The following is a 288,358-nucleotide window of genomic DNA, read 5'->3' on the forward strand; positions in this document are numbered from 1 at the left end:
CAAATGACGTCCATGTGAAGAAGCCCTAAGTATTTCATTTTACCATCTTCTGTCTCTTGACTGGCAACAGCAGTCACAGATCATGTAGTAATCCTTCAGACCTACAAATTTGCAGCATAAGTATAGTTATTTACTCCAGAGGTCATATCTCACACAAATTTATATATTAGTTATTTGGGCCTTTTACTATCCGGCTGCAACAGTAAATGTAATTCTTAGCTCCCTTATAACTATGTGATTGGAAAAATCCCCTGAAGAACAGAAATGCAGTAGATTCCATATGATGAGCGGATATTGTTCCTTTAGGGAAAGTAAAATATTTGAAATACCTGAAGTGTTGTCGGTTATATCCACCACATTGCAGTTTAGTGGATAGTAGACCTAGTTTATGCTCACAGCTGGTGTTCACATGAGCACCATAAGCATCTCCAACATGCATGGTTATTGTAGCCATTGTATTCCTTAACACCTTAAGTAGTTGGTTAAACTACGGTACTTATCCATATGATGTTAAATAGTACACTTGTGTCACCGTCTGCCGTATTATCTTTTTTATGTATGCTTTATCTTCGTAGCTTTATTTGATCTCCTTTTTCTCATGACAAACTTGTTATTTTGTACATGCAGCATACTCATTACATTGACATTGCTATCACTACTAGACACCTAATGTGTAATACATAATATACATAAGACCAATTTCATTGAGGTGCTTCTTCATCTAATTTGTTACATTCAGCTAGTGCCGTAAGGGAATTTACAGAACAAGTATTGCCTATTTCACAACTTGAATTGTGTTTTTCTTTCCCATATTTGTGAAAAGAAACAGAAAGTGCGTATGATCAGCTGATCCGATTCGGCAGCCTGTCACATTCAGGGGGGACAATGTTGGCCACTCAACACTAATTATGAATTAAGCCCTTCGACCACTAGACATGCTGCCATTAAATCTTTCAGTACTCTAGACCACCAGGGTTATATCGTTAATTCCTATAGCTCTCATGATGACAAACTTCTATTACCACCTAAGTGTTATTAATTACCTATTAGGCACTCTAGGAATCTCAGACTATTCAGTCATAACCTTTAAGTCACTTGCAACTATCAAGAAATATAAAGTACTATTGTTTTAGAGAGAGTTTTTTTGGTCAAAGTACTAGGCTTATTTCACACGAGCGTTTTTACGTGGCTAATTTAGTTGTGATAAAAAATCGCAAGCATCAGAAGCAATGGATTCCAATACATTCATTCGGCTCCTCCCCTCACTCACCCCCCCCCCCCCACAATTGCTTGGACGAGTATGCAGATACTCGAGAAGAGCGATGCTCGCTCGAGTATCTGCTTTTACCGAGCGTGCTCGCTCATCTCTAATTAGTGGCGTAAAAAAGTCCAACTGGGGAAGATACCTTGAAATATTTGCATCTAGGCCCTTCTTGCTTGGCTGTAGTTCCTTAACAGGTTAAATTCCTAAGTGCACCACTGACTACAGAAGAACAGGGGAACTTATGCTTTATAGGCAGCCCTGTTACTGCTATTATCTGCAAATTGTCTACAAACATGTAGTGGATTAGTGCTTAAAGTCCCATTTAAACACTATGACAGTCATTCAAAGAACTGCAGGAGCACTGAGCTCACCGCTAAGGTGATCTTGTGCAGAACGCTGAGACAGACAGAGAACGCCGCTGGATCGCGGACTTCTTGCTCTTGCTTTATTGAGTGGGAAGCGTTTACACAAAGCAAGAAGCCCGCGATCTAGCAGTTTTTTATGCTGACTGAAGATTAGTGCTAATGAAAAGTGAACAAATCGTAAACAATTTTTTTGCATTTACGTGGGACAATTATCGCTCATTTTCATTTGTTTGAACGAATTTTGAGTGATTATCGTCCTGTGTAAATGGCCATTAAGGTCTCTTTTAACCCCTTCATGACGCGGCCCTTTTTTTCCCCCATTTTCATCCCCCCCCCCTTTAAATTATAACTCCTTTATTTCTCCATCGACGTCGCTGTTTAAGGTCTTGTGTTTTGCGGGACGAGTTGTATTTTTCACTGGTGCTATTTAAAGTACCATATAATGTACTGAAAAGCTTTACAAAATTCTAAGTGGAGTAAAATGAAAAAAAAATGACATTCCGCCATCTTTCAGAGCGTCTTGTTTCTACGGCGCACAAACTGCAACAAAAACGACATGATAACTTTATTCTATGGGTAAGTACGATTGCTATGATACCAAATGTGTATAGTTTCTTTTTACTATACTATTCTTTTTTTTTCAAAGACATTTAATTTTTTTCAATTATTTTCTGCGGTCATCTTGTGCGCGCAATAACTTTTTTTATTTTTCTGTCAACGTAGTTCAGCGAGAGCTCATTTTTTGTGGGATGTCCTGTAGTTTCCGTTTGTACTAATTCGGAATACGTACGACATTTTGATCGCTTTTTATTGTGTTTTTTCTGGGAGACAGGGTGACTAAAAAAATGCATTTCTGGCGTTCCTTAATTTTTTTTCGGACGACGTTCACCGTGCAGGGTAACTAATGTGCTACTTTGATAGATCGGACTTTTACGGATGCGGCAATACCAAATATGTATTTTTATTTTATTTACTTTTTATTTATAGACATGGCAAAAGGGGGGTGATTTAAAATGTTATTACTTTTTTTTTGTTTTACAATTAAAAAAACTTTATTAGTCTTTTTTTTACTTTACTTTTAAGTCCCCCTGGGGGACTACAATATGCAATACTTTGATCGCTCTACGTCATATAGCATTACGTCATACTGCATTCTGACAGGCAGCCTATCAAGCCACCCCACGGTGCTGGCTTGATAGGCAGTCTCTCAAGGCAGCCCTGGGGCCTTTCAGAAGGCCCCCGGCAGCCATGACACCTGCACGGCTCCCCCGATCTAACTGCGGGGGGGACGTACGTGACCCCCGAACAGCGTTCTGGGGCTTTAAATGCTGATGTCAGAATTGACAGCGGCATTTAAAGGGTTAATAGCCGCGATCGTCCGTTCGGCCGATCGCGGCTATTGCCCGCGGGTGTCAGCTGTAGTAAATAGCTGGCATCCGCGCTGTACGCAGAGAGGTCGCCCCGCGACCTCTCTGCATACATACCCCGACGCTCCAGGACGTAAATGTACGTTCTGGAGCCGGAAGGGGTTAAACTAGCTGATTTATTGTTTGAACGAGCAAATGACATCATCATTAGCTTGTAGAAACAGATACAGTGCCAGCAACACAATCCAGGGCACTTTAAAAGTGGGGCAACTGATACATAGTCAGCTGAAGCCAGAATCCATGGATTCGATCTATAGTAATAGAAGGAAGACATGACAGCATTCAAGGGACACAACACAATCTAATAGTCTTTTATGTTATGTCATTGGAGGAATAAAGACTTTTACATTTTGCACCTTGAATGCTGTCATGTCTTCCTTCTATCATCATTAGCTCATTTGCTCGTGTACTTCGATACCTCTAATGAAAATCAAACCATTGAAATCAATGGCTTCTTTTCGTTCCGTTATGCAGCCGTGATAACTAGAGATGAGCGAACGCGTTCGTCCGAGCTTGATATTCGTGCGAATATTAGGGTGTTCGGGATGTTCGTTATTCGTAACGAACACCATGCGGTGTTCTGGTTACTTTCACTTCCTTCCCTGAGACGTTAGCGCGCTTTTCTGGCCAATTGAAAGACAGGGAAGGCATTACAACTTCCCCCTGCAACGTTTAAGCCCTATACCACCCCCCTGCTGTGAGTGGCTGGGGAGATCAGGTGTCACCCGAACATAAAAGTCGGCCCCTCCCGCGGCTCGCCTCAGATGCGGTGTGAGTTAGATGAGGGACAGTGCTGTTTATACCGGAGCTGCTGTAGGGAAAGAATTGGTAGTTAGTGTAGGCTTCAAGACCCCCCAAAGGTCCTTATTAGGGCCACTGATAGCTGTGTGTTGGCTGCTGTTAGCAGTGGAATTTTTTTTTTCCTCAAAATCGGCTCTGCAGAGCGTTGCACCTGGCATTAGGGACAGAAGTGCTGCATAGGCAGGGAGAGTGTTAGGAGTGAGTGTAGCCTTCAAGAACCTCAACGGTCCTTTCTAGGGCCATATTTATCCGTGTGCAGTACTGTCCAGGCTGCTGTTAGCTGTGCTGCATTTTTTTTGGGCTTCTCAAAATCGCCTCTGCAGAGCATTCCACCCTCCATTGATACTGCAGGGAAAGAATTGTATAGGCAGGGCCACAACACAGTTATTATTCATAGAATATACGCAGTGCTGCCTTTTGGTGGAAAAACAAGTGAAAACAAATCTATTTGTCCAGCCTCTGTCCGTCCTTACGGGCGGTGGACACGTGTGAGCTGCGTGAAAAACATTGCTAAATCATACGCACCCAGCTACGCTTTACTGCTGGCTTCGCCATTTGCTTTCCTTAATTGGGAAAAAAAATACCTGCTCTGCCAGAGTTATAATAACTCTGCTACCCTCACGTTCTGTGACACATAAGCAGGGACACAGCACAGTTATTACACTTCTCATGTTCATTGAATATACGCAGTGCTGCCTTTTGGTGGGAAAAAACTGAAAACAAATCTATTTGTCCAGCCTCTGTCCGTCCTAACGCCTGTGGACACGTGTGAGCTGCGTGAAAAACATTGCTAAATCATACGCACCCAGCTACGCTTTACTGCTGGCTTCGCCATTTGCTTTCCTTAATTGGGAAAAAAAATACCTGCTCTGCCAGAGTTATAATAACTCTGCTACCCTCACGTTCTGTGACACATAAGCAGGGACACAGCACAGTTATTAAACTTAGATTATTCATTCACTAGAGGCAGTGGGGCCTTTCGTTTTCCCAAAAGGGCAAAAATTATATTTGGCCTGCAGTCTTGCGCCAATTTATTTCCTGCCTGTTAAATCAAATCACTGGTAATACAGCATGCTGAGGGGTAGGGGTAGGCCTAGAGGACGCGGCCGAGGACGCGGAGGGCCAAGTCAGGGTGTGGGCACAGCCCGAGCTCCTGATCCCGGTGTGTCGCAGCCGACTGCTGCGCGATTAGGAGAGAGGCACGTTTCTGGCGTCCCCACATTCATCGCCCAATTAATGGGTCCACGCGGGAGACGGTTATTAGAAAATGAGCAGTGTGAGCAGGTCCTGTCCTGGATGGCAGAAAGTGCTTCGAGCAACCTATCGTCAACACGCAGTTCTGCGCCGTCCACTGCTGCAAATCCGAATCCTCTGTCTGCTGCTCCTCCTTCCTCCCAGCCTCCTCACTCCACTACAATGACACCTGCTCAGGAGCGGGAACACTCCCAGGAACTGTTCTCGGGCCCCTGCTTAGATTGGGCAGCAGCGGTTCCTCTCCCACCAGAGGAGTTTATCGTCACTGATGCCCAACCATTCGAAAGTTCCCGGGGTCCGAGGGAAGAGGCTGGGGACTTCCGCCAACTGTCTCAACAACTTTCTGTGGGTGAGGAGGATGATGACGATCAGACACAGTTGTCTTGCAGTGAGGTAGTAGTAAGGGCAGTAAGTCCAAGGGAGCAGCGCACAGAGGATTCGGAGGAAGAGCAGCAGGACGATGAGGTGACTGACCCCACCTGGTGTGCAACGCTTACTCAGGAGGACAGGTCTTCAGAGGGGGAGTCAAGGGCATCAGCAGGGCAGGTTGCAAGAGGCAGTGCGGTGTCCAGGGGTAGAGGCAGGGCCAGACCGAATAATCCACCAAGTGTTTCCCAAAGCGCCCCCTCGCGCCATGCCACCCTGCAGAGGCCGAGGTGCTCTAAGGTCTGGCAGTTTTTCACAGAGACGCCTGACGACCGACGAACAGTGGTGTGCAACCTTTGTTGCGCAAAGCTCAGCCGGGGAGCCAACACCAACAGCCTCACCACCACCACCATGCGCAGACATATGATGGCCAAGCACCCCACAAGGTGGGACGAAGGCTGTTCAGCGCCTCCGGTTTGCACCCCTGCCTCTCCCCCTGTGCCCCAACCTGCCACTGAGATGCAACCCCCCTCTCAGGACACAGGCACTACCGCCTCATGGCCTGCACCCACACCCTCATCTCCGCTGTCCTCGGCCCCATCCAGCAGTGTAGTTCAGCGCACCGTTCAGCCGTCGCTTGCGCAAGTGTTCGAGCGCAAGCGCAAGTACGCCGCCACGCACCCGCACGCTCAAACGTTAACCGTCCGCATAGCAAAATTCATCAGCCTTGAGATGCTGCCGTATAGGGTTGTGGAAACTGAGTCCTTCAAAAGTATCATGGAGGCGGCGGCCCCGCGCTACTCAGTTCCCAGTCGCCACTACTTTTCCCGATGTGCCGTCCCAGCCCTGCACGACCACGTCTCCCGCAACATTGTGCGCGCCCTCACCAACGCGGTTACTGCCACGGTCCACTTAACTACGGACACGTGGACAAGCACAGGCGGGCAGGGCCACTACATCTCCCTGACGGCACATTGGGTGAATTTAGTGGAGGCTGGGACAGAGTCAGAGCCTGGGACCGCTCACGTCCTACCCACCCCCAGAATTGCGGGCCCCAGCTCGGTGGTGGTATCTGCGGAGGTGTATGCTTCCTCCACTAAAGCACCCTCCTCCTCCTCCTCCTCCTCCTCTGTCTCGCAATCAAGATGTGTTAGCAGCAGCATGTCGCCAGCAGTCGGTGTCGCGCGGTGTGGCAGCACAGCGGTGGGCAAGCGTCAGCAGGCCGTGCTGAAACTACTCAGCTTAGGCGATAAGAGGCACACGGCCCACGAACTGCTGCAGGGTCTGACACAGCAGACCGACCGCTGGCTTGCGCCGCTGAGCCTCCAACCGGGCATGGTCGTGTGTGACAACGGGCGTAACCTGGTGGCGGCTCTGCAGCTTGGCAGCCTCACGCACGTGCCATGCCTGGCCCACGTCTTTAATTTGGTGGTTCAGCGGTTTCTGAAAAGCTACCCACGCTTGTCAGACCTGCTCGTAAAGGCGCGCCGGCTCTGCGCACATTTCCGCAAGTCCCACACGGACGCTGCCACCCTGCGCACCCTGCAACATCACTTTAAGCTGCCAGTGCACCGACTGCTGTGCGACGTGCCCACACGGTGGAACTCTACGCTCCACATGTTGGCTAGGCTCTATGAGCAGCGTAGAGCAATAGTGGAATACCAACTCCAACATGGGCGGCGCAGTGGGAGTCAGCCTCCTCAATTCCTTTCAGAAGAGTGGGCCTGGTTGGCAGACATCTGCCATGTCCTTGGTAATTTTGAGGAGTCTATCCAGATGGTGAGCGGCGATGCTACAATCATTAGCGTCACCATTCCTCTGCTATGCATCTTGAGAAATTCCCTGCAAACCATAAAGGCAGCTGCTTTGCGCTCGGAAACGGGGGCGGGGGAAGACAGTATGCCGCTGGATAGTCAGGGCACCCTCATGTCTATTTCTCAGCGCGTACAGGAGGAGGAGGAGGAGCATGAGGAGGATGAGGAGGAGGGGGAAGAGACAGCTTGGGCCGCTGCTGACGGTACACCGGCTGATTGCCTGTCATCCTTTCAGCGTGTATGGCCTGAGGAGGAGGAGGAGGAGGAGGAGGATCCTGAAAGTGATCTTCCTAGTGAAGACAGCCATGTGTTGCGTACAGGTACCCTGGCACACATGGCTGACTTCATGTTAGGATGCCTTTCTCGTGACCCTCGCGTTGCACGCATTCTGGCCACTACGGATTACTGGGTGTACACACTGCTCGATCCACGGTATAAGGAGAACCTGCCCACTCTGATTCCCGAAGAGGAAAGGGGTTCGAGAGTGTTGCTATACCACAGGACCCTTGCGGACAAGCTGATGGTAAAATTCCCAGCCGACAGCGCTAGTGGCAGAAGGCGCAGTACCGAGGGCAAGGTAGCAGGGGATGTGCGTAGATCGAGCAGCATGTACATCCCAGGCAGTGCAACAGTCTTTAAGGGCCTGGCCAGCTTTATGGCTCCCCACCAAGACTGTGTCACCGCTCCCCAGTCACGGCTGAGTCGGCGGGAGCACTGTAAAAGGATGGTGAGGGAGTACGTAGCGGATCGCACGACCATCCTTGGTGATGCCTCTGCCCCCTACAACTACTGGGTGTCGAAGCTGGACATGTGGCCTGAACTAGCGCTGTATGCCCTGGAGGTGCTTGCTTGTCCTGCGGCTAGCGTCTTGTCGGAGAGGGTGTTTAGTGCGGCTGGGGGAATCATCACAGATAAGCGTAGCCGCTTGTCAACCGACAGTGCCGACAGGCTAACACTCATCAAGATGAACAAAGGCTGGATTTCCCCAGACTTCTGTTCTCCACCAGCGGACAGCAGCGATACGTAAGCAATACGTAGGCTGCACCCGCGGATGGAAGCTACGTTCTCTCTCACCATCCAAAACGGGGACATTTCTGCTTCATCAATCTGTGTCTAATATTCCTCCTCCTCCTCCTCCTCCTGCTCCTCCTCCTGAAACCTCACGTAATCACGCTGAATGGGCAATTTTTCTTAGGGCCACAAGGCTCACTCAAATAATTTTTCAGAACAATTTTTATAAGTTTCAATGCGCTTAAAAGCATTGGAACTTTAACTTGAACCAATTTTTCGTTACACTGGGCTGCCTCCAGGCCTAGTTACCACTTAAGCCACATTAACCAAAGCGATTAATGGGTTTCACCTGCCCTCTTGGCTGGCCATGGCCAATTTTTGGGATGTACATTAGTACTGTTGATACAGCAATTTTTGTGGGCCCTCGCCTACAGTGTAATCAAATTAATTTTTAGCCCACCTGCATTACAGCTGACGTTACCTCAGCTGTGTTGGGCAATGCAATGGGATATTTTTATGTACCGCCGGTGGGTTCCAGGGAGCCACCCATGCTGTAGGTGCACACTGAGTTTTTAATACATCTGTACACTTCTAAAGAACCCGTCTGACTGGGGCATGCAGTGTGGGCCGAAGCCCACCTGTATTACGCACGACATTACTACCTCAGCTGTGTTGGGCAATGCAATGGGATATTTCTATGTACCGCCGGTGGCTTCCTGGCACCCACCCAGGCAGTGGGTCCACAGGGAGTTTAACCTACATGTGTCCACGTGTAAAGAACCCCAGTCTGACTGGGGCATGCAGTGTGGGCCGAAACCCACCTGCATTAACCCTTTCCAGTCCACTGTGTGACCTGTGAAGACATTAGGGTTTAAGGCTGTACAGCTCCGTTGTTGGTAGACGTCCGTCGGGGTTCTCTTACTGTATATTGCCAGCCTCTCTGCTGTCGGAGCCTATCCTACGTGTCAGCTCATGCAGTACTGGCTTTAGCCAGCATATAGCGCCGTTGTATAACAGCAGAAAAAGAGTAAGCCCCCTAGGAAAACCATATACAAATTGGATTGGAAAGGGTTAAGCACAACATTACTACCTCAGCTGTGTTGGGCAATGCAATGGGATATTTCTATGTACCGCCGGTGGCTTCCTGGCACCCACCCATGCTGTAGGTGCACACGGAGTTTTTACTACATCTGTACACTTATAAAGAACCCCAGTCAGACTGGGGCATGCAGTGTGGGCCGAAGCCCACCTGCATTAAGCACGACATTACTACCTCAGCTGTGTTGGGCAATGCAATAGGATATTTCTGTGTACCGCCGGTGGGTTCCAGGGAGCCACCCATGCTGTGGGTCGACAGGGACTTCACAATAGGGAGTTGTACCTGCCTGTGTCTATGAATTAAAAAGCCCGGTCTGACTGGGGCATGCAGACACCTTGACAGAATGAATAGTGTGTGGCACATAGGTTCCCCATTGCTATGCCCACGTGTGCAGCTCCTGATGGCGGTGGCACAGGATTCTATTTCTCATTGCTTATGTACAGCATTGTGGGCTATCGCTCCGCCACTTTTAAAGAGGGTCGCTGCCTAGCCGTGCCAACCTCTGCAGTGTGTGCCTGCGGTCCCTCGTCATGGCAGACGCAATTCTAAATAGACATGAGCGTGGTGTGGCATGAGGGCAGCTGAAGGCTGCCCAGGGACACTTTGGTGTGCGCTGTGGGGGGGGAGGGGGGGCGGTTGGGCAGCATGTAACCCAGGAGAAGTGTCAGTGGAGTGTCATGCAGGCAGTGATTGTGCTTTGTTGGAGGTAGTGTGGTGCTTAGCAAAGGTATGCCATGCTAATGAGGGCTTTTCAGAAGTAAAAGTTGTTGGGAGGGGGGGGGCCCACTCTTGCCGGTATTGTGGCTTAATAGTGGGACCTGTGAACTTGAGATGCAGCCCAACACGTAGCCCCTCGCCTGCCCTATCCGTCACTGTGTCATTCCCATCACTTTCCTGAATTGCCCAGATTTTCACACATGAAAACCTTAGCGAGCATCGGCGAAATACAAAAATGTTCTGGTCGCCCATTGACTTCAATGGGGTTCGTTGTTCGAAACGAACCCTCGAGCATCACGGGAAGTTCGTTCCGAATAACGAACACCCGAACATTTTGGTGTTCGCTCATCTCTAGTGATAACCTATAAAGACGCTAAAACATGCCCATGTGAAGAAGCCCTAAGTAAATGAGCCTATGGGGATTGTTATGCCTGTATAATATTGAAAACGTTAAGAGGGTCTCAGCGGCACACCGAGCAGCTACAGCAGTAGGGGAGGAAAAAACAAGCTTTGAAGGTGCACGCTCACCGTGGGACCCGGACTTTCAGGGTCCTGTTAACCATTGGACAAATGAATAAATGTAAGCAGCACCGCATGGAAATCTTCAAAGGATCGTCAAATAGTCATCATACTTTATTAAGCATACATATACTGAGACACTGACATATATATATATATATATATATATATATATATATATATATATGAAGGCATACATAACACAACACCAATCACAGACTGTCCCGGTGACACACCCCAAGCTTACCCACATAGTATTGGTTCAAAGAAGGAGGCATCAGGTATAAGGCATTAAGTAAAGAAGTAGGCACGATGGTAGTACCGGAAGATGTCACACAATGCACCTGAACTGAAATCGGACAGCCGGATATGACATGTACCCAGACCAAGTGCGCATGCGTGTATAGTATACCACAGAAGCGCAAATGGCATTGGAATCTCGCCATCGTCAATTATCTCCAGCACCAAGTGCGCATGCGTGTATCTCGTCATTTCCGGCTATAGCCGGATGCAACGTGAACGAGGCCAATATAATATGAATGACAATGGAAAAGCAAATGATTATTGTTTGTCTTTCAGTCGTTGGCTCGCGTTTAGACTAAATGATTATCGTTTACTTTCTCTCGTTTGAATGATAATAATTCCATCTAATAGTACCCTAATAAAATAGTTATGGCTTAACCCTTGTGCTGGGTTGTAATCCAAACTTTGGAGTGGATTTACTGTGCATTGACCATATATTTATATGCTCCATGTGCACTATTTAAGGTGCATGTACACACACAGATAATTGCTCAAAATTCATCAGAAAATTACAGTTTTCAGTGATCATTTTGCATAGGTACTAATGGGCTAATCAGCGCTTTAGTACTTTATTTGCATGTATTTAGAGAACAGCGGGCGGTCTGTTCTCTAAATACATCACTATTGTTCTCCAGTGGGACAGCTGCTGTTAACAGCTGTTAAAGAATGTTATAAGCGCTGCCCGTGGAGAACTCAGCGTGCGGTCCTTCTTATCAGGGACACGGATTTCATGCTGACCTGAAGTCAGCGATGGACGAAAAGTGCACGGTAAGTCCATGATGGGCACACATTAACACACAATGATTGTCTCTCAAAAGATGAGCAAATTTTGAGCGATAATCATTGTGTGTAAAAGGGCCTCTAGAGTTCTAACAATTATAGTCAACAAGGGGTTTACTCCACAAGGAGTTTGCTACATGAATAGGTACTTACTAAAAACTACGCTAAACAAGAATAGCTATAATTAACAGAATTGTGCGTATTACCAGCAGGCTTAAGATAATTATGCAATTCCTTTCAAACTATCTGAGAATATCTGACATTCGATCACATGACCACGTGATTTGATACTTGACCACATCTGGTACATAATAGTTTATTAAATACTCCAGAAATACATAAGGAATGCACATGTATAGTTTTACAATTACTTGGCCACAGCATACACACATTTTGTCCAAGACTAAATATTTTACTCCAGCAGTGTCATAATTACATATGTGTCCAAAAATTCTCACCCCACCCTTAACATAGATGTAGCAACAGCATCATAAAATGAAACATGAAAAACCCGAAGGAGACATTAAAACCTAATGGATCTGAAAATTAATTTTAGTTTCATTAATTAAATGTAAGTATGTAGAAAATAACTTTTTATACATTTTACATTTTTACATTTTCAAAACTTCCCCAGAGGCGGCCATATTAGAAGCACACACATCCTTTTTTGTGTTCTCTGTATAAACAGTACAGCAATATGTGTGTGCTTTGTGGCATCTGCAATGAATGGGCACTGACCCCTCCTCCAGAGACGAGGGAGTAGCAGGGCAGATCCTTTTGTGTGCATAGAGTGGGATGGCACAATTAAGCGCCCAACAGTCTTGCCAACGTTTAGCGTGCCTGTGCTTTCATGTAGGAGCAATAATTGTTCAGTGAAAGGAGGTGGAGCCCAATAGACATATTTTCTGGCTGCCCGCATCCATTCACAGTAAACAAGCAGTAATTCATAGAGAGACAATTGCCTATTTACACAGATTGATCATCTTTTGATTTTTATGCCTTCCTAAACTGATCAATAAACAATAAGCAAATGAATAATGATTTGCCGTTAAGTTGCTGGCAAAGTTTGCATTTAACGATAATTATTCAGTTTTGCATGATCCAGAGGTAAACCAAATGATAATCATTCTGTGTAATAGGGCCCTTATTTAGGCCTCCAACAATTAATCTGGATGTCAAATGTCGTTAAATCCCTTGCCAACTAATAATAATGAAATGACACTGCTCACTCTGTCATAGTCTACACAGCAAAACTGTGCAGTGAACTGAACTGTAGAAAATCTGACATATCAGCACACTGTAGTATGTGGTCCCCAGTGGGAAGTGTAAAAGCTGAAATAAGTCAGGATTTTTAGATGGTTTGTCACCTAAAAAATAAAAATAAATACAGAAAACAAAACTACCACCAAAAATGTTTAAACATTTTTTAGTATAAAAACCTGTCAATTTGTGATGATGCATTACCTTAAAGGGGTTGTAAAATAATAGAAGAATTGTATGTCTGTTTGATTTATTCTAAACAAGACATTTTCTAATGTGAATGTATTATCTAAAATGATTTATTTAGAGTGGCTTCAGGCGAGCCTATGTGCAAATAAGCTCACCTCAGCACATTGTATTTGCACAGTGAACAAAGTGGATTTGCCCGCATATTGGTGAATTGTACTTTTCTTTTTTACCATGCAAGGTCTGTTCGTATGCATATGAGACACCTCCCCCACCCTCATTTAAAAGTCTATTTAGCCTAATGATGTCCATATGTGTTTTATTTTTCATGGAATTGCACAGCATATTGTGCATTTGATCGCACATTTATGCACCTTCTAAGAGTCTCCACATTAATGTGCAACTGGTAATAAGTAAAAGGGAGAGTTCATGTATCTATTGACAGTAGTGTATTAAATAATGTATTGTAAGAGGTACTGGTGTATCTTGTCGACACCAAAAGCTAGGGGCTGTCCGGCCTTTGTTGGAGTTTACGCCCACTGTCATGCCCCTAACTTCCGATTGGCTACTGCTTTGTCGGCTGTCCCATCCCCACAGCTCCAGACTCCATGGATTAGTGCTTCTGCAAGACACCGCTGGTGCCTGACAGCGGGCACACAGCAGCGGTGAGGGCAGCAGAAGACAGTGGGAGAGACTTGCCCCCACACCTGTTGGTCACAAGTGAGGGCAGAGAGCAGCCGCACTAGTCGGCCAGGATAGCACATGCCCCATCCATCAGGGGTGAGGGAAGAGAGCAACAGGAGAGACCGGGGCCCGCTGTGTGTCTGCCCTTGCATCATCACTGTCAGCCGCCATCAAGGTATCCAGCCCACTGTCTGTTCTCTGTTCAGCCATCCGCCGTCAAGGTATGCAGCCCTACTGTCTGTCCTGACTTCTGCCGGCTGGTGTCAAGGTATCCATCCTCGCCTTCTCTCTTGTCTTCTGCCGGCAGCGGAGGCACATGACAGCGCAGCATTAACTGTGAGAGTGGGGCTGCCAGCAGAGAAGGAAGCATGCCGAAGACTGTAAAATTGGGGCCAGGTTCTGAGATGGGAGGAGAAAGGACAGTAGTCACAGGTAAGCTGCGAGTGCAGCGATGGCGGACACAGTAGCAGCAGGGCTGGGAGCACAGCCGATTCTGAGGCCACAGCTAGCGGCCACACTGAGACCGGGGCCGGCAGCACAGATGGTACACTCCGAGGGAACCTGGGAGACGCAACACTACCAGCACTGGGGTCGTCAGGCCACACTGACAGCTATGGGGTCGGCATCGCAGCAGCGCAGCCAATCATAACCTGGGGGTGTCACCTGGCCGTCCCCTCTAGCTGACAGCGGCCAATCCATGTCTCCACCCCTAGTTCCAGTGGAGACAAGATACCCCAATACCTGTATAAGCACATGTAAATTACAATGCAGATGTACATATTTGCTATGGATATGCAGTTAATCTGGGAAGTGCCAATAAAATCTCCTTTATGGGATTATTAACTGCATATCTGCTAAGTGTATAAAACTCTCCCCCCTGTAAAATCATATGGGCTAGAGCTTGACAACAGCCAGACACCCTCAAATGAAATACCAAATTGTCTTTTTATAACAGAAGGTCTTTACATGTCATCACATCCATCACACGTCCCAAAATCAATATTGCTGGTTGTCTGGTTGCTATCCAAACTGTATTCCAGAGAGTCATCAGTGTTATATTTAATAGTGTTGAGAAGTAAGAAGCCTGAAGAATGTATATGTGTTATAACATTTGGCTCTATCATTTTATGCTGTATTTTTGCTGCATTTTATTGGTCTTAAATAAATAGTTAGCCACAAGAATGCTTTACAAACCTCCACACTCTATTCTAAAGTGGTGGGAAACAAAGAAAAAGCATGTTTTGGGGAGATGTGATGGAATTTATGATATACAGACACATTGGCAAGAATTTAACAATCATTCTGGTGTATAAAAGTTGCACATTTTGGCACATACGTCATATTTGGGCTAAAATTTGAGGCTTTTATATACCAGAATACTTTCTTAAATTTCCCTCTTTTGAAAATTGGTAAGACAAAGGTAGTGTGGACTATCAGAAGGGGACGTGGTCGCCGCCGCCCATCAGAGTTAAAAGAATTTACACCAGAATCTGGCATAAGTTAGAGCTGAAATCTGCACAAGCTCTTAGATGGTATAGAGTTCAGATGTTGGTGCACGGATGGCCTAACATGCTATCTTGACCTCTTAAGGTGGTTTCGGATGGCCATATGCGCAACCCTCACTTGCTGATACAGAGCATAGTTGCACATGAATGAGTTTGCAAGATTTTGAAAAAAATAGTGCAGGAGTTTGAAAAAAATAGCGGGAAGATAGGTCCTGCCCTCTCTTTCCTACACATAGTAAATACTGTCATATAGAGACTGTTAGGCTGTCCATCATTTTGTTCTGCGTATGAGGCCTTAAACCTATATTCAGCTTCAAATTTTTTTATCCTATGTGTAATCCCATACAGGCTTTGAAATGCAGTTCTAGAAGTTTCTCAGTTTCCCCCTGCCTGTTGATATTCACATTTAGAAAAGGCTATATTTATTTATTTGGGTAGTATGAGCATGAAGATATTGAGTTGTATGACCAGGCACTTGTTAATGAAGTCTAAGGAAAATGATTCCCCCAGGAGTTGGATTCTTGCAGATCTTGTGGAGCCAGAAAGCAAATTAGGGAAAAAATCTTTTAATAAAGATTAGTTGTGTGAGGGTCTCAGCCCAATCTGAAATATTTTTTCAGAATCGGATGGTTCAGCTGAATAAAACGCACCCACATACATTTCAGTACAGGCCACGAAACACCCTCAAACTGCGTATCCCCGTACCTGGTTTACGTGTAATGCTTAATATCATTGAACAGATAAAATCATGACCAGAAATATGGCAGACACAGCTTCTCGATCAAAGGATATTGTGCAGAGATATGACTGAAATGGGGAATTATAATTTTTCAGAGCTCGTACGAATCCAATCCTCCCTACTCTGTATGACCTCAGAGGGGGTGGGGAGAGGTGTGTTCTGGGGAAACTTTTAAAACTGGGGAGATACGCCAAGTGTAAGGACTTTCCCATTGTTTCCAGTAACTCCGCCAATCAGAACCTTGGGCTGAAAATCCCAAATCTTGTGTCTTTTATTTATTTTCTTCCTGTTTTATTTTAAAATACTGTCTTCTTGTGTAGACCTGAATACCCTTATACTCCTGTGTAACAACCTTTTTGTATATATATATATATATATATATATATATATATATGTGTATATATATATGTATATATATATATATATATATATATATGTATATATTTGCACTGCTAGTACTATTCTGGACTAAATCTGCAATTTATTAGTTAAGCCTTGTCCATTTTAAAATGAACCATAACTTCGAAGATTGTGTTCATAATTCATAGTCTGGGTCCCAGCTCACCTTGCAAGCTGGTGGTGGCAGCGTGTATGTGTGTGGCATTGTAGAGCACTGAAGTGCGTTAGACCGGATCAGGTGGTGATATGAGCTTTTGCTTCACATGCATGCAGAAGCCCAGAAAGCTGGGTACAAATCTGCTTGTATTCTAACGACTCCAAGCTTGGAATCCCACTAGAGTGATAGACCGAGGCTCGGCCATGACACGTGGTCATAGCAGCGAGGCGCTTAAAGTAGTCGATCTGTGACAAATCAGTGTTAGAGGCGGGATCTGTCGAGGTCCCCTCTCTCCCATCCGTGACAAATACTACATAGGGGAAAGATAAGGCAGGTTGATTGTACAGGCGAGAATCCCGATAGTGAAAACAAAACCATTGGAATCTATGGTTTCCTTTTGTCCCGTTAGGCGGACGTAATTATCATGGCGGGAGAAAAACACGTTCATGTGTTTAAGCCCTAAGACCGATGTATGAAACTGTGCTCTTGGATAAATGTGACCCATTCATATATGAATATTCAGATTACAGCCTGGAGATAGCAAGGAGCAAACTTATAGTCGCAGTATATAAAACATCTGAATAACGTAACTCTTCCTCAATAACCATTCGTTACATCAATGTTTCTGAAAATGAAAATCATTTTAAAGTCTTGGGAGGATTAAACAGAATACTGTATATTTTGTTGTCTTTTCTTTCATTTTAGGAAAAAGTCCAAGGAAATTCAGCTGGGAAGGATGTGCTCCAACATACGTGCATTGTACATTGTTATTAAGGAATGTTGCAATTTTCAGGAAATTTATAAATAGAGGGGGAGTATTTTTTTTTTTAACAACAACATTACATAGGCTAAAAATCAGTTTATACTTTGGCAAGGCGGTTTCTCCAATCTACTCCAATCGACTGAGCTATTCTATACTTCGATTATAACAAAAGTGAATGGAATCCTTTTCAAATTGACAGCAAAGTGATGTTTGTTTCATTAATGAGGGTGAATGGTTCCATCTGGTTCTGTTCGGGGGTTTCGTCATGTGTTTTCGGAACCTGTGACAGAACCCCCAGATGTAGTCCCACGGCATAGTATAAAATGCTGTGGGAATGAAGCCTTATGAAGAAAACTCTTCCCTCCATTTTCTTACAGAAATTCTCTAATACCCCAACTTAAAGGAGATGTCTCGAGGAAGCAGTGAATTTTTTTTTTTGCCCAGTCCCCCCCATTAAGTACACATTACTAAGCCCTCCTGTAAATGACATTTCTAGCTGGTTTGTACTTACCGTTCCAGCGTTTCAGCAACTTATAAAAGTTTCCCCAAGATGGCGGCCGGCTCTTTTCCCGTCGCTCGCTGCAGCCCGACGTGCGCGCTCCCGAGACGCTGCCAGCTGTGTCTCCATGACAACACGACGCCCCGCAGCCGCCGACCGGACCCCTGGAGTGAACACGGCCGACCAGTCACCCACCGCCAGGCAGAAGGTAACCGGCGCAGCGACAGCCCCCCCCCCGGCCCAGCGCTAGTTCCCCCGGCCCAGCGCTAGTTCCCCCGGCGCAGCGACAGCCCCCCCCGGCCCAGCGCTAGTTCCCCCGGCGCAGCGACAGTCCCCCCCCCCCGGCCCAGCGGTAGTTCCCCCGGCCAAGCGACAGCCCCCCCCGGCCCAGCGACAGCCCCCCCCCCGGCCCAGCGCTAGTTCCCCCGGCCTAGCGACAGCCCCCCCCCGGCCCAGCGACAGCCCCCCCCCGGCCCAGCACTAGTTCCCCCGGCGCAGCGACAGCCCCCCCCCGGCCCAGCGCTAGTTCCCCCGGCCTAGCGACAGCCCCCCCCCCGGCCCAGCGACAGCCCCCCCCGGCCCAGCGACAGCCCCCCCGGCGCAGCGACAGCCCCCCCCATCGCAGCGGCAGCCCCCCCCCCCCGGCGCAGCCCGGCGCAGCGGCAGCCCCCCCGGCCCATCACTTACCAGGACAGCTGGACGGCGGGACAGCTGGGCGGCTTCTCCGGACAGCTCGGCAGCTCTGCACCTTCCTCTAACAGAGGAAGGTACAGAATGGCCGCTCCAGTGCGCTCCCGAGCAGTGACAGCTCGTCTGCGCATGCGCAGAAGAGCTGTAGCGGGGAGCACACTGAAGCGGCTCGTGCTGAAAGGAGAAGACCGGACTGCGCAAGCGCGTCTAAAAAAGCAAGCTGCCAGCGAATTTAGACGGAACCATGGAGACGAGGACGCTAGCAACGGAGCAGGTAAGTGGAATAACTTCTGTATGGCTCATATTTAATGCACGATGTATATTACAAAGTGCATTAATATGGCCATACGGAAGTGTATAACCCCACTTGGTTTCGCGAGACCACCCCTTTAAATTCTCAAATACCCCAATTTACTAACATAGATCATTCTTAGATGTAAGTAATGATTTAAAGGGGTTTTCTGGGCAAATATTAAGAATGGGTTAATAGTTGATTGCTGTGGACCCACCGCTCGAGATCTCTGGTGATCGGCTAATCACCTGGCCCACGGAAGCATCATAGAGGACTTCACTTCCATTGAAATCAATGGAAGTCAAAGCTTTCTATTACACTGGGGGTCAGAGGCAGAAGTGTAATCGGTAGCTTCATTCCCATGGATTTCAATTGGTGTGAAGTCATCTGTCAGACTTCCTGCTTCGATCCCAATGATGACGTCTGACAGTGGGCTGGGTGATCAGCTGATCTCTGGGGATCTGGAGAATAAGTTGGCACTATACAAATAACAAGATTTATGTTATTTTATTCATCCTGAGCGGTGGGTCCACAGCAATCAACCAGTAATGACCTATCCTGAGGATTGGACATCAATCTTGAAAAACCCCTTTAATTCAAGATTGTACTATGGTTACATTGTTATTATATAATGAATGTCCCAGTTTACACTGATTAATTTATAACTACTGTAATAGAATTCTTGGCTCTGCATCTTCTATTCAAATCTTAGTATGTGCGAATATGTTAAATTAATACACTTCTGCAGGACAAGGGTGGCAGTAGGCAGAGAAAACTGAAAACTGAAGGCAGATTCACACATCAATGAGCCTGTGTAAACCCACCTCCAGTCATAAAAAGTAGACTGTGTATGAGCTTTGGAGTGGAGACCCTCCGTAACAATTGCAGTGATTGGTAAGGAATAGAGATGAGCGAGCACCCAAATGCTCGGGTCCGCATTATTCGAGTAGCTATAGCTATAATAGTAAGTCATCTAAGAAGTATATTATCAGTTATATACAAGTAATCCTGAAAAACTATAAATTCTAACACCAAAGTCTTCCATTATATGCAGTAGCATTAGACCTGAGTACATACTAAAAAGTGCAATTGCAGCATCTAGCATCTAGCACCCAAATGCTCAAGTCCGCGGTATTCGAGTCGAGCTTTTCGTAAAATTCGAGAGCTCTACTCAAGTAACGAACCCCATTGGCTACAATGGGAGACTTGAGCATTTTTGTATGTGGGACGCCGGGTCCCGAGCTTTCTTTTTCTTCTCTCTCTCTCTCTCTCTCTCTCTCGGCAGAGTACGTTCACTCAACTATAGTAAGGAAGGATGGGGGTACAAGAAGATGGGAGGAGAGGAAAAGATGGAAAGTGAGAAAAAATTAGGGGGTGGGCAAGAAGGAAGTAGTATGGTAAAGTTCTGAAGCCACCTACACCTCTGTCTACACTGACCCTCCTGGAAAGAAAACACAACAGTTGGTTTTTTGAATCCTCATCTTATAGAACAAAGTATTTGGTAGCAGATCTCAAAGTAAGTTTATATATAATGAAACAAAAAATTGACCTCAAATCATGCGTGTCACGTGTTTTGTTTCTAGCATGGAATATCTCTGAGCATATTTTAAATCATTAAAAATATTATTTTTTTTACATCAAATAATGAAAATATCCTGATAGCAAATAATAGAAATTTGTTAGGGAAATCTGTGGATTCGTCTCAATGTAAAATCATGAAATAAAGAAACGAAGGTCAGTGCAGCGCTCCTGTGGTCATATATGGTGAGGTTAGAATACTAATAGGGACTTACCCGGTACTAAGCAGGGTCCAGTCGTGGACAGGCCCTGCCAGCACCTCCTAGTCCAAGATCGCCTTAACAATTAAGATGAAAATCCTTCCTCCACATCCGGAAATTCGGAGAGCTGCAGGGTTCCTTGGGTACCCCAGAAAGGGGACCCAAAAAGAGGAAAAATTGAAAAGAGAAAAAAAAATGGCCCCAGCGCTGGAGAAGAATGTTCCAATAAAATATAAAAGTAACTGGTTTATTTGCAACGCGTTTCAGCCAAACATGGCCTTTTTCAAGCATGTAAAATCATGCATAGTTTGAGTGTTCTGTACTGTAAGTTTCTTACTAGAACATCTTTATCATGCAGATTGAAGAGCAGGGCGATGAATCACACGACTGGAATATAATTACAGACCTTATAATTACGTGTGTATCATAAGTACTTTCAATCTGGCCTTAATTTAGGAAACAAAGTATAACTGTGTTGAGGATTGGCATATTTAGTGGCTTACATTATATTTATAGACTATATAGGTGCATATACTAGTATACAATCAGCAATCACAGTTGGTCAGTATGACTGCTGCTGAACTCTAAATTTACACTTCAGTCTATTATTTACTATTGCTCTTTTATCTCCTGATAGACAAGCTGAAAAGGGCCAGATTTTTGCCCAATAATTAGACCAGGGTGCCTATGATTGTTGAATTGGGACAGAATTGGAATGCATATACTGTTGCTTACTAAGGGGAGTTAGCAAAGTTTATAGCAACTATGATCAGCCCAGTGGTTTGATATGTGACTTTCTTGGTTCGAATTAGTTACAAATGCCTCATAGGAAACTGTCCTATTACCAAATTGTCAGTAAATTGAATTATAGTAATACAGAAATAAGCATTATTTAAAGGGGTTGTCCAAGTTAAGGAAAACCTCTGTCAATGGGTACCCAAATCAGCAGTTACTCACCTCTCCCAGCACCCATACTCATCCTCCCCCTGTGACATCACTTTGCTGAGCCCGTCTTCAAACAAGCTACAGCAGCCAATGACTGTGCTCAGCAATCAAGCCATTGGCTGCTACAGCAGGTTTATGGAACATTATAGCTCCTGTAAACAGACAGCAGAGACTGGAGTCAGAGGATGAATGAGGAAGTGGATAGAGGTGAGTAACTGCTGATTTGTTATTTTAATTCATGGAGGATCCATTGACAGGGGCTCCCCTTAACTTGGACAACCCCTTTTAATTTTAGTAGCCACTAAGGCGACTACTGAATGGATAGTGCCATATAGCAAGTCTTAACAAAGGATAATGCACATAAAACTCTTTCTACTAGAGCATGGATATCATGGCAATTGCTTGGCCTCAGATGTGGTTGAAGCTAATGCCAAAATAGGAAATATTCAAATTCAATATCAAATTACTTGTCATTAGTAACTTAAATAGGAAGTTGGAACAGTGCCTCTACCTATAAGAAAGTAGCATTCCTGCAAGTCAGTGTACGACATTTTCACAAGCCTTGTAACAATGACTGGGATTATAAGCCAAAGTCTTCTCCAGAGAAAAAAGATATCCATATTATATATATATACTTTTTATATTCTCAGTCATTTAAATTCTGAAATTGACTTGCAGGAATGCTACCTTCTAATAGTTGGCTCTGTAGAGGTATTGTTCCATTTTCCCATTTTTATAAATTTCCCAGAGGAGCATGCATGGCCTTATAAGTCTCCTCACACCTTCTTGGTGCTCCCACTAAGGGCTCTTTCACATGAGTGCTGTTTAAGTGCAGTATGGCTGCGTGAAAAGATCACGGCTATACTGCTCTAAAGATTGTGTGAATGGGTTAATTTCAGCTACTTGAAATAGCCATTGGTTCTCATAGAAGCGCTTTCCTGTGTGGGCATCTAAAGCGCGCAGACAGCGCTCATGTGAAGAAGGCCTAAGGAGAAATGATACCCTATCTAAGCCAGAATAATGTAAGCATATGAGTCAGTTATGTTGATAAATCAGGAATTGCTTTAACCGGAGAGCGGCCTGCGCAGCAGGAGAGATAAACCTATCATAACTATCAATAGCTATAGTTGTAAGTCATCTAAGAAGTACATTATCAGTTATTATATACAAGTAATGCTGAAAAACTGTATATTCCAACATCAAAGTGTACCATTATACGCAGTAGCATTAGACCTGAGTACATACAAAAAAGTGCAGTTGTAGCATATAGCATAGGCAGCCATGGATTAATCAAACCCTTCCCCTTCATCTTGGTTTGGGTTGGACGGCTAGTTTACAGCCAAAACAAAGTTCCCGACTGTGGTTGGAAGTTGAATTGAATGATCTCCAGATACATAACGACTCTTAATAAGCAAGTCAAGTTTACAGAGAAAAATATTATGTTCTATATTTACAGAGATTCCGAAACTTTCTAATATGTATGCACCAGTTTGTAACACTTGCTACTAAGTATCCAGTCTAAAGTTAGTAAGAGATGGCAGCATTTCAGTACTGACTTGTTTATCTCCAAAAGCTCCCAGCTCGGCACCTTGCATTCAGGATAAAGTACAGTATTTGTGGGAACAGGTATTTTAAAGTAATAAAAGTAAAAATATTGCAGAATAAATGTTCTCTGTCAATTTATTTCTCTTGGCTTTAAACATAATGTTAAAAAATAGCTTGTCCTGGAAAATTGGCATCACCAGTCTCACGCTTGTGAGTCAACGCAAAGCCTGCTGAAAAGCTGTCCTGGACAAGTGTACAAATATGAACTCAACACGAAGAATCTGCATGTTTGTTACAGAGGTTATTCCATAAACACTGGACAATCAGGGCGGTTTCTAGGTTGCACCTTAAATAAGAATTTCGCTTTGCCAAGAAGTGATTAGAGAATGTCCTTAAGCTAGATTCTAGAAAGGAATCGGTCCCTCTCATCTGCTTAAGTGTGAAAGAGATGCAGTAGGTCTACATTTCACACCTAAGCCTAAAACGTAAGTGAGCTCATCACCCAGTTTTTGGCTTAGATGGTACATTATGATTAATAGAATTAAGCTTTCTGTGACTACGACTTTTGTACCTGGCAATGATACATAATGAGCTACTATAAACGTTTCCTGAGCTTTGATCAGTGTAGTTCTATCCATATAAATGGGGCAATACAAAAAAATTTAAAAATTAAAGAAATAAAGGCTATGAACACCTTTGCATTGATTTTTTTTTCATTGCTCATTTGCTTTCTCAATAGAATGTTACATTTTTAGCTAGGTTTAGAAATGTACATAATGCCTTCACCTATGCGGCTGTCCTGAATCTGATAGAAACTTGCAGCAAACTGTTGTGCTGACTCTTTTTGTTTTCCCACTCCCTCCTCTCAATGTTAGATATAACAGCAGGAAGGAGAGGAGGTTGTACACCACAGATAAGAGTATGAAAGTGGGGGTAGCATCCACGTTATCAGGTAGGGCAGATCACACAGGCTATAAATAGTGAGGAAAGCATGCACAAGGTGATATAAAGAGATAGGGGAGAAAAGTCTGAAACTGAAAGCAGATTGCAAATTGCATATCAATGGGGGTCTAAAAAATGAATGAAGAAATGAAGAATATTTTTACACTATTTGGAACAACAAAAACCTTTAAAACAATGAAAAGTATTCTTTACAAAAGAGGTCTCTAAACAGGTAAATCCAAATTGATGGCATCAATGCACGTCAGGCTAATGTACCTTGAGACAGTGAACCTTACACTGCTACCAGTAAGGCACTAACTAAAGTGAGGTAAGGCATCCTCCCATTCTTCACCATGGATCCCACAAGGGAGTATGAACTTAACTGGTCAGATGCTTAGGTTGCAGAGTAGTCACTGGCATCAGACAGACAACTCCATACATTGCACAGTGGCCCAAGTTGGTATTGCAGGCTGAATCCCATTCACTTTTAATGGTACTCAGCCTGCAGTACCAACATGAGCCACTGAGCAATGAACGAAGCTGTCTGCTTCCAGCAGCAAAGCAGTTTCATACATTACCTACCGAAGGTAACAGCTGATTACCATACTGTGGATAGGTCAAAAACTAAAAGTGGAACAATCCTTTTAAGGGTTGTTTTTTTGTGTTTGGATTACAATATGTAGGACGGTAGTGCAGCAATCATCATTTTGTTACAGTTCTGCTCCACTGTTTGAAATTTTAGGTATATAACATATAGCATGTAGTGAACATAGTGAGTAAATGACACACAGCGTTACTATGACAAATTAAATAGTTGTGTAATGAACTTTGGAAACACCAGAGTAATAAATCAGCTGCCAGAAAGTCTCGTATGTTTCTTTAATGTAATTCAAGAGCACATTCATTATGTGCAATTGACACAAATGTTGTTATTTTTGCACTTGAGCATACAACATGCACAAGGTAAATGACCCCACAAGTGCCATATGTCAATGCAGTTAGTGAGCATATGTTTACAGAAATCATTCACAAATCAAAACTCCAACTGCTCTAGTGCTGAGCAACTAATGGGACCCATCTCTGCAGAGAGGTTACGTGCATTCAGTGATGACTACAGGTGATTGATGGGGGTATGGAGAACTGAATGTTGCCCTATTCAATGTTTTAGGCAGGAATTACCCATGATGTGTGCTCTAGTCCTTTTTTTCAGCACTATTTGCATTATCCCTTTACTGTTTGACATTTGGTTTTCATTTTACCTGCATATGACATCATTATGTTTTTTAAGGCCTTCATTTTTCCTCCATGTGACATCATTACGTTTGGTTGTGATCTCATAGCGCAAATAGAAAGAAAGAACAATGCCTCTACAGCACCACCTATTGGAAGACAGCATTCCTGCAAGTCAATGTCAGACTTTTTAACAAGCTTTGTAACAATGTCTGGGAATATAAGCCAAAGCCTGAATCTTCTATAGAAGGAAAAGCTAATCATGTTCAGACAGACTGTTTGAGGGTGATTGCCACTCATCAGTGTGCATCGGGATTCTAGCTTGGCTAATGAGAGGCCTTTAGATGTGGGTCAGGAAGGATATCATTTTTCCTTACGGAGAGCACATAGAAGGTGACTTTAAATGCCATCCATGCTCCTCTGGGAAATATGCAAATAGGAAGATGGAACAATGCATCCTCAGCACCAGGGATTCCTGCAATTCAATGTCAGACCTATACATTGTTACACGGCTTGTTAAAAGGTCTGATATTGACTTGCAGGAATGCTGCATTCCAATAGGTGGAATAAGCATTGTTGCATCTTCCTATTTGCATTTTTCCCAGAGGAGCATGGATGGCCTTATAAGTCTCCTCACACCTTTTGGGTGCTCTCTTTAAGGATAAACGATACCCTTCCTGACCTGTGATATCATAGCATACAAGGTGACCTCTACTATATGTATAATTCCTGTGCTGTGATATCATGGTGTGCATTAACCCTCTTCTGTGATATCACCACGTTCACTGTTTCTGTCCTGTGAGATGAATATGTATATTAAAGCAGGCCACTTTAAGAAAGTTATCTTGGACTGCTAGCTTGGATTTTCTTTCTACATTCAATTGGTACTAATTTTCTGGAACACCTAGAGGTTTTTGTAATTCCATTTTTTTTAAAGCTTAAAAAAACCCCAAAACAACTGTAATGCCTGCTTGTGCTACAGGGACTATCATGTTACCATTTGTGGTTAAGCTCTTTAATCTAGTAAAGCTGGCCATGCACATGACATAGATATCATCACCAAAGGGGCTGATTTTGGCTATATGGGCCGACCATTGCTCGAAAAGTTTATGCAGTTGCTGATGGACATGTGACCTGGTAGGTTTAAAAAAAAGGTTGGCTGTAGTCTGGTGAAAATGCAAATGTATTGAATTCAGCTGACCATTGGCCTCTTTACGCAAGCCCATTTTGTGTTTTATGTCTTTTAAGGGATTGTGCACATGAATGATCCCACAGATGACTGATCAGCTGCATTCTGGCCAATCAAAACCTTATTTCTGTGACCAGCTTTAGAATGGACAGAGAAGGGACAATGATGAGAAAACATCTTGTCATCAATGCACTTTACCTTATCACTGCCAGGGATGTGGATGTTTTGATTTTCACCAATTTGCTATGCTACCTTAGGGTAGAAGCACATATGTGGGGGGACAGACCTTGCTTGCCTTATGACACCCAATTGCTGTATAGTTTTGCTGAATATTGGGGTTCTCTAATTTGGGCACATAGGCTGCGTTTCCTCATTGAGGTAACTGTATTTATTTTACTTATTTATATAGTGAGGGTGGGACACACATTACATATGAGAAAATACTTTCTGACAGTGTTGGTGATCCATAAGTGGAACAGGTTGCCATAGGAGGTGGTGAGTTTCTCCTTCAATGGAAGTATTCAAACAGAGGCTGGACAAACATCTGTCTGCGATGATTTAGTGAATCCTGCATTGAGCAGGGAGTTGGACCCGGTGACCCTGGAGGTCCCTTCCAACTCTATAATTCTGCAGTGCTGTAATAGGTTCTATCCTCAGGGGGTTCACCTATTAGAACTTTTTTAGAGTGTGGGAGACAGCCAGGGTACACTAAGAAAACATACGGAAACGTACAAAACTCCTTGCAGATGTGTTCCTTAGTCAGATTCGAACCAAGTACCCCAAGGCAATAGTGCTAACCACTGAGCCACCATGCTGCATGCACTAAAACTCTTAAGTCTTTATTTCCATGCAAATGCACTGATGTGATGAGCTGAGGTCTTCGGAGAGTCAGCCCACTCGGGGTAACAGAGAATGGCCCAAGCGGGTATTCAACCAATTTTATATTTATATAACCACAACTAAAATTCTCATCACATCATATTTTATGATGTAATGAATACAAAAATCAGATTAACAAGGCAAATCCCAATCATCATGGTGTGCTACTGGGTTTACTCTCTGCACAATTTCAGTCCAGTCTTGTTCTGAGCAGCTGAGTCACTTAAACCACCTATGGCTATTAACCTAACAACCGGTCTGTCTCAGCAGACACATAATTGGATCTGGTCAGTGATTGGCGTCTATGCCTTTCTAACATAAAGGATTGTATATTATTATTCTTAAGCTCTGATGATCTCTTGGTTTGTACGAACACATCAATACATCAGTCGATTTGGCAGTTTCAAAGATAGACCGGCACATTGACACAATCACCTATCCTTAATAAAAGTCTGATTGGTATACGTCTCACCGCTGAGACCCCCCCACTGATTCCGAGAACAGAGATCCGTTTTCCCTTTACTCCTAAATGCACAATTGCTGCACCCCCTGCAATGAGAAGCAGATTTAAAGGGGTATTCCAGAAACTGGCTAAAATTTTCAACATTTCCCTAACATTTCCACTTATTGCCATAATTCCAAACATCTATCTAAATCATCAAACTGAACTCCAGTACTGGTTTTTGCCAACCTTTACATCTGCAGCATCCCAGCCAGCTTGAAATTTCCATATTGTTATTTAAAATGACTGTCAGGAAGTGCAAAAACTACATCTCCCACAATGCCCCAGTGCCAGTTACTGATGAGTGCGCGTTCACAACTGTACAAACTGTGCTGTCATTTTAGATTTTGAAGGCAATGACTATGCCTGACCAGTAAACAGTGGAGCATACAGGACATAGCCATTGGATACCAATGGAGACCACAGGTAAAGCAATATCTCTGCAGCTCCATAAAATGAGTTATAACATAATTACATGTTATTGCATTAAGAAACATATAACTTTCACTTTGAATTGCTGGAATACCCCTTTAAATAGAGCTGTGGCCGCGCATGCTCTATTCATATCAATGGGGCTGGCGGAGATAGCCAAGTGCTTTATAGTCAGCTATTTCTGCCATCACTCCATTCAATCTGACATCATTAGAAGTGGAAGAAGTCTCTCCGCAGTGATGAGAAGAGGAGAACACGAGACCCCCATCCTCAAGATCATACTTTTATCGCCTATCCTATAAATAAGTGGTAAAAGTCTATGTTGGTACGACTCCTTTACGATCCATTTCACATGAGCATATATGCAAACACAAATCCAGAATGCAGCCATATTACAGATCACAGTGCATTAGTATGTCATCCTTACTAAATCTTAAAATAAATCTTGTTATTTGTATAGCGCCAACTTATTCCGCAATGCTTTCAGGTAATTTTTTTTTTATTTATTACCCCCCACCAAGCTGGGTATTCATTTTACCAACCTCAGAAGGATGAGTCGACCTTGAGCCGGTTACTACCTGAACCATGCAGGGATTGAACTTACAACCTTCAGGTCTTGAGCTGGAGCTTGCACTCTCTACCACACGAGGCTCTATCACTATGTAAGTATTGCATTTATATAATGAATCCTTAGGAAAAAATTGTCTCTTAAGATCTTAAACAGATGACTTTGTCCCATTATGTGGCCATGACAATCATATAATGGGACAAAATGAAACCATTGATTTCAATGGTTTCATTTTCATTAGCTGTACTTTCGCATATTAACCCTTTCCAATCCACTGTCTGACGTCTTCTTACATTCTGGTTGAAGCTTGTACAGCTCCAATTTCAGAAGACGTCTGACAGGGTATTCTTACCGTCTATTACCAGCCACTCTGCTGTTGGAGCCTCTCTGGCGCACGCACACTAGCTTTAGCCAGCAGATGGCACTATTGTATAACAGCAAAAAGTGAAAGCCTGAATCCAAAATTGGATTGGAAAGGGTTAATAGTACGAGCGAGAAAAAATAGAACTTGCCCTATCTCTCTTACGTGTAGCTAATACTATGTATGAGAAAGATAGAGAAGGACACATCTTCACGCTTTTTTCCCGAACTCGTGCGCATTAGCTCAGAGTTTGAATAGTCCGAGAAAAAAAACCCCTGTTAATACTCAATTACGCTCCATGGCGGTGAGCGCAGTTGGGCAGACGCCCATGTGAAGAAGCCCTAAGAAAAAAATTGAAATACATAACACAGCTCCTTTGCAAAACAAATAAACTACTAAGAACATACGGATGACATGTGGGTGCCTCTATATTTGGAAGACTGTCCACAGGCTTCAGTAGAAATTTTCATCTGCGAAACTTATGAAAATAGCACTATTAGCATTTGTCATGGGTGGTGGAATAGCAACAGAGGAGTCAGGATACCGTGCAGCAGATGGAGTAACCAAAATGGACAATATTACTTTGTGACCAAAACAATGGAACTGAACAATGGAATTATGATGATTAAGCAATTGAACGGTTGCTGTTAAATCCCCTGACACTAGCTACAGCTAACTAGAGCCTAAGATTTTAGCTGGTTCACAATATGGTGCACATTTTAGTGTATCTCTCAATCCATTGCCATGGCAACAGTTTAACCCTTTAGGGTAGTCCCTTACACATTTTTAGAATTAGTGCATATTTTATACATCCATAGCTCCAGAAATTACCTCTGGCTCTCAATTATGCCCCAGATGAAAAATATGCTAGTTTGAAAGTGGCCTTAGGAACCTTTCGCATGGGACAGAATTACGCCGCAGGATGCAACCGAATCCGAAGTTGCGGAATTCCACACCAAAATCCTTAGGTCTGAGGGCTCTTTCCCACGAGTGGATATACAGCGACAGCGTTTTTACATTTTCACGCCTGCTCTGAATAAGCGCCTGAATGGACATTTTTCCGCGAACACGGCCAGCATTTTATCATCCATTCACACGACCGCAAGCATCATTTTTAGCAAAAAAAATGCGCTGCACTCTAGAAAACAACCGCTCTGCCAAAACCCTCGCTCTGCTTTCCAGTGTCTATATAGAGGCACCTATAAGCTTTTTGCAGCATTGGAAACTGCAAAAATGTCTCCCCCTCCCTTCTCTTTTCCTGCTCCGATAAGAGTCTATGGGACCAGCCAGCATATATTGGCCAAAACATAGTTCCAGAACTATGTTTTGTCTGAGCGTATATGGGCCGGCCGCATATATGTACTTTTTTTCACGCCGCCGGCATATTTACGCACCGTATAATCGCCCATGTGAACGAATGCATTGCAAACAAATGCTTCACATTGGTAGCATATATACGCCCGGGGTGTGAGAACGCACCGTATATGCGCTCATGGGAATAAAGCCCTGTGGATGATGATGCTGAATTGCAAGCAGATTTAAAGCCATTTTCAATTCCGCATCAGAATAAACAGGCAGCCTGTGGATTGTGGTGTGGAATTTACCGCGGCTTGCAGTGTGGCATGTGGCCTATTCCATCCTGTGTGAAAGTGTAGTATTGTTTCAAAGTTAGATATGACACATCCTGGTATAATACAGCCAGGAGCCCATTCACAGCTCTGTTTCCAGGCAGACTCTGGCAGGCCTTCTGTGCCCTCTGGGTGTAGTACTTTGACTCTTACTTGGATTTGTTAAGTGTTGTGGCATCCTCATTTTCAGAATTCCTTTTAGCCCTACATTCCAGAACACTGAAATGTGTGTCCCAGTCCAGATGTTGTTTATGAGGCAATTACTTGGTCATGTATACAATTGTTATTAATGGTTACACCCAATAAGTTGGCTAGAAGGAGCAGAACACATTGTACACCTTATGTGCTTATCGCTGGTAAGAGCAGACTTTCCCTTTGGAAGATGTGATGATAAACATCGTTTCTATAGAATGCCATTGTAACAATTTCTGTTAAATACATCTTAATTCTTGTTACTTTTTTCACAAACATAACAATATATAACATAACATTGTAAAACAAGTCACTTTAGGGACTAGATGGCAGGAGGCAGAGCACATAACGATATTTTAGCCTCTCTCTTAAACTCTACAGACCTATTGACTATATGACCGTTTGAAATTTTTGCAATGTTCCTAGAAACTACTAAGTAACGCAGATATATAGTAATGGGCACCCAAAAGCTAGAATTGGCACTATTTTCAGATTAAATTAATAATACCCCGTTTCCCTGAAAATAAGACATACCCTGAAAATAAGACATAGCATGATTTTTCAGAATTTTTGAGGATGCAAAATGATTTTTCAAGCTTTTTGAGGGTGCTTGAAATGTAAGCCCTACTCCAAAATTAAGCCCTGCTAACAGTTAATTAAAAAAGTCAATTTAAATAGTGTCCAGGCAGCTATACATGTAAAAAGTTAGACCTTTTTGAACAAAAATTAATATAAGACACTGTCTTATTTTCTGGGAAACACGGTAATAATAATCTTTATTTGTATTGCGCCAACATATCTGCTTTACATTATGACAAATGACTTCATGATATGTTTGCCACCCGCTTTGTTGCAATCTACTTCGTGGATTTATAGTTCACACAAATGTCAATTATTACTTCTAGGTCTCATGCACACAACAGAAGTTCATGGTACCCTTGTGTGTATTCTTTGTTTTTCCTGTTAATGTTTGGCATGCTGCATTGGCTGCAATATTAGGAAGTAATTCTCCACTAGAATTACAATAATCTATACGAACTATGTAAGCGATAAAATACTTAACAAGAGCTTCGGCATGGGAATGGCAAGGGGAGTTCTACGTCTTGTTATTTTATAGCATTGTAAGCTGTTTATAAAAATAATGATGTGGCTTTAGGGCCTTTTCACAGGCCTGTATTTTAGGCCGTGTGCTGTCTATGTATGTTAGGGATCAAACACAGGACCTCCTGTACTCCAGTCAGCAGCTCTCCCTGTTGAGCTATCCAACCTTCTAAACAGCTCCCTTGCTGGACCTTAGCCTGGTTCCCATATCGCTGATCCAGTTTCCTGTCTTGGCTTCACCCTGCTCTAGATTAAGCAAACTCTAAAAGCCTGGCCCTGCCTCTGCTCCAGTGCGAGATTATTGTGCTCTGCCGGTAATCAAGTTCTTGTATATGCTCTTATGATTGCTGCTCCTGTTACCGCACTCTGGCTACCTCCTGACTACGTTACCTGCCTGCTCCTTTTGTACTGCAACTGAAATCCACCGTTATTGACCCCTGGCTTTGTTTGACCACCCGGGTTTCAAACTCGAGGCTCCAGGTCGTTACAGTGTATGAATAGACACACAGACTCATAATAGTCAATCAGGTTATTCACATGGCCATTTTCTCACACAGAATAGTGGACTCTTCCATGGAGTAGAGCAAGGCATGTAGTGTATAGGTTGCTGAGAGAATTGAACAGTGCATGGACGGCATCTGAATGCTGTCCGATTTTTTTTTTCTTTTGTATCCAAATTCTCAGTCCGAACATGGCAACGGCGTGTGAATAAGCCCTTAAAGGGGTTGTCCCGCGGCAGCAAGTGGGTCTATACACTTCTGTATGGCCATATTAATGCACTTTGTAATGTACATTGTGCATTAATTATGAGCCATACAGAAGTTATAAGAAGTTTTTCACTTACCTGCTCCGTTGCTAGCGTCCTCGTTTCCATGGAGCCGACTAATTTTCGCCGTCTAATGGCCAAATTAGCCGCGCTTGCGCAGTCCCGGTCTTCTTCTTTTTTCAATGGGGCTGCTCGTGCTGGATGCCGGCTCCGTGTAGCTCCGCCCCGTCACGTGCCGATTCCAGCCAATCAGGAGGCTGGAATCGGCAATGGACCGCACAGAAGCCCTGCGGTCCACCGAGTGAGAAGATCCCCGCGGCCATCTTCATCAGGTAAGTAAGAAGTCACCGGAGCGCGGGGATTCAGGTAAGCGCTCTCCGGTGTTCTTTTTTAACCCATGCATCGGGGTTGTCTCGCGGCGAACGGGGGGGGGGGGGGGGTTGAAAAAAAAACAAAAACCGTTTCGGCGCGGGACAACCCCTTTAAGGATATATGAGCCCTTTCATTAAGTTCAGAAAACCGTTTACTTTGTAATCAGAAACCAGATATAATTACAGCTCTAAGGGATGTTAGTAATTACGGAAGATGATTGTTTACTGTGCAAAAATGACATAACAAATCATTTTCTTCATGTATTTTCATTTTAGAACTTGTAGACATTTAATATTTGATCTTCATTTAAACAATATATAATGGTTAATTGAATAAAAAAAACTGTAACAAATTGACTTTTCAATAATTCAATATAAGAAGACATACATGTCCCATATCCTTTTGTGGAAAAAGGTATATACATTTATCATTATCTTAAAAAAGCTAAAATTAAAATTTGGTGCCCCAGATCAGGTGCAAGTTTATTGCAGCAATTTTCAGTAAAATATGCAATTTTCAGCTCATGTAAATACAGCCCAGCTGAGGATTTTAGGGGAAGCTGTCTAACCTCACGCCTTTATTTTGGTTCGCTCTTTGTTGTTGAAATGTGTGATGTCGTTGTGCTTAGATCCCAGGAACTCTCTAAGGCCTCATGTCCACTGGACAATTAAAATTACAAAATTCACGCGGGTGTCCCGCATGCGTTTTCCGCAGCCATAGGAATGCATTGGAGACCCGCAGGTAAGTAAATACCTGCGGATGTCCTTTTTCGCTGCCGCGCGGATCGCACATGTGGGAAATCACGTGCAGCATGCTCCATTTTCTGCGGGTGTCCCGCAGGCTTCCATAGAAGCCCATGGAAGCCCTGCACACCCGCAGCTGAATTTCTGCTCTCCGGCCAGGGAGCGGATAGCAGGAGTTTAAAAAAAAAGAGTGCACGGCGCATGTGTGTGGCACGTTTCCGGTGTGCCGAGCACATCCGCCGGGCCGAAGAAAGAAGATCCAGCAACAACGGAGGGAAGATCCACTTCGTCCGGACAGGTAAGAGAAATCAATTTTCAAGGCCTCATGTCCGCGGGAAAGGAGGGACCCGCTGCGGGATTCTGCATGGAGAATCCACGCGGCCCCAAATTTCCTGGTGGACATGAGGCCTAAAGCCATCAGAAGAAAATCTCTAGACATTCATGAGTCTGGAAAGATATATAAAAATATTGTCAAATAACTGGACAGCAATCCTTCCACTGTCCAGATGAACGTCAAGTGGGATGAGCAAGTGTGGATTTGCTCTATTTTCTGGTTTTAGTGATAATAAATCTATTTAAAAATTGGCACAAATTAATTGCTAAATTCGTCCAAAATGCTTTTGTGTGCATTTGAAAGAAGATCAAATTATTAATAAGTCCACATATCGCAAAAAATGTAAGAACTTTACATGGAGTATCCTTACTTTTTCACGTGATAAGACAAAGTGTAAAATTTCCTGCCCTTCTTGTAGTACGAGTTGGTAAAAGAAATGCTAGATTTTTACACCTGTACTTTGTCTTATCCTGTTTCCACGACCGTGGTACTCTGTGCCCTTCCAGTGATGCTCTTCGTGTATTCTTGGAGTAATACAGGGATTTGGTGCTTATAGCAGTATTTGATTGAAACCGCTTTCATACGAGCGTCAAATCGTGTGACTTTCTCGCGATGTAACAGCGTTACAAATCGCATGTATGTGAACCCTATGCTTTCCAATGGGTTCCTTCACATTATCGATGTTTTGTAGGCTGCTACATTGCAAGAAAAAAAAATCGCAGCATGCTCTATATAGCTGCGATTTGTGATGTTTTGTAGCCCATGTTTCCCTGCGTCCCTCCTTTGTGTTGCATCGCTTTGCACAAAATCGCAGTTTTTGTGCAGTGCGATGCAACTTTTACAGTAGGAAGTCCTACTGCTTGTCCCTAGAATACACCCTAGCTGCATAAAAAAACCCCAAAACAATACATTATCTAACAGGCGCTGTCAGGTCTGCCGCACTGCTTCCCCGGTTATTCCACGGTACTTGTTTGTAGTCTTCAGTCAGCGCTTCCTGGTCAGGGGTTTCAAAAATCCCGCCTCCAGGAAGTGCTGGCTATGATTGGTTCTTGAGTGCCACAGCTCAGCCATTCACTGCAGAGCTCGATGAGCCAATCACAGCCCTAGCATTGAATGGGTCATGGGAGATAAAGAAGGCATGCACTAGCGTTTTTGTTGACTGTTATTGAGGAAAGAGTGTATCAGAGAGATGGTTTTGAGTTAGATGAGGCAGGGAGAGGCAAAGTCTTGTATAACATGCAATTTTTCATTGACAGAATTAGTGTTTTAGAAGTAAACTGTGAGATTCATCTTATTACGACATTTTCAACAAATAACTAGAAATATGTTGAGTTTAAGAATGAAAAAAGCAAATATATAGCCCAATATATCTACAATCCATTCTTAATTCTGTAGTAGACAGTTGTATTCTATAACAATTGCCCCAAACTCCCAAGGTTTCCTGAGATATGAAATCGTCAGTAGTCACCAGGAAAAGGAAGCCTTTAAAGGATGCCAGCTTTGATAGTCTAATGTTTGTGTTCCAGAAAATTGCAGTGATGGTTAGCAGGGCTCTTCCTCTTTTTCCTTATCAATCAAACTTCCTGAACCACATAACTTTCTGCTTGTTTTGTTTAGAGTTCCCCCACAGGAAAGACGAGGGCACCAGAGAAGGGCCTCTCAAATACCTCACCAGCCAGAACATAGAGACATCTGGGCCTCAATAGTGATTGAATTAAAAATATTTCTTAAAGGGAACCTGTCACCTCCACACATCACTATAAACTAAGTTATGGTGCTATTAGGGAAGGTGATGGGGAGCTGGATGAAATAGTTTTTATACTCACCTGATAGATTGCCCAATCATGTGATACATAGTGCACAAATATAGTGCGAGCAAAGCCAACCAATCATGTCCACCATTACCCAGCCCACTGACTGGTCATATAAGCCGCAATGTCTGAATATAGTGGCAGCCACACTACACAATGTCTACTATAGTTCTCAAATATAGCATCAGCCACACTGCCCCATCATGTCACCCATAATGCCAAAAGGCCAGACATGCTGCACAATGTCATCCATTAATATAATTCCACTGCCAGATATTGTTTTTTTGGAATGAGTGAACTGAGGGCCAGACGAAATATCCAATCTTGCTGTTTCACGATGCTGGCATGTAAGTTCAACCTCTCCATCAGAGATCAGCATATGATAGCTATTGCCAAAATCTCCCCAGGTGCACCTCATCAATAACTGAGGCTTGACTTATTACTTGCAATTTTAGCAGACCAATGCATCAGCCTGCATAGTGAATAGCTCTTACCCTAGAAGAAATCCATCTTCTTACAACTGGGAATGTAACACAAGGCTGCACAAGAGTTGCAAATACAAATATTACATACCGGGGCTGCCCCAAAAATGTTACCACGGGGCACCCCTACCAAAAAGGGGGTGTGGTCAAGGGGCACGACTAGTGGCATGGCTTATCACTACATATGATTTTACCTCTGACATTCCGGGCATCCAGCTCCTCTAGTGAGCACACCACCACTGGCTACTTCTGCATCACTTGACCAGCGGCAATGCACTCACGAGAGGCTCCCAGGAGCCTGGTGAAGAAGGCGCCAAGAGCACAAATATTTCAGAGGTGAGAGGGAGCATGCTATCTTCTGAAATCAGCTGCAGAAGCAGAGCTGATTTTGAGTCAAAATCCACACCATTGTTGCATATTTTGACTCGGAAATACTGTGGGTTTTGCCATAGAATTTTCCGCGGCAGAAAATCTGCAGCATTTCCACCATTTGTACATATACCCTCAGGCTGGCTCCACACAGAGCTGATTTGCTGTGGAATATCTGCAGCGGACATTCTGCAGCAGATCAGCCCAATTATTATGCAGCGGAAACGGCAATAAAATTGACAGGCTGCGGAATTAAATTCCGCACCACATGTCATGTTCCGCACGGGTTTTGTGCAGATTTTTTTCAGCAGCTGGAGAGGAGATTTTCAAAATCTCATCCACTTTGCTGCTACTATAAATGCTTTAGAATTTCTGTGCAGAGGGTCTGCATGAAAATCCTGCAGCACATCCACCTGTGTGGACCCAGCCTAAAGGAGTTTCCCTGGCAGTGCCCGCCGGGATACAGCAGGGTTGGAGTATGAATGGGAGCTGTGCCTGTATTAGCCACCATTCGTATTTACAGGCACAATTTCCATTGATTTCAATGAGAGCTGTGCCTGCAGTGCCGACGACTACACAAGGGTCGGAGCAGAAGCAGCATCCCAGCAGGCACTGCCTGGAAAACCAATTTAATGTCGGCTGCGTGATTCCCAGCCTTGAAAAAACGTCACCCGTGGCGGATTCTCGCGGCTCATCAATATGCTGCGGCACCACAGTTGGGAATCACTGCTCCAGTGTAATACCTATAACTGCATTTTTAATTAGATTCAACTAAAGTTCTGCATGTTTTAAATCCCTGAAGAATTAACCCTCGAAGAAGAGACAATAAATAGAGCCATGGGAACTACTTAACTCGGCAAAGCATGAGCAGATCCATGTATAAGGAAAATCAATTGTTTGCATTAAGGAACTGGAGTGTATACAGAACATGTTTAGGTTTTATAGTATAAAAATGATATCTCATCCAAAAATGTATAAACTCCATACACTTTTTGTATTTAAGCTTGGCATTGCTCCATGGCAACCATATATTTGAGTTATTATTCTTAAAAATTCTTTTCACTCATTTATTAGCTCCATTCTCACCAAATAATAAAGCAGACATGTTTTTATATCCCCTTTTCCTTTTTCCAACAAATCCTATCAGCTTATAAAATGTTAACAAGGCAAGTCATCTGATTTTTCCCATAGAAATGCTTATTACGCACAAAAAGACATTCAGGCTAATTGACAGCAAACACGATAGAAATGCTATAAAATGTAATAACACAGGCTAATATTAGGGTGATTGACCATTTAAGACATTCTTCTTTTTTTTTGCTACAAAGACAAATGAAGTACTACAAGAAGTATTATGAGAAGGTCCATGAGTCCTTGCCATAAAGCATCATGTACACAAAGCAAATAAGTTCCACAACACCAGGGAAAGAATGACCAGGTCTGACTTGTGGATATACAACGGTTGCAACAGTAGATATGAATATAAATAAACATTGCTTTATTGTCTACAAAGAAAATTTGGGCTAGATGTACACTTCATCCCGAAGTCCAGCTACGATTTCTGGAACACTATAATATCCATGATCTTTAACCCTTTCCAATCCACTGTCTGATCTCTGAATACATTATGATTTAAGGCTGTACAGCTCCGATGTTGGAAGACGTCCGTCGGGGTTCTCTTACTGTATATTGCCAGCCTCTCTGCTGTCAGAGCTTATCCAATGTGTCACCTCATGCAGTACTGGCTTTAGCCAGCAGATAGTGCCGTTGTATAATGGCAGAAAAAGAGTAAGTCCCCTAGGAAAACCAGGATACAAATTGGATTAGAAAGGGTTAACGACAGTTAGAGACAATATTACTACTTTGATTGACATATATGATGCCCATATTTTGTCTACTTTTTGTGGCCATTTCCAGTGTTTCGGCTGCTCATACTCATTAGGCCGGTTTCACACAGGTGACAAAATCGTGTTATTTTCTCACAATGCGACAGCGCTGCAAATCGGATGTATGTGAAGCCCATGCTTTCCAATGGGTTCCGTCACACTAGCGATGTTTCGTAAGCTGCTATATTGCAAGAAAAAAAATCACGGGTTGCTAAATTTTGCCGCGATTTGCTATGTTTTGTAGCCTATGTTCTCCTGTAGAGACTTCCTTTATGTTGCATCGCATCGCATGAAAACGCAGTTTTCGTGCAGTGCATTGCAACTTTTACAGTAGGAAATCCTACTGTTAAGCCCTAAAATAAGACCTATCTGCATTAAAACAAAAAAAATAAATACATCATGTAGCAGGTGCTGTCAGGTACGCCACACGTCTTCTCCTGAAGCTCCGGCAGACTTGCTTGTAGTTTTCAGCAAGTGCTTCCTGGTTTGCAGGTTCAAAATCCCCGCCTCCAGAAAGCACTGGCTGTGATTGGTTCTCGAGCGCTGCGGCTCAGTCAATCAGAGTCAGTGCTGAATTTTGAAGCTCCAAGCCAAGAAGCGCTTGCTGAAAACTATAAGCATGTCTTCCGGAGCTGTGGAGGAGATGTGCGGTGGACCTGACAGCGGCTATTAGGTGATGTATTTCTTTTTTTTTATGCAAATAGGCCTTATTTTATGGGGTAGGGTTTATATTTCAAGCCTTCCCCCTGAAAATTCTGGCAAAAGACTGCTACAAAGTCGATTTTCTTGCGGCGATATTGCTGTCGCTGGTGTGAAAAAAGCCTTATGCTCACTTCATACTCTTCTTCCGATTTTGCTGTCACAATTCCTGGAAAGTACTCCCCTTCATATCGTGCAATTACAAACGACGTTACTGAAATGTCTACAGCATGGAAAGGTAAGGCCGTCTCCATGTTGCTTAGTTGATGGTCACTGTCAGGATCTAGGCTTAGGCTTGGAGTATCATGGGTTATTCTCTGGAGTTTCACTATAACCATGAACCAGTGTTTGAGCACCCCAAGAAAGGTTTCTAATAATGGCATTTGCCAATTTGTATGTTAGTCCGGGTTCTAACAGCCCCAGGGATGCAATGCTAATGGAGATTGATTAACATAATGGCTTCATGTATTACTTCTTGTGGCGTAAGTACAAACAATCACCTCTTTATTTTCCTCTGGAGATGAGCCTGTTGCAGTACTTAGTGTTGGGTGGGCCAGTCTTTCATTTGTTATCATGTGACAAAATCAATCGATCACTGGACTTCACACTCGGTGGATGCCCTGCATCCAATAGTCGTAGTATTTTAATTGGATTGCTCAAGAATGGCTAATTATTAGAAAGTAGAGCTCAAGTAACATTCCAATATTTTGATATTCCTAGATCACTTTCATCAAATCGCTCTAGTTATTAACGTTGATGTCTCACGAAGACAACCTTTATAGAATATAGTATTACATTTCAGCCATACAATGCAGGCCAGATCCATCAGCACTTTCTAGCTCAGAGGGGTTCCTGAGCAATCCTGGCAATCACATGTCCTGATAGGGCCAATGGATGGGGGTTGTCTTCATGAAATAACCCATTGGAGATGTTTTCAATTTCTTATCTTTTAGTCCTAGAAAGACTTTCTGATGGACCAACTTTGGAAATGTATATTGACAAGAAGAAGAGGATAGATATAAGTTCAGGATCAGACGTCACAAAGTTCACTTGTGGGCTATAACTATGGAGACACAGAGCTGCATATGAGCTGTATACACAAAACGGTAGAAGTTTAATCAAGGACGTTTGCAAAGTTGCTTCACTTTTTATTTAATATGCATTAGAACAGTTTCACATGAGAGTACTACGGCCACATTTCAGTGTCCGTAATACAGATGTGTGTCCCAGCAGGTTTATTGACCCAAAGTGTTGACATCATAGATTCCTTAGGTTGTATGGGCATTTGTAGAGAGGCGTAACTCCTGGTCCCCAATGCAACACCTGCAATAGGGCCAGCAATCTACCAAATTCCATTTACAACACTAGTGTCTCATGTGATAGAGGGATTTTTAGGCATCCTCAGGTAGCAGGGCCCAATTCAACTTCTACTTTGTATCCACTGTAGCTATACCCTGGACATGTCAATACTACATTCGAAAGAAGCAGTTTGTTGCACTGTAATGCTTCAGTAGTCTTGCGCTGCATTTAAAAGATTATTGCTAAGAAAATCGTTCAAATGAGCAAAACTGAACAATAGTCGCTCAGGTTAAACGCAGCCAGTGACTGAATGATGAATGAGAATCCCTTACTTTTCATTCGTCGCTCAGTTTCAGCCGGCATAAAAGCCAGCCCCGACTCATGCAGTTTAATCACTGTATCACTGTATCTCCAGTATTTCCCATAGAAATGTAAAACACTGAACGATTAGTGAACAAGAACTACACGAATCCCAACCCGCTTGCTCGGGCAAAGGAGAATCGATTGATTCCAATCCCATGTAATAGGAACATTACCTAGGTGGAAACTACGGGGCCGACCAAATCAACTTTTCACAGGACCAACTGTCAGAATAAAGCGCATTGACATGGCTTACCAGGTGGCATACAGCGGGTTGGCAGATACCCATAGACAGACCATATTGTTGCTTGGACAACTGCATTTCTTAAAGGGAAACTTCCGCACGAACACTGGTAACACTTTTCCCTCACTGTGATCACCCGGGGCTGAATTTCATAAGCAGATTGAGCGAGATTTCATCACAATATGAGCAGCTCCTTACTCTTGTCTTTCTCGTTCTTGGTTCACTAACTCCTGGTCGCTATAATTCTTCAATTCATGACAGCCCCCAGGATTCTCCCTTTCTACCTCCTACTACTGCACAGATTTCCATTTTCCCACTGAACTTTTCTTAGTTTTGGAAGCTGCTTATCTCAGTAATACCCCTTTCACAAACCTTGCGACACTTCACTCGGCAACCTGGAGGTACAAAGTTTAAAGGACCGGTTACATGCAAAACTTTTTTTTTTGTCAATCCTAAAGTCGATAATTAACTTAAATATGCCAATACTACAGTTTGCAGCAGAAGAACTATTAAAACTCCCCTTAGAACTCTTTCCTTGTATGTATTTTTAGCCCTCGTATACTACATCGCTGACTATGTATTCAGCACGAATCCAGTTAGACTACACCTATGTTTGCTTTGAGCAGTAATGTAGTCCAGACAACCATGTATCCTGGTCCTTCATCGCCCCCCTACTTCCTTAGATGAAGGAGACAAGGAGAGGTCTGGTATGTTACATGCTCCCTCCTCACATCACTGCAGGACACATCTCCTCGGTCTCCTCTTGTTGTGACACCCATAAACTCAAAGGGGAGGAGATGGGGAGTGGCAGAGCCCTGAAACTCATATGTACAAATGCACATGGTTGCAGAATAAGTTTGGGCTCGCAGGATTGCCCAGTGACTAACTTTTAGAGTGGGAGACTTTACATCTATAGGCGACAAAGCGCCTGTTTGAAGCAAAGTTGGGATTGAGTTTTCAGAGCTGTGTGATGACAGAGTAGGAGGAGGCGCAGCAACAAGTCCGGCCTGAGACTTTACAGCATCTTTCTGAGTTTGGAAGCTGAGGGCAGAGCCCCTCACTCGTCATCTGTAGCTGGCCCTGTGCAATATGGGCATATAACAACCAGGAGACCACCAAGCGTCAACTAACACCTCATTAACAACACCTCCGAATTTCCTGCGTTCCCCCCTTCTGTGCCAACATGAAAGGTAAGGACTGTTCAGCACCAGTCAGCTGGAGTAGGTGCACTGACACAACTGGAAGGTCTTTGGAGGTCCCTGACAATGTACAGAGGTAGCAGAGCTGAATGCGCCTTTAGTTATGCATGATGCAGAGCTGAGTTTGTCTTTGGTTTATAGTTGCACTTACGTGTTAGGGCTGAATTTGTCATGCAAAGAGTTGCGTTTCTGTATCGTATAGATGCATTAAGGATGCGTTTCTCATTTGGAACAACTTGTATGATGATATAGTTTTACATAGAACTGCAGGGTTCTAAGAGAAAGTTGCAATATTTGTATTTGACATATTTGTTACAATATCTGCCACCTATATGCTTCATGTCTGTCATCGACCTTCCTAAAAGCCTTGGCTAAAAGTCCTCTTAAAGGCATGATTCAAAATCTTCTTAAGAAGATAAAAAATGTTTCAGCTTGCTACATTTGTTTCCTTATTTATTTAGATAACCCCCTTTGATTTGCCCTTTAAGAACAGGATGAGTTTACAGCACCACGTCCCCTTCCAGTAACTAGACTGGGAGTTGCAGGACCGCTGGCAACTAGTAAAATCAATGACTATTTGATTACTTGATTTTAATGGGCAGCTTTTCATTCTCAGTAACGCTTGTATGGCAGCTACTTTGCAGAACTAGGACGCCTACTATCAGCTGAGCTCAGGGGGATCCGGAATCTGTAAAGGGGTTGTCCAAATTGCACACCCCCTTAAAGTTACGACACTGAGACAGATGTTAGTGGACAGATTTTCCTGTTTATTCACTTATTCCCCTATGTAAAGTTCAGTGTGAAGGGTCTAGAACGGACAGTCCTCTTTTCCATCGCCGTTCTCTACGCTTTCCTACTACAGCCCCGTACTGGCCTTTTTTCGTGATGTGCTGTTTTCCTCTGCACATCTGGAAATGGTTAGGTGCCAGTGGAGGCAGGACTGGCTTGTGAAATAAATTTGGCATCCATCTATCCAGGATCCACTGACTGGAAAATATTTGCTTTTTCTTTTACATATGAGAGATCTGAGAGTAAGCGGAGGATACACGTTAAAAACATGCTGGTCCAATTAGGTTAGTGAAGTACAGAGTATCTGGTCCAGACTAATGTAAATGGTGGTGACTTAGCAACATTACGAGGGATTGCGAGCATTAGAGATATCATTAAAAACAAACAATGTATTTATTAAAGCGGAATAATATTTTAATTATAACTTGTGGAATCCTGAGGACATCCAGCTGATTATATATCAGCCTTTCAGTCGCCGAGTTCTCAAAGTAATGTGATCCAGATTCTCCTTCTCTGGAGATCTAGAGAGGGCTAAACATTCTGCAGTGATATTATAGGGGTTTTCCATGGGAATACTACTGATGACCTTAGGATAGGTCATCAATAGTTGATCGTCCGGGGACCTGAGTGGTGGACTGCAGTCAATCAGCTGATTGGGCGCCTACTGTCAGTGCAGCACCATGTGTAGTGGTGCTGACAGTGGACGCCCAATCGGTTGATCGGTGGGGTCACAAGCAGTGGACCCAAGCCAATCAAGTATTGATGACCTATCCTGAGGTCATCAGCAGTATTTCCATGTAAAACCCCGTTAACAGTATTTTAGGGTTTTGTCACACATGCAGACTTTGTTAAAGTTTTTTGAAGGCAAAACCAGGAATGGATTTAAAAAAAGAGGAAAAGTTGTATCTGTCCTTTAGAGTGCGTTCCCACGTATCAAAAAACTCTTGTGGCTCAATGTCTGCCCAGCCAATAGTAGCACGATCTTGACAATAAGGTCATAAAGATTGTGCAGCTATTGGCAACTGTGGCTGGGCGGAGTCTCCGTAAGAAGTGTTTTTTGCTATGTGGGAATGTAGCCTCATACCTTTTCTCTTTTAATGATCATCGGATGATTTTGGCTTTAAGATTTGCATTAAATGGGTTTTCGTTTAACGCTTTTCAGGACTGATTACCTATCTTTTAGATAGATCAGCAGTAATTGATTGGCGGAGGTCCGCTACTTGGGACCCCCAATGAACACCTGATCTCAGCCCCTGCACTCACTGCAGCAGGCTGGATGTTGATGGTTCAGTTCACATTGGAGTCAGAGCTGAAAGTGCTATAGGAGGTATAGCCCCCATTGATTTTAATGCCACCTGCCAATCAACCCGGAGGATTTCAATGACCCCCACCAATCAACTACTGATGATCCATCCTGAGGATAAGTCCTCAGTACTAAAAACTTTAATGTCCGGAAAACCCCTTTAAGAAACCTGAGCAAAACCTGTGACCGCAATCTCACAGTGCAACCAGTTGGGAAGAGCAATGCTTTCAAAAGCATCCTAGCCCCTCTGATTGAGATTATGGGCCTCTACTACCGTAACACCATCCCTAGCATGTCTATATGACATATCACCAGTTATAATGTTTCTAATTGCATTTCCCTTTTAAGAGGAAGAAGCAGATTAATAGACTTTGTTAGCTTTTGCATATTTTGTGCATGATTATTTATTGTTACACTACTATAGTGTTACTATTAGAATATCTCCATTTAGTGTCAGTAGTGGACATATCTTATCTGCAACCAGTGTGTGCAATGAGGCACACTGCACCAAGGTTGTCCAAGGCTTTTACTATTGATGGCCTACCCTATGCCAAGTCATCAATAGTTGATTGGAGGAGGTCTGGTGTTCACGATCCTCACTAATCAGCTGCATGATAGGGGATAACTAGCTGATCGTGGGGGTCTAACTGTTGGGACCCTCACTGATCACCAGTGACCCCTGAGAGACCCGGCAAAATGAATGAAGCAGCAGTATGCATGCTTAGCCACCAAGCCATTCATTTAAGTGGCAGTGCAGAAAATAGCCAAGTTCAAGTGTTCTAAAATCTCTGGCACTCTCATTGAATTGAATGGAGTGGTGGCTGAGCATGCACACTGCTGCTCCATTCATTTTGCCAGTCTCTCAGGACACAGGAGTCTTGTTCTAGTGATCGTTGAGTCCCAATGGTTGGAACCCCACCAATCAGCTAGTTATCCCCTGTCCTGTGGATAGGAAATAACTTAAAGGGGTTTACCAGGATTACAAATTATTCCCTAAGCACAGTAGTGGTAACTTGCTGCTTGGTTTGAGCTTCACCACTGAGACCCCACCGATCCTGAGAACAGAGTTCCTGTGTCTCCCTTTCTCTTCACTGTGGGCTTACAGCACTCCCTGCAGTGAGGAAGAGATCGAATGGTCAGCGATAGTGCATGCACTCTGCCATTCTATTCATTTTCAATGGGACTGCTGGAGATATCCAAGGGGCAAGTGCTCGGGTATTTCTATCAGCCCCATTGAAATGAATGAAGCGCCAACCGCACATACTCAGCCAGCACTCTATTCAGTGTGACGTCACTGAGGGAGAGAGAACCATCCTTGCAATAATAAGAACAAGGGGACACAGGACCCCAATTCTCAGGATCAGTGGGGTCTCATTGGTGAGATTCCCACCGATAAGCAAGTTATCGCCTATCCTGTGGATTGGGGGAAACTTGCAATTATGGTGCAACCCCACTTAATGTCACTGGAATACCCCTTTAATGCTTTGTATGATCCCAATACCACTTTTGTGGAGCTTCCAGTTGAATCATTAGTGACATATCTATTTAGTCATGAGGTCCTCCATAGCGCATTAGCTATGGGCAATTGTGAGATGTGATAAATTCATGCAACATTAGTGGATAATATTGACTAGCAAAGGAATAAAGAAGCAGCACTCCAGTATTTTCAACAAGATATGCAAGGTTTATTCCTCCATGGTAAAACTCTGAGGGAATCCACCCTGCTTGTCTCATTGAAGATATTGGAGTGCTGCTTCTTTTTCCCTTTGTTGGTCCCTACTGTGGACTTGGAGTCTGGTCCTGCACCCACTGCTAAGAAACTCTGCTGCTTCATTCATTTGGATATACTAACATAGTAACATAGTATGTTAGGCTGAAAAAAGCCATATGTCCATCCAGCTCAGCCTATTACCCCCCAATGTTGATCCAGAGGAAGGCAAAACAAAAACAATGAGGTAGAAGCCAATTTTCCCCATTTAATATAATATTGTACAAAATGTCTCACAGAAAGGGAGAATTCACCGAAAATGTATCTTCTAAATTGGAAATTATGGGATTGCGTTCTCCAGTAAATATACTATTCTTATGCTATATTTAGTTTTATCTAAAAGCATCATAGTTTGTGATCACACACGTAAACTCCAAATGTAATTTTGTGATAGTGGTTGTGATTAGGAAAGATCAATCGACCTAATCCAGCAACCCATAGCAAAAAACGAATTTGCCTCTTGTTCTCAAATGGATTTTCTCAGTGTATAACAGATGAACTAGGAATACAAGGTTATTACAAATGATCTGAAACACTCATAAATCACATTTCATGACACTCAGATTAGGTTGATTGATCTTTTCTAATCTCAACCATTCAAAATTACACTTTGAATTTACGTGTGTGTATATTTGATATCAATGAAAACAGAAACTCAAGAAATTGGCTCCCAAGGTGTGTCTGTGCAGGTGGCCAGACATGTGCTTTATGTGCAGTCCTGCTCTGTGTGGGTTGTGTTACTCTATGTTGGTGTGAACAGCGACATGTGTTATGTCTGAGCAAGTGGCCAGATGTGCTTTATGTGCAGTCCTGTTCTGTGTTCAGTGTATGTGAACAGTGTCGTGCCCTACTTGTGTTTTGTGCACAAGATTCCTGATCAGGGATAGCCAGGTCCCAGATGAAGACAGTGGGGCCGACCTTATTGGGATGATTACCCTGCTTTTAGGCATGGGTTCACCACTTTGCCTGGTTAGTACCAGAACCTGGCTACCTGAACCCGCAACCTTTAGGTCGTGAGCGAGAGCATTTCTGCTGCCCTAACACTCTGTGCCACACGAGGCTCTTGAGCTCAATAGGCAACTACCAAACAGATGGATTGGCTGCGCAAGTCATGAGGATAGTGAACTTCTTCCTTGGCCGCCATGCTTGCCGGACCTTACACCTTGTGATTCTTTTTTTTTCTCTGGGGGAGTGTTAAAGATAGAATCTACATCCACCCTTACCACCCGTCATGTATGATCTGCAAGTACCTATCACAAAAGCCATTGCATCAGTCAATCATATTAAGCTATAACATGTCTGGCAGAAACTTGACTAGAACCTCGATGTGTGTCGAGTCACAAAGGGGGCTCATATTAAACACTTCTAATGTGGAAAACATTCTTGATGTTGTGCAACAAAACTTTTTGAGTTTCTGCTTCCATTGATATCACATTTATGTATCTGAGTGTCATTAAGCTTGAGTTATGAGTGTTTCAGATGGGGAAGATGATTTGTAATAACCCTGTAGATTTCGAGTTGATTCATCAAATCTATCAGCTATGAATCTGACACTTTGATTCAATGATCTCTAGATTGACAGTATCTTACTCCATAGAAACCTGACCTTATCTGGTAGCATTCTACAGTAATGACAACATATTAATATAACTATACTACAGATTTTTTTTCTCTCCAGTTCCCTGTACATTTTGATAAATGTCTTTTCATTTCCTCTGTCTAAGTGGAAGTTAAGAGTAGATTGGACTCTTGGCTATAGAGGTAGCACTGTCTGGCCAAAATTTCACATCAGCGTTGATCTAACCCAGCAAAAAATGCTGGAGTTGAAGCGAGTTTGGCAATGGTAAGACAGAGCCATTGTTTTCTAATCATGTGGTATTTGTATTTGGCAAATGTCTGTGATCCACTCCTCAACTACGTTATCAGTCTTAGTTCAATGGTTTGATGTGACCAACCTATTTTTCCTCCAGAGTTCAGAAATAATGGCTGAAGTTAGTTAAAGGGGTTGTCCCGCGCCGAAACGGTTTTTTTTTTTATTCAATAGGCCCCCGTTTGGCGCGAGACAAACCCAATGCATGTGTTAAAAAAAAAAGCCGTTTAGTACTTACCCGAATCCCCGCGCTGCGGCGACTTCTTCCTTACCTTACTAAGATGGCCGCCGGGATCTTCACCCACGATGCACCGCGGGTCTTCTCCCATGGCGCACCGTGGGCTCTGTGCGGTCCATTGCCGATTCCAGCCTCCTGATTGGCTGGAATCGGCACACGTGACGGGGCGGAGCTACGAGGGCCAGCTCTCCGGCACGAGCGGCCCCATTCACCAGGGAGAAGACCGGACTGCGCAAGCGCGTCTAATCGGGCGATTAGACGCTGAAATTAGACGGCACCATGGAGACGAGGACGCTAGCAACGAAACAGGTAAGTGAATAACTTCTGTATGGCTCATAATTAATGCACGATGTACATTACAAAGTGCATTAATATGGCCATACAGAAGTGTATAACCCCACTTGCTTTCGCGGGACAACCCCTTTAACATGGTTTTAGTAAACGAACCCCATTAAATATATTGTCATGAATCTTTGCATAGCTCTGGACCACTCTTTCTAATAACCAATTGGAAGGCTATTTGATGAGACCTAATTGTACCGGGTAGACTTAATATCCTGTTAATTTCCTTAACATTAACAGAATCTTCATTTTCTTAGAGACACTTCCCCTTTCGGATTTGGGGTTTCCCTATTTGAAAGTTAGACACAAGACCCTGGGTTGAAGTATAAAATCAAGTACATTTTCCATTTGTCAGTGTCAATGCGAATCCACATTAGAAAAGAAAAATCAAGCAATCTGAGTGGCTTCAAACTAGGCGTGGTCATCAGTGCTAGATCACTTGAGGTCAGTATTAGGACCGACCTTTCGGATTTTCTCGTGCAACATGTCCCAGAGGAGCTAGCATCGCCCTATAAGTCTCCTTACTCATCTTTTAGGTGTCCCCACACCCCTTCTGGGTGCTCTCCTTGGGGAGAGACTTTGCCATCTCCCAACCCACTCACCCACTACTTGTCTCCACACATTTTTTGGGTGCTCTCCTTAAGAAGACATGACACCACTTTTGACTGAGAATATACCGAGAATGGTGTAACTGAGGAAAAAGTTCCAACAAAAGGCAATCCTCTGGATGAAAACAACTTGTTGATAAAAAGGGTGAGGGGAGGATGTCAAGAATCATTCCAACAAATAGGTGGTGCACAATCAAGCAAATTGTAGCCAAATACAATAATGGTGATCCAGCTGATGTGTCAAAACGCACGACTTGTCATTTCTTAGAACAGATCATCTAAAACAGCAGACGATCAGTTTGAGTTCCACTGCTATTTAAGAGAAACAGAAAGGCAAGACTCCAGTGAGCAAAAAAGCACAAAAATTGGATCACCGAACAGTGGAAAAATGTCACCTGGTCAGATGAATCCAGATTTCTCTTGCATCAGGCTGATGGGAGGAGCAAAATTTGGTGCAAGCAGCATGAATTGATGAACCCTTCCTGTCAACTATTGAGAGTATATCAATACCTCCATCTAATTTGCAGTAACTGCAAAAAACTATTCTGTCCCCACGAGCCAATATTATTGCAGGTTGAATTCAACACCTAGTGGGATCTATGCCACAACAAATCGCTGCAGTTCTGCAGGCCAAAGGAGGTCCAACGCTTTGTTGGAGGGTTGTCTCTAACTAAGTAGCCATTCAGCGTACATGAGACGTTTGTGACTTACACAAGGATAAGAGCTATTTATGCCAACAGCATTGCAATCTCAGAAAAAGGACTAGCGTCTGTCTTCAATCAAGAGATTTTGGAAAAGGGGCACCTTGATTTTTTTCTACATCCAAGAAGCCAGTATGGACATAACCGCAAGATATGAAACCTGCCTTGACTAGGTCAGCTTTCTCCAGTGATGTGCTTCATACATGTGTCAGAGTGGAATGTGAGTACTCTCAGTAGAGCCCAGACTACAAGGTTCCCTCCCAGACCTCAACACTAGTGAAACCCAGGTGACTAAACAGATGTAGTATTTAGTTAACTTGCAAATCATAAGCTTGAGTCACTTTTGGCATGGATTGCATGTATAGCTGAACCATTTTTATAGGGGTACTGCTGAGGTGAAAAGTTGAGAGACATGTTGCTGCTTTCTTTAGTGATATAAGAAATCTCACTAAAGTATCAACTATGTAAGTGGTGGATGCCCAGCGGAGATCATTCTGTGGAACTGGGAATTTGTTTTTCTTTTTTGATTGAAATTCTGTGTTGAGCTTGTCATTCTGGTGGCATTACGCCTGGGACATTGCACAATTTCTGCTTGCATGTGAAACTTTCTGCCACAGATTTGCTCTACAAAATACTTGTAATTTCTATGGATAACTGGAATGAACTATAATGTGTTGTTTCTACTGTCTGGGGGTTTTGAATTAAGTTGGCAAAGATTTGTGACTTTCCCAACAACTTTTTTTTTGGCTAAGCCATGATAAGCAAAATTAAAGGTGTAAGGCCAGACACACACGACCGGGTCAGATTCCGCATGCAGGAGGCTGGAATCGGCAATGGAACGCACAGAGCCCACGGTGCACCATGGGAGAAGACCTGCGGTCCACCGTGGGTGAAGATCCCGGCGGCCATCTTCGCAAGGTAAGTAAGAAGTCACCGGAGCGCGGTGATTCGGGTAAGTACTATCCGTTTGTTTTTTTTAAACCCCTGCATCGGGTTTGTCTCGCGCCGAACGGGGGGGCTATTGAAAAAAAAAAAAAATGTTTCGGCGCGGGACAACCCCTTTAATTGTATTGCGTATGATCGCGTACGCACACAGGTGATCATGCGCAATACAGCTTGTTATTTTTTGTCTGCATTTCCCGTGCCGTCATTAGCGATGACACAGGTACCTGTGGCCCATACGCAATGTAATTTCGTATGGGCTGCCGGTATATCCATGACCATAGAGCACAATGGGCTCTATGGTCACGGATTCCACAGTAAAATAGAACATGTTGTGTTTTATTTTCCATGAGAGGATTACGCAATTCCGACACACTAATGTCAGCGGAATTGTGTAATCCCATGTATTTGATTGAGCTATGCATTACCGCGGGTCATACGATCGCTGAATCCGCAATTCAAATCTGGTCATGTGAGACCGGCCTTATAGTGGAATTGGATATGAACTGGACTGCTCTACCCTGATGAATTCCTTCACCCTATCTTACGCTATATCTTGTCTGTTATTACTGTATTGCATGGATAATCCCTCATAATAATGCATACATATACTACCCCAGTTCCAAAATAGTTGGGATGATGTGTAAAATGTACATAAATATAAAGAGGAAATGACTGTAGGGACTTTCATATAGCCATATTTTATTCACATTTAAACACAGAACACATCAGAAGCTGAAAGTGAAATGTTTTCATTTTATTTTTTAAAATAACTAATTTAGAAATTAATGGCAGCAATACATCTCAAAAACGTTGGGCCAGGGCCATATGTATCATTGTGTAGCATCCCCTTTTTTTTTTACAAGAGTCTGTAAATGTCTGGGAAGTGAGGAGACCAATTGCTGGAGTTTTTGGAGAGGAATGTTGTCCCATTCTTGTCTTATGTAGGATTCTAGCTGCTCAGCAGTCCTGTTTTTTTTTTTTTTTGCAAATAAGGAAGATGGAACAATACCACTAGCAGCGCCACCTATTGGATGGCAGCATTCCTTCAAATCAAAACTTGAGCCTTTATACAGGTCTGTAGAGCAATGATTGGGAATTGAAAACCAAACTAGAATCCATACACAGACAGCTGTTTCAAGGTTTTTGCCCCTCCTCAGTGTGCAGTAGGATCCTGGCTTGGCTAGTGAGAAGCCTGTGACGGTATTAGTGTATCTTTACGCCACTGGAAGTACTGGTAGAGCCAAGATACAGTGTGTTTGACAGGGGGTTGCCGCCCCCTGTTCCTGATTGGCTGTCCGGCTGTCTTCCCATCCTCCCTCTCACCGGTCCTGTAGGCCCCGGCAGCCAGCGTTCAGGAAGCTGACAGTGTGTGGTAAGGAGTTATGAGCGCTGCTGGGCACCGAGCGACGCCATGTAGGAAGGTGACAGCGGCTGTGGTGATTGTCACTTGACAGCGCTGCAGTGCCACAAATCGGTGAGCGCTGCAGAGGGGCTGGTGGGGACTTCTGAGTGCTGCTGGACGGATTGCTGAGCACTGCAGAGGGGGCGGTCGGGACTTTTGAGCAGTGCTGGTCAGTCGGCGACGCTGTGGAGGAAGGTGACAGCAGGCTGTGAGGATCGGGACGTAACAGCGCTGCAGTGGCACGGATCAGTGAGCGCTGCAGAGGGGCCGGTCGGCATTTTTTAGCGCTGTGGGGCACCGGCCGACGCCGTGTAGGAAGGTGACAGCAGCTGGTGGGGAGTTCCCTCCGCTGCTGTGCCGCGAAGCGGTGAGCGGCTGTGGTCCCGACTTTACACTGCTGCTGCTACATGGAACGGTGAGCGTAGCATAGCGACGGAGGGGCCCTGTTTCAGTAGCGGAATAGTTTGGCCTTAGCAAGCAGGGGCACGAGTGTATGTGCATGGACGGACAAGCTGCTTCATGATTTTTCTGACAGCTGCCCGGGATCTATGTTCGCTTAGGGTTAGGGGTGCTAGGACCTACATGAAAGTAGCCAATCGGGAGCTAGGGGTGTGACAGGGCCGTTCCTGCCTCCAAGCCCTGTCACACCTCTAGCTTCAGGTGGCGTCAAGATACACTAATACCGTCTGTGACGTGGGTTGGGAGTGGTATCATCTCTCCTTAGGTGCTCTCCCTAGCCTATCCAGGATCCTACTGCACACTGGTGAGGGGCAAAAACAACAAAACAGCCATCTGTGTATGAATTCTGGCTTGGTTTTCAATTCCCAATCATTGTTCTACAGACCTGTAGAAAGGATCTTTTTTTATAATGTGCCAAATGTTTTCTATTGGTGAAAGGTCTGGACTGCAGGCAGTCAGTTCAGCCCCCGGACTCTTCTTTTGTGAAGCCATGTTGTTATGATGAATGCATTGTCTTGTTGAAGCATGCAAGGCCTTCCCTAAAAAAGGCATTGTCTCAATGGGAGCATATGGAGTTCTAAAACCTCTATATACTGCTTAGCATTGATAGTGCCTTTCAAGATATATAAGCTGCCTATGCCATAGGCACTAATGCAACCCCATACCATCAGAGATGCAGTCTTTTGAACTGTGTGCTGATAAGATGGATGGTCCTTCTCCTCTTGTCTGCAGGACACGGCAATCATGGTTTCCAAAAAGAGTTTCCAATTTTGAGTCATATGACCACAGAACAGTTTTCTGTTTTGTCTCAGTCCATTTAAAATAAGCTTTGGCCCAGTGAAAATACCGGCATTTCTAGATTGTGTTGATATATGGCTTTTTCTTTGCATGATACAGCTTTAACTTGCCTTTGTGGATTGCACAGTGAACTGTGTTCACAGAAAATTATTTCTGGAAGCATTCCTGAGCCCATGTGGTGATTTTCATTACAGAATCATGCCTGTTTTTAATGCAGTGATGCCTGAGGGACAATAGATCTCGAGCATCCAATATTGACTGTCAACCTTGTTACTTGTGCACAGGAATTTCTGCAGATACTCTGAATCTTTTAATGATATTATGTACTGTCGATGATGGGATATTGAAAGTCTTCACGATTTTACATTGAGGAGCATTTTGCTGAAATTGTTCCAAAAGTTTTAGATGCAGTTTTTCACAGATTGGTGGACCTCATACCATATTTGCTTCTGAGAGACTCTGCCTCTCTAACATGCACTTTTTATATACAGTCATGTGACTTAGTAGAAAATGGACCCTCTAGTTCTCTTCTCATTAGTACCACTTGCTTTTCCAGCCTTCTGTTACTCCTGCCCCAAATTTTATGAGATGTGTTACTGCCATCAATTTCTAAATGAGTACATTTTTTTTACTATGAAATGGAAAAATGTCTCACATTCTACTTCTGATACGTGTTCTATGGTGAATAAAATATGGTTATATGAGGTTTTTTTTACATTTATTTACATTTTACACAGCATCCCAGCTTTTTTGCAATTGAGATTGCATCATTATTTTTCATTAAGAATCTTAAATTTGAAAATAAATGGTTTGGGTTTTCTTGCTAATTAAAAGCTTATTCGTTACTTATTGTGTAATATACAATGAGTCATGTGGCATTTATGCTGGAAAGTGTTTAATTAGTAGTTCTAAATTCATAACCATATTAATATGTTAAAATGTATTCATAGGCAATGCCGGCTATTATCATTTGTGAATGAACTTAATACCTCCCATAACAGTATTGTAACAATTTCCTGTATTACTTCCTGTTCTTTTGTCTCTGCTTTGCCAGGAAGACAGTAATGAATTTAGACTACTATAAGTATTACTGTAACAAGTAAGAAAGGAAAATCTTCGCGAGACAACTTAAGGTCATGCACAAACTCTCTATAGCGGCATATAGAATCCCTCCAGTTCCATATTGCAAACATGTAGGATGTCATATACTGCCCTTTAAAGCATTGAATTCTTCCCTGGAGCGTTTATTGTAGAGAAGAATACCTCTTTAAACCAGCATGTGTTGGAACATGCCATATGTTGGGTATGGACATAGAGGCACAATATGGACCTATAGAAGCTATAAACACCATATTAAAGGGATTGTCCAGTTATGAGTTATTGATAGCCTGGCCTGGTTTGGTATTACAGGCAAAGTTTTCATTCATTTCAATGGGAACTTTGTCTGTTATACAAAGTCTCAATACTGCAGTGGGAATAGAGTTGCCCATAAGTGCACCAGCTTGGTGAGCGTCTGATCAAGGATACTGGGCAACAGAATCCTTGCGATTATTGAAGGCCTATCGTAAAGATAATCCCTTTAAGGATATTTACAACAGAGATCTGTAATACAGCTGTGTGTATGAGTCCTTAGGAACAGTAATGAAGAAAAAATGGCAGAAATTACTGATTTTACGGGTTAGCCATGCTCATGTGTTTCAAGTGCAATGCTAAGAAATTAAAACTAAGAACGTTTAGATAAAGAACGTTTAGATAGGCATGGCCGTGGAGAAACACACTAGCACACAATTTGTTTTGAGACCAATTTAATATATGGTTTAATATTTGATCCCATTTTACAGCATTTCACCATTTTACATGCACATTAGAATATGGGAGGCACAAGGCTCCGCTAGATTCAATGGACTGCAGTGATTTATGATGAGGTCTATTGGGGTTCTTGAGTACAGAAATGTGAAAAAATCCTTAAGGCCGCCTGCAGACCGCCGGGTTGGATCCGGCTGCGAGAATTCTCGCAGCGGGACCCGACCCGAGCGCCTGCAGAGAACACCGTGGGCTCACCCGCTCCCACAGCTCCGGCTCTTTCATGTGCCGGTTCCTGGGCAGCCGGCGCATGCGCAGTGTGGAGCCGGCGGCCGGTGAGTGACGTTTCTGTGCGGGGCTCTGCGAGTCCCGCACAGAATTAGAGCATGCCGCAGTTTGTTTGCTGCGCGTGATTTCGCGCAGACAAACCGCGGACGTCTGCATAGGATTGCGTGCTGTTATGCAATCCTATGCAGGCGTGTACGGGTGGAAATTCTTCAGGGAATCCCGCCGCGGAATTTCCGCCCGTCTGCAGGCGGCCTTAGACTGTGTTTTTTGGGGGGGTTAATCATGAGTTACATAATTACAAATATAGCAAGTGTTAACTTGACATATAACATGTTTTGCTAACTCAACTACAATGTACTACAATGCTGTAAATCGAGTTATCACGAGGCACTAGTCATGTTAACTTGTATAGTCTACAGGTGAATTTAACATTCGGTAGACTTTAGAAGTAAAAGCTTTTGACATGCTGTACGCTGTCAGCTCAATGTCTGTATGAAGTTTGTTTAGTTCATTTATACTCTGAGAAGCTGTCATGGTGCACTTCTATCGCTGCTCATCTGCTGCTGCAGCAATGGGTGGTTGCCATTGTGTTTCAGCTCCTTTCTTCAACTCTGCTCGCTCCCTGACTTCTCCTATGGGGCTCGTGCATGCTCCCGCCAACCCTTTTAAAGGGCCAGTGTGTACTCTCATCACTCTTTCCCTTCCAATCCCATTCCTGCACTGCCTATATTAAGCAACAACACTCTTGGGTGGATGTCTAAGCAATTGGTCTCCTACTGCCATTTGTGGAAAAAGCCCCTGCTTGTGTTTGTTCTGGTTCTGACCCTTGCCTGACTTTGACTACTCTGGACTTCGTTATTGTATGCTGCCTGCTCTGACTTTCAGCTTGGACCTTGTTACTGCACCCGTACCACCAGCCCTGACTACAGCCCGCTTTTCCACTATGCTTCTGTTCAGACCTTCAGGTACCATGCCCAGCCCAGGGCAGCATCAGCCGCCACATTCCCGGGACTATCTGTGTGTGTAATGATTTGGGGACTCCACAGCCAAGACCGTATTCCACTTGGAAGCGCCCAGAGTGAAAACCAGGGTGCTGCCTCCACAAATATCCCACAGCAACTGGTGTGTGGCAAGGCGGATCCACATCCAACTGCCTGGCAGACATTGCATTTAAACAAGACACCAAGGAATAATTTGATATAGGAAAAAAAACTCTATTTCTACATCATGGAAGCTCCTCTGAGCTGGTAAAGATGTGTCTGTCTACAGGCTATTGCAGCCTATTGGCTGTTTCCAATAGCACCCAGTAGCAAAGGATTGAATGTGGGGATCAGCATGGGCTACAGAATGCAGTTTGCGCTATGCTGTCCTTCCTGCCTTAGCCAGAATCTGTAGAAAGAATATGCCAACAAAAACCTCAATGTCTTTGGCCAGCATTAGTTTGTTGTGCATCACATGCCAAACGCTGTACTTATTCATTGAAGCTTGTGACTATTATGTATTGTAATTAGCGCTTAGATTAAAATTCCACATTGTACTTTCACACACAGAAACCTACTGATGTCAAGTTTAACAACCAAAGCCTAACATATGACCACCTAATGCTAGAACACAGGCAGTACTCTTCTATTGTTATGCTGCATAATATCCAACTTGGAACCACCAGCAAAATATTTTCTTTTTCAGTCATCAGCTCCATGTGTTTTCTTCTCCTTCGAGCCCTCTCTGGATGAATAGAACAGAACAGTGACATCATCTGATTTTTTTTATATTAAATCATATTTTCAATTGGTGTATTTCTTAAGAGCCTTGGCTGAAAAAAATCTAAAATTGAACTCCATGACAAGAATACAATGGATTTCAATCAGGTGCATCATTCTACCACACTATATTCATTCAATTAACCATAGTTTCCTGTTTATGGTGAAAGAAGGTGATGCTGTGAGGGGGACTCTGCAGCCCTTGATGTCATGGCTCTTTCCCGCTCATTTTTAAGTCATTGGTCACATTGTTCACTTGTCTCACTCGTTCGTAGTCATTTTGCTTTCAGTTGGACTTGTCCGACGGCTTCCCACTTTCTTGAAGGTATACATATATATAAAAGTGAAAATTAGATTTTTTTGTTCTTCATAACCTCATACTTGCCTTGATGGATTTCAACTAAATTTACGGTTTGTTGCTCATAGCTACCAGTCATAGTACAGCTTTCATTTTACTAGAGCAGCCTAAGGAATGATGATGGGTTGCCATGTGCAGCAAACAATATTTAAAACACAGTTTCAATAAATGAGGCCTAGTGTATAATCTATGGTAGAATAAGACACTCTGTGATGTGTCGAGAATGAATTAACCAAATATGTGGCTACTGCCATGCCAATATACACTTAATGGGGCACTGCTAGGGAAAAGTGATATGGAAAAAGACCTGGGGGTACTAGTGGATTGTAGACTAAACTGGAGTAACCAATGCCAATCAGCTGCTGCAAAGGCAAATAAAGTTTTGGGATGCATTAAAAGAGGTATAGGGGCCAAGCACGAGGACATTATCCTTCCATTATATAAGGCACTTGTCAGGCCCCACATGGAATACTGCGTACAGTTCTGGTCACCGGTGCTCAGGAAAGATGTTACGATATTGGAGGGGGCTCAAAGAAGAGCGACTAAGCTAGTACATGGAATGACGGGACTAGAATACCCAGAGAGGCTATCAAAATTGGGACTATTTACTCTAGAAAAAAGAAGGTTAAGGGGCGACCAAATAACCATGTATAAGTACATGAGGGGACAATACAAGGATCTCTCCCAGGATCTGTTTATACCCAGGACTACGACGGTAACAAGAGGGCATCCACTACGCTTAGAAGAATGCAGGTTTCATCACCAACATAGAAAAGGGTTATTTATAGAGATGAGCGAGCACCAAAATGCTTGGGTGCTCGCTACTCGGGACGAAATTATCGCGATGCTCGAGGGTTCGTTTTGAGTAATGAACCCCATTGAAGTCAATGGGCGACCCGAGCATTTTTGTATATCGCCGATGCTCGCTAAGGTTTTCATTTGTGAAAATCAGGGCAATTCAAGAAAGTGATGGGAATGACACAGCAACGGATAGGGCAGGCGAGGGGCTACATGTTGGGCTGCATCTGAAGTTCCCAGGTCCCACTATTAAGCCACAATAGCGGCAAGAGTGCCCCCGCACTGTCAGCATAAAGATGGTTCTCCTCTGCCATAGCTGTAACAGCTGTGGCAGAGAAGAACGATGTTTGCCCATTGAATTCAATGGAGCCGGCAATACAGCAGGTTCCACTGAAAGCAATGGGCTGCCGGCGATCGCGGGATGAATTGTCGGGAAGGGCTTAAATATAGAAGCCCTTCCCTGCAATTCATCCAGAAATGTGTAAAAATAAAAAAAATATATCGTATATACCGGCGTATAAGGCGACGGGGCGTATAAGACGACCCCCCAACTGTCACCTTATACGCCGGGAATACAGCGGAGCAAAAAATAAAAATCATTACTCACTTCCCCCGGCGTTCTGCGGCGCTGCTGCAGGATGTCGCTCCCTCCTGGTCCCCGGCAGAGCATTGCTTTCTGGACGCAGGGCTTGAAATCCCCGCCTCCAGAAAACACACGTGCCTTCAGCCAATCACAGCCAATGACAATGATGTCATTGAATGGCTGTGATTGGCTGACGGCGTGTGTTAGCTAATCACAGTAGCTTTCTGGAGGCGGGGATTTCAAGCCCTGCATCCAGAAAGCAATGCTCTGCCAGGGACCAGGAGGGAGCGACAGCCTGCAGCAGCGCCGCAGAACGCCGGGGGAGGTGAGTAATGATTTTTTTTTTTACACTTTCTTTTTTTTTGTATTACCGTCGTATAAGACGACCCCCGACTTCAGAGCAGATTTTTCGGGGTTCAAAAGTCATCTTATACGCCAGTATATACGGTATATACTTACCTTGTCCCGGCAGACGGAGTTCAGCGCGGCCGGCCTACAGTGGGTGTGAAGGGGGTGTGAGTCAGCTGTTACAGCTGTGGCAGAGAAGAATGATTTGTCTTCTATATGTTCTCAATGGGGTCGGCGCTGCTGCCGCCGGCCCCATTAAGCGCATATAGAGAAGAGAACAGGAATCGCAGATCGCAGATAGGTGCGATCTGCGATTTATATGGCCTAAGAAGGACCGTTGGGGTTCTTGAAGCCTAAAATCACTCCTAACGCTCTCCCTATAGCAGCTCCGGCATCAACAGCACTTTCCCTGAACTATGTCAGAATGCATCTGTGGCGAGCGGGCGGGCAGATTTTAATACTCGGGTGACACCTGATCTCCCCAGCCACTCACTGCAGGGGGGTGGTATAGGGCTTGAACGTCGCAGGGGGAAGTTCCCTGTCTTTCTATTGGCCAGAAAAGCGCGCTAACGTCTCAGAGATGAAAGTGAAAGTAATTCGAACATCGCGTGGTACTCGTCACGAGTAACGAGCATCTCGAACACCCTAATACTCGAACGAGTATCAAGCTCGGACGAGTACGCTCGCTCATCTCTAGTTATTTACTGTTAGAGCAGTTAGACTGTGGAACTCTCTGCCTGAGGACGTAGTGATGGCAAAATCCATAGAGGAGTTTAAAAGGGGACTAGATGTCTATCTGGAGAGGAAGGATATAATAGGTTATAAATCTTAGGGTAATTGTTAATCCGGGTATACAGGCAGGTAGGAACTATTAGGGGTTGATCCAGGGATTAGTCTGATTGCCATTAGGGAGTCGGGAAGGAATTTTCCCCCCAAAAGGGCTAATTGGCTTCTGCTCTTGGGGTTTTTTGCCTTCCTCTGGATCAACAAAACAGGAGGATAAACAGGCTGGACTTGATGGACATTGTCTTCATTCAGCCTTACGAACTATGTTACTATGCCAAGAAAATTGTATGTATGTATATATATATATATATATATGTCTGCATGGCGGTTGTAGTGGGCGACAACACAGCGGCTCATTCAGTCCATATAAAAGTCCAAATAACTTTATTTTCTTGAATATTCAGCAATAACATGAAAATCCAGTGGAAACACACAACCACTGGCAGCACATACACTTTGTGCTATAAACATAAATACTTGCCCTTTAAGGCGGTAACTAAACAGTAGTTTCCTCACTCACTGCAACATAGTGGCCTAGCGCCACTAAACGTACCCAACAGGGTGTCAGGCTGGAGGCGTCCTTCAGAGTCGGATTAGAGGCATTTCCACAGCCTGCTCTCCCATAGACGCCAGGCTTTTAGCCTCCTCTTAGCCGCCCTCTCAAGGAGTAGCTCCAGCTCGCTCTCTGAAGTGAGCATGGCTTTCTGTGGCAGCTCTGCTCCAACAGTAGATTTGCCCTAGCTTTCAGCTAGGGACTGAATGTGTCTGGAGATTTTAGCTCCTCCAGACATACCCGCACAGCTGTCTCTGCTGATTAGCACACCTTCCAGTACACAGAAGGCATGGTTACAACCCCCCTGCAGTCCATTCTGTGTACTACCTTGCCACATATATATATGTATTACAAGACAGATATGGGTGGCATGCACCAATCATTTCATACTGTAGTATTTCATGCAAAGGTAACATTTTTGGCTAGAAGAAATACAATTTAAAGTTTATTTCCACTTTAAACACTACTTTACAAATTAAATATAAAGCCCACAACTGAAAGTGTGGTCAGTTTTTGACAATCTCTACTTGTTAGAAGGGCCACTTTACAATAAGCATACTGTATCACAAAGCATCCCCTGCTGAGACCTCCTGCGATCAGTTGTTCTATTGTGGGGATATGTGCGAGATATACAAGAGTACAACAAATTTGTTTCAGAAATTTCTGCAAATCTAAATTAGTTACATTTATTTGAATGAGGTCATTAAGGCCAGCTGGAAATAAACGGAATTGTATTGCGGAATCCGGAGCGGGCATCCACCTCTGGGTTCCGCAGCAAATACCTTCCATATCATGCTATGGAAAAGCACTTTTTCCTGCACGAGTGGAAATGAATTGTGATTTTCCGCTCGCGGAGGAAAGATTGCGGCATGCTCTATTTTTGAGCGGATTCAGCACGGACAGCTTCCATTGAAGTCAATGGAAGCCCTCAAACCTACGGCCCTTCTGCAATTGACATTGCGGAAAGTTCGCGGATTCAGTGTCATCGCTAGGCGATTACATGAGAAAAGCAGCGGTATTGCGGTATTGCGCATGCCTGATTACAAGCAGAAGAGAAGAAAAAATGAGAGGTGTGCGCAGATGCCGGCCAGGCACAGGGTCGGGTTCCATATGCGTAATCCAACCCGGCCGTGTGCAGCCAGTCTTAGGCAGTAAGCACATGGCTCACTTATTCAGAGGAATGGTGCAGTCATAGAAATGTCTTATGACTAGTGGGTAAAAGCCCTAACATGGGAAAAATTCACGCTGGGAAGAAAAACGTGGATTTTCCGATTTTCCCCACAATCTGTAATAGAAATGTGAGGCTGACCCTTGAATTACTGCCACAGACTTTAATTTTAAATGCTCTGGATCTGCTTGTGGATTTAACCCCATTCAATAGGGAAAATCTGTGAGCAGCCACCTGACATGGTTTCCACATCAAGAATTTACATATCAGTTCTTGTTTTCTCCTACTGGGATGTCAAAATCCATGTGCATAGAAATCTGCGCTGTATAAACAATAGCACAGTTGCACATTGACTTCAATAGGATGTTGCATGTATGTGGTTTAAATGCAGATTTTGATGTGGGATCTGCGTTCAAAAGACCCAGTGTGGATGGGACCTACATGTTTAATACCTAGCAGGACCATTAGGGCTTCTTCTCAGGGGGCGTGATTTCATGGCCACATAGCAGGGCGAAACAAGACCATTGATTTCAATGGTTTCATTTTCATTAGCAGTATTCGAGCCCGTTAATAGTACGGTCGAGATAAGATAGGACTTGCCCTATCTTTCTCACACGTAGTTACGTGCAGGAGAGATAGGACGGGATCTATCTTTCCGCTGTTTTTTTCAAACTAGTGTACACTAGCCCAAAGTTTGAAAAGTCAGAGAAGAAATAAAAAAACCCCATTCATATGCATCCACGCTCTGTAGCAGCGAGCAAAGTTGCGCATACGGCCATGTGTTTTTGCCCTTAAGGCAGTTTCAGGTGAATGTAATTTTGCCCCCTTATAATAGGACAAAACTAAACCAGTGATTTCAATTGACTTCAGTGTTTTCGTTTTCACTATCAGGATTCTTGCCCGTTAATTGTAGGAGTGAGAAAAGATAGTACTTGTTGACCAATAGGGACTCATTGCTTACCACTTGCATGGACCCTGTATAGATATGAGCGAGTATACTCATTACTTGATTCGGGGGCCGGCGCCGGTAACAGGTGAGTTGCCGCAGGGAGCAAGGGGGGGAGGGTAGAGGGGGAGAGAGATCTCCCCTCCGTTCCCCCCCGCTCTCCCCCGCTGCTCTCTGCCCCCCGCCAGCCCTTGAATCTTTAGAGACGAGCAGGGAGATACTCGGCTAAGGCACTACTCGCTCGAGTAATGTGCCTTAGCGGGTATACTCGTTCATCTCTAACCCTGTATGCAATGATAGAATTCCTCCACAACATGATTGTGATGGTACATTTTTTTCTTGCACCTTCCACATAAAATTCCCTTCACAGTTTAGACTTAATTAACATATCCTAATTTTTATTACTTTACCATTAAAAAATTGTATGTTAATTTCTCTATTAATTAAACAATAATACGCTCCTTATTTATTTCTTTCTCATATGTTTCTTTCTCGAAGCGTTTCCCCTCTAGGATATCAGCGGATTAACGGTTTAGACTTAATTAAAATATCCTAATTTTTAATACTTTACCATTAAAAAATATCTACATTAGGGCACACCAACACTTCCCTCCGGTAACACAGAAAGCTCTAGGAGGAAAGTCAGACGTAACACAAAAAACGTACTTTCTGCCTCTGTGAATAATAATGAAAAAAAAAAATTCCACATAAAATGGGAGACACATGGAGTTGTAGTATGGGCCGATAGAAGGCTACCATAATACAAATCTACATCATGGATCTGAAATGTGACCATGTATAAGAGTCCTAAGAGCTCCTGTCCACGGGTGATAGTGTATTGCGTTACTTAGATAGGCTCGCCACAGAGAACTGACAGTTTTCTCCCCTGCTCCCCGGCGGCGGAATATTGCCACTATGGAGCATATTAGCACATGAACGTTTTTTTTTGGTCTATTTAACCCTTTCCAATTCAATGATTTTTTTCTCATAAATTCTCCCCAGCTCCAAATAAATTGGAGCTGGTGAGAATGGATGAGAAAAAATACATTTCCCTGCACCCTCCTGAACTGACAGAGTTCAGGAGGGTGCAGGTGCTCACTGCACCGTGGGGGGGCCTGCTTACCTGTCCGGCGTCTTCCGCATTCTCCCTTCTGCCTCCCGACTCGGCGATCATGTGACCACTGGGGTCAGGTGGCACCCAGCGGTCACATGATCGCTGAGCCGGGAGACAGAAGGGAGAATGCGGAAGACGCTGGACAGGTAAGCAGGCCCCCCCACGGTGCAGGCTCCCAGCTCGGCGTACATGTGACCGCTGGGGGTCAGGTGACACCGGCGGTCACATGATTGCCGGCCGGAATCTCCGTGCATTACATAGCGCTAATTGAGCACTATGTAATGTGTAAAGGAGAATGCAGAAAGGGTTAAAAACCTTTTCTGCCTTCTCCTCGGGGGTCCTCGATATGGACCAGTGCAGGAGTGCATCTGCACGCGATGTGTCTGATGATCGGGTGCAGATGCACTCCTGCACTGCAGTGTCGGGCCTGCACCGACATCGGAGCTGTGGAGGGAAATTGGATTGGAAAGGGTTAAACTCTGGGCTTGTGCCCGCGAGTTTAAAAAAAAAAGCGGGAAGATAGGTCCTGCCCTATCTTTCTCGCATCTAGTATTAACTACGTACAAGAAAGATAGGGCAAGCCCTATCTTTTCTCGTGTGTACTATTAACGCATGAGAATCCCGATAGTGGAAACAAAACCATTGAAATCAATGGTTTCATTTCGTCTCATTATGCGGCCGTGATTTTTATAGATGCGTAACAGGACTACAACACGCCTATCTGTTTAAGCCCTAAAACAGTTTGTGCCAGCAGAACACCATAATTACTATGAGAATTTGTCACAATCGGGAAATGTTTCAAATGATCATTAAGAGAAATTTAAAAATGTTTTCTTTTTATTATGTAATGTTTTAGCCATGTCTTCAGCATTAGAAATACATACAAAATGTAGCATGTCATTTCTTTGAAATGGGTCACAAGGTTCAAATTAAAGTGATATTGAACAGAGAAAAATAAGGATTCTTCACAAAGAAGCTTTTTGGATATAAAATTTAGATACAGGGTTTACATGAGGTGTGTAATTTGAAAGTAGTCCTACAGGTTTGAGATGGTGCTTGCTGCAAATTGGCTAAAGTGTACAATACAGTAAAACCTCTACTAGCATTGACATCTACTAAGGCTGATTTCGAGTAAGACCGTTTTTTTAAGCCAAAATTTTGTCTCTGGTAACATTGGTTGCCTCTAATAACACCTTGGCTTATGCTGGCCCATGTAATCTCCTGCTCGGAGTCTTCTCCTCCTGCTGCTGCTGATGTAACCCACCCTTCTCCATCATCGGCGACGAGTAATACACCAGTACAGTACAGTATTGTACAATTGCTCTCAAATGCAACAGCACAGAGAACACAGTGATAACACTGAGGATAGATAATGATGTCACCTGCAGTCCTATGTAACACCACAGAGAACACAATGATAACTCTGAGAGCAGATGATGTACTGTAATACAGCAGATTTCACCTGCAGTCCTATGTAACAGCACAGAGAACACAGTGATAGCTGAGGACAGATGATGTACTGTAATACAGCAGATTTCACCTGCAGTCCTATGTACCACCACAGAGAACACAGTGATAACGCTGAGGGCAGGTGATGTACTGTAATACAGCAGATTTCACCTGCAGTCCTATGTAACAGCACAGAGAACACAGTGATAACTCTGAGGACAGATGATGTCGTAGATGTGACCTGTAGTCCTATGTAACACCACAGATAACACACAGTAGCATGTTCAATAACATGTTAAATTTTCAATTTTTGTTTTCAGTAGTCCTTTATATTCATTTATTATAGTTTTTGGTATTAAAGACCATATTTATTCTCCATTAAATGTGGTTTGGTGTTTTTTGGAATGTCTAGAATGAATTAATTGGATTTACATTGATTTCTATGGAAATAATTACCTCCAGTAGCAACGGTTTCAGGTAAAGCTAATTGCTTTCGGACGGCCTACCAAAGTTAGTAGAGGTTTTACTGTATTCGTATTTTCGGAAAAGGAAATCTAAAAGAAACACATAAGAATTTACATTGTATTGTATAGTATTGTTTGTAATGTTCTAACAGATGATATAACAGATTTTGCCGATATGATATAAATATTGGTGGAGGGCACACGGGCCTGAAGAAGGCGGAGGAGCCCCCAAAACAATGCTCTGTTTGGTAGCGGTGTGTGTCTTTACTGCGCTCTACTGCCTCTAATTCTTCTCCAGGACTTCTTGCACTTTGGTGAAATGTTACAGTTTTGTCCGTCAAGTCTTGAATAATTTTAAAATTACCAGTTTTCAGTAAAAGTGGACTTTAATGATTCTTTCCCCGAACCCTTCATATATAATCACATTTTTGGATTTCCTGATCTAGGGAATTGATATAGTTAGTACATAATATAGTAATGGAGGCATAATATAACATTATATAATATATTATGGAGTCATAAATCGTCCACACGTAAGGTTGAATTGGCAGGTTGCTCACTGAGGTTTTTGGCATGTCTACCTCTGGATCAACATATTCAGAATTTAAATGCTGAGCTTGCACTTTTTTGTGATCCAGAAGGACCATGGGAATATGGGATATTTATATTAACAATGCAAAAATATTGAGTTTGATGAATTACAGGGATGATGATTGGGAATTAAAAAAATATTTAACAATTCCTGAAACATGAAACAAGACTTGTTCATCTTAGCTAATTCCCTGACACCTTAACCGCTGCTGATGTAGAGTAGTATAGCTGTGTGTGTGGGAGTGAAATAATATCTCGGAGCTGCGACCCAGCCAAGAATAAAGATGAATTTTAAAGTTTAATTTGGAAGAAACCTGAGGGCTAGTGGAAGGAGTTTTACATCGTGCTGGCAGGAGATAAGTGTTGGGTGAGGCATGTTATTTGGATACAAGTGATGTTTTTCTACAGTTGAATCTGTAAGAGTCATAATTGTAGCAGAGAGTGTTACTGTAGCATACGATATTGGTAAGACACCGAGGAGATGAACTAAGCAAAATGCACCAGAATTCTGTTAGCAATTGCACTAAATAATAGTGTCTGCCAAATGTATTTGTTTTAACCCCTTTCCACTCCAGGATGTACATTTATGTCCTGGAGCGTCAGGGTATGTATGAAGAGAGGTCACGGGGCGACCTCTCTTCATACTGCGCAGGCGTCAGCTGTTTATTACAGCTGACACCTGCAGGCAATAGCTGCAATCGGCCGTATGGCCGATCGCGGCTATTAACCCCTTAAATGCCACTGTCAATTCTGACAGCGGCATTTAAATCCCCCGAACGATGTTCAGGGGTTTCGTACGGCCCCCCGTGGTGAGATCAGTGGAGTCGTTCAGGTGTCATGGCTGACAGGAGCCTTCTGAAAGGCCCCAGGGCTGCCTTGAAAGACTGCCTATCAAGCCATCCCTGTGGGGGGGCTTGATAGGCTGCCTGTCAGAATGCAGTATGACATAATGCTACAGCATTACGTCATACTGCAGGAGCGATTAAAGTGTCGCATGTTGTAGTCCCCCAGGGGGACCTAAAAGAAAAGTTTAAAAAAGATCAATAAAGTTTTATTAATTATAAAAAAAAGTAATAAAAGCTTAAATCACCCCCCCCCCCCTTTTGCCATATCTATAATAAAAAAAATCAAAATCATGAAAGAAAAATTGATATTTGGTATCGCCGCGTCCGTAAAAGTCCGATCTATCAAAGTAGCACATTATTTACCCTGCATGGTGAACATTGTCTGAAAAAAAAATAAAGAATGCCAAAAATGCACTTTTTCAGTTACGCTGTCTCCCAGAAAGAACGCAATAAAAAAACGATCAAAAAGTCATATGTATTCTGAATTGGTACTAACAGAAACTACAGGACATCCTGCAAAAAATGAGCCTTCACTGAACTACGTCGACGGAAAAATAAAAAAGTTATTATGTGCAGAAGATGGCGGCAGAAAATAATTTAAAAATTTTTTTAAAAAGAGTAGTACAGCAAAACAAACCTATACAAGTTTGGTATCGTAGCAATCGTACTGACCCATAGAATAAAGTTATCATGTCATTTATGTCGCAGTTTGTGCGCTGTAGAAACAAGACGCACTGAAAGATGGCGGAATGTCATTTTTTTTTTCATTTTACTTCATTTTTTAAAGTTTTTCAGTACATTATATGATACATTAAATAGCACCATTGAAAAATACAACTCGTCCCGCAAAAAACAAGCCCTCATACAGCGACGTCGATGGATAAATGAAGAAGTTACGATTTTTTTTAAAGGGGGGAGGAAAAAACAAAGATGAAAAAAAAAAGGGGCAGCGTCATTAAGGGGTTAAACTCGTTTTACACTTAGCTAAGAGGAGTCCTAAAATCCAGCAGATTTATTAAAGACATATCAGTGTATAGGAATGCAAAGCCATGAGAGGCCATAAGTAAAATTCCTATCTAATATATTAGCCAGTTGCAACAAATGTATCATGCAATCTGTTGTTTTGATAAATTTGCGCCATTTGTGTTGATTTTTTATGTATGCCACGCTATTGATAAATCTCCAATGAAGCAAATTTTGTGAGCCAAGCCTGTGGGATTGAGTCTATGTAGAAATAAAGAAGATACTAAGGCAGCTTTTTCTCACTGATCGTCCTATTAAATTAGACAACAATGGGTAAATGGTCATTTTGGTATAAATTTAGCAGCAGATTCGGGACTGCGAACCCCAGATGAGGAAGGTAGAAAGAGTCGGTGGCTGCAGTGACGTGGCACATATGCAATAGTTCCAAGGAGAGTCTCATTCACGCCTTACACAATTCTTCATCTATGTTTAAAAACAGATGCCAGAAAGCCAATAAGCATCACATGAGATTTTCAAGCGCATATTGAGTGACAGGACTGTTTTCATAGTTTGAGGCTCTGCCACACAAGATACTAATATTATACATGACAAATAGTGATTGGAAGGCCTTACTAGATGTTTTGCATTGGGACCCAGGAGCTTCAGGTTACACCTCTGCAAGAGGTTGCAGTCACCCCAGCGTAATGTTGGGAGATTGACACAAAAATATCGATAGTCGATAGTATCGACTATTGCTGAACAAACTATCGATTATTGTAAAATATCGGTGGAAAACTATCGATATTTCGATATATCGACTTTTTTAAATGCTGTATAAAAATAAAACAGGTCTAGGGTTAATAAAGCAACACAATCAACAAAAAAATTCTAAAACTTTAAACTGTTGATTTTATTATTAACTTATAACTATTAATAACATCATGAAAATATATTAAAGTTACAAATGAAAATAAAAAATTAGAGATGAAACATAATTAAAACTAGGTCTATGAAAAGAAGTTTTTTATCATTGGCCCCAATAATCGTTATCTAATGAGCCAAGAAATATTAATTTGCTCGCATGCTCTCCCTTCAAAATGCTCCGTCCAGCAGATAAACAAACGCATGTGGAAAAGGGGCTTAAGACCCCACTTTTTCTGAGAGTCGTTTTGCCTAGAGCTACGAGTCACCTCACACTTTCCAAAAGTTTCTAGAACTTGTTTGTAAGTTTATTAGTGCTTAGAGCAAAACTACATCCTGTGCCAACACCAGGAAAGGGCAGAATTTAAAAAAAAGAAAATACGGTCACTAGACCACAAGACACGTTTCTTCTTTACAAAAACCGATATTATATCGCCTTAAACTATCGAGGTTACCGATATATAAGACACTAGCTTACCCGTCGCGCGTTGCTGCGTAGACAGACAGACATACATTCGTTTTTATATATCTAGATAACAACCAATCACAGCGCAGCTTTTTTAGGTTACCTCAGTGGTATAATATATAACAACCAATCACAGCGCAGCTTTCATGTTACCTCAGCTTTATAATATATAACACCCAATCACAGCGCAGCTTATATGTTACCTCAGCAGTATAAAATATAACAACCAATCACAGTGCAGCTTTCATGTTACGTCAGCGGTAAGAGAAATAACAACTAGAGATGAGCGAACGTGTTCTTCCGAGCTTGATATTCGTGCGAATATTAGGGTGTTCGTGATGTTCGTTATTCGTAACGAACACCATGCGGTGTTCGGGTTACTTTCACTTCCTTCCCTGAGACGTTAGCGCGCTTTTCTGGCCAATTGAAAGACAGGGAAGGCATTACAACTTCCCCCTGTGACGTTCAAGCCCTATACCACCCCCCTGAAGTGAGTGGCTGGCGAGATCAGGTGTCCGCCTAATATAAAAGTCGGCCCCTCCCGCGGCTCGCCTCAGATGCCGTGTGAGTTAGATGAGGGACAGTGCTGTTTATACCGGAGCTGCTGTAGGGAAAGAATTGGTAGTTAGTGTAGGCTTCAAGACCCCCCAAAGGTCCTTATTAGGGCCACTGATAGCTGTGTGTTGGCTGCTGTTAGCAGTGGCAATTTTTTTTTCCTCAAAATCGCCTCTGCAGAGCGTTGCACCCGGCATTAGGGACAAAAGTGCTGCATAGGCAGGGAGAGTGTTAGGAGTGAGTGTAGCCTTCAAGAACCTCAACGGTCCTTTCTAGGGCCATATTTAACCGCGTGCAGTACTGTGCTGGCTGCTGTTAGCTGTGCTGCATTTTTTTTTACTTCTCAAAATCGCCTCTGCAGAGCATTCCACCCTCCATTGATACTGCAGGGAAAGAATTGTGTAGGCAGGGCCACAACACAGTTATTATTCATTGAATATACGCAGTGCTGCCTTTTGGTGGAAAAAAACGGAAAATATTTCTATTTGTCCTGCCTCTGTCCGTCCTAAGGGCGAGCACCCACTGGCGTTTTTTTACCTGCGTTTTGCGTTTTGCGTTTTTCCTGCACAGGCATAGAGATAACATGTGTTCCTGTCCACTGGCGTTTTTTTTGCGTTGCGTTTGCGTTTTTAACATAGGAACTGTCAGTTGCATATGTGTCCTTATTTTTCTCCATGGAAATTAATGGAAAAGCCGCGAAAACGCCGCGAAAAACGCGCGGAAAAATCGCGGGAAACGCGGCGAAAACGCGGCGTTTTTTTCCCGCGGAAAACGCAAACGCCAGTGGGTGCTCGCCCTAAGGGCGGTGGACACGTGTCGGCTGCGTGTGCAACCTTTAAAAATCAGACGCACCCAGCTACGTTTTACTCCTGGCTTCGCCATTTGCTTTCCTTAATTGGGAAAAAAAATACCTGCTCTGCCACAGTTAATAACTCTGCTACCCTCACGTTCTGTGACACATTAGCAGGGACACAGCACAGTTATTAAACTTCTCATGTTCATTGAATATACGCAGTGCTGCCTTTTGGTGCAAAAAAACGGAAAATATTTCTATTTGTCCTGCCTCTGTCCGTCCTAAGGGCGGTGGACACGTGTCGGCTGCATGTGCAACCTTTAAAAATCAGACGCACCCAGCTACGTTTTACTCCTGGCTTCGCCATTTGCTTTCCTTAATTGGGAAAAAAAATACCTGCTCTGCCACAGTTAATAACTCTGCTACCCTCACGTTCTGTGACACATTAGCAGGGACACAGCACAGTTATTAAACTTCTCATGTTCATTGAATATACGCAGTGCTGCCTTTTGGTGCAAAAAAACGGAAAATAATTCTATTTGTCCTGCCTCTGTCCGTCCTAAGGGCGGTGGACACGTGTCGGCTGCGTGTGCAACCTTTAAAAATCAGACGCACCCAGCTACGTTTTACTCCTGGCTTCGCCATTTGCTTTCCTTAATTGGGAAAAAAAATACCTGCTCTGCCAGAGTTAATAACTCTGCTACCCTCACGTTCTGTGACACATTAGCAGGGACACAGCACAGTTATTAAACTTCTCATGTTCATTGAATATACGCAGTGCTGCCTTTTGGTGCAAAAAAACGGAAAATAATTCTATTTGTCCTGCCTCTGTCCGTCCTAAGGGCGATGGACACGTGTCGGCTGCGTGTGCAACCTTTAAAAATCAGACGCACCCAGCTATGGTTTACTGCTGGGTTCGCCATTTGCTTTCCTTAATTGGGAAAAAAAATACCTGCTCTGCCACAGTTAATAACTCTGCTACCCTCACGTTCTGTGACACATTAGCAGGGACACAGCACAGTTATTAAACTTCTCATGTTCATTGAATATACGCAGTGCTGCCTTTTGGTGCAAAAAAACGGAAAATAATTCTATTTGTCCTGCCTCTGTCCGTCCTAAGGGCGGTGGACACGTGTCGGCTGCGTGTGCAACCTTTAAAAATCAGACGCACCCAGCTACGGTTTACTGCTGGCTTCGCCATTTGCTTTCCTTAATTGGGAAAAAAAATACCTGCTCTGCCACAGTTAATAACTCTGCTACCCTCACGTTCTGTGACACATTAGCAGGAAAACAGCACAGTTATTAAACTTAGATTATACATTCACTAGAGGCAGTGGGGCCTTTCGTTTTCAAAAAAGGGAAAAAATTATATTTGGCCTGCAGTCTTGCGCCAATTTATTAGCTGCCTGTGAAATCAAATCACTGGTAATACAGCATGCTGAGGGGTAGGGGTAGGCCTAGAGGACGTGGACGCGGCCGAGGACACGGAGGGCCAAGTCAGGGTGTGGGCACAGGCCGAGCTCCTGATCCAGGTGTGTCGCAGCCGACTGCTGCGCGATTAGGAGAGAGGCACGTTTCTGGCGTCCCCACATTCATCGCCCAATTAATGGGTCCACGCGGGAGACGGTTATTAGAAAATGAGCAGTGTGAGCAGGTCCTGTCCTGGATGGCAGAAAGTGCTTCGAGCAACCTATCGTCAACCCGCAGTTCTGCGCCGTCCACTGCTGCAAATCCGAATCCTCTGTCTGCTGCTCCTCCTTCCTCCCAGCCTCCTCACTCCACTACAATGACACCTGCTCAGGAGCGGGAACACTCCCAGGAACTGTTCTCGGGCCCCTGCTTAGATTGGGCAGCAGCGGTTCCTCTCCCACCAGAGGAGTTTATCGTCACTGATGCCCAACCATTCGAAAGTTCCCGGGGTCCGGGGGAAGAGGCTGGGGACTTCCGCCAACTGTCTCAACAACTTTCTGTGGGTGAGGAGGACGATGACGATCAGACACAGTTGTCTTGCAGTGAGGTAGTAGTAAGGGCAGTAAGTCCGAGGGAGCAGCGCACAGAGGATTCGGAGGAAGAGCAGCAGGACGATGAGGTGACTGACCCCACCTGGTGTGCAACGCTTACTCAGGAGGACAGGTCTTCAGAGGGGGAGTCAAGGGCATCAGCAGGGCAGGTTGCAAGAGGCAGTGCGGTGGCCAGGGGTAGAGGCAGGGCCAGACCGAATAATCCACCAACTGTTTCCCAAAGCGCCCCCTCGCGCCATGCCACCCTGCAGAGGCCGAGGTGCTCTAAGGTCTGGCAGTTTTTCACAGAGACGCCTGACGACCGACGAACAGTGGTGTGCAACCTTTGTCGCGCAAAGCTCAGCCGGGGAGCCAACACCAACAGCCTCACCACCACCACCATGCGCAGACATATGATGGCCAAGCACCCCACAAGGTGGAACAAAGGCCGTTCAGCGCCTCCGGTTTGCACCCCTGCCTCTCCCCCTGTGCCCCAACCTGCCACTGAGATGCAACCCCCCTCTCAGGACACAGGCACTACCGTCTCCTGGCCTGCACCCACACCCTCACCTCCGCTGTCCTCGGCCCCATCCAGCAGTGTAGTTCAGCGCACCGTCCAGCCGCCGCTTGCGCAACTGTTGGAGCGCAAGCGCAAGTACGCCGCCACGCACCCGCACGCTCAAACATTAACCGTCCGCATAGCAAAATTCATCAGCCTTGAGATGCTGCCGTATAGGGTTGTGGAAACGGAGTCCTTCAAAAGTATCATGGAGGCGGCGGCCCCGCGCTACTCAGTTCCCAGTCGCCACTACTTTTCCCGATGTGCCGTCCCAGCCCTGCACGACCACGTCTCCCGCAACATTGTACGCGCCCTCACCAACGCGGTTACTGCCACGGTCCACTTAACTACGGACACGTGGACAAGCACAGGCGGGCAGGGCCACTACATCTCCCTGACGGCACATTGGGTGAATTTAGTGGAGGCTGGGACAGAGTCAGAGCCCGGGACCGCTCACGTCCTACCCACCCCCAGAATTGCGGGCCCCAGCTCGGTGGTGGTATCTGCGGAGGTGTATGCTTCCTCCACTAAAGCACCCTCCTCCTCCTCCTCCTCCTCTGTCTCGCAATCAAGATGTGTTAGCAGCAGCATGTCGCCAGCAGTCGGTGTCGCGCGGTGTGGCAGCACAGCGGTGGGCAAGCGTCAGCAGGCCGTGCTGAAACTACTCAGCTTAGGCGATAAGAGGCACACGGCCCACGAACTGCTGCAGGGTCTGACACAGCAGACCGACCGCTGGCTTGCGCCGCTGAGCCTCCAACTGGGCATGGTCGTGTGTGACAACGGCCGTAACCTGGTGGCGGCTCTGCAGCTCGGCAGCCTCACGCACGTGCCATGCCTGGCCCACGTCTTTAATTTGGTGGTTCAGCGCTTTCTGAAAAGCTACCCACACGTGTCAGACCTGCTCGTAAAGGCGCGCCGGCTCTGCGCACATTTCCGCAAGTCCCACACGGACGCTGCCACCCTGCGCACCCTGCAACATCACTTTAAGCTGCCAGTGCACCGACTGCTGTGCGACGTGCCCACACGGTGGAACTCTACGCTCCACATGTTGGCCAGGCTCTATGAACAGCGTAGAGCTATAGTCGAATACCAACTCCAACATGGGCGGCGCAGTGGGAGTCAGCCTCCTCAATTCCTTTCAGAAGAGTGGGCCTGGTTGGCAGACATCTGCCATGTCCTTGGTAATTTTGAGGAGTCTACCCAGGTGGTGAGCGGCGATGCTACAATCATTAGCGTCACCATTCCTCTGCTATGCATCTTGAGAAATTCCCTGCAAACCATAAAGGCAGCTGCTTTGCGCTCGGAAACGGGGGCGGGGGAAGACAGTATGCCGCTGGATAGTCAGGGCACCCTCCTGTCTATTTCTCAGCGCGTACAGGAGGAGGAGGAGGAGCATGAGGAGGAGGGGGAAGAGACAGCTTGGGCCGCTGCTGACGGTACACCGGCTGATTGCCTGTCATCCTTTCAGCGTGTATGGCCTGAGGAGGAGGAGGAGGAGGATCCTGAAAGTGATCTTCCTAGTGAAGACAGCCATGTGTTGCATACAGGTACCCTGGCACACATGGCTGACTTCATGTTAGGATGCCTTTCTCGTGACCCTCGCGTTGCACGCATTCTGGCCACGACGGATTACTGGGTGTACACACTGCTCGATCCACGGTATAAGGAGAACCTGCCCACTCTGATTCCCGAAGAGGAAAGGGGTTCGAGAGTGTTGCTATACCACAGGACCCTTGCGGACAAGCTGATGGTAAAATTCCCAGCCGACAGCGCTAGTGGCAGAAGGCGCAGTACCGAGGGCAAGGTAGCAGGGGATGTGCGTAGATCGAGCAGCATGTACATCCCAGGCAGTGCAACAGTCTTTAAGGGCCTGGCCAGCTTTATGGCTCCCCACCAAGACTGTGTCACCGCTCCCCAGTCAAGGCTGAGTCGGCGGGAGCACTGTAAAAGGATGGTGAGGGAGTACGTAGCGGATCGCACGACCATCCTCGGTGACGCCTCTGCCCCCTACAACTACTGGGTGTCGAAGCTGGACACGTGGCCTGAACTAGCGCTGTATGCCCTGGAGGTGCTTGCTTATCCTGCGGCTAGCGTCTTGTCGGAGAGGGTGTTTAGTGCGGCTGGGGGAATCATCACAGATAAGCGTAGCCGCTTGTCAACCGACAGTGCCGACAGGCTAACACTCATCAAGATGAACAAAGGCTGGATTTCCCCAGACTTCTGTTCTCCACCAGCGGACAGCAGCGATACGTAAGCAATACGTAGGCTGCACCCGCGGATGGAAGCTACGTTCTCTCTCACCATCCAAAACGGGGACATTTCTGCTTCATCAATCTGTGTCTAATATTCCTCCTCCTCCTCCTGCTCCTCCTCCTGAAACCTCACGTAATCACGCTGAACGGGCAATTTTTCTTAGGGCCACAAGGCTCACTCAAATAATTTTTCTGAACAATTTTTATAAGTTTCAATGCGCTTAAAAGCGTTGGAACTTTAACTTGAACCAATTTTTCGTTACACTGGGCTGCCTCCAGGCCTAGTTACCACTTAAGCCACATTAACCAAAGCGATTCACCTGCCATCTTGGTTGGGCATGGCCAATTTTTACTGAGGTACATTAGTACTGTTGGTACACCAAATTTTTGGGGCCCTCACCTACAGTGTAATCATAGCATTTTGTATGTTCTTCGCCTGCACTCATGGTACAGAAAGGTGTGTGGGGTTGGCCTACACTTTAGCTACATAAATGTAACTTGGGCCTTGGCTATACTGCAGCTACTGAAATGGAACTAAGACTGCGCTCCCGCTATACTGCTGCTTCGGAATTGTTACTGGGGCCTCTCTTGAGTGCTACTATTGCTGACATGGAACGAAGACTGCGCTCCCGCTATACTGCTGCTTCGGAATTGTTACTGGGGCCTGTCTTGAGTGCTACTATTGCTGACATGGAACGAAGACTGCGCTCCCGCTATACTGCTGCTTCGGAATTGTTACTGGGGCCTGTCTTGAGTGCTACTATTGCTGACATGGAACGAAGACTGCGCTCCCGCTATACTGCTGCTTCGGAATTGTTACTGGGGCCTGTCTTGAGTGCTACTATTGCTGACATGGAACGAAGACTGCGCTCCTCCTATAATGCTGCTAGTGATATGTTAGTGGGGCCTGTCCTAATGCTACGGCTGAAATGTTACGAATTCTGGGCTCTGCCTATACCGCTGCTAATGGTATGTCTCTGGGGTGTGGAAACAGAGGCTTCCCAAAGACATAATGGCGGCGAGGCCATTTCCCACCAACGCGGTTACTGTAAAGGTGCATATAACCACGGACACGTGGAGAGGACACGTAGTGCCTCAAAAACATCCCCCTCCTCCTCCAACAGGGAAAACATTCTTGGCAAATGTCTTTGCATTGGTTCGTCTGGTGGCAGTCCAAGAATTTCACCTTTACCGACACAACAAGAGAGCCCCCACACCATCCCCCCGCCACGGCCCACTTAATCCTGGCCGCATTCCGAAAACCAACAAAATACAACCGTGCTACTAGGTCCGCAGTCACCACCACATTACCACCAACGCGGTTACTGTAAAGGTGCATATAACCACGGACATGTGGAGAGGACACGTAGTGCCTCAAAAACATCCCCCTCCTCCTCCAACAGGGAAAACATTCTTGGCAAATGCCTTTGCATTGGTTCGTCTGGTGGCAGTCCAAGAATTTCACCTTTACCGATGCAACAAGAGAGCCCCCACACCATCCCCCCGCCACGGCCCACTTAATCCTGGCCGCATTCCGAAAACCAACAAAATACAACCGTGCTACTAGGTCCGCAGTCACCACCACATTACCACCAACGCGGTTACTGTAAAGGTGCATATAACCACGGACACGTGGAGAGGACACGTAGTGCCTCAAAAATATCCCCCTCCTCCTCCAACAGGGAAAACATTCTTGGCAAATGCCTTTGCATTGGTTCGTCTGGTGGCAGTCCAAGAATTTCACCTTTACCGACGCAACAAGAGAGCCCCCACACCATCCCCCCGCCACGGCCCACTTAATCCTGGCCGCATTCCGAAAACCAACAAAATACAACCGTGCTACTAGGTCCGCAGTCACCACCACATTACCACCAACGCGGTTACTGTTAAGGTACATATTACCAGTCTGACTGGGGCATGCAGACACCTTGACAGAATGAATAGTGTGTGGCACATAGGTTCCCCATTGCTATGCCCACGTGTGCAGCTCCTGATGGCGGTGGCACAGGATTATATTTCTCATTGCTTCTGTACAGCATTGTGGGCTATCGCCCCGCCCCTTTTAAAGAGGGTCGCTGCCTAGCCATGCCAACCCTCTGCAGTGTGTGCCTGCAGTTCCTCCTCATGGCAGACGCACTTCTAAATAGACATGAGTGTGGCGTGGCATGAGGGCAGCTGAAGGCTGCGCAGGGACACTTTGGTGTGCGCTGTGGGGGGGAGGGGGGGGCGGTTGGGCAGCATGTAACCCAGGAGAAGTGGCAGCGGAGTGTCATCCAGGCAGTGATTGTGCTTTGTTGTAGCTAGTGTGGTGCTTAGCAAAGGTATGCCATGCTAATGAGGGCTTTTCAGAAGTAAAAGTTGTTGGGAGGGGGGGGGCCCACTCTTGCCGGTATTGTGGCTTAATAGTGGGACCTGGGAACTTGAGATGCAGCCCAACATGTAGCCCCTCGCCTGCCCTATCCGTTTCTGTGTCATTCCCATCACTTTCTTGAATTGCCCAGATTTTCACACATGAAAACCTTAGCGAGCATCGGCGAAATACAAAAATGCTCTGGTCGCCCATTGACTTCAATGGGGTTCGTTGTTCGAAACGAACCCTCGAACATCGCGGGAAGTTCGTTCCGAATAACGAACACCCGAACATTTTGGTGTTCGCTCATCTCTAATAACAACCAATCACAGCCCAACTTTTATTCTGCCTCAGCAATATAAAAAATAGCAACGAATCACAGCGCAGCATTCATTTTACCTCAGCGGTATAATATATAGCAACCAATCACAGCACAGCTTTTATTTTACCCCAGCATTCTCAATTTCCAGGAATTGTCTTGTGATACGTTCGGCGGATGCATCATTTTGTAGTTGAACACGCATCCCGTTGCTCGTAATGCCTTTTGCTTGTGTGTTTGAGATGGAAATCAAACGATCTTTGTCTGGGGGGGCATAACTGTCGACGACGCTCGCACGCACGTGCGCCACCTATTGTAGGATAGATGTACTATGCCAGTAATCTTCCCAGGAATGTACTCAACAACTGCCCATTAACTTTTCCTATTTATGACATAATCAATGCTTGTGCCAAATTTCACGTTTCTATAACATTGGGAAGCGAGAAAATTACATTCCGTACGCAAAATTTGGACGCTAACTCTTTTACGCATAGAATTGAATAATCGAGTTGGGACCCATTAGCTTTTCCTATTTATGACATAATCAATGCTCGTGCCAAATTTCAAGTTTCTATGACATTGGGAAGCGAGAAAATTAGATTCCGTACGTAAAATTTGGACGCTAATTCTTTTGCGCTTAGAATTGAATAATCGAGTTGGGACCCATTAGCTTTTCCTATTTATGACATAATCAATGCTCGTTCCAAATTTCAAGTTTCTATGTGAGAAAATTACATTCCGTACGTAAAATTTGGACGCTAATTCTTTGGCGCATAGAATTGAATAATCGAGTTGGGACCCATTAGCGTTTTCTATTTATGACATAATCAATGCTCTTGCCAAATTTCAAGTTTCTATGACATTGGGAGGTGAGAAAATTAGATTCCGTACGTAAAATTTGAATGTTAATTCTTTGGCGCTTAGAATTGAATAATCGAGTTGGGACCTATTAACTTTTTCTATTTATGACATAATCAATGCTCGTGCCAAATTTCATGTTTCTACGATATCGGGAAGTGAGAGAATTAGTGGCAATGATGGAAATCGAACGATCTACGTGGGGGGGTCGTAACTGTCGACGACGCACGCACGCGCGCCATTTATCGTAGCATAAATGTACTATGCCTATAATCTTCCCAGGAGTGTACTCAACAACTTCCCAAAGTTTCATGGCGATCGGATGAATGGTGTAGTAGCGCATAAAGGACAAACACACGCAGACAGACACACATACATTCAATTTTATATATATAGATAACAATATCGATGAAAAGTATCACCAAAGCATTAGCGATATATCGATATTTCGATATATCGGTTTTCGATGTCCCAACCTTTCCCCAGGGCCTTGGAGACAAGCTGGGCCAAAAAGTTTTTTCTGCTCTACATGGGGAGACTAGTACTATATATGACTTGTGATAGTTCGGCGCCACCGCTGTTTTACTGCAATGCAGCCAGCCACCTGAATTCTGACAGCGTACCTGTTACGGGTACTTATTGCACTCTTGCAGTCAAGTTGCACTCTCATCGGTATCTAAAGGTTTTTTACATAGAGTGACAAGGACTGAACTGAATAATGTTTAAGACTTTATAACAAAAAACAGCAAGGCTTATAAAATGATACTATTAAAAGGGAGGAACAAACGGTATATACAAGACAATTACCAAAGTAACAGGAATAAAAAAAATAGGATACCAGTTCTTACTGATTAGATTGGTTAAGAAATCTGGGTGCTAGGAAGTAAGCTGGGCGGAAGGCAGTGCTGTATTTGGTATAGTCTCCTGGAGTCTGACAAGGGGGTTTGGCATCCCTGGGAGTCTGACAAGGGGGTTTGGCATCCCTGGGATCTTAAGGATTCCCCCAAGCAGACCTGTTTACCTCCCAATCGTGACAACAGAGGGAGACAGTGTGATTGGATGCAGGAAACTTCAGAAAGAGAACACAGTGCAATATTTGGCTCATATCTTCCCATAAGGGACTCCTAGGAGAACACTAGGGCTGCCCTATTTCATAACACTATTTTATCTATTCACAGACACCAAACATGGCATAGGAGAAATATTAGTTCAGTTTATCTCAGCTTCGGCCTGTTCCACAGGTGGCACAAAGATGGAAGTGGATGTGTTGGGCTGAGCATCGTCTCCCAATTCTGGAGATATTGTTATCTTCAGTCTACGGTTCCCTTTAGATGAGCCGATTCTCGTTTGCACAAGCAAACGAGCGAGTGATGTCATCACAAGCTTGTACGCTCTTATGCAGCCTGTTTAGACAGGCAGATTCATCGTTGACTCATTCAAGAAGAACCGTTAAGTATCGTTCAGTCTTTCACTTCAGCTAATGTGAAGGACTGAATGTGTACTTTTAAATGGAATGAGAAGTGAATGAGCTAGCAAAATGAACGTAGAGTGAGAAGCGAACGATTCTCATTCATTGTTCAGTCGTTAGCTCGCGTTTGGACCGAATGATTATTGTTCATTTTTGCTCGTTTGAAGGATTTTTAAAATTATTATCATTCCATCTGAAAAGCCCCCTAAACCCCACAGATGAACTATAATCTTAGTTATTAATCTCCCCATTGCTCTCTCTTGAGGTAATCTGGAGACACAGAGTCTGGTTGAGGACAGGAAAAGTATACAGAAAGTAATGGCACCTCCTGGCAACAAAAGGGGGGATAATTGGATCAAAGTCCCATTCAGGACATGACTAAGAAACCAATGAATATTAACGAAGCTGGCTTGGACAGGATGTGTTCATGCAATAACATCATACTTCCATAAGAGACAGGATGTGTGGATACAAGAATATCCTACTTCCCAAACAACCAGCGCACTATTCTATATGTTGTATATATTAGAATATCTGATTAATTAACAGAGCTCCACATTGCATCACTGTGTATGGTGCTTGAAAATAATTGTTACTTTGTTTAATATTGCAGTATTTTATGACAATCAGGCCACATTTTTAAAATTCTAAACAATAAATACTTAAAATTGCTTTAATGACGTATTTCAATCTCGGCCTTGAAAAGTCCTTTGTTTCCAACCACCTTTCAGAAACAGCCAAGTACTTCAGTACACTGCTGTTTGTGTAGTTATTGAAGTCAATGAGAGCTACGGAAACAGCGCTGTGCTAAAGCACTCAGCTGTTTTCATCGTTAACGACGGCAGCAATGTCTTGGTTATAGAAAACCAAAATGGGACTACCCCTTTAATGCTTAAAGGGAACCTGTCATCACCTTTGAGCCCCATTAACTACATGCAGAAAGAGTCAAGCTGCTTTGTAGAGGCACGGCGCTGGAACGGGGCGTCTGGTGAGTATGAAATAAGACCATTGATCCCCATAATGTAGTTTATGCTTTTTACATGTAACTGTATTTTCAAAAAACTTTTTACATGTCATAGGGACATATTAATAGTGAGGTCCAGCTGCTGAGTCCCCACCGATCACTATAAAGAGGTGTTAGAAGTGCTCATCCAAGCATTGCATGTAAAAAATACATCATCCTTCCTCTGTCACCTCCCCTAATAGTACCATTACTTAGTTTATGGTGCTGTAGGGAGGTGACGGGTTGCTTTTAACCAGGTCACAAACCTTCAGTCTTGAATTACAACCTTGTTTCCTTGATCTTTCCTTAGCGTGGATTTAGGGACCTTTCACACGGGATGGAATTACACCGCAGAATGCAGCTAAATCCGCAGCTGCGGAATTCCACACCAAAATCCGCAGGCCTGAGATTTTTGATGCAGAATTGCAAGCAGGTTTTAAGCTATTTTCAATTTGCATCAAAATCCGCAGGTAGCCTGGTGTGGAATTAGCTACAGCTTGTGGTGCGGCCTATTCCATCCCAGGTGAAATGTCCCTTACATGGAAAGACTATTGGGCGCATAGGCATCCAACAGTCGTCCCAATGCCTTATTGCACCTTTCACACAGGAGTGATATTTATTCAGTGAGTTGAGGTGAAGAGCACCATCTCCTCTGGCCACCCACCTCCATTCACTGTGAACAGGCAGTTGTTGAAAGGTGAACGACTGCCTGTTTACACTGAGCAAGAAGTTGCTCACTAGTCACTTTGTTTCAGTAAGCTGAAACAAAGCGACTAGTGACTATTGAGCGATTTCCTGTCGGGTCCTGTTTCTATACGGAACACCTTCAACTGAAAATCCCTTGTTTGCATGATTTTTCAGCCGATATGTAAGACAGCCTTACTTCCTCCTGCTTTCTCTGTTTTTACAATTTTTAGTATTTTATAGCTAAAACGTGCTGCATTTGTTTCCCATCATCTTATATTAAGCACTTCATCTAATTATTATCATCCTATTGTATGTGTTGGTCAAGAAGTTTGTCGATGTCTTGTATTTCTCCATGCACAGCTGATATCCAAATTATGCATGACTTATTGTATTTTCAATGACTGCCCCCTGAAAAACCAGGAAAGATCTAAGGAATCTTTTCAATGGAGCAATAGGAGACTAATTTGGTGTTTTCATTAAAGGGAACCTGTCATCAACTATAAGCACCATAAACCAAACGATGGAATTTATAATTCAGGTGATGTGGAGTCCAGAGAATTGTGTCTCATACTCACTTAATCCCCTATTCCTGTGGTGCCCACCAGCGAAATTAGCGGGCGCACAGCAGCTTGACTCTCTTCAGAAGGCTGTGCATGCACATCTCCCATTCATCTCTATCAGAGGTGCACACAGCCTTCTGAAAAGATTCAAGCTGCTGTGCACATGCTGACTTCTCCAGGTGACTGAGTGGGTATGAGACACAGCTCCTTGGACTCCATATCACATAAACTATAAGCACCATAGCCTAATTCATGGTGCTTATAGTTGATAACAGGTTCCATTTAACTTGAATGTGTCTTTATATGGAATAACATCAATGGAAGCTCAGATTCATATATAGTTTAATAGGTCTCTATATACATAATCAGTAGAAAAGTTTGCTAATAGAAATTGTCCAACCTATGACTAGTTTTAGTCTCCTGAATGCAGTGTGGTCGAGGCAGTAAGAATGTCTTTAAGGGACCCAATGTTTGTCATTGAAGAGACTCTGTCATCTACTTTTAGCCCCATATGTTAAGCTTATGGGCTAAAAGTAGGTAACCCGTGGAGTCCAGGGATGTAAGCTTTATGCCTTCCGCATCATTTCCTTGGTGTCGGCGCTGGATGCTGCCGCTCAATGCACTTAGTGGCGCTACTTAGCAGCGCCGTTCAATGCATTAAGCAGCAACTTTCAGCAATATATAGGCTGAACTCGAAAAGCATGAATGTAGGTATTAGGTTGAATATGGCTGTAGTAATGAGTGAAATGTTCCCAGCCTTGCCCTGTCCAATGTAATCTTGCATTGTCATTGATCCCTCATGGTACTAGTTATTGTATTTTCATGTTTGGAGTCAGCAAACAATTCCTGTGAAATGAGGAAATCTGGGTTCTGCCTCAGAGGTTGATTTGTCTTCCTGCACAATAACAGATTGAACTACATGGACTTATATCTTTTTTCTACTTTACTGACTATTTTACCATGCAACTAAGTATACAGATATAAAACAATACTTTCTTTTAATTTTATAGACGACTTTGCAGAAGAGGATGAGGTACAGTCCTTTGGATATAAAAGATTTGGTAAGTCGTGCATTTTTTTCAAGATAGACTCCACTCATATTCTGTTTAGTTTTAGTCTAATAATATTCTGACTAGATGAATGAAATAATATGAAACCAGACCAAAGATCCATTCATGCAGCCGAAAAGGAAAGTAGAATAGAGACGAGAAAAAAGAAAAAAAAAACAGATGTTGCCATGGCGTAACTATAGGGGATGCAGGGGATGCCCAAACTCAGGAGCCTTAGGGGGCCTCTCTTCTCCATATAGGGAGCCCAGTACTATGTATAAAGCATTATAGTTGGGGGCTGTTACAGGTTTTGCATTGGGGCCCAGGAGCTTCAGGTTACGCCTCTGCGTTAAGGGGTTAAGAGAAGTTGGGGGGCCCCAAGATAAACTTTTGCACCCGGGCCCATGAGCCTTTAGCTACACCCTTAGGTGTTGCATAAGTTCAGAGCTACAACCATTGATTGTAGACTGTCTTCAAGGTGTGTTCAAATCTCTTTAATAAACATTCATTGTGTTTTATAAGTGAAATTGAGCAGCTGGCCAATTTGCTTCCTGTGTCCAAAATTCAGTAATACAGAAATATCTTCCCTTTTCTAACTTCAGCTGGTTATCAATTGGTCCGACTCAGCCACCTCTCTGCTCTGCAATTCATCTCAATAGCATGGCATCTGGGCATGCGTAATAGCTCAGAAGCTGTTCTATGGTGGTCATTAGGTCTTCTCTGTTTAGGGCTGCCAGTGTCTGTTATCTCTGTTAATTACAGAGATAACAGTCCAGACTATAGAGCTTGTACACTATGTATCTCCACAGCAAGAGAGTTGAGTAGAACAAATATAGCAGGTGAAGGCAAGGAGAACAGCTTGGGCAAAGAACTGGGGGTGAGGGAAAGGAGGTAATGAGTGGAAATGGGGGAAGGAGTAAGGTAATAACTAGCATAGTTGGATGAACCATACATGGAGGTTTTTATGGTAACAATGCTATGCCTATGTAAGGGGATAACGTTTACTGTTATTTATGTAAGTTTTATGTTAAATGTTATTATACTTTGATGCTGGCCTATAAGCAAGGGTGGGAACAAAAGAACTGGCGGAAATGGCAAAGAAGCCACGAGTAGAGAGACAAAGCTTAGCAAGAGATGGATTAGATGCAGGAGTATCTCCCGAGAACGCTGCGTATGTAACCAGCAGTGGTCCTTCAGACTGTTTACCCTACCAGGAACTGAAATTGTGAGATAAGACTGTGTAACCAGTGTTATTGGTGTGAAGTGTGTTGAGCAGCAATCTGGTTCCTCAGTTCCTCTCCCTCACTTAAGTTATTTTGTATCAGTGAGGGCAAGTATTGAATTACAACATGTTGTTCTACCAAAAGTCTCTAATGATCCCCTTGCCAGTGCAGAAGAATAAAGAGACCATAACCTGCCTGGCAGAATATAACCCTCCATCCCTGTCATTGAGAAACTGTGGTCTACAAAAGATAAGGAGTATAGGACTGATGCCCCTGTTGTGAAAGACCCAGATGACCGGTATAATGCTGAACCCTCTGCCTGCAGCCCTGTTATACCTGCAGTTTATACACATTCAGGCTATCAATCAGGATGTGAGGTCCCACTCAGGGAGAACCTGGAAGTAGCCGGCCACAGAAGCTACACAGGAGTAAAACAGGGAGGTGTTATAAAGACCCCGGTGTTGGCTTTGTCAAATATACTTGCATGAGAAGTCACTGAAATCTATAGTCTAAAGTTTTGTTCGCCATACTGTTGCCCTGTGATAATTGAAAATGACAAGTCTGTAAAGGGAATGGAGCAGCTATTAGAAATGTCTACTAGCATCTAAAGCTTTCTCTATTGGCTGGATACCCATAATGTTGTGTACAATCGGGACACATGACTCAGTATTCCAATCTTGAAATAAATTGCTCAGACATGTATGTTCTGGAAAATGTACCATATTCTTGATTTTAGTCCCAGGTAGGAATTTAGGTAACCTTTAAATTTTAGGATAACAAATAGTGTTGGCCTTTAAAGGAGCTTTTTATGGAAAATACTGTTGATTACCTATCCTTAGGATAGGTCATCATCAATAGTTGATTGGCTGAAGTTTGCTGGTAGTTGCGCTTGTACATGCTGGCGCAACTCTCATTTAAATCAGTGGAAGCTGTGCTAGCAGTTACAAGCATCGGCCACTACACAGGATTTGGAATAGCAGCTTCCACTCCAACCCCTGTGTATTTGCCGTGCTGTCAGTGGGTGCCCAATCAATGGTGGACCCCAGCCAATCAACTATTGAAGACCTATCCTGAGGAAAGGTCATTGATAGTATTTTCCCTGGAAAACTCCTTAAATATGGAAAACTGGAATGTATATGTCTAATTTAAAACACACTTTTATGTCCAAACCATTACTCACTGGGAGCATTTAATTATATACCCTTTTGATGAGCTCTTGTTGATGGACAGATGAGAAGACCATTGTGACACCTCGCCTCTCCAAAGGACCACCTCTTTGAAATAATACCTTTATCTTAACCATATTTTCCTATGACAAACTCTCAGTTCCATCATGTATTGTGCATACTGGCCATCTTCTCTGAGAGGCCTACCTTCTACATGACCATTTTGAAATGCAATTTTGAGTGGCAGTCTCAAAGTATTCCTGACTATGATGGGCATTCCATTGCTCCACGGTCTGATGCTCTTCTATACTGCATATAGTACAGTAACCACTGTCTGGCCTGTGATGATTGCATACTATGTTTACGGTTTCATGACCTTTCTTCGTGATACTACTATATACACATGATACTTTTAATGAGTTTTTAAAACACAATGATAATGACATATGAGTTACGGAATTGAAATCCTAAATATTTACCAAGAGGACTTGATATGTACCATCCTGTCTGCTGCAGCGATGCTAGTGTAACTCAGTTTTGTCTTACTATGTAGAGTAAGTCAAAAACACACAAACTGCTGAACCCACATATTGAGAGAGTATATTTAATCTGGCTTTCCCTTCTGAATTACAGGCAGCTGGAAACATTTGTTGGTCACTTTTTGGCATAATTTACTCTGACCAAATATCCTCTCCGGAGTTCAGCAAAGGAGTTTATTATTCAGTCTACATACAGTCTGTTTAAGAACATTTTGAGGAATAGAATGCCACATAAAAATGTACATTATTTATAAACAGCCATTGGCCCTAAAGTTCTCCAGATTTTCATCTCTTTAAGTAGAATTATGACAACATCAGTTTTGCAGTTGTTCTTGGCCGGTTTCCCGACTGTTCAGGTGGGGCCGCTTGAGTTTTTTTATATTTCCTGAAGCAGCGGCTCTAAATGTCTGGGACGCTCACAGCTGCTCTTCTTAAAACAGAAGGTGGATCCTGAAACAACAAGTATATCCACCTGTTTATAGCTGGAGGCAATGGAAACAGTGTTTACGTAAGGTTGCCCGTACACATGCAGGTTTTCATGACGTTTTGCCCACATTTTTTATGTGGTTTTTGAAGCTAAAATCAGGAATAGATTTTTAAAAAAGTTAAAGTTCTCTCAGTTCAAGGATTCTGTCCCTCTCAGTATGCAACAAGTGGCGAAAACTTACACCTCAATGACCAGGAGGTATCGAACAATCATACAACAAGACTTTATCCAATTTTTGAGGTTTCATGTGGCTGGAAAAAATTGCTTTCGACCTGGCTTTGAAGCTAGGGGCTTAATAATTTGAATATTTGTCTATCTTAATAACACCTTTTATTTCCTCGACTTGCATAAGTGTGTCCTTCTTAGGCCGCCGGCAGACGGGCGGGTTGGATCCGGCTGCGAGGATTCTCGCCGCGGGACCCGACCCAAGCGCCTGCAGAGAGCAGCGCGTATTTACCCGCGCCTTCGACTGTTTGATGTGCCGGCTTGCCGGCGCATGCGCAGACCGGAGCCGGCGCAGAGAAATAGAACATGCTGCGGTTTGTTTACTGCGCGAGATTTCAATCCTATGGCAGCTTCCAGGGGCGGAAATTCCGCGGGAAATCCCACCACGGAATTTCCGCCCGTCTGCAGGCGGCCTTAGGGTTGCAATTTCAATGTTGAGAAGTGTATATGCACAGACACATATAGCGGCTGTGTGGGGTCTACCATGTTTCCCTGAAAATAAGGCACCCCCTGAAAATAAGGCACTCCCCGAAATTTGCAGAAGTCCCAAATATAAGGCACCCCCTGATATTAAGGCATAGTAAAGTGTGGAGGCAAGTCAAGAGGCCTGTTGACTGCTGCCATCCCCATTGTCTCCTATCTCCAGATGTATAGGTAGATCTGCAGACAGTCTGCTGTTATCCTGTCCCTGCTGTGCTGTACGAGTGTGCTGTTGTGAGCTCCCCTTGCTGGCTGGAAAAGTCCATACTGTACGTTCTGTTCCTGCTGCACATGTCTGCTGTGATGAGCTCCCCCTGGTGGCCGGAAGCTGCAATACCATCCCTGCTTACAAGTGGTACAGGAACTTCTGTCTGCAGACAGGTACGTTACTTTACAGCCCTTATTTTTTTATGGCTCTGTGTGTGAGTCAGGCACCCTGTGTGATTCTTAAGGCTGGGTTCTCACAGAGTGTATTTCCAGCGGAAATCTCGCAGTTTGGCCACAGCGATAAACAGAGAGATTTCCGCCGGGAAAGCGCTGCTTCAAAACCCACGGCACTCAGCCGCTTGTTTTGAAGCGACCTGGTTGCACGCTTTTCCGTTTCTGTGGCCGGTGAATCCGCACCACAACACCGCCTTCTCCCAGCTTTGCCGTGACAGATTTCGTCCACAAAGCTGGCCAATTGAGGGATTAGCGGCCACAGACGGATTTGCCGCGGTGAAATAAGACACCCCCTGAAAATAAGACGTAGCGCATATTTGGGAGCAAAAATTAATATAAGACGCGTCTTATTTTCGGGGAAACAAGGTACTTATTCCTGCATTATGAACTAGCATAAAGCTTCAACTAGGGTATAGAAAAGAACATTTTCAACATTAGGGTACAGATAGGTACAAGATGTAGGTACAAGTACTTTATAGGTACAAGTACTTTGATGATACCACAGAAGGAATCTTCATATCTTCTTAGATCCTGTGAATATAACATAGTGATAGTTGATTCTCATGCAAGCAATGATACATTGTTTTACTGTGTGCATCTCAGGACATGTGGAGATGTGTGTTTTATGTGCGAATATATTATGATTTATATTGTTTCGTATGGAACAGAGGCCTGAAATCAATAGAAAAAGTTCATGTATTATGCTGTCTAGCTCCTGTTGCTACAGAATGATGGTTTTCATAGGCACTATGATTTTTATCCTATAACTCAGGTTGATGGATGTAGCAGATTTTAAGCTGTGATAACTAGAGATGAGCGAACCTACTCATTTCGAGTAATTACTCGATCGAGCACCGCGATTTTCGAGTACTTCCGTACTCGGGTAAAAAGATTCGGGGGGCGCCGTGGGCGGGGGAAGCCGTGGGTGAGTGGGGGGTAGCAGCGGGGAACAGGGGGGAGCCCTCTCTCTCTCCCTCTCCCCCCCCACTCTCCGCTGCAACCCCCCACTCACCCACGGCACCCCCTGAATCTTTTCGCCCGAGTACGGAAGTACTCGAAAATCGCGGTGCTCGGGCGAAAAAGGGCGTGGCTGAGTAGGTTCGCTCATCTCTACTGATAACTTTATTTGACAACTTATCTTAAGCCATTAAAAAGCTATTGTTCTCCTATATTAGTTGGGTATTTTGGAAATTCAAAGTGAAAGCCATATGCTTCATAAAGCAATAACATTATATTGCAATACAATGCTATAACTTGTTTTACAAAGCTGCAGAGATCTTCCTTTTTACAATTGCCCCCCTTCCCCCCCACACTTAATTCCCTATTGGTATCCAGTGGTTATGACCTATGGGCTCCGCTGTTTTACTGGTCGGGCTGCTCAGTGCCTTCAAGTCATGTAATGACGCCACAGTTTGTATAGTTGTGAATGTGCACTTCTCAGTAACTGGCAGTGGAGCATTGTGGGGGATTTGGTTTTTACACTCCTCAGCAGCCATTTTTAATAACAATGTGGAAATCTGAAACTGGCTGGAACGCAGCGGCGGTGCAGGTCAGCAAAAGAAAGTACTAAAGTTCAATTTGGTGATTTAGATGGATGTTTGGAATAATTGCAATAAGGCCTAATGCACTCGGCAGGTCCGGATTCCACCTGCGGAATCCCGCACAGAATCCGACCCTAACCGTGGCGAGTGACTCTACGTACCTGTGTGTGCAGGCAGCCTTCTTCGCCGGCATCCATGCGGACCTGTCCTCTTCTGGCTTCTCTGTACTGCAGATGGTCCACAAGGGTCGCCGTCAGACATGTGCAGTACAGATTTATTTTCTAAACACCTGCATTTCTTGCAGAATCCGCAGCCCATTGTGGATGGGCCGGGAGTCGGACAGCTCCCAGTGACTTTAACAGAAGCAGTCCCTGCAGGAACCACAGGAAAATGGAGCATTTTACATCCGCGAGCGGAAACTGCAATTGGTTTCTGCTCATGTGTGGGATGAATCATTTTTCCATAGCATGCTATGGAGGGCTATTGCTGCGGAACCCTGAGGCGGACGCAAAAATCCGCCCATGTGCATGAGGCCTTAGCAGAGGAGTAACTTGAAGCTTCTGTGCCCCAATGCAAAATCTGTAACAGGGCCCCCAACTATAATGCTTTATTCATAGTACTAGGCTCCCTATATGGAGAAGAGAGGCCTTATGGGCTCCCTAAGAGTTCTGGCCTCAGGAGCAACCGCATCCCCTATAGTTACGCCCCTGTCAAAAGCAAATTTTTGAAATTTTGACCACTCTCCATAATACCCCTTTAATACAACAAAAGCCTTTATAAAATCATTGAAAGGCTAAGCAAACTGTGGCTCAGCAAGTTTTCATAATGTGTTAAAGGTCATGTTCAAATTTGCTGCATCTGTAACTACAAGAACTTACTTTCATGCCATGGGTTTGCAGTGATCTTGCATATTTCTGCACAGCCAAGTGTCTGCATCAGATCCCCTGAGACTACGTGCTCTGTGTTATAAAGAAACTGTAACATAATCATGCATATAAAATGAAATAAACCTGGAAAGCATTGGTATTTTTACTGGAAGTGTTGTTTTTTTGGAACTTTCAAGTGGTTCCTTTTATTTGGACATCCTCTACATGAGCTAAATAACAGGATCTCCCATGGAGCAGGGGTGTTTGATGCTAATAGATAAATCCTCCAATAGGAAATGCTGAATCCTGATATGGAACCCTTTCTGTAGTGCGGTTTGTTATGTTTCTGTCCTTTAATGCTTAAAGGGTTTTGCCTTGGATTACATTTTCTTCGACTAGAAATGACTAGTTTGGTACAAATAACTTGACTTTTCAAGCTATTTTACAAAAAATTCTGCCACATCCTTTAAAGCTACCCCGTTCTCCAGCATAAGGCAAGTTATGCTTTAACTTAGCTCCTTGCTATGCTTTCCTAATTCTAGAATGAGGACATTCTGAATGTTTGCCATGTATAGCTTTGAATAAATATTTATTTTCTAAGTCATTGAAGATACAAAACAGCCGTCACCTTGATGGAAATCTGTTACAATCCAATATGGATGCTTTCTAAATTGTTGACTAAAGATTAAAGAGCTTTTCAAAGTTTTAAAACTTGTTTTTTAACTCTCATTAGGATAAGCCATCAAATTTAAAAACATGAATAACCCTTTTAAGTCTTAAGCCACATTTAGACGGAACGAATATCGTGCATGCCCGAAACTCGTCCCCGCACATACATGCTCCCATGCTCCTGCATGGGATCTTGTATCCCTAGCTCACAGCAGGGTGGCTGGGGAAGATTTCACTCTCCACTCTCCCCCGCCCCTCTCCATTCATTTAACAAAGTGGCCGTTCAATAATGAATGGCTTTTATTTACACTGCGCTGTCATAGTTAAACTCATCACTCATCGTTTATGCTGCATAAACGATGAGTTTAACTATGACAGTGCAGTGTAAATAGCAGCCGTTCAGTACTGAACCGCCACTATGTTAACTGAATGGAGAGGGGCGGGGGAGAGCGGAGAGTGAAATCTTCCCCAGCCACCACGCTGTGAGGCAGCGATACAAGCTCCCATGCAGGAGCACAGGAGCATGTATGTGCGGGGACAGGTGTGGCACATTGTTTGCCCGACATTCATCCCATCTAAATGGGGATTTAGATGCTTCTATAATTGCAAAAAAATGTAAACTAACGCTTTGGAATTACCTGGATTGCTGCATTAATTACTTATAAAATGTAAAAGGATACTTTTAGATGGGACAACTGTTGGGCGCTTTATTACAGGAGCGATAGTCTTTCGGTGAATAGAGGCAAAGTACGCTGGAGATCTCTTCCAGCTGCCCTTCTCCTTCACTGTGAACAAGCAGTCGTTCAAAGATGAGCGACTACCTGTTTATACTGAGAGAGAAGTCACTCACTAGTTGTTTTGCTTTAATAAACTGAAATGAATTGACTAGCAGATAATGAGCGACTTCTCACTCAGTACCCTGAGGACGCAGCGCTTACACAGGACAACTATTATAGTAACATAGTGATTATCTAAGGCTGAAAAAGGACATTGGTCCATCTAGTTTAGCCTATTACCCCCACATTCCCTCCCAATGTTGATCCAGGGTAGGGAAAAAAACCTAATGAAGTAGAAACCAATTTTGCTCATTTCAGGGGGAAAATTCCTTTCCGACGCCAATTATGCAATAAAAATCATCCATGGATGAACAACCCTTCTGAAGTAATCAGTGACTGTAACATATAATATGTAACATATTTTGTTACACTCAAGAAAGGCATTCAGGCCCCTCTTAAACTCTTTTAACAAATTCACCATCACCACGTCCTCAGGCAGAAAGTTCCATAGTCTCACTGCTCTTACAGTAAAGAACCCCCTTCCATGTCAGTGTAGAAACCTCTTTTCCTCTAGACATAGAGAGCGCCCCCTTATTGCATTCACAGTCCTGGGTATAAATAGATCATTGGAGAGATCTCTGTATTGTCCCCTGATATATTTATACATAGTTATTAGATCGCCCCTCAGCCGTCTTTTTTCTAAACTAAATAACCCCAATTTTGATAACCTCACTGGGTATTGTAGTCCGCCCATTCCATTTATAACTTTAGTTGCCTGTTTTAGTTTACCTAATCTTTTTGCTGCCTTGGATATATATTGATGAGAGGATCGGTTGTCTGATTTCACAGAACAATTCTACTCATGTTTTGGGTTGATATTTGTAAATTCAATGATTCAGTTACTTTTTTCCCTGTACTGTGTAACTTTAGGGATTATTCACATGAATGCATTTGCGCTGCGTATTATGTGCACACAATACGCAGTGAATAGAACCCACTGATTATAATGGGTTTGGTTACATGTGTGTTTTTTGTGCACAAATTTCGGTCATGCAAAAAGAAAACAAAAACAGCATATTCTATTTTTGTGCTTATTGCGCACAAAAATAGCCCATATTAAACGAATTAAATTTAATTTGCCTTTAAAATCAATGGGAATATGTGTGCGTGTTTTTTTAGCGCACACAAATATAGCAGGGCATGCGCGTGCAAAAAGTACGTAACGCCCATCACGCAAATATGTAGCACAAATGCATGCTTACACCTGTGTGTAGTCGGTCTAATGTCCCATTTAGACAGGACAACGGTCGTCTAAACCACTGCTAGGATGTTAGCGCTTGTGCAGAGCGTTTATACAGGCAGATCACATTCAATGTGAGACGCTGAGCGGGGAGTGTTTACACAGTGATCCAGTGATGATTATCATGCTGGTTGAAAGTGAGTGACCAACGATGGCTGTACATTTAGATGTGACGATTAATGCGCAAATTTTGTTAGTTTGAATGAATTTTGTGCGATAATTGTCCTGTATTAATGGCCCTTTAGTCAATGTGCTAAATAAAAGACATGAATAGTATGAATGTTTATTGTTAGTTTAGTTATATTGTGTTTGTCTAAAATTGTAAAGGTCCATTTACATGGAACGAATGTCGGGCAAACGATGCCCAACACTCGTCCCTGTGTTTTCTCGCTTGCATGCTCCTGCAGCATAAAAGATCAGCGATAAAGCTCATCGTTCTGTTTAAACAGTGGCCGTTCAGTAGTGAACGGCCGCTGTGTTATCTCAATGGAGAGGGGTGGGGGAGCGAGAGGAGAGAAATCTCCTGCACTGCCCAGCCCCCCTGCTGGCCGCTCCATGTGCGATCCAGCACTACTGGCTCCCGTGCAGGAGCACGGGAACGCGGGGACACAAGGACAAGTGTCGGGCATTATTTGCCCGACATTCATCCCGTGTAAATGGACCTTTACTCAGATAAGTCAAACAATTGTTAGATAACAGTCAGACCACATTTTCTTAAGGCCCTTTTACACGGGACAATTATCGTTGTTACTTGTTCAAAACCCTGTGCTCCCTTGGGGTTTTAAACGATATTCGTCCCGTGTAAATACATACAGAGATTGAACGACTGGACAAGAGTTGTCCAGTTGTTCAGTTTCAGCATGATTGAAAACCGGAAGACAAGTCATTCAATGTAAACAGCAGCCGTTCAGTACTAAACGGCCGCTGCTTATATTGAATGAAGGGTGAGGAGAGAAATCTCCTACAGCCGCCCTGCCTCCCTGCTGGCTGCGCTGCAAGAGATCCAGCGATACTCACTCCTGTGTAACAGCAGAGGAGCGAGTATACACAGGGACGAGTGTCAGGCATCGTTTGCTCGATACTCGTCCCGTGTAAATGGGCCTTTAGACTGCTTTTACACACTACGATCTGTTGGGCAACAATGATAATTCCTGTGTTTTTTATACAGGAACAAGCACAGCTAGTAAATAGAGACGGAGCGGGAGGGGATTGTTCCGGCCCACCTGCCTCTATTCACAGTAAGCAAGCAGTTGTTCCGAAGTGAACGACTGCCTGTTTTCACGGAATGATACGCTGTTCCGTTTTCTGCATACAGAAACTGAATGAGGAGTTGTTCAGTCGGTGCATACATTTCCACTGAATGATTATTGTTCAGAATCTCGCTGGATCGCGGGAATCCACACAATCATCTTTCCATGTAAAAGCACTTTAGTAATCAATGCAAAATTCTAGATGATTCCAAAATGTTCGTTTCATAGTATCATAGTATGTAAGGCCGAAAAAAGACATATGTCCATCCAGTTCAGCCTATTCACCCCCATTTACTATTTCTTGCCACTATAATTCTACACTTTTGAGCAGAATAGTTTTGATGGACCCTGATGTTGTCCCAGTTAATAAGCAGCCATTGTAATACTATCTTGTTGGACGATTAATGGTTTGTTGTAGTTTGTTCAGTTCATATAAGGGACCTTACACACGGGACAGAATTAGTTTATTTGGATATGTCTGCATCACAATGTTATCCCAATTGTGCTTGAATTACGCCCCTGTTAAAACCCGCACGTCTTTACTTCAAAACTGCAACATTAAATTCTGCAGTGGAGAAGCTTTCTGCGGAGGAATTAAGGACGTCTTACAGAATTGTTATTGTGGATTTCTAATATACAGGAGATGTAATTCCGCAATTAACCCTTTCCAATCCAATTTGTATCTTGGTTTTCCTAGGGGGCTTACTCTTTTTCTGTTGTTATACAACAGCGCTATATGCTGGTTAAAGCCAGTACTGCATGAGGTGACACGTTGGATAGGCTCTGACAGCAGAGAGGCTGGCAATATACAGTAAGAGAACCCCGACTGATGTCTTCCAACATTGGAGCTGTACAGCCTTAAATCATAATGTCTTTAGACGTCAGACAGGGGATTGGAGAGGGTTAAAGTTTGCGAAATATAATGCAAGAAATTCTGCAAGATGTCCCATAGAACACATTCCAAAAGGCTACAAAATCTGCACTGATTGACAACACTTGCATCTGTGCTACGTCCTGCTGACAATTCTGTCCCGTGTGAAAGGTCCCTAAGGAGAACATGTCTTTCTGATGTAGCAGATTTGGCACTATCACTTTCTTTGCCCTTCTGTTTGTGTGGTTACGACATATGAGGAACGTGTGTCTTGCATTCCTCATTGGCTGTTTTCTTCTTTAATAAGATTATAGTGGTGATGTTTATCCAGAATACAGCTATTTGTATAATATATCTTCTAATAGTCAAAGCAGATGTGTGGAGTGAAGCTAGTGCTATTTCTGTGTGATCACCCATCACAAGGAAAACTTCACATCTGGGATTCATTACACCCTTTCTATAGGACAGGATGGCATTGAGCACAGATAAGTATTTTACCACTAGGAATGTTAGGTATGTCAATGGTATTAGATAGCAGCAACCGTATTGTTTTGACCAGCCAGGAAATTCATTCAGGCATATGGACTCCTTGAGTGTCTTAATGTTCTTTTGTGTAAAAGGAAGAGAACATACTGAATCATTTCTCCCCTCAGGGAAGATGCATAGTATTAGTAACCTTTCCTTATAACAACTTTTAGTAGAGTCTCAAAAACAACTAAATAATATTCTATTGCATCATTCTGTCTATTTCTCATTCTTAATTAGAACCATATCATGAAAAGAAGGCCAGCGCATTCAAAGGAAGTATCTGCAGTTAATTCATCATTCCTTGTCTGGACACTTAAAGCACATATCTTATCAATGTGATTATTTGTTTCGCTTTTTTTCTTTGAGTTTTTCAATAAGGATACAAAGGAAGGGGTAGGGCGGAATCCCAGATGTTGCAATGAGAGAAACAATAGCACTCCTTGTGCACCAGTGAAGTAAGAGCTTTACAGCCAATAAGTAGAGTTTAAGAAAATAACAAGAACTTCACGTAAGGTCCTTATAAGTGCCAGCAGACAGATATTATTTTGCAATGTGACAATTCAGTACACATACAGTGCTGTGAAAAAGGTTTTTCCAATCGCCAGTTTTCTTCTATTTTTTTTCTAATTTGTCACATTTAAATGTTTCAGATCATCCAATTAATTTTAAAGACAACACAAGTAATCACAACATGCAGCTGTTAACTATCATCCCATTTATTAAAGATTTATTGACTACCTCTATCATTCACAGGGATAGGTTAAAACCCTCGTAATCTTAATAACTGGTTGTTACGGCACTCTGCCCCCCGAGCGCCAGGTGGGGTGCCCTGAACTTCCAGCACCCCACTGTCCCTGCCTACTTGCCTCGGCCCTGGCTAACCCCAGGCGGACAACTGGGCGGCGGTCCCTGCACTGGCTAGGGACCTGGCGACTACCTAGGTGGAACTAACTAAAGGGGGACAGAGTGCCGACAGAAAAGGCAGGTGGAACAGACCAACAGAACTTACAAGGCAGAGCAAGGCTGGAGATGGAGCTCACAGGCACTGGAAGGACACTGACTAGCAACTAGAACAGACTGAGACAGACCTGACTAGAGGCTAACAGAACCAATAACTGGCAGTAAGCTCAGGTCACTGCCAGCCGACATCGGAGCGGCGCGCGCCGGCCGCAGGACCCAGCGCCGCCCTGCATGGTAACATTGGTTATGCCACCATTGGCAATAAAAATTGGAAGCAAACATTTTTGATAACTTGCGATGGGCCTTTTATATCACTGCTGAGGAATTTTGGCCCACTCTTGTTTGCAGAATCTAATATAAATAAGCCTGTATGCTTTTTCTTGCACCACACTTTGACCCCTTTGATGTAACTTTGGTGGATGATGTTGGTGTCATTAGATGACACACACGCTCACCGGTGCTGTAAAATTATCAAATGTGAGTTTAACCACTTCCCGCCCTAGGACGTACATTTACGTCCTGGAGTGTTGGGGTATGTATGCAGAGAGGTGGCGGGGTGACCTCTCTGCATACAGCGCGGGTGTCAGCTATTTACTACAGCTGACACCCGCGGGCAATAGCCGCGATCGGGCGATCTCCCCGTGGTGAGATCGGGGGAGCCGTGCAGGTGTCATGGCAGCCGGGGGCTTTTAGAAAGGCCCCGGGGCTGCCTTAGCAGACTGCCTATCAAGCCATCCCCGTGGGGTGGCTTGATAGACTGCCTGTCAAATGGCAGCATGATGTAATGCTATAGTATTACGTCATACTGCAGGAGCGATCAAAGCATCGCTGGGTGTAGTCCCCCAGGGGGACTTTAAAGTAAAGTTAAAAAAAAAATCAATAAAGTTTTTTTAATTGTAAAAAAAAAAAAGTTATAAAAGTTTGAATCACCCCCCTTTTGCCATATCGATTATTAAAAAATCTAAGTCATAAAATAAAAATACATGTTTGGTATTGCCGCATCCGTAAAAGTCTGATCTATCAAAGTAGCACATTATTTTTCCCGCACTGTGAACGTCGTCTGAAAAAAAAATAACGCCAGAAATGCACTTTTTCAGTCACCCTGTCTCCCAGAAAAAACGCAATAAAAAGCGATTAAAAAGTCGTATGTATTCCAAATTGGTACTATCAAAAACTACAGGACATCCCACAAAAAATGAGCCCTTGCTCAACTACGTCAACATAAAAATAAAAAAGTTATTGCGCACAAGATGACGGCAGAAATTAATTGAAAAAAATTAAATGTCTTTGAAAAAAAAAGTAGTATAGTAAGAAAAAATCTATAAAAGTTTGGTATCGTAGTAATCATACTGACCCGTAGAATAAAGTTATATTTTAGTTTATGTTTAAGTTATATTAAGTTATGTTTGTTTTAGTTTCTGCGCCGTAAAAACAAGACGCACTGAAAGATGGCGGAATGTCGCTTTTTTTTTTCATTTTACTCAACTTATAATTTTTTAAACGTTTTTCAGTACATTATACGGTACAGTAAATAGCACCATTAAAAACTACAACTTGTCCTGCAAAAAACAAGCCCTCATAGAGCAATGGATGGATAAATAAAGGAGTTATGATTTTTTTAAAGGGGGGAGGAAAAAACGAAAATGGGAAAAAAAGGGCCGAGTCATGAAGGGGTTAATACATTCAGGGACCTGTCAGGCGGGTTGCAAGTTACAATGTTAAGTCTATGGGCAGTGCTGCTGTGCTTCAGGCATGCACTGGAATGAGTGAAGCATTGCTAAGCAACACAGCATACACTGCTAAGCTGCACCATACACTGCCCAACCAAGAGCGAGAGAGAGACAGAGAGAAGGAGGCAGAGAGAGACAGCGATAGAGAGACAGACAGAGAAAGAGCAATACAGAGACAGAGTGAGGGCAAGAGTAATAGAGAGAGAGAGACAACGATAGAGAGACAGCAATAGAGAGACAGAGGGAGAGAGCAATAGAGGGAGAGACAGTATGAGAAAGAGCGATAGAGAGAGGGACAATAATAAAGAGACAGAGAGAGCAATACAGAGACAGAGTGAGAGAGCGATAGAGACAAAGAGAGCGATAGAGACATTGAGAGAAAGAGCAATAGAAGCATAGAGAAAGCGATAGAGAGGCAGAGAGAGCGATAGACAAAAAGAGAGATAGACAGACAGAAAGATAGACAGCGAAAGAGACAGAGAGAGAGGCAGACAGAGAGAGACAAACAGAGAGAAAGACAAACAGACAGACAGACAATGAGAAAGACAGACAGAGAGAAAGACAGAGACAGACAGGCAGAGAGAAAGATAAAAAGAGAGAGGCCCTGTAGGCTCTAAATAATCACCTAACCAAGCAGATTTAGAAGTTTACAACCAGCACTTTTGAAACATTTTATGTTCGCGTAGCAAACATCGGGTCAATCTAGTTGTTTTAATTTGGCTACATTGAAGGGTTTCCGAGCATGAACTGCCTGTTTATGTTTTTTTTTCACAGCATCTCAATGGGATTCAGGTCAGGACTTTGATTCAACCGCTCCAAAACCCTAATTTTGTTTCTTGAGCCTTTCAGAGGCGGACTTGTTTGTGTACTTTGAATGAGAGTCCTGCTGCATGACTGAAACGCACTTCAATTTTGAAAACATGTTTTTAAAATGATCACTGTTATAGTAGGTAATTATTATTACTATTTACTGTAAAGCATTGTTAATTCCAGGGTGCAATACATATGAAGACAGGGGTTTAACTACATTACATATAGAAAATGACAGGAACAATAAACATGAACTAAATGACTTACAAACTGATACAGAGGGAGAAAGGGTTGCATCAATGAACGCTTCCAATCTACAGCTAGGGAGGAAGTCAGTAAGTGAGGATAGAAACTGCTTTTTTTCAGTAGTGGCATCACAGCTACAGGAGGTTCACCTATATTTAAAAAAGCTACGTTTTCTTTTTGAAGCTTTCTTAGGTAGTGGAAAGTCTAATATGTTGGGCGTAGTAAGTTCCAGAGAATAGGTGATGCATAGGAGAAATCTTGGAGACAACTGTGTGAGGAGCACACTAGATGAGAGCAGAGGACTTCTTGTAGGGGCTGGAGACTGTGTGGTGTGGTATCAGGATGTTAGGTCAGAGATGGAGCTGGAGGGGATAGCTTGTGTGTCATTGATAGTATTTTATACTGAACTTTTTGGACAGTGGGAGGCTAATGAAAGGATTGGCAGAAGTGAGAGGCAGGATAATAATGTGGGGATAGGTAGACTAGCCAGGCAGCAGAGTTGAGGATGAATTGAAGGAACGCAAGAGTGTTGGATGGTAGCCTGCAGAGAGTCATATTGCACTAATCTATATGAAGTTGATAGGGGCGGTACTCGTGCATCTTGTCTTCACCGGAACTAGGGGTGGAGACATGCGTTGGGCTGGCTCAGTGACAGGGAAGGTGTAGATGATGCCCCCAAGCAGTGGATTGGCTAATGCAGGTGTGTTCCCTGCCCGCATTCAGTCTCCCCGGCAGCGTTTGTTCTCCCCCCGACAGGCTGCTATCTCCACTGGCAACCTTGCAGTCAACTTTCCCAGCGGTGTAGCATCATTTTTCCTCCCGGCTCCTGTCACTCACCCGCTGCTCTCCCTTCTGCCGTCATGGCGCACGGCTCCTGTCACTCACCCTGCCGCTCCCCCTTTTGCAGTTGCAGCTCATGCACTCTCAGGCTCCCCGACGCTGTGCCCCTGTCCTCCTGCAGCGCTGCTTATGTTGGCCCTGCTCTTATCATGGCTGCATTGATGGAGGCGCTGCCGCAGAAGGCAGCGCCGCTGTTCAGTGCTCGGTCCTCCATCCTGACAAGCAGTGCCTCCCACAGCATGGAACACGCTCCTCCATGGCTCATCCTGTGTTCTGACCAGCTGCTGTGCTCCTGCCCTACCGCTGTGCCCGCTCCTCCATCAGCCGGTGTCATGCCTCCTTGTTCTGTGTCCCCAACAGGTCCCGAGGCTCCGTGGCTGCCAGCCTTCAACAATCCTGAAGGCTGCACGTGTAGTGCACCGCGGCAACCAATCCACACCTGGGGGCGTGAGCAAGCCATTCCCTCTCACTGATCTCGGCCAACCCATGTTTCCACCCTTTAGTTCCGGTGGAGACAAGATGCACCAGTACCAATAAAGGCATACTTTGGCACTTTTGTTTACTCTGGGTTGAGGATAGATCATATCCAAGAGATAGTTTTGAGTTGGAGGCTGCAGGAGGTGGTGAGGGCTTGTGTGTGTGTGGTTTGAAGAAGAGTTTGGAGTCAAATATTACACTGAGACAGCAGACTTGTGGAACTGGAGAAAGTATGGAGCCATTGATTGAGAGTGCTATTTCTGGTGGAAGTGTTGAGTGAGATTGGGGAAGATGAGGAGTTTATTTTTCAACATGTTCAGTTTTAGAAACCAGGGAGAAAAGGAGGAAGATATAGCTGTAGTGGTGGTGGTTCCACTCCGGTTCAGTTCTTAAAGGGGTTGTTCTGCGCCGAAATGGGTTTGTTTTTTTTCAATAGCCCCCCCGTTCGGCGCGAGACAAACCCGATGCATGTGTTGAAAAAAAAAACTGGATAGTACTTACCCGAATCCCCGCGCTCCGGTGACTTCTTACTTACCTTGCGAAGATGGCCGCCGGGATCTTCACCCTCGGTGGACCGCAGGTCTTCTGTGCGGTCCATTGCCGATTCCAGCCTCCTGATTGGCTGGAATCGGCACACGTGACGGGGCGGAGCTACGAGGAGCAGCTCTCCAGCACGAGCAGCCCCATTCAACACGGAGAAGACCGGACTGCGCAAGCGCGTCTAATCGGGCGATTAGACGCTGAAAATTAGACGGCACCATCGAGACAGGGACGCTAGCAACGGAGCAGGTAAGTGAATAACTTCTGTATGGCTCATAATTAATGCACAATGTACATTACAAAGTGCATTAATATGGCCATACAGAAGTGTATACCCCAACTTTGTTTCTCGGGACAACCCCTTTAAGCGTTTTCTTTTCTGTTTTAGCTGCAATATACCTTGCATCATGTTTATGTCTTAATATAATTGCATGCTGTTCCTTTAACATATGGGTTTGGTAACACAGAACAGGATCAGATCTCAAGGTTACCGTGAGAATGAGAGTGTGTAAAAGAGGCTGGCCACGTGTGTTTCTGAGAGATCTAGTCCATAGCATGGCAAGTTTTAAGGAAAACCCATAAAAGGAACATCCCTGGAAAATCTTAATACATTGTGTTATGGCTGGTGCAGTGTCTGGAGAAATGCATGGCAGTGATTAAAAAATATCAAAGAAGCAGGTCTTGCATCTCCCCTTCAGGTTCTATCATACAATAGGCGTAACACAGTGTATCAGTTTTTGCTGGAGTGTTTCTTTAACTGGACCATAAGAAAAGTGACATAAAAACTCATAAAGCCCAGGTATCTAGTAACTCTATTCAGAGCATCTGCGTAAAGACAGATCTGGGGGATGCAGGACTAACCTATGTACCACTGTGAAGTTAGGACTGATACAAATATGTTTCATGTGTGTGTATTGTATACCACAGCTAGACAAGTCACTCTAGTAGGGTATCACATTAGCAATTTACGTATGTTCTCCACTATGTATATGGTCAGATTACTAACCCAAACTAGGACACCTACAGGAAAGCTGTCTGTTGCTCAACCTGTATCCAATGAATTCAGTCAAATAAGACAATTTCTTTTTGGCATATATCTAATTGCTTGCAGATACTGTGTATTCACACATAGAAAAAATGCTGATTATGACTGAAATACAATTCGTGACAATTGCATATGGTATATTTTGGAAATGCTACAGGTATTTCTCTCTTGGTATGCAGATATTTATTTTGTGTGATTGTGAAGGTATTCTTCGTATTCTATGAATAAACTGTATATTTTCAAAGAATTACAAGGATCTTGGCTTTGACACTCAGTACTTACTGTAATTATACTTTAAACAAATCTGAAGACTGGAATTTCCATTTCTCCATGTGTAAAGTGTGTTAACTAATTCAGCTTCCCAGCAGGCCTTAGGAAGACTGACCATCAACCATGTATACTGTGAAAGGAGGATTCCTCAAAGGTTATGGAAACCTCTGTGACTGAAAAATCAATACAGATATATCTTAATAAGTCTCAGATGGGGGTGGGGGGGGGGGTGCGTTAAGTTTTCCTTATTATGCATTTAGAAAGCCTGATACTTGGTTTCCAGGCTCTTCTACATTCATGTTTCTGGCTCAGGGACATTCCCAGCACTGATCAACTGGTCTCTTATGATTACATACAAAATTAGCTCCCCCTCCCCTCTCCTTTTTCAGAAACTATATCCATTGTCTGTTAGACTGAGAAAAGACACATGTCCATCTAATTCAGCCTATTACCCACCCTACCCCCAATGTTGATCCAGAGGAAGGCAAAAAAATGCAATGAGGTAGAAACCAATTTTCTTTATTCAAGCAAAAAAAATTCTCCAAGTCTGGCAATCATAATAATCCCTGGATCACCAACCCTTCTGAAATAATTAGTGAATACAGCATGCAATATTGTATCGCTCACGAAAGGCATCCAGACCCCTCCTGTACTCTTTTAGTGAGTTCGCCATCACCACGTCCTCAGGCAGAGAGTTCCATTGTCTCACTGCTCTTACAGTAAAGAACCCCCTTCTATGTCGGTGTAGAAACCTTCTTTTGTCTAGAAGTAGAGGATGCCCCCTTGTTACTGTCATAGTCCTGGGTATAAGTAGATGATGGGAGACATCTCTTTATCGTCCCCTAATATATTTATACATATTCATTAGGTCGCTCCTCAGCCATCTTTTTTCTAAACTAAATAATCCCAATTTTGATAACCTCTCTGGGTATTGTAGTTTCCCAATTCCGTTTATTACTTTAGTTGCCCGCCTTTGTACCCGCTCAAGCCCTGATATGTCCTTTTTGAGTACCAGTGACCAAAATTGTAAACAATACTCTATGTGTGATCTGACTAACGACATGGAAAGAGTAAGAACAATATTCTCTTCATGTGCTCCTTGATCTCTTTAGATGCACCCGATGATCCTTTTTGCCTGGACAGCAGCTGCCTGACACTGGTTGCTTCAGTTAAGCTTACAGTTAACTAAAATCCAAAGTCCTTTTCCATGTCGGTGTTTCCCAGCGGTTTCCCATTTAGTGTGTAATAGTGACATGTATTTACTCTGCCCATGTACATAACCTTACATTTATCAGGGTTAAATCTCATTTATCACTCTTCTGCCCAAGCCCCCAACTTATCCAGATCCTCTTGTAATGACATTTTGTCCTCTCTTGTATTAATTACTTTACACAGTTTTTGTATCATCTGCACATATTGATATTTTACTTACTGCACAATCCCTCTACCAGGTCATTAATAAATACATTAAAAAGAATAGGGCCCAAAACCGACCACTGTGGTACTCAACTAGTAACGGTGACCCAAATTATGTACCACTTATAACCTCCCTATGCTTTCTATCACTGAGCCAATTACTTACCCACTGTTACACATTCCCACCCAGACCAAGCATTCTTATTTTATATACCAACCTTTTATGCGGCACAGTATTAAACACTTTGGAAAAGACCAGATACACAAGATCTAATGATTCTCCCCGGTCCAGTCTACAACTTACCTCCTCATAGGAGCTGATCAGGTTGATTTGACAGGAGCGATCTCTCATAAACCCATGCTGATACAGAGTTATACAGCTATTTTCCTTGTGGTCCTCCAGGATAGCATCTCTTAGAAATCCTTCAAACATTTTACCCACAACAAAAGACTTACCAGCCTGTAGTTTTGAGGTTCACTTTTTGACCCATTTCTGAATATCAACACCACATTGGCTATGTGCCAATCCAGTGGAACAGACCCCGTGATGTGATTCCAGAGCTGACCAGCCCAGATTTACTTGGGTTTATGTGCTCGTAAATTAGTTTTTCAGAAAAAACTTACAGCCACCTTGTGTAATTACATCCCTAAAAATACATTTTATTTCAATAATTATTAAAAAGATCACATAGGAACAAGACTTAAAACATAAATAATTTATTGATATACACAGTAGCCTGGTAACGTCAACTCTTTATAGAAGTACGGACTGGAGGATAAATAATACTAATGGGGTGATGAGAAAAAAATTATTAAATATATAGAGTCCATAAGTGTGGTACTTATGGACAGTCGGGGAGCTCTGAGAACCTTCCAATCTCTCAGATTTCAATTTTCAAAGGCCCTTATATGTTAGAAATGTATTACCTCATTTAGAGTGTACAGTGCCATGGAAAATCATGACATTATAGATGGCACTGTTCCTATTGATGGCAGTTTTCCATCCGACTGCACCTATGCCCACTTTTCATTTCTATGTTACTTTCAGAATAATAGAATATTACGTGCTGGTTATACCATTGAAGTGGAAATACAGAAATGCTCATTCCTCCACTGTACACCTTTTGTCTTATGCTACTGGTGGCTTTGTTCACTTAGTATTTTTTTCCAGTTGATTTTATGTGATCAGTTGACATTGCTATATAAACACCTTCTTACTTCCCAATTCACTACTGCATGGCTGGGCTTGTAGACATAGGTTGATTACTTTATACATAATATCAATGCAGGATAATGATGTTCTAGAGTTTTCTTCATTTGTGACACAAATTGAGTATTGCTGTGCAAGGATATGACAGTTGCTTATTAGAGATGAGCGAACGTACTCGGATAAGCACTACTCGTCCGAGTAATGTGCCTTATCCGAGTACCGCTGTACTCGTGCTGAAAGATTCGGGACGCGCTGCGGAGCGGGGAGCTGCAGGGGAGAGCGGGAAGGAACGGAGGGGAGATCTTTCTCTCCTTCTCTCCCGCCCGCTCTGCCCCGCTCCCCGCTGCGACTCACCTGTCAGCAGCGGAGCGCCCCGAATCTTTCAAGACGAGTACAGCGGTACTCGGATAAGGCACATTACTCGGACGAGTAGTGCTTATCCGAGTACGTTCGCTCATCTCTATTGCTTATCTATCCATGATCATTTTCTGATTTGACATATGAATGTATCAGCATAACAACGCCTCAATATCATTTCCAGAATTATGGTTGCATGCTTTTATGATCATTATTAGAAATCCTGTTGCATTGTTAGCTTTTGCCTTCTAAATTATTGTTGGGACAGTGATTATACAGCTATTCCCACAGCTGACCACACTGCTCAGCCTAGCCTCATTTAGAGAGGAGTATCTGATTAGGTAGCCTCTCTTTAAGTATTTATGGTTTCAGCAGTGTGGTGCAGTTAATAGCTGTGACAGCATTTGTGTCATCAAAATTTACTTGTTCTAATTTTAAGTACCTTGATCTAGTTTACTGCAGTTTGTTCCATTTAGCCTCTGTCTTGTTCCTTGGTTATTTCTAGTTCTGTCAAAGTTTCCAAGTCTGTGTTTGTCTTTCCCATTTTTGTTTCTGTCTGCCTTGTTTTATATTTCAGCAATTGCTCGTTTGCTTCTTGCCTGGGTCCTACTGATCTCTTGTTTTCAGGGATAGTGAAAATGGATAAATATGGATGCCAGTATGGACAATTGAGTGTTACTTAGAGTCAGTAGTGTCTGGGATATTATCAGGAGAGAGTGGAGAAAAAGCTAGCATTGGGGACAGTATTTCTCTGGTTGTCATTCCAGTTCCATGCCATTTGCTTCAGCCTATACTGCTATCATCATCACAGTATACTGATGATGAGTCCCCCATGGCATTTGTGTTTTTCTTTGCTGATAGGTGCTTTATACTAATATTCCTTGCAACATTGTATTGCCAAGTTTTTTGTGCTTGAGGTTCTGATACGCCTTTAAAGAAGGACAAGGAGTTAAAGGGGTTGTCCCGCGCCGAAACGGTTTTTTTTTTTTCAATAGCCCCCCCCCCCCCCCCCCGTTCGGCGCGAGACAAACCCGATGCAGGGGTAAAAAAAAAAAACGGAAAGTACTTACCCGAATCCCCGCGCTGCGGCGACTTCTTACTTACCTTGCTAAGATGGCCACCGGGATCTTCACCCACGGTGGACCGCAGGTCTTCTACCATGGTGCACCGTGGGCTCTGTGCGTTCCATTGCCGATTCCAGCCTCTTGATTGGCTGGAATCGGCACACGTGACGGGGCGGAGCTACGAGGAGCAGCTCTCCGGCACGAGCGGCCCCATACAGAAGGGAGAAGACCGGACTGCGCAAGCGCGTCTAATCGGGAGATTAGACGCTGAAATTAGACGGCACCATGGAGATGAGGACGCTAGCAACGGAGCAGGTAAGTGAATAACTTCTGTTTGGCTCATATTTAATGCACGATGTATATTACAAAGTGCATTAATATGGCCATACAGAAGTGTATACCCCCACTTGCTTTCGCGGGACAACCCCTTTAAATCTAATGCAATTTTATTAATAGAATGAGCTGTAATACAGTTGCATATAATAAATGATATCGCGTACACTTTTGCAGTAATTTCTAGACAAGGTTAAGTACTTAGTTACTTACTTACGCATCACCAAGGGCTGTTGCAAGCGTCATCTGTCTGGACATCAGCTGGGGAAAGCACCAGCAAAGACAGAGAACCCCATGGAAATTCCCAACACCAGGCGGATGTGTCTTCTAACTCAATTGGAGCTCCCCGACATATTTTACACTCAAACCAATTGCTTACGAATCAATGCTGACGTGTTGTTTACCGAAATCATCGCACTTGATAGTGGCCAATTACCAGTTGAGAGGGAGTCAGGATCACAAGCTTTTAGGCTTCAACAAGAATGGCACTATTCCTGGATGCTTTCAAGGTCCAAGGAAATCTACTAGAAGCTACTTAAAAAGCATAGTTTATATAAAGTATATACATGGCTGAAACTATATAAAATAGAGGCTACAAATAGTCTTAACCACTATTAACACAAATGTCAGGTTATCCCGCTATAGAGTTCAACCAATAGAGGGGTATGTGAGTACTAGGATACATGGTTAGTACCCAGGAAAGGCAACTGCTAGACCTAAAGTCAAGTTCTGACATTTAGTGTCCAACCATCATCATCCCAAATACTGTATATCACTCACACATAAGAGGCAAGCCTACATTAATCCTGTTGTGCAGCTAGCTTATCTCCTTTTTTACACCTGAATAAAATACCTTTTTCATGTGTGAGTCGTCTATTCAAATAAGGAAGATGGAACAATACCTCTGCAGCGCCACCTATTGGATGTCAGTATTCCTGCAAATCAATGCTTGATCCTTTGTACAGGTCTGTAGAACAATGATTGAGAATTGAAAACCAAGGCAGAATCCATACACAGACAGCTGTTTCGGGTTTTTTTTACCCCTCATCAGTGTGCACTAGGATCCTGGCTTGGCTAGTGAGAGGCCTTTGACGTGGGTCGGGAGGGGTAATACCTCTGCAGAGCATGGATGTTTTCATAAGTCTCCTCACTCACTTTCTTGGTGCTCTCCCTAAGGAGACCTTCTTTTCAAAGCACAGCATGGCTATATCTATGACAATGTATTTTAATTTAATGCAAAAAAATTGCAAATGACCTGACTAATGTAGGCTTAATGAAGTGTAAAGCCATTAAACATGTGTCATGTAGCATGTTAGGAGATGAAGTATTGTTTTTTGAGCCCAGTATGTACTATAATTGCAACTATTAACACAGCGCGCACATCAAATCGGTTAATACTGAGACCTCTATACAGCCACTTGTGGTGGTAATAATAATGTTAGGAGAAGTCGAACTTGTGCTGTGGTGATAAATGATGACTGTAATCACATCTAATTTTCTGTCCTGATCTTAGAGAGGTAGGGGATTTGATGGAACATATCATGATGTCATTGTGACCCATTGGACTTTCGGGAAATCTGATCAGACTCTGGTCTGCATTAGTGAATTCAATAGTACATAAGGCATTTTCTCCCTTTTATGTATGTGAAATATGAGGTAAGATTTCACTTTACAGCCACTTGTCACTATAATTTATAACAGTTTATTCTCCCTCCATTTCTCCCAGTATAAATCTTAGCGTAGCTCGAGAGCTATGAGGAGTTGAAGTGCGAGCATGCACAGGTCAATGAGTACTTCCCCAGTTGAGGGTAGCGTGAGGTTACAAATACCGCAGGAGTATACTTTGCTACACATTAATGCTCCAGGCATAGATGTCAGCAAAACACAATCACATGCGCTAATTATTACTGACTGCAGGATTTAATTAATCAATCTCAGCATTGTGGTTTGTGTGTGGTTCAATATTTTGTTAATGCATTTCCACAGTGTAATGAAACAGATAACAGATGGTCCTCTCCAAGAACTTTGACAAAAGGTGCAATGTGAGGATAATGAGGCATTTTTAAAATCTCTAAGGCTCTGTCCACATTTGCACTAGGGCATTCCATTACTTATGTTGGCAAGAATAGCATTTTCTTTGCAGCCAGATGTTACTTTGGAATCTACAGTGCAATTAAAAAGGCGTTAGATGCAATTCATTGTGGTAGGGGCATAGCTGAAGGCTCATGGGCCCTGATGCAAAAGTTCAGCTTGGCTACCCCCACAGCTACTCTTCATAACTGCTAGCTGTGTTTAACACTGCATTGCTAGATTTCTTAAGTAGTCCATTGATGCAGTGATAGCGGCCAGGGATGTTGCTAGAGTCTTAAAAGATTAGCGCACAATCCTCAAGACATATGTTTTGCTTTTTCTCCCCCCCCCCAAAGAAAAATTCTATATCAAGACAGCATATCTGTTAAACAACTTTATAGCACGACAGGCTCAGATACCGCAGCTCAACTCTAGCATGCCTCTAAATAATGTAGTCACCATAGAATAGTCACATAAACGTTCTATACAGTGACAGTAATTATGGTGCTGTTACCTCCAGTGATCACAAGTAACATTTCCTCTGATTGGTTACACTTTCTCTGATTGGAATTGTGCACTTTCTCTTTTCTTCTCTATCTGGGCACAGACTACCATGAAGACATCTTCCAGCCACAAGTCATCTCTGCACACTCTCCCTATCCTGCCGTGCTCTGTCCTCTCAGTGTCTCACCATAGCAATAGTGCGACTTTTGAGCCCCACAAAGTAATAATGGCTCCATTTTGCCCCCCCAGATTAATAGTACCCCCTTACACAATAATTCCCCCATAGTGTTCACCAAAATAAATGTCTTCTTTGTACCCAACAGCAATAGTGTCTTTATTTGTACCCCTACATCGTACTAATTCATCTTTGTGACCCCCACAAGTTAATGATGCCCAGTTTGTGCCCTTGAAAAATAATAGCATCTCCATGCCCATAATGTAAGTGCCTCATCTGTGCCCCTAAAAACCAGTAGTACCCTCTCTGCCTCTACATCCCAGTATTTCCCCCTCTTTGCCTCCACATACTCATAGTGCCTAATCTGTATCTTCACATTTTAATAGACCCCCCTCTCTGCCCTCACATTATGATAAGACTGAAGCATTTAAATAGAGTTCACTCTGTGCTGCTCGCCCCGGAAATTATGGACAACAGATGATAAAGTTCCCTACCTACTCAATTGCTGCTGCCTGACAGCATACATTGCTTGGTATTGTGTATAACATAGCCGGACTCCTCACAATCTCCTGGTCTCAGAGCAGAATAAGCACTGGAGATGGAGGATGAGCCAAGCTATGTTATACACTCCTGCACCTTTTGTGCTTTCAGGCAGCAGTAAGTGAGCAAGAAAGATAGTTTGTCCTGTGCTGACCGGTGTTTTGGGTGGTGGTGAAAGAGGCAGCTTTGGCCATTATTATGGGTTAACGAGGTCTTTGGGCCCCCCAGGCATAGGGGTCTGGTCACAAGCACGAATAATCTGAGCATGCTAATTGCAGAAGTAAGTGCACCCCTATGTAATGTAACTTCCTGATGTCATACAAGCGTGAAATTTGGCACGAGCATTCTTTAGGTCCTAAATAGGATAAGTAAGGCCCTAAACAGGAAAAGTAAAGGGGTCACAACTTGATTATTCAATGCTAAGTGCAAAAGAATTGGCACCCCTATATAATATACTTAATCTAATTCTCTAACTTCATTCTTTAGGTCCTAGATAGGAAAAGTAAAGGGGTCACAACTTGATTATTTAGTGTTAATTGCAAAAGAAAGTACGGCCCTGTGCAATGTACCACATCTAATTCTCTAACTTCCCGGTGTCGTACAAACATGAAATTTGGCACGACCATTTTTTAGGTCCTAAATAGGAAAAGTAAAGTGGTCACAACTCGATTTTTTAATGCTAATTGCAAAAGCATTGGCACTAGAGATGAGCGAACGTGCTTGTTCAGGACAATTACTCGATCGAGTATCACTTTTTTCGAGCAACTGCCTACTCAGGCGAAAAGATTCGGGGGGCGTGGCAGGGGGGAACTGGGGGGAGCTTTCTCTCTCTTCCCCCCACTCCCCACCGCAACTCCCCGCTCACCCCCAGCCCCCCGAATCTTTTTGCCTGATTAGGTAGTTACTCAAAAAAAACGATGCTCGATCGAGTAATTGCTCTAAACGAGCACGTTTGCTCATCTCTAATTGGCACCCCTATGCAATGTACCTAATCTAATTCTCTAACTTCCCAGTGTCATACAAACATGAAATTTGGGACGACCATTCTTTAGGTCCTAAATAGGAAAAGTAAAGGGGTCACAAGTCTATTGTTCAATGCTAAGTGCAAAAGTCTTGGCACCCCTATGTAATGTAATTCTCTAACTTTCCAATGCCGTACAAGCATGAAGTTTGGCACGACCATTCTTTAGATCCGAAATGCGAAAAGTAAAAGGGTCATAACTGGATTATATTCAATGCTAATTGCAAAAGTATTGGCACCCCTTATGTAATGTACCTAATCTAATTCTCTAAGGTTCCAGTGTCGCCCAAACATGAAATTTGGCACGACCATTCTTTAGGTCCTAAATAGGAGAAGTAAAGGGCTCACAAATTGATCCAATGCTAATTACAAAAGTAAGTGTGCCTTTATGTAATGTAACTTCCCGGTGTCGTACAAATGTGAAATTTAGCACAAGCATTCTGCAGAGGGCCATCGGTACATGCAGCCTGAGGAGAATCTAATGCTCCTCTATGTATATACATTTTTTATTCCTCGGTTCCTCTAAAGTAACCTTGACTTCATAAAATTTTCCATGCAAGCAACACATAAACACCTGTAATAAATTAAGTCTGGCAAAGCTGGGTTATGTCAGCTAGTACAGTATACAGAGTGAGGGCTGTTGCAGGTTAATAGGAGATGCATAAATAAGTACGAACTTTAATCATCTTTCAAGCATAGGGGTGTTCATGTTTAATTCAACCAAACTAGTTAAAAGACATACTGTACAAAAAAATACAAAAAAATAGTAGTTTTAAGAGTTTGCTATTTCTTTAAACAATGGTCTTTCCAGTCGTTCTAAACACTATTTATACTGGCATAACTACCACTTTTATTTGGTATCCTCTCCTTGCCACATCTGAGAGCTGCATGTTATGTGCACAGAAATGCTATAAGACATCTGCATTTTGAAACTCAGCAGTATCCCACGAGTGTATTAAATCTGCAGTGTGCTGATCTGTTTCCTGGCTTTGTTATGTTTTCTCCTCTGTAACTGAATATCCCTCATGAGCACCAGTGGATAGGAGTTATCTTGACTACAGCTGTGTCAGCAGGCCAACGGCTCTTGGCTTCCACTTCCTGCTCTTGCCTGCACACAGTAAGACTTACCCACTGGGGGGTTTGTTAATTTGCCAGGTTTGATCTCCTTTGAGTTGGCGTCTGGATCATTCGACACTTGCACACATTCCGCTTTTAAAAACACTTCATTTATTGGTTTGAAATCCTGTTTGAGGCTATTAGATTGGAGAAGGCTCAGGAACAGCCACAAGTATGGCAACCTGAAAACCTACAAGACGATCACATTACTATAATCAGTCCCAGAGCGATGAAATAGAGTTCTGGAAACAGCATACTCTTCCCACTCTTGTTTTGCCCCACCACCACCCATCTTCCAAAAACAACCCACACATTAATTTCAGCAGAGACATTTTCCATACCAAATATTATTTTAAGACCGTGTTTTCCAAAGAATAAGCAGTAGAGAAGGAGGTGGAGCAGGAGATCAATAAGCAGGCTATTAACATGGCTATTAGTAGGTGTCATCCTCATTAGGCAGACATATTTTCTAAATATTCACAATGTTTGAAATAATTTTCACACCTACATTGTATTTGTAAGTATGTAGGCAAGACAGTTATTTTCCCCCAAGGACCATTGCCCTAAAGAGTCCCTACAAGCTGGATGTCTGTAAGGAGAAACAGAAAATTAAAATAGCCCAGTGGACTCTTCCACTATGAAAACTCAAACACTAGGTTGCATTTTGGGTTTATGGTAAAAGTGACAAAGGCCAAAAGAAAAACGTGGCTAGGGCAACATCCTTTCTGAATCTGAGAATACGTGTTTCTACAACAAAGGTTCTTGAAGGGGTTGTAACTCAATAAAGTTTTATAACCCATCCAAAGGTAATAAAAGTCTGTCCGGTGGAGGTCTCACTGCTGAGACCCTCGCCAATTCCGATAACCTGGGCCTATTGCCCCATCTTGTTGTCACTGCGGGCTCACTGCACCCATCTACAGTCATGTCAGATTGAATGGCAGTTTCAAATGGGCAACGACTCTCCATTCATTTCAATAGGGCTGACAGAAATAGCAGAGTACAAGGTAATCTCCAGTAGCCCCACTGAAGATGAATGGAGCAGTACTGCGCTTGCACAACCGCCACCTCATTCCATCCCCTCCCCACTGCAAGGGGTGCAGTGATGCCACAGTGAGGCGGAGAGGGGGCCATGGTATTCCTAATTTAAGATTGTAGGAATCTCAAAGGTGAGACCCCCACTAATCAAACTTTTATCACTGATCCTATGGATAGTTTATAAAAGTATATTGTGGCACAACCCCTTTAACCTGGGTTGCATTGACTTCCAGAAGGTCTGAGTATTCTTTTCAAGGGGTCTGTAAAATGTAGCTGTTTTTTATAATTTTGAATGTAAGCACTGTAGTGTTAACAGAACATGCAACAAAAACGTCACAAGTATTTCCATATCACAGTACATTTGCTGTTGGTATGTTAACCCTTTCCAATCCACTGTCTGACGTCTAAAGACATTCTGATGTAAGGCTGTACAGCTCCAATGTCGGAAGACGTCCGGCAGGGTATTCTTACTGTAAATTACTGGCCACTCTGTTGTCAGGGGCCTCTCAAGCATGTCACATACCGCAGTACTGGCTCTAACCAGCAGATGGTGTTATTGTATAATGGCAGAAAGAGAAAGCCCCCTAGGAAACCCTGCTTACAAAATTGAATTGCAATGGGTTAAAGGGGTTTTCCTGTCTCAGGCACCCTATTTTAATGTGCTTGAAATGACAAAATTATGCACTACCTCATAGGACGTTTTTTTTCTAAAATGCTCTATTCTCCAGATATTGCAGATATTGATTCTTCTGGTTGTTTACTGCCAGGGAAACAGACCACCTCTTCTATGGAAAGAAACAGCAGAGGGAGGGACGCACACTACTTTCATCTAAATCTGATGGCCGGGATTTCAGTAGCGCATGTGCACTTGCTTTCAGCCTGGCCACAAGCTACCATTGTGCTCTGCTACTTTTTTCCATAGAAGAAGTGGTCTGTTTCCCTGGCAGTGAGTAGTAAACCACCACAGGACAGAGGAATCAAGAGCTTCAATATCTGGAGAACGGAGCATGTTGGAAACCAACATCTCATTGAGTGCATTGTTTTGTGATTTTGAACACATTGAAATCGGATTCCCGAAATGGGAATACTCCTTCAACTCCTGATTTAGGGACCTTTTGTTCTTATTCCGCAGGATGCTTTGGAACTTGCAATTCTACAGAAAATTCTGCACTAAAATCCACGTCTAACGTGCAGATTTTGATGTGAGTTGAAAACGGATTTATTCTACCGGCAATTCTACATCAAAATCCACAAAATTTAGACATGCAGATTTTGGTGTGCATTTCTGAGGCAGCAAATTCTACTGTGTGAAGCAGAAATTATCAGTCCCATGTGAAAGGTCCTGTAAAGGGGCTGGATAAAGTAAGAGAAGTGCAATCCAGTCCAAGTATTGCGGTGCTCCTCCACTTGCGGCTCAGTTCTAACACTAGGTTACAGGTTAGTAACCCTTTCCAATCCACTGTCTGACGTTTAAAGACATTCCGATTGAAGGCTGTACAGCTCCGATGTCGGAAGACGTCCAGCAGGGTATTCTTACTGTAGATTACTGGCCGCTCTGTTGTTGGGGGCCTCTCCGGCCGGTCACATACTGCAGTACTGGCTTTAGCCAGCAGATGGCACCCTTGTATAATGACAGAAAGAGAAAGCCCCCTAGCAAACCCTGAATCCAAAATTGGATTGCAAAGGGTTAACCTCTCATCTTCAGTGACTTCATTGTAGGGGCTGGCTGTTTGATTTATTTCAATAGCTAAGTGCCCACTCCTCTACCGCAGCTGATGCAGAGACAGAAGGGGCTGGCTTACTTAGTGATAATTAATTGTCTATATAGTTTAAACTGACTTATTCACACAATCAATAACACCAAGAAGCCTTGCTAAGAAACAGATTTGTCCAAGAACAATGTGGCCTGCCAGGATTCTTATGCATGGCACTGCCCAGCTGAGTAAGGCTGCGGCGGGGGTTCCATTTTCCTGCTACTTTCAGACAGCAGGAAGTGGGACACCCCCTAACTGAATGGACCTGTCTTATGACGGAACCGAACAGCGCCAAACGGACCCCATTAACTATAATGGGGTCTGTTTGGTTTCTGCTCAGCTGCTCTGCATTTTACTGGAAGAAAAAGCACCACGGAGCTTCCAACGCAGATGTCAACCTGACCTTAATTAAAACAAGCAAGGAAGTGCTACATTTCTTGCAAAGATACTGCCGGTTAGGTCATGTGATTCCTCTCAACCAATCAACCAAAAGGGAAAAACTAATTACCATATAGCATGCTCGCAGTAGCACCCAATAGCTTGTGTTACTCAGTGCATCTAATAGATCCATAAATACACTTCAGGCACTAAAGTCTAAAGCATATAATGAAATATTAACTATAACATTACATGATGTTACATAAACGTTCTTGCACTTTTTGGTTTTCATTGCTTGTGCCATTCACCCATTTATCCGGTCACAGCTGGAGTTACTGGGTGGAGGAGCTGGACTATGTAGGTTGCACAATTATATTTTAGGATGTTTTTATTTCAGGTTGCCTAGACAAGCATGAGCGGTAAATTCATCTCCCAGCTCAGCCAAGGGGGTTAATCCCTATTAATGTTTTGAAAGTTATAAATTACATAGCTTGCATCCTTTCCAGTTCAAAATACAACTTGCCAAAAGATTTCCAGTAAGTTGAAAGTAAATGTAACCTAATGTAGCCCTTGAATCACGGAGCATATGCGCTGTTCATACAGCGTAACATGGTGAATGCATTAGTTTCCCGAACGTGGTACCGCTACGTTTTTCTGCACAGTTGTTCTCCTCTGGGAGCACAATGTAGTTTACACCCACATGCAGCTTGAATCATAATGTGTTTGGTCTATGTTACATCACAGCCTATTATTATGTGTTCACTTTTATTTTTTTCAATCAGATTTATGCACGGAAAACACATATTTATCTTGCCAAGAGTGGAAATTTACAACTTTGGTTGAAACATTTTAGGTTTCTTATCATAACCTCAGGATTTCTAAACAGCGAATATCCTGTTGTAATAGAAAAGCAACCATTGAGCAAAAACTACTAAAACAGTTATTGTATGAGAAATAAATTCTGTAAGTACTGTAAGAAGAGTAGAACTCGCTGGCGGCATAGCATGGCCTAATGCCTCCACATTTGGAATAGGTTACCGTGTATGCAAACGGGAAGTAATATTTTCAGAAGCTCCTAAAAATTTGATTTAGGCCCTCTGTCTACGGCTATAAAGGAATATCTCTAGCGAGGGACAAGGGGGGAGAGCTGACAGGTCTCAGTGGTGAGCCTATCTGATAGATAGGCTCACCATGGAGAATCGCGGCGAATCACGGCATGCCGCGATTTAGATCCCGCGAACAGAGAATCGCTATGATTCTCCGCTCGTGGACGCCAACGCTGCGCTTTCCATAGCCACGCTATGGAGAGCTTCACACAACGTGATGCGATGGCGATTTATCATCGATGGATCATCGCCTGTGGACATGCAGCCTTAGATTGAATTCACACACAACATCTATTGGCCAGATGCTATTTTAAAGTCTATAGCAAATTACTGAAAGTCTACATATACAGCATTTAGTGCTTTTGTGGTGTTTTTAGCAGTTTTTTCATAATTCAGCATGTTTTGGTTATGTCAGTTTTTTCCGGCATGTTTTTTTTTTATAGACTTCTCTTGGACTTGAAAAATGATAGAAAAAAGGTATCTTTTAAATGTTCCAAAATAAAAAAACACAAACAGCTACAAGCATTTTAAAACACAAAAGAAAAAATGCAGGAGACCTAATTACACAGATTCTTCCAGGCAGTATTTTTTCATTGCAAGGCAAATGCTCTTGGAGTAAATTTTCAAAATTCACAATTTATTAGTTGGCGCTGGACCAGAGGGACGTCGAAAAGGTGAGCACAGTGTTTTTCATTATTCTATTCTGTTATCTGCTCTCTGGAATTTTTTTTCAGCTCGGAAAACCTTTTTAAAGTATGTGTAGTCCCAGCCGACAGATGACTATACTAATTCTTCTCAACCTGTCCTCCATCATTGACACTGTCTATCACTCTTTACTCCTCAAGATTTCCTCCTCAATAGAAACTAAGGTCTGGATCTGTTTTGGATCTTCGCCTATCTTTCTGGCAGGACATTTAGTGTCTCCCTCTCAATCTTTTCCCCATGCCGTCTTTCTGTCTGTGTACAACAAGCTCAATAATCTAATCTCTATGTTCCGAGTCTCTCTTCTCCCAACCTAGACACCCTACTATTTCATGCCCCTTGCTATCTGTCAGCCATCTATCTATTCCTTCATGTATTCTAACTAGCAAGTCTCCAATCTATCCTTAAAGGGTTTATGAGGAACTTAAAGGGGTTGTCCCGCGGCAGCAAGTGGGTCTATACACTTCTGTATGGCCATATTAATGCACTTTGTAATGTACATTGTGCATTAATTATGAGCCATACAGAAGTTATAAAAAGTTTTATACTTACCTGCTCCGTTGCTGGCGTCCTCGTTCCCATGGAGCCGACTAATTTTCGGCCTCCGATGGCCAAATTAGCCGCGCTTGCGCAGTCCGGGTCTTCTGCTGTCTTCTATGGGGCCGCTCGTGCAGAATGCCGGCTCCGTGTAGCTCCGCCCCGTCACGTGCCGATTCCAGCCAATCAGGAGGCTGGAATCGGCAATGGACCGCACAGAAGCCCTGCGGTCCACGGAGACAGAGGATCCCGGCGGCCATCTTTAGCAGGTGAGTATGAAGACGCCGGACCGCCGGGATTCAGGTAAGCGCTCTCCTGTTTGTTTTTTTAACCCCTGCATCGGGGTTGTCTCGCGCCGAACGGGGGGGGGGGGTTAAAAAAAAAAAAACCCGTTTCGGCGCGGGACAACCCCTTTAAATATTGCTGAGCTATCCTTAACATAGGTCACCAATAACAGATCAGTGGGGGTATGACTCCAGACAACCCTACAGATTAGCTGTTCGCAGGAGCTGCAGCACTCGGGAGAGTGCTCCGGCCTCTTCTTCTGCCTGTGACATCATGTTCATTGTTCACATGAACTTTCTGCAGCTCAGTCCCATTCAAGTAAGTAGGATAGAACTGCACTACCATGCAGAGCCACTACACAATGTATGGTGCTGTGTCTGATTTATGTGGTAGAGGTTGAAGTAATCTCCTGAGTATCGTGGCACCTTCAAACTATTGATCACTGGTGTGCTGGAAGTTGGACTCTCATGATCTGGTATTGATGATCTATTCTATGGAGAGGTCATGAATATTTGAGTCTGGGAAAACCCTTTAACTGATGCAACAATCATCTACCTCTACTCTCATCTTCTAGTTATACCTCTCTGTACATCCATCTATCCAATTAAATTCAGTATCCTCACTTTAACCTGCAAAGCCTTATCCAATTCTGCTCTTTATCAAGGCTAATTTCACGCGGGTGAGTACGATATTGGGCCATGAAACTCGGCCTGGTATTGCGCTCACCAACGTGCCCTGTCCTCGTGGATGCGAGGTAATTGTGTGTTAAAAATGCCTCACATCACTTCAGATGATCGTAGAGTGTTTCCCATTGTTTTCAATGGGAAACCCTGCATCACACTCAGGTGCACCTCGCACGTCGTGCAATACTTTGCTGGCCCCATCAAAAACAATGGTTAAGATGTTCCGAGGAAATGCCCAAAGATAGGACATGCCGCAGTGCGAGAAAAAAAATCACTCATGTGTATGACTCCATTCAAAAGAAAGGGGGTCATATTTCTGTGAGATTTGTGCCTCTCGCAATGCACCAATCTCAAGCGAATTTCCTGGCCATATGAAAGCGGCTTAAAGGAGCAGTCATAGGTAACGTTTATAGACTAAAATCTATGGAAGGCCACATTCGTGATATCACATGTAAGAACTGTGATTGCTGTGTGTTTACCTGTCACATTTTTCCCAGTGAAGTGAAGGAAGAAAATTACATAAAATGTGAGTACTCTATAATCTAACGAAAGCTAATTACACTGTCCTACAAAAATGAAGACGTTTTTTGCACTGGAGGCATGATTAAGTAATTTTACAAAATTTTGTGGTGTTGAACACAAAAATGACATTGAAAATGCAAGATTGGTTCTTGTTTGGAATTTACAGAGGGAAAATGTCCAAAAAATGCTGAAAAGAAAACTGAAAATTGCAGTAATTTTGGGATTTAAACTACTCTCCCTACATTTGTTAGAATTTTTTATTTCACATCTGCCTATACTATTAGATAAACCTATATACATACAGTATAGTATTACAGCAATCATTCAAAAAACCTATTTCTTATACTTTGGTTGAAAAGTAGAAGATCAGGACAAACCATGGGCTCCGTATTTTTGTGGCAACACCTGTTCAACAAATCTCTGGTCTTGGCTGCATGGCAAGGGATATGCTATGCCATTGGCAGCCACAATTTTAGAGGGAACCAAGTAATCACTACTACTGCATGGTACCTCATCTTAAGTGAAGGAATAAGAAGAAGACAACGATTAACTACCCTAATATGCCTTCTGCTGTGCGGCCTGTACTAAACAGCGAGGAAGTACCCATTCCAGAAACCCAACAAAAGCACAATGGAGAGTAATGTAGATGAATCAGACATGAACGAACTGACAGGGCCATCATTAATTGATTGTGAATTTGTGTTTAATGTTTTTGAGGAGTGGCACAAGATAACAGAGGAAGATCACAATGATCTTATCAGGGATCTGGAATTGCCCAAGAATAAGGCTGCCTGCACACAAACGGGTCGAATTCGGCATGCTGGATCCGGCAGCAGAATCGGACCCTGTACCCGGCTGGCAACCCTGTGTACCTGTCATTTCTTTCTTTTTTCTGTACTGCGGATGGTCTGGATGGCTCGCCATCAGACATGCACAGTATCGATTTTCCCGCACTGTTGCTAGGTGATGACGTGGGTATCGCGACCTTTTCACAATATTAATTGCGGAAGGGCTGTGGGTTGGATGGCTTCCATTGACTTCAAATGGAAGCCAACGTCCGCTCAGAATCCGGTGGAAAATGGAGTATGCTGCAAAGAATCACCTGCACAAGGAATCACTTTTCCATAGCATGCTATGGATGGTATTTGCTGTGGAACCTGGGGGCGGACGCCCGCCCCGGATTCCGCAATGCAAATTCGTTTGTGTGCAGGCAGCCTAGAGCAAGACTATTCGTCTCTAGGTGAAAACAATAGAATCATCTCACAGAAAATGTGAATGTTACTTACTAGAGATGAGCGAGCACCAAAATGCTCAGGTGCTCGTTACTTGGAACGAAATTCCCGCGATGCTCGAGGGTTCGTTTCGAGTAACGAACCCCATTGAAGTCAATGGGCGACCCGAGCATTTTTGTATTTCGCCGATGCTCGCTAAGGTTTTCATGTGTGAAAATCTGGGCAATTCTACAAAGTGATGGGAACGACACAGTGACGGATAGGGCAGGCGAGGGGCTACATGGTGGGCTGCATCTCAAGTTCCCAGGTCCCACTATTAAGCCACAATAGCGGCAAGAGTGGGCCCCCCCCCCCCCGCACTGTCAGCGTGAAGATCGTTCTCCTCTGCCATAGCTGTAACAGCTGTAGCAGAGAAGAACGATGTTTGCCCATTGAATTCAATGGAGCGGCAATACAGCCGCTCCATTGAAAGCAATGGGCTGCCGGCGTGCGCGGGGTGAATTGTCGGGAAGGGCTTAAATATATAACCCCTTCCCTGCAATTCATCCAGAAATGTGTAAAAATAAAAATATATACCGGCGTATAAGGCGACGGGGCGTATAAGACGACCCCCCAACTGTCACCTTATACGCCGGCAATACAGTGGAGCAAAGAATAAAAAGCATTACTTACTTCTTCAGACGATCTGCGGCGCTCCTGCAGGCTGTCACTCCCTCCTGGTGTTTGCAGGCTCTTGCTCCCTCCTGGTTCCCGGCAGACTATTGCTTTCTCTACGAAAGGCTTTAAATCCCTGCCTCCAGAAACACACGTGCCTTCAGCCAATCACAGCCAATGACAATGATGTCATTGAATGGCTGTGATTGGCTGTGGTTCTGGAGGCGGGGATTTCAAGCCTTTCGTAGAGAAAGCAATAGTCTGCCGGGAACCAGGAGGGAGCAAGAGCCTGCAAACACCAGGAGGGAGTGACAGCCTGCAGGAGCGCCGCAGATCGTCTGAAGAAGTAAGTAATGCTTTTTATTCTTTGCTCCACTATATTGCCGGCGTATAAGGTGACAGTTGGGGGTTGTCTTATACGCCCCGTCGCCTTATACGCCGGTATATATTTTTATTTTTACACATTTCTGGATGAATTGCAGGGAAGGGGTTATATATTTAACCCCTTCCCGACAATTCACCCCGCGCACGCCGGCAGCCCATTGCTTTCAATGGAGCGGCTGTATTGCCGCTCCATTGAATTCAATGGGCAAACATCGTTCTTCTCTGTCACAGCTGTTACAGCTGTGGCAGAAAAGAAGGATTTGTCTTCTATATGTTCTCAATGGGGTCGACGCTGCTGCCGCCGGCCCCATTGAGCGCATATACAGAAGATTTATGGCCTTTAGAAGGACCGTTGGGGTTCTTGAAGCCTATAATAACTCCTAACACTCTCCCTATAGCAGCTCCAACACGATAGCACTTTCCCTGAACTAATGTCAGAATGCATCCGTAGCGAGCCGCGGGAGGGGCAGATTTCAATACTCGGGTGACACCTAATCTCGCCAGCCACTCACTGCAGGGGGGTGGTATAGGGCTTGAACGTTGCAGGGGGAAGTTGTAATGCCTTCCCTGTCTTTCTATTGGCCAGAAAAGCGCGCAAGTTTCTCAGGGAAGAAAGTGAAAGTAACCCGAACACCGCGTGGTACTCGTTAAGAATAACGAGCATCCCGAACACCCTAATATTCGCCCGAGCATCAAGCTCGGACGAGTACGTTCGCTCATCTCTATTACTTACAGTTCATTCTGAAGAAGGTGATCTATCTTTTTGTAACAATGTCAACCGTGGGGGAATCACATGCAATCACAATAAATAGCATTTGTTTATATCTTCTTCAAAAGTCAGTTTGAAGGTGGTGCTTTTGCACAAGGCCAATGTGTTGCCTTCAGTTCTACTGGCATATGCAACCCAAACTAAAGAAACCTAGACAGTCATGGAATACCTTCTTAGACTTGGGCCAGTTTCACACCTGCGTCGGAACCTCCAGCAGGAGATTCTATTGCAGATCCTGCTGATGCATGCCTGAAGACGGCCGTCTTTCTCCAGCGCTGATGAAAGAACACATGACGGTCACATGTTCTTTCCTCTGGCGCTGCAGAGAGACGGACGTCTTCTGTCAGTCACACGGGCGCGTCGTACAGGAATCATATGAGACTTGTGTGTTGTGATTTTAAAGTTATTGCTATTTTGGTGGGACTGCAGCAGAACTACACAAAATTCTGTTATCTCTGTGAATGGGACAGATTAAGTCATTACAAGAAGGACTGGCCTTATTGATCATCACTTACAACAGGGCAGAAGAATGTAGAGTATCAGTAACATTAAACTCAGAATTCTTTCTTTTTTGCCTCTGTAACATGCAAACAAGAACCGATTTTTTTCAATGCCATTTTCATGTTCAGCATCCGAAAATTATATACGATTAGTTAATCATGTCTCCGTTACAAAATCTGCGCTGAACAGTGTTATCAGTGCCTGATATATAGTTCTGCATATTGCATCTCAATAAGTATAATTACTCTAACAATGGTCTTTTGCGTGAATGTTCTTGCCACTCCTCACATTACTGAAAATGATTGTGTTACGCTCAGTTTTATACAATTTAACAGTGTATTTTACTTGTCAAGAAATGTCAGAATACTCAACCTCTGGCAGATTACTTCCAGATCTGACGCTGAGTCATACATTCTGTACATTCAGAATAAACACAGATTTTGCTAACGTTGTATATGTTGAATTGCATTGGAGTTGTAAGGAATGCACGGAGAATGTCATGAAGTTCATTCCTTTCTAAACAGATGGTAGTAGTATTGTGTAGCTAGTGAGGTCCATAGTTTTCAGAAAAAATTGCCTTAGGCTCTGTGCATACTGCGCTCGAGCCCTACAGGGACTGCTGCTGGCGCATACGTCACTTGCATCCATAGGGCTCCAGTCACCCAACTTTTGGTCACCATCAGGGTGCTATGTGTCAACATACCTTTTTCTCTTCTGTATAGGAATGTACAATAGATTGTTGTTACACTGCAAGACATACAGTTCTGCTTTGAAGAGCATGTTTCTCTTGGGCCATTCACACAATGGACAGGACCCATTGACTTGTATGTTCTAGACATGCTCTGTGACCTGTATAGAAGTCATTTTGCAGGGAGGGGGGTGGATAGTCCCAGCTTATTTTATGATAGTTGCCTATTGTGAATGGTGAATTCTCTGTTATAGAGTAGTTTACCTGTCAGTATCAGAGGCGTAACTTGAAGCTCCTGGGCCCCAATGCAAAACCTGGAACGGGGCCCCCAACTGTAATGCTTTATTCATAGTACTGGGCTTCCTATATGGAGAAGAGAGGCCTTATGGGCCCCCCAAGGCTCCTGGGCCCGGGTGCAACCGCATCCCCTGCATCCTCTATAGTTACACCCCTGGTCAGTATAATCCTGCTTGTGATGTTAGGGAGATGTTGGATGTATTCTCTGATCAGAAAGTCAAATGTAGAACAGAAGCAGGCAGCATCAATGGTATACTTGTATCCAAAAAGACATAGTTTTTATTCCTCAAACAGACATACGCAGCAGCAACGTTTTGACTCCTACATAGAGTCTTTCTCAAGCTACTGACAAACTCATAGTACACGTAATTTATAAGAGTAACCCACTTGTCTACTGGGTCTGGATCAGATCCGTGCTTTGGCGTGCATCTTATACCACTCCACTGTGATCGGTTACCTGGTGAGTGCTGCTGATACATTTTCACTATGTGTCTACCAATCATGAAGAAACAGACCATTATCAGGCACTGTGGTCAGTGTGAAAATTGCAAAATTTAAGGATTTTTTTTTTTTAAATAAAGATTGTGACCAAAAGTTAAAAATAAATTCCCAAAAATTAAAAAAATGTTTAACACAAAAAGGTGATTTATATAATAAGTCATTTTCTTATGATACCTTCCCTTTAAAATGATTCTGTCATCGTCCTGGCTCCAGACAAAGTATTCCCAGGATGTAGCGTTCCTCCGCTCCCCTCTCCCCCCACCATGGCGATGTGGGCAGAGACGATGAATACCGTCATGGGGTTCGAAGAGATAAGAGCAGATGAGGTTAATACACACTCATGCTTCTATGATATCTGGCAACCTTGAATGTCCATCTGGATGTCTCCGAGATTTGAAAATTGTATCTTAACAGGGGAGGTGTAGGCTGTAGGAGTCATATAGCGATTTATCCCATGATAGATTGGTCTTATTAGTGGCCTCGGACCAAGGCCATGTCTTGCCTTTCCCCATCGCTTTCTTTCGCTCTCTTCTTTTCTCCCCTTGCATTGCATTTAATTTTAATCTGTTATATTTTCTATAGATACGTATTGGAAAATTTGAGACCGTGATGTTTCTTAAAGCATGTTTCTACGTTACTCAATTGAGATGAGACACTGTAACTCTATCTTCCACAGTACTTGTTCATACATAATTGTTATTTGAGAAAATGCCATCTGAATTAAAACTTTTTTGAAAGAAAAAGATTCAGTCATATTTCATAGGAAGCATGGCGTTGCATGCAGAGCTACTTTTCCCATTAAAAACTGACAGAAACCTTGGCAGAACCTGATGAACCCAGTTTTAAGTTAATGGGATCCGTCGTGTTGTAGCTTCCATTATGAACCGAAAACACAATAGGACATTTGCTGATCAGAGTTGCCAACCATCTGGAAATTACTGGACAGTCCAGAAAAATAGAGCTCTTTTATCCAGTGTCCATGAAAAAAAACAGAAACTTTTGTAAAAAAGTTTTTTTGAGACTGGTGGTACTTGATGAGTAGGTTATTGTGACTATAATTATCATTTTACACCTCACAGTGAATGCTGGTACTCAGTTCATATCAGTATCTGATCTATAAACACGTATCACTCTTATAATCTCTATCATTCAGTGTGATTTTCCAATGTGTCCATAAAAAATGTTGGCCGTCCGTGATTTTTGTATAAATTGTCCAGAAAATAGAAACATTCATCTTCTGATTTTGATTACCCATTCCTCATTAATGGCTTTTTCACACAAGTATAGCGATTTCTGGTCAGCCGTGTCACAGTTACGACCGAAAATTGTGTAAACAGGCGCACAAATATGCCGCTTGTGCACCCGTTTAGATGGCCCTGTGCATATACGCTGAGCCTGGATTGCCGATGGGTGAAGGGGAGACAGTTTAGCTCTGCTCTTGACAAGGGAAGGGGCGGGACGGGGCTGGAGCTAGTGTGCTAAGCTCCTGCCCCCTCTCCACCCCTTGTCGGCTGCCGGCAATGGGAGGGGGCGGGAGGAGGCGGGAGCTTAGCAGATTTCATACAGCAGTATGAAATCTGGAGGATATCACTGTTAACAATATAACAATTAAAAGACCTGCAAAACTTTTCATGTGAAGGAAGTCAAGACTTTGTGCCTCTAGGTCCAGAATCGTAACTCAAGTTCTAGGTTTCTGATGCTTTAGAAATTCTGAAGACCACGGTACCAACCAAGAATACTATATATAAGTATCTTATGATCATAAAAAAAGAACATATCATGTAACATAATATAATAAATAGAGATGAGCAAGCACGCTCGGTAAGGTCAGTTACTCGTGCAAGCATTGCTCTTCTCGAGTAACTGTCTTCTCCTCCGAGCGTGTTTGGGGGGGGCAGCGGGGGAGAGTGAGAGCTCTCCCCCCCCCCCGCTAACCCCCGCCGCCCCCTCGAACACGCTCGAAGGAGAAGAGCAATGCTCACTCGGGTGACGGACCTTACCGAGCGTGCTCGCTCATGTCTAATAATAAACATAAGGAAAAGCTATTGTTTCAAGTCTAAGCTAAGGTATTTGATTGATTTGAGCAATATGATAAAGAAATGTTGGTATTAGAATAGAAGCCTTAAAGGGGTTGTCCCGCGAAAGCAAGTGGGGTTATACACTTCTGTATGGCCATATTAATGCACTTTGTAATGTACATCGTGCATTAATTATGAGCCATACAGAAGTTATTCACTTACCTGTTCCGTTGCTAGCGTCCTCGTCTCCATGGTGCCGTCTGATTTCAGCGTCTAATCGCCCGATTAGACGCGCTTGCGCAGTCCGGTCTTCTCCCTGGTGAATGGGGCCGCTCGTGCCGGAGAGCTGGTCCTCGTAGCTCTGCCCCGTCACGTGTGCCGATTCCAGCCAATCAGGAGGCTGGAATCGGCAATGGACCGCACAGAGCCCACGGTGCACCATGGGAGAAGACCCGCGGTGCATCGTGGGTGAAGATCCCGGCGGCCATCTTGCTAAGGTAAGGAAAAAGTCGCCGCAGCGCGGGGATTCGGGTAAGTACTAAACGTTTTGTTTTTTTAACACATGCATTGGGTTTGTCTCGCACCGAACGGGGGGCCTATTGAAAAAAAAAAAAAAACGTTTCGGCGCGGGACAACCCCTTTATGGGTCACCAGAAGACTCTCTAACATTAGTAAATGTATACGACATCCTATTAAAATAAGATTTTGTGTTTACAGACTAAGTATTTCACGAGTTGTATGTACTGTAACTAAAAGAGTCTGACTGATCTTGACCAATAAGAAATATCAAGTGGGCTCATATCTTGACTCCTGTCAACTGGGTCAAGTAATTGAAAATGGTATGAAAAGTTTAGCTAGGATGAAGTCTATTGATGAGAATAACAGAGGACATTTAAGTCCATTTACATTGCAAAACCATGATTTGAAGGTTCCAGAAAGACCTTACGGATCTTACAGAGTTGAGAGCTAAAGAGTCCAACCAAGAGATTACACTAATCACAGCTGGATAACACTAAAGCTTGAATAAGCATTTTGGCAATGGAGATGCATAGTTCAGGTCATTTTTTAGCAATGTTAAGGAGTGCAGACAGAAGGATATAGCACGTATGACTCAAATACATTGCATGTAGAACGGATGAAGTATTTTATTATTAACTGTGAAAGGGAAGTTTTGGACATGTTTGCTTGAGACTTCTTTCTGCTGTGCGTGCTGACATGGCTGAAAGGCAAGAAAGAATTTGTTCTTGAACTGATGGGGAAAGGTCATTTCCGAATAGGCAGAGCAGCATATCTTAGCTGAAATTAGGCAAAGAAAATTGTCAGGGTCAGAACAACTCATTCACTTCTTCACTAACTAGTGGTAAAACCGATCATGTGGCCTCTGTCTCTGATCTCTTATTACTGTTTCACAATAATGATTAGATTACTATCGTATGCTTCCTATTTTACTAAGTAGTATATGTAGAGCCGGAGTATCAAGTAGTCAGTGAGTTTCTCAGAGTTAGGCTGCATTCCCACGAACGTATATCGGCTCGGTTTTCAAGCCGAGCCGATATACGCCGTCCTCATCTGCAGGGGGGGGGGAGGATGGAAGAGCCAGGAGCAGGAACTGAGCTCCCACCCTCTCTCTGCCTCCTCTTCGCCCCTCTTTACTATTTGCAGTGAAAGGAGGTGGGACAGGGGCGGGGCTAAGTTCTGCAAATTAGCCCCACCCCGCTCCGCCTCTCCCTATTGCAAATAGTGGAGCGGGGCGGAGAGGAGGCAGAGAGGGGGCGGGAGCTCAGTTCCTGCTCCTGGCTCTTCCATCCTCCCCCTCCTGCAGATGAGGACGACATATATCAGCTCGGCGTGAAAACCGAGCCGATATACGTTCGTGGGAATGCAGCCTTAGAGGGACACATATGGAGGATCATAATTATCTATTGCTGTAACTAATTGAATTTACCTTGCAAAATAATTCCTTTGTCATTGATGGACAATTCTACCATCTGCTCAGGAGTACTACTATGGGGAGCCCCTGTGCTCCCACAAATGCAAATCTATTTCTGGACTAGTAGTCAGAGGATTGTGTTTTCTAAGCCTTTTCTGAAATTGACATTATCAGTGTCACCATGGCTAAAGGCCCATTTACTCGGACAGATAATCTTTCAAGTGATTGAAAAATTTTGCGCTCTATTTGCATAAAGTGCTAATGGCCATTAATGGCCCTGGGACCACTCCAGACATCAGCACTCCTTGCTTAGCTATTGGGCCTCTGGATAGGTCCTTTACTGACAGTTAGCCTTACTCATAATCCTGGTCTGTTCCCCTGTCCTGGCCCTGCCTTGCTGCTAATTAGGCTCATTATAAAAGCATAACCCTGCCACTGCACCAGTGCATGATTATTGTGCTCCACAGCCTTGATCTAGCTCCTCTCCTCCTTCTACAAGTGACTTGAAGGCTTCCTGATAGCGACTCCTGGCTTCCCACCCGACAATGCTGTCTACCTCCTCCATCTGTACTGCGACCGGAGACTTCCTGGTAATGACTCCTGACTATCCTGACTACTACACCCGCGACTCCAACCTAGTGGTCATGGTCCAGGACTTTGTCTTGCATGAGTACTGTTAACCTCCAGGTTAGAAGCGGTGTTGTGTCTCCTGAAGGAGAGCACCCATAAAGTGTGTGGAGACACCTAGGAGTGAGAGGGTGGGGATGGTATAGTCTCTCCCTAAGAAGAGCACCCAAAAGGGGTAAGGCAACTCATAAGGACATGCTAGCTCCTCTGGGAAATGTATGCAGATACCAAAGAAGGAAAAATACCTCTACAGCGCCATGTTTCAACATGTTTCACCACATTTTTACAAACATGGTACAAGAGGAGACCATCTGAACAAGGGTCATGGTGCTAGACAGCATATGACCAGTACTATCATGTGCTCTTTAGATCAATTGGAAAAATACCTCTACAGCACCATCTATTGGATGGCGGCATTCCTTCAAATCAAAGTTACTTTATAACAAGTCTTTATACCGATTGGATATAGGAAACCAAGCCAGAAAACCATTCACAGACACAGGGTTTCCTATTCCCAATCAGTGATAAGACTTGTTATAAAGTCACTTTGATTAAAAGGAATGCTGCCATCCAATAGATGGCGCTATGGAGGTATTTTTCTAACTGATCTAAAGAGCACATGATAGTACTGGTCATTGTAGCATATGCTGTCTAGCACCATGACCCTTGCTCAGAGGGTCTCCTCGTGTACCATGTTTGTTAAAATGTGGTGAAACGTGTTGAGACCTGAGACACGAACAATGTTACACTTTGTGAACTGTTGCTCCTAACAGACACAGTAAGGCTTTATTCAGATGGGCGTATTTTCACATGGACCCATTTTAGCCTATGAGGCTAGATACATGGTCACGTTTTCACACCGTCTAATTCTCTGTGCAAAAAGAAAATTAAGAAAATTTTAAAAAATACTTACATGTCCTATTCTTGTACATATTCACATAAGTACAGTCGAGAAAGAAAGGGCAAGTCTTATCTTTTCTCGGGTGTAGTAGGGTTTCATTTTGTCCCATTATGCAGCCATGATTATCACAGCCACATAACGGGACAAAATCACGCCCATCTGCTTAAGCCCTTACAGCTGGTTTCACAAAGTCTTTTGCAAAAAGTTATTTGGCGATTTGATGCAATGGCGTTGTTTTTTTTTCTGGGTAAAAAAATGTTCCATACAGAAGTTTGCTGTAGGTCAACAATAAAATATGAAAATGCCCTACAAACATTGCATTTTTTGTAGTGGCTTTTTTTTTTTCACTTTTGTTGCACTTTTTTTTGAGTCCATGGCATTCTTTGCATATTACAGTATATTCTTGATTAAAGGCAACATGCTTGCCTGAAACATGTAAGACACCACCTGTCCTATGCTTCTTTACATCTGCCTGTCTGGATCATCTAATAAAGACTGAAAACTTTTAGCGCAACGCTGGACTTCCTTCATTTTCCTGTGCAACAGTATATTCTTTGGCATGGTGTTTTTTTCTGGCTTTTAACAAACCCTATTCACTCACAGTGGAAGAAATTTGCAGCAAAATCTAGCTGTGCTAAGGATTTTGGTGCGGATGTACATGCAGACATCGTGGAAAATGTCTGTAACTACCCTAAGGGCTTATTCAGACGGGCGTATATCGGTCAGGTTTTCACGCCCGGCCGATATACGCTGCCCTTCTCTGGAAGGGGAGGAGGCGGGATGGGCTGGGAGCTAGTCCACTGAACTCCTGCCCACTCTCCGCCCCTCGCCACTGGAGCGCTAGGATGGGGCGGAGCTAAATTCCACCTTTCCCGCCCCCTCCCATTGCAAGCAGCGAAGAGGGGTGAGAGCTCAGTGCACTAGCTCCCAACCCGTCCTGCCTCCTCCCCTTGCAGAGAAGGCAGCGTATATTGGCCGGGCATGAAAACCTGACCAATATACGCCCATCTGAATAAGTTCATATGTTTAACTGCGGGCTGCGTGTGAGCACACAGCAAGTACACAGGTGCGAGGGGCCCAATAGAAATCAATAGGCTATTGGCATCACATCTGGCATGCGCAACACGCATTAACAATATGCCCATGTGAGCCCGGCCAAGGCTTACAAAAGTATTATAGAAGGGATACCTTTATTGGCTAACTAGAAAAATTATGTTTGCAAGCTTTTGGAGCACAGAAGCCCCTTCATAACAATGAGACTAAAAGCAAAATATTTCAAACCTAAATCAAGGCATTGCACATGGAGAGAAACATCATTTAGATAAGCCGTAGCAATAAAAGTTAGGATTGTGTATGTATGGAAAGTTAAAAGGTGATGACTTAAGAAATGACTTTGCTATACATCGTGATAATGGGATATTTACCATATATAATATATTCTCTCTTACAAAGCAATGTATAGCTCATTCAAGCTGACTAATATTGGGTATATAAAAAGAAGATATTATCAGCTATGTGGGACTTGCCAGAAGGAATTTAAGGAGCAACTTAAAATATTTTTGTCTGGAAGATGAACTGATATCACCCTACACAGTAAGAATCAATTCCCGCTGCTAGTATTCATTTGTGAAGACTCAGCATTACAGTGTCTTTTAAGTGGAAGGCACTCTTGACCGCATCTGCTGAATATCCAGGAATTGCTCATGTATTACTTTACTGTGTATTGTGGGTTGCACTTCTACTACACTGAAACTACCAAAAAGGACATTTAAAAAAATGAATCTCATTGTATGAGTTTTCCAAAAAATTTCAAAAGCCTCCCAGCTCTTCATTGGCCACGGTCCTGCAGAACCCTATTAACAGCCCAATGTCTCAGTATTTGCTCTCCTATCTCTCAATAGATCTGTGACAATGTGACAGCAAGCAGAGCCCTGTTCAGAGTACAGAGGAGCCAGCCTGTAAAGATAGCTATGTCCCCACTTCTAGCAGGTTGTTACCATGTTCCTGTTACAAGAGAAGCAGAATGCCTAACAACAGGCAGTGGAGTGCATAGGTACAGGAAGGGAGAACCCTAGTGCCAGACACTTCAAACTTGATTTTCAGTGGTAAACTAAAACATTTTAATGCAAGTATATCACAAGATTGTTGATACACACATAGCCTGTTAGATGAGCACAACTTTTGTGAAAAGTTAGTGTTCATTTAAAAAAAAAGCTCCCAAAGATTGTAAGCCAGAAACAACTTTCATTGTGGGCGGTTTAGTAATATGCACTTGTTATACTAGTTCATTTCTAATGTGGTTCAAATCATTGTCCTACGTGATTTACTCGGATCCCCTGTTTTTCTAGTTATCCTCTTCTTCTTTCTCCTATGAGAAAAAAATATGTAAGGTGAAAAAAGACATATGTCCATCCATTTCAGCTAATTATTCAGAAGAAGGAAAAAAAAAACGATGAGAGAGAAGCTATTCTTTACCGGCTCCTAATCTGACTATCAGAGTAACTCCCTCAATCAACAGCCCTTCTGTGCCAGGACTCTAATTTCTGAATAGGTAGTTAGCAGTGGAGCTGTCCAGGTTGTGCAATATATGAGGGTATGTGTCACATACACACTTTCCCAGTGGGCACGGCTGTGGGGTTAATGAATTTCTACACGCTCAATCTTACATTAATTTTCCACTTAGTTGCAACTTGAGTATAAATCACAACCCCAACAACGTTAACACACCCTAGATACATGTTGCCACCACTTATCGTAAAAACGGGCAATACATCATCATGCATACATTGCTATCCAGGAGCCAAGCTCTATAAAAGTCTATGGATTCTTTAGCAAATACAAGGACCAAACTTATTAAAGTTTTAAGATTTAATAGAAAAGGTGCAGTGCTTACAAAAAGTACAAAATAATTGAATAAAATCATATCCAAAAACAAGCAAAACAGTTATAAAATGAAAGGGAGAAAAAACAGAAGACATAACACTTATAATCCTTAGGCCTCATGTCCACGGGAAAATTATATTTATCAAATCCGCACGGTTCTCCCGCTCGTGAAATCTGCATACCCGCATCCCATGGGAAAGCATTGACCATCCGTGGTTAATTAAATAGCCACGGATGGTATTTTAAGTGATTTGCGAATTTCACGCGCGGGGAAAAAAAAGCGGCATGCTGCATTTTAACGCGGATCACGCACGGGTGGGCTCAATTGTCCTCTATCTCAATGGATCTTCCGCATGCAAAAAAAAGACAATTTAGGCCTTAGTCAGACGGGCGTTTTTTTGCGCGATTTGCGCATGCGCATGCGTCCGGCGATTTTTTAAAACCATTGCTTTGCAATGGTATCGGACACATGAGCGCTTTTTATGCGCTCGTCCGATAAATTATAGAACAGAAATCGCAGATCGCACCTATCTGCGATCTGCGATTCCTGTTCTCTTCTCTATATGCGCTCAATGGGGCCGGCGGCAGCAGCGCCGACCCCATTGAGAACATATAGAAGCCAAATCATTCTTCTCTGCCACAGCTGTTACAGCTGTGGCAGAGAAGAACGATGTTTGCCCATTGAATTCAATGGAGCCGGCAATACAGCCGACTCCATTGAAAGCAATGGGCTGCCGGCGTGCGCGGGATGAATTGTCGGGAAGGGCTTAAATATATAACCCCTTCCCTGCAATTCATCCAAAAAAGTGTTAAAATAAAAAATATATATATACTCACCTGCTCCCGGCAGCCGGAGTTCCGCGCGGCCGGCCTGCAGTGGGTGTGAAGGGGGTGTGAGTCAGACCTGCCCCCTGATTGGCTCAGCGCTGTATTGCCGGCTCCATTGAATGCAATGCGCTGGACAGCTCCAGACAGTTTCTAATGAAACGCGGCTAGGAGCAGATTTTCTGGCGATTTTTGGGCACCGGTCACGCGATTTGCGGATGCGCATCCGTCATGCGATCCGCAAATCGCGCGAAAAAATGCCCGTCTGACTAAGGGCGAGCACCCACTGGCGTTTTTTTACCTGCGTTTTGCGTTTTTCCTGCACAGGCATAGAGATAACATGTGTTCCTGTCCACTGGCGTTTTTTTTGCGTTGCGTTTGCGTTTTTAACATAGGAACTGTCAGTTGCATATGTGTCCTTATTTTTCTCCATGGAAATTAATGGCAAAGCCGCGAAAACGCCGCGAAAACGCCGCGAAAAACGCCGCGGAAAACGCGCGAAAAAAACGCGGGACACGCGGCGAAAACGCTGCGTTTTTTCCCCGCGGGAAACGCAAACGCCAGTGGGTGCTCGCCCTTAGGCCTTAAAGTGCATCCACTGTGGAAATCTGCAGCAGAAATCCGTGTGTGCCATATTTTTCCCGTGGACATGAGGGCTTAGTCTTTTGTGATTCCTTGGGGACAGCAGGAACAAGGAAACACACTCAGACTTGCTTGATCCTCACAATGCCTTTCTATTGTCCAAAACATATTTTTATCATTTCAATCTTTGACTCAGGTTTCAGAATACGGTTGGGCGGTAGCCCAAACTGTCGCTGCACATCTGCCAGGCGAAAGGCAGCTGGGTGTGAATGCTAAAAATGTGAGCATATTCCAGCACTGGATGTAAACCTGGATAATTGTTTAGGAGGTACTGCACTATCAGGTTCATCATATGGGCCAGGCAAGGTACGTGTTTGAGACTGCCGAGGTGAAGGGTTGCAAGCAGGTTTGCCCCATTGTCACACAATTTGCCTGGCTTCAGATTGTGTGGGAACACCCACATGTCCACATCCAAAGTCGTCAACAGCTCTCCTAGAGATATGAGTTTTAATACAGCATTTTGGTATTTACCACATGCATCGCTGTATGGAGGTCGGATTTTGTCACATACAGATATCTGTGCCGATGTGGAGGGTGTTGAAAGGTGGTATGAAGAGGTGCAGGAAGGAGAAGAAAGATGAGGAGGGGACAGACAAGGATGAATGTCCCACAACTGCTTGGGGGTACCATGAAACGTGGACCACTACTTTCGGCTTCATGACCCACCTGCAGGATATTGACCCATTGTGCTGCTAAGGATATGTAATGCCCTCGGCCATGCTTGCTAGGCCACATGTCCTTGGTAAGTTGCACCCTGCCCTGACAGCGTTTTTTAATGCCAGGGACACGTCATCATTCACACAGCATCACTTTGCGAAAGGCGTCTGTGTCCACTAGCCTGAAGAGCAGTATTTCCATTGCAAGTAGCTGTGCAATGCTGGCGTATAGGTTCTGTGCTTGTGAATAGTTTGGGTGGTATTTTTTTTTAAATATCCCCATAGCTGGATGATGGAAGGCTGGCAGCTTATCATGAATATGCTGGAATATGTGGTAGATGTCAATGTCAGTGAAGGTGGTAGTGATGGTGTTGACTCAACTTCTGGTCTCCATTGGCTAATCCTGGTTTTGAAGCCTGTAGCCCAATTATCAAGTGAAAAGCACAGGCCTGAAGTAGGTGTGCTTCTGCCCCTACACAAAACTTCCTTTCTCTGTTCAGAGGTTTTAAACGCTTGCCGCAAATCTTACAGATGACCACTCTTCAGTCATCAGGTGCGGTTTCAAAGCATGCCCAGGTGAGCAGACCTAGCTGTTCACTGTTTGAACTGCCCAGTAGACATCCATGACAGTGAATGATCAAACAGCTCTTAAGATAAATCCATGTAAACTACTCTGGAGGGAATAGGGGATTTGGCATGGGGTGAAGTAGTGGTGGGATATTAATGACTGACTGCTGTGTGCCTGCAACAAGGAGGAAGAGGAGGTGCTGGTAGTTGAGGCATGCTGTGTCATCCACCCTCTGACCTGTTTTGCATGTTACAGATGTAACACATGGGCAGAACCACTTCCAAGGAATGGCAGTGGGCTTGCCTTACCTCCCGTAGAATGTGAAGCTGTTGCTTCAGTGGGAGCCGCTTTAAGTGTCAACTAGCCATGTCCCCTACCACTCGCTTACTTCATGTTTTCGTATTATTATTTTATTTATTTTTTATTTATTTTTGGTTCACTTTTTAATGTGGTTTTATGTAACTTATCAGCTAAATTTGAAGTTTGCAGAAAACTCCGACTAGCTGCATGAGGCCTGCAGATAATTTGTAGTGGCTTGACTGGTAACTTTGAACAATGTCTGAGGCTGCTGACACGCATTGTGTGTATTTGCTGTTTCCCTGTTTGGTTTTCTTTTTCTTTTTGTTTTATAGTAAGGTCTGCAAATAATTTGTAAAGGCCCGACTAGCCTTGAAAAACATATGAGGCCAAACGCATTTTGTCTGTCTGCTTTGCTGCTATATATGTTGACGGCAGTAGAAATATACCTTCCCCCTATGTACAGACCACATTTCGTATGGACCTATAAACGTGCTGTAAGCTTTCTCACCCAACAGCAATATATCCTCTGTAGAATATCTGTGCCTATTGACAAGAGACCACGTTTTATATCGGCATATAAATGTAATGCAGCTTCTCTGTCCTGTGCCCAGCTGTAAAATGTCTGCTGGTTACACTGTTCCTATGTTATATATGGCTAGGTCATGTGATACAGGAATCCAATGTAACTGCTGCCCACATACAAAATGGAGGACACATTTGATGATCAGCAAAGTGCCATTCCTGCTTACTGGCTGTGCGCTGACCTCTGCAGCAGGTATTATGAGAAATCCGATTTTCATGTGATTTTCGCTAAAAATATGTTCGGAGGAACCGACTCAATTTGGTGAAAATTGGGGCTGATCAAGATGAGCAACACTGCCTAAGACAGCAGCCATGCTGCCTAGGAATTATGTTGGCACACTGAAGTGAAAATTCCAGGTTTCGGTAGTTTAGTGTTTGCACATAATAGTAATGCTGCCGCAATAAGCCTCAAAACAATAATGGTGTATTATTTTTTATGTGGCCCTAAAGGGAGCTGATGGCTTCCTGCTTTGCAATACTTTTCAACTGTATGCAGATGCACTATTTGCTCTATAGTTTAAGTTGCTCTGAGTGCAGCTATGTTTTAGCGGAAATGCTGTAGATTTTCCCCCAGCAGAGGAAGGCGCATCAACTGACCGGCGGCCGCAGTCGAAAAATCGGACAGAAAACACATCCTTATGCATTTACTCTAAAACCGAAATAAATGTTTCTGGTTTTTTCCCCCATTGATTTCAATGGGTTGAAAAAACAGAACTTTCTGTTTACTTCTGCAACACCCCAAAGGGATGACCCTGGGCACCTGACTAACGTGAAGAGCTGGGAGGGATAAGTGCTGGCTTGTCACGGCGGCACTTACCAGGCTCTGGTCCCGTAGGGATGACACGCAGCCTAGATTAGGGAATGCCAATTAACAGGTTGATGGGGGTAGTAGTACTTATCACTCGTGATGCCATCGTTCCCACACACCGGAATGCTATGCAGTGGAGAAAAGAACACAGAGACTTGTGTATAGTACCTCGGGTTCCCAGGAACAGTTAGGGCCTGGTATAACGTTTACTTAATTATAAACTTTTACAACAGGTATTCAAAGCAATGCAGGTACAGTTCTCTTTCAGTGACAGAAGGTTAGAGCACAGAGGTAGGCCGCCTGCAGACGAGCGGAAATCCTGCCGCGGGATTTCCCGCGGGATTTCCGCCGCTGAAAGTCTGCATAGGAGTGCATTACAATACGCACTCCTATGCAGACGGCCGCGGTTTGGCCGCGCGAAATCTCGCGCGGCAAACAAACCGCGGCATGTTCTAATTTCCTGCGGGGCATGCACTCACCTGGCCGCCGGCTCCGGTCTGCGCATGCGCCGGCTGCGCGGCAGCCGGCACATCAAAGAGCCGGGGCCGCCAGGCGCGGGTGAGTACGCGCTCGTCCCTGCAGGCTCTGGGGTCGGATCGCGCGGCGAGATTTCTCGCTGCCGGATCCGACCCGCTCCTCTGCAGGCGGCCGTAGGGAGGATACACAGGATGAAAGCCGATCCTACAGTCCACGTTATCTGTACGGCACCGCACCTGGACTGGGAGCACTCCAGAGGAGCAAGAGGGGTAGGGGTCACTCCGCAGACACTCTGGCAGACAATTATTCACAGGAAGGCTTAGACCTCATGTCCACGGGGAAAATCAGGCCCGCTACGGATTCTCCATGGAGAATCCGCAGCGGGTCCCTCCTGCCCCGTGGACATGAGTGCTGAAAAGAAGAACTCACCTCTCGCACGCTCCAGATCTTCCCTTCGTCGCGGCTTCATCTTCTCTCCGTCGTGGCTGGATCTTCTTTCTTCGGCCCGGCGGATGTGCACGGCACGTCGGTTGCATGCCGCGCGCATGCGCCGACCCGAAGAAAAAAGATCCGGCCGCGACGGAGAGAAGATGAAGGCGCGAAGAAGGGAAGATCCGGAGCAGGTGAGTATATTCTGATTTTGGTCTCCCGCGGATCCGGACGGCTTCCATAGGCTTCAATAGAAGCCTGCGGGAGCCGTCCCCGCGGGAGACCCGCACGAAAATGGAGCATGGTCCATTTTTTTTCATGCTCCATTTTTTTTAAAATCACTTTTATTGACCATCCGCGGGTATTTATCTACCCGAGGGTGGTCAATGCATCCCTATGCAGATGATCCGCTGCGGATCCTAAATCATATTTTGCCCGTGGACATGAGACCTTAAACAATAAACCCCCTGATCAGCAGGCGTGTGGGTGGGACTCAGTAAACCTCTGTGCGGTGATCCTGACATTGGACGGCCGCACAGGAAAAGCCTGTAGTGTGAATTGGTACCTGTTTAGAACTATTGTAGGGCTCTCTCTCTCTTCATGGTGGGACTCACTCCATTCACATCCAGACTCCAAACACTGGTTTTATAACTGTTAACTTCTCAAGCGCTGCAGCTGTGCAACACACACACACTGGATATGACAGGACAACCTTTGCACAGTGCATCTACATAGGACAAAACATGACATTTATGAAGGGGACCAGGATGGAGTTCTGGGCCATTACACTTCCATTCTGTCATATTTCACTTTTTTTACTCGAACAAATAGCGCATTCTGCAGTGCTATTTGTTCCATTAAAAAATGTAAACCTACTGGAACAGAAGCAAACTGAAAACTCCATTTTTTAGAAGCCATTGAAATTAATGGGGGGAAAAAAAAAAACCCTAATGGAGCTATGAATGAGGTCTAACTCTTCCAGTCAGCTTTATTTATATAACCAATGGTTTCCTATAGAAGCGTTCACATGAAGGAATTTTAGACGTGCTAAAATACACCAATTAAAGATAGGACATTTGACTATAAAGCTGGCATCTGAGGTCCATGGTGTGAGAAAAGATAGTAACTGGAATTTACAGTGGGACATTTAAAATGTGCTTCTGGGCAGCATGTTTTAAATGTCCTGCTGCTGGGCAATTTCCTAGCAGTGGGGGGCTATTGGAAGACTCCCTTCACCTCTCTCTGCAGTGGATTTCCCTATAGAGGGCAGAGAGAGGGGGGTGGGGTTACAAGGCTTCTCCTAGAGCATTGGAGGATAGGGAAGGGCTAGAGGCTTTTTTTGCTATGGGGAATCCCTGTGAGAAGCCCTATAGCCCCGCCCTCTGTCTACCCCCACCCACCTCTCTGCACAATGGGGATATCCCTTGGGGATCCCGAGAGCAGGGACAGAGAGCTGGGCTATGGATTAATCCCCCATAGCAGGGGGAGAGAGAGCAGAGCTATGCAGGGTTAACCTATAGCAGGGAGAGAGAGAGTGGGGCTATGGGTTAATCCCCCATAGCAAGAAGAGACCGAGCAGAGTTTTGGGGGATTAACCCATAGCAGGGAGAGATAGCAGGTCTATGGGTTAATCCCCCATAGCCCTGCGCTCTCTCTCTCCCTGCTATGGGGAAATCACAAAGCCCTGCGGGGCTTCTCTCTCTCTCCTCCTGGAGCAGCTGCCCATTTACACTATTCTTAGCACAATATAGGCACGATTTTTTTCGCACCTATACTGCCCTAAACCGACCCAGGCCCTATCATGCATTTAATTGTAACAATAATTATTCAAATAAACAGGCTGCACAAGTATGAACGAGCTGGTGATGCTTGGGCAAACAAGAATTGTGAGATTCTCGTTCTGTCTAAAAGGCCATGTGTCTCTCTGGATTTAATTCTAGATGCTAATCTAATTGGTGGAATCATTATCAGGAATGTTGTTAAATTCAGTATAAATAAAATTATTGGCCTGTGTATTCAGTTGAACATCCAGACCAAGTAGAATGTAGAAGTCTAATTGAATTCTGGACAGTGATCTTTCACTCTGCACTTAGGTTGACGTATAGGGCTGGCCCAAAAACAAAGAGATTTCTTCGCTTTCGATTTCTAATAGTTTTTTTTATCATTTAAGATGCTGTTTCAGTTATGTCTTATTGTTTAATTTTTTTTAAAGAAAAACAACTTTTCACTTTTTTGAACATTTGTTAACCATCTGTGATGGCGGCAGCTGCTCCTTAGAATAAAACATACGGCTAGAATTATAAAAGTTAACCATCTACTATGTTGCCTTCTTGCCATTAAGTAGTATTGCCAAACAGTCGCTGAGTAGTTACTGTCCCACCTGTGCATGAGGTAGAGGTTCCCTGTTTGGGGAACTTGAGGATACTTTAGTAGAGTGATCACATATTGTTCAGAGACAATATTTTGCAGTATGACTAAATAAGTTCAATATGTACTTCTTGGCACTGGAAAAGAATACCTATGGTTAGCAGATCAAATATGTTTCCAATTAGTACATTGCAATTCACAGATTTTATATAATAATAATAATCTTTATTTATATAGCCCCAACATAGGGAAATAAAACAAGACCACGGTTACATGAAGGAATCAATTGATGGAAACAGTAGGGGTGAGGGTCCTCCTCCAATGAGCTTACATACTACAAATAATGGGGTGATACAGAAGGCAAAGAGGCTGGAGATGTGCACAGTATGGCGAAGTGTTGAGTGAGGGATGCTATACACACAGACAGTGGTCAGGCCGTATAGTGGCGGAGTTGGTATGACTGCAGATGCTGGTTGATTGTGGCTATCAGGAGCTGCAGTCGGTAGGACAGGGAGCATGTAATCAGGTGGAGTCCAGAGGGGTTTGGTTTAGGGCAGGGGTGTCAAACTCATTTTCACTGAGGGCCACATCGGGCTTATGGTGACCTTCAAAGGGCCGATTGTAAGACAGTATAGTAAGGGCTTGTTCACACAAGCGTATTTGCGTACATAATATGCAGTGAATAGAAGCCATTGATTTCAGTGAGTTCAGTCACATGATGTACATTTTCACACAGCATGACCTATTTTGTTGCGTACTACGCACCCCAATAGGCCATTGAAGTGAATGGGCCGTGCAAATATGTGGTGAATGCGCAGGAAACCTATGTATTCACTGCATATTTGGGCACCATCTCAGTGGGCCCATCTGCGTTCTTTTTTCCGTGCCCAAATATGCAGGCATTAGCAATTTTTGATTGCGCAAATACACAGCGTATTTGTGCTACCGAAATACCCATGTGAACAAGCCCTAATAGTGACCCCCCCCAGCAGCCACCATTATCCCCCCCCCTCAGAAGCCACCATTAACCCCCCCCTCTCAGCAGCCACCATTAACCCCCCCTCTCAGCAGCCACCATTAACCCCCCCTCTCAGCAGCCACCATTAACCCCCCCTCTCAGCAGCCTCCATTAACCCCCCCTCTCAGCAGCCACCATTAACCCCCCCTCTCAGCAGCCACCATTAACCCCCCCTCTCAGCAGCCACCATTAACCCCCCCTCTCAGCAGCCACCATTAACCCCCCCTCTCAGCAGCCACCATTAACCCCCCCTCTCAGCAGCCACCATTAACCCCCCCCTCTCAGCAGTCACCATTAACCCCCCCTCTCAGCAGCCACCATTAACCCCCCCTCTCAGCAGCCACCATTAACCCCCCCCCCCCCCCCCAGCAGCAACCATTAATACCATTAACACCCCCCTCGGCAGCAACCACTAAATCCCCCCCAGCAGCCACCATTAGCCCCCCTAAACCACATACTTACCTCCTCCTTGCTGTCTGCGCTGCTTCCCCTCCGCTCACATATTAACATTTTCCACATCACTTCTGCTTATTCAGCAGTTCCAGCAGCCTGATTGGTTGTTTGGGTTGGCTGATTCACCAAGCAACCAATCAGGTTGCTGGAATTGCTGAATAGGGCAGAAGTGTTGTGAAAAATGTTAATATGCCAGCGGGGAGCTGCAGCACTCCAGCTGGTAATAGCTTAGTGGTGAGAAGCGTCGGCACGCCGCGGGCCACATGAAACGAGGCAGCGGGCCGGATTCGGCCCGCAGGCCTTGTGTTTGACACATGTGGTTTAGGGGATACAGTATGCCTCCCTGAAGAGGTGCGTATTTAGAGCACGCCTGAAGTTTAGTGTGTCAGTGATTGTCCAGATATTTTTTGGTAGCACGTTCCAGAGGACTGGTGCTGCTTTGAAGAAGTCTTGGAGGCGGAAATGAGAGATTTGAATTAGAGGGGCACTTAGTCTCATTTCGTTAGCAGAGCGGAGGGCGCGGGCTGGGTGGTGAATTGAGATGAGGAAAGCAATCTAGGGCGTGGAGATGCTGTGGAGCGCTTTGCGGATGAGGGTAGTGAGTTTAAATTGTATTCTGTATTTAACGGGCAGCCAGTGCAGTGACTGGCATAGGGCAGAAGCATCCGACTAGCGGGTGGACAGGAATCTGAGGCTGGCTGCCGCATTCAGGATGGATTGGAGGGGGTAGAGTCTGGAGCAGGGGAGGCCGATCAGCAGCAAGAGCCGAGAGTGGATGAGGGCAACAGTGAGCGTTTTTAGCATGTCCACAGTGAGAAAAGGGCGTATTCTAGCGATGTTCTTGAGGTGCAGCTGACATGCTCGGGCCAGAGATTGGATGCAGGGGGTAAAGGAGAGATCGGAGTGGAATATGACCCCAAGGCAGCGGGCATACTGTCTGGGAGTTAAGGTGGTGCCACACACTGAGATGGAGATGTCAGGATGGGGTCGGTTAGTAGAGGGCGGAAACAGGAGAAGGTCAGTTTTTGAGAGGTTCAGTTTTAGGTAGAGAGAGGACATAGCGTTAGAGACAGCAGACAGACAGTCAGTGGTGTTCTGGAGGACTGTTGCTGTGATGTCCCGGGAGGAGGTGTATAGCTGGGTATTGTCAGCACAGAGATGGTACTGAAAACCAAATCTCCTGATGGTCTGTGCAATGAGGGCTTTATAGATGGAGAAGAGGAGGGGGCCAGGGACTGAGCCCTGGAGGACCCCAACAGCCGTATGAATCGCGTTTGAGGCATGAGCCAGGGTTACCGCTGTCAATATCGGATGGCTTGGGTTAAGGGGGGTGCCGCTTCATCTAGGGCATGTTTGAGAGTGGTGTTGTACTGTGCGGCAGCCAGGTTGGGGCAGGAGAGGAGAGAGATAGGGGACAGAGAAGACTGTAGAGACTTGGCAAAATTTTTGGTGTGAACGGCCTGAAGGTTTCTGTACGTACGCGAGGTAGGAGGGGCTGGGGAGATACTAGGAAGCTTGACAGAGAAAGAGAGGAGGTTATGATCAGAGAGCGGGAGAGGGGAGTTAGTGAAGTTGGAAGCAGAGCAGAGACCGAAGAAGACCAGATCCAGAGTATTGCCATCCCTGTGAGTGGGAGAGGCTGTGAGTTGTGAGAGACCAAGGGAGGAGGTGAGCGATAGAAGTTGAGAGGCAGATGGGGAGATGGGGCCATTAGTGGGGATGTTGAAATCTCCTAGGATGAGGGTTGGGATTTCGCAGGAGAGAAAGTGGGGAAACCAAGCGGCAAAGTGGTCTAGAAACAGGCAAGAAGCACTTGGGGGGCAGTAGATAACTGCTACTCACATGGACAGCGGGCGGAAAAGCCATAGAGCATGTACCTTAGAATGATGGGAAAGTGAGTGAGGGTACTGGGGGGATGACCTGGAAGGTGCATTGTGGGTAGAGTAGAGCACCTACTCCTCCCACTTGCCTGTCTTCCATTCTTTGGGTATTGGAGAACTGCAGGCCATTGTATGACAGTGCAGCAGGGGAGGCTGTGTCAGACTGCTGTATCCACATTTCTGTTAGACATATATATATATATATATATATATATATATATATATATATATATATATATATATATATATATATATATATATATATATATTAGTGGCAACGTGGGGTATATCAGCTCAATGAAATCACCCTCCTTCTGGTAAGACAGTTGGCACACACACATAATAACAGTAACAGTTTTTTTTCTGGATGATTGGGTTTTCTTCATATCCTAGTACTAGAGTTTTTTAGAAGGAAGGGCTAGCAAGGTTTTTGGTTCTTGTCCATGCTCCGTCTCCATCTTCACTGGAAGATTATACGCCTCTTTACCATTGCCATTTGCATTATCACCTACAAATTCATCTCTTCCCTGTTGAGCTTCTCATTTGACACATTCAACAGCAGCAAGTTTCTCCTGCATATGGATCACTAATGCCTTCAGACGTCTCAGTTTCTCTTCATCTTTTTAGATTGACTCAAAACTTCATGCCTTTGGGTCTTCCCATTCTCTTTGGTAATTCCCCACTTGCACCTGCACTTTGTGCATTTGTTTGAAGGCTTCTTCCCTATTCTTGAATGCCATATGTGACAACTTGTGGGGATGTCAGCACAATGGGATCACTATCTATCTTTCTGGTAAGAAAATGGGGGATGCCCTATCCTGTTGGAAGACGAAACCTGGGATTTCCAGATATGGCAGAAGTCTGAAATCCCCGTGATTGTTTCCTCATGGAAAAAGAAGGGGTCGTACACTTTCCTACAGGTTATAGTGCAAAGCATGTTCACTTTTGGGGTCGTCACGCATGTACTCCACGTAGATGTGGGTTTTCCTGCCCCCAGATTCTGACATTACGTTTGTTCCACCAAAGGTGGATGGCGGCTTCATCACTGGACACTAAACATTCTATAAACCATTGCTTTCCATTAGAGTTTGTTACTCTCACAGAAAGAACGTCGCCTCGCTTTGTTGTCCGGTTTCAAGGCCGGTAACGGTTGTAGTCAGTAAGAATAATATCACAAACATTTGCGCAGAATCTTCCACATAGTCAGGAGTGGGATGTCCAATTCTTTTCTTTCTCTGATGGTGGATTTCTGAGGACTTTATGTGAAACTTGCACGGACGAGCTCCACTGTTTGCACGCTTACCAGTGGACGGCCGGATGATACAAATCCAACCTGTTTCCTTAAAATTGGAGCACCCCACACAAATTGTGCGCTCACTGGGCGGATCTTCACCAACTTTGTTGGACAATGACGTTGCACACTAATAACAGACTGGCAGATGTGAAAATCAAGGATGCGAGATGCTCTCTAGTCTTCTTTGGTAGCAATTTTGTCTCATATCCCACAAGCGACGACTACAGCAGAATAAACCTTTTTATTCCTCATTTAGCAAAACTGTCCAACAGTAAGGCCTCTTTCACGCGGGTGTCAGCGATTTTGCCTTGTCTTTGTTCCCGCGGTTTTTCAGCGATATCGCTGCTTTTTTGTGAGAGTAATCTTGCATCGCAGCCGCTTGTGGTAAAATCACGCGAGTTAAAATTGCGCAATATTTTATTGTGAAAGTCATTAGGACTTTCTAATGTTAAAACCGCATCACACAAAAATCGCAGGTTGATGCGATGCGATAAAGAAGGAGGCTCCATAGGGAAACAGACTACAAAAAAAATTGCAAATCGCGGCAATACAGAGCATGCCATGATTTTTTTTCTCTCGCAAGATAGCATAGAGAAACCATCACCAATGTGAAGGAAACTGTTGTAAAGCATGGGCTTCACATACATTCGTTTTCTTGTGCAATCGCATTGCACGTTTTTTTCACTAAGGGCTTTTACCCACTAGCGGTTTCTTTTCGCTGTGATATACACCCGATCGATCAATAGGTAGATAGATATAGATAATAATTAGAATCTATACATTCCAGTGCTGCCGAGGAAATAAAACAGACCATCTTATAACAATGAGATCAAATAAATTGAAGGTCACTAAATATTATAATAAGTAAAAAAGATGAAAAAATGAACTTATTTTGAGTTGAAGAAGAGGTTGCAAGCCTGAGTCTCAAGATGTGAAGCAGCGTGACAAGTTATATTTAGCACTATTAATGCACAGCTGTTGTACATCCATGCAGCCAAGAAGATTGAAATATGTTTCTGCACATTCCTTTTCACACAAGGAAACACATGGAAACCCCATGTTCATCCAAAACCTGCCTAACACTTATGGATGCAGCAAAGTACAACATGACTTTTTTACATGTAAGATAACTTTCTGTATCGCAGTTTGTTTGCTATTTCAATTACTTTACAAAGACTTTAGTTGTTTTAAGATGCACTCATTGGGAAAAAAAATACTGCACCCAGATAGAAATGTCAAATTGCCGTAAAACTCAACATGCAGCTATATCCCAGGCAGATATATAAATAATTACAATTATGGTCTGATTAGACATAAGGTCTTTCTCAGAGGCTATGTTTGTGTAGTGTACCTCAGGTTGAGAGATTGTTGACGGCTAGATATGCTTGACTCTGACCTCTCCTTTACCCTCCACATCCAATCTCTGGCCAGGCGAGCATGCCACCTGCACCTCAGAAATATTGCTAAAATCTGTCTGTTGCTCACCAACTAAAGACACTTTTTGTTGCCCGCATCCACTCCCAACTAGACTACTGTAACTCGCTGTTCATCTGCATTCCCCGCACCAGACTCTCCCCTCTCCAATCCATGCTACAGTAAATGCGGCAGCTAGACACATTTTGCTATCCAGTCGTTACTCAGACGCCTCTGCACTATGCCAGTCGCTGCATTGGCTGCCCATCCACTGCAGAACAAAATTTAAACTCCTCACCCACAAAGCTCTCCACGACACCGCACCACCGTACATCGCTTCCCTTCTGTCCATATACTACCCAGCCCGCTCACTCTGATCGGCTAACACCCTCAGACTAAACACCTCTGTAATACGAACCTCACATGCTCGCCTACAGGACTTCACCAGAGCAGCACCCATCCTCTGGAACGTTCTACCCCAAGGCATCCAGACAATTCCCGATGCACGAAACTTCAGATGCGCCTTAAAAACGCACCTCTTCAGAGAGGCATTCCAAATCTCCTAACCTAGTCCCCCTGCCGCTCCCTATAGCTCCCCACACCTTTCACCCTACCTATCACACACGACCTCTACCCCTGCACCTCCTCACCACCACCCCGTTTGCTTTCTAATAACTGATTTCCACATGTCATTCCGAGACTGCCTGTGTTCCCCTATGTCTCATCTCACCCCTCCCCCTTTACTTCCTGTATCACCGCCACCCCATTGACTTCAAGCTGATTGTATATCACATGTAATTGTTGTATTGTCTGTGTTCTCCCATGCTTGAAAGCGCTGCGGAATAAGTCGGCACTATACAAATAAAGATTATTATTATTATGCCTCTACAACACACTCAAAGGCCCAGTTAACAGACTTTGAAATAGTATGGTCATCTCAACAAATTGCCACCATCTAGGCCATTCTGACCAAGCTGTTGGGAGGTGTTGAGAGCAGTGGTATCTGAGGGTACACATACATGGCGAACAGGCTCCAGACAGCCCAGAAAGACCATCATTAGAGGGGATTGTTTGATCTGATGACAAATATGAGCAGATCCAACTGTTTCCTTGTCCCCCATCCAGACACAAGTGGTACTTTCGGTACAGAAGGAAATTTGGTGTTACAGTGCCCTTTACGTGTCCTGCCATTAACATCCCAACCCTGTCGCCTTCGTTTGCAGTGGTGTCGTTAACGATAAACATGGACTACTATGAAGTGGAACTGTATCATATTTAGCATTCAATTCCAACATAATGCACTTCTTGGTGCATTATGTTTTTTTTGTTAATAAGAGTATGAGAACAATAGCTTTTTAATGGCTTAAGATAATTTGCTGCAGAAAGTTATCACAGACAAGTTAAAAGGGTTATCATCTACCCCCTTTTCATCTGATGACCTATCCTCTGGATAGGTCATCAGTAGTTGATGGATGGATTGGACCCACATTATATCAGATGATCATCTGACCCACTGTTCATTGCAGCGGGCTGGATGTAATTGTCAGAGGTCAGTAGACTAAATGGGAGCACTGGCTTCACTCCCATTTAAAACAATAGGCATCACATCCAGTCCAGACCAGGATAGAAGCAGGAAGTGGGCTAGCAGCACTCCACTCCTATTAATTTCAATGGGAGTGAGGCTGGTGCTCCCTCTTCCTGTGCTGACCGCTGATAACAATGTCCAGCCCACTGCACTGGATGGCGGGCTGGACAATTACCTAATGGATGGGGATCGTGAGCAGTCGATCCCCACCTATCAAATAATGATGGCCTATCCAGAGGATAGGTAATGAGTAGAGATGAGCGAACGTGCTCGGCCACGCCCCTTTTTCGCCCGAATACCGCGATTTCCGAGTACTTCCGTACTCGGGCGAAAAAATTCGGGGGGCGCCGTGGCGGCACGGGGGGTAGCAGTGGGGAGTGGGGGGGAGAGGGAGAGAGAGAGGGCTCCCCCCTGTTCCCCGCTGCTACCCCCCGCACCGCCACGCCTCTCCCCGCCCCCCCGCGCCCCCCGAATCTTTTCACCCGAGTACTGAAGTACTCGAAAATGGCGGTACTCGGGTGCGTAAGTACTCGAAACGAGTACGTTCGCTCATCTCTAGTAATGAGTTGAAAAGAAGGCAAACAACCCTTTTAAACACTGCTACATCTGTCTAAACCCTTTGATTGTATTTTTATAGCTGTTGGCGGAATAAGACTAGAGCTGCACGGTAATAAGGGTCACACACTATGCAGACCAGGGTGTTGCTCTGCAACATTGCATATAATTATTTACAATGGGGTTATGTTGTGTGTGTTGGAGCTTTTTTTGCAAGTTATGTGTGATTTTGCAATACAATACAAGTCACTTCTTTGTTATTCAGCGTTTTTTGAAAACCAAATCGCAAAACTAAGATTGTGTAACAGCAAGTTGGACAGATGATTTTGCTTGCATGTCTTGTCTTAAAGGGGTTTTCCGGGACATTACTAATGATGACCTATCCGCAGGATAGGTCATCGATAGTTGATCAGTAGGGGTCCACTGCTCGACTACCAGTGAGTGATTAGCTGTTCTCGGTCCCATTCTCAATGTGGACAGAGCCATAAGTTGGCAGCTCTGTCCACATTGCAGCAGCCCAGGTTGGTAATTGGTATTTGTCAGATTTCGACTCCGTTCCCAATGACAGCTGACCCCTGCCAATCAACTATTGATGACCTATATCGAGGATAGATCATCAATAATAAAGTTACAGAAAATCCTTTTAAAAATGTCATCATGCAATCGGAGTTGTTATGTAGCAGTAGCCAAAATCTGCAGACTATTAGCCCTTAACACCACTGGAAATAGAAAAAGGCTATATTTTACTCTGCTGTGCTGAGAAGTTACTAAAATGATGCCCCCTTTCTGACAGCACTTTCCTGTTCTGCAGCCAGCTGACCACACAAACGTTTTGTGCTGCCCAACCCTGTTTTTTCCGTGAAACTCAATAAGGGTTTCTTCACACAGCTTTTTTATTTTCACAGTGACTTTCCGTCTCGGACTTCCATCAGAATTGTCAAAATGGCATTGAGACAGAACCCTGGATGAAACTGTAGACTTTAATGTGTCAAACTGAGACCACTCTGTAATAGACTAAGCTTTTGTGTCATCCTAAATTACAAAAAGAAGCAGGAACCCTGTCAAGTGGAAACCAAAGTAGACTTTGTTTGACACATGAAAGTCTATGGTTCTGTCCAGGGTTCCATCTGAATGTCATTTTTGGCAATTTCAGTGGACCTCCAAGTCGGAAACCCATAGTGGAGACAAAAGTGCTTTATGAAAAGACCTTTATATGTAACTTATTTTTTGTCTAGGATGGTGCTTTATAGTGTACATAACATAGCAGCTTGAAAATGTGCATTTCAGTGAGCCGAACAAAAGTAACAGCCCTGGTATGCTACATGACCCTAGTAGTTACACTTTCCTAATACTTTACGCATTTGACAATAGTTGCTTTTTGCATGATCCTACATTTAGGAAGTGTTCAAAGCTCAGAAAAAGAACCCACAGCTGTAGAATTGCTCTAGTGCATCACAACGTATCTTGGCTCTGTCTATTTTAGTGACGGTTCTGTTCGCAAACAGAATGTACCAACTGATAATCTTCATCTGGTGAATCATTAGAGAGAAGAAGCTGTTCATAATCCATAAGTAATTCTCTGGAACTGCACAAAAACAAAAGAATCTTCAGAAGTCCAAGAATTTAACTTCTAAAAGATTTTCTGCTTGGATAATATTCAATAACATTCTAGAAAGTTGATAATGGATTGAATGAGCCTAAAAACTGAATTGAGTTCTGAATAGCATTAAAGTAAATTGTACAAACAAGGAAGTTAAGTGTCACCATTATTTAAAGAAAAATGTAAAAAATTTTGGATGTTCTTGTTGAGATTCGTACCACGAGAAGCTGCAGGGAGACACACTGGGTGGAATTTATCAAGAGAAATGTTTTCTGGTGTAAAATAGTCACAAATTTTCGATCAAGCCATGCTTCTACAAAAATGTGCGACTATTTTAATTTTTCCTCCACCTTCATCAACTTTAAGAAAAAAGATAGCGAGACTTAGAGACACCAGAAACTAATAAAAGTTATTATAACTTACGCCAAAAAATTGTGTAAATCATAGTGTAAATCAACACCAGCTCGTAGCTGCCATAGATTTTAGATCAATGAGCACGAGAGATGCACTGTTACGTTCGTGTGGGCAAACAAACATCAGACCCACACGAATGGGACCCGAAAACATGGGTTAGGGGAAACTGACCCTGTGCTGAAGGGGAGATGGCGAGGCCCTACCTAACGAGCAGGGCGATTGCCTCAATAAAGGCGGCCCCACGCTGGAACCTCGGGCTTGCTCTCCCTGAAGGGGTAATACTCGCAACCAGGCGGAACTGTCACATTAAATGCTCAAACTCACTTATCACTTATAAAAGCGAGGGATTCGTTCGTACATTGGCCAATGAACTTAAGCTGCAAGGCCGTGACAAGGCTCCTCATGTCTTGCAGTCCCTACTCTAGCAAGACACTAAACAGGCAACACAGGACACCAAACACCCAGCAAGTTGACCTGACAGTACACACACAGCAAGCTGCAAGCTGACAGAACACTACTCACACAGGAAGCTGCAAGCTGACATGACACAAACACAGGCAGACAAGACTGAGGAAATACAGCTTCCTCTTGCAGAGGGACTGGGGTATATATCTACCCCCAGACCCAAGGGATTGGCTGACCTGAGCAACCATACCCAGCTAGCTCCATTAATCCTCACCTGTGCAGGTGTGCTCCTGGAACACTGTAGAACACAAACTCCAGCAGCACAACCTAGCATGCACCTAATTTATTAAAAGGTAATTAATGAGGTGCAACTTGCTCCATACGCTGTATACTAAGGCTGCAGATTTTGTGAAGCAATTTTCCCCTTCATGTGGGTGAGGCTTTTTCAAAATTTTTGCACATGGCTGTACTGTAAATGCTGTGGTGAAGGTACCTGAATGCTTGCTAAATCTGTGCATCAGGAGCAGCCCAGGCGTACATTCTGAAGCATCCGCATCCTTCTAGGGTCCAGTGCATGCAAAAGAATTGGAGAAAACGCACTGAAAAAAAGATGAACATACAAACTCTATTTAGATGTTGCCCTTGGTTGAATTCAAACCCAGAATCAAAGTTCTGCAAGAGAACAGTGGTAATCACTAAGCCATTGTGCATAGATACATTATTAAAGGTAAATAGGTGATAAAAGTCTGATCAGTGTGAGTCTTACTGCTCAGATCCTCACCGATTCCAAGAACAGAATCTCATGTCCTCCTCTTCTTCTTACTGTAAGCTCACTGCACTCCCCATGTTGTAGAGTAGATTGAATGGAGCAGCGCTTGAGCATGCATAGTGACGCTCCATTAATTTTTTTTCAAACACAATCAAACTCCAAGGTGTGTACTACCCGGGCTTTATGGTGAAAAAAGCCTTGCGTATGTATGCCTTGAAAACCATGAAATTAAAAAAAAAATCTTGTTTTTTGTATAGCGCCAACTTATTCCACAGCGCTTTCAGGTAATTTATTTGTTAACCCCCACTAAACTGGGTCCTAATGTTACCGCCCTGAGTCAACATTGAGTCAGCTACCTGACCCAAGCGGGGATTGAACTTGCAACCTTCAGGTTGTGAGCAAGATAGAAAAGTAATAAGCATTGGACTACAGTGTCTGTGATTTATTATTTCCATTCATTTCTTTATTCATAATCAGTTTAATAAAACCACAAGGAAAAATAGGATACAATAAACCTACCACAGTAGTGTTAATTAGGGCAGGGCATGAAAAGGATTGTCATCCTGATGACCTAAATGTTATGACATGCCTAAGGGATCATGGATGCAGTAGCCTTGTAAAATATCAAACTGCAGAAGAATATCGAATGTCCCTTCAGCTAGAAGGTAATCGTGCAGTTAGGCCAAATGGTCTATGACATCCAATCAGCAAAGACAGCAAAGAACCGGAACAAATACGGACAAACGTACAAGGAGAGTTCACATGATAAAAACATGAACATAAGTGGTCAAGATAGGTCAACAGTGGTCAAGATGAAACTTGAGTCTATTTACCCAAGGTAATAACACAGGCGCAACCGGGGTCAATTTTTCCTTGAGCCTGACACACTGCTTTGAATCCCAAGACCTAAACCAGTCTATCACTCCATTAATTTCTATGGGACTGATGGAAATAGCCAAGCACAAGAGCTCAGCTATCTCCTGCAGTCCCATTGAAAATAAATATAGCAGCACTGAGCATGCTTATCTGCCACTTCATTCAATCTCCTCCATACTGCGTGGAGTGCAGTAAGCCTGCAGTAAGAAGAGGGGTATACAGGACCCCGTTCTTGGGATCAGTGGGAGTCTCAGCACCCCTACCGATCAGACTTTTATCCCTTACTCTATGGATAGGTGATAAAAGTCAATAACCCTTTTAACAATTACCTAATATTATCCTTTCGAATATCAAATATTGCAATTAGCCTAAATCCCTGGATGAGTGACCCGTCTCTTTGAATCTAGTACACATAATTTGTATTACTCATTTTTTCAAGAAAGCCATCCAGACTTGTCATATGAAAAAATTGTACCATGCATAGCCAATCTTAGGGTGTGTTCACATGTAGCTGATTTGCTGAATGTGGTGCGGATCTGCAGCAGATTTCACGTCTTCAATTTGAATTTAATTGAAATGGTGAAATCTGCTGCGGATCCGCACCAATATATGCGATAAAATCTGCACAAAATTAGCAACATGGGAACGCACTTTTAGGGCTTATTTCCACAAGCGTATATCGGCTGGCTATGGACAAGGGGAGGGGTGGCAGCTTAGCTCTACCCTCGTCCCACCCACTCCCATTGCAAATCACTCAGAGGGGAGGAGAGAAGCTGAGAGTCGGTGAGTGGGAGGGACAGCATATATCGGCCGGACGTGAAAACCCGTCCCATATACGCACGTCTGAATAAGCCCTAAGGGAGAGAACATGCTATTGAATCAGCTATTTCCCAGAAGCAATATTTGACAACTAGAAAAAGAATGTTTACATTGAGAGTCTTCATTGATGTTATGTAACGTGATACGACAAAATTATCTATGCATCATTCATAGCAGTATGAGAATTTTAAAAAATACCCTGTTCCAAAAATGGTTACATAGATCTCCGACACTCCAGTTTCGGCTATCTGGGGAAGCAGCACCTGGAGAACCCTGGTTTTCATCCCGGACAATTCCAAGAAGGATACAGTCTTTGCTGCAGGATCCCCAGATCTGTGAGCCGTTACTCATCCAGCTAGTGTCAGTTGTGTGACTGCTGACGCTCTACCGGTCTAATGCGCGTACTTGATGGTCTGAACAGGAGTCTTGTAAGAATACAGACTATTTTCAGGGCTAGCAGCACAGGTGCAATAACAAGATCCAGGCCTGAAGGTCAGGGCAGGCAGCAGTCAATAATGAAGTCCAGAATACAGAGCTGAGGTCAGGAGAAGAGAGGTAAAAAAAGACAGAGTCAGGCGAATGGGAAAGTGGATGCCTAGTAAAGCGGGTGGTGGGATGGAATTAGGGGGGTACAGGATTAGGAAGCACCCACTGGCCTTTTAAGAGCGGTAGCGGGAGTACGCACAAGTCCGATGGGCAGACACCAAGGATGCAGAGGAGGATGGAGCACGGTGTGCAGGATGGCAGCGCCCAGTGACAGGCGAGGCAGGGGAGCGGCAGTGCATTGTGATATGTACTTTGTCAGTTCATGATCATATGATTGATTTCATGGGCTCAATCTTAAGGTGGCCATAAATATTTAATAACTGTCAGCCGAACGATCATTTGGCCAACATTGTTTTCCCGACTTCCTCATAGACATGCACACTCTGCTTTGCCAAAAGTGTATGAAATAGGGAGCCGCCAGAACCCTCAAGGCAGTGTCCTCTTTGTAATAACAAAGGGTCAGATATGTTAATATCCAACATACCCGATCCTTATTTTCCCCAACATCTGATGAAGGAACACAGTCAAGTGGCCCCCATACAGATTAGATCATCAGCTGATCCTGCCAAACTGGCCAGGTTGACTACATTTTGTCTAACATGTTTAATCACTTTTATATGCTGAACAAATTTGTCACAAAATTTTAAGCTGGGTCCAATATGATCATTGGCCACAACGATCCCCCTTGTCTCCTGCACTGAAGCCACCCATACCTGCTGTGGCTGTGCTGTAGGACGCTGCCGATGTTCTGATGGCCTCAACATTATTATAGTAAATGACTTGTTGGGTTTTGAGTAAAACAAAGCAAAATCAGAATTGTATTTTCAATTCAGTGACATTATTCTCATGCTTTATAGAGAGAGCATCTGTAAATAATCATCTGGAAGACATTTCATGGAATAACATAGCACAACCTCAAAGAGTATTCATAGTCTGCTACATTTAAACAAGATTTTAAACCCACAGAGAAGCCAATATCAACACAATGCTTCCTGAGCGTAAAAGCCAGGAATTTCATAGCAGTGAGCGTAATAATAGCTCTCACATTACCCGCCATTTCTTCTAGTTTCACAGACAAAGTGTATTAATCATAGCAGATTGTATTTATATCATTACTACAATTTCAGAGTTCTTTATGATATCCCACATGTAGCTTCCATGGTATCAGAAGAACCATTGTAGAAGTACACCTGTAATTAAAACAGTACACATAGTAAGCAATGATAGATTTGAATTCTAGTATTCTAGACCATGCTGGTCTAGAATATCATGCTAGAAACCTCAATGATTTGGAAAAAGTCCTATTAGATGGATTACCCCAGTTTAATCCTCTCTACAAATTCCAATTCATGATTTGCTCTTGGACCTATCCAGTTGGTTAAACACTTGGAATTGCAATTTTTTTTTTTGCTTTGAATGGAACAATCATTTCCTGTAAAAACCGCTCCATTCCTAATAAAATATTCATTCGTGTAAGTCAGCGGCTTCAACTAGTATTTATGTTGGTAGACTAAGAACCAATATCTATGCATCAAATCCAAGACAGTTTTGGATGCCTGTAATGCGGCCACATTTTAGTGTCCAGATTACAACCCCAACACCCAGAGCCCCCACAATTCAACTGAGCCAGGCTTAGATCCCTATTACTGAAACTGCATGATGATTCAATTGCGCTTTGGTTGGTGTTTGTGTTAAGACCGCAATATGGACATTAAAATGTGGCGACCATATAGCTGTCGGAAAGCAGGTGTTTTGACGAAATAACTCAGATCAGTCCATCAACTGTGGATTATACATTAAAGTGGTTTTCCGGGCTATTTTCCTGAGGATAGGTCATCAATAGTTGATCGGCTGACGTCCACTGCTTTGAATCCTGAGCTGTTTGGATGCCCACTGTCATCTGCAAAATGCATGGTACACAGAAGAAGCAGATAGCTCTGACGCCGGTGTAGTGGATTGAGCTGGTAATTGCAGGCGCAGATTTGATTTTAATGGGAGCCGCGTCTGCAATTATTAGCGCTGGTCACTACAAAGGGGACAGAGTGATCTGCTTTAATCCGTACCTTGTGTTTTGCCGGTGACAGCGGGCATCCAAACAGCTGATGAGTCATGGTCCCAAGCGGTGGACCCCAGCCAATCAACTATTGATATATGTCATTAAGAAAAATACCCTTTCATGTTACACAGGCTGTCCAATATTTAGGGACTGAAAACAGACTAAAACACTAGCTTGATGAGGTTTTTTTTTTCATAAACTAAAATTAATTGTTCAATGTTATAAAACAGAGCCTGACTACCCTAATCAATAGATTACAACCAGGGAACTGTGTAAGGGGCTAAAGCTTCAGTGCATTGAAAAGGATGACCCGCCAGTTTGCTTGGATGAGCTGAAGAGATGCTCTTCATTTCGTGGTGTGACAATTTAGCATGGTCATGCGGAACGTGGCTTCTCTTTCATGTCACTGTCGCCAATGTTGAAATGTACCAACCACCAACTCAGCTATGCTAACATGTACTGTTTGGACTTCATAAACGTTCAGCAAGTGTTGATGAATGTCAATGGGTGCAATTTCTTCCACATGGAAGAATTTAGTTAAATACCTTTACTTTTATGTCTCACACCATTTTGTCAGACTGCTTCTCTGTTGCCATCTGTCACATGAGCAACAAAATTAACAAGATATTGGTGGGAAGATTCAAACCCTATTGCCATACTGTGAATATGCACTTCTGACATTGTATGCCAACATAATAAGATAGGAGGCATTCGTTTGGGAGCAATCCTTGTACATTGTATTCAGCGAGAAGCTGTGAAAAGTTGGAACACAAAGTACACTATAAAGTTTAACTGTGCAGTTAATCAGCCAGTTCCATAAGACTGGACAAGTGATTTCTCAATTGAACAGGTCTTGCTTAAAACTTAATATTGTGGCTCAAAAAGAAGCAGATGGAAACTCTATTGAGGATTTATACTGAATACTTATTCCCCTTCATGAGTGTTTTTGTATGCATTGTCAGCTACTTAGAATGACCTAGGTTGTGGAAATGTCATGAGTTTTAGCTGCATCATGGAACACACAGATGGTTTTATAAGTGGGAAAGAATGGAGTGGTTTATAACACTTGGCTCCCATCAGTTAACATTCTCTTACAGCCAAAATGGAAAGCAGAATAAAGCTTCTAAGTAATATAAATCTATAGTTTAAGGATGTGAACACATTAGCAGCATTTACCATGAATTATAAAATGATGATCATTAAAACCACAAGAACTTGTACAAGTTTCTACAGCCGCATCAACTTTTTTTTCTCGGACGCTGGCAAAGGGTTTTGTACTTTTACGGACGGCCCAGGGATTTACGGACAGTCCGCAACCCCGGCTTCTATCAGTACTGAAGGAAGAATGTCTTATTTCTTCAGTATTATTTATATTATTGAAAAATGCAAAGAAGAATATCCCCTAAGCCACAAATAAATGAGAATAAAGCATAGAAAGAGAGTATTGTATGAAATACTAACTCAAAGGCAAGGTCTTAAGTGCCCTTTGTCGATAAATGCGCTAAAAAAATATAATCTGGAATGGAGTTAACCTTTAACCCTTTCCAATCCACTGTCTGACGTCTAAAGACATTCTGATTGAAGGCTGTAGAGCTCCGATGTTGATAGATGTCCGGCAGGGTATTCTTACTGTAGATTACTGGCCACTCTGCTGTTGGGGGCCTCTCCAGCGTGTCACATACCGCAGTACTGGCTCTAGCAAGCAGATGGCGCCATTATATAATGGCAGAAAGAGAAATCCCCATAGGGAACCCTGAATCCAAAATTGGATTGCAAAGGGTTAAGTGTATATTATTACATGCCAAGACCTTATGTAAGTCATATTATGTCATACATCAATGGTAATTTCTGATTCATTTTCTATGAGAAGTTATTTTCACCAGGGTATTATCATATGAACATATTTCTGCTGCAGAAATTCCTGCCAAAAAAATCTGCTGTGTGCGATGATTTTTCCATCCAATTTTCAGACCGATTTTTGATGGGCGTATTCACATGGGCTTTCTTTTACTCAGATGAGTAGTCCAAGTAAAAAAAATTGCAGCACATCCTATTCTTGTCCGATTCTTGCTCTTGGTATGCTATCCGATGCAAGTTGTACCCAAGAATCTCAGACTCAACTTTTAAAATTCCCATGTGCAGGTAGCCTTCCAATACTTTACTTTCCTTTCCAATTTTCTGTATAGTTTTCTAAATAATGAAGCCTGGTTGTTGCACAAGAGGATGAATATTTTGGATGTTTAGCTACACCTATAGGCCTCATGCCCATGGTATAGCCAATTGCACAGAGCCTGTTTGCAGACATAAATCTGTATTACAGAGGCATAAACTCTCACTGTTCACCTGTATGCTACCTCAGTGGAGCATCACATTTTCCTCTAGAAGCAATAAAATCTATTATGTGGGTGTTGCAGGTTGTGATATCACGACATAGGATTCAGGCTACGATGCAGCAGATAGAGTAACCACAATGAACAAAGAAATTAAAATGGGTAAAGTTATAATAACAGGCAAGCAGTTAACTTTTACCATAGGATTGCCTCTCACTTGCTATGGCTAACTAAATCCTAGGATTAATAATACTTTATGCAGAATTTTAAGTAACACTTATGCGAGAAATGGTACCAACAATGCTATAGATCAGTCCTGTTAAACAAAGATACAAATCATGTAACAATATACACAGTTCGTATATTAGGGAATAACATATTACTTTTCGTTGTATGGTAATTCTGCAACACAACCTAAGCAAACTGTAATAGCTGTACTGAGGCCAGCCTCACTTACAAATTGTTGCTCTGATGTTCCTTTCAGTATGTAGCTGTAACAAGTCTACTCTGTCCCTATTAGTAGCATGCAGTCTCTGGGTCCCCTGGTCAGAGCTCTCTGTGCTCTCAAACAGCCCCTCTCACATACAGAGATGCAGGCTCCTGCTGTCCTTTCTAGCCTTGCTCTTTCTCTAGCAACACTATGGCAGTCCAATGCACCCCTCCAGCAGCAGCTTAGCAGCGCCTCCATGGATCGTTGCACTGCTCCAGCAGCAGCACCTCTACACATTTGCCTAATCCCTGTGCTTTCCTCTTTCTTTCTAGTACCCTCCAAACTAATGACCTCTCAACAGCCAATCAAAGCACAGCACATAGGAAGCAGTATCTGGGTGCAGGTTTTCAAACTGGCACTTAAAGGTCATTACAACTTCAGATTTGCCATTATAAGGCAATTTTAGCGCTTTAGGGCTAGTCCCTTACAAGGGATTCAATAGGAAACACTATCAGGAAAAACTTCAGTATACCTCTTTAAGAAATGGGAGACATACTGTGTATTGGTACAGTATGGGCTCACAGACTTCTATGGATTCTGTGTTATAGATCCATACAACAAGGATACTATGCATGGGGTCTTAGGCTTCATTCAAGTTGGCATTTTGGGTTCCGTTTTCCTGTTCCTTTAGGTGAGCAGGAAAACAGAACCCACTGGCCAAACAGATCTGTCTTATAAGGGAATTGTATGGCACCAGACAGGCTCTATTGACTATAATAGGGTGCATCCAGTTTCCGTCTGGCCATCTGGACTATTGTGTCCTGTATTTTAACAGAATTCAATGGTGGAGGCTCCAAATGAAAGTTCTGATGTTGATGTGATCCAGCCTTAAGGATGTACATACAGCGCATTGAACAATATCAGACAACACTTTAAATACGGTGGGGGTGGTTTTTAGCATTGTTGTCTTGCAATGCTTGAGTTATAGGTTCAGCTCTGACCAAGGGTGATGTCTATATGGAATTTTTTGTTCTCTTTGTGTTTATCCTTGTACTTCTCCTTGGGAGGAAAAAGAGCCCCACATCTAGTAGGCTGCACAAGAAGAATAGAAGTTAATCAGAAAGCATTTTATCCATTTTTATTAACAGCCCCAATTTATAAATCCTCCAAAAAAATGGAAGGAATGCTTTCTGTTTGATTCCCTTTTTTAGTAGAACAGGTTCAGTCAAAAAAATGCTGGTGAACATGGCCTTAGCAAGTGTCATTTATAATGCTGCTCAGTGGCATAACTATAGGAGCCTTAGGGGGCCCATAAGTCCTCTCTTTCCCATATAGGGAGCCCAGTACTATGAATAAAGCCTTATTGTTGGGGGCCCTGTTATAGGTTTTGCATTGGGGCTCAGAAGCTTCACATTATGCCTCTGATGCTGATGTTTGATCGTGTTGTGTTGTTGTGCCCACCCAAGTTCCATGGTCCAGCTGCTCCTTCTGTAATATGTATAGCTATGACCCTGTATAGAAAATGATTATTAAAAAAAAGCACATAACACAATATTTTTGCATTATAATACCTGGTAAGAACACTATCAATACTGCCAAGTAGAATATAACAAAGTGGCATGTAAAAGAATAGGGTGTTGGAAATCAAGCCTTCGAAAAAGCCTGGTGTGAGATGTCACCTCATCAATTAACTGAGAGTCAATACATAACTTATGTAAAGAGAGCATTTTTATACGGACTGTGAGGAATGTGACTTGTTTGCCTGTACGATGTGTAAAATTCATCAAAATAGCTGTAACATTCCAGAACATAGTAGAGCTGTTTTCTAGATTTCTTGTTTAAGAGGAGTGATGGGAATGTCACAGTTTTGTCCTCAAGTGAGCTTTGCATTAGCTTTATAGGTACTACATGGATCGTCAGCTCTGCCAGCCAAGTTAACCGAGTTTTTGAGACATTTAATGTGCCGAAGGTCACTCTAGTCTTGTAAATTGTATAGGATGAATTCCACCGCAGGATCTAAACATATGCTTTTAGTTGGTTCAATGAGTCAGAGAATGTGATGAAATTCATGATGAAAAGCAGATGTTCTAATTGAGTTTTGAGCAAGAAATGTAAGGAAGACATTTTTTCACAAAAAAAAGTAGTGAAAAAATATTTTTGGAGGCTTTTCGCTCTGAATACTTCTGTACTGTATAAATGATATTTCATAATGTGTAATGCTGGATGAAATATCAATATGTGGGCCCCCTCCTGTGTGGATGACGTAGGTATGGTGACGCAAAAAGTAATTGTGATTCTGAACCATAGACTCATTGGCAATCTGTCACGTTGTCACTGGCGCCAACAGGGATTGGGTGCATGCACAGGCCACATGGACATCGCAACGTCCGCACTGGACCATGTGGTGCACTTGTCGGCACATGCACAGTGATATTTGGCACTGGATCCTGAAAGAGAAACATCTCCCTTCTATTGTTGAACTGATAGGCTGGCTGAGCTATCATCTCAGTCAGCCTATCAGGTGCTCATGGTATTCATTCCAACTCCTCTTTGGAGAGGATGCTAGTAATACATTTGTGCTTAGGGGTGTTTGCCTTTGTGTTTCTCAGTGTTTCTGTTAGTGCCTTCCTATTTCAGACTTTGGACTTTGGTCTACAACTATACTGACTATTGTTCTCTTGTCTTTTCTGTTCTCACATATTTCCTCTCCCTCATTTTAAACCTAGGGATGTATAGGCAATCTGCTCAGGTTTCAGAAGTGGGATCACCTTTTTCAGGGTGGGTGATCTGCTTTATTTGCAGGTCTAGTTGGGCAGATCAGGGAAAAATCGTAGGCCTCAGCTGTGCTTCTACTACCGTTAGCAGTGCTGTCTGGCACATATAGCAACCCAGTAACACTCTGTATTTTACATGTCATTCAGCCTGACCCTAAATTTTAATGGAGCATGACACAGGGGATTTGTGACAAAAAACATAACAATGTTGCTTGAAAGTAACCTTGGTTAATACATATTCAAATCTATCTATCTCCATGGTTCCAGAGACTACAAACTTTGTGTGTAGTCTTATTCTGCAATTATATGTTACTCCAATCCTTCTGCCCCTTTTTGATTGTTTGTAGGTTAGCAGGAAAAGGGAGTAACACATCTGCAGGATCAAACTACACGCAGAGTTTATTTGCTGTCTATAACTATGGAGATACATAGCAGCTGTATATACAAAAAAGTTATATTTTTAATCTAGACTGTTGACAAAATGTCTTTACTTCAGATGCATCAGAGAAAAAAAATGTCCAAGTACACATATCCAACAAAAATGTATTGAGATGTCTATCACCTGCTCAAATGGGAACATGTACAGATAACAGTCTGGACTCTGTCAAAGTTCTCTGAGAACTGCACAACAAATCAAATTTTAGAGAGAGAAATGTTATTTGGTTCGTCCCGGTTGAATTCTTACTGTACTATGGTAGTAAGCAATAGTGATGCATAGAAAGAATTAATGTCAAGACTTCTTTTTATGGATAAAACAGAAATAAGAATAAGGGGGGGGGAAAGGACTTGTTATTTGTATAGCGGCAACTTATTCTGCAGCGCTTCCAGGTAATTTACTTATTACCCGCCGCAAGTTAATTAAAAAAAATCCATTATAAGACATTGCTAATGGGTTTTCCCCACCAAAACATTTATCACTAAGCCATGGGATGAGTGATAAATGTAGGATCGCTGGGGGTCCTACCTCTGGGATCTCATAGGATCAAGAGAATGGCGTATCTCAGGTTATCATAGTGAATGAAGCAATGATGCACATACATGGCCACCACTCCATTTACTTCTATGGGACTAAGGGAGACAGTGAATGGAGCGATGGTCATGAATGCGCACCATTTTTATGGTCCCAGAGGTCAGACTTCGCCCATCTTAGGAGAACACTCCCATCAGAATCATAAATAGTTGTCACATGTATTTGTGTATGTGTCTTTTTACCTTTATGCATTGGAAATGGTCTTCTGGAGGGCTTATTGCCTAGTACAGTGTTTCCCAACTCTGGTCCTCAAGGCACCCCAACAGGTCATGTTTTCAGGACATCCTATAGTAAGAACACCTGGGGCAATGTCTGAGGCATTCACAAGTATTACTTCACCTGTGCAATACTGAGAAAATCCTGAAAACATGACCTGTTTGGGTGCCTTGAGGACCGGAGTTGGGAAACAGTGGCCTAGTATGTGATGGCTAGCATGCATAGCATATGATAAAAGTGAACATTTGACACAAGAGATTTGCCTAAATAAAGGAGTGGTTTTCTCAAAAAGTTGAACTTTTGGAAAGTTTCCACAATTTTTGTTTTATCACATATATATTTCTAATTATAAGTACAGCAGAGTGAATCTCAGAGAGAGTGTAATGTAGGTGGATGTAAAGGTAGGTCAATTGCATGGAGGCCAGGAAATTCTATACTGTAATTATAAATCGGGTCTCCACATTCTCACACTGGCAGGCAGCATTCTCCTATGGCAGTTGTGCACAGGGAGACATCAGCACTAATCAGTGTGGATAGCTCCTGGCACTAACCTGTACTATCAGGGTCCAGTAACAGCCACAATAATCATGCTACAGAATGGTGGAATTACTTGCAGATTCCTCCAAGATTCAGTTCTTCATTTGCAGCAAAACAAACAATAACTAATTCATAATCTGTTGACTATATTTTCTATGGGCTGGTACTTTATGGAGCAGCAACTAATCATTATAATTAGGTTTTTCTCTTTATTAACATTTTGGTCTGCCAATTGTGTATGCTTGGTACTGAAATATCTGCAAAAAATGCATAGTAGACATCTAAATTATAATGAAATAAGAAAATGAGCTATGCATTTAGACATTCAGTGTAGAAATTAATTTACGTTACCTTGCTTGACCCATATGTGCACCGGATATCATATCATTTTTATGGCATGTAAATGTATTCTATCATAAACATAAGGTAAATGATACCTTATTTCATTTGCACTTGGCTCACTCCTCCTTATTATAAGCCTCTAGTAACTATCTTGTGCTCACAGAGCATTACACTCCATCATCCCCACCCCTGCAAAGTTATCTTGTTCCATCCTGACGCAGCCCTGTCTTCACTTACAATTACACTGGAGGACAAGCCAAGGACTTCCACAAGACCAGCATTCTACTATACGTAGTCTTTGCAACTCTACACAATATTATCCTACTAGCTGCAGTTTGCTCTGCTTTTATTCATCAAAACATACACAGCATATTTAGGGCATAAACCAACATCATATAGTATCCTATGAACCATGCCATGATATTTTTATATGTAATTTGACTGAAATACTTGCCATGTATGTCATGTTACGAGTACATCTCTATACATACGACTTAGAGATTTAATGCCTGTGCGCATGAAATAACACATAGCCAGGGGTCCCCAACTTTTTGTATCTTATAGGACATATTCCACTCTGAGTGGCGGCTCAGAATTGCATTCAATTAGAACATGTTGGGGAAAAATTTAATGTACAGAATTAAGAAATGTTTAAATTCTAGATATGAATTTTTAAAGATATTATAGTGGCAAATTTTAGACATTAGTACTATACCATTCACTAAGTGTCACACCAGCTTCATGCATGCAACTACTGCAAACCAAAATATATTCTCTCTGGCAATGTTCACAGGAACCCTCTGCAGTACAAGGAAAAAAATAAACAAAGTAAGGATACTTCCCCAAGGGGGAACTTGAGGGTGATAATCCCTGTCTACTCGTGGATGGCCAGTCCTGATAAGGACGCATCCACCCTCATGCCTGTGCCACTCACTAACCCTTATAAAGGAAAAACCACCATAAGAGTAAACCAAAACCTCAAAGAATAAATCTCAGTAATAAATTTCAGAACGTATTGAAGAGCCGTTGAAAAAACCACAGAAAGCAGATCCAGAGAGGTCCTCACTCCACAGCACAAGGGGACTGCACTGAAATTAACCAGCACCGAACTCAGGCCAAGAGGGAACTAAAAACCCTCCCTTATTGCTCCCAGGTGTACATCAACAGCTGATACACCCATCAGAGTCAAAGATGACCAACTGTACAGTCAAGCTTAAACTGACCAACACTATGTAGGAGATAGAATATGCCTGTAATATTGCTATGGTAGATGCAATATTGTAACCAGTGCATATGGCAATAAATGAAGGTGCCTGCGGTGGGCCACAACTGGTCGGGGACAACTAACCTAAGATCTTAAATATAGAAAGCTGAAATTATAAGCCTAGTCAGGAATTTGTTAATTTGACATACAGATGAATACTGTTATATGAATATACCTCTAGGATCCCACCTGCCAGAATTGGTGTCCCAATTAATGGACTCCACCAATTACACATAAATTATCCCTTTTATCAGTGTCTATGATGAACTCCTTTACGGTGCTCCCCAAATCATTTTTCTGTGTTAAAGCTATTGTCTACCACATTTCTATAATGTTCTGTAATCCTCTTTTTTATAGGCATACAAGAGGGAACCCAGTGTACGAAGTGCAAAAATAACTGGGCGTTGAAGTTTTCAATCATACTGCTGTATATTCTTTGTGCCTTACTCACTATCACAGTGTCCATACTAGGATACAAAGGTATGTGCTGTATCTTATAATGTTATTAAATATAGCAAGACCACGTGAAGTTAAACTTATATCAATGTGATGTTCCATATTTGCAGACATTGTCAATGTCAACTTCATTCACAATTTGTATTCATTCATTTTGGCCATTACGAGTCTTGTTAGCTGTTTGTCATTAAAGTATAGCCACTTCCCACCCCTTTGTAGTCACTCGGAAGATTGGATTAGAGGATTGCAGTTTGTAGTTGTCTACTTTAATATTTCTATTAGCCAAGTTAAAATCTTGTGCTCAAAAATTCGGCCGCATGTATTTGAGAAGCCTGGTACTATAAACCCAGAGTTAAATCTACAGAATTTCTATGCTATGTGGACCTATAAGGCGTTTGTTGTAGATGCTGCCATGGACCTCCCTCTCTTACCATAAGTATAAATTGAACTGTGTTTCCTTGTCATGTTGTGGACTTATGTTGTAGCGATTGGTCGTGAATGCTGAGTATAGCACCCCACTGGTTACATCAATGGTCGAGTCCAAGGCTATAATTAGGGCTACTCCATGTTCTACAGTTCGTTCTACACTCGACTAGCCCACTGTGTAGAGAACCAGGCAGCAGCTCAGATCCTTCCCACTAATCCAGGAACCCTCCTCTCGCCACAGCTCCACACAAGGCCATGGTACACATGCCAAGAGGCCAAGGTAGTGGTTCAGCATCTACAGGGTCTAATGCTCAGCTTTATATTCGCTGGACCAAACTACAATACACAGAGGACAAAGCATTTGGCTCTCGTACTCCAGGCAATCTTAGGGTGCATTTACATGTAGCGGATTTGATACGGATTTTCCACGCCAAAAGAAAAATCCACGCCAAAATCCACATAAAATACCATGTCAAAATGCAGATCATTGATGTGGATTTTATCATGGATTCACAGCAGACTTCACCTCTTCAGGTGAAAGGTGAAATATTCTGCAGATGCACGTCAAAATCTGCAAAGAATGGTGCAGATTTTTACATGGATTTTTATGTGTATCTGCACCAAAATCCACCACATGTCAATGCACCCAAATCAATGTATGTTCACATGGCAGCCCTGACCTCTGAATTTTCCAAGTGGAATCCTCCTGTAAAACCGCAGCAGAAATCCACAGCTATTCTGCTGGGATTTTTGCCATGTATCTGCATACATATTTAGCCCTATCAATGGGCAAATTCTGCATGTGGAATTCCAATGAGCTTCCACAGGGATCACTTTGAAGAAGTGACAATCGCGTCAAAAATTTGCATGCAGATATTGCCCATTGACATGGTTCAGATCTGTGGCAAAAACAGGCAGAAATGCGTGAAATAGCCGCAGAATTTTGCTGCAGTTTTACAGGCAGAATACCCTTGGAAAAATAAGTGTCGGAGACCACCATGTGGACATAACCTGACACTGCTACACTCTCACTCTCTCTATGTTGCACTTTCACTCTTTCTCTGCCACTACATCACTACAAGAACCACAAAGTGGATGAAACAGCCCAATTATAGTCTTGAGTTCTACCCTTGATGGAACCCATGCAGTGCTACACTTAGCATCTGCACCTATGACCAGGGACCAACCACATACAGCATAATATAACTGGCAGCTAACTGTTCAAGTATCACAGTACCTATGAATAAATGGGGTTAGCATATGGCATGACAAACAGTGCTAAGCATGACAGTCCCAATTATGGTCAGTAGGACAGTAATAAATGGAAGCCCAGTTCCTTGACTTAGACCTGATGCAGGGAGTGCAGTTATGAGGGCATCATCAATAATCTCCTAACATGCCCATACCACTAAACTCAATTACTGATTTCATTCCTGCTCTGGAAAATAAAAACTTGAGTCTGATTGCTCGGGGTAACAATGACATTTTTTTTTAGAAAGTTTTTTAGAACAGTGTTCTTAGGCAAGACAGTACGGATATGTGACAACGTTGTAAGGTTAGGAAGAATATGAGACATAAAATTCCAGACAGTTTTATAATATTTTTTCACAATAAACTATATCATTATAAAGAAGAATGCACTAACACACCAATATAATGCTTTGTATATAATGGAGTTACAGAATTGGTAACTCCATACATTATACAGTTGTGACACCATACAATCAAAGAGATGCTCATTACACCCAGTGTTTGTTGGACGCGCCAAAGTCTACTAATCTCCGGTATTAAGATGTTAATATCTTTTGTCTAAGTTATTATAGTCAGCTCTTTTTGATCTAAGAACAAATTGGCAGAGCCCAGGACATGATCTCACGGAAGGGCTGGCAGCAACTATACAAATGCCCAGGAAAGTGTACATCAGCTAAAGCTTTGTCTTCTTTTCAGTGGTGGAGAGAATGGACGTCGTTTCAGATGACATAGAAAAGTCACATCGAGGTTACAATAACAAGATCTCCGAGGTGGAGCAGAACCTGAAAAAACTAGGTAAATTCTAATGGTATTAATCCATATGTTGCATCAACCGTATCATTTCCAGATATAGGTATTACACCTTAATAAAGTAGTTGTCTGATGAAGGCAAACCCTTTCTATATGTCAATGTTATAAAAGGGGAACTCCCATCTTTGAGGAAGAACAGAGAGCTGCTGACAAAGAGTGCCTCTCCCTCTGATGGATCCAAGCCATCATTTAATGGTCAGAGAACTTTTTAAATGTTCAGTTCGTCTGGTTTATCAACCTTTGGCAAAACGTTTGGTTTGCTCTGAATTAGTTAGAACCGAAAGCTCACCGGAACCCCTAAAACTGGTGTATAACACTGTCTAAGAGCCGTTAAAACCCTGTATCACATTATTAGCTTTTATGGCTAATAGACAATGTTATACCCAGTATTCAGGACTAGTGTTGAACAAACTGAACCAGTAGAACCCTGTTTTGTGTAGAACTTTGCTAAAAGCTCAGTTTGGGTTCATGCCAAACTGAACTTTCAGCAAAGTTCGACCTGAAACAGAGTTCTAGTGGTTCGATTCACTCAATACTAGTCAGCATGTAACATTATATTTCCTTTGTAGTAAGGGAAATAGATAGCTGGCTTTTTTTTCTAGAGGCATACCTACATCAGTTAAGCAGATCACTGAATCGGCATTATAAATGGAGTTGTCTTCATGAAATATAAGTTCATTAGGCAAGTTCCTCTATGACCATCGTTCTTTGCTGCAGCTTGCCTTGACATATCATTGATGTGACAAAGCTTTCATTTAGAAATAAAAGCTACCTCTACTTAAAATCTTCAGATTCATCCTGTGAAGAAGTGTCCAGTAAGCTAAGACTTGATTTGCTTGCCAAGCTTTCCAAATTGAAATGCTGGTGGTCATCAGTGGCTTTCTTTTTAGTAACCAAGAGACACTGGAAAAGATTTACTAAACAGATTGCATTATACCAACCTTTAAGCCGAAGGGGCATAACTAAAAGGACTTACAAAATTTAAGATGTGTGCCATTTTCGATGCCCAATTTTGGTGTAAATGTACAGCAGCCATGTGGAAAATATGTTTAATAAGCCTAGGAAGGGTGGTTTCACATCTGTGCTGGAACCTGCGATCAGAGGTTTCATCACAGATTTGGCTCAAAATACCGGAAGAAAAAGCGTGGCATGCAGAGCGGACGAACATTATAGACAATGGGGTTCTTCCGGCTCTGATTGGTTCCGTCCAGAGACAGAGCCGTTCAGCCATTGGGAGTCCCCTTTACTGCTTCCCGAATGGCGCAGGAAAGCGGATCCCCAATGCAGATGTGAAGGCAGCCTTAGTTGCACCAAATGTATTACATTAAGCACACGAACCATTATAATAATGTGATGCAATTTTCACTATTTTTACACCATTTTCAATAACGCAAAGGTTTTTAATGTCATATCAGTTAAATTAATAAATTGGCACCCAGGGTTTTGTTAACTCCAGAGTATCACTGGTGCCTACCAGTTCACCAATTTGTCATCTCAGCTTCCTGAGCCTATATAATTGTGACAGGGTGAGTGAGTTGATGTGGCTTTTGAGTGAAGTTAAAGGGGTGTTTTGATCATTTTAATTATTCTGATATGCCATCTGTCATCTTCCTCCCCACTGTCCACAACCATTTCTTTCAAACCCCACTCCAATGATTTTTTTAATTCATTTATTATGCAGCTATCCCCCCAGTATATATGTGAGCTAGTGTTACCTTGGTTAATTATTTCTTTCTGTCTGAAACTCCTGGTCTCTTTTTGCTCAGCTGATCATGTGGTCTCAATTCTGACCAACTCAGATTTATTGGGGGTTATATGTTAATTTTAAGTTATTTTCTGAGTCTGTATGATTTTATTACATAGATCTACCATTGCAACTGCTGCAGGAAATACAGTCATTCCTGTCACAGTTACTGATGATGATCACACAGTTATAATAGAGGAGATCCCAGCACATCCTCTTGACTGTATACTTACTGTCTGTAGCTTATTTGGATGAACATAGAAGGTAATGATAATAAACTGCCCCCCCCCCCCCCTTGCAGTCAAAAATGGTGTAGCCTTACTTAAGGCTAGCCTGATGCATAATGGATTTGATTGAAAGTGAAAGTAAAAAATATCACTCTCAAGATGGTGCTTGATAAGCACCAGACAGGCATGAATACACAAAGGAGAGGGGAGCAGGCATGAGAAAATGTGTTTCTACCGGAATGGCCCTTTAAATACTCATCCTAACCGCTGATGCTCCTGTTCTTCACTCAAGCGCGGCATCACATGACCTGTGATGTCACTGCTGGCACCTGTTCCGTCCCATTTATGGTCATATGGGATAGGACCAGATACTCTGAGCCTGGTATATGGGACGTCACTGATAACGTTCCATTCAGGGCCAGCAGCTAGAAGGACATTGGCTGCAGAAGTCACATTAGTATACAGACATCTCACTGCTGTAGCCAATGTAAAAAAAAGACCAGTCTGGAGTGCCACAGGCGATTAGGAGCTGAGTACCACTTTTTAAAATATTTTACAACATCACTCCTACTGCCACCAATGTTTAAAATAAACCAGAAACCCCCTTCGTGCTTTCATTTCTGGTGATCGATTTCTAAATGCAATTTCTGAAAAGCAGCAGTGTTGAGTACTTGTAAAATCTAGTTATGTGACAAACCAATATTTTGCCAACTTCTGTTTTTCCACCCATACGCATATATTTTCTTGGATAGTGAAATTTGTTGCTATGGAATGCCTAAGCATTTAATGTGTGGGTGATTGCAAATTATTTCAGAATGATTCAGTGAAACAAGACCTCAGTGTATGATAAAGCAGATAAATATACGGCAACATTGCCAATTTGACTTTGCATTACTTCCTAACATATGGTATATATTTTGCAGATGATCAAGCTGGAGAAAAATCAGTCAACACTAACTCAGAACTCTCTGGTGTGAGGTCAGATATCCTAGCCATTCGCCAACAACTACGCGAGATCACCGAAAAAAGCAGCAGAAACAAAGATACCCTGGAGAAGCTACAAGAATCTAGTGGCCTTCTAGATGCAAAACAAAGCCAAATGAAAAGTGCCTTAGACAATAACTCTCTGATGATCAATGGAGTCAATCAAACATTACAGGTATATAACAGTTATGTTTCCAGTTTACAGCAGGACACCAGCAGTCTGCAGACAAACCTTCAAAGTCAAATGCAGTCAAGCAATATACTCGCTATGAGTATAAGTAACTTAAACTTGACGCAGACCCAGCAAAGGACAGTTATAAGCACTTTACAAAGGTCTGTGGATGATACCAGCCAAGCTATTCAACGTATCAAGAACGATTTCCAAACCCTTCAACAAGCTGTTCTTCAAACTCGGAAGGATACCGACTGGTTGAAGGAAAGGGTCCAGAACCTACAAAGCATTTCAGCCAATAACTCCGCTCTTGTCAAGGCCAACAATGAGACTGTAGAAGAAATGAGCCATCAACTCAACAACCTTGGTATGCAGATTGAAAATATTACTTCGACTGTACAATCAAATGAGCAGAGCTTGAAGGATCTCCAAGACAACCGTAATGAGTATGAGAATAGGACGAATATCAAATTCAACTATTTGGAAGAGAGATTCCAGAAATTTGAGGAAGATATTGTAGGTATTATCACCAATATTAGTTACACTGCTCATCATCTAAGGACGCTGACTAGTAACCTCAATGATGTGAGAACAACTTGCACCGATACGCTGGGTAAACACACAGAAGATATCATTCAGCTGAATAACTCTATCGCCAGTATTCAGCTGGACAGTTCTTCCCTCAGGACTCAACAGGATACAATGAGACAAAGATTAGATAATGAAGTAGCCAATTTATCAATTATCATGGAAGAAATGAAGTTGGTGGATTCCAAGCATGGACAACTAATAAGGAATTTCACAATATTGCAAGGTAGGATTATAACTGCTTTCCTTTAGACGAATGTTTCAGTGTTTAGCTGCTAGGATTTTATGATTTTTGGATTTTATTAAAAAAAATGTTGAAACAGCTTATTGATATCACACATAACAAGTGATTGATAGCGTTATAGAGTGTTCTGGGGATTTATTTAGGTTTACAACTGAGAAGATATAGAGCGAGCAGCTAGTAAAGGAGTCACTATGGTTTAACTTCTCCATATGCCCATCTTTATATCAACAGCACATCTGAAAGTGAAGCTTTTGAAATGCTATGACATATATAAATGCATAAGTGGTGGTGAACTATTAGTTTTTAAATACATTGACATACATACTAATGTAAGTCACAACATTTTCCATTTACTATGTCAAAGAGGTTGTCTAGGTATGGGATATTGATGACCTATCCTCAGGCATAGTTGTTCAGTGGGGTCTGACGCTTGGGAACCGCATTGATCAGCTGTTCAACAATCAACTGTCAGTGTATGGAGCCAAAAGCAGACATTCTCATACACTTTGCAGCGGCCTTGATAGGTCTTGCAGGCATTGAATTTTTCAATATTGAATTCAATGGGAAGAGTGCCTGCAATACTAAACTAGCTTGCTGCAAAGTGTACAGAGCTGTCTGCTTCCAGCTCCATATACTGTAACAGCGGCCTAGTTAACAGCTGATTGGTGTAGATCCTGGGTGAAGGACCTACACTGATCAACTATTGATGATCTGAGGATAGGTCATCAATAGCTCAAAGCTGGACAACCCCTTTAACTTAAAGGGGTATTTAAACTACAGACATCTATGGTATATACACATGATATGCCATAAACCTCTGGTAAGAGGAAGTCCCACCCCTGGGACTAAACTTATTAGGAGAACGGAGGTCCCCTGACAACCACTGGCTTTAATGGCTGCATATGGGAGGAAATGGAGTGGAGAACTGGAAGTGTAAGGCTGTATTAGTTCAAGCACTATATTCAGCAGGCCCAATGAAATAAATGGTGTGCATGTGTGACCAGTGCTACCAACACTTGAGATCAGTGGGAATTCCAACAGTTGGACTTTTACCGATCTGAAAGTTATCCTGTCGATAGGGGATATCTTTCAATCATAGCACAACAAATGGAATGTACTATTGTTAAAACACTATTTATATGAAAAAAATTAAAACAAAAGTTAAAAGAAGGAGATTGGCATTTTTATCTGTACTGATATATTCAGTTGCGTTCCTTTTAAACATTTTCAGTTTACGGTATGTTACCATCTGTATCTGAGGCTCTGTCATAGATTCCATCATATTTTTCTGGTTAAATCACTGACACCTTGGTGGATCCTATGAGACTCTATTGTAAGTTGGTGTCCATCAGATACTTTTGGTATTAGTCACATGACTGTGCATCACGGTTATCAATGGAAACCTTAACACAAGTGAAAACAGAGTATCAGAAGATTTCCACCAAAGTGCCGTATACCTTATTAGTGAATCAGAAGTTAGAGTAGCTTTCAAAATATGGTAGTTATGTTGGCTTTACTAAAGACACATTGGCATGTTTTATCTTTGATTTGGTCAACATGTTATAGATTGGTTCCTTTTTAGCTTGACTTGTAATGCAACGCTATATAGCGTTGCATTACCAGTCAAGCTAAAAAGGAACCAATCTATAACATATTGACCAAATCAGAGTTGATTATTAGATTCTGAGAAGCTAAGCCAGAACCCATATGGCTTTTCAAACATAGCTCTGGCTATCATTTAATTTATGTTTTGCTAATACTAAATTTTATATTTTGAGGTTGAAATACTCTTTTATTTAAAAAAGTATACTTCTGTTGTGACATTGTATAGCGATCAATGTTTGACTGGTCCATTATAGTAGAAGATCCTCCATTGTTGCCATGTTCTGCTGTGAAATGGGACCCAGACACAGGCCCACTATGTTTGATAGAACACAAGTCCTTCTGAAGCTGGCAGTAGAGTGGATCACTTGCTGCTGTTTTTTATTACTGTTTTGGGTCTTGGAGATTATTTTAATGGGCCAGATTGATTGCATTGTCTGAAATGCATTATGGTTTGCCGGAAAATCGTTAAAGAGTTATGGTTCTAACGAAATCTGAAATTTGGGAATAATGGTGTGAGCACATTTATATAAAACATCTTTAATATGCAGGTGACATGCTTGCAACCATGGTTATTATGTATACATTGCTAAGTGCACCTGTTGACATTTCAAATACAGATCTACTTTTGGTGTTACTGTTTCTTCCCTTTACATATAGAAAATTACATTAAGACCCTTTAGCCATGCAAAACAGATTTGAATAATAGACAGTTAGCTCTGCAGAAAATTAATGGGGATCTAACTCTAATTGTACTGTTCTATTGTACATATTATAGTAACAGCTAATTGTAATTTGCTTCATGAATATATATATGTATAGATTAATGGTAGATAATTCTAACCTTTACTTATTACAGGGCCACCAGGTCCTAGAGGACCAAAAGGTGAAAGAGGACCTATTGGTCCCATGGGACCTATTGGACCAAAGGGACTGACTGGGGATAAAGGAGAAACAGGAATGCCAGGACCTGCTGGTGAAAAAGGCCTTCCTGGACCATTTGGCCCTCCAGGTGAAAAAGGATCAAGAGGTTCCAAAGGCACACAAGGAAATAAAGGTCAAAGGGGTTCACCAGGAAAAAGTGGTGAACCAGGACCTAAAGGCGATCCAGGTTTATCGGGACCACCTGGACCAATTGGACCACCTGGGCCCCCAGGGCCTGCAGGACCACAAGGAATTAAAGGAATCATTGGTGAACCTGGTATTCCTGGTAATAGGGGGGCACCTGGCCCACCAGGCATGCCTGGATTACCAGGTTTGCCAGGACCTAGGGGACCACCTGGACCACCTGGAGATGCTGCAAGATTGCTATCGTTACATGATGCCTCCACAGTTGAATTTGAAATGAACCCTTCAGTGTCAGGTAAGTGCAAAACAATTGTAGACAAAAATTACAAATCTACATATAATGTTGAATAACTAGCAAATACTTTTTCTTAATATCTAAAGGTACTTTGGATAGTCGCCCGAGTGATCGTTCAAAAGAGCGATTATGGGCGACTGTCGTCCCATGTAAGCACAGAACCCGACAGAGCAGGTGAGCAACAATCACTCACTTGTCAGAGTTGCTTGGTTTTTAGCTCACCTACAAACCAAGGAACTGTTGACCTGTTTAAACAGGCTGTTGTTCATCTATGATTGACTGTCTGTTTACTCTGAATGGAGGCGGATGGATGTAAGAGATCTCCAGCACGCTCTGTCTCTATTCAGTGAGGGATCATCACTCCTATGTGAAAGCTGAGAACTGATAATCGCTGGGATGGCTGTTGGGAGCTTAATTACTAGAGATGAGCAAGCACCAAAATGCTCGGGTGCTCGTTACTTGAGACGAACTTTTCGCGATGCTCGAGGGTTCAATGGGCGACCCGAGCATTTTTGTATATCACCGATGCTCGCTAAGGTTTCCATTTGTGAAAATCGGGGCAATTCAAGAAAGTGATGGGAACGACACAGCAACGGATAGGGCAGGCGAGGGGCTACATGTTGGGCTGCATCTCAAGTTCCCAGGTCCCACTATTAAGCCACAATAGCAGCAAGAGTGGCCCCCCCTCCCAACAATTTTTACTTCTGAAAAGCCCTCATTAGCATGGCATACCTTAGTTAAGCACCACACTACCTCCAACAAAGCACAATCACTGCCTGCATGACACTCCGCTGCCACTTCTCCTGGGTTACATGCTGACCAACCCCCCCCCCCCCCCCCCCGCACGACCCAGTGTCCACAGCGCACACCAAACTGTCCCTGCCCAGCCTTCAGCTGCCCTCATGCCACGCCACACTCATGTCTATTTATAAGTGTGTCTGCCATGAGGAGGAACCGCAGGCACACACTGCAGAGGGTTGGCACGGCTAGGCAGCGACCCTCTTTAAAAGGGGCGGGGCGATAGCCCACAATGCTGTACAGAAGCAATGAGAAATCCAATCCTGTGCCACCTCCATCTGGAGCTGCACACGTGGGCATAGCAATGGGGAACCTATGTGCCACACACTATTCATTCTGTCAAGATGTCTGCATGCCCCAGTCAGACCGCGGTTTTTTATAAATAGTCACAGGCAGGTACAACTCCGCAATGGGAATTCCGTGTGCACCCACAGCATGGGTGGCTCCCTGGAACCCACCGGCGGTACATAAATATATCCCATTGCATTGCCCAACACAGCTGAGGTAATGTCGTGCTTAATGCAGGTGGGCTTCGGCCCACACTGCATGCCCCAGTCAGACTGGGGTTCTTTAGAAGTGGACACATGCAGTTACAACTCCCTGTGGACCCACAGCATGGGTGGGTGCCAGGAAGCCACCGGCGGTACATAAATATATCCCATTGCATTGCCCAACACAGCTGAGGTAATGTCGTGCTTAATGCAGGTGGGCTTCGGCCCACACTGCATGCCCCAGTCAGACTGGGGTTCTTTAGAAGTGGACACATGCAGTTACAACTCCCTGTGGACCCACAGCATGGGTGGCTCCCAGGAACCCACCGGCGGTACATAAATATATCCCATTGCAGTGCCCAACACAGCTGATGTAACGTCAGCTGTAATGCAGGTGGGCTAAAAATTCATTTGATTACACTGTAGGCGAGGGCCCCCAAAAATTGGTGTACCAACAGTACTAATGTACCTCAGAAAAATTGCCCATGCCCAACCAAGAGGGCAGGTAATATCCATTAATCGCTTTGGTTAATGTGGCTTAATTGGTAACTAGGCCTGGAGGCAGCCCAGTTAAAATAAAAATTGGTTGAGGTGAAAGTTTCAACGCTTTAAAGAGCATTGAAACGTATAAAAATTGTTTAAAAAAATTATATGACTGAGCCTTGTGGGCCTAAGAAAAATTGCCCGTTCGGCGTAATTACGTGAGGTTTCAGGAGGAGGAGCAGGAGGAGGAGGAATATTATACACAGATTGATGAAGCAAAAAGGTCCCCGTTTTTGATGGGGATAGAGAACGATGCTTCCATCCGCGGGTGCAGCCTACGTATTGCTTAGGTATCGCTGCTGTCCGCTGGTGGAGAAGAGAAGTCTGGGGAAATCCAGGCTTTGTTCATCTTGATGAGTGTAAGCCTGTCGGCACTGTCGGTTGACAGGCGGGTACGCTTATCCGTGATGATTCCCCCAGCCGCACTAAACACCCTCTCTGACAAGACGCTAGCCGCAGGACAAGCAAGAACCTCCAGGGCATACAGCGCGAGTTCAGGCCACGTGTCCAGCTTCGACACCCAGTAGTTGAGGGAGGCAGAGGCGTCACGGAGGACGGTCGTGCGATCGGCTACGTACTCCCTCACCATCCTTTTACAGTGCTCCCGCCGACTCAGCCTTGACTGGGGAGCGGTGACACAGTCTTGCTGGGGAGCCATAAAGCTGTCCAGGGCCTTAGAGAGTGTTCCCCTGCCTGTGCTGTACATGCTGCCTGATCTCCGCGCCTCCCCTGCTACCTGGCCCTCGGAACTGCGCCTTCGGCCACTAGCGCTGTCGGATGGGAATTTTACCATCAGTTTGTCCGCCAGGGTCCTGTGGTATAGCATCACTCTCGAACCCCTTTCCTCTTCGGGTATGAGAGTGGAAAGATTCTCCTTATACCGTGGGTCAAGCAGTGTGTACACCCAGTAATCCGTAGTGGCCAGAATGCGTGTAACGCGAGGGTCACGAGAAAGGCATCCTAACATGAAGTCAGCCATGTGTGCCAGGGTACCTGTACGCAACACATGGCTGTCCTCACTAGGAAGATCACTTTCAGGATCCTCCGCCCCCTCCTCCTCCTCCTCCTCCTCCTCCTACTCCTCCTCAGGCCATACACGCTGAAAGGATGACAGGCAAGCAGCATGTGTACCCTCAGCAGTGGGCCAAGCTGTCTCTTCCCCCTCCTCCTCATGCTCCTCCTCCTCACCGCGCTGAGATATAGACAGGAGGGTGCTCCAACTATCCAGCGACATACTGTCTTCCCCCGGCTCTGTTTCCGAGCGCAAAGCGTCTGCCTTTATGCTTTGCAGGGAACTTCTCAAGAGGCATAGCAGAGGAATGGTGACGCTAATGATTGCAGCATCACCGCTCACCACCTGGGTAGACTCCTCAAACTTTCCAAGGACCTGGCAGATGTCTGCCAACCAGGCCCACTCTTCTGAAAAGAATTGAGGAGGTTGACTCCCACTGCGCCGCCCATGTTGGAGTTGGTATTCCACTATAGCTCTACGCTGCTCATAGAGCCTGGCCAACATGTGGAGCGTAGAGTTCCACCGTGTGGGCACGTCGCACAGCAGTCGGTGCGCTGGTAGATTAAACCAATGTTGCAGGGTGCGTAGGGTGGCAGCGTCCGTGTGGGACTTGCGGAAATGTGCGCAGAGGCGGCGCACCTTTCCGAGCAGGTCTGTCAAGCGTGGGTAGCTTTTCAGAAAGCGCTGAACCACCAAATTAAAGACGTGGGCCAGGCATGGCACGTGCGTGAGGCTGCCGAGCTGCAGAGCCGCCACCAGGTTACGGCCGTTGTCACACACGACCATGCCCGGTTGGAGGCTCAGCGGCGCAAGCCAGCGGTCGGTCTGCTCTGTAAGACCCTGCAGCAGTTCGTGGGCCGTGTGCCTCTTATCTCCTAAGCTGAGTAGTTTCAGCACGGCCTGCTGACGCTTGCCCACCGCTGTGATGCCACGCCGCGCGACACCGACTGCTGGCGACGTGCTGCTGCTGCTGACACATCTTGATTGCGAGACAGAGGTTGCGTTGGAGGAGGAGGAGGAGGAGGGTGGTTTAGTGGAGGAAGCATACACCGCCGCAGATACCAGCACCGAGCTGGGGCCCGCAATTCTGGGGGTGGGTAGGACGTGAGCGGTCCTAGGCTCTGACTCTGTCCCAGCCTCCACTAAATTCACCCAATGTGCCGTCAGGGAGATGTAGTGGCCCTGCCCGCCTGTGCTTGTCCACGTGTCCATTGTTAAGTGGACCTTGGCAGTAACCGCATTGGTGAGGGCGCATACAATGTTGCGGGAGACGTGGTCGTGCAGGGCTCGGACAGCACATCGGGAAAAGTAGTGGCGACTGGGAACTGAGTAGCGCGGGGCCGCCGCCGCCATCATATTTTTGAAAGACTCCGTTTCCACAACCCTATACGGCAGCATCTCCAGGCTGATAAATTTGGCAATGTGCACGTTTAACGCTTGAGCGTGCGGTTGCGTGGCGGCGTACTTGCGCTTGCGCTCAAACACTTGCGCTAGCGACGGCTGGACGGTGCGCTGACAGACATTGGTGGATGGGGCCGAGGACAGCGGAGGTGAGGGTGTGGGTGCAGGCCAGGAGACGGTAGTGCCTGTGTCCTCAGAGGGGGGTTGGATCTCAGTGGCAGGTTGGGGCATAGGGGGAGAGGCAGCGGTGCAAACCGGAGGCGGTGAACGGCCTTCGTCCCACCTTGTGGGGTGCTTGGCCATCATATGTCTGCGCATGCTGGTGGTGGTGAGGCTGGTGGTGGTGGCTCCCCGGCTGATCTTGGCGCGACAAAGGTTGCACACCACTGTTCGTCGGTCGTCTGCACTCTCAGTGAAAAACTGCCAGACCTTTGAGCACCTCGGCCTCTGCAGGGTGGCATGGTGCGAGGGGGCGCTTTGGGAAACAGTTGGTGGATTATTCGGTCTGGCCCTGCCTTTACCCCTGGACACCGCACTGCCTCTTGCAACCTGCCCTGCTGCTGCCCTTGCCTCCCCCTCTGAAGACCTGTCCTCAGTAGGCGTAGCAAACCAGGTGGGGTCAGTCACCTCATTATCCTGCTGCTCTTCCTCCGAATCCTCTGTGCGCTCCTCCCTCGGACTTACTGTCCTTACTACTATCTCACTGATAGACAACTGTGTCTCATCGTCATCATCCTCCTCACCCACTGAAAGGTCTTGAGACAGTTGCCGGAAGTCCCCAGCGTCATCCCCCGGACCCCGGGAACTTTCCAATGGTTGGGCATCAGTCACGATAAACTCCTCTGGTGGGAGAGGAACCACTGCTGCCCAATCTGAGCAGGGGCCCGAGAACATTTCCTGGGAGTCTGCCCGCTCCTCAGAATGTGTCATTGTAATGGAGTGAGGAGGCTGGGAGGAAGGAGGAGCAGCAGCCAGAGGATTCTGAGTTGCAGCAGTGGACGGCGCAGAACTGTGGGTGGACGATAGATTGCTGGATGCACTTTCTGCCATCCACGACAGGACCTGCTCACACTGCTCATTTTCTAATAGGGGTCTACCGCGTGGACCCATTAATTGTGCGATGAATGTGGGGACGCCAGAAACGTGCCTCTCTCCTAATCCCGCAGCAGTCGGCTGCGATACACCTGGATCAGGAGCTCGGCCTGTGCCCACACCCTGACTTGGGCCTCCGCGTCCTCGGCCGCGTCCACGTCCTCTAGGCCTACCCCTACCCCTCAGCATGCTGTATTACCAGTAATGCAGAAACAGAACGCTGTAATTAAATGTGCCGCTTATTGGCCTGTGGTTGGAGGCTGACTTCACTTACGGAACACCAGGAAATAATTTTGCGCAAGCCTGCTGTAACACTTAGCTGGCTGCGTATGAATTTGGAGAACTACTACACCCAGCAGAGACCCAGAACACTGAGGACACTCACAGGCAGCCCAAATAGATTTTTTTCCCCAAATGTTTTTGCAAAGGCCCACTGCCTATATTCAATCAATATATCTCTTCTCTCTCTGCGTCACCACTTCTGTCCCTGGAGTATGTCAAAGAACTGCAGAGTGTTGCACTGTGGACTGCAATACAGCGGTGATTTAACAGCCCAGACAGAGGCAGGAAATAATTGGCGCAAGCCTGCTGTAACACTTAGCTGGCTGCGTATGAATTTGGAGAACTACTACACCCAGCAGAGACCCAGAACACTGAGGACACTCACAGGCAGCCCAAATAGATTTTTTTCCCCAAATGTTTTTGCAAAGGCCCACTGCCTATATTCAATCAATATGTCTTATGTCCCTGCCTAAGCACTTCTGGCCCTGGAGTATTACTGCAGGGCGCAATACTCTGCACGGCCGATATACCAAAAAAAAAAATGTGCAACACTGCAAAAAGCAGCCTCCACAGTACTGCACACGGTTAGATGTGACCCTAAGAAGGACCGTTGGGGTTCTTGAAGCCTAAAATACTCCTAACACTCTCCCTATAACAGCTCCACCAAGATAGCACTTTCCCTAAAGTATGTCAGAACGCATCTGTGGCGAGCCGCGGGAGGGGCCGACTTTTATACTCGGGTGACATCTGATCGCCCCAGCCACTCACAGCAGGGGGGTGGTATAGGGCTTGAACGTCGCAGGGGGAAGTTGTAATGCCTTCTCTGTCTTTCTATTGGCCAGAAAAGCGCGCCAACGTCTCAGAGATGAAAGTGAAAGTAACCCGAACATCGCGTGGTACTCGTCACGAGTAACGAGCATCTCGAACACGCTAATACTCGAACGAGTATCAAGCTCGGACGAGTACGTTCGCTCATCTCTATTAATTACCCAACAGTTGTACCATGTAAAAATACTATATTACAGATCTTTCTTCCTTCATATCTTGTATTCCTGCCATATCTAATGACCTAAGAACTCCAGAGTGTTAATCCTTTGCACAGAGACCATGGTGTTGTGTTGTGTAATGTATTGTGTTTTCTGCAAAGTAGTCTGACAAAAGCCTCCCTCTAGAGTTTTAGCCATGTCTTTGGGGTGTGTCTGTCAGCACAGTCTATTTCCTGGTTATCTGTCATCTACACATCCAGGGATGTACTTCTAAAAGCGAATGTATCAATATAGAATACATGTTATTTAAATCAGGGTTTTCATTATAGACATTTTAAACCATTTTACATGACTATTCAGATTATGGTGCTCAGTGATTAGCACTGTTGCCTCACAGCGCTGGAGTCCTGAGTTCAAATCCCACTAAGGACAACATCTACCATTTGTATGCTCTCCCCCTATTTCCATGAATTTTCTTAGGGTACTTCGGTTTCTTCCCACACTCCAGAAACATGCTAATGGGGGACTTTAAATTGTGAGCCCCCATGAGGATACAGCTCAACATCAAATGATGTACAAAATATGTATAGATTATTAGTAAAATAAATTAAAAATCTTGAAATATTCCAATTTTTGCACCGGCTACTAGAGTAGACAATTAATGCCCATTCATTATAGCTGCTATAATAAAGCACACACTGCTGCACTGTCTATACAGACAATACAGGAAGGCAGTCTGTTGCAGCAGAACAAACACATTATTTCTGTTCTACATACGTAAATCTTACTATTGAACCTAAATTAAATATGTCGGAAAGCTCTACAACAAGAAATACCAGATGGTGTTGAAGGACAAGATTTTTTAACACGATTTAAACACATTCTATTCCAAAATGTTATCGATCACCACATCTCAGCTGTAGTATAATCCACACTTTAGGCCCATTTACACAGAGTGATGATTGCTCAAAAATCGCTAAAAAGTGATAGTTTGAGCGATCATCCTTGCGTCTAAACGTGCGGCCATCGAACACTTTTCGTGCACTGCTAGCTGATCATTAAATTCAGGCCAATCGTTGTGCGGTCTCATCTAGGACCGCACGCTAAGTTCTCCACGGGTAGTGCTGATAGCATTGTTTTCCATTGAAGAACAAAAGAACTGAAAGCAGATAAGAGCCCTCAGGCTATTAACTGCTTTCAGCTAAAGGCTTTATTTGCACACTAAATAGCTATTAAGTAGCTGAGTAGCTACTTAATAGTTTATGCAAAACGATTGATCAAAGCTGTCACTCAAACTTTCGTTTGAGCGTTCTTTGAGCGATCATTGCTCCGTGTAAAAGGGTCTTAAGGCTGCTTGCATACAGCCATTTTTTCTGTCTGATTTTTCAGTCCAAATATCAGATGGAAACAGGACCCGTTCATTTGAATGGGTGTATGCACGCAGGCTTTTTTTAAACTTCGGCTTTGTTTTACAAAAATTGCAGTATGCCCTATTTTTGTCCAATTTTTGGAACAGAATAGCACGTCAATGTTCGGTGTTCAGCACATCGGACAGCACACAGGCAGGATGTTGAGTGCTGTCTGATGCAAGTTGTGCCTGAGAATTTTGGACACAACTTTTCAATTGCCTGTGTAAAAGTAGCCTAACAGTAAAGCTAGTCATAGACCCTAAAAAAATGACAGCCGACAGCTACGTACTCCATCTCCTCAATAAACATACATACTTGGATTGGCAGTGTACATCTTCATTGCTATAGAGGCTCAGGGATAAGCCTACTCTGGGGATTGCTTATCTCCTGGAGAACAAAGGATTGAGTATACCAACATTCCCAGTTCCTTGTTTCATCTGTCAGCAGATATCTTGGGACAGGGGATCTATTATCATTTATTTAATATGTACAGCCAGATTAGCAATCAGTTTAGACTTTTAGTGTCCATTAGAGATGAGCGAACGTGTTCTTCCGAGCTTGATATTCGTGCGAGTATTAGGGTGTTCGGGATGTTCGTTATTCGTAACGAACACCATGCGGTGTTCTGGTTATTTTCACTTCCTTCCCTGAGACGTTAGCGCGCTTTTCTGGCCAATTGAAAGACAGGGAAGGCATTACAACTTCCCCCTGTGACGTTCAAGCCCTATACCACCCCCCTGCTGTGAGTGGCTGGGAAGATCAGGTGTCACCCGAACATAAAAGTCGGCCCCTCCCGCGGTTCGCCTCAGATGCGGTGTGAGTTAGATGAGGGACAGTGCTGTTTGTACCGAAGCTGCTGTAGGGAAAGAATTGGTAGTTAGTGTAGGCTTCAAGACCCCCCAAAGGTCCTTATTAGGGCCACTGATAGCTGTGTGTTGGCTGCTGTTAGCAGTGGCAATTTTTTTTTCCTCAAAATCGCCTCTGCAGACCGTTGCACCCGGCATTAGGGACAGAAGTGCTGCATAGGCAGGGAGAGTGTTAGGAGTGAGTGTAGCCTTCAAGAACCTCAACGGTCCTTTCTAGGGCCATATTTATCCGTGTGCAGTACTGTCCAGGCTGCTGTTAGCTGTGCTGCATTTTTTTTTGCTTCTCAAAATCGCTTCTGCAGAGCATTGAACCCTCCATTGATACTGCAGGGAAAGAATTGTATAGGCAGGGCCACAACACAGTTATTATTCATTGAATATACGCAGTGCTGCCTTTTGCTTGTAAAACAAGTGAAAATAATTCTATTTGTCCGGCCTCTGTCCGTCCTAAGGGCGGTGGACACGTGTCGGCTGCGTGTGACACCTTTAAAAATCATACGCACCCAGCTACGTTTTACTCCTGGCTTCGCCATTTGCTTTCCTTAATTGGGAAAAAAAATACCTGCTCTGCCACAGTTAATAACTCTGCTACCCTCACGTTCTGTGACACATTAGCAGGGACACAGCACAGTTATTAAACTTCTCATGTTCATAGAATATACGCAGTGCTGCCTTTTGGTGCCAAAAAACGGAAAATAATTCTATTTGTCCGGCCTCTGTCCGTCCTAAGGGCGGTGGACACGTGTCGGCTGCGTGTGACACCTTTAAAAATCATACGCACCCAGCTACGTTTTACTCCTGGCTTCGCCATTTGCTTTCCTTAATTGGGAAAAAAAATACCTGCTCTGCCACAGTTAATAACTCTGCTACCCTCACGTTCTGTGACACATTAGCAGGAAAACAGCACAGTTATTAAACTTCTCATGTTCATAGAATATACGCAGTGCTGCCTTTTGGTGCCAAAAAACGGAAAATAATTCTATTTGTCCGGCCTCTGTCCATCCTAAGGGCGGTGGACACGTGTCGGCTGCGTCTGCAACCTGTAAAAATCATACGCACCCAGCTACGTTTTACTCCTGGCTTCGCCATTTGCTTTCCTTAATTGGGAAAAAAAATACCTGCGCTGCCACAGTTAATAACTCTGCTACCCTCACGTTCTGTGACACATTAGCAGGGACACAGCACAGTTATTAAACTTCTCATGTTCATAGAATATACGCAGTGCTGCCTTTTGGTGCCAAAAAACGGAAAATAATTCTATTTGTCCGGCCTCTGTCCGTCCTAAGGGCGGTGGACACGTGTCGGCTGCGTCTGCAACCTGTAAAAATCATACGCACCCAGCTACGTTTTACTCCTGGCTTCGCCATTTGCTTTCCTTAATTGGAAAAAAAATACCTGCTCTGCCACAGTTAATAACTCTGCTACCCTCACGTTCTGTGACACATTAGCAGGAAAACAGCACAGTTATTAAACTTAGATTATTCATTCACTAGAGGCAGTGGGGCCTTTCGTTTTCAAAAAAGGGAAAAAATTATATTTGGCCTGCAGTCTTGCGCCAATTTATTTCCTGCCTGTGAAATCAAATCACTGGTAATACAGCATGCTGAGGGGTAGGGGTAGGCCTAGAGGACGTGGACGCGGCCGAGGACGCGGAGGGCCAAGTCAGGGTGTGGGCACAGGCCAAGCTCCTGATCCAGGTGTGTCGCAGCCGACTGCTGCGCGATTAGGAGAGAGGCACGTTTCTGGCGTCCCCACATTCATCGCCCAATTAATGGGTCCACGCGGGAGACGGTTATTAGAAAATGAGCAGTGTGAGCAGGTCCTGTCCTGGATGGCAGAAAGTGCTTCGAGCAACCTATCGTCTACCCGCAGTTCTGCGCCGTCCACTGCTGCCAATCCGAATCCTCTGTCTGCTGCTCCTCCTTCCTCCCAGCCTCCTCACTCCACTACAATAACACCTGCTCAGGAGCGGGAACACTCCCAGGAACTGTTCTCGGGCCCCTGCTTAGATTGGGCAGCAGCGGTTCCTCTCCCACCAGAGGAGTTTATCGTCACTGATGCCCAACCATTCGAAAGTTCCCGGGGTCCGGGGGAAGAGGCTGGGGACTTCCGCCAACTGTCTCAACAACTTTCTGTGGGTGAGGAGGACGATGACGATCAGACACAGTTGTCTTGCAGTGAGGTAGTAGTAAGGGCAGTAAGTCCGAGGGAGCAGCGCACAGAGGATTCGGAGGAAGAGCAGCAGGACGATGAGGTGACTGACCCCACCTGGTGTGCAACGCTTACTCAGGAGGACAGGTCTTCAGAGGGGGAGTCAAGGGCATCAGCAGGGCAGGTTGCAAGAGGCAGTGCGGTGGCCAGGGGTAGAGGCAGGGCCAGACCGAATAATCCACCAAGTGTTTCCCAAAGCGCCCCCTCGCGCCATGCCACCCTGCAGAGGCCGAGGTGCTCTAAGGTCTGGCAGTTTTTCACAGAGACGCCTGACGACCGACGAACAGTGGTGTGCAACCTTTGTCGCGCAAAGCTCAGCCGGGGAGCCAACACCAACAGCCTCACCACCACCACCATGCGCAGACATATGATGGCCAAGCACCCCGCAAGGTGGGACGAAGGCCGTTCAGCGCCTCCGGTTTGCACCCCTGCCTCTCCCCCTGTGCCCCAACCTGCCACTGAGATGCAACCCCCCTCTCAGGACACAGGCACTACCGTCTCCTGGCCTGCACCCACACCCTCACCTCCGCTGTCTTCGGCCCCATCCAGCAGTGTAGCTCAGCGCACCGTCCAGCCGTCACTTGCGCAACTGTTGGAGCGCAAGCGCAAGTACGCCGCCACGCACCCGCACGCTCAAACGTTAACCGTCCGCATAGCAAAATTCATCAGCCTTGAGATGCTGCCGTATAGGGTTGTGGAAACGGAGTCCTTCAAAAGTATCATGGAGGCGGCGGCCCCGCGCTACTCAGTTCCCAGTCGCCACTACTTTTCCCGATGTGCCGTCCCAGCCCTGCACGACCACGTCTCCCGCAACATTGTACGCGCCCTCACCAACGCGGTTACTGCCACGGTCCACTTAACTACGGACACGTGGACAAGCACAGGCGGGCAGGGCCACTACATCTCCCTGACGGCACATTGGGTGAATTTAGTGGAGGCTGGGACAGAGTCAGAGACCGGGACCGCTCACGTCCTACCCACCCCCAGAATTGCGGGCCCCAGCTCTCTGGTGGTATCTGCGGAGGTGTATGCTTCCTCCACTAAAGCACCCTCCTCCTCCTCCTCCTCTGTCTCGCAATCAAGATGTGTTAGCAGCAGCATGTCGCCAGCAGTCGGTGTCGCGCGGTGTGGCAGCACAGCGGTGGGCAAGCGTCAGCAGGCCGTGCTGAAACTACTCAGCTTAGGCGATAAGAGGCACACGGCCCACGAACTGCTGCAGGGTCTGACACAGCAGACCGACCGCTGGCTTGCGCCGCTGAGCCTCCAACCGGGCATGGTCGTGTGTGACAACGGCCGTAACCTGGTGGCGGCTCTGCAGCTCGGCAGCCTCACGCACGTGCCATGCCTGGCCCACGTCTTTAATTTGGTGGTTCAGCGCTTTCTGAAAAGCTACCCACGCTTGTCAGACCTGCTCGTAAAGGCGCGCCGCCTCTGCGCACATTTTCGCAAGTCCCACACGGACGCTGCCACCCTGCGCACCCTGCAACATCACTTTAAGCTGCCAGTGCACCGACTGCTGTGCGATGTGCCCACACGGTGGAACTCTACGCTCCACATGTTGGCCAGGCTCTATGAACAACGTAGAGCTATAGTCGAATACCAACTCCAACATGGGCGGCGCAGTGGGAGTCAGCCTCCTCAATTCCTTTCAGAAGAGTGGGCCTGGTTGGCAGACATCTGCCATGTCCTTGGTAATTTTGAGGAGTCTACCCAGGTGGTGAGCGGCGATGCTACAATCATTAGCGTCACCATTCCTCTGCTATGCATCTTGAGAAATTCCCTGCAAACCATAAAGGCAGCTGCTTTGCGCTCGGAAACGGGGGCGGGGGAAGACAGTATGCCGCTGGATAGTCAGGGCACCCTCCTGTCTATTTCTCAGCGCGTACAGGAGGAGGAGGAGGAGCATGAGGAGGATGAGGAGGAGGGGGAAGAGACAGCTTGGGCCGCTGCTGACGGTACACCGGCTGATTGCCTGTCATCCTTTCAGCGTGTATGGCCTGAGGAGGAGGAGGAGGAGGAGGAGGATCCTGAAAGTGATCTTCCTAGTGAAGACAGCCATGTGTTGCATACAGGTACCCTGGCACACATGGCTGACTTCATGTTAGGATGCCTTTCTCGTGACCCTCGCGTTGCACGCATTCTGGCCACGACGGATTACTGGGTGTACACACTGCTCGATCCACGGTATAAGGAGAACCTGCCCACTCTCATTCCCGAAGAGGAAAGGGGTTCGAGAGTGTTGCTATACCACAGGACCCTTGCGGACAAGCTGATGGTAAAATTTCCAGCCGACAGCGCTAGTGGCAGAAGGCGCAGTACCGAGGGCAAGGTAGCAGGGGATGTGCGTAGATCGAGCAGCATGTACATCCCAGGCAGTGCAACAGTCTTTAAGGGCCTGGCCAGCTTTATGGCTCCCCACCAAGACTGTGTCACCGCTCCCCAGTCAAGGCTGAGTCGGCGGGAGCACTGTAAAAGGATGGTGAGGGAGTACGTAGCGGATCGCACGACCATCCTTGGTGACGCCTCTGCCCCCTACAACTACTGGGTGTCGAAGCTGGACACGTGGCCTGAACTAGCGCTGTATGCCCTGGAGGTGCTTGCTTGTCCTGCGGCTAGCGTCTTGTCGGAGAGGGTGTTTAGTGCGGCTGGGGGAATCATCACAGATAAGCGTAGCCGCTTGTCAACCGACAGTGCCGACAGGCTAACACTCATCAAGATGAACAAAGGCTGGATTTCCCCAGACTTCTGTTCTCCACCAGCGGACAGCAGCAATACGTAAGCAATACGTAGGCTGCACCCGCGGATGGAAGCTACGTTCTCTCTCACCATCCAAAACGGGGACATTTCTGCTTCATCAATCTGTGTCTAATATTCCTCCTCCTCCTCCTCCTGCTCCTCCTCCTGAAACCTCACGTAATCACGCTGAACGGGCAATTTTTCTTAGGGCCACAAGGCTCACTCAAATAATTTTTCTGAACAATTTTTATAAGTTTCAATGCGCTTAAAAGCGTTGGAACTTTAACTTGAACCAATTTTTCGTTACACTGGGCTGCCTCCAGGCCTAGTTACCACTTAAGCCACATTAACCAAAGCGATTAATGGGTTTCACCTGCCCTCTTGGCTGGCCATGGCCAATTTTTGGGATGTACATTAGTACTGTTGATACAGCAATTTTTGTGGGCCCTCGCCTACAGTGTAATCAAATTAATTTTTAGCCCACCTGCATTCCAGCTGACGTTACCTCAGCTGTGTTGGGCAATGCAATGGGATATTTTTGTGTACCGCCGGTGGGTTCCAGGGAGCCACCCATGCTGTAGGTGCACACAGAGTTTTTAATACATCTGTACACTTCTAAAGAACCCCAGTCTGACTGGGGCATGCAGTGTGGGCCGAAGCCCACCTGCATTACGCACGACATTACTACCTCAGCTGTGTTGGGCAATGCAATGGGATATTTCTATGTACCGCCGGTGGCTTCCTGGCACCCACCCAGGCAGTGGGTCCACAGGGAGTTTAACCTACATGTGTCCACTTCTAAAGAACCCCAGTCTGACTGGGGCATGCAGTGTGGGCCGAAGCCCACCTGCATTACGCACGACATTACTACCTCAGCTGTGTTGGGCAATGCAATGGGATATTTTTGTGTACCGCCGGTGGGTTCCAGGGAGCCACCCATGCTGTAGGTGCACACGGAGTTTTTAATACATCTGTACACTTCTAAAGAACCCCAGTCTGACTGGGGCATGCAGTGTGGGCCGAAGCCCACCTGCATTACGCACGACATTACTACCTCAGCTGTGTTGGGCAATGCAATGGGATATTTCTATGTACCGCCGGTGGCTTTCTGGCACCCACCCAGGCAGTGGGTCCACAGGGAGTGTAACCTACATGTGTCCACTTGTAAAGAACCCCGGTCAGACTGGGGCATGCAGTGTGGGCCGAAGCCCACCTGTATTACGCACGACATTACTACCTCAGCTGTGTTGGGCAATGCAATGGGATATTTCTATGTACCGCCGGTGGCTTCCTGGCACCCACCCATGCTGTCGGTCCACAGGGACTTCCCAATAGGGAGTTGTACCTGCCTGTGTCTATGAATTAAAAAGCCCGGTCTAACTGGGGCATGCAGACACCTTGACAGAATGAATAGTGTGTGGCACATAGGTTCCCCATTGCTATGCCTACGTGTGCAGCTTCTGATGGCGGTGGCACAGGATTCTATTTCTCATTGCTTCTGTACAGCATTGTGGGCTATCGCCCCGCCCCTTTTAAAGAGGGTCGCTGCCTAGCCGTGCCAACCCTCTGCAGTGTGTGCCTGCGGTTCCTCCTCATGGCAGACGCACTTCTAAATAGACATGAGTGTGGCGTGGCATGAGGGCAGCTGAAGGCTGCGCAGGGACACTTTGGTGTGCGCTGTGGGGGGGAGGGGGGGCGGTTGGTCAGCATGTAACCCAGGAGAAGTGGCAGCGGAGTGTCATCCAGGCAGTGATTGTGCTTTGTTGTAGCTAGTGTGGTGCTTAGCAAAGGTATGCCATGCTAATGAGGGCTTTTCAGAAGTAAAAGTTGTTGGGAGGGGGGGGGGGCCCACTCTTGCCGGTATTGTGGCTTAATAGTGGGACCTGTGAACTTGAGATGCAGCCCAACATGTAGCCCCTCGCCTGCCCTATCCGTTTCTGTGTCATTCCCATCACTTTCTTGAATTGCCCAGATTTTCACACATGAAAACTTTAGCGAGCATCGGCGAAATACAAAAATGCTCGGGTCGCCCATTGACTTCAATGGGGTTCGTTGTTCGAAACGAACCCTCGAGCATCGCGGGAAGTTCGTTCCGAATAACGAACACCCGAACATTTTGGTGTTCGCTCATCTCTAGTGTCCATATATGGGCCATGGAATTCACACAAAATTGTTCATGGGTTTTATGGCTCTGATAGGCAATTGAAAAAATAATTGTATTATAACCATCATGTTTATTATTAACCTATCTGTAAAGAGAAATACAATTACTGTACAGTACTGAAAGGCCTAAATTATGCAAATATAAGATCCATGCAGTTTATTTTGTGTGTAAAGTGCTGAATAGATCATATAGCTCAGATATAGTAACATAGTATGTTAGGCAGAAAAAAGACATATGTCCATTAACATCAGCCTATTACCCCCTACCCTCAATGTTGATGCAGAGGAAGGCAAAAAACCCCAATGAGGTAGAAGTCAATTTTCCTCATTCTAGCAAACAAAATTCCTTCCCAACTCCAATCTGGCAATCGGAATAATTCCTGGATCACCAACCCTTCTGAAGTAATTAGTGACTATAACACGTAATATTGTAACGCTCAGGAAAGGGGTCCAGGCCCCTCTTAAACTCTTATCGAATTCGCCATCACACATGCTCAGGCAGAGAGTTTCATAGTCTCACTGCTCTTACAGTAAAGAACCCCTTTAATGTTGGTGTAGAAACTTCTTTCCTCTAGATGCAGAGGATGCACCCCATGGTCCTATTTGCCTTGGCAGCAGCTGCCTGACACTTGTTCCTGCAGTTAAGTTTAGACTTAACTAAAATCCCAAAGTCCTATTCCATGTCAGTTTTGCCCTGTCGTTTCCCATTTAGGCCTCAGTCACACGACCGTTTTTTGGTTCGATCTGCAGACGCGCTTGCGATCTGCAGATCTATACACCAAATGCATCCCAATGGGATCGGTCACATGTCCGCTTTTTATGCGGATGTGCGATCAATTATAGGACACAACGATTCGCACAACGTGCCTATCTGCGTTCTGCGCATCTCTGTGTTCTATATATGCGCTCAGTGGGGCCGGCGGCAGCAGCGCCGACCCCATTGAGAACATATACTAAAGATCGTTCTCCTCTGCCACAGCTGTAACAGCAGTGTGGGGCAGTTTCACTGAAAATGCTGCTAGGTGCAGCTTTTTCAGCGAATCGTCGGCCCCAGTCACGCGATTTGCGGATGCGCATCCGTTATGCGATCCGCAAATTGCGGGAAAAAACGCCCGTGTGACCGAGGCCTAAGTGTGTAATGGTGACATGTATTTCCCTGCCCATGTGCATAACCTTACATTTATCAGTGGTAAACATCATGTGCCTCTTTTCTGCCCAAACCACTAACATATCCAGATCCATTTGCAACCACATTCTGTCCTCTCTTGTGTTAATTACTTTACATAGTTTTGTATCATTTGCAAATATTGATATTTTCCTTTGCATTATTTCTACATGGTCATTTATAAATATATTTAAAAAATAGAGCTCAATACTCCCCCCTTGTGGTGCCCCACTAGTAACAGTGACCCAATCAGAGTATGTACCATTAATAACCACTCTCTGCTTTCTATCACTGAGCCAGTTACTTACCCACTTGCACACATTCTCGCCCAGACCAAGCATTCTCATTTTATATACCAATCTCTTATGCGGCACAGCATCAAACACTTTGGAAAAGTCCAGATACACAAGATCCAATGACTCCCCTGTCCAGTCTAGAACTTACCTCCTCATAGAAGCTGATCAGATTAGCTTGACAGGAGCGATCTCTCATGCTGATACAGAGTAATACAGCTATTTTTCTTGAGGTACTCCAGGATAGCATCTCTAAGAAACCCTTCAAACATTTTACCAACAATAGAAGTAGGGCTTACTGGCCTGTAGTTTCCAGATTCACTTTTCGACCCATTTTTAAATATCGGCATCACATTGGCTTTGTGCCAATCCTGTGGAACAGACCCTGTCACTATAGAGGCCTTAAATATAAGAAGTAATGGTCTGTCTATCACATTACTTAATTCCCTAAGAACCTGGGGGTGTATGCCATCAGGAACCAGCAATTTGTGTATTGTAATCTTTTTAAGGCGGCTCTGAACTTCCTCCTGGGTTAGACTGGTGACATTTAGTGGAGAGTTTACATTATCACTCTGCATCTCATCTCACATTTCATTTTCATCTGTGAATAATACACTGGAGAAAAAATAATTAAATAGATTTGCTATTAAATCCATAAATATCTAAATATTCTATGTGGTCTTCCTTTTAGGGTGTCCATATGAATGGAGGAATTTTACTGATAAATGCTACTATTTTTCAAGTGGAAAAGATATTTATGATGATGCTAAGCTGTTCTGTGAAGAAAAAGGAGCTACGCTAGTTATCATAGAAAGCAAAGAAGAGCAGGTAAGTGTTGATGTGTCATGGAAAGTATGAGGAATATGCTGTTTAGCTCATGAAGCAATGGGAAAACGTAGAGTAGCTGATTATTGTATAGGAAGAAAACTTTTTAGTTAATCCTTATAGGAGAAACGAATCTACTTCTGAGTAGGTGGATGGCACTATGGCGCGGCAGTGACAGACGGGGGCAGCACATCTTTTATAAAATGAACTTTACTTAATGAACATTGAGTTTGCACTCCATAGGAGGGAACGATAAACAACAATCTCTTTTCACTCGTCGTTCAATTTATGCATGCATAGAAATCATCGCTGGCTCGTTCACTTAGCGTCCGGTTTAAGCAGCACTCGTTCAGTCGTTCTCAGTCAAGTACTTATACAGCGAATGCAAAAGATCCTCATTTATATGAGCCAACATTGTATCTGCCTGTCTAAACAGGCTGCACGAATGAACAAGCTTTCTCTGATGATCAACCACTAGAGTTGAGCGAGCATCCAAATGTTCGGGTCCGCATTATTCGAGTCAAGCTTTTCGTAAAATTCAAGAGCTCTACTCGAGTAACGAACCCCACTGAATACAATGGGAAACTCGAGCATTTTTGTATGTGGGTCAAGCTCGACAGAATATGCTCGCTCAACTCTATCAACCACCCTTTTAAACTTATATGCAGATAATCATTCTGCCAAAAGTGTGATCTGTCAAAGATGGATTTTTCTTACCCATTGTTGGCTGAAACTGCAATTTTTACACTGTTGTATCAGTCTTCAGTGAGGAAGAGATCGGATTAGCGTAAGCCCTCTTGTAACTATTCTCTTGAATCTCCACCGGTCAGATTTAGAGATTTTATGATTGTGGTTTTGAATTCATGAATTTGTGGTGAAGATAATATCACAGATTGTTTACTTATATCTGTGTTTTGCCTTAACAGCAATTCATGAGGAAGCAGATAAATGGAAAAGGCAACTTTTGGATTGGGCTTACTGACACAGAAGAGGAGAACGTATGGAAGTGGCTGGATGGCACCATCCCAACTTTCACGTAAGTATAAAAAGCAAAGATATGTTTCAAACACGAATGAATAATGTTGGTAGCTGTGATCTTAAGCTGATGATAACTTTCACATAAGAAAGCTTTTCTTGAAAAATTGATTCAAATTTGGGGAAAAAAATTCATTAACCCCTTTACGCTGCCGGGCGTACAGTTACCTCCTGCACGTTCAGGGTATGTATGAAGCGAGATCGCGGGTGGATCCTGCGCCATACAACTCAGAGCTGTTAACCATTTAAATCCCACAGTCAATTCTGACAGCGACATTTAAATTCCCCGACCGATGTTCCGGGGTCTCGCACTGCCCCCCGTGATAGGATCGGTTGCCCTGCGGGTGTCATGGCGGTCGGGGGCCTTCTGAAAGGCCCCAGGGCTATCATAGCAGACATGGCGTGGCTAGATAGAATGCCTGTCAGATCGTGGTATAATGTAATGCTATGGCATTACATCATACTGCAGAAGCGATCAAGGCATCTCCAGTTCATGTCCCCTATGAGGACTAATAAAAAAGTATAACAAGTTTTTAAAAGTTTTTTACTAATTATTAAAAAAAAACAGTAATAAATGTTTGTTTTTAAAAAAAAAAACCTTTTGCCATATTTATAATAAAATAATCTAAATAAAAAAAGCGAAAACACATATATGGTATCACTGCATCCGTAAAAGTCTGATCTATAAAAATAATTTGTAATTTATCCCAGTGAACGTCGTCAGAAAAAAATAAAGAACGCCGAGTTGCACTTTTTTGGTCACCCCCATCTCCAGGAAAAAAATGGGATAAAAAGTGATCAAAAAGTTGTATGTACTCCAAGATGGTATCAACGGAAACTACAGGACATCCTGCAAAAATGAGCCCTTGCACAACTATGTCAATGAAAAAAAAAAGTTCTGGCTGTCAGAAGATGGCGGTAGAAAATAATTTTAAAAAATTAAATAGCTTTAAAAAAAATAAAAGTAGTGCAGGAAAAAAACTATATATTTCGGGTTTTTTCCACTTCATTTTACTTAGAATTTTAAAAAGTTTTTCAGTACATTATATGGCACATTAAATAATACAACTGAATTCAATGAATGGCTGAGCGCTGCCTCTGATCGGCTTAGCACAGGGACCAATCACAGGCAGCGCTCAGCTGTCATTCAATGAATGGCTGAGCGCTGCCTGTGATTGGCTGAGCGCTCAGCCAATCAGACACAGCCCTTTCAGCAGGCAGGGATTTTAAATTCCCATCTGCTGAAAGAACTTCAGAGCAGTTCAGGAGGACCAAGCGGCTACACGCGCCTGAGCCTAGCAGCGGCAGAGAGGTGAGTATATATAATATTTAAAGCCCTTCCCCGAAAATCACTGCAGGAGTTGCCTGCATCCCATTGCTTTCATTGAAAGCAATGGGAGAACATTGCACTTTGTTCCACAGCTGTGACAGGGGAATTCTTCATACCCGCGGGGAGTCCCCTTGTCACTGAACACTGTGACAGTGCTGTCACAGTGTTCAATGATGAGGGGACTCCCCGCGGAGATGAAGAAATCGCGATCGTCTCTGTATGTTGTCAAAGGGGCTGCTGACAGCATCCAGGGGTTTCACATCCAAGGTACCCCTGCTGCTGCTGTCACAGCCACAGCAGGAGACAGTGATGGCACCACACTTTATGTGAGAATTTGAAACGCACCCAAATGCGATTTTCTTTTAACCGTGACGCCTGCTTCAACTCAGACTACCTGTTGTATCTGCCGGTAGCAAAAAAAGTTTATACATTGTTGGTTCATCTGTGCTGTACTAATGCATCTATTGTAATGTAAATTACAGAAACTGGAAGGCTGGACAACCTGACAACTGGACCCCTGAAATGGGACCTGGTGAAGACTGTGCAGGATTAATATATACAGGCTTATGGAATGATTTCCATTGTCAAGATTTTAATAACTTTATTTGTGAGAAAGACATGGACAAAGGTAAGATAGTGTAGATTTAGATGGCATAGATTAAGATACTATTTATTAAAATAAAATTCTTTGTAGTAAGAGAACCAGAATTTTCATACATATGTAAATATTACAATATAATTATAGTGGTAAACTTACAATTCAACTCGGATGGACACCTCACAGCAATGCCTGCCCAATAAATTGCACTTTGTTGGCTGCAAAATTTAAAAAAAATACTCTATCAAACATTCTAAACTCTCTGTTTTCAATGCATTTTAGCAACCTATAGATACAAATATAATCCAAGTTTGCTGATTGTCCCAAATTTTAAAGGGCCGATACTGGATTCTAAGGATATTTTTTCAATGTAGGTTCAACTCTTGTGTCTACTTTAAGCAAGCTCTTGTTATACACCCCAATAGTGCATGCTGAGCTAACTGGAGGGGAGCCACCTAAAGCAAGTTTAGCACGGCTCTTCAGCATGCCTCAATCATCGGGGGACCTCTACCACTAGCTTCTTCCAGCCCTTTCAGGATTCTCCCAGTAGAAATGAAAGTTTGAAAGAAGTTAAATCATGCCTCTAACACTCTAAAGGTTTTAATATGTAGTAGAAAAGAAGATTGTGCAGCCATTACTAACATTTATTAAGAGTCGGAATATCATTCTATTTCCTGCTTTTCTCCCAATTCAACAAAGGATTGGGCTTGCTGTTTGCTTCCCCCAAAAAAGCAGAAATGGTGGGATTACCATCATGCATTTCAAATTGTCATCATATCATCAATCCAAAGAAAGAAGCCCCAAGATGTGTAAAAAGAGAACAATTAATTCCATACATGTCACCTGCACTATCTTTAATTAATAACACTGCGTCAATAAATTACCAAAAAAAACCTACTAGAAAAATGCCATCCATGCCACAATTAAAAGAATCAAATCAATATTAGTATTAATTGTAAAAATACGCCAGCTCACGCAGCCTTGCTGATATACTCCAGTAAGTGCACGAAAGCAGAGAGCTTTCCTTAGAAGGAAAATATAAATTTTCCTGCTGCTCAGACACTATAAATGGACTCTCTTATTTCAGCATTCCAGTAAAACATGGGTAAAAAAAAAACAGCATGACTACATGTTTCAAGCAGAAGCTCTTAGTCTGCTTGAAACATGTAGGCATTTAAAGTACTAATGCTGTTTTTTTCCTATGTTTTTACTGGAACACTGAAGTAAGGAAATCCTTTTGTACTGCCTGAGCTGCTGGAAAATGTCTATTTTTTTTCAATATCAATTCTTAAAAGATTGAAAAATTGCTGCCACAGCACTGAGTGGAACACCATCACTCTCACAGAATCAACTAATATACAGTATATTTCAATACTAATGTAATATCACAAATAACAGGTGTAATAAAATTATTTGTAATTTTACAAGTAATCCTTAATAGGTAGTGTTGGGTAGTATAAGGTACCTAATGGGTAGTATAAAGTACACTGGTGCCAACAATTAACATGCTAATAATATATATCAAGTAAAATTATGTATGAATACCGACCCAAATAAACTGGAAGACACAAGAGAACGGTGTCCTCCCCAATGCACGTTTCAGTTCTATCTTCATCAGAAATCCATATCACGTTAACACCACTGGGATTTCCTGGTAATAAGTCTATATGAACATGCAACATATTTGCTGCAAAAGGTTTGCAACAGACATTCCGCAGCAGGTCCGCGGGGAAAAAGCGCACCAAAAGCACAACATTTGGTGTGGATGTTGATGCAGGTTTTAGCGTGGATTTTGGTAAAGAATTCAACTTCCTCATTAGAAGACGTGGAACCCGCACCAAACATCTGCTGCAATGCAATAATTGACATGCTACAGATTTAAGGCCGGCTTCACACGAGCGAATATTTCGCAGTGAAGCCCGTCACGGCGCCCCCCAGAGACCCCATACTTACCAGCGGAAGATAGCGTGAAGACGCTTCCCCGCCCACCGCCGTCGCGTCATGTGACACGCCCACCGCGTCACATGACGCGGCCGGCCGTGTCACATGACGCGGCGGCCGCGTCATATGACACGCGGCGGTAGGCGGGGAAGCGTTTTTTCACGCTATCTTCCGCTGTGTTACAGCGGGAGATAGCGTGAACGGACGGCTTCCATTGACTGCAATGGAAGCTGTCAGCGCGTACACCCGCGGCAAATAGAGCATGCCGCGGGTGAGGACGGGAGATTTCACGGTGCGAAATTCCGCAGTGGAATTACGCATCGTGAGCATTGTGCTATTAGGTTCAATAGAACCTAATAGCAGGGGGCAACGCAGCGGATTTTTGCCGCGAATTTACGCGGCGTAAATCCGTTCGTGGCAAGGAGGCCTTAAAATCCCCATCACATGTCAATTTTCGCACAAATTTTGTGCAGATTTTTTTCTGCAGCACGTATACAAGATCTCGAAAATCTCATCCACTTTGCTGCTAACGTGAATGCCGCAGATTTTCCATGCGGAGGGTTCTCACGGAAAATCAGCGGCGAATCCACCCTGTATGAACATAGTCTTAAAGAGGTATTCGCATCTCAGGTATCCTATTTCAGTAGGTTTGAAATTGCAAAGCAATGCACTCACTCATACAATGTTTATTTCCAAAATGCTCCATTCTCCATATATTGCAGCTATTCATTCCTTCACCCTCTGGTTGTTTACTGCTCGTTGCAAGGATAACAAACCACATCGACTATGGAAATAAATAGAGCATAGTGGTAGACAGTGGCCAGGCCAAAAGCAAGTGCACACATGCTCCTGAAATCCTGGCCATCAGATTTAGATGAAAGAAGTGTGCGAGAGTTGTCCTCCTGTGTTCTTCTACTATTTCTTTCCATAAACGAGGTCGTCTGTTTCCCTGACAGCAAGCAGTAAACAACCAGAGGGCAGAATATTCAATACCTACAATAGCTGAAAAACGGAGCACTTTAGAAATAAACATCTTATAGGTGGGTGTATTGTTTTGTGATTTCAGACACATTGCCAAGAGCGATAAATAATACTGAAATTACTGACAAAAGAATTCAATCCATACAGGACACAGACAAATGTACTAGTTCAAGGAAAGCGTTTTATCCAACGGGGCCCGAACTCAGGACCTCAACATACCAAGACAGTAGTGCCAACCACTACACCACAAAATCATTCTCAAGATACTCAGATGATATATAGGACACATCGAAATGTAATAGCATAGAAGCTCCAAGAAAATCAAAGTTAGATAAAGGCCACGAAGGACAGTGTACCATTAAGACCGGACAGTGTATCATTAAGACCACTAGGTTGGACACTCTCCAACCTGAAAATCCATGCTGCCTCCTCTGTAATGACTTTCTATCCATATTCCCACGCTGGCCATTAGATCTTAATTGCTCTATCACTTGAAACTGAAGGAAGTATACATCATTATTATGGTATTCCTTCATATGGGTCACCAGGGGTGTTGTTTCCTCACGTAACATGTTGCCCAAGTGGGCCAAGATACGAAGCCTGAACTATTGTACCGTTTTCCCAATATAATTCAGTGAACACAGGCAAGTAGCCATAGAAACGACATTCTGGGACCTGCAGGGATTTATTCTATGTATTATTCTAGCTTTTCTAGATTCTTTTTGCCTTTCAGTGATTTACCTATGACAATCATGGTTATGGTAATCATGACAAAGGGCTGACCATTCCACACAATTACTTAAAGTGTGTTTATCATGAATGAATAATCACTAATGTTGGCATTTCTTTACAGGTCAAGCTTCAGATGTCTCCTAGTCTAGGATGTTTTCATGGACATGGAATATTAAACTACTTTTGTTTTAAAGGAAAACATAAAGTGGAACTGGATTAGATTGTACCCACAATATCAATGAAGCACTGAATCTGGGCCAACGAAAAGTTCAGCAACTTATTTCTTACAATTTGTTTTTCCATGAACTGCCGACGGAACATTGACTATTAACTTAGAGTTAGTGATGTATCGAAGAAATATAAATGTCAACGTGGGAAATATTGATACAATTTTTCATACCTATGCAATATCATCTAGAATATGCGGATCTATTTTGGGTAGAGGCCTACCAGCTTTACTCGAACAGTGTTATAAAACGAAATCACTTATAGGAGATAAATAATACAGGTTTATAGTTCTTATTCAATGGGATATTTTTGTAAAAGCTTTTGAAAACATTTGTATTTTTGTACAAGATACTTGCATTTTATTATTTTTGTATTCTAGAATTTATTTGCCAAAGAAAATATTGGAGCATATTCATTATGGTATAAACAGCCAATCACTTATAAAGAAATTTTATCACACATTACTTGCCATTTTAATGCTCAAGTGATTTAGTTCTAGGAAATTTTACAACAATGTGCCAAACTGTTTCATCTGCGGAGACGGAATTAAGGGGTCAAAGTATTCCGCTGAAATACGATGCCTGCTTGCTACGGGTTATATTGTATAAGATATATCCAAAATGGTCTCCAGAACAGCTATAAATTCCAGTTAGGATGTGAACTTCTTACTCTCCTTGCCAAAACATTCATTTATTACAGACAGTGGTCTCATAAATGTCACCTTCATTATACCCTTTGAGTTTCACATTGGATATGGACTCTTATTTTACAGTGTCTACTTTAAACAATGGCAATGAACAAATACAGTAAATATAAAAAAATAAAAAATATTTTTGTCTTTTTGTTTGGTGTTGATGGATGTTTTTAATGTGTTTTCCACTTTGTTTCTTTATTGTGTACCTTGAAATATTTTTCGCTATAATGGAACTTAAGAAAGTAAGATGTGTCTTGAGGCTGAACACACAGATGTTGCTTAAAAGCAAAATGTTAAAGAGGCAACATGCACATTTTTTTTCTTTGGGGGGGGTTGTAGAGTTTTGGGGGTTAATGGCATACTCTTTATATTTTTCCCATTAGTTTTTTCTATAGAACTCAAAACACCGGAATAAAGCATGTTCAGAATGTTACAAAATAAAAATAAAAAATAACTAAAAATATTTTAAGCATTTTAAAATGTTGAAAACAGTATGCTAGTGTTAATGTAATCACTTAATTTAAAGGGGTTGTCCCGCGGCAGCAAGTGGGTCTATACACTTCTGTATGGCCATATTAATGCACTTTGTAATGTACATTGTGCATTAATTATGAGCCATACAGAAGTTATAAAAAGTTTTTTACTTACCTGCTCCGTTGCTGGCGTCCTCGTTCCCATGGAGCCGACTAATTTTCGCCCTCCGATGGCCAAATTAGCCGCGCTTGCGCAGTCCGGGTCTTCTGCTCTCTTCAATGGAGCCGCTCGTGCAGAATGCCGGCTCCGTGTAGCTCCGCCCCGTCACGTGCCGATTCCAGCCAATCAGGAGGCTGGAATCGGCAATGGACCGCACAGAAGAGCTGCGGTCCACGGAGGGAGCAGACCCCGGCGGCCATCTTCAGCAGGTAAGTATGAAGACGCCGGACCGCCGGGATTCAGGTAAGCACTCTCCGTTTGTTTTTTTTAACCCCTGCATCGGGGTTGTCTCGCGCCGAACGGGGGGGGGGTTAAAAAAAAAAAAAAAACGTTTCGGCGCGGGACAACCCCTTTAAGTGATACTCAAGAGGTATTATTGACTTACCAATCAGGTATGGCTAATTGTTTGTAGATGCATTGGAGAAGAGAACAATTAGAAACATTTAAGTGATGTTTCCAAGCTCTTCTGTTTTATTGCTGCAATGCAATAGGTTTTATAGTATAGCAACCACCTCACACCCCCTCACGTCACCCACAAGATTAAACAATTCAAAGTCTACAACATATGTGATTACAAAGGTTGACTTCTATCTTAGTAAAACATTACAAAGGTTGTTATGATCAAGCTGCATGATCAGCGTCTGGGACCTTGTTATTAAAACTATTGCAGAAAATCTAATTCAATACTTTCACATTTTGTTACTAAAGGAGTTTGACGAGATCTAAGTGGATTATTTCTGACTTGCTGGGCAATAGGTCTGTGATGTGGGTTAGGAAGGATATTATTTCTCTTTATGGAAACCACCAAGGAGGTGTGAGGAGAGTTATAAACCATGCAATGTTCCTTTTGGAAGTTTGGTATGCAAATGCTTGGCACTTTCCACAAGGAGAAACACTATCCCTCGTGATCCACATCAACCAGCCAACCAAAAGTCTGCTGTGCACTAATGAGGAGTAAGAACCCTAAAACAGCAGTGTGTGCAAGGGTCTCTTTTCCTCATGGGTCTTATTAGCATAGCTCCCATTCACTTTAAGGGGAGCTGTGCCTGCCATACCTTGCTGGACCACTGCACAATGCATGGATCTATCTGCTTTCTGCTACTTACATGATGATAACTGGCATGGTGGACAGCTAATCATCCAGGATCCCAGGTGTTGGACCCCCAGCACTCAAGTACAGCATAAGTCATCAAATTTTAAGAACTGGAAAACCACTTTAACCCTTTCATGGGCAAGAGTCATTGGGGCATTTGCATCCAGGTCAGGGAACATGGACTTCAACATATAAACTTAAGTTTTCATATGAGTTTATGTTTAACGCTTTGATGACCAAGAGTTATTCATGCTCCTGTGTCCATATCTACTATTCCGAATTTCAAAAATTCATAACCTTTTAATTTTTGGGGTGACAAATCTAAATGATGGCTTGTTTTTTGCTGGACAACTTGTATATTTCAATGGTACCATTTAACTCACCATATAATGTATGTCTTGTAAGACTTTTAAAAATTACTAGTTGGGGTAAAATGAGGAAAAAAACACAATTGCACTTCTTTGGGGGGAGGGGTATTTTTGAAGCGTTCATAGTTCAGTAAAAATGACATGTCTTCATTCTCTCTCTAATTATGATTACAGCAATACCAAATTTCTAGTTCTTATATAGCAATACTTAAAAAAATAAAGTATCTCTTTTAAAAAGAAAATAATTGCTTTTTGTCGCCATATTTTGACCCCCATTAACTTTATTTTTCCATCAATGGGACTGTGTGAGGGCTCTTTTTTTGTGCGGTGAGCCGGTGACCAATAGTGTGTATCAGTACAATTTTGGGAAATATTCAGCTTTTTGATTGCTTTTTATTCCACTGGCACAAACTAGGTGTCATAGCAGACTGAGGCCTTCTGAAAGCCCCCAGGGCTATCGTGACATCTGGATGGCACCTTAGTGATCTTATCATGGTACGACTTTTCAGGACATTTAAATGACGCAATCAGAGAATCCGCAGAATCAGAGCCCCAGTCCTTTAAGCTGGCTCAGAAAATCTGATGAAGGCCCCGAGAAGACAGATTGATAATGGAATCCGATTACTCAATAGAGCAGATTTATAATAAATACTGCATTTAATTCAATAGCTCATCTGCTCTGGTATTTCCTCATCTTCATTTGCCATAAAAACAAAGCCTAAAAATCACTTTGTTTCACCTAATTTTGATATATTCTAGAGTTTTGTTGTTTTATAACTACATATAAATTCTGTACCCTAATAGGAAGGTTGAGAAACATAGTAAAGTACTTTGTAAGGCTGAAGAAACGCATATGTCCTCCAGTTCAGGCTGTTATCCTGCAATGTTGATCCAGAGGAAGGCAAGAGAGCAAGAGAAGCCAACAATAAAATATAAATAGTAAAATCAACAAATCATATGTTCCTCCTCCTATCCCCAATCAGCTGTCCTCATCTATAGACAATATGAAAATACCATAAAGAGGATGTTTGTGGCAGGATGCTTTGTTATGTGGTATTGGCTCTTTCATTATTCCCAGAAAATTCATGTAAAAGAACAAATAATAACAGAAAGTTGTGGTCTGTATAATAATCGAAGTTGATAACTGTGGAAGAGTAGAAAATATGCCAAGCATTGCAATTTCATCTAGTATACGTGTCCAAATTGTTGGATAAATTGACAAAAAAAATTACAACTTTGGCTCTGATAATACAGGGTTGCTATAGAAGAAATAGGCACATCCAGTGTTTTATAGAAACCAAAGTATTATTGATATAGCCCAAATACTTACATGGTACTTCAGCAGATGGCTTTAAGTTTGTATGAACAAATGTTGTATGTGTGAGACTTTTCACTAACGTGATCCACGTGTTCCTTTACTGCAGGTGTCTCTCAAAACTTTGGCTTTTACGTAAATAACCTATGTTCTGAAATCTCTTGTTCCACGATCGCTCGCATGATTCGGCCATCAAGAAAAGCTGCAGTCGCAAAAACTTTCATCCCAACTTTATGCTACTACGCATATAATAATAATAATAATCTTTATTTGTATAGCGCCAACATATTCCACAGCGCTTACATAGACAGGGGGGATACAGACAGACAAAAGTACAAACATTACAGAACCACAGTTACATAGTAATCAGTTGATGGAAACAATAGGGATGAGGGTCCTGCTGCAGCGAGCTTACATACTACAAGTAATGGGGTGATACAGAAGGTAAAGGGGCTGGAGATGCTATACACAGACAATGGTCAGACATTTAGACGTGTGATGGTAGAATCGGTATGACTGCAAGGGCAGTTGATGGTGGCTGGCAAGGATTGCAGTCAGTAGATCAGGGAGTATATTATTGGGCGGCGTACAGAGGGGTTTGTTTAGGGAATGCGGTATGCCTCCCTGAAGAGGTGCGTTTTTAGAGCACGCCTGAAGTTCTGTGAGTCCTGGATTGCCCGGGTATCCTTTGGTAGTGCGTTCCAGAGGACCGGTGCTGCTCTGGAGAAGTCTTGGAGGCGAGAATGAGAAGTTCGAATTAGAGGGGCCTGCAGTCTATTTTCGTTAGCAGAGCGGAGGGCCCGGGCTGGATTCTACCTGTTTAATGGTTTTGGCCCTATATAAATTTGAAAGTGTCTATTTCTTTTATAGTAACCCTGTATAATCAAACATTTGATCCAGAAGGACCCTGCAATTGTCTGATGGAAGCAAAAGAGGTACCGTATTACAGGACCAATTGTATTGAATTCAGGAGATTCTATAAAATTTGCTATGCATCCCATAGTAAAGTCTGTAAAGACAATTTTTTAGCTGAGCATAGACAAGACATTCCAACTGACTCTGATGCACAACCACAGCAGTATGACTAGCCATGCTCTAGCAATTTTTGATGTTCAACGTGACAGATTTCAACCACATATTGCTGTTGGTCGGCCTTTTATTTGGACACAAAACACTGCGTCAGGCACCAACCAAAAACAGATACACGAAAAAAATCCAAAGACCTTGACTGGTGCAGCTGTTGGCAATACTTGGAGAGATGTTCAAGCTAAACAACAGATGTCCAGCTCAGATTACACTCCAATGCAAAGATCTATCTGTGATTTTTCATTTAAGTGTTTAAATGTTATTGTCTAGAACATGAAGCTTCACAGACCATCCAAAAACGACAAGTCAATCAGAAGACAGACATTCGAAGTCTCGAATTTATGAAGAGTCTTTAATCGTCCCATCCTATGTTTACGCTTGACTGTGAGTTGTAGGTCATTTGCAGGAAAGCATATGACCTATTAAGGTTTGAAAGGGGAGAAGTATAATCGAAACCTTTAGATTCGGTGGTGTTGCATTAATGTTCAGAGAACAAAACGTCATGCAAAACAACAAAAATGGTATTGAAATCCAAAGCAGCAACACAACTTCCTAATGTAGAATGTGGATGTATGTCCCAGGTGGAAGATGGTTCCCACTAACAAATGTACATTTACATCCCTGTGATTGTGTAGGAAGAGCGGTTGTATCCATGTGATCAAAAACGAGTTACGACTTTCAAAGACAGACACATTTTCCATCTACAGCAGCAGATTAAAAAAATTGACAGACAGAGACTGAACCCCAGGCATCTATTTTGTCATTTCAAAGTACAGCTCCTTTAAGAACTACATTTTATGAGCCATAACGTTTTAATTTCTCAGTTGACTTAACTTTTCAAGGACTTTTTTTACGGGATGAGCTTTTTAGGCTAAGACTACACGAAGACTTTGGAGCAACGGGAGTCTCATAACCAGCCTCACCATTGGATTCAATGGAGTCACGGTGCGATCAACCCTCGCCTACCGTGCCTTTACATGAGTCAATTAAGAGACAAATGAATGTTCATACGATCATTAGTCCTCACAGATCTGTCATTGGTTGGCTGCACATCTCCTTATTTACTTGTTTATGATCCCAGTGTTCCTGTTGCCTCCCTCAGTATGATTAATGGCCACTTATACACAGTACACGCAGATATATCAATGGCTGTCAATCATTGGAAAGGGTGCAGGGGGTGTATTACCCTCTTGAACTCAGAAGACTCATAATAATGAATCCACTGACTTATTTCCGGGTGGCAATTATGCAAATGCATTAATCTTTGTATTATAACTATTACATACTTACTAACATTTCTCAAATACCACATTCAGGACATGTAAATTCCATCCTCAGGAATAGCGAAGATCGCCTAGGAACTCCACAAAAATGCACATTTTTTGACAGGGCTGCATAAACCCAGCCTTGTTTGTAGTCCAGTATTCAGGTTTGTTCCTTCAAATTGGGACTGTTATCTATTATTTTTAGACCGCTTTTGTGCTGTTTTGTATAATAGCCCAGCAGACCTGTCCCTATCAAATACTGTTTCTAACTAGGGCAGCATATACTGATGACAGATCCACTTTAGGCCACTTTCACACTTTCGTATATTGATCAATATATTGCATCAGTAATTATATGTCAGAAGCAGAAAAATAATGGAAAAAGTACAAATCTTTACATTATACTCTTTCTATATTTATGTTCTACGCTTGCTTTTAGCTTACAGTATATTGGTGCAATATACTGACCAATATACTGTATACAAGTGTGAAACTGGGCTTTAGCAGTAAAATAATGATCTAATGCACAAATATCTGCATCTGAGAAGAAACAAAGCTTATCCGACCTATGTATTTTGACAAAGGCAGTTCTACAGAAGAGACTTCCTCAACAGTAATGTGTGTTTGGTTGTAAATGTGGTATTACATGGGAGGCATTCAAATGAATGGCCAATGGTGTAATAGGTGGCTGGGCAGTGTTCGCCAGAAATGGAGTCACTCTTTGTAAGTGGTTCTCTGCTTCTATGACATCCATATGCTCTAAAATATAGCAAGACATAGCCGGCTTAAGTGTGCAGAAGCCGTTACCTTTCCACATCGGTGATATATGTGTTAAATAACTGTTATATAAAAGTAGTAATAATTTATAAAAATGAGTCATACGCTTATTCTTTCTGTCTAATATTCCTATTTGGTTTATGTCAGAAAATATTTATTGTGAGAAATAGGTAATATTAGAGGAAACGGAGCAAATATGTTTATGCAGTGCGTACATGGAAGGTCACAGAAAAGCATCTTACCGCATTTCTACAGTCTCTGCTTTGTGGACATGCATATGCATGTACTGTAATTCAATACAATGGAAGTCTTTAATATCTAGCTGGGGGAAAATGTTGTTAACATGTACAATATAATACAAAAATATATTACTAGTGTTGAAATAAGTTGAATACTTGAAAACAATATAAGAGTCTAGGACAATAACCATATTTTTCCAGCTATATCTAATAGAATGGTGACAGAATCTTTTAAGAACATGCAGTTGAGTATTATTCAATTACTTTAATTGTAGTTCAACTGTTATGGAATGTCCCAAGCCGTAGGAAAGGTGTCTAGGAACATTATTTTAGGACTTTGCTTTCATCTTCACACCATGTTACCTTTCCTTTGTATTTATACATGTCCCCAAAAGACATGGAGAAATGTGTTTATTAACGAGCTATCAGCAGGAGGAAGAACAGCAGGCATGATGCACATCTGTTCCAAAGTAGCCCTTCAATAGCAGGGAATCAGGGCAATATATAGGACAAGATGAAGACTCTCTTTAGGTGGCCTCAATAAATAAAATCTGGAAACCTTTGACAGACCACCCTTGTGAGAAGAAATGTCTGTGGGGAGCTTAAACAAATAACCCTAGAGCAAGGTTCGAAGAGCATTCCTTAAACCAGATGGCATAATGGCTCTTACATCTATGCCTTGTGTCCTCATAGATTCTCTTATCTTCGTCTTCTTTATATAGTTCCTATGTAGTTTACCTAGAAAATTTACCTTTCAAGAAGCCTGCATTAAAGCAGATCTGTAAGCTATGGAATTCTGCTAAGGTTATAGATTCAGGTCTGTGGCATTGTGGGGTCGTACTTAAAAAATGTAATACATTTGTGGCTAAATGTGTATAATGATAAAGAAAAAGGTTGAGTGCCCAACTTGTAATAAACTCTGTGTTGTGGTTCAGTGTGTTCAGGAGTCCATGGTCTCTGCTTTAGCATGTAATCATAGGTTGGGGATGGTTTCTTGTTACTAGAAAACCAGACAAGGGATGAACAAAATTATGCTACATAAAAAGGATATTTAAGGCTTATGCACACTGGCGTGGAGCCTGCTTGTCAGTCCACAGAGTCTGTGCAAGTCCTTTAGTATACGGCTCTGTGTAGTGTCATACACACTCTGCTCAACTGGAAATATTATGGTCAAACCTCTAGTTTCGTTGGTAATCCGTCTGAAAGCAGTCGGCTAAACTTGAAACCAATGAAACTAGAGGCAATTATTCCCATAGGAATCAGTGTAAATCTAATTAATTTGTTCTAGACATTCCAAAAAAAACACACCAAACCACATTTTTGTACAGTGTTTAAAGCTGCTTTTTCAGAGCAGCGATTACGGGGATACCAAATTTATATAGTTTTGTTTATGGAATACAATATTAAAAAATTAACCCTTTTCCAATCCAATTTTGGATTCTGGGTTTACTAAAAGGCTTTCTCTTTTTGCTGTTATACAACGGCGGCCTCTGTTGGCTAAAGCCAGTGTGTGCGTGCGCCAGAGAGGCTCCAACAGTGGATTGACTGGCAACAGATGGTAAAAACACCCTGTCGGACATCTTCTGACATTGGAGTTGTACAAGCTTCAATCAGAATGTAGAAAGATATCAGACAGTGGATTGGAAAGGGTTAAATATCTTTTTGTTTTAAAAAAAAATCTTTTCTGTCACCATCTTTTGACCCTTGCAACTTTTTATAGTATTGCATTATACTGTATTTTAACAGGCTCTCAATTAAATATGTGTCACAGGCATGTCTTAATAGACAACCAATCATTGCAGCCTTTAGAAGGCCCCAGGCTGCCATGCCCCCCCCCCCCCCCCCGACGATATTCTTGTGATCTTATCATGGTGGGGTCTTTCAGGACATTTAGATCCTGATTAATCAGGGCATTTAAATGTTGTTGTCAGAATTGACAATGGCATTTAAGGGGTTAAGAGCCACAATCTGAGCTACCACCGATTGTAGCTGTTGCAGGCAGGTGTTGGATGTCGGAGTGGAGCGGGCTTAACTCTCAAGCCCTCTGCATAAACAGCAGTTATATATGTTCTAACTTACGGGGCATAGGCCGTCAGGACGTATACACCCTTATGGCTGTTGGGAAGGGGTTAAGTTGGCTAAGCTGGTATAAACTGCAGATAACGCAGTAATAACATACTTGGGAAAAGCCATAGAAGGCATTTAGTTTAAAATGTTGAATGAAAGCTATTTAATTCGGCGCGTAATCTACAGCATTATGGTCAAGATAAACACCACGTTGGAGTCATTAGAGTTCAAGCCGCGGCTACATAGCTGGGGCTAGGCTTTTGTTTGCCTGCAAGTTGCAGCAGAATCATGGCTGTGATGCAACCTCAATGTTTCCCTATGGGAAATCATTTTTATACTGTTGGTAAAAGTGAAGAAAGTTCTGTTGCTCCAAGGGTTGTGCAACACATTATTTATAGCATCTAGAAGACAAACAGTATGTCTAAATGCTCTATAAACAGCCTCCCACGCAACATTTCCAACTGCATGAAAAGCTATTTTTATTGATGCTACATGAGACAGCTAATTAGATAAAGCCTGTTAATTGGAAATTGATGTCACTTTAATGTGACACGACAAGTCAGGAATCTTTTACTGGGAAGTTCTGTTACGGGAAGGCTTATTGATTCTCCTAAGAGTTTAATGAGATTGGATAGATGGATGGCAGAAACACGAGTTACTCATTTTCCCAGGGGTTTCTTTGGATTCACATATGGAGCACATCTGTGTTTAGAAAGCTGAAACTGCACTTTTTTTTCATGCTTGAGGTCAATATCAAAGAAAATGAAACTGTGAGTTTAGGAAGAGAATCACTCACGTAGATACAGCGCTTTGTTAAACGTTTCATGACTAACTTCTGGTGCTGAAAGCTCACAGGGACAGAAAGTGCTCGATGTCCAACAATATTATTGGAATTGAGAAGAGTATAGTAAATTGAACAATCTCGTAAAATGGTAAATCTGACATTTTGATAGTCAGGCCTCAGATATTATATTAGAGCCTGCAAAAAAATGGTAGAATCTCATTTTAGCCGCCAGTTTATATTCATAAAGCAACACCAGTAAGGTCTCCCAAATGAGACGGGGGGAGCCAAAATTGGATATCCCAATCGGTGGGGTGCAACTGCTGGGAAGTCCAACAAGCCTGAAGGTGCCACAGAGCTAGTTGGAGAAAAATGTCCACCTGCAGTGCAAGGAAATACATTAAAGCCCCCACTGCTATACATTCATACAAACTGCAAAGTGAGTAGACTGGACCTGCATTGTGCAGAGAATCTGCTTAAGGGGCTTCCACCTCTTTCATCTGGGGATAGTGGGAATCAGATGTCAGATTCTCCACAATGATGAAGTGATGGCATATCCTAGCGATATGCCATTACTTCCTAAGATGGTCAGGAAAGGTATGGTTTCTCCTTAGGGAGAGCAACTAGGAAGGAAACCTAAGAGGCCATCCATACTCCTCTGGGAAATTTATGCAAATGAGAAGATGGAAGCACCACCAGTTGGGGAGCAGCACTCCTGTAGACAGGGGATCACTTGTTATTCTGGTGAAAAGCCCATTTAGGAGAAACCCTATTCTTCCTGACCCACATCAAAGAACTCTCACCAAGCCAACAAACCTATTGCACATTGATGAGTCATAAATACCCCAACACCCCCCACCCCCACCCCAAAAAAACAACCGTGGAGAAGACTCCAGCTTTAGCTTATACTCCCAATCATTGTTACAAGTTTTGTTAAAATGTCTGACCCTGACTTGCAGGAATGCTGCCTTCTAAAAGGTGGCGCTGTAGAGGCATAGTTCTATCTTGACATTCTCTTAAGATGGCAATGATGTACTCTTTATTTATTTTAATGATGTGTGGTTTACTACCAGAATGTTTAATTTTTGACTTGTTATAAATTAGTTCCTCAGCACATTTTGACCTGTTGCTGTAACTTCCTTAGGGGAGAATAAGAAATAACGGCGTATAAGCAAACACAACAGAATGAGATGTATTAAAAAGGTATTCAATTACTTTACTGAAAATAGGGGGACACAAAGTCATAAATATAAAATCAATGAAAAATGCAATAGCTGGAAAAGCTCAACGGTCCAACAGTAGGGGTTTGCATTACCTAACTGTTCTATAGAATACATATAAGGTGAAATACTTTTCTAACTTGTATGTCTGGCTCAGTTTGGAGTGCAGTTTCTATGCTTCCCATTGGTTCGACTGTGGGGGTTCAGACCACCTTTCTAGGTTGAGTCTTTGGGCTAAATTGTGTTACCATGCGGCAGTTGCTGGTCATCCTAGGGTGGCGGTGTGCAGGGTCCTGTGGTCAGGGCGCGTCCCCCCGGCTTGTTGTCCGGCTGCCGAGGGCATGGGTGCCTGGCCAGCAGTGTGCTGGTGGCACACGCGCACCTGTGAGTGCAGCTGCCGTACACAAGCTCCCTTTTGTTGTGCTCTGTTGGGAGTGGGCTCTCTCTGCCCCTGGGCTGAGGCTTTTGTTTAAAGGTCTGGCAGGGACTTGCAGTCACTGCCAGCTATTGGTTTCCCTCAGTGTGCTAGCTAGTCTGCCTCTGTAGGTCTCCTGCCTCTATCAGCCTGTCTGCTATAGTTGCTACCATCTGCCAGGTTTTTCCATCTGCCTTTGTTCTGATTAGTTTGTTCGAGTTGGTTGCTTTTGATCTACCTTTTCTGTCAGTATTCTACCCTTCCATCAGGTACGCTAGCATCCCTTCTCAGTCCCTAGTGAGAGTAGGGACCGCGGCCCAGTTGCCCGCCTGGGGTTAGCCAGGAGTGGAGGCAAGCAGGCAGGGACAGGGGTTGTGTGTGAGATCCAGGGCAACCCGGGCTGGTGTATCAATGGTAGTATACCGTAACAAAGTGTTTTTAATTGATTTTATATTTGTAGGGGTTTACATGCATCTACAGGGGGTGGACAAAAATATGGAAACACCGTACAAAATGCATGCCTCTACATGTCTTATTGAAATATGATTTACAATCCCATGTAACTTAAGTGGAGGTAATATGACACAGATGCTGCTAGGCAGAAGTGAACATCTACCCAAGAAGAACGGCTCCATAAGTCAGGGGTTTCAGCCACTTAGCTACTGTTACCAGCTGGCTCCCAAAAAACCACCCAGAGCAGGGCAAGAGGTGAAGTAAACACAAATTTGGCAGGAAAACTCTCAGACAAGCAGGAGTCAAAAAGGCAGCTCAGTGCTAATGATTAAAATCTTATGCATAGATAGAGGGCCTATATAATATTGTGAACGGGGGCTCTCTGACACTTACCCTGAAATTGCCTTACTATCGATCTTGCTGTGGCCTATTCTGACTAACAAGAGGAATATCCTCCAGGCCATGAGGATAGTGATCCCTAGGTTTTGGAGATCACAGGACCCCCCGACACGATTGAACTGAGTAACAGCAATGGATGAAACTGGTTGTAGAGATGATGATCAATATGCATCTTATCATTCCACCTGGGAGATGTTTCGTAGGTCCGCTGGGTTTGATCAGTGGCTGGTAAATCGGATTTTACCTAAACATTAGCTGGTAAGAGGTTAATTGACTGGTACTGGCTTGAGGGACGCTTTTCCTCTCTTTTTTGCTACCTTCTTCTTCTCTGTCCCCTTCTTACTTTTCTGTCTTTTTTCTTATCTCTAGCTTCTCTGTCCATGTCTTCCTCTCCCCTCTTTCCCACAACCCAATCTCTTCAGGGGGATTCCTATTCATACTTTTCTGGTTGAATAGTTATTGAAATTGGTACAAGAGTGTTAACAATCAGACATTACTCATTTACTTTACGCAGTTCATTAGAGCGTTTACTAATATGAGGATATTGAATTATAGAGACATCTTTAGGAAACATTTTATTTGAAAAAGCTTAGTTCATCTGCCAAAATATTTTTTTGGGGGGTAACGTTATTGATTGTATTACAGTGATGGATAACTGTTAGAGATGAGCGAGCATACTCCCTTAGGGCAATTGCTCGAGCGAGCATTGCCCTTAGCGAGTACCTGCCCGCTTAAGACAAAAGATTTGGGTGACGGCGCGGGGGAGCGGTGAGTAGCGGCAGTCAGCAGGAGAGAGTGGGGGGGGGGGAAGAGGGAGAAAGAGATCTCCCCTCCGTTCCTCCCCGCTCTCCCCCGCAGCTCCCTGCCCGCCGCCGGCACGCGAACCTTTTGTCTCGCGCGGGCAGGTACTCGCTAACGGCAATGCTCGCTAGAGCAATTGCCCTTAGCGAGTATGCTCGGTCATCACTAATAACTGTGGAACTGATATTTCCCTCATTGTCTGTATCATAGAAGTCTCTAATAAAAATACATTTTGACTAAAGTCTCCTGCATTTCATACGGTGTTTCCATATTTTTCTCCTCCCCCTGTATATTCAAAAAAGTTCTGAAACAGTTTTTTTGTGCCTGTTTATAATGTTTTGTCATTATTTAGAGCACTCCATCATTTCTTATATCAATATTTGTGAGTGGTGCTCAACCACTTTCCTTATAATTGGCTTCATATTTAACTTCCTCTTCATGTTCTATCAATAACATAGTGATGAATGGTTTCCTTTTGCTGAAAGGCTAATTCTGAAGCAGAAACCATTATGGCTATGGATCCTGTTTTTACTTTTACAAAATAGTTGCTACAACAAAACCAGAAATGGCAATAACTCTGTGAGTGCAAAAAAGTAATTGTTGATCTGCAGCTATCGGATTTTGGATACATACTTAGATAAAAATCCTCTTCAAAGGAGGTTTCTCAACTATTAACATTTGTCAACTATCCACAGTATACAGTTGCAGGGAAAAGTAAGCGAAAGCTTAGAAATTGCCTGGATTTTTGCATTAATTACAAATAAAATGTAGTCTGTATTTCATCTAAGACAATTATAGACAAACACAATCTAATTAAACTGATAACACACAAACAGTTGTAGTGTTTATGTCTTTTATTTAGTACATTATTGAATATTCCCCTCTGTGATGCATTTATAGGGAACCACAACACAAGGAACCGTGAAGGGGTTAGTGGGCTCATGTATCTTGGCCAACATTCAACCAATGCCTTGCATTTATTATCTATCATTCACATGCAGTGTGGCATTGAGACTCCAGGGGGAGCCCAGGGTGGCAGTACCAATGTGGTTCACTGATGGAAATACAGGGCAACCCGCCAAATTATCATGGCGTCATTAATAGGTTGCTGGTCTGCATGGGGAACTACATATATCAGAATGGTCTGGCACCCTGTATCCACTATGTGTGGGAGTGAACACCAAGCATCCACCCCCCTCATTATTAGGAGGCAGTGTGAGTGGTTGTTATATCCCTGTCCTGCACAGGTGTTATTGGCTCCTCCATTTGGTAGTCAGCTACCTGCATGGTGAGAGGAGGATGCATCTATGTGCACTCCTCACTAGTAGGTAACGGCCATTCTCTGTGATTGTTGAATATCCACAGTGCAGGGAGAAAAAGATCCCGACTGAGTAGCAGTAACCTTAAATGGAATCTGTCAGCTCGAACTTACTGTTTAAACTGCAGGCATGATGCTATTGAGCAGGAGGAGCCGAGCAGATAAATATATAGTTTACACAAAGGGATCTCCATGTTAGTTTGCTCTGAGTATTTAGCGTTTTTTCAAAATAGCTGACACCTTTGCATTATAGCTATTATTCCCAATTCCACTGAATAATTTTTCGGAGCCCACGGATCGATCGATCGATCTATCTATCCATCTATATATGTATAGAAAACTCATCCTAGTATGACTATTGCAGTAGTCATACTAGGATGGGTTTTCTACTATTAGATATATATTGGCCCATTAATGTGATCAAGCTATAATGATGTGAAACAGAAAAAAACTAGAGAGAAAGAAAAATGTTAAATGTTGAAAAAAATATCAGATATTGCACGGATAAATAACGCTATGATATTGTATCCAAGAGAATAGGATCCACCTCTACTGATCTGTCTGTATTTCACACCTACGCTCTAACATTTACAATTCACAGTGAAGACAACAAAAGAAAGTGATTGATAGACCTTGACATATGTTTACTCTGAAAAATTAATAGCTTTCACTAGTTCTATGATGACATTAAAGCTTAGATTAAACCGCCACTCAGAAAAAGTCTTCAAAGTGTCGCTGCTAATACAGGAGTAGAACTTTCCACAGCTATTGCTATTGACCCATCTGTCAAGCACCGCCAGCGCAAAAAGGATCTTACAAAATAGTTAGACGAAGAGCCACTCTGAAATAGGGCCATGCTAACAGAACCGTTACAGCGTTTTCATTGGCTGACACTCATCCAGCTGCCGCACAGCTCTTGTACATGCACTGCCAATTACTGGTTTATGTAAAGCTGGAGAGATCATAAACCTATGAAGAGTTTTGGACCCACATCGATTGAGTCCTGGGAAATGGATTTCAACTAATCTTCATTAGCTTTTTATCCAGTATTGTTTCTTTACACAGAATTAAGGAAATGTATTGATATTGGTGGTGCGGCAGTATCTGTTCCGAGTGCAAAACGGCAAAAGATCTGCCAGAATGTGAGCTACTCTTAGGGTGCGGGCAGACGAGCGCATAAACGGCGCGTTTTTGCGACCAAACGTATATACGTGACCATCTGAGGCAATGGTTTCGAATGTATTCGTTCACATGGGCGATTTTACGGCGCGTAAAAATGGCAACCCGAAAAAAAAATGGAACATATGCGACCGAAATACGCGCCAACGCATATTCGATGGCCGAAAAGATAGTTTGCAAAGTAGGAACAAACGAAAATACGCTTTCTAGCTCTGGTAGTGATCGGTGAAAAACGTTCTCTCGGGCGATTATACGTTGCGCTCGGGCGATTTTCGTTGCGCTCGTGCGAACGTAAATACGCCTACGCTCGTCTGCCCGCACCCTCACAGAGTGACAATCCGTTCTAGAACAGAGAGGGAGGTCCTGAGCTGGGAATCCCGCTCTATGACGTTCATATGCCCTAAAAGAGTATAGGGCATGCCAACTGCGCACAACCCCTTTAAACATGACACATGTGAACTGCATTTTCACTAGGACAGTCTTCCTGCACCTTGGTTGAATTAAAGGAAATTGTCCTGTTGCACACAGTGTCTGATCTGCAAGCGGCATGTTATAGAGCAGAAGTTGCTGAGCAGACTGATATATAGTTTGTGAGGCACCTAGGAAGTTCTGGTAAAAGAAGTAGTTATGCCATTCCCATTCAGCTGCCATGAGAGTAAGGCCTCAAGTCCACGGGCGGGTCGGATTCCACATGTGGGAGCCCGCAGTGGAATCCCACCCTGCCCGCAGCCAAGGACACATAATTACCTGTCCGGATCTGGATTCAGGGTCTCCTGCGTTGGACGCGGGTCTCCTGCGTCCTATCCAGATCTTCTTTATTTTTCACTGCAGACGCCGTCTGGAGCGCCACATGCATGTTCAGTTTTTTGTTTTTTTTTTAAAAACTCCTGCTTTCCCACGGGATTCGCGGCCCGTCCTCAGTGACAGCCATAGATCGAACGGCTTCCATTGACTTCAATGGAAGCTGTCTGTGCAGGCTCCACAGCAAAATGGAGCATGCTGTGATTTGTTTTCCAGACCGAAAGGTCCGCAAAACAAATCTGCATGCTTTAATTCACTTGCAGATGCACATGTATCCCTATGAGCGGTTTGATTTGCAGATCTTCCGCGCGGGTGACCTGCGCAGATACAGCTAATCAAACCTGCCCATGGACATTGGACCTAAGCGTAATGGACTTTAAATATGCTGACTCTGATGTTCAGTTTAAAAAATGGAAACCAAATGAAAAGGAAACAAACAGAAAGCTTTCTGTTTGCAGTCCGCTTTTTTTTTTTTTTTAAACCCATTGAAATCAATGGGAAAAAAATGGATCCGTTTATTTCCATTTTAATTCAGTCTCTCTGTTCCAAAATCGGAACAGAGAAATTGAAAGCCCTACTGCAAACTTAAATGGGGCCACAGATGATGAATCGCTTGACTTTGCCTCTAATTAGGTTATAAACCTTTGATCTTCATCACATTTCAAAGAGGAGGAGAATAAGCCTTGGCAAACCAGAACATTCTGCATAACGTTCTGTGATGGGTGTAACAAATCTGTGTTCAGCAGAAGTGTATAAGACGAACAAAGCAGATATCTGGCCGACTCATACATCCAAACCACTAGTGTTATTTCTGGAAACCAAAGCTGCTGCTGAGTTCTGTAACTAGTTTTCCTACATGTTCAAAATTTATTAAAACATTATCATAAGAAACATGTATCAGCTATGTGATTACTATCAGTCCCTGCATTGTACAAATTGTAACCTCATGATCATGAGTGCTAACTAGAAAGCCCTGTTGCCTATAACAAACAGTCAAGAGTTCAGTATGCCTTTTCTGCAACAAATAAATATGTAGAATAATATGTAGAACATGGCCGACCGCCTGTTTCTTTATGTCCTACAGGCATTAGTGGAAACTGACCTTAAACCCCCATTCTTGAGATCAGTGGAGGGTCCTATGGTCACACACTGGCCAATCAGAGATTTAGGGTACACACAATGCCATTGTGAATTGTTGGGGTGGGGGACATTAAGCCTGTTATGATATTTGAAATAGAGGGACATTTGCACCCAGCATTGCTTCCCAATACAAAGTATTTGGTATTTGCCGGTAGCCGACAGTAGGAGGAATTCACAGCATGCATATTTATAGTTCTTTCTAGCTGCATAAATCCATATACAGTTAGAGCCAGAAAGTTGTGAAGAACTGTTAAAACAAGGGGATGACATAAATGTAGGCCAATGGAGCCAGAGCGTTGGTATAGGATGTTTTCTTATTATGTAGATTTATGAAAAGTGGAGGGTTCTTAATGGCCAAGTCAAAGCCTCTAATTTAAGATTGGTTGGGGGGGTCTTTGAAACATGCTCTACATGTAAGCCCCTTAGAAACATTGTAATTGTCCATAGAGGTGAAGAAACAATTTCCCTATCAATGTCAGAGGCCAATACACTATTAGTTATTATCAGATAAAGAAATTTCAGATACAGGCAGGGAAATAAAGAGGTGGTATGGCGCTGCTGCCAAGGAAGATCCAATCCAGGAGTACAGAGAGGAGACTTCATTTGGGTAATGCCTTTCTGCGCTGGATTAGCGCTTGGAATCAAGATCTCTAAATGAGCTGCCATTACTTTCCTCTGTAAGTAGTCTGAAGAAAGTGCTAATCTGGCAGAGAAATGTATTATCCAAATAAAGTCTCCTTTTTGTAATCCTGGACTGGAGCCTCCTTAGGGTGCGGGCAGACGAGCGCATAAACGGCGCGTTTTTGCGACCAAACGTATATACGTGACCATCTGAGGCAATGGTTTCGAATGTATTCGTTCACATGGGCGATTTTACGGCGCGTAAAAACGGCAATTCGAAAAAAAATGGAACATATGCGACCGAAATACGCGCCAACGCATATTCGATCGCCGAAAAGACCATTTGCAAAGTAGGAACAAACGAAAATACGCTTTCTAGCTCTGGTCGTGATCGGTGAAAAACGATCGCTCGGGCGATTATACGTTGCTCTCGTGCGAACGTAAATACGCCTACGCTCGTCTGCCCGCACCCTTAGCAGCAGTGCTGCATCACCTCCTTCTTACCCTACCTCTATCTGAACTTGTTCAAGGTTGACTTGTCCGTTCCCTCCAGAAGGGCAGCAGTTGGTTTACCAACTTTTATACGGGTTGCACTGTCAGCTGAACCTATTCAGGTGAATGCTGCTCTTATTCCATACTTTCAGTGTGTTGGTTATCCTGCGCTATGGAGTGCTTTTTCTACTTTGCATTGCAGATAGAGAAATGGTACATGTGATTTTTTGTTTTAAAAATTATTATACACAACACATCAATCCATACATAACGACTTCAATTCTACAGTACGGCATACTCCTACATGATTGAACACCTCTTCTACTTTCATGGCCTATTATCTTGTAATGGAAGGCAGTGATGAGAAGGGTTTGGCGATGAATTGTTTTTGTTTCTCTTCTTCCTTACATTTTTTTATCAGATGGTTTGCATCATAAGCTTGAAACATTTGTATTCTGGCTTTGTTTTACCTTGTTTGTGCCTCAAATATTGAGACCTGAATAAAAGATTATTGAAAAAAGTTACTGCATAGTCAATTTTTTAGTGTTTTTCATTCAGTTATATCAGCTTTATATTTTACATAATATACTGTTGAATGAAGATTAGAGATGAGCGAACGTACTCGTCCGAGCTTGATACTCGTTCGAGTATTAGCGTGTTCGAGATGCTCGTTACTCGTAACGAGTACCACGCGATGTTCGAGTTACTTTCACTTTCATCTCTGAGACGTTAGCGCGCTTTTCTGGCCAATAGAAAGACAGGGAAGGCATTACAACTTCCCCCTGCGACGTTCAAGCCCTATCCCACCCCCCTGCAGTGAGTGGCTGGCGAGATCAGGTGTCACCCGAGTATTAAAATCTGCCCGCCCGCGGCTCGCCACAGATGCATTCTGACATAGTTCAGGGAAAGTGCTGTTGATGCCGGAGCTGCTATAGGGAGAGCGTTAGGAGTGATTTTAGGCTTCAAGAACCCCAACGGTCCTTCTTAGGCCATAGAAATCGCAGATCGCACCTATCTGCGATCTGCGATTCCTGTTCTCTTCTCTATATGCGCTCAATGGGGCTGGCGGCAGCAGCGCCGACCCCATTGAGAACATATAGAAGACAAATCATTCTTCTCTGCCACAGTTGTAACAGCTGTGGCAGAGAAGAACGATGTTTGCCCCTTGAATTCAATGGAGCCAGCAATACAGCAGGTTCCACTGAAAGCAATGGGCTGCCGGCGTGCGCGGGATGAATTGTCGGGAAGGGCTTAAATATATAAGCCCTTCCCTGCAATTCATCCAGAAATGTGTTAAAATAAAAATATATATATATATACTTACCTTGTCCCGGCAGACAGAGTTCAGCCGCGGCGGCCGGCAGTGGGTGTAAAGGGGGTGTGAGTCAGACTCAGCGCTGAGCCAATCAGGGGGCAGGTCTGACTCACACCCCCTTCACACCCACTGTAGGCCGGCCGCGCTGAACTCCGTCTGCCGGGACAAGGTAAGTATATACCGGCGTATAAGGCGACGGGGCGTATAAGACGACCCCCCAATTGTCACCTTATATGCCGGGAATACAGCGGAGCAAAAAATAAAAATCATTACTCACTTCCCCCGGCGTTCTGCGGCGCTGCTGCAGGCTGTCGCTCCCTCCTGGTCCCTAGCAGAGCATTGCTTTCTGGACGCAGGGCTTGAAATCCCCGCCTCCAGAAAGCTACTGTGATTAGCTAACACACGCCGTCAGCCAATCACAGCCATTCAATGACATCATTGTCATTGGCTGTGATTGGCTGAAGGCACGTGTGTTTTCTGGAGGTGGGGATTTCAAGCCCTGCGTCCAGAAAGCAATGCTCTGCCAGGGACCAGGAGGGAGCGACAGCCTGCAGCAGCGCCGCAGAACGCCGGGGAAAGGGAGTAATGATTTTTATTTTTTGCTCCGCTGTATTCCCGGTGTATAAGGTGACAGTTGGGGGGTCGTCTTATACGCCCCGTCGCCTTATACGCCGGTATATACGGTATATTTTTTTTTATTTTTACACATTTCTGGATGAATTGCAGGGAAGGGCTTCTATATTTAAGCCCTTCCCGACAATTCATCCAGCGCACGCCGGCAGCCCATTGCTTTCAGTGGAACCTGCTGTATTGCCGACTCCATTGAATTCAATGGGCTAACATCATTCTTCTCTGCCACAGCTGTTACTGCTGTGGCAGAGGAGAACGATCTTTATGCTGACAGTGCGGGGGGGGGGGCACTCTTGCCGCTATTGTGGCTTAATAGTGGGACCTGGGAACTTGAGATGCAGCCCAACATGTAGCCCCTCGCCTGCCCTATCCGTTGCTGTGTCGTTCCCATCACTTTCTTGAATTGCCCAGATTTTCACAAATGGAAACCTTAGCGAGCATCGGCGATATACAAAAATACTCGAGTCGCCCATTGACTTCAATGGGGTTCGTTACTCGAAACGAACCCTCGAGCATCGCGATAATTTCGTCCCGAGTAACGAGCACCCGAGCATTTTGGTGCTCGCTCATCTCTAATGAAGATCAAATATTGATATCCACATATTAAAAAATAAATGAAAAAAACATATATAGGGTGTCTTTTTCCCATGACTGTACAGCATATACCATAGTTTTTGTTTTGTAAGACGCACTTTTCCACTCCAAAGTGTGTGTGGGGAGGATATCATTGTGTCTTATAAAGTGAACATGCCGAAAATCGGACCTAGCCGGTAACTGTGTGATAAGGAGCATACGTACTTATCACACAGATGCTGACCGGGTCTGCTCCATTACAGGGGAGGAGAGCCGCCTGTACGTACAGCTGATTGGTGAGCGTGGTCGAGAGCTGCTGCTTCTCCCCCACCTCCACCAATCAGCTGTGCGTATAAGCAGCTTTCCTCCCCTGCTATAGAATGGATGGCAGCTGTGTGATAAGGATCATCTCGGATGTTTCTCTTCCCTCTCCTCTCTGTCTTCCAGAACCAGTGAGCTTCATTAATTAGTGAAGCAGCAGTCAGTCTGCTGCTCCACCAATCACTGTACAGTGCTGTGCTCATGTCACAAGGCAACTCCATAGAGGAAGCCTACATATGCAGAAAATAGCAGTGTGATCAATCCTCCGAACGGAACCATTCATTTGCACTGATGAAACAAGTATAACTTTAGTGTCCATTTCACAAGAGTTCCATTGCAAGAAGGACAAAGTGGTGCTCATTTCACTAATGACAGTGAGCAGTTCCAATTGGAATCAATGGCCCATGTAAAACCTGTACATACTGAGTCCTTATTATATGAGATCTTCATTCTGAGGTGGTACTACTGCTCTCTATTCCTCCTGCAATACCTCCCTCACTGCCTGGTCTGGGTGAGCTCAAAATATATTTTATTCCTATTTTCCTCCTCTAAAACCTAAGTGCGTCTTATAGAGCGAAAAATACAGCAATTCATTATTTTAACAAAAAGAGGCAAGATAGAAAAACAAGGAAATGAATAAAAGAGAGAGAAAACAGGAAAAAATAGCGCGGAGAGGGCTGGAAGCAAGGAACATGAAACAACTCTGAGGCAGAGATAATTCCAGGATTCTGGGATACGGGTGCAGAGCCTCTCACATTTCTTCTGTTTGCATGTGAGCTGGTAAGCCAAGCATTTATCATAATCCAATTCAGTTTGGAGTCAACACAGTCCAAAATCGCAGTCGGTTTCCTCCAAGAAGAGGCAATTTCAATTTTAGTTGCCAAGGAGATAAGTGGTATCAGTTTCCGTGAGGCGCACAGGGGACCTTGCAGGGATTATTCAATTAAATTTCCCATGAGTATTTATGTAATCTGATACTTGTTACAGTATCAATTCAATAAAAGAATTCTAATTCAAACTACACAATCTAACGCCGCTCCAGGACCGCTCTCTACTGCTTTGCTTATTTTTCATACACCAAAAACATACAGGAGCGTGTAGTGAATTAAAGTAATATAAACTGGTGAATGAAACAGAGATAGGGCAAGTAAGCCATACAGTGGATAAAAAAAAGTTTACACACCAATTAAAATGTTAAATGTTACAAAATATGACAAAGATGAATAACGTCTATTTACACCTTCAATGTGACAATTCCGTTAAAAAATAATGACAGCATTCAGTCTTTTTGTGTAGGGGTCTACCAGCATGGCACATCTTGATTTGGTAATCTTTGCCCGCTCTTCCTTATGAAAGCGCTCCTAATCTGTCAGATTGTGAGGGCATCTCGTGTATAGCGCCCTCTTCAGGTTCACCCAATAAATGTTCAATGGGATTCAGGTCTGGGCTCTGGTTGGGCCATTCCAAAAGTTTGATCTTCTTCTGGCGAAGCCATTCTTTTGTTGATTTGGAGGTATGCTTTGGATCGTTGAGAAATTTCACCTTTTATCCCAACTTTATCTTCAGCTTTTTAGCAGAGGCCTGAAGGTTTGGGGCTGATATTTGAAATTGTTCAGAATTCTCTCCACCTTGACTAAAGCCCCAGTTCCAGGAGCAGAAAAACAATTCCAAAACAATGCTGCCTCTGCCATGTTTCACTGTGGGTATGGTGTTCTTCTGGTGATGGCCAGTGTTGGCTTTGCACCAAACATAACTTATGGAATTGTGGCTTAAAAGCGAAACCGTGGTCTCATCAGACCATAACGCGTTTCCCCACAAACTTCAGGCAGGCTTAAAGTGGTTTTCCAGGAAAATACTATGGATGATCTATCATCAGGATAGGTCATCAATAGTTGATCGGCTGGAGTCCGTTGCTCTGGACCCCGACCGATCAGCTGAGCGGGTGCATGCTGTCAGCACTGCAAATACACAGAGGTTGGAGCCTGTGCCTGCAGTTACAAGTGCAGACCACTACATGGAGGCTGAGGATAGGTCATCAATAGTATTTCCCTGAAAAACCCCTTTAATGTGAATTTTGGCAAAATCTAGCTGGGTTTGGATGTTTTTCTTTTTTAGAAAAGAGTTTCGTCTTGCCAGCCTACCCCACAGCAGAGACATATGAAGAATATGGTAGTTGGTTGTCACATGCACTACACAACCAATACGTGCCAGAGAGAAATGAGCGAGCATACTCGCTAAGGACAATTACTCGAGCGAGCATTGTCCTTAGCAAGCACCTGCCCGCTCGGAAGAAAGAACTGGGGTGCCGACGGGGGGCGGGGAGCGGAAGGGAGAGAGCAGAGGGTAATGGAGGGGAGATCTGTCTCTCCCTCTCGCTCCTCCCGCTTCCCCCCTGCTCACTCCCGCAACTCATCACTCACTCGCACCGGCACCCGAATCTTTTCTTCCGAGCGGGCAGGTACTCGCTAAGGACAATACGCATTCGAGTAATTGTCCTTAGCGAGTATGCTCGCTCATCTCTAGTGCCAGATATTACTGCAGCTACTTTAATGTTGCTGTACGCCTCTTGACAGCCTTCTGGACCAATTTTCTTCTGGTCTTTTCATCAATTTTTGAGGGACGTCCAGTTCTTGGTAATGTCACTGTTGTGCCAAATTTCATCCACTTCTTGATGACTGTCTTCACTGTGTTGCATGGTATGTGTAATGTCTTGGGAATTTTTTGGTCCCCTTTGCCTGACTGATACTTTTCAAAAATCAGTTCCCTTTGATGTGTTGTGAGCTCTTTACAGACCTTGGCTTTGCTGAAAAATGCAGCTAAGAAAATGTCAGGAAAATCCTCCTAGAAGAGCCAAACTTCACATGGAGTAAATCAGAATCATTGTAAATAATGGCTGCGAAGTACTGACTACTGTTTATCATGGCATAAATGTGATTGGCTAATGCTGCAAACAACCACATTCCCAAATGTAAGAGGGTGTTCACACTTGTGCAAATGCATTCTTTTAGTTTTGTTACTCTAATTTTTCCACTGTAAAAGATTTCAGTTTGTTTTTCAATGGCATTGTACAGATAATGGGTCATATTGAGGGTGCCTACCCACTAGCGATATTTTTTCTTGCGATGCAAGAGCGAATTAAAACGCAAGCCTCGCAGAGCTAAAAAAACTCTGCGATATTGCTCATTGTCCTAAATGGGGAAGCGGCAGCAGTGCTAGCCCCATTGAAAACATAGGGAGTACATTGCAGACTTCTGCCATAGCTGTGACAGCTATGGCAGGGGATTCCTTCACCCCCACGGGGACTGCGGGGATGAAGGAATACTCTGCCATAGCTGTCACAGCTGTAACAGCTGTGGTAGAAGTCTGCGATGCTATCCCATTGCTTTCAATGGTGCCTCATTGAAAGCAGTGGGTTGCAAGCAACCCCCGCAGCGATGATTTTTGGGTAAGGGCTTGAAATATAAGCCCTTCCCTGAAAATCATCCCTAGCCTAGTAAAAACAAATATGAATTATATATGGCTGAGCACTGCCTGTGATTGGCTGACCGCTGTGACCAGTCACAGGCAGCGCTCAGCTGTCATTCAATGGCTGAGCTCTGCCTGTGATTGGCTGAGTGCTCAGCTAATCAGACCATCGCTTTCTGGGGGCAGGCATTTTTTAATCCCCGGCCTCCAGAAGACAACAGTCGGGGCTGGAGAGAAGAGCCGGATGGCTCAGGTTTTTTTTTACTTTTTTTTTCAACTAGGGATGATTTTCAGGGAAGGGCTTATATTTCAAGCCCTTCCCCAAAAATCATTGCTGCTGGGGTTGAAAACAATGAGCAATACCGCAGCCAGCCCCATTGAAAACAATGAGCGATATCACAGATTTTTCTCCGCGCTGCAAGGCCCGAGTGTAAAGATCACTAATGAGTATGAAACCATTGAAAATCATTGGTTTCATAATCATGCATTTTCACCCACTCTCACATCGCAAAAAAACCCATATTGCTAGTGGGTAGGCACCCTGAAGGTGGAAATAAATCTGAAACAATTCATTTTTGTCAAATTTTTTAACATGACAAAACATGGCACTTTAACAGGGCTGTGTAGACTTTTTATATCCACTGTATATATGGCAATATATATGGATCATCTAGAACATTAAAAGTGCATGCCTAATATTGTGCAGGTCCCTCCTGTCATGCCAAACCAGCTGTGAACTGCTGAGGTATGGACTCCATCAGAGGAGTAACTTGAAGCTTCTGGGCCCCAATGCAAAATCTGTAACAGGACCCCCAAATATAATACTTTATTCAAAGTACTGGACTCCCTATATGGAGAAGAGAGGCCTTATGGGCCTCCTAAGGCTCCTGGGCCGGAGTGCAACTGCATCTCCTATAGCCGTGATGGCGGATCTATGACATGCATGTCAGCACTGACACGCGTAGCCATTGTCGCTGCAACGCAGCCGCTGTTGGCAGTTCACTACATTAGTGGTGAATACTGGCAGGGGCCGCGGCTCGTTTGCCGGTATTCACTGAGCAGCGCTACTAGCAGCGCTGATCCCGGAGCACACTGTGATGTCAGTGTGCAGCCGGGATCCTCCTCCCTCCCCCTGACATCTTCTACTACTTGGTTTTGCAAGAGTGATCGGGGGAGGAGGCATTCGGCAGCACACTGACGTCACAGTTTGCAGCAGAGATCATCGCTGCTAGCGGCGTGTCGGGCAGAGGAACAGCAGCGCTTCCACGAGGTGGAGGGGATAAGTATATGGGTCTCAGGGGGCACTGTCACTGCTGGGGACCGCTGTGGGGGGCACTGTCACTGCTGGGGGCCGCTGTGGGGGGCACTGTCACTGCTGGCGGCCACTGAGGGGGGCATTGTCACTGCTGGGGGCCGCTGTGTGGGGTAATGTCACTGCTGGGGGCTCATCATTACTGAGATAAGTGAGGGGGAGGCTGGGAGAGGCGAGGGCCTGTGCTATGAGTGTTTGGGGTTTATGAAATACAGTTAGATATTGCAATTATACATTTTTGTTATTTAAACTATAAATATCTCAAATTTATGGTTTTTTTCTCGAAGTGACACACCACCCAAGTTATGCTCTTTTTTTGGTGAATTTTGGCACACCAAGCTGAAAAGGTTGCCCATCACTGTCCTATAGTTAAAGGGGTTGTCTCGCAAAAAGCAAGTGGGGTTATACACTTCTGTATGGCCATATTAATGCACTTTGTAATATACATCGTGCATTAAATATGATCCATACAGAAGTTATTCACTTACCTGCTCCGTTGCTGGCGTCCATGTCTCCATGGCTCCGTCTAATTTCGCTGTCTGCTTGCTTTTTTAGACGCGCTTGCGCAGAAGGGTCTTCTTCTTCTGGTTCGTCCAGGCACGAGCGGCGTTCTGGCTCCACCCCCTTCTACGCATCATCGCGTAGCTCCGCCCCATCACGTGTGCCGATTCCAGCCAATCAGGAGGCTGGAATCGGCAATGGAATGCACAGAGCCCATGGTGCACCATGGGAGAAGACCCGCGGTGCACCATGGGAGAAAACCGCAGTGCATCCTTGGGAAAAGAACCGGCGGCCATCTTTGGAAGAAATTTTATAAGTTGCTGAAACACCAGAACTGTGAGTAGAAATCTGCTTTAAAAGCCGTTTACACTGCTGCATAGTAATGTATGCTTAAGAAGAGGGACTGGGCAATAAAAAAAAATCACTGTGGCCTTGAGACAACCCCTTTAAGCCCCTGGACTCTGTATCTGGCACCAAGACATTAGCTGAAGATCTATTAAAGTGAATGTATTTTTTTTTTACAAATTGAAGGAAGATACTGACAAATTCTTTTTTTTAGCTGAGTGAACATTTTATATGATATTTTCTGTACATCCTGTCTGAACTGCTGCCAACAGTATTCAGAGATAGGCATTACAGCAGTCACGTGGACCATGCAGAGTTTTCTAGGCATGCTGTGTGACTCTAGGGGAGATGGGGTGAGCTGTAACCATCTTGGAAATGTACAAATTATCACACACTACATATGTGCAGTAATTTGCCATATTTTGCTGTATTGGGCTTCTGTCACAACTTTTTAGAAGTGGCCATAAAACTCAGCATGATTTATTAAGGGATAGGGCCTACCGCGGACTGACAGATTTAAAATAAACGGCAGTAAATTTTAGTGCAAATTTATACCTGTTCATAACAGGCGGAGATTTCAATTTCTAACACACTGACTGCCAAAGATGTGCAAATGTATTAAGAGACGAGCGCCTCCTCATACATTTGGCACGTCATACTCCGACATATCTTAGTTCAAGACTAGCGTATGAAATGCAAGTCTAAGTAAATTCCCCCTCTATCCTTTTATCATTCTGTTGAAGTAGCATTTCTTATCCAGAGAAGTTCTTATGAAATCCTCTCACATTTCTGTTAGCTATAGCCAACTGCTAAATTTGCATTTAATGTTATTTATCTATTCGAAGTATTAAATAATTAAATACTGTATGCAAAAATATCTGGTAAGGTGAATACAAGGAATGGAGAAATAGATCTCATGAATAAATGATGGAAAGTCAAATATAAATTACATTCAGAGCAGCTCTGCTGACAATCCGATGTGTATGAGGGCTCCCAGACACCTTTCTGAAGCCCTTCCTAGAGGACTGACAGCATCAGTCATGTTCGAGGGATTGGGTTTGATACTTACTGGCCAGAGATGCTTTTAGCTGACAATTATCCTGTGTCTATGACCAATTTAATTGTCATATCATTCTGCATATTTGCAAAATGCCTCCTTACCATGTTTTGTTTAGTGGTTGCTATTTCCAGTACTCATAATTATTTTTCTTTATCATGCTGCCAATGATTGTCCTTCAGCAGCCTTGCTTTCCAGGAAGTTTTTGAATCACACTTTAAGTAGAGATGCTACTGAGCTACTTGTCATTACAGTACTGATGCAATACACTATGGTTGTGGCTTCATTGGGAATCATTGTAAATGGTTGCTTCTGTGATTCACGCAGACTGATGAAAGTACCATTATTGTAGCTACAATGGGTCACATTTATTACTTCCCAGAATTTTGGCATAAATTGCACTTTTTTTGATCAAATCAATTTTGACAAACTTACTATGTTAAAAGCTCTGCATTTACCGAGTGTGAAAATGTCAAAGTTTGCCAAGTTTTCAGTGCTTAAATGCCTCCATGCCGTTTCGGTTACTATGCCCTGCTGAGCAGCAGAATTGTCTGAGACAAGCTATTTCTGGTGGTCTAGGTGGTCCAATCTTATTTCCTAGTGCCTAACTAATGACAGTTTTTCTCTTAGATGGCAAGTCCCATATCCCAAGGGAAAAGGCAATGCAAGTCCAGACACAATGGGCAAAATATGCCACAAATCTGGCTCAATTGTGGTAAAAAAAACACTGGTGTACATGCCTTATACCACATTTATGTGTTTTAGCCTTTACTATGCTTTGCTCATCATGGGACATGACTTACCAGAAAAGGGGTGTAGCTTCACAGCAAACTAAGTTGACCCATGATGGTGTAAAGTCGGACAGAGGTGTCTAGGGGTGCGCCAGGTTTATCATCTTGCATGAGCCACTGTGGTGGATCTGATTCACTTTTGGATTGCCTGGTCTGAGTTTGCACTGTTTAACTTTGTTCAATCTATCAGCCACAACTTCCTGAAGCGTGGGAGCATTCCAAGTGTTCTCTTGGTTTACACTGATTTGCTCTCTGCCTGTATCTGACACCTTTCAGGAAGTAAGATCTGCTTACAGACCTGAAAGACGGAGTGTTATGGGGAGAGCACCTTCTTCTGGCACTGCCCATTTTACAGATGGTGCAGGCGCCAGGCGAATGTTCAAAGTTCTACATCTGTTTATTTGGTGTACCAAGCATTTCTTTGGCACCTTACAGTAGCTGAATGGCCTGTTGTCTTCTATTGACTGACTGGCGATGTGGGTAACATATATATCGTATGATAATAGTGTGGCAGTCCATGGGAATCAAGTTTAGAAGTCATACATCTGTACAGTCCTTATTTCAATTTCAGTAGAATTTTCCTCAGTAGACTATTCTGAGGATGATACTCCAGAAGAATATATGCCTGCATAAAGATAAAGGGAAGAATGTATCATGGGTTGTATTTATGAAGTCAGTTTTGCTAGATGCAAAGCTGCTACTATTTGCAACAAATAATTAATCAATGTTATACGATGTTTACAAATGTGTTGAATCTTTCAACATGTCTAGAGATTTTTCTACATTTTTTACAACGGCAGTCTACTGCTTTGAGATTGTGGATAAATTCAGCAATTTAAAAAATAAATGTCTCCAAATCCTGGATAAGCATCAATCCCCACCTGCTTAAAACTGACATGCATGGTGCAAGTGGTTTTAATACCTGCCATAATTGGTTAATAAATGTGTCCTACAGCTCACACTTGTCTCTGGCTGTGTGTCCAGTGCTCTGTTCTGTCCTGTTGCAAGCTTTGCTGTGCAATCTGTGTCTTGCTGATTCATGTCCGTTTGTACGTTTAAAGTCTGTCAGTTTTGTGTCAGTTTGCTGCGTGACCTGCTATCTGTGTCCTGTCCTGTTGCAGCTTTCTGTGTGAACTCTGTCCGGTTAGCCTGGTCTCCTGGTTAGTGTAGGGACTAGCGGTATAACCAGGAGCCATGAAGTGGCCTGCTAGCTTCCATGTTTTGTACAAAATGTCAACCAATACCTGGTATTTATATTCAGCTTATCATCTGTTACTAGTGGTTGCATTGTGGCTGCTGTATGCTCTGTGTTCTAGCTTTGTGTATCCTGTGGTTCTGTCTCTGTCATTTAGCATGTGTATGTCTCCTGTTCTGTGGCGTGGTTCCTAGGATCAGCTAGGGCCTAGATCCGAAGACCGCTGGGCCGCCCTTATTGGGGCAATGTTCCCCGCTTAGGTAGGGCCATGCCATCCTCCCATGTAGTACAGGGTCAGTTGCCTGAAACCTGTGTGAATCCCGTGTGACCCTGGTGCTACCTGTGTGCGTCCATCCCATCCATTCTATCCCTTCTCTGGGTATGATCGTGTGGGCTCCCATGCTTAGGTTGCCCACACGATCGTAACACACACAAGCACCCAGCCAAGTTGGATGGTAATGTATATGAGGGAGCCAGTGAAAACATGTGGCGGGTGTACGATTTTTGAAGGTGTATGAGCAACTTTAACTTAAGTTTCAACAGTTTTTACTGAAAATTTCCACAAATAAAGTTCTGGTGTACAACATTCTTAATTCCCTGTGCAGGGGGGCAATTATTCCTGTCTTGTTTTAATTTTTTTTATTGTAACATCATACTAGCCCATATAGTAATCCAATATGTAATACTGATCACAGCACACACTTCACCTTCAAATATGCAGGGAAGACAGTCCTCACCAGCTGGTGCACGCTCATCAAAGATCCTGGATCCTGGATCACAATTTCAGCAGCAAAGTATGTATGAGAGCAGCACTCCAGGGGTTAAATAAAAGAATAAATCTTTATTGTGCCCACACAACGTTTCAACCCTCCATCCAAGGGTCTTTAGATAAAGACCCTTGGATGGAGGGTTGAAACGTTGTGTGGGCACAATAAAGATTTATTCTTTTATTTAACCCCTGGAGTGCTGCTCTCATACATACTTTGATACTAGCCCATATAGAGTACAGGGAAGGGGTAGCAAAGGGTATAGAACGTGGGCTCGTCAAGCCAACTTTAGTTTTAGCTGCCTATTATGTTGGAAGGATCTAGTAAAGGAAAAGAGTGTATACTACCAACCCTCCAATGTTTTCTTCATATGAAGGCTCAAAGTTTCCAAGATGAGCATCTTAAGCCATTGGTTTGGGCATGCACCTATTAGGGAGATCATAAGATTTCTCTTTTTGAAGTTACCCTTTCTTTAACGGTAAATCTAAGGTTGATTATATTACTACTGAAAATGTTCGTTACTACAGTAGTATTTCAGCACTAATGCTGACACCTGCTGTTTGCTTTCAGACTAAATCTGTTAACAGACAAAGCTATTTAACTAAAATGTTTTTTTTCCCCCTAATTAAACAAAGCAATTGATTAAAATGAATGTTTTTGATTAACAAACAGAGTTAAGGTTCAAAATATTTTCATTGGAAGCAAGAACAATATCTGAGTTTGTGAGTTTGTGACAAATACAATATAGACAGTTTAAATTACACTCTTCATTCACCTTCTGCAAAGAGAGGAGGATGAAGAAGAGAGAAAGAAGGTAAGACGAGAGGAAAAAGAGGAAGGAAGAAAAAGATGTAGCATCACCTGACTTTTGGTAATCCCATGTGCACTACATGTATAAATTGTGAATGCTTAGGGTAAAATCAGTGAGGTGCAGCTCTACTGCTTAGCTAGGTTTTAACATTCAGGGCGTTTGTATGCGCGTCTGTCAGTTGCGTTTGTCGGACGCATCTAAATAGAACCAAACCTTTTCAATGGGAACGGACATATGTGCGAACTTTACAGGCGCACAAACGCATGCGGTGAAAATTATAGGACACCGGTTTGCAGAACGCATGTAACTGCGTTCTGCAGCCAACCCGTGTTCTGTGTATGTGAAACCCCTGGATGCCGTCGCATCCAGGGGTTTCACCTTGCGCTCAATGGGGCCGGCGGCAGCAGCCCAACCCCATTGAGAACATATAGTGAAGATCTCGATCCTCTGCCACAGCTGTCGCAGCTGTGGCAGAGGTGAGCGATGTTCTCCGATTGAATTCAATGGAGCCGGCAATACAGCCGGCTTCATTGAAAGCAATTGGCTGCCGACAAGCGCTGCAGTGATTTTCGGGGAAGGGCTTAAAATATAAGCCCTTCCCTGAAAATCCAAAAATGTGTAAAAAAAAAAAAGAAATCTATACTCACCTCTCTGCAGCTGCCGGGGCTCAGCCCGGTCTAGCCGACTCTTCTCTTGCACTGCTCTGAGGATTTTTCAGCAGGCGGGGATTTAAAATCTCCGCCTGCTGAAAGGGCTTCCTCTGATTGGCTGAGCACTGTGACCGATCAGAGGCAGCTCTCAGCTATTGAATGACAGCTGAGAGCTGCCCCTGATTGGTCCCTGCGCTCAGCCAATCAGAGACAGCACTCACCCATTCATGAATTCATAGACACATAGATAACTTTGCTATGTGTCTCAAGCACAGTATGTGTAAAGGTGCATTTAGACTGAAAGATGATTACTCAAAAATTGCTTAAACGGCAGTCTGACTGTTTTGAGCGATCATCTTTGCATAACTCTTAAGTAGCTAAATAGCTACTTAAAGAGGTAAATGCAGGTGGAGCGGGACACCACTGATAACTCAGGGAACAGTAGCTGTATACATATACAAAACAGCTGCTTTGTTCTCGCAGTTATTAGCAGTGTCCCGCTGAGCTACTAGCTCCGAGAAACAGCAGAGGCACTGACACCTGCTTTGTTCTTAAAACCCTCAGCTGGTATGCCGCTGGGAAGTCCTATCAGCACCGCTTGCTGAGAAAATCAGTATGCGGGGCTGATAACAGTCATCCTTGATTTCTAGCTTAGTTCAGCTCTAGTAGGAATTGCTTTAATGTGCTCCTTCCAATCCCCGTCACCATCAGGGGAAGATATAGCATTTGCTGCTGTGCCCACCGGTATGGGCGATGCAAGGTCGCTGCAGGATTGAGAAGCCCATGATAGAGATTGCTGTCCTGCTGATGGAGAAGACAACTCAAGGAAGGGTGCCCCACTGTGTGCTGGTGCTTGGGATCTGGAGCTGCTGCAGCTTGACTACATCCTGGGTTGTATGTTCCAAACGCTCCTGTGGATGAAGAGGAGCATCTCTGTGGAAGACAGCTCTCCTGGAGCTGCGGCTGAAACACTATGCTGAGCTCGTAGTTTGAGCACCTGTTGACTCAGGCGCCAGGCCTTGCGCTGCCGAAACAGGGGCTCCACTGAAGAAGCCCTTGATGCCACTGGAATCATTCTCCTGTGTCATGGAGAGCTTGTCTGAGCCTCTGTTTCGTTCTAACCCCTGGTGAGTAGCCTCTTAAATGTTTTGGTGTGCTGATAATAGTTGGGTCAGCAGGAGCTGGCTTAAAACGAAGTTTACTCCACCATCACCTAGCCACGCCTCCCATATGAACTGTGATTAACAAAAAGTTAATCACACAGTTACAACACCCCATTTAGAACTTTTGGTGGTTATTGGTGCACGAAATAGCATCTACTACTTTTTATTAGGCCTAGTTATATAGTTTTGTCTAGGAGCAGGGAATCGTAGAGGGGGCTGCCTACGGAGAAAAGGTAGAAGGTACGAAAGGGTGCATGGTCCTTCGGAGGCAGATAACAGTACAGGCACAGATAGGGGGATTTTAAAACCACCAACTATTTGCCATAGTTTTCACTTAAAGGGGTTGTCTCACGAAAGCAAGTGGGGTTATACACTTCTGTATGGCCATATTAATGCACTTTGTAATGTACATTGTGCATTAATTATGAGCCATACAGAAGTTATTCACTTACCTGCTCCGTTGCTGGCGTCCCCGTCTCCATGGTGCCTACTAATTTCGGGGTCTTCTTGCTTTCTTAGACGCGCTTGCGCAGAAGGGTCTTCTCCCTTCTGGACGGTCCGGGCACGAGCGGTGTTCTGGCTCCGCCCCCTTCTACGCATCATCGCGTAGCTCCGCCCCATCACATGTGCCGATTCCAGCCAATCAGGAGGCTGGAATCGGCAATGGAACGCACAGAGCCCATGGTGCACCATGGGAGAAGACCCGCGGTGCACCATGGGAGAAAACCGCAGTGCATCCCTGGGAAAGGACCGGCGACCATCTTGGGAGAAGAATTTTATAAGTTCAACTTTCATCACATCGGTGAGTAGCAAGCGGTTTAAAAACCGCTTTAAAATGCTATTTTATGCCAGGGGGGTGACAGGGGGAATGGGGTAATGTAAACTTTTGATGTTTGCCGCGAGACAACCCCTTTAATGATTTTAATCGTGAAAACTGAAACAGTAACCTCATTTAACATGTAGTTACAGCAATATTTCATTCAATTGTGTCTTTAAGGCCTCGTTCACATGGGCGACAAAGTCGCACGATTTTGCAGCATTGCTACAAATCGCATGTATGAGAAGCCCTTGCTTTCCTATGGGTTACTTCACACATGAGATGTTTTGTAGCATGCTACAAAACAACACAAAAACCTCACGGGTCCCGCTATATGTATGCGACTCGTGAGGCTTTGTAGTCCATGTTTCTCTATGGAGACTTCCTCCCTGTTGCATTGCATCGCACGAAAACGCGATTTTCGTGCGGTGTGATGCAGCTTTGACAGTAGGAAATCCTGAAGCTAAAAGCTAAAAGGACAGTAGGAAATCCTAAAACTAAAGCTAAAATTTAAGCCCTGGCTGCAGAAAAAAAAACAAAAAACACACATACATCACCTGTCCTGCTCTGTCAGCATGGCCGCATCTTCTCTCCGTGTCCCCGGCAGTGATCTTCTCCTCTTCTGGCCGGGGATTCAAAAATCCCCGCCTTCTGGAAGCAAGGGCTGTGATTGGCTAAGCATCAGCCAATCACAGCCAGCGCTCGATGAATGGCAGTGATTAAACCAATCACAATCTGAGCACTACCCGAAACAAATTCAACCACATAAAGCATACAATACCAACATAGTCCAACATATGTATAACACAACATACAACATAATCCATAGCAACATATGCATACAACATAATATGACATACAACATAATATGACATACAACATAATAATGCATAACAACATACTCAGAACATGACTATCCACATCTGATGTCTGGCCACCTGCACAGACACTGGACCTGACACTGTTCACACACAACCACGTAATGCATACCAACATACCGCATGCCAACATAGTGAAAGATACAACATACCATACAACATAATACATACCTTTTGAAACTCGGGGGGGGGGGGGATTATATTACGTTCGTGTGGGCAACTAAGCACTGGGCCCACGTGAATGTGACCCGAGGACACGGGTTAGGGAAACTGACCATGTGCTGAAGGGAAGATGACTTGGCCCTACCTACAAGTAGAACGATCGCCTCAATAAAGGCGGCCCCATGCTGGAACCTCGGACCTGGCTCTCTCAGAATAGGTCGTACACGGAACCAGGATAAGTACAGACAAACCCAATGCACAAACTGGTAACTGACAGATGACAAACACACTTACCAAACCCCAAACCCAGGGGATTGGCTGACCAGAGCAACCACACCAAGCCAGCTCAATTAACCCCTACCTGTGAAGGTGTGCTCCTGGAACCCTGAATAACAACACAGAGTCCAGCAGCACAACTTGACAGTCAATGTCTTCTGTCTTGCATGATTGGTGTGTATTGCATAGCTGCAGCACTGGAAGAGTTAACTGTCTGGTATATGAGCTGACTGTTTGGAAAATGTATTTGTTTGTCATGTGACCTTGTGATATATATGTGGATGCAAGGTGCATGAGTGAGTCGTTATAGTGGGTAGTGTGTTGAGTTCTGTTCTGGATCTGCAAGAGGACCACACTGGCACCTTCAGCCTGTGTGGCCTAGAATGGAAGACGCTAAAAGAAATATACAGCCTGCCCTGAGCTTGCTGTACCCAGGAGATCAGAAAGTACCCCTTCAATGCTAAGAGAGAGAGAGAGACTGAGGAATCAACATGCAGCGTACCTTTTCCTAAATGTGAGTGTTGAACGGTGGAGAGTTAGAGAAAAGTGTCGCCGGGATCAGGACCTACACATAACAGGACTGTGGCTTCTCCTGGCCTCCCGTGAATCCTCCCTGTCACACCATCTTCAGTTTTTGCACCGCTGCTGGCTGGGTGTTAATGCATTGTAGCCAAGTTATTTTCAAGAGTAGACTCTTTATTACCAACAACTGGATTCACCACAGAGGATGGAACAGTGGCGTCATGCGTGACACAAAGGACTAAGGTAATCCATCATTTGGTTCCTCCTTGGACATGTCACCGGTTACCCTCCGGGTGGGAGACGGTAGAGCCACCGTGACAGGGCCCAAACTCTACCCCGCTGTCTCCTAGGCTGTGTCCTGCTCCTCGGACGCTGCAGAATGAATGATGCTTTTTTTTGTCCCCGTATGGGTGTATTTTACTGTACTTTTTCTGCCCGCAGGGCATGTTCATTTGCATGGCAAACATAATACACAACTTGAAATGGCTAATGAGTTCCAGATGTGTTCTTTTTCCGGCGTAATTACGCAGCATATTACACATCTCCTTGTGTATTGCACGCGTACCTGCACCCACCCATTGGCTTCTATGGGGACCTTTTGTGCACAAACACGCAGAAAAGTAGAGAATGCTGCATTTTTTTGTGCGTGCAAAACAGGGAAATGTGAACAAACCCATTAAAATCAATGGGTTCTATTCCCTGTGTAATGCGCGCGCAAATATGCCAGGGTGCAGCCCAAAACTTGGAGCTCCATGGAATTTTTAGAAATCAGTATAGTTTATATTAGGTTGTAGATCAACTAGTTCGGGATAGAGGAACAGTTCAACATGTCAAGATCTACAGGGCCGGTTACTGTATGTTCACAGACAAAAAATAACTGCTAATCCCGTCTTTCATTGACATCACACTACACATTCAATTTCAGATACGTTCTCTGTAGACATGGGAATATTTGGTTCCCCATATCTGCAGGCCAATCGACATACTCACATACTCTGACACTTGAAATATGGCCTTGTCTGAGAAGAATTTTATCATATTGCTTGAATGGAATGGGGGAGCTTTGAAAGGAATATTATGGCTGCCTTAATAGATGGAATGAATACATTAGGTCACCCCCGTTAGGGTATGTTCCCGTGTAGCAGAAGATGGGGCAGATCATCCACAACAGACAATACCTACCAAATTCAGCATCAAAACCACAATGAAAAACACGACTAAATCTGTGCAGATCCATCCAAACCAAAACTATGTTAAATTCAACGTCAATGGTGCGTATTTTGGTGTGTTTTTTATCGCGGTTTTGATGATGAATTGAGGTGCGGATTGTCCGTTCCTGACAATCTTCCCCACTTCACACTATGTGGGAGCATAAAAAATTGCTCATGCGAATAAACACATTGAAATCAATGCACATGCGAGTTCCATTATGGCTACTGGACAGAACTCGCTTGTGAAACTCGTCCGTGTGAATGCATCCTAAGGCCAACTTCACAGGGGCGCAAATGCACATGCAATACACAAGGAGATGTGAGGAACACTGTGTAATTGCGCAGTAAAAAGAACACAACTGGAACTCATTTCAATCGGTGCGACTTTGTTTGCCAAACGCAAATTAACATGCCTTGTGGGCGCAAAAATTACAGTAAAATACGCCAATACGTGCGCATAAATGCATCACTCATTCCGCAAAAATGCCATGCTCAGGCTCGCGCAAATACGCATGCACCCGTGTAAAGCTGGCTTCAGGCGTACCTTACAAGTACCCCTCTTTTGACAGGACAGTCCCTAATTTTGACCCCAATCCCTCCGTCCCCCTTTGCTCCTTAAACACCCCTCTTTTTCACCTGATAAGTAGAAGTACATTCATAAAATCTGTACGTTGCACCAAAAATGACCTAATTCCTAAGTAATATACCGTTTCCCCAAAAATAAAACATACCCTGAAAATAAGCCATACCCTGATTTTTTTTTGGGGGGGGGGGCTGTGGAGGCTTGAAATATAAGCCCCACCCTAAAAATAAGCCCTACCGGCATTACAACCCCCCCCCCCCCCCCCCAAACAATACATTACCTAGCAGGCTCAATCCTGGTCCCTCCTGCTGCTCTCCGGAGCTCCAGCAGGCTTCCTGCAGTTCTCGGCCACCGACAGAAGATCGCTTGGCCAATCAATGCCATGGCTCAGCCATTTCATAAATCCCGCCTCCATAACGCGATGGCTGTGATTCGTTCTCGATCGCTGCTCAGCCAATTAATGCAGCGCTGGATAAACCAATCACAGCCATCACGTTGGTTCATCGAGCACTGCATTGATTGGATGAGCAGCACTCGAGAACCAATCGGAGCCATCACTTCTTGAAGATGGGATTTATAAATCCCGTAACCAGGAAGCGATCTTCTGTGGGCTGCCGAAGACTGCGGGAAGCGTATCAGAGCGCCGGAGAGCAGCGGGAGGGACCTGGACGGAGCCTGCTAGGTAAGTATAATGACATCCCCCGAAAATAAGACCTAGTGCCTCTCTTTGTGGCGAAAATTAATATAAGACAGGGTCTTAATTTCCAGGAAATACGGTACTTGACTCCAACTCCTATATTAGTCCATTATTTGGTACAATTTGGATCTTAAAAATCTCAACTTTAGTGCGCTGAATTTAAAAATGATATCCGTTTTTTCTGCTATTTAAGGTTTTCCAGTTATGGGGAATAATGTAATCCAATTGCCGTTGTACTTAATTTTCTGGAAATAGGCCTATGCAATGAATCCGTAACTCGAAAACGAGACGTGCCGCTATTATAAATGGTGCCAGTGGAATGAGCAGGTTTTATTATACAGAAACATATCAATTACTTTCTGTTATGAACATTTTTTTAATTTGCTGCAGTGTAATTTTTGTGCTAATACTCGAGTCCAAACTAATTAAGCGTATAGATATGCTAAAATATTGGATCTTTCAGACAAACCCCCTCCCCCCAGAAGTTTCCCTCTTCTATCATCTAAAAAGTTAGGAGGTATTCTGTAAGGGCACCTTGTACCCAGAAAAGTGAAACCTGAAGACCATTGGATATGTCTACATTATTTGTATCCCCTTTGCTAAGGACAATATGTAAATCATATAAATCACCATACAATGACATTACTTTATTACTATTACATTAGCAAACACACGTCTACAGCAAGCGAAATAGTCCAAAAAGCAGACATTCGCGCTTCCCGATTCCTGAACCGCCCAGTACAATAGAGTTCCATACGGAACGTCACCGGAAGTTCCTTTCAGACTCCTCTGTGCAGTCGATGGTGTCGTGACGTCATCGGGATGCGCCGCAGGTTCTGAGAAGATTCGCCGCAATGTCTCCTCCGTTGTTCAGTCTTCCGGAGGCGCGGAGTAGACTGACGGTAAGTAACGGCTGGAAGGCTTCCCGGTGTGACTGTTAGAAGAGTAACAGCAGCCTTGTCTTTGTGTTGTATCAGAGTGCGACCAGAGAGGCCGTGCCCGGCAAGAACATCAAGCATCTCTTTTCGGTGTTCAGCCAGGTCCCCGGAAGGTAAGCCGTGCCGCAATGGCCGCCCCCTGTGTGTGCAGTGCGGGCGCTCAGTGTACTCTGTCCTGTCTTACAGCGAGAATGAGAAGAAGCTGACGCTGGACCAAGTCTTCAGAGCCGTCCTGGAGGAGGAGATAGTAAGTGCCTAGGGATCTGTCGTCCTGGGGGAGGAGATGGCGAGTGCCTAGGGATCTGTCGTCCTGGGGGAGGAGATGGCGAGTGCCTAGGGATCTGTCGTCCCGGGGGAGGAGGAGATGGCGAGTGCCTAGGGATCTGGCGTCTCGGGGGAGGAGGAGATGGCGAGTGCCTAGGGATCTGGCGTCTCGGGGGAGGAGGAGATGGCGAGTGCCTAGGGATCTGGCGTCCCGGGGGAGGAGGAGATGGCGAGTGCCTAGGGATCTGGCGTCCCGGGGGAGGAGGAGATGGCGAGTGCCTAGGGATCTGGCGTCCCGGGGGAGGAGGAGATGGCGAGTGCCTAGGGATCTGGCGTCCCGGGGGAGGAGGAGATGGCGAGTGCCTAGGGATCTGGCGTCCCGGGGGAGGAGGAGATGGCGAGTGCCTAGGGATCTGGCGTCTCGGGGGAGGAGGAGATGGCGAGTGCCTAGGGATCTGGCGTCTCGGGGGAGGAGGAGATGGCGAGTGCCTAGGGATCTGGCGTCCCGGGGGAGGAGGAGATGGCGAGTGCCTAGGGATCTGGCGTCCCGGGGGAGGAGGAGATGGCGAGTGCCTAGGGATCTGGCGTCCCGGGGGAGGAGGAGATGGCGAGTGCCTAGGGATCTGGCGTCCCGGGGGAGGAGGAGATGGCGCGTGCCTAGGGATCTGGCGTCCCGGGGGAAGGAGGAGATGGCGCGTGCCTAGGGATCTGGCGTCCCGGGGGAAGGAGGAGATGGCGCGTGCCTAGGGATCTGGCGTCCCGGGGGAAGGAGGAGATGGCGCGTGCCTAGGGATCTGGCGTCCCGGGGGAAGGAGGAGATGGCGCGTGCCTAGGGATCTGGCGTCCCGGGGGAAGGAGGAGATGGCGCGTGCCTAGGGATCTGGCGTCCCGGGGGAAGGAGGAGATGGCGCGTGCCTAGGGATCTGGCGTCCCGGGGGAAGGAGGAGATGGCGCGTGCCTAGGGATCTGGCGTCCCGGGGGAAGGAGGAGATGGCGCGTGCCTAGGGATCTGGCGTCCCGGGGGAAGGAGGAGATGGCGCGTGCCTAGGGATCTGGCGTCCCGGGGGAAGGAGGAGATGGCGCGTGCCTAGGGATCTGGCGTCCCGGGGGAAGGAGGAGATGGCGCGTGCCTAGGGATCTGGCGTCCCGGGGGAAGGAGGAGATGGCGCGTGCCTAGGGATCTGGCGTCCCGGGGGAAGGAGGAGATGGCGCGTGCCTAGGGATCTGGCGTCCCGGGGGAAGGAGGAGATGGCGCGTGCCTAGGGATCTGGCGTCCCGGGGGAAGGAGGAGATGGCGCGTGCCTAGGGATCTGGCGTCCCGGGGGAAGGAGGAGATGGCGCGTGCCTAGGGATCTGGCGTCCCGGGGGAAGGAGGAGATGGCGCGTGCCTAGGGATCTGGCGTCCCGGGGGAAGGAGGAGATGGCGCGTGCCTAGGGATCTGGCGTCCCGGGGGAAGGAGGAGATGGCGCGTGCCTAGGGATCTGGCGTCCCGGGGGAAGGAGGAGATGGCGCGTGCCTAGGGATCTGGCGTCCCGGGGGAAGGAGGAGATGGCGCGTGCCTAGGGATCTGGCGTCCCGGGGGAAGGAGGAGATGGCGCGTGCCTAGGGATCTGGCGTCCCGGGGGAAGGAGGAGATGGCGCGTGCCTAGGGATCTGGCGTCCCGGGGGAAGGAGGAGATGGCGCGTGCCTAGGGATCTGGCGTCCCGGGGGAAGGAGGAGATGGCGCGTGCCTAGGGATCTGGCGTCCCGGGGGAAGGAGGAGATGGCGCGTGCCTAGGGATCTGGCGTCCCGGGGGAAGGAGGAGATGGCGCGTGCCTAGGGATCTGGCGTCCCGGGGGAAGGAGGAGATGGCGCGTGCCTAGGGATCTGGCGTCCCGGGGGAAGGAGGAGATGGCGCGTGCCTAGGGATCTGGCGTCCCGGGGGAAGGAGGAGATGGCGCGTGCCTAGGGATCTGGCGTCCCGGGGGAAGGAGGAGATGGCGCGTGCCTAGGGATCTGGCGTCCCGGGGGAAGGAGGAGATGGCGCGTGCCTAGGGATCTGGCGTCCCGGGGGAAGGAGGAGATGGCGCGTGCCTAGGGATCTGGCGTCCCGGGGGAAGGAGGAGATGGCGCGTGCCTAGGGATCTGGCGTCCCGGGGGAAGGAGGAGATGGCGCGTGCCTAGGGATCTGGCGTCCCGGGGGAAGGAGGAGATGGCGCGTGCCTAGGGATCTGGCGTCCCGGGGGAAGGAGGAGATGGCGCGTGCCTAGGGATCTGGCGTCCCGGGGGAAGGAGGAGATGGCGCGTGCCTAGGGATCTGGCGTCCCGGGGGAAGGAGGAGATGGCGCGTGCCTAGGGATCTGGCGTCCCGGGGGAAGGAGGAGATGGCGCGTGCCTAGGGATCTGGCGTCCCGGGGGAAGGAGGAGATGGCGCGTGCCTAGGGATCTGGCGTCCCGGGGGAAGGAGGAGATGGCGCGTGCCTAGGGATCTGGCGTCCCGGGGGAAGGAGGAGATGGCGCGTGCCTAGGGATCTGGCGTCCCGGGGGAAGGAGGAGATGGCGCGTGCCTAGGGATCTGGCGTCCCGGGGGAAGGAGGAGATGGCGCGTGCCTAGGGATCTGGCGTCCCGGGGGAAGGAGGAGATGGCGCGTGCCTAGGGATCTGGCGTCCCGGGGGAAGGAGGAGATGGCGCGTGCCTAGGGATCTGGCGTCCCGGGGGAAGGAGGAGATGGCGCGTGCCTAGGGATCTGGCGTCCCGGGGGAAGGAGGAGATGGCGCGTGCCTAGGGATCTGGCGTCCCGGGGGAAGGAGGAGATGGCGCGTGCCTAGGGATCTGGCGTCCCGGGGGAAGGAGGAGATGGAGGGGGCTGCTGGGTAAGAGATCCGCAGGCGTAGAAAAATACTGCACAGATGTGGGGAATGACTTGGGATTTTTTAGTAAGCGCTATAAACTAAGTACTGGTGCTGTTAGGGGAGGCAACATGGATTCTTTATACTCTCCCACGATCCAGTGCTGTCGCCCTCTGAAGTCTGGATGCGGCATGAAAGTCTGAAAAGAGTCAGATTTTCGTGTGCCGACTTCAGAGGGAGGCAGTGCTGGACCCAGAGAGGAGGGGGTAAAGAATATATCGCCCGCCTCCCTGTTGTGACCGCTAACAGCACCATAACTTAGTTTACAGGACGTGACAGGTTCCCTGTAAAGGGGTGTTCCTAAGATAGAATAGCCATAGGATAGGTGAGAAAAGTCTGATTGGTGAGGAATTTACAGCTGAGACCCCCCCCCCCCACTGATCCTGAGAAATGGGGTCCTGTGCCCCCCTCTCCTCACTGCCGTACTGCTGCACCCCCTGTAGTGACATGGAGATTGACTGGAGGAGCCGTTGCACATGTGTGCTGCCACTGTATTCATCTTCAGTGAGAGCGCCGGAGATGACCAAAGGCTTCTATTTGGATACTTGTATCAGCCCCATTGAAATGAAGGGAGCAGCACCACACATGCTCGCCGTTCAGTCTCCTTCTCATTGTGGAGGATGCAATGAGTACAGAGCGAGGAGAAAAGGGGAACACAAAACCCCCGTTCTTAGAATCGGTGGGGGTCTCGGCGGTGAAACCTGTTCTCTGATCAGACTTTTATCTCTTGTCCTACGGATAGGTAATATTATGTAGATTGATAAGTCAGTCTTGGGAGTACTCTTATGTAATTGACACTTCATATGGTAAGTTTGGCAACTTTCTAATATACTTTGGGACTGAATTACTTTGACTGGCGTTTTATTAGCTGGTGTTAAGTAAACATTGTGCTGGCCTGAAGTGCGACAAATGTATTAAGTGGTGAAAGCCTGTTGATAGATTTTGTGCGATTTTGCGTAATCTGTTTGCCAGATCTGAAATTTTATGCCAGTCTCTTGTGTAGATTATCGTAAATTTGATGGGCTGTGAGTGGCCATGGCTACTAATGCCAAGTCCTGCCCACTTAAAGCTTCACATTTTTGTACACCAGATGCCAAGTGCCATAAGCAGCTTAATAGTTGTGTACCTATGTGTGTTACTTCCATACAACTCTGAAGATCTCTGCTTGCTGCTGGTGAATGGGAACAATTTTGTTTACATACTAGGTTATTGCATTTATCAGTAATATGCAGTCTAGGCAATTCTGTCCTGATGTAGATAAAGCAAATCATCCTGGAGAGCTTGTGGTTTCATACAAGAGCCAATCTGAGCAAGTAAAGCTGAAGTGTAAAGCATGAGGTAGGGCTTCCTCAGGCTCGCCACAGCTAAATGTCTAATGTCCTGCAGCCTGGTCTGGTTGTTCCTCAACATCTGCTTTTTGGATAAAGCATCGAACTAATAGATTGGCTCTCAGTTGTGTTAATGCCTTTTTTGTAACTGGCCCCTTCTTTTCTCAAATGCAGATAAATCAAGCTTCATGTGACAACTGCCTCACCATTATTTCACTTGCTATCAGTGGCGTTACAGAAGGTAAGACGAATAGGCATTATGGGAAAGTTCAGACGAGTTGTTTATAGCTAGGATTTAGTTGCAGCAAGACCACATGAAAGCTATCCAGATGCATTTGTGAACAGGAGGAATCTGGCTGTCATAATTTATTTTGGGTTAAAAAAAAAGACCTACACAGAAACCCTAGCTAATAAATAAGATTTTTTATGTCATAAATACAGTTCCAAAAGCTCTGGAGTAAAATATTCCATTTTTCTCTTTTTGTAAGATAGTTTTCATCTGTTACTTTAATTGGGCTTTAAAGGGGTTGCCCACTTGTATACTATTGGTGGCCTATGCTCAGGAATGGTCATCAATAATAGATCGTCAAGGGTGTTAATTTGGGATCAGCTGCTCAGTGGGCCTGCGCGTTCGTGCACTGAGCTGATATCTGCAGGAAGCAGACAGCTCCGTTCCAATGGCAGTGGCCAGGCTTGCTACTGCAGGTTAGGTTCACATTAAAATGAATGAGAACTTGGCCTGCAGTACCAAGCCCTGTCACTTCAGTCAGAACAGAGCCATCTGCTTCCTGCAGAAATCAGCTCAGTGCACAAGTGTGCCAGCTTGCTGTTGGTTCTGGGCAATGGATCCAAGCTGATCTACTATTAATGACCTGTCCTGAAAAAGGCTATTAGTAGTTTACAACTGCACAAACATTGTATTTGTAAGATGTGGCATACATGATTGTAACATTAAACCAGTAATTGGTTCACATATAGCCAGCTGTTAAATGGTTGGAGTAACCCCTGTAAGCCATTCTGATCTGAAAGCTTGAATAAACTAAGCAATATTGAACATGTTAAAATTCCCATAAATGCTTCACTATGGTAGTGATGTGGACACAGCAGGAAGTGAAAGGGGTTTTCCAGAAGTAAAATGAATTCAGTCATCTGATTCTTGCATTATAAACTACGTCTAACATAACAAGTGGGACCTAGTGATGTACATAACTGTGCCTTGATTTTATTCACCAAATGCTCTAATGCAGAAATATCTTTTCCATGCTTCCCCCATGGTATTCAGATGATTGGTAAACTGTCTGATGGGTGATGCATCTTGTCTGGGCTCTCTCCCCCTTCTTTCAGCAACACGCCTGTCATAATCTTGATTGATGTCCCCGCCTCAGGCAGCCAGAGAAACCGTGTGCTCAAGATATTTTGCACCGCACTTGCAGATCCGGGCATTTGCAGTGCCATACTCTCTTCCCTTCATGTCATAAGTAAAGTCCCGGGCATGCTCCATCCTCCGTGCAGGGCAGAACTTGAACACATGGTATCTCCAGTTGCCTAGCCTGGAGACGTCAATTAAGATTATGATGGGCGCGTTTTACTGAAAAACGTAGGAGAGAGCTCATTCAAATATAGGAGGTAAACCGCCTATCAGACAGTTTACTAGAAATTTACATATCGCAGGGAAATCATGATATTTCTGTATTGGAGGATCTGGAAAATAAAGGAACAATTATGTTCATCACTATGTGCCTATTTGGGAGGAAAGTGTCCGAACCGTGCCATGCTCTCAGTCCTACTGGTTAATTTAAGTTGCCATTAGTAAGTGTACCTTCCAGCACTTTGTGAATATGCCTCCTTAATAATTAATATTTCTGTGCTTTAGGTATATGCACAGCTACCACACCATTTGTACTGCTGGGAGATGTCCTTGATTGCCTCCCTTTGGATCACTGTGACAAAATATTCACATTTGTGGAGAAAAATGTTGGAACCTGGAAAGCTGTAAGTCTATTTTCCATATAGTTTATGATGCATATGACAGTAATAATGATGCCCTACAGCTACCTTGGTTACTTATCATGTATTCATTTTATATTTGTTACTAAATAAGTTAAATAGGATTCTCTCTAATTTAACATTTTTTTATTTATTTACTTCTTTTTTTTTTTTTTTTTGTACCAAATAATGTATCAAAAACTTTCACGTTCCATGAAATAACATTGTTCGAACATCTTTTCTTGGAATCTGTACTATATTGTTCCTCTGTTTATTCCTCCTGAAATTTATAAACAGTTGAGGCCCAGCAGTTAAACCCACACTAGCGTTGATGGCATATCTAATTGACAAGCCATTACTATTTTAAATCTGTTAAATGTTATTAAAGTTGTTGTGCAGGACCTCGATAGGTCATCAATAGACTGGTGGGGGTCCTCCGCTCGGGATCCCTACCGATCAGCTGTTACCTGGGCCAGCTGTCAGTGCAGGAAGTGGATTGCACTGTCCGTATTGCAGTGGCCCGGTTTGGTAGTGCAGGCACAGCTCCCATTTGAATTCTGGCCATCAATAGGAAAAGAATCCCAAAAGTCCCGGGCAACACTTTTTCATTTAGTTAGTTACAATGTACACAAGTCATCCTCATGTGTATATCTATGTGTGTCTTTGTATACCTAATGTTGTTAAATATTATCCTTTCTATTCTAGTAAGTTACACTTTGTGTCTTCTGGTTTTAGAATACGTTTTATTCGGCTGGAAAGAACTACTTGCTTCGAATGTGCAATGGTAAGACCCCCGGCTGTATAATTACTGTATGCAATTTAATGGCTGAATGATGACTGTTCAAAAGATTTCTGATAAATTATCGAAATGTATTTTTCAGATCTCTTAAGAAGACTTTCTAAATCTCAAAATACTGTGTTCTGCGGAAGAATTCAGCTGTTCCTTGCACGATTGTTTCCCCTCTCAGAAAAATCTGGTGAGATTCTTATTCCTATTTCAGTGTTCTACAGACCTGAGACATTTTTATGTCTTGTGTGAACATATACAGTAGTTACCTCAAAGTTGTAGATTTAAATGATTTTATTTAGGCCGCTGCACTTGACAACCTTGTAGATGGACTGATATCTGGATGTTACCATCAGTATCACTCGCTGTTAGGGATATTACACTGATGTATGAATCTTGGTTGTCCATGTCACTATGAAGCCTGATGTGGCTTCCCACAGTTTATATCAGCCATGTTTGTATTCATTTTTTTTTTCTTAAGGTTTGAATTTGCAAAGTCAGTTTAACTTGGAAAATGTTACAGTGTATAATGCCAACGAACAGGAGAGCACTCTGGGGCAAAAAGTAGGTGGTGATATTTTTATTTTAAAGCTTTTATTCCTGTATATGGTGCACAAAATAGAACCACATCTATTTAATTTACAGCAAGTGGAAGATCGAGAAGATGGAATGGAGATCGAGGAAGGTGAAATGGGAGATGATGAGGCACCTAATAGTTCGTAAGTATGCCTTTATCCATGGTAAGAGATTTAGTCTACATACACACGCCCCACTCTTACACAAGAAGAAACTAAGGCAGAAAATGTGGGTTTTGCTGAGGTTTTTTTTTTTTTTTTTTCTGTGCCGCTTTTTAAGAGTTGTAAGGAAATGTATGATCTGGGTACTTAAATGTGGTTCTAATTGCGTCAGTTTTCCCAGAAAACATACAGCGGATAGGGCATACTGTCGATAAAACAAAGATACATTTTGGCCTTAAGACAGCACAGTTTCTGACCGTACTCTGACCAATGCTTCACTGCAGCAGAAGCTCTGGTTGGTATAAATCATCGTAGGGACTAAATAATGTATTTGTTAATGCCCTCCTCTTGCCCAATATCCACATGCAGATTTTAATCATAAAATCCGCATGTGTCTCCCACATGGGAGATCCGCAGCTCTAGAAGCCCATAGGGATGCATTAGCATCTGCAGGGCAATTTAATGCATGCAGATGGGGTTTTTTTGTTTGTTTTTTTCACTTGTGTGTGTGGATCGCACGCGCTGGAAGAGATCACAGCATGCTCCATTTCGTCTGCGGATCCCTCGAGACGGCTTCCATTGAAGTCAATGGAAGCTGCCATATCCAAAGCACAGCCACAGCTGTCATTGTGGCTGTGCCACAGATCCTTGGGAAAGGAGGACATAAAAAAATAAATAAAAAAATATGCACTGTGCAGGGAGGTATAATGTGCACCGCCAGGGAGGTAAGAAAAGCTTTTTTTCTCTCAATATCCATGAGCACAGCTGGATTCCACTGCTGCATTCAGCAGTGGAATCCGTACGTGCAAGTGGACATTGGGCTTTAGACTGGATTGACAACTTCAGTTTTTGTGTGTTTTTGTTGTGTTTTCTCAGCTATCAGGTGTTTAGAGCCAATAGGGGCAATTTATGCAAGATCTGTTTTTTAAACCAAAGAGAAAGTGTCAAGTGTTTTTATTTTTGCACTAGCCATACTTGCACAGAAACTTGCAAATATTTGCCCTTTTCGAACATCCTTGACACCTTTCTAGGGGGCTGGGCTTGCAAATTTACTACAATTTTTTTGCATGAAACTGGCATAAGTTTGGCTTTCTGGTGTACGGCTGGCCAGACATTTGTTAAATTTATTAAGAGGCACACGCCTCTTAATAGAGTTATCGCATCTTACTACAGCAGGTACTCCACTAAGAACCATGTTTGAAATACCGGTCTTGGTAAATGTGTTTTTGTCTGAGAGGTTTTTGACCCCTATGGCTTTTTTCCCCCGTTTTTTTAGAGTGTTTTCCAGCCATAAACCTCAGTTCCAAGAAGAACTGCAACTGCTTGTGTGACCTGTACTGTAATGTTCTGTCACACTGTTTAATAAAAATAACAGCTAATTAGAAAATGGCTTTTACTTTTATTTGGAGCGCATTGCCATTAACATAGAAACATGTCAGAAAACTCATTTTTAAAATTATTTTAATTATTTAAAAATACTCAGTTTTGAGACTTCAGTATCTTCAAACTTCAATTTTTTTTGTTTTTCCTTCTGTCAAAATTTGTGATGCTTTAGTTTCGTATTCTTTGATCTTTTATAAAATGGTTATGAAGTTGATGTAACTGCCTTTTTTTCCTTTAGTTCTATTCCCATAGATTACAATCTGTATAGGAAATTCTGGTCTCTACAAGACTTCTTCAGGAATCCTGTTCAATGCTATGACAAAAATTCTTGGAAAACATTCCTCAAGGTGAATGTTTGTGTTTAATGGAGCCTCATGTTTGCTAACATGGACCTCCGTGATCGTTTCTCTATATGCTACAGCACAGTTTATGGATAGTGTTATTTAGTTTGCATTTTTATTATAGCGGTCTCCTTTTCATAGTTTTCAGAAGAAGTTCTGCAAGTGTTTAAGAGTTACAAGCTGGATGATACGCAAGCATCACGAAAAAAAATTGAAGAACTGAAATCTGGAGGCGAACATGTTTACTTTGCCAAGTTCCTGACAAGTGAGAAGGTAACACCAAACTAGTCACTAGAGCTTTACAATGTGGTCACACTTTATGATCCTATATCTTATATAGAAATGACTTGTATTTACACTCTGTTCCTTAACAGTGACTCCCCTGAAGTAGTACAATTAATGCCACAGGGCGTAGGTTTACATCCTGTCTGGGGGGTCACGTAACGCAACAGGACATAAACTTGTGTCTCCTTGGATGGCGCAGGCCCAGAAGTTAGCCCGCAGCAAGACCCGGCGGTGATTGATAACTGGTCTCTCGCTGGGGATCGATGAGAACGTCTATCCGCAATCTTAACCCTTACATACCACAAACAGTGTATATTGCGGCATGTAAAGGGCTCACAGAGGGAGCACGCTTCTGTGACTTAATCGGCACTCTGCAACATAGTCGCGGAGTGTCGATTAGTTGCCATCCTATTGTGAGTGATAATTCATTGCTCGTGTGCATATAGCCACTTTTTTTTGACCACTTAGGAGCAGCACTTGCTATTGAGCATGGCACATCAGGGGTTACACATCCAAAACTGATGATGCCTCTGATCCCGGCCGTTAAAGCAGGAGCATGGCAAGGTGCCCCATGGCAATAAGAAGGTACATGCATCAAAATAAAGTCCTTCAGTTTTTCCCGATACAAAGCTGTATTATCAGGCTCTAAGGCAGAATCTCCCAACTCGAGTCCTTAGGGCACCCCAAAAGGTCATGTTTTCCGTATATCCTATAGTGAGAACACCCGTAGCAACATCTGAGCTAAATGATTCCACCACCTGTTCAATTCTAAGGAAATTTTGAAAACCTGACATGTTGGGGAGCCCTGAGGACTGGAGTTGAGAAACAAAAAAGGGGGAAAAACAAATTAGCTTGTGTGGAAAATATTTTTAATACCTTTTTTTAACTCTTGTTTTTGTTCATTTTAGTTAATGGACTTGCAGCTGAGTGACAGCAACTTTCGCCGACATATTTTGGTTCAGTATCTAATATTGTTCCAATACTTGAAAGGCCAAGTGAAGTTTAAAAGGTAATCTATATTTGTGCATTTGTGCTCTTGAATTTCATATTGCTGCTGTACTTGTTAGCCATTGATAGCGTATCCAAAGTAGTTGCACAGTTACATTGACTGCCTCGTTTAACATTATTTCCCAATGTAGCAGCCCCATCCATCCAAGGTGCGGGTGTGAGTTGGCTAAAATAGGGATAAAATGCGCTTTGTATTGTGAAATGCTGCTGTGTTCAAATGCTGGTTAATATCCATGCATCTTTTGCAGGTAGATCTGTACTTTACTTGTGGATAACACATGAGCATTATTGATCATTAGAGAATCACCGATTTACTGAAAACTCATGTTGGCACCAGGCAATGGCCAATACATGTCTGTACTTGTTTGACATTGTTGATTTACCACCCTGTGAACATCACTGTAGAATGCTTTATATACTGTGTACTTAATTGCTGATCTCTATAGAAGTAATAGAAAATAAGTATTCTATATTTCAGTTCTAACTATGTCTTGTTGGATGAGCAGTCTGCCTGGATTGAGGAGACTACCAAACTTGTACACCAGGTTTGTATGATATCTTGAGATTGTGTGTGTGTGTGTGTGTGTGTGTGTGTGTGTGTATATAATATATATATATATATATATAATGTATAAGATAGATCAATCTCATACATCCTCACACTTCAGTAATAAAGTTTAAGTTTGTTGTAGTCTTAGGTTTTAGTAGAAATTGTCTTGGCTACCAAATGTGCAAAATGTTCAAAAACCCTGGCAGCGAAAGAGTTAAACGGAGACCATAACTAATAACGCATATCTTCTTTATTCTAGTTAATCTGTGAAACCCCTTCTGCTGGAGACAAGTTTTCTAAAATGGTAGAGGTAAGCTATAGCCAATGCAATAGTAGTGCTATCTGGCAGATCACATTGAGGGACTAATTGTCTAAAACCTTGTTTTCAGCATATACTCAACACAGAAGAAAACTGGAACTCCTGGAAGAATGAAGGTTGCCCCAGTTTTGTAAAGGAGAGGTATGAGATTTGGTGTATTTTGTACAGACGGATTATATTGAGACTTTGTTTTCGTATTAGATTGTATCCTCTATTAGTGAGCTGCTATACTAATGTATTTAACTCCTACAATTCTGTATAATCTGTTTTGATTTATTCTTTGTTCTATTTCAAATCAGACAACCAGAGAGTAAACTAAAAATGGTGACAAGGAAACGACCGGCCCCTGAGGACTTTCTAGGCAAGGGTTCAAACAAAAAAACCTTACTGGGAAAGTAAGATTCTAGATACATTTACTTCCACTAGTCTGTTTCTAGATGTCTTGCTTTTCATTCTGTTTGTAATCTCTCCTTTCACATCGTATAACCCCTTTTCATAATAGTCCAGGTAACCTCTAAATTTTAAGTATTTTTTTATATACATATACACACACATTGAGGTTTATTTATTCTTTGGATTCCAGAAAGATACAATTTTGGCACATACTAAGGGCTAATGCGGATTTGTACCGCGGTTCCCACGGCGAGATTCCGCAGCTGTTAGGTTCTATTGAACCTAATAGCTTTTCTGCCAGCCAATGCTGACACGCGGAATTTTAACGCAGATTTCCGCAGCGGGAAATAAATCACGGCATGTTCTATTTTCCGCGGATTTACGCCACGGGAGGTCTCCATTAATATAGTATTAATGGAGACTGCAGGAAAACGCACATTTTTTTTTCCGCTATCACCATTGAGTGCATTTTGTTTACCACCGCATAAATCTGTGGGCGTATACCCGCAACGGTCGTGGGCATGAGCCCTAAGACTGCACCTTTTTAGGCCACGTCAATAAAAAAAATATATACGAATGGGTAGCTAGACTGTCATGAAAAGGGGAATTAGTTCTGTAAAAAAAAATAGTATTTTTCATGAAAGTGATAGGCTGTTTATAAAATGCTTCCTTTCTGCTACTGTCCTCCATGGGATTTATGGAATAGCTTTTAGTATGATAATACACATTAAGCTGCAAGCATCGGTCTCTTAAACTTGAATCTGCCTTTTCAGTGAAGAGTTATCAAGGCTCTGGAATCTGTATCCCGACAACATAGAAGCCTGTAGGTCAGAAACCAGGTGAGGTAGCGCATATACCTGTCTTGTCCTACGCATAGACCTGCTGCTGACTAAACATTGCATGGGGGTGTTGTTACCTAAAGAAATTACATAAGTCTAGCATATGATGATAAAGTCTATAACTTTAACATCTTTGAAATATATCTATTCAAGTCAAATGCAATGGGAAGGTTGTATCAGCAGGTTATGGGTTAATCTAAGAATTCTCCCCTACCTAAAGTCCAATTTGGAATCCAGTATAACTCTTGCTTACCATATCTGACGACCCCCGTGCTGCATATGGAAAATCTCAGGACCTGCTCTAGCTCCTAAAAAGTCAACATTTAGTATAGCGATCCCTTTTAGAAGTCACATTTTACAAACAAACTGTCTGTTCAAGTACCGCAGTCCAGAGTGTGTTTCTACAAGCCAATGTGTGGGGAGATTTGAAAAGTTTTTACAATGTACACTGCAGACTGGATGAGACTATGTTCACATCTGTGTTTGGATGCTCTATTTACTTGTTATGTCAACAGGAAAATAAATGCTAGCCGTTGACTGGAACGAATGGCTCCCGACAACCCCTTAGACACCCCTATAGTCAATGAAGCTGCTGTAATGCCGCCTGGCATTTTCCCAAACCAAGTAGCACAACGCAATGTTATATTTTGCATCTGATCTGCATGACAGGCTCCAAACAAAGCCTTGAATGTAGATGTGAACATATAGTCTAGGTTAGTCTTGATTTTTAAATGTAAGTTTGCCTGTGCCTCCTTGATCATTTAAGGTCCAGTCTCTAGAAGATTAGAGAATTTTGTACATGAGGAATAACTCTTTCTGGCCATTATATGACCTGTATCATGCATTCCCCATTTTTCCCTCCTCAGAGTGTATATCTGATTCTCCATCCTCTCAGGACTGGTGGGTGGAGCTGCTCCTGTGCGGTGTTCTATAGAGTATTTCTCTGAGAGCTACTGAGATCTTGCTTCCTTTCTGCCTTTTACACACACCGGCATAAACTTATGTAGGAGTGTACAGAAATAATTAACAGTGTACATGTGTATAAACAGCAGAGGATCTCGCCGTTATCGCTACTTGCAGCCACCTCCCTGTGCCAGTGTCTCTCTCCCCTCTGCTCTCACAAAAAAAAACTCCTTTTAGGTAAATAAAGTACATTAGTTTTGCTAATTATCACAAGTTGTCTAAAAAGTTAGTAACCCTTTTACTGCTACTAACAAGACTTTCTAATTCTCTTACACATTACTATGGTATCTTAGGGAGTTTATGCCATCTTTGGAACAGTTCTTTGAAGAGGCAATGGAACAAGCAGATCCTGAAAACATGGTTGAAGATGAATACAAGTATGTTGATGCATTGTACTGTAACGGATATCCCAAATGGACAGGACCGCCCATGTCCATAATTCCTTATTAGACCATATGAGCATCGTTAAGGGTTCCCCATCTAGTACCCAGAGCAACCGCTACTCTATGGGCTTCGGAGGTATACTGTATTGTATAATCTATTTCCAATGTGCATAAAGTGTGGTGGCCCTCTGCTTTCTATGGCAATAACAGCTTATTACCAGGGTTTCAGCAGCCAGACCCATAGAGAATTAGAAGAGTCCCTTATTAAAAGATTCTTGGCTTAGAAGAAGTTCAGTGATATGTGGTTCACATTTAAAAAAAATATTTTATGCAAAGCCTCAAATAATATACTTAGTAAGACTTGAATTAAAAAGATAACCATTTTATTTATATTTATTACATGTATGGATAGATCAGTAAGTAAATGTGCCACGCACTTACGTACATTGTCTCCACCAGCTTGGAAATGCCTTTAAAAAATGTCTTCTAGAATTGCTTTGCCGTCCTATTACCCAGTTTATACATCCTTTTCCGTCTAATAGTTGCCTGCCTCATTCAATGTGGTTCTATTTCTCAGTGCTAGTTTATTGCCTCCTTCATACAGTGAGATAAGAAGTTTAAGGCAGTGTACAGTAGTGTATTTTGGGGCCATGTGCTGTCCGTATACTTCCACGGACAGCACATAGCCATGTGCTCTGCTGTCTGACGATAGACTGTCACTTTCTCTAACAGCGGGGACCAAAGAAACATTCAATCGCCGCTCTTTAACTGTTTCCATGCCATGACAACAGCACGTAAAACGCTGACAGAGAGAGAGGGCTTCCCCTCTCATCCATTGGATCCTCACAATGTGATCAGAGTCCCGATGGGTTGCTATGACACGCAAATGCTTGAAGATGGCCTGCGGGTCTATCAGCCACAGTGGCCTATGACGCTCAGCCTCTGCTTGAGCTTTCTAGGCTTTCTAATACATTACTATACTGAAGTATAGTAGTGTGTTAGAAGAATGATAAAACATTCTTATATTCAAGTTCCCTAGTGGGGCAAAAATAAAAAGTAAAAAAAAAAAAGTTAATTAAAATTAAGAACGTGAAAACCCCTCCTTTCCCCTTTTACTATGTAAAAAAAAAAAAATCCCATGTGGTATCGCTGCATTCACAATGACCCAGAGAAAACGGTTAGTACATTATTTAACCCGCAGAGGGCATGTTATGGGGGGGGGGGAAACACGTTGAAAAGACAGAATAGAAAGTGATTAAAAAATTGCATGGAACAACAAAAAATACCATCAAACAGTACAACTCATCCCGCAAAAAAAAAAACTTTTTTCACAGCACTGTTGACAAAAGAAGAAAAATGTTATATGTCTTTTATTGCAGCGATAAACAAAGAATACTTTGCAATTTTTTCACCTTTAAAAAAAAAAAAAAAAAGAAATCAGTCGATTTGGTATATTGCGTGTTGAATGCCCTTAAAAAGAAACAGACCTGCCAGAATTGCAGATTTTGTCAATCTTGCCTCTAGAAACAATGGAATAAAACAATCAAAATCCCTCCTTGAAGTATAAAAATGATGCAATACATTTACATGTACCCCAAAAATGCCATTAAAATATATAATTTGCCCCGCAAGAGAGCAAGCCCCATGTCAATGAAAAAGCCTAAAAGTTACGGCTCATGCAATGACGAAAAAAACTGAAAAATTAGTTGGTCATTAAGGAGCAAACAGGCTTCATCATGAACTGGTTAATATCTCTGTAGCATGAGTGTATATATTCTTTTTCACAGAGTGGTAAACAACTCCAATTATGGCTGGAGAGCGCTGAGACTATTGGCCCGTAGAAGCCCGCACTTCTTCCAGCCTACCAACCAACAGTTTAAGAGTTTACCAGAATACCTGGAGAACATGGTGATCAAGATAGCAAAAGAATTGCCAGTAAGTAGAATATATTTCTTGTTCACTCAGTCTCTGTTCTTGTAAGAGACCACAGGGACTGCTCCTACATTACTATAATCTGTGGCAGCTGTTGATAATACTAAATACCTAATGTTCTTAGCCCCCTTCAGAGGAAATAAAAACCGGAGAAGATGAGGAGGATGATAACGAATCCTTGTTGAAAGAAAACAGTGAAAGTAAGTGTTCATAGACCCGCTGGTATGAGTTCTATAAGAATATGTCAAAGATGGCAAGGGGTGTGCTCTGAGCGCCGTAAGCCAAAACTCTCAGGCCAGGGATGTGCAACCATGTCTATTAAACTGCTGAGCTGGTTTGCTAGTCACATTCGTGCTACGTATTTTTCCGTAACATCAGAGTTTTTGTTTTAGATTCGGTTCACACTTCTGCATTGACTTCCTTTTATTACGGACCCACAACAGCAACGACTGATCAGTTTTTGAAAGAATCCTGTGGATCCCGTTGACTTATGTGAGGTCGATCAGTTGTCGGTTTGGTGTGGTTTCACACGGGCGAAAAAATCGTGTAATTTTTGCCTGATTCAAAAGTCATTTAAAAAAGCAGATTAATGAATCCAATGATTTATGATACTTTCCCATTAGCGATGTTTTGACTCATGCGATTTTGCGAATGCAAAAAATCGCAGCACGCTCCATCTTCCTGCGTTTTTGGCTTTTTTTTTTTTTTTTTTTTATGGAACCTCCTTTTTATCGCAATGCAAACTTTAAAAAAATCACACGTTTTATCTTAACATAAAGGAAATCTCTAACAAAACAGCGTCATCGGCCACTCTACAAACAGAGATATCGGATCTTCGGCACAAGATCCTAGACATATTAGACCAAAGAGCATTAGGCAATAGAGACAAACTGAAAGCCGGTTATTATGAATACGGGGACAAGTGCGGTAGCTGACTTGCCAAAGCTCTACATCCAAGAAAGTCACATCCACACATACACTCCATTAACTCAGCGAAAGGGGGGAGGGTCCATGCTCCACAAGAAATACTAGGGGAATTTAGATCATTTTACTCCAAACTATATAACATACGTGAGACTGAGGAGGGAGCAGGGACTCAAAATGCACAAAGGCTATCAGAATATCTGGATTCTCATGCCCCAGGGCCCCTCTTACCAGAGGAATCCGAGGGTCTAGAAAAGGACTTTGAGCCAGAGGAACTCAAACAGGTGCTCTCAGAAACTAAACCAGGGAAAAGCCCAGGCCCGGACGGGTTCTCCCCGAGATTTTATAAGACTTGTGGAGACCTGATCTCAGATATGTTACTTAAAGCCTTCAACGAGGTTTCAGGGGGCTGCCCCTTCCCACCTCAAGCCCTTCAGGCCCATATCGTTCTGATACCCAAGCCCGGGAAGGACCCCCTGTCGTGTGGCAGTTATCGTCCAATTTCACTCATCAATTGCGACTTAAAAATATTTTCAAAAATGATAGCAAATAGGCTAAACCCTGCAATCCCCCGAATTATCCATGGAGATCAGGTGGGCTTCGTTCTGGGGAGAGAAGCGAGGGACAACTCCATAAAGACCCTGGCCTTGATCGACCGGGCAAGAAAGAAAAGAATCCCATTATGCCTGTTATCTGTCGACGCTGAAAAAGCGTTCGACAGAATCAGTTGGAAATTCCTAGAAGCAACTCTCCGCAAGGTGGGACTCGGACCAAGAGCTCTAGCTCGGATAATGGCCCTCTATCATCGCCCCTCGGCACAGGTCAGGGTCAATGGTAAGTTGTCAACCCCGTTTGAGGTTAGGAATGGCACACGACAGGGGTGTCCCTTATCCCCCACATTATACATCTTAGTTATGGAAGCATTAGCTAACGCAGTTAGGAACAACCCCTCAATACGCAGAATACAGACTGGTAGGGAGGATCGAAAGCTATCTCTATACGCGGACGACCTCCTGCTGTATGCCACCGAACTACACGTAAGCTTCCCCAATATCATATAAGAGTTCGCCACTTTTTGCAAGCTTAGCAATTATAAAGTAAATACCCAGAAATCTGTAGTCCTAAATATCACTATCCCACAACAGGAGGCCAGTAATATGGCTGCAGCCTTCCCATTTCTATGGAGAAACGACTCGTTTAAATATCTGGGAATTCACATCCCAGCTGACCCAATTCAGCTGTTCGAACTGAATTACAAGCCGTTGCTACTGACCCTGAAAAAGGACATGGAAAGTTGGGCAAGAGGCTCGCTGTCATGGTTTGGCAGAATGAGCGCAGTTAAAATGGATATCCTCCCTAGGATACTATATACCTTCCAATCAGCACCATGTAACCCCGCGAGAATCTTCTTCGATAGATTGAGAAGTTTGATACTCCGGTTCATATGGAAGGGAGGTTCTAAAAGACTCAGCTATAAAAGCCTGTCCAAGCCAAAATCTAAGGGAGGGGCGGGCCTACCCGACTTTAACCTTTACCATAAAGCCACTATAGGAACCCTAATACTAGACCTACACCACCATGAATCAGATAAACTATGGGTACAAATCGAAAACGAGAATAACACCTTTTCACCAAAAGGAGCATTTTGGGTCCCGAAAGGGGTCAATTGGGAGAAAGCGGAGGCTTCAAGCCTGATGACCACCCTCCTGGGGGCATAGAAAGGGGGCTGCCGGACAACAGTCCCGGGTCCCCTCACCCCTTTAACCAGAAACCCTCAGATCCCTGCAACACTGGGCATTCGCAGTCTGGGATTCCTACCCCTCGGAACGGAAGCTAAAATAGGGGAGGTGATAGACACTCAGGGCGTGTGCGACCTGGCGAACATGCAGGGAACGGGGGGGAACTCCCCCGGGCTCATGGATGCAATACCTACAGATCCGTAGTTACCTGGGGGGGGTGAGACCGGAACAGGGGTGGAACCTAAACCTTACCCCGTTTGAGAAATTATGCAGTGGGGAAGAGGCGCCGAGGCATACCGTGTCAATACTGTACAGTCAGCTACTAGAGGAGAAACTTGATGGTCATACCCCCAGGTGGATCACTGCGTGGGAGGAGGTCCTGGGCAGGTCCTTCCCCGGAGAGCTCTGGAGCAAAGCATTCCAACACACCCATAAGATGTCGGTGGCCAGTAGGTTGCAGGAACTGAACTTTAAAATACTATCAAGATGGTACATGACACCAGAGAGTCTTCGCTCCCTCTTCCCATCAGCCTCAAATACCTGCTGGCGATGCCTGGGGGAAGTGGGCTCGATGCTACATATATGGTGGGAGTGCCCCATGATCAAACCCATCTGGCGAGACATGGAGAAACTATACGGGAAGGTGTGCAGGGAACCATTGACCCTGACACCAGAGGTGGCACTCCTATCCATTCCTCCCTCAGGAACCCACTCGCTCAAAAAAGGCCTGCTGAAATTCTTTATCATGGCCACGAGGCAGGTAATACCCAGATTCTGGAAGCAGGACATGGAAATCCCCAGAGGCGCGTGGGTAGGGGCAATGGATGAAATAGAAAGATTAGAGAGACTGAGATCACAGGACGACGAATTCGGACGAGAGAATTTCTACCGCACCTGGGCAGCCTGGATAGACACACGTAACTCTCCCGTATTCACTAGGTGGCTGCGGGACGGCAACTGTGAATAAAAACCAAAGGGTTTCAACCTGGATTCCCCTCACCCCCCCCCCCCCCCCCGACCACGCTCTCCCCCTAATATCTTACCCCCCCACCCCCACCCCACCTTCCCGTGTCTGTCCAGTAACAGAAGAGAATTTACACAAAATAACATTGTTCTTCATAATGTTCTCTTTAACCCCTTAACGACCAATGACGTACCTGGTACGTCATGGAGCGTCGGGGTATGTATGAAGAGAGGTTGCGTGGCAACCTCTCTTCATACAGTGCGGGCATCAGCTGTTTATAACAGCTGACATCCGCGGGCAATAGCCGCGAGCGGCCGCGCGGCCGATCGCGGCTATTAACCATTTAAACGCCGCTGTCAATTCTGACAGCGGCATTTAAATCCCCCGAACGATGTTCGGGGGTCCCGCACGGCACCCCCGCGGTGAGATCGGGGGAGCCATGCACGTATCATGGCAGCCGGGGGCCTAATGAAAGGCCCCAGGGCTGCCTTAGCAGACTGCCTATCAAGCCGTCCCCGTGGGGTGGCTTCATAGGCTGCCTGTCAAAAAGCAGTATGACGTAATGCTATAGCATTACGTCATACTGCAGGAGCGATCAAAGCATCGCATCTTAAAGTCCCCCAGGGGGACTTCAAAGTAAAGTAAAAAAAAGAATCAATAAAGTTTTTTTTTAATTGAAAAAAAAAAAAAGTTGTAAAAGTTTAAATCACCCCCCTTTTGCCATATCTATTATTAAAAAATCTAAATAATAAATTAAAAATATGTATTTGATATCGCCGCGTCCGTAAAAGTCCGATCTATCAAAGTAGCACATAATTTTTCCCGCACGGTGAACGTCGTCCGAAACAAAAAATGAAGAACGCCAGAAATGCACTTTTTTAGTTACCCTGTCTCCAAGAAAAAACGCAATAAAAAGCGATCAAAAAGTCATATGTATTCCAAAATGGTACTATCAGAAACTACAGGACATCCCGCAAAAAATGAGACCTTGCTCAACTACGTCGACGGAAAAATAAAAAAAGTTATTGCGCGCACAAAATGACGACAGAAAATAATTGAAAAAAATTTTATGTCTTTAAAAAAAAAAAAAGAGGAGTATAGTAAAAAAAAACCTAAACAAGTTTGGCATCGTAGTAATCGTACCGACCCATAGAATAAAGTTATCATGTCGTTTTTGTTGCCATTTGTGCGCCGTAGAAGCAAGACGCACTAAAAGATGGCAAAATGTCGTTTTTTTTCCATTTTACTCCACTTAGAATTTTTTAAAAGTTTTTCAGTACATTATATGGTACTTTAAATAGCACCATTGAAAAATACAACTCATCCCGCAAAAAACAAGCCCTCATACAGTGACGTGGATGGATAAATAAAGGAGTTATGATTTTTTTAAAGGGGGGAGGAAAAAACGAAAATGGAAAAAGAAAAATGGCCGCGTCATTAAGGGGTTAATAGTTGCAATAATCAGTTCGAGATGTGAATTTCACACTACTACTACTTGTTAAGTAATGTTATACATGCAACAAAAAGCAATAAAATATGTTGGAAAAAATCACACGTTTTTATTGCGCAATGTCGCGGGCGGCAGCGATGCAAGATTATTCTAAGAAAGCATTGCTGCTGCTCAAAAATCACAGAAACAAAGACGTGATTTTGCCCCACTTTAACACAGCAGAATCCCGATCGCCCGAGTGAAACCAGCCTAAGGGTGGCTTCAGACTATCAGACTTCACATACCGGCTGTGGAATCCATAACAACATATCACGACTATGTGGAATGTTGTTATGGATTCCGACTGTTTTTATTGGTACCATTTTTCAGTACATATAATGTATTGTAAAACCTTTATATATTTGGAGGGCAGGGAGAGAAAACATCAATTCTGACATTTTGTCTGTTTTTTTGTTTGTTTGTTTATTTTTTTACAGCGTTGCATTAAAAGCCCCATAACTTTTCTTTATTATTATTATTTTTCCGTGGACGGGAGCTCTGTGAGGGATTGTTTTTTGCGTGACGAGCTGTAGGTTTTATTAGTACCAATTTTGGGTGCACATAGCTTTTGAGATCACTTCTATTGTGTGTTTTTTGGAGGCAAAACAAGCAATTTGCCTCTAATTTTTATTTTACGTTTTTTGCCACACAGCAAAAATGGTGTGTTCAATTTATTACTCATACTTTTTGGGGGGGGGGGGGTTATACAAACAAAAGAAAGTGTGTAAACTGGGGGGCGGGGTTTGTTTGTGTTTGGCTTTTTTGTTTCTTTTTACACTATTTTTATTTAACGTTTTATGCCCCTGTAGGTGACTTGACCCATAAAAGCTGTGGACACTAGCACAATACATTGCAGGACTTCTGTACTGCAATGCTTACCGCTCACAATATGCGATCAGAGGCCATGGCAGGCCTGGACACCAGTGTATTGCGCCCGGTTACCATGGTGGAGGCGTACGGTGTTAAAGGGGGAGGGCACTCCCTTTGTGGATTTTTTTACATGCGATGTACACTGATGGTGGCATGGATGGGGTTAATAGTGGGGTTCGTTCTCATTGATCCCCACTATTACAGCAGGAGGCTGGCTACATAGATAACATGGACTCGCTTCTAAGTTTACGTTCTAGTGCGTTAATGCCAACCTGCCAAGGTTTTAAAGGGGTTGACAAGTTACCAGGAAACTTCCTTCTATATGGCTGACTGTAATAAAATAAACTGAGCATTACATACCCCGCTGCCAGTGTCCAGTGTTGCAGCCCCGCTGTTGTCCCGGCATTTGTTGTGACTGCTGACGTCACTGGAAGTCAGGTGACCGCTGCAGCGTCATGTGCCTAAACTCCTGGTATCATGGCACTCTGGATGTGAGGGGTACAAGTGGTGATGCTGCAGCCCCCGCCTGACTACCCCTGGGACTACAGCAGGGCTGCAGCACTGGATCCTGGTGGAGGGGTAAGTAATTCTGTTTGTTTTATTACAGTCAGCTCTATTGAGGAGATGTTGTCAAGTAACTGGACAGCCCCTTTAAATTTACCCTACTTGGTTTTGTTTCTGTCATCTGGTATAACTGCAATAGTTCTGTTTGTTTGAAAAATATGAACACAACATGTTGTTTCTAGAGATGAGCGAGCACCCAAATGCTCGGATCTGCGTTATTCGAGTCGAGCTTTTCGCAGAATTCGAGAGCTCTACTCGAGTAACGAACCCCATAGACTACAATGGGTGACTCGAGCATTTTTGTATGTGGGACGCGGGATGCCGAGCTTTTTTTTTTTTTTCTCTTGTCTGTCTGTTCTAATACTTGAACGAGCATCAAGCTCGGCAAAGTATGTTCGCTCAACTCTAGTTGTTTCCCCTGCACTTTGTCAGACATTTTATGAAAGCTCACTCTTTAAGGCCTAATGCCCACGGCCCGATTTCCGCCGTGTAAATCTGCGGCGTTTCACTGTAGCTATTAAAGGGGGTTGTCCCGCAAAAGCAAGTGAAGTTAAACACTTCTGTATGGCCATATACATGCACTTTGTAATATACATCGTGCATGCGCAGACGACCTGTGCGGTGCGAGCACGCTGGAGCAGCCCCATTCAAAGGGACAGAAGAGGCAGACTGCGCAAGCGCGTCTTATCAAGGAGAAGGATTCGGCCGGGGGGGGGGGGACCCCTGTAGGTAAGTATATAACTTCTGTATGGCCAATATTTAATGCACGATGTATATGGCCATACAGTAGTGTTTAACTTCACTTGCTTTTGCAGGACAACCCCTTTAAGTTCTATTGAACCTAATAGCTCAATGTACATGCTGCAGAATTCCACCGCGGAATTCCGCAGCATGTCCTATTTGCTGCGGGTATACGCACGGGTGGCTACTATTGTAGTCAATGGAAGCTGGCTGTAGCACAGCAGAAGTATAGCGTAAATACGTGCCGCGCTGGTGTTATGTGACACTGCCGACGCGTCAGCCTATCATGGCTGTGTGCATAAGGCCTAACCCTTTAGTAACTAAGTCTGTTTGCACCTTTAATGACCTAGTTACTATTCATTTTTTTCAGTTGACATAGCTGTAGAGATGAGCGAACCTACTCGGCCACGCCCCTTTTTCGCCCGAGCGCTGCGATTTTCGAGTACTTCCGTACTCGGGCGAAAAGATTGGCGGGGCGCCGTGGGTGAGTGGGGGGTTGCAGCGGGGAGTGGGGGGGAGAGAGAGGGCTCCCCCCTGTTCCCTGCTGCTACCCGCCACGCAGCCCCCCGAATCTTTTCCCCCCGAGTACTGAAGTACTCGATCGAGTAATTACTCGAAACGAGTACGTTCACTCATCTCTACATAGCCATATGAGGGCTTGTGTTTTTTGCAGGACAAGTTTTTTTTGTTTTTTTTTGTTTTTTTTAATGGCATAATTTTTGTGTACCGTATATACCGGCGTATAAGGCGACGGGGCGTATAAGACGACCCCCCAACTTTCACCTTATACGCTGGTAATACAGTGGAGAAAAAAAAAATCATTACTCACCTCCCCCGGCGTTCTGTCGCACTCCGGCAGGATGTCGCTTGCTCCTCGTCCCCGGCGCAGCATTGCTTTCTGAATGCGGGGCTTGAAATCCCCGCTTCCAGAAAGCTAATACACACGCCGTCAGCCAGTTACAGCCATTCAATGACAGCATTGAATGGCTGTGATTGGCTGAAGGCGCACGTGGCTTCAGCCAATCACACTATTCAATGACATCATTGAATGGGTGTGATTGGCTGAAGCCACGTGCGCCTTCAGCCAATCACAGCCATTCAATGCTGTCATTGAATGGCTGTAACTGGCTGACGGCGTGTGTATTAGCTTTCTGGAGGCGGGGATTTCAAGCCCCGCATTCAGAAAGCAATGCTGCGCCGGGGACAAGGAGCGAGCGACATCCTGCCGGAGCGCGACAGAACTCCGGGGGAGGTGAGTAATGATTTTTTTTTTTACACTTTTTTTTTTTGTATTACCGGCGTATAAGACGACCCCCGACTTCAGAGCAGATTTTTCGGGGTTCAAAAGTCGTCTTATACGCCGGTATATACGGTACTTATAATGTATTGTATAACTTTTATTTAAGGGGGTTTTTTTAGGCTGATTAGGAAAAATAAAGTCTGAAATGTTTCTTTTTTTTCTCATTTTTACAGTGTTCAGTGTTGAAAATAAATAATGTGGTAACATTCTTCTTTGGATCAGCACGATTCCAGCAATACCAGTTTTTTTGTTTTTTTTTTATGTTTTGCTATTTCTGTACACAAGAATTATTTTTTCTAAAGATTTGCCTTTGTGTCGCCTCATTTCAAGATCTATAGTATTTTCCATCGACGGAGCTCATTTTGATTGTTGTTTTTTGTTTTTTTTTTCTCTTAAAAAAACGATTAAATCTGCAGTCCTGGCATTTTTTTTATGTTAAATTAATTCTGCAGGCCAGTGCAATTATGTCAATACCAAATTTTATATAGCTTTTTTGTAAGTTTTTCACACTTAAAGAAAAAAATGTTTTTAATTTATTTAAAGCACCCTAACATTATTTAAAGGAGTTGTCCGGCCACACAGGGTAAAAATTTTTATAATGCTGCTGCTTCCCTTTCAGTAAGGATAGTAACAGACAGCATACAGGGGCTCAAACCGGCCAGCAGATCAGCTGCAATATCAGTTTATTACCTTAGACTGATCTTCTCTGCAGTTTTCAAAGATGGCGCCTCTGTGCTGCCTTCTCACATGCCCTGCGCCCCCCCCTCTTCTGTGTGCGCGCTCCGGATGGTAGTAAGACATGAAAAGGCAGGATTTGCCTCAGCTCACGTCCTAGCCCCGCCCACGACACGCCCACCTCTATTGAACTGCTCTACAGTCTCTCCCCGCCCAGGCCCCGCCCCCTGCTAAAGTAAAGTAAAACATTTCCCCACACACACATGCCCTCATAGTGCCCCTCTCACAATGCCCCCCCCCCCCCCCCACACACACACTTCTGTCAGCCGGGTCAATGCACATACACATCACTGCACCCCCCCCCCCCCCTTCCCCTGCACACATCCATCCATCCATCGATCTCTCCCACTCCACCCCCCCTTCCCCCGGGACTTCTGTCAGCCGGTCCGTGCACATACACACACATCACTGCACCCCCCCCCCCCCCCCCCTTCCCCTGCACACATCCATCCATCCATCGATCTTTCCCACTCCACACCCCCCCCCCCTTCCCCCGGGACTTCTGTCAGCCGGTCCGTGCACACCACACACACATCACTGCACCCCCCCCCTTCCCCTGCACACATCCATCCATCCATCCATCGATCTTTCCCACTCCACACCCCCCCTTCCCCCGGGACTTCTGTCAGCCGGTCCGTGCACATACACACACATCACTGCACCCCACCCCCCCACCCCCCGTGCACACATCCATCCATCCATCTCTCCAACATTTCTCCCCTTCTCCCCTACTCCCCTTCTCCCCTTTCACATACTTTTAAAGTCCCGACGGTGTCTTCTTGGCTCTTGTCCAAGCAGCAGCGGCAGGCAGTCACTCACTCCGCTCTGGTATATGAAACCAGGAAGTGAGTGTACTGCGCATGCGCCGACCGGCGGCGCGCGTCCCCTGCGATGATGAGGTAAAGAGCGCGGTCCCGGCAGAAGAAAGAAGGACTGCGCATGCGCGGAAGGGAAGAGGAGCGTTCCAGCGCCGACGAGAGCTGCTGCCGGCCCGACAAGAAATGCAGAAGATTTCTTGTCGTAACCTGGGACGACCGAGGGTCAACACAGGGGGGGGGGGCACCCCTAAAGGTAAGTCCAAAACTTCTGTTTGCTTCATTTTCCATGCACAATGTACATTACAAAGTGCATGGAAATGGGCAAACAGAAGTAATGAGACCTGATGTTTCTGGCCGGACAACCCCTATTTTTGTCAATGGTGCTGTGAAAAATTTGGTGTTTTTTGTGGGATGAGTTGTAGCTTTTTTTAATTAAACCATTTTTTTGATCCATGCGACACTTTGATCACTTTCTGTTCCGCTTTGTGTAAGGCAAGACGGCCAAAACTAGCTACTTCTGTTGTGTTTTGGTTTTTTTTCCGTGACTTGCAGGTTAAATGTACTAACTTTACGAACTCAGTGATACCGCACGTGTGTTGGTTTTTTATTATTTTTTACATAGTAGAAGCGGAAAGGTGGGAGTAGTTTTTTTTTTTTTTTTTTGTTTGTGTTTGGTTTTTTTTATACTACTTTTTTTATACTTTTTTTCTTAATTTTGCCTCACTAGGGGACTTTAATATCGGCATATTTAATCATTCTTCTAAGACACTACTATACTTCAGTATTGTAAGGCATTATGAGCCTGAGCCTCTTAAACCACTGTGGCTGACCGACCCAGAGGCTGTGTTCAATTGACTTTTGGCTTTGGCGCAAAGAAATGCATGAAAAATTCCGTTAAAAAGTAACCTGTGTGTGAAACCACTCAGATTGTTTTATTAGCCTATTTTATGCTTGTAACTTGCCTATAGGAAGGCAAGCATTTCATGCATCAGTAGTGCCAGTGTTGCATTTTCATATTTTTTAGATTCTCTATTGGCTTTTCTGTGACTAAACAGACTTTTACAGTAAAATCATTTAAAATGTTTGTTGCAGGCCCAGAGGTCCAGCGGCAGAAGGCGGTCACCGGTGAGCTCATCGAGTCACTTGCTAATAAGCTGGGAGTGCAGTGGAAGACCTTGGCCCCTCATTTAGAGATGAAAGACTCAGACATCCGAAGCATTGAATCTGACAGTGACGATGTAAAGATGAGGGCTAAACTCCTGCTGGTCGCGTGGCAGGATCGAGAGGGCGCTCATGCAACTCTTGAGCTTCTGATAGCTGCTTTAAATCAAGCACAGCTAAGCGACTTGGCTGAAAACCTGTGCAGTGACACTGAAAATGGAACATAAGCTTTTGGAGATGGACAGATCATTCCCTTTTGAGAAGCGCTGTCTCATATCACACTGACGTGTTTGGGATTCTGTAAAAGGATTTTTTTTATGAAATGGCCATTTCCTGAGGACTTGTAATAAATAAATGATTTTCCCTCCCTCCCTTCGCGGTTAAAATGTTTGTTTAGATACTTCATTTTTTTTGCTATAAGGCCAAGGTTCTTACGTGCCGCGGTGCCTATGGACGCTATCCTCCGGCCTGACATCGGTCTTATTTTTCGATTGTCAAATGTAAAGTAGTCTTTTTGGTAAAGCCTCAACAAGACTTCATTTGGAGTCTTTTACAGGATCTCCAAATTCAAGATATCATCATTGGCCATTGGAGAGCACAGAAAGTACACACCACTGCCACAATGAGCTCTAACCGTGGGATGGCTAGCCGCCTTTATTTATGATAAAGATAAGAAAGAGCGTAATATCGCATGAATCCACTCATATGTAGTATAAACAAGAGTAAATGGATACATTGATTAATATTACCAGATATAAAGTACTAATTTGACTATGGGGAAATTTGCAGGAAATCTAGTTATAACCAGTTTAAACTGCTTTGTGGTGGGTTATTTTTCCCCTCTTATAATCTGGGTCTTTCAGATTATACACTATAGTACCCCAGGTATGTGCCTGTACTAAAGCCCCATTTACATGCAACGATTATCGTTCAAATTATGTCTTTTGAGCAATAATCACTGTGTGTAAATGCTACCATTGTTTCCTTTTTGTCCAAACAATTATTTTTAGTTAAGTTTAAAATCCATTCTTCAGCTGGGCAGCTGATAGCAAGGACCGCAAGCTGTGATTCTCCACGGGAACGCTGATAACATTGTATTTAGCTGCAGTCCAGTGAGGGAACAAAGGGGCTGTATGCAGATAAGATAACAGACCACTTGCTGTTATCTGCTTACAGCAAGGGAGGCTCATATACATACAAATGAAGCTAATAAGCTACTAATGGGCATTAGTGTCCATTAACAGATTATGAAAAATGATCGCTCAAACTGTCAACAATCCTATTTTTTTAACAAATTTTGAGCAATCATCGTTACGTGTAAATGGGGCTTTACACATGAGTATACTTTCAGTAGCATTTACCATTATAACCAAACACGTTTAGTCACTTTTATCAGTATGTTCTTTTCATATCTTCCCATTTTTATACATTTCCCAGAGGTGCATGCATGGCCTTGTAAAGGCCCATTTACACTGGCCGATGATCGCTAAAAAATCGCTAGTGGGCGATCGTTTTAGCGATAATCGGTGCGTGTAAATGTGCGCTTTTCGGGCATTGCTAGCTGATCGTTAAATTCAAGCCAACCTAAAAATCATTGTTCACTCTTATAAGAAGTTCTCCACGGGGAGTGCGAATAGCATTGTTTCCCCGTGGAGAACAAAGGATCTGAGCCCAGATAATAGCCCTCTGGCTATTAACTGCTTTCAGAAAGGGTTAATTTGCACACCTAATTGGTACTTAAGTAGCTACTTAATACTTTATGCAAAATGATCGCTCAAAGCTGTCACTCAAACTGTCGTTTGAGCGATCATCAGCCCGGGTAAACCTGCCTTAAGGCTGCCTGTCCATGGGCGTTGGGGTATCTCGCGGCGGATCTTCGCCGCCCGGGAGCAGGAGCCTGCAGACGGATCTCAGTGGTCAGCCTATCTGACCATTGCAGCATGCTGCGATTTGCCGTCCGCGAACGGAGAATCGCTATGATTCTCCGCTCGTGAACAGGGAGGCAGCACAAAGCGTGCATTGCGTTCCCCGCAGCTGGATTATCGCAGCGGGGAACACAATTTAAAAACGCCCGTGGACAGGCAGCCTAAGTCTACTTGCATCTACTATGTGCTCTTCCTAAGGAATAACATTACCCCTTCTGACCCACATCATTGGCCTCTCACCCAGCCAAGCCAGCAACCTACTGCAAACTGATAAGGGCAAAAAAAACTGAAACAGTCTGTCTGTGAACGGCTATCTTTTCCTTCGGGAGAAGACTCTCTGGCTTTTGGCTTGTATTACCAGTCTGTTACAAGGCCCGTTAAGCGGTCTGATGGCATATATGTATATTATACTCAAGCTCGGCACTAACAACCAATCAGGTTGAATCAGGGAACCCAAACAACCAATCAGGTTGCTGGAATAGTGAATCAGAACCAATGAGGTTGCTGTAATTGCTGCATACTGCCGAGCTTGAGTGTAATATACATATATGCGGTCTGATGCTCAGTTGCAAGAATGCTGCCTTCTAATAGGTAGCGCTGTTGAGGCATTGTTCCACCTTCACATTTGCATTTCATATGGTCTATATGTATACCTATGAATAGATGAATGAATAGATCTCTGCATCTGTTTAAGACCATTTGTAGAGCTATAGAAACACAGATGTAACTCAATATGCTTAAAATATATTTTTTTAAAAGTTAAGGACTCGCAGCAGCTAAATTATTAACATATCTGTGCAGCTCTGAAGTGTACAATACTTTTAGACACATCTGAAGTTGATTGAAAGTTGTTGGCCATAGCAACCAAAGTGCAGTTTTCATTACATCTGTTGCATAGTGAGCTGGACTGTAGTTATTATGGGCAACACACAGTGTTTCTTTTAGACCGTTTTGATTCTGCATCATTATGTATAGATAATGTAAGCTGGAGGGGCCGAGGACTGAGCCCTGGGGGACCCCAACAGCAAGGAAAAGAGGAGGGGAGGTAGAGCCTGCAAAGGAGACCCTGAATGAACGGCCAGATAGGTAGGAGGAGAACCAGGAGAGGGCAGTGTCCTTTAGGCCGATGGAGCAAAGCATACTAAGGAGGAGTTTGTGGTGGACACTGTCAAATGCTGCGGAGAGGTCGAGGAGAATCAGTAGGGAGTAGTTGCCCCTCAATTTGGCCGTCAGGAGGTCATTTGACATTTTAGTCAGGGCGGTTTCTGTTGAGTGTAGGGAGTCGAGAAGAGAGTTTTCTAATAGATGGCTTATAAGGTGGGAGTAAACCAGGTGTTGTAATAGTTTGGAGATAAAGGGGAGATTTGAGATGGGTCCACAGTTGGCAGCATCAGTTGAGTCAAGAGTCTGTTTCTTTAGCATTGGGAATATGATGACATGCTTGAAAGAAGAGGGAAAAATGCCGTAAGTCAGAAAGAGGTTGAATATAGTGGTGAGATGGTAGATAACCACCAGGGAGAGGGACTAGAGGAGGTGTGAGGGGAGAGGGTTGCTAGCGCAGGTGGTGGGGTGAGCGGAAGAAGGCAATCTGGAGACTTTGTACTCATCCCAATGACAGAGGACAGACAGTGAGCAGAAGCTAGATGCAGTACTGACGAGACTAGGGTCAGGGCTAGTTTGGGATTGGGAAGTTATTTCATGCCGGATGTCATAGATTTTTTATTTTTTTATTTTTTTTGAAGTAGGCAGACAGCTCTTCAGCACTGAGATCCGTCACCGGGGGCTGCAGTTTAGGGCTGAGAAGGGAGTGAAAAGTATCAAAGAGCCGTTTAGGATTTGAGATAGAAGACGAAAGAGGTGAAGTAAACTTGTTTGGCATGGTGGAGAGCTAGGTTGTAGGTTCTGGGTATGAATTTGTTATGGAGAAAGTCCGTGGACATTTGTGACTTTCTCTACAGCCAGTCAGCACATCTAGAGCACCGCCCAATGAAACTCGTTTGAGGCGTGAGCCAGGGTTGCCGAGGTCTGCATTGGATGGCTTGAGTTCATGTAGGGCCCCGCTTCATCCAGGGCCTGTTTGAGAACAGTGTTGTAATGTTCAGCAGCCAGGTTGGGGCAGGAGAGGAGAGAGGTGGAGGACAGAGAGGACTGTAGGGACTCTGCAAAGAATTTAGTGTGAACGTCCTGAAGGTTCCTGTATGTACGGTAGATAGGAAAATCTTGGGAGATACCAGGAAGTTTGACAGAGAAAGAGAGGAGGTTATGGTCCGAGAGCTGGAGAGGGGAGTTAATGAAGTTGGAAGCAGAGCAGAGACGGAGGAAGACCAGATCAAGAGTATTGCCATCCTTCTGAGTGGCAGAGGCTGTGAATTGTGAGAGACAGAAGCTAAAAGGCAGATGGGGTAATTTATGGGGATGTTAAAATCACCTAGGATGAGGGTTGGAATTTCGCAAGATAGAAAGTAGGGGAGCCAGGCGGCAAAGTGGTCCAGAAATAGGCGAGGAGCACCTGGGGGGCGATGGATAACTGCTACTCGCATGGACAGTGAACGAAAAAGTCGTAGCATATGTACCTCAAATGATGGGAAAGTGAGTGAGGGCATGGGGGGAGGGGCGGGTAGGTACATTTCGAAGAGAAGAGCACCTACTCCTACACTACGCCTGTTTTCCAGTCTTAGGGTATGGGAGAACTGCAGGCCGTTATAAGAGTACAGCAGGGCAGGCAGTGTCAGACTGCTGTATCCACGTTTCTGTGAGAGCTAGCAGATATAGAGATTTAGCAGTAAAAAAAAAGTCGTGGATGGTAGGTAGTTTATTGCATAGTGACTGACCGTTCCAGAGTGCACATTTAAAGGAGTCGGGAGGGTATGCATGGGCTAGTAGTTGGGCTTGAGGAATGTCTCAGTGAGTCAGGTATGGGGTAATAGTTAAAGGGGTTGTCTCGCGCCGAAACGGGTTGTTTTTTTTTCCATAGGCCCCCCGTTCGGCGCAGGACAACCCCAAAGGATGTGTTAAAAAAAAAAAAAAAAATTATTATTTACCCGAATCCCTGCTCTGCGACGTCTTCCTTCTTCCTTCACCAAGATGGCCACTGGGATCTTCACCCACGATGCACCGCGGGTCTTCTCCCATGGTGCACCGTGGGCTCTGTGTGGTCCATTGCCGATTCCAGCCCCCTGATTGGCTGGAATCGGCACACGTGACGGGGCGGAGCTACGAGGACCAGCTCTCCGGCACGAGTGGCCCCATTCACCAGGAAGAAGACCGCACAGCGCAAGCGCGTCTAAAAAAGCAAGAAGACATCAGAATTAGACGGATCCATGGCGACGGGGACGCTAGCAGCGGAGCAGGTAAGTGAATAACTTCTGTACGGCTCATATTTAATGCACGATGTACATTACAAAGTGCATTGATATGGCCATACAGAAGTGCATAACCCCACTTGCTGCCGCGAGACAACCCCTTTAAGAGCAGTGGAGGGTGGGCCAGGGTTGGGAGAGATATCCCCAGCTGCTAGTAGCAGCAAAATAGCAAGTTGAGCAGATGGTTAGGAGATTTTTGAGGGTGACTGTTATATTTGTCAGTGGCATTAGGGGGATTGAGGCTTGGTAATAAAGTAAAGAGTGCATACGAGCTGTGCATAGGTGGGGATAGGAGAGAGGGGCTGATGTGAATAGAGTGCCCCAGAGGTGGGTGCTGAAAAGAGATTCTGAAACTGATAGCAAAGATGAGGATAGAGGTGACAGCATTAGTGATAGCTTTGAAGTGCAAGGCATTTAGCCAGAGTTTGTGGCCTACCTGTCTCCTGCCATTTCTAACTGCGTAAAACTCTTAATCCAGGTCACACTTAATACAGCTTAAAGTTCTGGTTCAGATTCATGGTCTCCTCACGAGCTGTCCGGTGTGCCTCTGACAATGTTTTTACCGTTACAGTTTCTAGGGCTGTAGATAAATGTTTAACTTTGAGGAGGGATATTAAAGCAAGTATCAAAGATATTGAAAATTGAAAGTGTTATGGCAAGTGCTTCTCAAGCACAGCCAAACAAACACAATTTGTGCAATTTTTTTCCATACCAGAAGCACAGGATGACCAAGTTCCCATGCCACTCCTGCAGCAAAGCCATTTGTGGGTAATACACTGTTCCAGTTTGCAGTAACTAAAAGGAAATAAGTTTAGTTTGATAGTTTTTAAGTAAATTTAATAAATGTCCTTTTCTCTTTCACTAATGAATACGATAAATAAAATATTGAAGTTTCATTTTGTTAGTCTCGAGACTAGTATGTAGTGACGGTGTAACTCGAAAATATGTTTTAGTGATCTAGGGTGAAGTGTGTTAAGTACTGCTCCTGTAACCCTTTCTGAGTGATGTCCTAGATTCAGGATGAAGCACAAAAATCTTTTAATGGGTAAGCCATCCTCTGACATTTCACACTATAAAGGCAAGTTGATCAGTTTGGGAGATATTAGGACACTAATTAACCCTTTCCAATCCACTGTCTGCCGTCTAAAGACATTCTGATTGAAGGCTGTACAGGTCCGACATCGGTAGAAGTCCGGCAGGGTATTCTTACTGTAGATTACTGGACGCTCTATTGTCGGGGGCCTCTCCGGCATGTCCCATACTGCAGTACTGGCTCTAGCCAGCAGATGGCGCCATTGTATAATGGCAAAAAGAGAAAGCCCCCTAGGAAACTCTGAATCCAAATCCAATCGTTACATTAATGAATTCCTCACAGGTAGCAAAAGAGAGGTATAATGTTTTCCCTGTCTGCTGGGACTTCTAGAAGCATTTTAAAGTTCCATTATGTTGGGATCCAAAGTGGTCATCACTCCCTCTGAAGTAAAGACCATGCGCACTAAGTGCCCCAACTACAGATACTGCTCTTTTTTTTGTATATTTCTCCAATAATTTATTTCACAAGTAAGCTTTTTGTTAATGTATTTCCTCTTGTATGAAGATATAGCACACAGGTTTTCTGTTCTGTTGATTGCTCATGCTCATTTAGCCTTGGGGCACAATTTTTCCAGTCAATAAGGTATCTTGTGCAATTGTTGTTTTCCCACCAAATTGTCTACATGGGGCACAAAAAAAGCCTTTTTGTACTTTCAGAATATGCCAGATAAAGACGTGTCTTCTTTTCCTCATTTACTAGCTGTTTATCAAACATATTTTTGGTCCTCATTCTGAACTTAGTGCCAAACTGCCACTTTGATTTGAGAATAGAGATGAGCGAGTATACTCGCTAAGGCACATTACTCGAGTGAGTAGTGCCTTAGCCAAGTATCTCCCCGCTCAGCTCTAAAGATTCGGGGCCCAGCGGGGAGGAACCGAGGGGAGATCTCTCTCTCTCCCTCTCCCCCCCCCCCCCCCCCCCCCCGCTCCCCGCCGCAAATCACCTGTCACCCGCGCCGGCCGCCGAATCTTTAGAGTCGAGCCGGGAGATACTCGGCTAAGGCACTACTCGCTCGAGTAATGTGCCTTACCGAGTATACTCGCTCATCTCTATTTGAGAAGTCAACATCAATGTTTTGATTGAAGCTATTGATGGGCACATAATCTCTTGTGGCATAATTCAGCAGCCATTCTGCGGGATCACGGCTAGTTCCTGGCAGTATAGCTGGATCCTCTATAAAATAAACATCCTCTCTAGAGGATCAGTTTGTTTCAGTGAACAGTGGCACCCTCACACTCTTGTCTGGTATCTTCACAGACCTCAATAACCTATTTTTCTTGTTATTTTTGAGCATAGTGCCACTTGTGCTAGAAATTTTCTGCTTGGAAAAAAAGATGTCAATTTTGACTGCCTTTTCTATTTCCTTTGTCGTTTTCCTGCTCCTTTGTTTAGCACATTTATAAAACTCAGCCCCACTCAATGTCTTCTTTCCATCGCTCATTTTGAAATGATCAAAAATTCCCCTGCATAAAAAAAGCAGGGAGAGAGAGAGATGATGATTACACTTACTGGTAATCGGATTTTTCTTTTAACCTCTACAACAGCACTACAGGAGGAGGTCCTCTCCTCCTTGGGGACAGGAAACAATGTGAAGGACCTTTAAATAAGCCCCCTCAGGTAAGCTCTCCAGTAATCGTCGTAGGACCTTTTTTATAACTTCAAAAGATATTTAAACAACCAAATAGACTATTAAAAAAACACCCTCATTTTGGTTGGGAAATAACACTAAGCTATAATGGAAGTTAAAAGAAAATCTGATTACCGGTTGGTGTAATCATCATCTTTTCCCCACATCTGCATGACAGCACTACCAGGAGAACTAATTATAGGAAGAAAAAAAGATTCAGGGTGGGAGTGCTGCCGACAGCACTTTGTAGCCAAAAGATAAGTCCTGGTTGACAAAAACAGAGGGGGCTTATGTTGCAACACTTAAGTCTCTCTTATAACTAACTTTATCCACCTAGCCATTGTAATTTCACTGGCCCTAAAAACCTTATTAAGACACTGAAATTGAACTAAAAGTTGGTCATGTTTCCTGAAAGGCTTAGTCCTTTGGAAATAGTCTAATAGGCATGTAATAACATCTAGCATGTGTAATTCTCTTTCCATTTGATTTTTGGATATTCACAAAAAGAAGGGAGTACTACCTCCTGTAGGCAATGGAAAGGTGAAACGGCTTTAGTAAAAAGGAAGGATGCAGTTTGAGTACTATTTGGACTTAAGACCTAAAGATAAGGAGGAACCACATAAAAAGCTTGAATCTCCCCACCTTTCTAGCCATAGTTATAGCTAGCAGAAAAGCAAACTTAAGGGTAAGATTTCTCAGAGGTTTTTTCAGAGGGTCAAAAGGCTGTTGGATAAGTGTCAATAGCACCAAATTAAGATCCCAAGGTATGATAAGGGGCCAATTTGTTTAGGCTGAATTCTAGTTAAGACTTTAAAGAATCTTTGAACCCAAGAATGCTCTGCAAATCTCTAGTTGAAAAAAAGAGCTAACGGCGGCTACCTGAACTTTTAACATACTAGTTCTCAGACTCTTTGCTAAGCCTGGTTGTAGAAAATGACCCTACTGATGCAGACCACGGCAACCGTGGCTCAAGTCTCAAACGTATGTGTCGTGTCATGGTGGCCTCAACACAGGCCAAAGTCCGGTTGCCTGGTTAAGCAGGTCAAGGGTTAATGCATCATGTACAGGGTTTGCTGGTGCTGTCTGCCTTGCTGCATGGATGCATGATGGATTAGCCATGCCTGAGAGTAAGCTGGAGGTGGTGTTTTCCATTCACTCTGCCATTGTTTCAGGTGCAGAGTGGCTATTTATTCTCACCCCTCCGGTTGAGCAGTGCTCCTTCTTTTGTTCCACAGTGGAGAACTTGGTGTTTGAAGCTCTGTTGTGTTGGGTGTTTCACAACCTGCAGATAAGAAGCTGCTGGTTCCTTTTAGTTTGTTTTGTTGCATTTCTTTTTTGTTTTGCTTTGCGTGTCGATGCATCTCTCCTTGGATTCCTACAATTAGGGCCCAGAAAGAAGACCGCTGGGCCGCCTTTTATAGAGGCGATGTCCCCACTTTAGGCAGGGACCCATTCCCCTCCCTACTGGTTAGGGCCAGGCTTCCTTCCCTCTCCCTGGAGTGGTGCTACCATCCCGCATAGTGTGGTGCGCACTGTTCATCACTGCTATAGTCTATTTTTTACAATCGTGGTTATCCCCCCGCGTCCGTGCAGAGTTTAGTGTTCGGGTGCTGCACGGATGTGACAGTCTCATTTGCCAGCTCTACCTCTTCTCCTCTTTCCCTTGCTGTTGGCGTTCCTCGGGGTTTGGTCCTTGTCCCTCTCCTTTTTTACATCAACACAACCCTCAATGGACAAACTATATGTAGATTTGTGTATCACTACCATCTCTACCTTGATGGTACACAATTATATACTTCCTTCTGTGACATAACACGTTTGCTACTACAAAATACTAGTAATTGTCTGTCCTTTATCTCCAACACTGTGTTGTCTCTTTATCTAAAACTTAACCTCTTAGAAACCGACTTTCTTCTATTTCTGCCATCTACTGACCCACCTAAACCTGATATCTCCATCTCAGTTTGTTCTACCACCGTAACTCCTCAGCAGCATGCCCACTGTTTTGGGAGTCATATTTGATTCTGACCTTTCTTTCCTTTGCTTCCCATATTCTGGTATTGCTTGCTCATGTCACCTACACTTCAAATGGTAAGATAGAACAATACTAGAGATGAGCGAGCACCAAAATGCTCGGGTGCTCGTTGCTCGAGTCAAACTTTCTGCGATGCTCGAGAGTTCATTTCGAGTAACGAACCCCATTGATGTCAATGGGCGACACGAGCATTTTTGTATATGACCCATGCTCCGCTAAGGTTTTCATTTGTGAAAATCTGGAAAACCTACGAAAGTGATGGAAACGACCCAGAAACGGATAGGGCAGGCGAGGGGCAACATGCAGGGCTGTGTCTCAGGTTCCCAGGTCTCACTATTAAGCCACAATAGCGGCAAGAGTGTCCCCCCCCCCCCCTAACAATTTTTACTTCAGACAAACCCTCATTAGCAATGCATACCTTAGCTAAGCACCACACTACCTCCAACCAAGCACAATCACTGCCTGCGGGACACACCGCTGCCTCTTCTCCTGGGTAACATGCTGCCCAATCCCCCCGCACGACCCTACGTCCGCAGCGCACACAAAAGTGTCCCTGCGCAGCCTTCAGCTGCCCTCATGCCACACGCTGGATTCATAGCCACACCACCCTCATGTCTATTTATAAATGCGCCTGCCATGAGGAGGAATCGGAGGCACACACTGCAGAGGGTTGGCAGGGCCAGGCAGCGACCCTCTTTGAAAGTGTGGGCGATACCCCACAATGCTGTTAAGAATTGATAATAGATTGACGTTCGATCTTCATTCCAATTCTGTGCCACCTCCGTCAGGAGCTGCAAACGTGGGCATAAAGGGGACTCAGCTGCCAGCCCAGCACTTCTACACATCTCCACAATGCAGCAATACTTGGTGTCGGAAGTATGTGAGCGGGCCCTGGGTCAGCCTCTGTCCCAGCTAACACCTTGTGTGGCCCAAGGTGCTGCGAGTGACATAGCAATGGGGAATCCATGTGTCCACACACTACTCATTCTGTTTGGGTGTCGGATACCTCATCGACAACGCAAGGGGTAAACCATCTGCACTCTGCACTCTACCCAAGTCTGTCAGTGTTTTGGGGACAGACAGGTAAAACACCTCTATGGGAAGTCTGTGTGCACGCACAGCATGGGTGGCTCCCAGGAACCCACAGACGGTACATAAAGAAATCCCATTGCAGTGCCCCAGATAGCTGAGGTAACGTAAGAGAAAAGGCATGTTGGCTTCGGCCCAAACTCCATGCCCTAGTCAGTCTGGTTTTTTTTTTAAGTGCCAGGCAGGTACAACTCCGCTATGGCAAGTCTGTGTGCACCCAAGGCATGGGTGACTAGCAGGAACCCACAGACGGTACATAAAGAAATCCCATTGCAGTGCCCCGGATAGCTGAGGTAACGTGAGAGAAAATACATGTTGGCTTCGGCCCACACTCTATGCCCTAGTCAGTCTGGGTTTTTGGGGGGGGGGCCAGATAGGTAGAACACCGTGATGAGAAGACTTAGTGCACCCATAGTATACACAGACCCCTGTAATATTCCTGTAGCAAAGGTATAAGCTGACCCCAGTAACAATTATGTTGCAGAAGTCTAGGGAGACCCCAGTAACATTTCTTGGGTTACAGTATAGACAGACCCCAGCAACATTTCAGTAGTAACAGTATAGACAGAGTCGAGTAACATTTCTGTAGTAACAGTATAGGCAGGCCCCAATAACATTTATGTAGCAGCAGTATAGGCAGACCCCTGTAACATTTCAGTAGCAGCAGTACAGGCAGAGCTCAGTATTAGTAACATTTCAGTAGTAACAGTATAGACAGACCCCTGTAACATTTCTGTAGCAGCAGTATAAGCAGACCCCTGTAACATTTATGTAGCAGAAGCATAGGCAGACCTCTGTAACATGTCTGTAGTAGAAGTATGGGCAGACGCCAGTAACATTTCTGTAGAAGTAAAGGCAGACCCCAGTAACATTTCTGTCGCCGCAGTATAAACAGACCCCTGTAACATTTATGTAGCAGAAGCATAGGCAGACCACAGTACCATTTTTGTAGCAGAAGTATATGCAGACCCCTGTAACATTTCTGTAGTAACAGTATAGACAGATCCCAGTAACATTTCTGTAGCAGAAGTATAGGCCGACCCCAGTAACATCCTAGTGGCAGCATTATAGGCAGACCCCTGTAAAATTTACATGGCAGCAGTATAGGCAGACCCCTGCAACATTTACGTGGCAGAAGTATACGCAGACCCCAGTAACATCCTAGTGGCAGCAGTATAGCCAGACCTCTGAAACATTTAAGTGGCAGTAGTATCGGCAGACCCCAGTTGTGAGGGTATATACATATATTGCCATATGTGTTTTTTATGCTTTTATACCTGTATGCAAGTTTTATTCAATTCCAAATGAAAAAAACTTTAATACTTCGCCTTACATCAGATATGCCAAGGTTTTGCAAGAGATGTATCTTAAATTCAGAGAAGAAGAACCAGACACAAGGCCGCATGTACTTGGCCGATTTCCCAGAAGCGCAGAAACAAGATATCAAGATGTTCAAATGTACATAATTTTGACTGTCTTAGGCCAGAAATCCGGACTTCCCATATATGGATGTTAGGCCGGACTTCTTAGAATTGTGTGGGTAATTCTTTGTACTGGAGTTAATTGAATACGTGATTTTCTGTATAAGCCAGAGGCGCCTCACTGTCTAAGGCGGAAATCTGGACTGCCCATATATGATTATGAGCCCATCACCCCATAGTGGGGATGGGACAGAGGGTATAAGATCTCATGTAATCTGTAATAAAGTGCGCAGTTTTTTCTCCCGTGTGAGGAGCTAGACCAGACTCCTGTGTGTGGTGTCTCTTCTTACGGCCGGCAGCGGGGCAAGTGGGGTGGGCCCGATTGGTGTTGCACTTAGAATTTTAACCCTCATAAATGGCGCCCAACGTGGGGCGGTAAAATCGGAGCTTACAGCGCAATTCACCCGGATCCACGTCACAGAGAAACCGTCCTACTGCAAACCGAGCCTGATCAACTCACTTAGAACTCCAGGTAAGACAAACATATATTTATGTTGTGTTTTACACTGCGAAGTCTTGCAGCAGGACTGACTATCTGTGGTTTGTGACCGGACGGGTTGGGTTAAGAGTTCTACACGGTAACTCGTGTGGGCTCCGGGTTTGCCGTCATGGACCACTGACCGTGATATGCGCACCAATGGCTCACCCAGAAACTAGTCTGTAGTCTATTTGTTGTTGAAGTCCGTAGTGTTTTAGCGATAGTGGAGATTGTTTGATTGTTTGTTGTATCTGCAGAATTTTTTTTTTCTCTTACTTTTCATTTGATCTCACAAGAGAAGGGACCCTCAGGTTAGTTTAGTTAGTTGTTAATGGTTTAATGGTTTAGCAGAGAGGGATGCATTTTGTGAGATGTCTCATAGAAAGAAGGGACTCTCGGTCGGTTTGCCTTATATATGGGGCTAGCGATTTGATTTCAGAGAGATGCATTTTTATGGGGCTGGTTCCATAAGGAGAAGGGACCCTCGGTTGTTCTGCCGGTATATAAGGGGCTGACAATTTGAAAATTAAGAGGGATGCATTCTATGGAGCGTGTTATTTTTTTTAATGTTGTTGATGTTCTAATATGCGTAAGATCTTATTAAAGAAGACAGAGCCCCTCAAGGGCTGCCGCCGTGTGGATGAATCTGTAGAATGTAAGAAAAATCTAATGAAAATGTGTGACACCGACCCTACGGCAGATTACAAAATGGTGTCTGGGAGGAGGTCTTTAGGACCCAGAGGTGCCTTGGAAGACCAAGGTTTGCTAGGAGCAGAGAGAGAGACAGTCAGAGTAAGTTACGTATGTACACATTATTTGTTTAAGAAAGTATCCGTAAGTGAAATGTTGAAAAGTACAGTAAGTGATCAAGAGGGCGTCAGGAGAGTGTCTATTGAAGGTTATATTGGCAGTTAGGTAGGGGAGAAAAGTGATGAAGTAACAAGCAAGTCGATAAGAACGTTACAATGCATGTGATTGGTTGGCAAAGAGAGATGGAAATGTGTATAATACAAGATAGATAATAGATAATATGTATAATCCATACTAGGTGGATATATGTGTGTATATATATATATATACTGTATGTGCAAATAGTTAGCTGAGATTGCGTGTAGGGGAGAAGAGGTTGTTGACATATAGCTGCGAACTTGTGTTCAGTCTCCAAGGTCGGAAGATAACAGCGAGAGAGAAAATTCAATAACATCCTTGGTTAATATCTTTGCTTGCTTGCAATGAATTGAAATGAATTTAATTAGTTATACTGTCTTAGTAGGCAGGGAAATATAGTAATTTCTAATGTATATTCTTACTTATACAGGGGTTGAAAATGAATGTTGCAAGGTCCCAGCATATGTGTTAATTATGATTTCAAAATGTTTTTCAATAGTTTAAGCTAAAACTTATTTCAGTATGTGTTTCATAGTCGCGGAGAGATAAGAGATTTATTTTAAAAAAGTGGGGGCTTTCAGATTCACTCTGAGCTCAGGGTCACAAGGGGGGTTGAAAAATACCCAGAGATTCTAAAACACTTCAGTGTTTAATACAGCATATAATAGCTTCAGTAGATAAGAAATATAGAATGTATCAGCAAACTTTTTTTCACATAATTTGTCAAAGATAGCGCTCATTCACAATCTCATCTCACTAGAATCATGTAATTTATAAAATAATAGCACTCACCTCGGTGTTTTTCAGCTGATGTATGTATGTTTGTCAAACTTGTTTTGTCCGTGCATCTGCATGGACTGGTACACCTTCAATAGGGGGGTGACGGAGCAGACTTGAGCGCATGGATGGATGTGAGTTAGTGACCCGTGTTCGGGCTGTGGTGGAATGTGTGATGTGGAAATTGACTGGGGGTAAAAGTCCTCCCCATGCATGGGACTTTGCTTGGTTGAGATGTGGACGTGTAGACGGTTAAGCTGAAATTAAGTTGAGAAGACGGACGCAATGTGCCAATATCGAAGGGGTGGAGCTATATGATGTAATAGTACGTAGTAATGTTTCATCCCTCCTGCACAAGGGAGGGGGGAGAATTTTGAGCAGCTAGTTTTTTTGTTTTGTTTTTTTTTCTCCTGTCTCAGATTTTGATAAGAAATTGCAGGCAGGAACAGACTAATAATGAATTCACTTAAAGGGATCTCACATTTCCAATATTAATAGATGTTTTGTAGGTTATTCTTCCCCGGTGTAACTCATGTTTCTGTTATAGGTGCTAACATCTTACAGGCCTTATCTGCATCCATCAAATCTTTTTACAATGTTATAATAACTTAAACCCGGCTACTATTGTTCCAATTGAGTACCCTGGTTTAAAGGGGGGGGGGGGAGAAGGCATAGGTGATCTAGGTATTGCAAATCAGCCATTTTTAAATTTTTTGCAAGCCATTTTTTGAATTTTTTAAATTTTTTGCAACAAGGTTCTAATCTTTTTCAAATAGAATACCAGTCTGATTGTCTAGCATTGATGCAACAAGAAAATTTAAGTTTAAAAAAAAAAAAAAAAAAAGTTACTGAAAGCCCTTGTTAATAATGCATATTTTGAGTTGTTTTTTATAGATGGTACCCAGGGTGATTGACGACTCCACACTGGATATACGGTGGTTACACAACAAGATGTCCTAAAAAGCAGAATGTCTCCGCATGTCGCAGTACAAGAAGCGGAACTAAAAGCACTCACGGAGGCGTGTAGAGTGGAGGAAGGTAAGACGGCAAACATTTACACTGACTCCCGGTATGCATTTGGCATAGCTCATGATTACGGCCCAACATGGAAGGCCAGACAGTTTTTTACCACAGCAGGACAGCCAATTAAGAATGATGCAGCGGTGCAGTCTCATGGAGACCCTACTTCTACCTGACAAGGTGGAGAGCTCACACCAATTCCTACACCGGAGAAGCGAGAGGCAACGCCATCACAGACCACACAGCAAAAGCAGCGGCCCTTAAGCCGTGGAAGAAAGAAGAAAAGAAGAATTTAACAATAACTTGGACTTTGATTTGAACTTGAACTTTGATAAAAATCTTGGACTTTGATAATAATTTTGGACTTTGATTTGAACTTGGACTTTGATAAAAACATTGGACTTTGACTAAAACTACAAATGGACTAAAAAGGGACGGCGTATGGTGAACAGTCAACAGAACTTGCTTACCATAGTCCCTGTGCCCAATGATGGCCCAGCTGACGCACGAAAAGACGCACCTCTCAAAGCAGCAATGATGTCGATGCTTGAACGAGGACGGGTGGCTCCTTGGTTTTCTGTAGCTGCTGCATCATTTGTCCAATTTTGCATGATCTTTGCCGTAAGCAACAGGGCAGAAGTAAATTTGCCACATCACACTTGCCTAGGCCACTCTACCCATTTCAGGGATTGCAAATTGGCTACACTCAGCTCCCACTTGTTGGGAAGCATGAATATGTGCTTGTTGTTGATTTCTTTTCAGGTTGGAGACCTACCCTGTTACCAAAGTAAATAAGCAGGTAATCGCACAGAAGTTCATGAATGAGGTAATCTGCAGATATGGGGTACCGAAAGTGATTGAGTCAAACAAAGGTACAAATGTCACAGGTGAAATAATGCAACACATCATGTCTGCTTTGGGTATTTTCTAGGCTTTTCACACACCCTACCGTCCACGGAGTAGGGGAAAGTAGATACAAAAGGCAATGAAGAAGGTAAAATTTTGAATTGAGTGTTTTCCATTAGTTTTTTTCCTTAGGAGGATACATGTCACAGTATCAGAGTTTGGGGAATGATTTTCTTGTTAATTTTGTCATAGGTTTCTCCAAGGAATTGTCAATAATGTATTCTGCAGTCTCTGCTTTTATCCCAGGTCCTACAGATGAGTGTCACTATCTGAAACCAGGTGACAGGGTCTATGTGAAAAAGTTTGAGAGAGAAACCCGGTTTTAAATGTCCTTACCAGATGTTGTTCACCATCCCAACTGCAGTCAAGCTCGAAGGAAAGCCCACTTGGATCCACACTTCGTACTGAAAGAACTAATGATCCTGCATATCCTTTACATGCTATAATGTGGTACAATTCCTCTAACACACAACTTTGACTACTGTACACTAGCTCCCTGTTTCAGAACAAAGTAATACAATCAAATGTGCAATATGTAGACTACACTGAGGGTGAGAATCCAACACCGCATCGTGCTAAGAGAGACATTGACGCTCCAGGTGGTAACTTTGATCCACATGTATACATAGATGCAATAGGAGTGCCAAGGGGGGTGCCAGATGAATTTAATTCTAGAGATCAGTTTAAAGCAGATTTTGATTTCTTATTTGCTTTTGTCACTGTTAATAATAATGTAGATTGGATGAATTATATCTATTACAATCAGCAAAGGTTTGTAAACAACACCAGAGATGCTTTGCAAGGGTTAATTGACCAGTTAGGGCCCACTGCATCCATGACGTTCCAAAATAGAGTGGCCCTGGGTATGTAATTTCCTGTATATGTATTATCCCTTTTATGTGACCAAAATTTCCCTTGTTTGAAAAAGATGAAGAGCCAGTTCCGATAATGGCAACCACGTATGTTACCAGAAGAATGGAGAGATGGACTAGTACTGCGCCTGCCTCAGTCTCATAAGATGGACTGTCAGTGGACTTCCCATTTGCCTAGGGAAAGTGCAGAAGACCTTAGGTTCCGGCGAGGGCACACCCTGTGGGGTGTTAACTCGTACAGATAGAGGGTATGGATGCCCGGAAATAAGCCCAGGGAATCCATGGCCTCCTTCTGAGGTTAGGTAGGGATCCCTCCCTTTTAGGAGTAGGGACTTACGGGCAGTGGAGAAACCCTGACGCAAGGGAGAGACGACCGAAGAAGAGAGCAAGGTCTGATGCTTGATCTCCATATTAAGTTTTTTAGGGGGGTTTGTGAGGGTATATACATATATTGCCATATGTGTTTTTTATGCTTTTATACCTGTATGCAAGTTTTATTCAATTCCAAATGAAAAAAACTTTAATACTTCGCCTTACATCAGATATGCCAAGGTTTTGCAAGAGATGTATCTTAAATTCAGAGAAGAAGAACCAGACACAAGGCCGCATGTACTTGGCCGATTTCCCAGAAGCGCAGAAACAAGATATCAAGATGTTCAAATGTACATAATTTTGACTGTCTTAGGCCAGAAATCCGGACTTCCCATATATGGATGTTAGGCCGGACTTCTTAGAATTGTGTGGGTAATTCTTTGTACTGGAGTTAATTGAATACGTGATTTTCTGTATAAGCCAGAGGCGCCTCACTGTCTAAGGTGGAAATCCGGACTGCCCATATATGATTATGAGCCCATCACCCCATAGTGGGGATGGGACAGAGGGTATAAGATCTCATGTAATCTGTAATAAAGTGCGCAGTTTTTTCTCCCGTGTGAGGAGCTAGACCAGACTCCTGTGTGTGGTGTCTCTTCTTACGGCCGGCAGCGGGGCAAGTGGGGTGGGCCCGATTGGTGTTGCACTTAGAATTTTAACCCTCATACAGTAACATCCTTGTGGCAGCAGTATAGGCAAACCCCTGTAAAATCTACGTAGCAGCAGTATAGGCAGACCCCAGTAACATTTTTGTAGCAGAAGTATACGCAGACCCCTGTAACATTTCTGTAGTAACAGTATAGACAGATCCCAGTAACATTTCTGTAGCAGAAGTATAGGCAGACCCCTGTAACATTTACGTGGCAGCAGTATAGGCAGACTCCAGTAACATCCTTGTGGCAGCAGTATAGACAAACCCCTGTAAAATTTATGTGGCAGCAGTATAGGCAGACTCCAGTAACATCCTTGTGGCAGCAGTATAGGAAGACCCCTGTAACATCTACGTGGCAGAAGTATAGGCAGACCCCTCTAACATTTAAGTGACAGCAGTATAGGCAGACCCTAGTAACATCCTTGTGGCAGCAGTATAGGCCGACCCCTGTAACATTTACGTCACAGAAGTATAGGCAGACCCCTGTAACAGTCAAGTGGCAGCAGTATAGGCAGACCCCTGTAACATTTCTGTAGTAACA

The 288,358-nt window shown here is 44.0% G+C and overlaps 2 protein-coding genes across 3 annotated transcripts; both read left to right on the forward strand.

Annotated features, from left to right (window-relative positions):
- Window positions 1-42,373: 42,373 nt before the first annotated feature.
- On the forward strand, window positions 42,374-202,191 carry COLEC12 (collectin subfamily member 12). 2 transcript variants are annotated; one of them, XM_066579616.1, is made up of 10 exons: window positions 42,374-42,741; window positions 84,592-84,642; window positions 166,721-166,843; window positions 169,193-169,291; window positions 172,201-173,247; window positions 175,727-176,230; window positions 194,370-194,506; window positions 195,430-195,539; window positions 197,351-197,496; window positions 201,315-202,191. In XM_066579616.1, exons 1-10 carry the CDS (start codon window positions 42,735-42,737, stop codon window positions 201,338-201,340), a joined length of 2,250 nt encoding a protein of 749 aa, XP_066435713.1. In that variant the 5' UTR covers window positions 42,374-42,734; the 3' UTR covers window positions 201,341-202,191. The 2 variants fall into 2 exon arrangements, with proteins under 2 accessions (XP_066435713.1, XP_066435714.1); XM_066579617.1 differs by having other exon boundaries at window positions 42,375-42,741; window positions 201,242-202,191.
- Window positions 202,192-241,368: 39,177 nt separating this feature from the next.
- Window positions 241,369-269,611, forward strand: THOC1 (THO complex subunit 1). The gene is made up of 21 exons (XM_066579618.1): window positions 241,369-241,509; window positions 241,585-241,658; window positions 241,732-241,792; window positions 246,204-246,270; window positions 247,903-248,021; window positions 248,751-248,799; window positions 248,897-248,992; window positions 249,284-249,366; window positions 249,448-249,521; window positions 251,161-251,269; window positions 251,405-251,536; window positions 252,457-252,557; window positions 253,035-253,101; window positions 253,366-253,416; window positions 253,496-253,566; window positions 253,725-253,820; window positions 254,592-254,657; window positions 255,914-255,997; window positions 257,791-257,938; window positions 258,060-258,135; window positions 269,172-269,611. Exons 1-21 carry the CDS (start codon window positions 241,462-241,464, stop codon window positions 269,465-269,467), a joined length of 1,968 nt encoding a protein of 655 aa, XP_066435715.1. The 5' UTR covers window positions 241,369-241,461; the 3' UTR covers window positions 269,468-269,611.
- Window positions 269,612-288,358: the final 18,747 nt, after the last annotated feature.

The sequence above is a fragment of the Eleutherodactylus coqui genome, chromosome 9, assembly GCF_035609145.1.
Source record: "Eleutherodactylus coqui strain aEleCoq1 chromosome 9, aEleCoq1.hap1, whole genome shotgun sequence".
Taxonomy (NCBI): Eukaryota; Metazoa; Chordata; class Amphibia; order Anura; family Eleutherodactylidae; genus Eleutherodactylus; species Eleutherodactylus coqui.

Coding starts and splice junctions, on each gene's coding strand:
- COLEC12 (XM_066579616.1), top strand. Junction 84,643..166,720: donor CTTTGGATATAAAAGATTTG/GTAAGTCGTGCA, acceptor TCTTTTTTATAG/GCATACAAGAGGGAACCCAG. Junction 197,497..201,314: donor TGAGAAAGACATGGACAAAG/GTAAGATAGTGT, acceptor TTTGTTTTAAAG/GAAAACATAAAGTGGAACTG.
- THOC1 (XM_066579618.1), top strand. CDS start 241,462: ATGTCTCCTCCGTTGTTCAGTCTTCCGGAGGCGCGGAGTAGACTGACG. Junction 249,522..251,160: donor GATGAGGCACCTAATAGTTC/GTAAGTATGCCT, acceptor TTTTTCCTTTAG/TTCTATTCCCATAGATTACA. Junction 252,558..253,034: donor GGCCAAGTGAAGTTTAAAAG/GTAATCTATATT, acceptor TCTATATTTCAG/TTCTAACTATGTCTTGTTGG.